This window comes from Chroicocephalus ridibundus, chromosome 5, assembly GCF_963924245.1.
Source record: "Chroicocephalus ridibundus chromosome 5, bChrRid1.1, whole genome shotgun sequence".
Classification (NCBI taxonomy): Eukaryota; Metazoa; Chordata; class Aves; order Charadriiformes; family Laridae; genus Chroicocephalus; species Chroicocephalus ridibundus.
In genome coordinates this window covers 10,539,288-10,798,636 of record NC_086288.1, presented here as the reverse complement: position 1 = coordinate 10,798,636, position 259,349 = coordinate 10,539,288, and the positions used below count along the sequence as shown (strand labels likewise).

Sequence of the window (259,349 nt, the reverse complement as noted above, 5' to 3'; positions counted from 1 at the left end):
AAAAAGGGGGGGGGGATCTGTGGGTATCCCATTCGCACGGCAACTCCCTTATTTCTGGTGGGAAAGAAAATAATACCAACCACCTTTTTTTAAATTGAGACGTTTTGCCTTCCTGCGTTAGGAAAGACAAACTAGTAGTGCAAAGCTAAACCCCATAGGTGTGTTCTGCGGTTCGTCCACAAAGCACTGGGGCCGGAGGAACTGAACTTCAATATGGGGGGGTTAGATACAACTCCCTCCTCGCCAAAATAAGTGTACAAAATGAGCAAGAAAGGAAGGTGGACAAGTTAGCATGTGGATATGCTGTTCCAGTATCAGTATCCCTACAGTTTCCAGTGTAGGTTTTAAAAAGTGAAAAGAATGCAAGCAGCATGAAAATCACAACTCCTTGAGAAGTGCGTGTGTGTCGGGGGGGGGGAGGAAATCACGATTAGGTCACCCCTAATGGCTGATTTAACTGCTACATGATACTCCTACAGTGCACACAGCAATCTGGACTTCTGAAATTTACTTTTTTTTTTTCCTGCTGTAATGCAGGTATATGAAGCTTTACCCTGAAGCAATTCCAGCATGCATTATGAAACCAGGATAGCAGTTTTCATTAACTGATACATACTTTCATCACTTCACAAATCACACATCTTTCTTCAAAGACAGACATGAAGGTGGGGAAAAAAAAATAGAAGAGGGATTTGGTCTCACTAAAGCACAAATGGTACTTCGTGAAAGAGAAGTGCTCCCTTTGTGACTTGCAGTCATTTGGATAAAAGTTCACACAGAGGTTGTTAATGATTTAAACTCTAAAACCTGTTACTACAATTGAAGTACAATGGTTTGAAGCACGGTTGTTTCATATAGCTCTCTCTTTGTGTAAGGAAACTTTGAACTTAGCAGAATACATAATCGAAATCATGAGTCAGATGTTGCAAAATTTTAAAAAATGCATTATTCTAGCATGTATACCCGTTAGAAGTTTTTTGCTTTTGACAACCTGACTCATCATTTTATCACATCATTATTTACCCTAACTTCAAAATACTTTTTTTTTTTTTAATAAACTGTCTAGGAAAACACAAAACAGCAGATTTGCAACCTAAATCTTTTAAACAATCAACTTACACTCTTAACCACCTCAAGTTAGAATGGTTTAAAATAATATTATATCCATTTTACAGTCACGATTCTCTTTTCTACAGAAAAAAACCCAAATAAGATTTAAAAGATTATATATATGAGAATCTCACATTCACTAGCACGCACGTGCAAACCCAAGTTTTAAAACCACATGCACAGAATATACTTCTACTGAAACAAAATAGACTCCTGACTTCAACTGGTTTATCATCTCACAATACAGCTAAAATACTCCATTTTCATGGAGAGATTTACTTATTTTTAATCCAGAAGTAAAAACCAAAGTGTGTAACTGATAGAAACAGGGTGGAGATTTTTGGGGGTGGAGATGAACCAAACAGCTATCTTACACTTACTCATGATCAAGAGTACCAGAGTCAGAATTCCCTCAGAATACTCAGGTCCTGTCTTTTCCTTCAGTTTTACAGATTATGCTGGTTTTAGAGACTTGTAGAGCATTAGTGATGATAACCAAATACATCAGGGGCATTCTTTACTATTGCTCACAAACCTCAATTTTGATGTGCCTGGAACTAGCAACAGAACTTTTTTAACTAATAAGAGTTGCAGTGCTAAACCCTTCTTAAATATTTTTTAAATACACTCTAATGGCAATTGTGTTGAGCTAGGCCAGCTTTGTGAGCAGAGGCTTTCTGCACCTCCAAAAGTTCCTATCTGTGCAGGAGGCCGCAAAGTAGCCATTTCAGAAAGGGAAGGAGTACCGGCTCTCTGCTACGATTCACCACTGCTGTGGCAGCCCTTCTTCAGGTGCTCTAAGAGAAGAGGATGTAGAAAACACTGCATTCTGCATCATCACTCTTTCCACCCTTTATTCCTCATGCATTTCTGGCATAAATTAATGTTGACATTGTCAGCATTAATTTACAATATGCTGTGTGGGTTTTTTCCCCTCCATCATTTGAAACCCCCTTTAGGGGAGTTGAGGTGGCTGCAGCAAAGATGCTACGGGAACACAGCTCTTTGAAAGGGCCATGGGGACTGGCAAGCAATAGAGCAGCACTAAATCTCTCTGAGGGTGACCTTGGCTTCGACAGGCATCCCAACAGTTTGCCTAAGAGTTTTGTGGGACAAGCTTTAAGCCTGTTTTGCAGTGAAAGAAATTCCAATGGTTGAATGAATTATCAGGGAGAAACTTTATATACTCTAGTTTTGAAGAGTTTCTAATCCCGTGCCTGGAAATTATATAGGAACAACTTGGTTCTTCATACCTATCCTGGCTAATTGCATTGCTGCACATATTGTCCTAGTCAATAGGTCGTATCCAGCCATCACATTGAAATCAAAGACACATCAGTCCTAACTTTACATTCTTCTATACATTGGCTTAAGGAAGATGACTAAGGACATAATGCCATTTTAAAAACAACCTTCCGCTACATGTTTGGTGGTATAGTAGGAAAAAGAATGAAAGTCAGCTGACCATACTTTTGAACATTTCTAGTCCAAACACAAGAAAATAGTTGCAAGTCTTCCACAGATAACATAATATAAATAATGCATTGCTTCTGCAGGTCCTGCTATTAATAAGTAATGATCGTATGGCACCTTCCAAACACCAAACCTAGTTACACATATGAATTAAGTTCAGCCTCAGAAACCACTTTTGAACAAAGTAAATATTTTCTTCACTTACACATGAGAAAAATGAAACAAATTGAGTAAATAAGATTTTACACAGTAATAAATGATGTAACATTCTTAAAACCTTTGCAGGGTGTCTAGCATCCAAACTATCTTTATGTAATGTAACAAACACTTGAGAAGGTTGCTAAACAGAAACTTAAAAATTATCTGACACCCTTGCTTTATTCTTTGAAACTTTAAAGAGTTCTGTTCCCAGGATCAGATTTTTATTATTTTTTTTAAGTGTACTGAGTGGAAAAATGGGATCATTTTAACCAGTTCTTGGGCCCTAAACCAAACTGTGGTATTAGGCCACCTGTTTAACGTACAGCCTACCAAAGTGATGGCCATGTCAGCTGTGAGTCCCTGAGCAGGCAGACTAAAGTTATTCAGGCCCCACAGGCTCTCTTTAATGGTCCTCCTATCTTCAGATTAATTTCCTATTGCACATAGGAGATATTTGCCTATAGCCTCTGTATTTTAAATATCTAATATGAGGCAAATGGCTTTTCATTGAAATTACCCTCTCTCCCACACCTCTTGAAGGGATATCCTCAATGGGCTAAAGTCCTCCTCTTTCCTATTTTAATTGATGTCAATATTTCTACGCTCAGCAGTAACTATGAATCAATCCTGCAAACAAGATTTAATTACAAACTTCTCTTTGCTCTAAAGCATTTGAGAGGCAAACACAAGGGATGAACAAATCCATAGGATGACAACTCATGGATACCATCATCCATGTTTGCAAGTGCTCGGTAAACAAATAACATTAAGTAATGGATTTGTAATAATAATAATAATTAATGACAAATTAGTGACTGGTGAGGCCACCACCCAGTTTCACAAAGGCCAATAAAAATGATCAGAAGTCATTACTATCTGATGATTATTACCTCGGGACAGATAACAGACAATTACAGAGTGGGAGGTGGAGTTGCATAAGCCGTGGATCCTAAACGACAGACAGGCTTTAGCTTTTGTAAGAGGCAACCAAGTTCTCCTTTCCCAAAGTTTGTAACCTCTTCCTTCTTAAAATCAAAGAGCCACAGTCAGTGAACTATTACAGCAACCTAGACGAAAACTCTTTTTGCAACCCTTGAAATCACTGGCAGTGGTCTCCCAACTCTTTAGCTGCCTATGCCATGCCTGTGAACAGAGAGCATATTGAATTGTGAACGTTCAAGACCAAGTTCATGAGGATTCCACTACAATCTCACAGCCTCAGAATGGAGAGGCATCAGGAAGGAGGAATGCAATATATCCTGCATCTCTTAGCTAAACCACAACTGGTTTTCTCAGAATCTCATCCAAATCCTGGCAAACAAACTAGCTATAACAATTTTATAATAGTTTCAACACAAGGTGCTTCTAGTTGCCATGCAGATTTAACATGTTATACTTCAGAAGAACCGTGGTGTTTATATTTTTCAGATGTTAGTATAGCACACTACCTAGGAAAGGTGATGTAGCTTCTAATTGCAATTAAAAATAAATAAATAAATTCTTAAAGAGGCTAGCCTTAAACTCATGCTGATACATAACGCTAGACTTTGCAGGCCAAAAATACATTGCCTATAGGACTGGAGAGGGGTTACATTAGTGTCCACATCTTTCTGTTGCTACTTGGATACTATGGGATGCCTCTTCAGGTTTATCAAGGAGGTCTTGTGGTTCTTATCTTACCATAAGTGTAGTTGGCTTTTCAATTCCATAATTCACTATACCTACCTCTTTCACACCCCTTTTCTGTACGCATATTTTGCTAAAAAACTCACTTGAGCCTAGGACTATTAGACTTAAGTCTACAGATAGTTGAAATGCAGAATTTCTCCCCCCGACCTGAACCAGCAACATCTTACCCAGTACAGATTAAATATAGAAAAAACAAATTAATATTTTACAACATAAAATACTAAGCAACTTCTGAACTGATGAGAAGAATTTGTTTAGTCAACTGGGGACTGAAACACTTAGCTCAGGGCTATTACAGTTACAAATGTGGAAATAAAAAAATGAAAGTGATAAATATCTGCTCCAATCCTGATCTTTTTGCACCATTTTCCATTCTCCATTTAAATGCATTCAAATCAATAGCATTACCCCATCCTAAGAATGGTTTAAGTTAAATCAGAGTGAGATGCAGAGCACTCCCTCTGTCATTTTGCTTCCACTTAACATTTTGTTAGTCACTAGTTAATTGAAAGTTTAGGCACATGCTCATTAGCAAACACCTGCCCTGGTTTAAGACATTACCATCCTCCTGGAGAAGCTAACTGTTTCCACCCCAAACTGGCAAAACAGATGCATTTGGCCTCCTTATCTGCTTCAGTGTGAAGTCTTGCAGCTTAGTTAAGTAGCAAGGCAATAGCATTTTAAGCCACAGCTGTTTGCTAAATGAAAGTGTGTCTAAGTTCTTAAACACCTTGTTACACATACGTTGAGAGGCAGAGTTTCTGCTGCACCTGCAAGGTGGCAAATTCCTCAGGGAAATCAATTCTGGTTTCTCAATTCACTAGCTAGTTTTCTGTTAAAACACTAGAGTAATACTGAGACTGCTTTGGACCCCAAGAACTGGCAAGATCCCAAGGAGCTCATCTACCATACAGGACTGTGCATTTACCAAACTCATCTCTCTCTCTCACATAGCACCTTACCGGAAATAAAGCAGGAGGAAGGCAGGCACAGAAGTGGATGTTTGTGGTACTGATGCCAACTGTGCCCTCTTTGCAATACCTTAACAGCTTAGAGGAGGGCGAGATAGACTAGAAGGGCAATTGGGAGACAAGAAAACATGGTGTTTCTGAGATCTTACATTCCTATGGAAAAGAAACACATTAAGGTAAGGGAAGGAGGAGTCTGTGGAGATTAAGCTTCTAGCAGACTTCACCTGCCTGGTGTGATGAATTTCACATGGCATTCAGCTATGCTTCACCATGCTGCATGTCCTCAGGAATCAGCCCTCACCTACTGGCAGGCAGAAGGGTTTGGGCTGCAAGTCAGCCTGCTGTCACCGCTGCCTGCTGAGCATAAAGTCATGTGGCCAGTCCCCTCCTGTAGGGAATATCTTCTTGCATTGGCACTTCCCCATCATACAAACAGCACAGAGGAAGAGGTTATTTGTCTTTTAAGATACTAGGAATAAAGTCTTGTCTCCTCAACCCCTGCTGGCACAGTTTGATGAAAGTACTGTTTCTAGTCCCTACATTTCAGCAGCACTAAGGCCACCCAGTGTTTTCAAGTTTGTAGTTTACAGTAAGTTGCAAGTTATTTTTCCATAAGAAGTAGACTAACAATAGTGAAAAAAAAAAATCACACAGAGCGGCAGAAAACTTCTTGAGTAGGAAGAAAGGAGAAGAGGTAATGCCTGGAAGGAAGCAGCTTGCATTTCCACAAAAAAAAACCAAACCTGAGGAATGCACCCTCAACAAGAAAGCTGAGTGCACCTTCAACAAGTTTGCAGATGACATAAAACTGGAAGGAGTGGCTGATACACCAGGTGGTTGTGCCATCTTTCAGAAGTACTACCTTGACAAGCTGGAGAAGTGGGCTGAGAGGAATCTCATGAAGCGCAAAATGCAAAGTCCTGCATCTAGGGAGGATTAACTCCATGCATCAGGACATCCTGGGGGCCTACCAGCTGCAAAGCAGCTTTGCCAAGAAGGACCTTGGGATCCTGGTAGACAAGAAGCTGACCACAAGCCAGCAATGCACCCTCACAGCCAAGGCAGCCAACATTAGGAACACTGCTGCCAGCAGGTCTAGGGAGGTGATCCTACACCTCTACTCAGCACTGGTGAAGCTGCATCTGGAGTGCTGCGTCTCGTTCAGGGCTCCCTAGTACAAGAAAGATCTGGCCAGAAAGACAATTAAGGGACTGAAGCATCTGTCATATAAGGAGAGGCTGAAAGAGCTGAGACTGTCTAGCCTGGAAGCTAAAAGGCTTGGGGGGATCTTATCCATTTGTATAAATGTCTGATAGGCAGGAATGAAGTTGAAGGAGCCAGACACTTCTCAACAGTGCCCACTGACAGAATAAGAGGCAATGGGCACAAATTAAAAACAAACCAATCAAAAACCCAAAACACAAAAAAACCACTAGAAAATTCCATCTGAGCACAAGAAAACAGTTTTTTTTTTGCTTTTAGGATGGTCAAACACTGGCACAGGTTGCCTAGAGAGGTTGCCTGAACAATCCCCTGTAGCTGATCCTGTTTGAGCAGTGAGGTTGGCCTAGATGATCTCAAGAGGACCCTCCCAACCTAATGGTCCTGTGAAAGTATTGTAGGAAACAGTAAATGCTCATGTTACATGTGATATCCATGTCTGTTTTTATGGGAGTAGTCTACAGAATACAAATATTCCATTCTGCTTTTTTAGCTACTAATACTCTTCACCGAAAACACCCTTCCAATATCCAGAATTCTTTAACCTCCAAATACTTATTTTTAAAATTCCTACTGGTTTATGAGCTACTTCCTAACAGAAAGCACTCACTAATCATTCCAAAGCCATGGTTGGTGTTTTAGTCCCTCACTCTTCTTTCCTCAATATGGTTCCTATCCTGAGGATTTTACAAACTAAATGAAGCTATAAGATAACTAAAGAGCAGGTGGAAGAGTGACTGTATTTTTAACCCCAACAAAATGCATGCACTGAAAGTTTGCTGTCTTTTTTCTTAGACTTAGGCTTTTCTTAGACATTTGCAAAGGATCATTACCTCCACTTTTCAGTTGGGGATATGGACTCTGCCTCCAACAGCAGCACATGGTAGTTCAATAACAAAACTAGATGTAGAATTTTAAGGCTGTTGTTTCCAGCAAACCATTATCACCAACACACACCTGATGTGTAAATGATGTGGCCACAGGATTTAATTGCTTTTCTTGCTAACCTGCATGCATGCTTCCTTTGTACAATTGTCTTTTACCAGTAAGCATACGGCTTACTCATATACCCCCTCATATACGTTGGCTGCTTGCCCTAAAGTTTCCTATTTCATGGAAGTAAAATTCACGAGGTACCCATATAATTTGACTTCGTGTTACTCTTATTCTCATTGAGATTTTGAGACAGATACCACTGTACACTAAGAAACACCCGTTGATTCCATCAGCGTTATTCAAGACCTAAGGCACTCAACGCTGCAGAGAGGTCATGGTGGCTCTTGGCAAAGAGTAGCATGCTCTTCTTGCCTGCAGAGGGAGTATCGGTCCCATGCAACAAGCTCTCGCACACCTCTTTTCCCCCAACTGGAGGAACAAGCAAACAAAATGAAGGAGTTGTGGGGCAGGGGGTTTGCCTCTCTGTATGCTTGAAAAGCAAATCCTTGAAAAGCAACTGTATGAATGAAGAATTGAGGCTCTGAAAATGGAAGAATATACTAGAAGGCATTTGAGTGAATCTGTTTATCCCTTTGTATATGTCCCACAAAACCCCCCACATTTTTGTAGCAAAGAAGAAAGTGGGGAAGAGAGAAGCAGAAGTGTTCTTAAGGCAAAGGGAGGAATACTTTTCCCATATTTTGTACACGGGGCAGATTTTGCACGGGCCAAATCAATGGAAGCTGGCAGAAGCCTTAAGAGTAAATATTCCCTGCCTGGCCAGAGAAGGTATGGATCTCCCACTTAGTCTTGTGAAGGTCAGCAAGCAGAGGATAAAAGGAAAAAATCAAAGTGAATGACTATTAGAAAAGAGGTCCAGCAAGGCAGCTGACTTGTGCAAGGCCTATCAAATTTAAGATGTTTTTGTTGAGTTTTCTTGAAAATCTTTATTATACTTGGGAGGTTTTATTTATTCTAATGTATTAAATGGCAACTAATGAGAAAACAGGTAAGCCTTCTTGGTCTCAATAACCATTAAGTTAGGTGGCCTCTACTCCAAAGTGGCAAAACCAGTGGCCATCAGAAACAAAACATTCTGGCTGTCTCATAAACCCTGCAAGAGCTGTATCAAGTCAACTCAGGAGAGAGGTACTGGGATTGTCTCATTTACATGGTCAAAAAAAGCGAAATCAGTGGCTTTTAAATAATCAGCTGAGTAGCAAAACAATTGGGAAGAGGGCCAAGAAGGTACTCAAGTACAGCTTTCCAAGAGAAAAAAAGCATTGTAGAAGCTACCTCAGTGGAGCTGAGATAGGAAGCAGCAGTGTGGAATGTCTTTCTGATCTTCTAGTGTAAAAAAAGAAAGTCTGCTCAGTGGAGAAGAGTAATGCAGAAAATATGTCAGGAACTCTCCTGTTCAGGGCTTATCAGGTTTATATCATTCATACAGCCCTCCAGTCCCCACAGCTGTGGTATCACAGAGACATAATTACTTCTGCTGCACAACAGGGTATGCTAATCAAGGAAGCAGGGTCAAGTCTGACCCCCACCTACTTCCCTCCCTTTCATAGCTTTTAATCAATTTCTTAAAAATGTTGAGAGCTCATCGCACTCTTCAGTGGAGAATATATAAATATGAACACTATCATCCTCCATTGCTGACATTGTTGGAGATCTTCACAACAGATGGTCTTTTACCAAAGGTCCTGCTTTATGCTCTCAGTGTCTGTATATCATTAAAAAGAATAAGGTCCAACAAGTTAGCTGGAGCTAGATACTACAGGTTCCAAAATACAAAACAAAAAAAACCAAAACCAAAATTAAAACATCACTCACAAACCACACCAAGAAAACGCTGGAAGATGCTAAAAAGATGAGAACATTTTAGGATGCAAGGGAAGTCTTAACACTTTCTTGCTTTACATCTCAAACATTTCAGCTGACTGAATTTGTCATCCCATAATATAATAAGAAAGAATATCTAACTGATAAACCTTTTAAGCTTAGAGGACATCTCTCTTCCCCAAATTACCTCATCCAGTTCTTTACTCCTCCCTGTTTCTCCCATTTTGTCCTTATGACTGAGGCACATCCCTCCCCTTCATCCCATGATCCCATTCAGAACCCAGAACATTCTTCTAACCTGTAAGAACACCTAAATTTTATATTCTTCCTCTGTTCAACCATCCTATCTGATTCAAAGCTTCTAGCATAATTTGTTGCCAAAAATCAACCATCCTTACCAAACTCTTCCCAATCTCCAAATTGCTGTGCCTTCAACAACTTCTTGTGGTATGAAGACTTCTCTGTCCAGTGTCTTTCAAAACAGGCTGCCTATACTTTTCAAATGACCTTCTCTAACAAATTGCTCATCTCTAGGCCCCATTAAAGTCTCCCATTATCTCAGTGACACCTTCCCCAGCGAGGCTTCCCATACTACTGAGCATCTTATTCTTTTTAGCTGCTCCTTGTACAACCTACTGACATGGTAAAGCCATCTTATATACAAAGTGATAACGTGATTTTTGCCACATAGTTAGGAGAGGGGAAAAAAGACATAATTAAAGAAACCTTAAAGGCCTTAGCTTTTAGAGCTCTTTCCTAAGGGACTATATCTCGTCAGAACCCAGGCTGAGGCAACTATGCTATCAGATGCTTCGAGCTTCTTTCTTGGCCCACGTCCAAGAGTCAGGCAACTCTTCAGGCCTTGCTCACCTGTCCTTTGAGACAGGCAACATCCTAACTACTGCATTCAAAATCCTTCTCACAAAAGGGAGAAAGTCTGCTGAGGGAAAAGGCTGTGTCAATATACAGAGGATGACAAAGTCACAAACGCAGAAAGATTAGGTTACAGGCCAATACTTGTTTCCTAGTGATAAGGTTAAGAATAGTGAAGATAAGATAGTGACTTATTTATGGGTGCAAGAATAAAAATCCTGCACGAATTTAAGTGATTTTTACATCTTACTAAGCAAGGACAAGCTCACCATTCAACCAGCCCAAGACACAGCTACCTTTTGAAACCCACCACACCTTTCTAATGCATTTGAACAGAAGAAAACTGCCATCAGGTGAGAAAAAGAGAGCGCGCCTGTAGCAGCACCGACTGTTCCAAAGCCTTCCTTGGGCTCTGCGGGTCTCTCTCCCCCGGTTTGCGGGGAGTCTTTCTAGCACACCCCGGGGGGCTCCTGCCTTTGCCTTTAAGAGCGGGGCGGCGGCGGGCGCCCCTCTCCACTCCCCGGCCCCACCGGCCGGCGGGACGCGCTCTGGGCATGCTCGGCGGGGCCCGCCGGGCCGCACCGGGGCGCTGGCGGCCCCCCTCAGCCCTGACCCGGCCCCGGGGCCCCGCAGCCGGCTCCGGTCTGCGGGGGTGGGGAGGGAGCGGTGCGGATGGGTGTCGATCCGGAGCGCAGGCCGGCCCCCGGGCGCCGTACGCATCGCTGTGCGTCCCCTCCCGGCACTGCGTTTGAACGGGGACGTCTAGGTGATAAGCGGTGGGGGTAGTAAATCACCTCATCAGCATGCACAATAGGCAGCATTTTTTGGAAGTGAGTTAGGGATGTGCCCCATTGTGTTGCGATATTAGAGGCTATTGGGGCGATTCCGGCCCTAACTTCAGCTGTCTTTGCTTCGGTTTTTATCTCCAGTTCTTACAGAGGGATTCTTAACGCGGTTTTGATGGAAACACGCTCCATGCAAAGGAAATGTTTAATTTCCTCTGTGTTAAAAAAGGTGCCATTAAAAGACCCGTAGTCCCCTGGAAACACATGTAGCAGTCGGTTACATTACTATTTCTGCTACTTAAGTATGCTGAATCACTAAAAATTAGATGATTAAAGCAAGATTTCAGGCAGGCCTTCAGCTACCATGTTAGGGAAACCATAGTAATGTCAGCTTTAGAGTAACACAAGAATTGGGGGTGGGGGGGAGAACAGCTCAGAAGAATTCATCAATGCCATCTTAAAAATAACCTAAACTGGTTAGTAGTTTGTGTGGTTCAATTTGTGCTTCACCATGCACTCAAAGATGCTCTGTTTAGCAACCAACTTTTTCCTTAATTAAAGCTACAACATGAGTAGTAATGTTTTAAAGAAAACGACACAGTAGAATAGCACATCCACCTGCACTTTTAAAGTCTCCCCGCATACTCCACAGCTCCCCACCTCACCAGCTTCCCCAATCCAATATCATATAAGATCTGCCACTGGACTTGAGTGGTAGCTTCCACTTGGGCCATTTTCATGTGGGTTTAGCTGTGGAACTACTCATTATTAACGCAGAAGAGCTGAATTAACACGGAAGATGCAAATGAGACTCTAGAGGGGTTATGAATTTCACCCATTAATCTCAGACCAGTCAAATGTGTAAATGCTAATGCTGTTAACCACTCGACCACCAAAAAAGTTTTCTGGTACTGCAGTTTCTAGCCCAGACCTTTCTTCACAAGGTATTCACAAATGTTACTAGCCACCATGAAAGCACAGAGAGCAACTGCTGCTAAAACACACACATTCAAGAGCAGCATCAGAGAAAGAATTAGACACAAAATTTAGGCTGTAGATAATACCACATGGTAAGTTACTGTGGTTTAATAAATTACTGCTCATCAGCTGAGCTTCCCTAACTGCTCTTGCACACCCTCTTAGACTGTTAAAATGGCAAGTACAATGTGTTAGACTAAAATACCTTTGTTTCACTTCAAATGTACTAGAGATAAGAAGAGCACACAGTCAGCTACCTCATTATGCCATTGTAACTCAATAGTCTGCAACAGTCAGTATAATCCTAAACCAGTGGGTTTTTAAAGTTCTGAATTGGAGGACACATACTGAAAATGAAGGAGTCACTCTGAATGTGCCAACCTATCCTGGAGTCAAGAGACAACTTTTCAGTTATCATTACTAACCTTTTCTAGTTCTACCATTTTTATTATCTTTTTGATGACCATTTACTGAGCATCTAGAAAATTGCTACTTTTACTACTGAAAAGAGGGATTTCCTCAGGCCTGCACCTTCTACTTGTTCATTTAATTTTATGAAGTTGGTCATAGCAATAGCATTACCGATGCTGTCATGTTTGAATGTGAGAAAAAGCATTACACAATGCATAAAGACAGAAAAATTGGTTTAAAAAAAGTATCTTTTTGTAGTCTTACCTCTAGGGCAGAGTCCAGAATTGTGTTAGGTTGCTGAGGTCCCTACATAGCTCATAACCGTAGGCACCTCAGAACCACATTTGTGACCAGCACGCACACTGAGAAGCTGCCTAGGGCTAGTAGAAAATGGATTTTAATCTTACTAGCTGTTTATGCATTTTCCTCAACAAGTTTGCCCATCCTACATAGCCAAATATCAAGTAATATAGGCACACTTTATAAAGTGCAAGTTATGGGCTGGGAACAGGTCCTTTAAAAAAGAAACTTAACTTGGCTCACCTGTATCCTGGAGTTCACTAACCAGTAGTCTGCAGTATGAAAGACTATGTCATCAACTCTTCTTTTAGCTTCTTCCCTCCTCCTCTGCTCCTTTGATCTGGAAGAAAAGAGTAGCAACCAATACCTTTGCTGAGCAGCCCAATCACTTACCACTGACGTGTTCTTCATTCAGATCAGGCTAAACTGGTCAAACTGTGTACTACGGTTCAGTCTCACTTTGAATCTGGAAAACCTTTAACAATGAAAGCTAAGTTTAGGTGCTTTCAGAGCTAAATAGCAGCTGAGGCTTTTTTGCCCTAATTGTAGTCTTAGATGTAGGTAAGGCTTAGGTTGGGGGCAGAGGCTGGGTAGGTTTGGGGGTTTAGGGTTGTTTTTTTGGGGGAGTGGGGGGGGTGGGCGTGGTGGTGTTTTTTTTGGAACAGCTGTTGAACATTAGCCCCTGAACAGCCTGTGCAGATACAAATGTGGAGCAAGTCATTGTATCTGCCCCACTACCACTTTCTATAGTTTATTTCTGTAGATGAGAAATAGTAATAACCTTTCCTGGGTGTTAGGTGGAAGCCTCCTGTAAAGATATAAGAAAAACACCAAGGAGATAAAATAACAGGATTGTGCTGTTAGTCTTCAGCTACCTTCCTGTCAGTCTGTCTCAGACTGCATCTTCACTGCAGGGAAGTTCTCCTGGTCACCAGCATCTCTGCAGCAGAGTTTCTTTCTGAAGGAAACCAGGCAGGCCAGAAGATAACGCATACCAGCTGTCATTCTAACATAACTCAGGTGGCAATCAGGCTGCTTAGCCAGTTACCAAGAGTTACAGGTGCAGCCAATCAAAGTATTTTTTCCTCTCCTTTTGTGGAACACCTCAGCATTTTTATTTACCTTTTTTTTTTTTTTTTCCAGGAGCCTGTGGGTCAAATCCTGATGTTGAAATCCTACCAAGTATGTTCCTGTTCTGCTTTGGAGGATGGGCCCAGACACCAGTACGTGTATAACTTGGTTTGGGGTATTCAGTTGGTCAGCTAACACTGCTAGAGAAAACTGACTTCTGATAAGACAAAAATCCTCCACACGCTTTTCCCAAATGGTGTTTTTTTTCTGAATAAAAACCAGCTTTTCCTCAGACTTCTTAGTAGGCATGGCCTCAAATTTTAACGGTTTCTTTTCAGTTGTACTTATGAAGCCACCAGTTCTGTGAACTTGTTTTCTAGGCTCATATATCTTTTACCGACTGTCACAGCTCTCTGGAGACCAGCTAGACTAGAAGCAGAAGAGAGCTACTCTGGAAAAAGAAAAAAAAAAGGTACCCCAAAGAAGTATCTATAAACAGAAATTACTATCGTGTCAACATGAGATGAGAATGCCTGTATTACCGCTGACATAGTACTAGCACTTTAGAGAAAGAACCTTTTCTGCTCTAAGTCCCTTTTTTTTATTAGGTGTTTCTACTGTACCTGAGAGGTAATCCACAAATATTTTATGCAGTTATTTAATGCACTTAGGTCAGCAAGCAGTGCCTGAGGGGCTGAAGAGGAAAGTAATGCAGAACTCACCATTAATTTGCTTGAATGCTCCTTCCACGCAACCATCCTCATCAGCCAAATACTACTTTTTAAGTCACACATTTTAAAAGCAAGTAGCACAGGGATTTATGAGCCCTCCTTCCCATGCTGAAAAGCTGGGAAAGTGAAGCAACCAGCTTTTATCACTGGCAAAAAAAAAAACCCAGAATCAAACAGTTCAGCTCTAAGGAGAAGCACAACTGTTGCACATTTGCCATAATTAGTAATTACAATGAAATCCTGGTCCCAGTTCAATCAATGACAAAATCCTCAAGGATCTGCTCTTAGGTGGGGTTTTGCTCATAGAGGCTAATGATTCTAGCTCTCATGAGCCAAAGCATGTTCCAAGGCTTGAGCCACTTTACTGCCCCCGAGTGCTCTTTTCACCCCTTTGCCAGAAGTCAGTTTTCTCATAACAGAGTCAGCAGAATTAATCATATGCCTTCACCTTAGCCACTGCATTTTGCAGTCCAGTTGTTAACACACAGTCAGGCAAACTCAGCTAGTTGTTCCTGATCCAGATTAAGTGGTTGCTGACCCACTCCTGATGCCTTGGCACCCCCTCCTCCTGCTTCTGTTCTGTCAATTTCACTTTCTGCTTTACCGTTTTCCAGTTCAGATTTGCAATCTTATTGTTTTAGGGCCTTTTTTTTTTTTTTCTATTTTAACAAACACAAAACATAGGGTGATACACTAAGCCTTTTCTGGGGTCTGTGCTGTGTAGATAGCAGCCTGTACCAGAGGAAGGCAGGTAAACTGGCAGAAGTTGTGTGTCACCTCACAGTTCTCCCTTCTCAAACCAATTCCAGCTAATCTAGCCACTTTGTTGTTGACAGAGTTTCAGACGCATAGTGTCAGGTTTTATTTCAAAGCTTTTTGAAATGAATGGAAGATACCAGCCTTGAGGAGTTTTAGGCAGTAGATAGCAAATGCAAATTCTGCCAGTCTTCACTATGATAGAGAGACTTAGTCATTTAACGTAACCTAGATTTCTAGGTTACCTGTTGTCAAAAGAGAGAGTTAAGTGCTACCAGTTGGCAATTGTTCTCCATCCTGTGGAAGGCAGGATGAATTTCTCTGGAGAAGCCTTGTTCTCTCCATGGACTACAGAGGGAACTGGATGACTGGTTCAGCCAAAATCATCACATTTGTAGGTAGCTAAACCTAGCTTAAAGGCAAACTCCAACTCTTAAAAATCAATTGTCATTCCATCATTCATTTAACTAAAAGGAATGCCACTTAACTAACAGGAGTGCTGTGTCCTAGGCCATCACACATAATCTGACACAGCCTGGTAACATAGCAGGGTTTGACATTCAGTGGCAGTACAGTAGGAGCAAATGTAAGCAATTGCCACCCACCTTGTCTATCATTTCTCCTTTTCTGCACCACACTAGCAAAAGCATTTGTGTAGCACACAGTGAACAAGATTGGACACCAGATGCTGCTAAAATTAACTCAGAAAAACAAAAGCCCAAAGTCACTCGTCATTCAGATGTGTTCCCAAAGACCCCACAAACTGCACATCTAAAGCAGAAAACAAGGGCTGCCTATGACTGAATGGCCATTAAAGCCATGCTGGGTAACACTTTGCCTGCAGTCCTCTAGGCTGCTGTACACTATTAAGTATTTCACTCTGTTCTCTTTCTCCATGCAGACCCCGATCTCTTAAAAAAAGACTAACGCACCCCATACCTTACTAGACTGTTGTGACCCTAAATATATTACGTATCATGAGCTGTTAATGTGTATGTTATTGCATAAGCTCTGTAAGTATGTACACAAGAAGAGAAACAGTATCAGAAGCCCACCTGCAGGTCTCTCTTCCCATACCAAATCTGTCCCTTTCAAGTGCTCAGCACACAATGGAAGTTACACAAAGGTCTGTTTGCTCACCTGCAGTTTATCAGAATTAACAGTTACTGTGTTTGCTAATAATGCTTTGGAAGGCTTCTGTCATAGATCAGACTCCTACAAGGAACATACTAGACCCACCACAACCAGGAGGCCAACGCTACAGAAACTCCATCTGCCAAATACAGTAGATTTTCAGAACTGATGAATCCTACTAAATAGTGGAACAACTAGTTTCCTCAGACAAGAAGAGCAGGAAGTGTTGCAGATATCCTAGTACAGTGACTTGAGCAATTATACTTTCAGATAAAATATTGATTTCTAGCCGGGCCCTGGCGGTCAGTCCTACTGAGGTTTAGGGTTTCTCAGGCCAGAAAAAGAGGATGCCTTTCCCCCTCCACCTCTCAAGATGCAATTAGGTAACTTGCAGGTTTCTTGATCAGAGTAAATCTGTCAGCATTTCTTGCTGAAGGACCCTCTTCTCACTGCAGCCATACTTCCTGCATTGCTGTACTAGCAGGCTGTTTCCACCTCTGACAGAGATCAAGTAGCATAGCCCCACCCATGAATTCCCAGATTATAAATGAGATTATAGTATAAAAAGAAAAAAACTACACCTGAAGTGTTTCACTCAGCTATAGCAGCCTCCTCTCAGATCTTGATGCTTAACGAGCCAAGGCACAGCTTCTGACATAAAGGCCCCCGCCAGTGCCACTGCCACTTGCTGCCCCAGAAGTTATGCACTGATCTGTATCTTGCCACCTCGTTTGCACAGCCACAGACCTCACCCTCTACTGTAACCTGTTACGCCACCTTCTGCTTTAGCCGTTCCATAACACTTACATGAGCTATTCTACTCAGTCTTGCTCTACTGATGAGAGCAGTTTACTTCTTGCATCAGACTCTTACAAAGACAGCTTCTGGTCCTTCATCCGCCTGTGGGGCAGAAGAAAGATCTGCATCAGCATTTTCCAAACTGGAAGGTCACAGGTCAGATGAGTGACCTTGGAAGTGTAGGAATGTAGAGTAGGATGTTCCACATCCATCATACTGTATCCCTATTTACAGTTTCTGTGAATTCAGTTTACCATATGACTAAATACACTCCTGAAAGTTGCTTTAGCAACCCTCTCTGCAAATTAAAATGATACTTGTCACTAGCAATGAAACCGAATATAACAGAAGAGGGAAAAAAAAGTCCATTATTTACATACTATAAATACTTTGCCTGTCCTCCTCTCCCTCATTTGTATAAGTATGTAAGTTACTAATTGTTTTGTGTTGGATTATTTGGCATAAATTCTAGAGGTGTCTACACACCTTCCCCCGCTCTGATGAAATGAAACAAGTTGGAGGCCTTAGTGTTCTAAGCAACACTCTTCACACTTTGGTGTAAAGCACATTTAAAGGAAATGTAAATGAGCTAATGAATACTTTATACCTCAGTTAAACTACCACAAGCCAAAATGTGGTTCTGATTCTCTTTCTCTGTAGCTTGGAAGTTAAGGCAGAGGAGAAAAAGCTCTGAGGTTTTTTGTATCATTGGTTTATGTTTTTTATCCTGCTTTACAGTGAAAGTTTAGAAAATAGAAAGTAGAACTTATTTTTTGCCATAATCTCTGGATGGTGTTTTGAAATGTTTAATTAACATACTACAGAAAACAATGTAAATCAGACTGACGACTTCTGTTTTTCAGTGGCGAAAGTAATGAAAAACAATGTAATGGTAAAGAAAATGAAGGTTGAGATTAAAGAGGCCTATAGTTAATGACAGGCTGAAGTTCAACTGTCATGTAATCGAAAATGTTTGAGAATGGACAATAATTAAAGTCAAGCAAAGGATGAAACCCAGATTATTATAATGAGATATGATATGTTCTTCAGACTATCTGGAGGTTAATGTTACTTGGTTTCATATGGTTACGGGTAAGTAAGTACTGTACTACTATATAGTAAAAATAATGTAACTGGATACAGTCTGCTTCACAGTGACCCAAGGTTAATGGTAGTTGCTCTTAGTATATTTAAAAGGTTTAAAAGAGATGTAACAACCTCAGCATTACAAATCTAGTGCAATAGCACTCGAAAATGGCACCGAACAGGCTAGCATAATACTGGTGTTCTTGGTTCCATGAAAGCAGCTTCCAGTGTAATGTATGTTGGCTTTTATCTGTATAATTATACTGAATATGTCCATGAATTCTTCCATTCCTGAATGGCACCACCTTTTGAGTAATAGATCATTGGTATGCATCACTCTGATAAGGTATTACACTAATATATCATTAAAGCAACAGATGTATTAGTGTAATACATTACTAGGATAAAGCACTCTGATGATGATGTATTCCTGAAAAGATGGCACCATACAGAGAAGATGAGGCCCAGGAGAAGACTTTTGCTCAGTTTAATAGAACAAAAGGTATGCCTTCCTGGCACAAAAATGTGAGGCTCCCTATAAAGATATGGCACCACTATTAATTGTATTCCCATTTGTATTGGTAATTTGAGGATCATATGGCTTGGAAAAATTTACTGTGGTTAAGGAAAAGATAAAATTTAAAAATATAACCTATCAGACTATTTCACAGTCTTTTACCAGAATGTCTGATCTCCTCAGCCCTTCAAATGCCTCATCAAAAACCTCATTGTGTTGAAAGCCTCAAGATGCCTATCCTGTTCTGGAGCAATGAGGATATGGGAACAGTTCAGAGAGGGTGGTGATGATACGGCCTTGCAGTGTTCGTTCGAGGAATGGGGCTCAGCTAGACAAACAGGTAGAGGCCAGGGAAATCCACTAATGTTGGCCTCGGATGCTCTCACTGACTCACTGCTCCTGAGTGCAGGGATTATGCCACAGCCCCCGTGCCAGCCAGGACAGGAGTTGTACTTAAAAGTGTTAGAGAGCCACATGCAGCTCAAGAGGCACAGACTGGCCAGTTCTGTTCCAGCCCCTGTGTGCCAGCCTGCCTCAAGCCAATGAATTGCATTCAAGCTTACGTAAAACCAAGGTGCTCTTTGGGGTGAGTCAAATAAAAGAATACATACTCTGAAAAAGGGTTCAGGAAGCCAAATAGTAGCAGCCCAGTCAGTAGCTGGACTCTCAATTCCAGAAGTCCCAGGTTATCTCATTTATTGGGATGTTTATCTGGGTAGGCAGTTCAGGGATATACTCCTTGGCCCATGTTATTTCAAAAGAATTTCACATATTTAATTACAAAGGGTGCATGCTGATATATGAAACAAAGGTGAGGGCTGTGAACAATTAGTCCTCTGAAGCAGTCATCCTTCATGTTTTACCCATTTTGTGTCCATAAAATTCCTCACAAAAATAACAATTAATCTGAAAAATAATTAAACACAAAGGTCCAGATTACAATACCTTAAGTTATGAAGAGTCGTGCTGTATTCCTTAGCCCTCACAAGGCAAGGGAGTGCTCAATTTCAGTGGTGATCACAGTTGGGTTCTAAATGAAATGGATTTGAGATGTAGTAGTGAGCATATTGGCCATTTTCAAAATAACACTAAACTGAAATATTAAGAACAGGATAGCTATGGAGAAAGAAAAGGGAAGAGAAAAATAACCACAGAGAATGAAAATAAAAGCAACGGAAAGGAAGGAAACAAATGAGCTAAGAGAAGAATTGGAGTGGCTAGGACAGAAAGAAAAAGAGGCAGAATTGCCCCCTCAATTTACAATGTTGACTTCAGTATCCAAAACTTTTACTGTCTCAGTTATAAGTGTACACACACAAGCTTTTCAATGTGTAATAGAAGCAAATGGGCCCACTGGACCTGATTTTACCATCTTCTCTTGGTGGGGACACTAACATTTATACAAAGAAGGTATAACGTTTTACCAGATTAACATTATGAAGTTTTGCAGGGCCAAAAAGACTACAGAAGGGGTGAGGCAGATGGGAATCAGGATCATGAAGTTTTGGAAAGCTTTATTCTAGCAGTGTGGTATTGTTTCTCTTAAAAAGTTTTAATTTCAAAATTATAAAGTGATAAGTGGTATTAAGACAAAAAAATAGCCTAACTGGATCTCTCTTTCTCTTTTAATAGGACTGATACATGCTGGGACTATTTGTTAGTATTGTCACAATCAGGCCTACATGGGGCAATCAATCATTGTCACAATCAGGCCTACAGTCAGGGGAAATTGGGTGCTGTAAAATAATGTGGCATGTCTTCGTAAAATTTAGCTTTAGAGTCAAATTAATATCTAATTCTTCTCTTTGCCAAATGCTCTCCAGCAATCTTCTGTTATTTTACCAGAAATATTTTCATAATTGTTAGATAGCAAAAGATACAGGGTTGTTTTTTTTCTTTTTCTTTTTTTTTTAAAAATCAAATTCCTTTATTTCTCACATACAAAATACAGCACCAAATTCTCACTTAACAGACCTGTGTTGATTTATTGTAGCTGAAGATCTGTTTCACAATGTGGCGTGTGATTGGTATCAGAGAAAGGGAAACAGATGCATTCATTATTTCAGTACGGCAGCACCTAGGAATCACAAAGAAGGATAAGCACAGTTATCCTTATTAGGCCCTGGAGAAACAAAAAATACAAAACTACTTCCTGACACGTAAGCCTCACCATCTAGGATTTTGTTTTGGTTTGTGACCCACTTTCACAAATGACGACAACCCAGTGCCTTGCAAGTCTGAGCTGAACAGATGCACCATGGTGGGAGATCATATGTGATATCTGGAGCCTTCCCTCTGCTTTTCTAAACAGATGAGCTTCTGCCTAAAAACTTAAGTCCCAAAGTCAGCTATGCATTGTACAATTACTCAGCTCTACAAAAGAACTACTACTACAGTGTGATCATTGGTATTATAATCTGGTCAGTCTCCAAGCAGATTTGCTCTTACTTTGCAAAAAAAAAAATCTAGAAATAGGTAACTTCCAAGATGATATATTTTCTGTAGTGGTTATCAACTTGTGGTCTGCAGAACTCAGAGAGAACTAAGGGATCTGCAAAAGAAAATTCAAAGAAGCAAACTTATTCTAAGTAGGTTAAATTTGCCATACACCTACACTGGAAAGCAAAAAGGATTAAAAAGCACTGATTTATGTGAGATACAGCTTTACATTCTTATACCCATCCTAAGAATTTCCCTTAGCAGTTACTTCCATGTATCGCTTGTCTTCTCTCCAATACCCTATACTTTTGTTTCAGTTGGAAACTGAGACTGTGCTTTAAAGTCTTTTTTAACACAGAAACAAATTATACAGTAAGTCTCTGTACAACCTGTCAAAACTCTTTCTCTTGAATTCTAGGATGGCTGAGAGTGCCTCCAATAAAAAAACATTCAAACAGAAGAAACACCCTCTGGGGTAAGACCAATGATCCATCCAGCCTGACATTGTGTCTCTGACAGCAGGAAAAAGAATGGGGAGGAGGGGGAGTTCTGGCAACTGTTTCGGGTTTTTTTTTTTTTTTTTTTCAATCCCTGGAGCTCTACAGGGAGCAGCAGACCCACCTGGGTGCTTTCCTCTCTTTCCCTCCACTTTCCTATACATATATTTATTGATACTCTGACTCTCATACCCCTTCCCTTTTTTAGCTGTTGTGCCATGAGTTGGTTTTACATCCTCAAACAGTTTTGGGTTTTTTCTCCTTTATTCACTTTTCCCTTAGATCTTTCCCCCCGGGAAGTTTTGAGGAGGTTTGGCTAATGCCTGGCCTATAATGGAGACACCAGCGGGGATAACAAGAGGAAAAGCTATTTAGGGAGAGCATGTGAATTTGGTAACTATTGGCAATGCTTCCCCTTGTACTTCTCCAGCACCCACTGTTGTTGTAGCAATTTTAGAGGTTACCTTCCCACCTAGTCATTCTAGTATCATTTTACACACATCCCGTCCATGAAGTTACCTAATTCCTTTCTGAGCTTTCTGATGGTAGTAAGATTTAGATAATCCATCACATCTGTGATTTTATGAACCTTTTCCACATCTCCCCTCACCCGTCTCTCCAAACTGAAGAATATCAGCTTTTTTAGTCCCTCCTCACAAGGCTGTTGCTCCATCATCACAAGCTTTTTGACTGACCTTCTCTGTATCTTCTTTAATTCCACTGCACCCTTCTTGAGATATGGAAACAAGAACTGCACACACTACTGAATACGTGGGTGCATCACAGTTTTGTATGGTGACAAAATGTAATCTCTGTTTTGTACTCCGTACTTTGGGTTTTTTTGGCTTGGTTTGTTTTGTTGGGTTATTTTTTTCTGTCACAGCACCTTGAGCTTAAGATTTCAGAGAAGTGACAGCAATGACTCCAAGATCTCTTTCCTGAGTTCTGGAGTTCAGCACCTCAGTTCTGAATTCAACATCACTTAGGCAGGGATTAGATTATTTTTCATTAGATCACATTTATCTACACTAAAACCTATGACGCAAAATACGTTAATATAACCTGCAAACCTGAAGATTTGACTGTTCATTCCCTCTCCATATCTTTGATGAAGATACTGAATGCAACTGGTCCCAGGACCAGTTCCTGGGGGACCTTATTGCTGACTCTTCTCCATCCTGAGAAAGCCGATTAATCCTTACTCTTTCCTTCCCATTCTTTGTCCAGTGTTCAGTCCATACAAGGACCTCTTCTCCAGCCTTAATGCAATTTACTTTCTTTAATAACCTTACACAGCTGGACTAGATGATGCAGGTCCCTTTCCAACTGGAACTATCCCATTCCATTCCTTTCTCTGGAACCTTGGCAAAGGCATTTTGAAAATCCAAATATATTATGTCCATGTTCTTATTGTCACCATCAAAGAACTTCAGTTTAGTGAGGCAGGATTTCCCATTACAGAAGCCACCCTGACTCCTTCTCAACAGGCAAACTTTATCCATGTGCTCACTGATCTTATTCCTTATTATTATTAGAGATGGTACTCTACCATTATGCTAGGAATGACAGTAAGGCTCACTGGTTTGTAGTTTTCAAGATCCCATCCAGAGCCCTTTAGGAAGATGGAAGTTGGCAATTTTGTAGCTGTCCATGCACCCACCCTCCAGCACTGTGGCTCTTTGTTATGATATTACACATTATGACCAGCAGTTCTGCAATTTCATATTTGAGTTCCTTCAGGACTTTTGGGTGGATATTATCCAGTCCTGGTGACTTACTGACATCTGACTTGTCTATTTGAACCAATACATCCTGTGTATTTACTTAAAATTGATCTATTTTTTTTCTGACTTATGTGCCACAAAGAATGCATCAGAATTGGGAATCAGACAGCTTCTGCTGTAAAAAACAACTCAAGAGCTCATTAAGCTTCCTTCACCTGCTGCAGCCCCATCTATACCTTGACCATTGTGTGCTCCCACTAATCCTCAGCTGGCTTCCTGCTTTTGGTGTATTTACAGAATTCTCTACTATCAGCTTCTGCAGTCTTTGCAAGGGTCTCTTCAAATTCTTTTTAGCTGTCTTAATTTCTTGTTTGAAATTGACCCGTCATTTTTATGGGCTTTCCTGTTCTCATTTGACAACCTGTCCATTTCCTAAAAGCCTTCTTTTTTCTTTCAATGGACTACATCATGTTCACATTGAGCCATGCAGCAGCTCATTTTTGGACTGCTCTGTTTTCTTTTTGAATTGTGGCACGATTTTTACCTAGGCTTCTAACACAGTAACTTTTAACAGCCTTTAGGGTGTTTTTAGGTTTCTTGCTTTTCAGACTGCTCCTTATAAGTTTTTTTTTTTCTTGAGAATGCTCCTCATTTTTATGTAGTTCCCTGTCCTTAAACTGAAAATCTGCGTACTGAATTTATTTTGCTTACTCTCTCCCACTATAATTTTAAGTTTCATTATACTGTGGCTGCAGCTAACTTACTATTATTTCTTGAATGAAGTGTTGTGTACATTCAAGACCAAATCCAGAATGGCACCTTTCATTGGTTTCTGCAATATTATTTTATATTCAGCTTTTTATAACTTGATCAAATGTTAAGTGATTGAGCTGAAATTTTCCATGTCAGATGACTGCCTCGTTCAGCTCTTTCTGAGAATGAGACTTGCAAAAAATATATTACAAAATAGGTTTGAGACTTTTGTTTTGAAATATTCTATATCCCCAGGCTGTGGAACAGAAAACTGTTATTTGCAAGGGAGAACTGTTGGAACTTAAACAACTAAACCCTCAGAAAATTCCAACCTCATTGCATGCTTGAACTTAGAGGGCTAACCAGAAAATTCATATTGTGGAATATATGATCACAGTGCAGCCCCAAGACCCAAGGCAGATCAAAAGGACATTCTTTATCATGGCCACTCTCAGCCTGTTGGACACTAGGAGTGAAAGCAGGGTCCTGGTCACATCAGTGACTTCTAGAAATCCATGCAGTAGAGGAGAGAAATCTGTCTAATTAAAACACAGAACAAAAACTACATCCAAAGAAAGATGGCAAATGAACTGGGAGAAATAAGCCCGGATATGAAAAGCAAGTGAGTGAATGTCAGGGGCAGACTCATAAAGGAGACCCAGAAGACAAACTAGGTCTGGCTTGATAAAGAGATTGGGATGAGGATGAGAAGCCGCAGGAGTTAAGCTTAAGCAAAAAGAAAAGGAAAGCAGGCCATGAATGGAAAAGTGACAAGACTGGGACAGGGACAACTTACAGAGGGTGAGACGAGCAGGGGTTGAAATGTGTTAAAGATAGGCAAGAGTACCTGTGTGCACTTTGGTACGCTGCTGACCACTGCCCAGAGTTGAACTTGAGTTTCCACTGAAATATCGGTGTTCCTTTGCTGCATCCCACTGCAAAAAATAACAGTTGTATAATTGAAGATTATCATAAGGCATATATTCCCAAGGGACTGAGATAAGGTTGTGTTGCAGCATTGGTACTGGCACTTCCTAAATCCTGAAGGATTAATTCCAGAATCTAATTGAACATGCTTTTAATATAGCTTTCTGTGTGTTGCAGAAGGGGTTGCTGAAGAAGGGTAAGGTTGTACTGCTCTACCTACTTAAATGAGCCAGATCAAATTGGTGATAAAGGACCAGCTCTGGTAAGGTTGCTGTTGAGCAATCTGCCATTTGAAGAACTGGGCTGCACCTACTCTGAAAGGGTCACTCCCAGTTTGGAAGGGAAGTAAAAATTATAAGGAACAATAAGGCTTCTTGCCAAAGTTGCAGCATAACTAATGGACTTCAAGGAGGAGAGAGGAAAACCCTGTAATTACACCAGTGCTTGCAATCTTATTTGTCTTTTTTTCCCCCTACCTGTCTTGAGCCAACTGTTTTCTGCATGCTCACCTTCATTTACTTATCTTTAATTATTAATTTATTTTAAAAATAAAACTGCATTCTAAATATAAATTGCCACCTTTTTTTTCTTCCTTTGGCATGATAAATGCCTATCTGTGTGAATATGACATCTTTACAGAGATCTTAAGCAATCTGTTGAAGGGTTTTCTTTTCTCTTTTTTGCTTTTGTATCAGAAATGAAGTGAATTAAAGTAAGAAACCTCCAGAGGTTAGTTACATAATTTTGAGGATTCATATACATGCACATACTACGCTTTGTAAGTTCTGCTATAAATACACTGCAAAGTTCATTCTAAAGTATGTAATGTTTCAGTGATTTATATTTTACTAGTATGTATAAATTTAAGACAATGCACGTTAAAATGAGATGCCTTCTTGGTGAAGACTTGAGAGTAATAAAATAGCAGCAATGGTTCCTTGACCTTTTTCCTTATTTAAAGATTAAATAGGAACTATATTGCTCTTTTGGAAGCCTCTCTACATCTTTCCCAGTGGCACAAGAGGTCAGTACAATCACCAGGACCCTGACATCCCTTCCTCTGTAATGAAAAATCCTTAATAACATGTATAGTTAATAAAATCTAATTGCATAATTCAACTGTAATTTCAGTCATGGTACTTGTCAGTGTGTCAAACACATCTTTCATAATATATGCTTCTATGATATAAGCTCCCCCAACTCTATTCAGATTCCTCATGAATAAGAGTATACACTTTTAAATATTCAGTAATTGTAGGTTCTTGTCTAAATCCAGCCAAATTTGGCACACTGTAATAAAGTGAAAGGTCATTTCTCAGTTGCTGCTTCTCTGAAGGTGACATTTCTTTGGTCGAGCTTCCTGACACTGTGTAATTCCTTCTTCTGTTTATTTTACCACTCTGGTACCTCATTAGCCATTGCAGAAATGGGATTTCTTTGACTGTGGTTTGCACAGAGGACAGAACATATCGATATGCACTAAAAGAGTGTTAAAATGCAGACTATGTAAAAGCCAGTGTTTAGGGACAACCTGTAAATGTAACTTAATGAACCAACAGACCATAGCAGCTTCAAAGCACTGAAAATATCAGAACAGAATCAATACTGTGACACAGGATTGTCAGTAGGCTACTTCCATTTTTCTGCAAGGAACATAGTTGATTTCATTACTCCTAAACTCTTCATACTAGAGAGATACTAAATCTCACCTCAACCATACCTAAGACATACATTTTCTCACTCCCCTGACAACCTCTTCTAGTCTACAAAGGTAAAGTGGGGCCAGAGGCAAATTCTACCTGCCAGCTCTGGTGTAAACTGCCTCAGTCTCCTGCGGATGCAGAAGAAGGAAAAATAGGTAATTAGATTTTTATGATTAGGGACAACTTTGGTGTCGCAGCCCAAAAACCCCATGGCATGAGTGTTGTTCTCCTCCTGCCCCCCAAGCTGAACCCCTGGTGCTCTCTTTTGCCAGCTCGAGTTGAAAAACAGAAGGTGACTGTCTTCCACCATAAAGTCCTTACCCCAACATCCAACCTTCTACCTGGTTTTCTCTGACACAACTTCAGATGGAGCAAGCCTTAACATACCAGCAACATTTCACCTAAATCCACAGTATAGACTGGACTTGTCCTGTTCTTCTTCACTTGTCACTTTTTTCCTTACAACATCCCTTTTTAGTTGTTTGGGTTTTTTTTTTTAGTTATTATGTCTCCCTTTAGCTTTGTTTTTTCTAACTGGATCATGCCAAAATTTCTTTGCCTCTCTTCATAGGCCTCATTTTTCAACTTTTTGGTATTTTTGTTGCTGTCTACTGAACTCTTTCCAACATACTGAGGTAATTTTCAAACCTGGTGCCCACAACTGAACTAAACCTTGCAAATGAGGCTTGCACACAGGACTGTCAAATAGAATAATTACCTTGCTTGTCTCTGTACATAATTCATTATCAAAACTTGTACAATACTAGGCTTTTAACAACGTCTTCTTTTTAGTTCATGGTTAGATTGTGGCATGCATGCTGCATACAAGACCTATAGGTTTGCCTTTGCTTAAGTAAAATTTTAAAAGCTGAAGAGGTAGCAGTAATACTTCCCTGTGAAAAGTAATTAATCTCAAGGTGTTGGAAATTTGGGCCAGGATTAGACGTCACTGTCTGCTTAAGCAACATCAAGAAACAAAGCTGCTCAAGGAATATGCGGTTAAGGCAGTAAGCAATGGCCAGGTCAACACTGTGAAGCTGGAGATGCCTAAACCCTGGGGAGGAGAGGAGCAAGCCGGCCTGGCGGGACAGAACCACAGCCGCAGTGGCAGACAGCAAGAGCTGCAGCTGAGAGCTTGGCCCTCTCAGAGGTGGTCTGAAAGGCCACGATGCTGCAGGGGATAGTTGATAGGATCCCTGTACAAGCAGACGTGAAGTGAATTAATTCAAAAGTTGGGCTCTGCAGTTCCAACCCTGCCTAATGTTTGACTTCTGTTAGATGCTAGGGGGGCTGGGTGCAGCTGGCATGGGGCTGGCCAGTGCCCAATGGCCATCTCATAGCCTCCTGCAGGAAAAGGCATACTTTTTACACTAGGGGGTGTCTATTTATAAAAAATACTCTTTTTGGATTTAGCATAAATTTTCCTTTCATTTTATCCTGCGTTTTTTGTCTCCATTTCTTTCCAAGACGTGTCAAGCAGTAACAAAACAATTATATCTTTAGCTCTTGCCCTCAATGATTTTCTTTTCTTCTCTTTCTACTCTCATGTATTACCCCCTGTTAAGCCTCCCACATGTCTAACACTTCATCTCTACGTTAATTTCACCTCCTAACAATATGCAAAGTCACATATAGAGTCTTCAGGGAAAAACATTGAAAAGGGAAGGAAAGCACAGTGAATGGAGCAGAAGAGAAATCACTATAATTTCCTGAAAACTTTCTGTAAAATTAAAACTTTCTTTTATATTTCAAAATTGGGCAGGAGGGACAATTGAAGAAAAAAGTGGTACTTTCCTTTACTTGCACTTGTTTTTATTCAGAAAAACAGCCTTTTCATACTTCTCCAGTGGAGGAAAAAGTGAAAAAACCAACCAAGCAAAACACAGAGCAATAAGGATAAAAAAAAAAAATCTCATGCTTTCATATGACAGAAACGCAAACCACAAATTTTAAAACTAGAAGCTAACAACATGTTCTTTTTTTCAACTTTCAAGTCACATTAAACAGAAAATAAAAAGTTTTCCTCATGTACACCTTTTTCCTTCCAAAAAGGGCAAGGCAAAAAAAAACCCCAAACAAACAACAGACAGACAAGAGGTCTGTTTAATTTGCAGCTGGCAAATTAAAAAAAAAAAAAAGTTTCCAAAATTCAGTATTTCTTAAGAGAGATTCATTTAGACTTTCTGGGAGGGATGGAAATAGAAAATGTAAAAAAAAGCCCACATTTTGGTGGTAAAATAGAACCACTGCCTGCGGTCTTTTGTTATTTCACAGAATAGCTTCCTGTGAAATGGAATTACTGAAGAATGACCAGAGATTTATCTTATATCAGCCTGATTCCTACACTGATGGTCAAAGCTGAATACTACTGTGTATCATTGCCTTTGAAAGCAAAATTGGACCTATAAAAATACATTGCAATTAGCAGGCTCAGTTCTACCTATCTTGACTTCATGACGTGTCTATCATTGCAGACTCGAGTAGAAAGCTCAAATGAGGCATGCTACCTTAGAGACTCTCCTGTTTCTTTTTGTGGTTTGTAATAAGTAAAGGTTAATTGTTATCCTTTGTATTTCCCAAGAGAGACCAAAGAAATGTAGAGAAGTTCAGGTGTCTGTAAACACAGAAGTGTTTGGAAACCTGTGGCAAAGGTGGTTATTTTGCTAGCCTTACCCTTTGTGTCCTATAGTTCTCAGCACTGTCCTTCTGACAACATCCCCTGAAGTATTCATAAAATTATTTCACAGGACGATGGAGTGTCACAAAGGCTAATTGTCTTGTGCTGCTGCAATGATCCAATGGCTGTATACATACAGACAGCATTGTTTCCAGCCAAATGTATACATGCATCTGCAAGTGGAAACTGGGATTTGAAGTCATAACCTTTAGCTCCCAAAATTCAGGTCTTTATCCAGAGAGTTAAAAGTGCAGCTGTAGTCACATAAAAATACTGCTATTCATGAGCATGTTTACCCTGTTGAGGTAAAGAGTAGCAGTGCATTTTCACTTTGGCCAGAGTGACATATTTCCCAGGGAAATCTACTTCTGGAAAAATGCCGTGGTTCCTTTATGGGTTTTTTTGGGTATCTGTGCCTGGCTACTACTGAACAGCAGCTACTGGAGTTAGCCTGAACTGCCTCAGAATTTTCTGTCTCTGCGCCTCAGTTCTTGGTCTTCTCCTTATGCACCTTACTCTTTTTTTCTCCCCTGTTTTGTCTAGCTTGTCTACTAGCCACAAATACAGCTTACAAGTATATTAAAATCATTTAAATTTAAGTATGAGGTGCACTACTCCCAGTACCATTACTGACATTTAGTTAATAAAAAGAACAATTTATAATTGTTGCAATATATCAGGCGCTAGTAGCAATTAATTTCTGAGCTTTCTATCTAGTCTAATACTCCAGTCTAAGGAGATCCTTTATGATTTATATACGTATTTAGAAGAATTTTCAATGGTTATACATTTTAATTATATAATTATATAGTTAGGGATGTGGAGGATGTATTTGCAAAAACTTTCTGAAGGATCATATTAACATACTCCCTGTTGAGGCAAGAGAGCCTCACCTGCCACAGAAGCAACACTGCTTACCTTCAGCAACTTTTTCAGAAACCAGGAGAGCTATTTCTACAGGGCAAAAAATACTTACGAAGTGTTTCAAGTGTCCTTTAAAGAACTATTCAAAGCATTTACTCTGGTTTTAGCACACCTATTTTATGGTTTTGGGGAAAACAGGAATACCATAAGAACACCTTACAGGACTAAATGGCTGCTGTCCAAGGATTCAGATTGCCATCCCAGGAGCAAACAAAAGGCACCCTGCTTATACATTCACTCATTTCAACTCATTTTCACCTCTGTGCACAGCCCAAGACTCACACTTGAAAACAAGATGTCCCAATTTGTTCGCATGGAGGCACAGAGATGCCTGCTTTTAGTGACCTGAATGACATCTGTTGTGGTGACATGACATAAGGTAAAACAAAATCCTACAGGCAGTGCAAGAGAGGTAGTGCCATTTCTTTCACGCTTTCCTCAGTATGCTAGTTAGGGTGGGAAAGAAAAGGATTTCATGTGTCTTTCTCATGTGAAATACCACATAGCCAAACCAGAACACAGGTTATGACGCTGTAATGTGACACAGAGATGTCAGAAATTAAACATGAATCCACATCATACTAACACTGCTGATATAGCTACAGTTGTGCAAGACTACTGCTGAACAAAAGAAAGACAGAAGAAAATGAGAAAGATAGGAATCAGCATAAATACAGACCAAATATAAAAAAAAAAATTGATTGTATACTAATTTTTATATTTTGCAAACACAGAACAACTACAGTACTTTTAAAGCACTCAAGGAGATGAGTCAGATTCCTTCAGATTGTTGTTATTCCTATTTTTAATGAAAATGCCACAGTGTGAAGTGTACATATCTTAGTTTTGCTTTCTCATTGTGTAAGCGCAGAATAACAATCATGAAATTAAATTGTGCTCACTTGCTTTTATTGCCTTTCATTTCTAAATAACCCAAAGCATTTTATAAATCAGAAGGGTCAGTAAGACTAGGAACTTACAAACCATTGGTGTGAAGCTGCTCAGGACAGGAAGCGCAAATGCCATAGCCAACTGATGCTGAAACTTATGAAGATAGAATTTAATTACCTAAAAAATGCTTGAGGAGGGGTAGGACTGCTACTCTTGCAAATAACCTTATCTGCCCAAAATGACACCTCTAACAGCACAAGCCGCTTAACAGCTAAGTCTGACATATATTTGCTAACTCCTTTTATTTCCCGTTGCACATGTATATGTTGTGATGATTTATCATTCAAATACAACCCTTTTCAAGCTTAATGAAAAATGAATCACAGCACCGAGATGGTACCAGCTCATAAAATATAACTTCATTTTTTTTTCTTCAAATAAAGGGTAAAAGGCTCTACTTGTACTCAACACCAAACACTGTATTCAATACGGGATCAATTATTATACTGACGTATTTTCTGAATGCAATGCCTAGCCTCATTGCATAGTGATTTTGGCTCTTAACTGTCTGTTGTTCACAAGTAATGGTATTGTATAGCTTTTCTATAAGCACTGGGAAGTGTAGCTAAATACCAGCACAAAGGATGTGACAAACGAAGTTGGAAATGGGGAGAAGGAATGGGGAGAAGAAATTGAAAAAAGAAAAAAAAAAAGAAATCAATTTTAATAATAGCTTGACAATTACAATTAAATAATCCAAAGCTCAAACTGAGCATTTTTGTTATACACTGCATGAATGATGTTTGTACTTTGGAACCTTTAAAATATTTAAGCAGAAAAGAAATGAAATGAACTGCAACCAGTTAAGGTCATCCATTTAGGACAAAATTGATAAAATATTAAAATGAAAGAAATAAATTTTCAAACAGAGATACTAAGGCTTCATAGAGATGTATTATTCAAAGCAGAGGAACATGTGTGACCTCTAGGCTGTTACATAATGGAGAAAGGATACGACAGTTCAAATGAACAGGAACTATAGGCAGCAGAGAGAGAGAGGGAAGATGGATTAACCATTCCCTAAGCCAGTGCTTTGCTTCCAGGGTACTGAGACTGGACCCCCATATTAAAGCATTACATTCTCAGAGCCAGCTCTTGGACCCCACTATTACACTGAGCTTAAAAAACTTTGGAAAGATCATGGATTTTAACTGCAGATTGATTTTGTGTCTAGCTGAGTTCATTCTCAGAGACTGGCATTTAAAGCAGGGGTGGTCCTGGGCTGCCGAGTTTCAGTGTCTCAGCTTCTTCTGAATTGTGACTTTGTCCTTACGCATCTTTTGTAGAATGGCCTGCCGTCAGGGCTGGCCAAGGTATAGTGCATCATACTACTCTCTTTCTGTGGTGAGCTTTGCTGGCTGACAGCCAGCCTTCTCATTCATCTCTGCCCTATCAGGGCTTGAAGATGCCCAGTTTACACTTTGGACATCTTCAAGGAAACTGGTCTTAAACTCTGGCAATAAATTATCCTTTTTTAACTTAAGGCCAGAGCCAGTATTTATTATACAGGGTTTATTATAAAATGGGGTTTTGCAAGGATCCCAACTCTCTTGTATCTGAGGTACTTGGGATAAATCTCCCCTAAATGAAGCAGCAGCTGCCTGAAACAAGAAGTGTCTTTAAATCCCAGGGAAATCTGTGTAGAAGTAGAGACTTTGCTCCTTTGAAAAATTAATTTCCACCTAGCAGAAGGCCCTTGCCTCCAAGCTCAGTGTTCTGATGCAACTCCATTGCTCTCCTGTTGGCAAAAGGTATCCAATATTCATACAGCCAGCAATGCTATGCCTAATGTAAGGTTTTGAACTGCATGTCAGGGGCCAGGCGTCAAATAGCTAGGTAACATAATGCCAAAGCTTTTCCTTGGACATAGATTAGCCTCCCTGGAGGATATACAAAAGCATCTAAAATATTAGGAAAACAAGTGTCACTGACAGTCATTCATGATCTTAAGTCCTCTAAATGTTTTTGATCGTCTTCCCGTTTCTACTCAGTTGCAATTACTCCATGTGAAAAATAAATCTTCGTATTTGCAGAGCAAGCATTTATTTCTAACTCTCAAAGCTCCTTCCAAAACTAAGTATAAACATTATTAGCTTGATTTTATAGCTGTCCTAAGTGGAGAGTTAGGGACTGTTTGCAAATGAAGTACTATAAAGGATGCGGGCGTAACGTCTGATAGTAGTTTTTTGTTCCTGCACTGCAGCAGGCTTCTCTAGTGACTCTTGGCAAAATGTGCAGTTACCTCACTGGAAAACAGGGACAATGGAATGGGTCTGACCTTTTGGAAATGGAATTAACACAGTCCTTGTAAGGCCTACGGGGGATGAAGAATTTCAGCAGAGAACTGAAACATGAGTCCTGGGCCAGGCCCTGTACCTTAGGAACATTTTGGAAGAGAATGGCCATCAATTATATCCTGGAGTTCTCTTTCAGTTTTCAAAGGTATTTTTAAAATAGTTGTTTGGTTGTTGGTTGTTTTTTTTAAAAAAGGGATCAACAGAGGTCAAAACCTCAATAACAAAACCTACCTTTTTTCACTTGTTTAGCATAAATGAAGAGATACCTACTTATAAAAATAACCACAATTTCTTAAAAAATTGCTACCCTTGCCCTTTATGGACATGTAACATTTCAATCTCTAGTGGTATAATTTTCAGGAATACAAAGAAATAGGAAGTGCTTAGGGAAAAAAGTAAACTATCAGTCGTCAGGTTCTTAATCTGACAAAGTAGTCCCTCAAATAATGCAAAAGTTTCAGATCACGTTTTAGTTGTTCAGAAGCTGAAAATGTGACCATGCTCCTTTTCCTTATAATTGTCAAAAGTGATCACAGAATATAAAGAATATAACAGAACTGTTCTGCATATCAAACTCAAAAGAAAGACTGAATTTCTAGTGTGATTGATTAAAAAGCTGTGGCTACAGTTCTAAAAGAATGTTTTTTCCTTTCAGTCAAAGGGAATTTTTTGTTGACGTAACTAGAACTGGCCACATTGATTAAATCAAAGGTCCATGCCACCAGGTACCTTTCCTCCAGCAGAAGCCAACAGCAAATGTCTAAGGAAGTAAATAAGAAGAGGCAAACATACAGTGACACAGCTTCAGTATGGTCCTATGGTTTCTAGTGATCTATGATTCAGGGTTACTATCTGTGTATTTGAAAGTCCCTGATAGGTTTTCCTCTCATGAAGTTGTCTGATTATATTTTCAATATATATAAAAAAAGTGAGACTCACAAGAACCTGCAGCAATGAGTACTACAGTTTAACTACGGGTTCTGTGAAAAAAAACTCCCATGATCTTTCTAGACTTCAGCTACACAGTATGTGCTGGTATTCTTCTTCCTGCTAAATCCAACAGAATAAAATCCATTGATATTGGTGTGTGGGAGATTGGTCTCAGAACTACCTAAACCAATAAGTATGTTTTAATTCAAGCCAATATATTTTCTTCAAAAATCTGTTAAAAGGGATTTATATGGCAAGACTGAAGAATTGAGTTACCCTTTTCAAATAAGAGGGAAAAAATAGAACCAGATAACTTGAAAAACTTATACTAACTTTATTGAAATTTTGCAGAAACAATCTGCTGTGCCTTCAGTGCAGACAGAGACATTTTGTAGCCAACATAATTTTAAAAACTGAGATAAGTATGGGTGTTGGGGGAGGGGATAATAGAGCTTTCTATTAATGGAAAGCAGCCTGAACTGTGGTGTCTTCCCTCCCCATAATCATGGCATTAATTACTTCATAGGTCAAATTATGTTTCTGTTTGAAAGAGTTTGGCCGTCTACGTGAATCAGGGCATGCATATTTAGATCTACTGTATCCTCTAGCATGGGCTTTTATTCTTGTTTGATGCACACAGGCTACTAATTTAGTTTTTCATTGACGATGGCTCTTTTTTTTCTCTCCTGCACAATGGCAGTCTGGTTCCAAAATATATAGAACAAGCACACATTAATTGAATCTGAGGGCAAGTATACTTCCTCCTTCGACTGTATGGACAGGATTTTTCTTTATAATAAAAAGGCCAAAAAGTGACTGGAACAATGCCCAAAAGGGAGAATAAAGACAGACATTTAAAGGTGAGCTCACTAGATTTATAATAGCAGGGGACACTATCATCCTTTCCAGCCAGCTATCCAGTTAGCAGTAATGCTTATATCACAAGAAAGGCCCAGGAGATTCTTCTTTAGAAAATAATGGATACAGCTATTAATATACTGTGGAAGCTGCAGCAATCCACTTCAGATATTGATAATAAATTACATTGCTCAGATATGAGATTACATAATCCAGGCAGGCAATCAGAAAAGCTTTTGTGTATCAGTGTTATTTAGAAGAGCTGCTTGGAAAAGTTTTAAGGAAATAGAGTGCTTCTGTCCACAAATAATAGCCAAGAGCTTTGAACAAAAATACTGCTACTCATTTAAGCATATGAAGAGCCTGGATGAGACAGTGCTCCAGGCTCACAGGGAAAGTACTACTTCTTATATTAAGACGATTCCACTGTTTGTGGAGGCAGCTTGTGAAATGATTTTGAACGTATCAGAAGAGGTAGAGAAAACATCAACGTATTGTAACACATAGCAGGGCTTGTTCAATATACGAAAGCCCTTTCACAGTAGGCACTACTATCACCTCTAAGAGGGCCAATAGTGACCCAGCAGCCTACCCACTGAAAACTATACCAAGACAAGCAGCCTTGGTCTCAGAATTTTTTAGAGGATTAGCTTACTCCCATGTGCAGATGTAGGAATTTTGTTTTCCAAAACTTAAAATAAGCACAATGGGGGAACAGGAAATAAGCCTGAAAAACCCAAGATTGCTAACCCTAAACACATTAAAAATACCACGAGCTTGTTTTAAGAACCACTGTGCTTCAGAGCCCTGCGATATTTCAGTCATCTGGCTTGTCTGCTGGTGTTGAGATAAATGGATTCAATGTTTTTACATTTTCCTCAGTTACAAAGGTTAGACATTTGTTTGTTTGTATAATGATAGCAAATATCCTCGGATTACCACAGCTATGGGAGCCGAGAGTTGTAGAAGCCCTTAAAAATCATGACCTTGTCATAAGGTTGTGAGTGTTGCCATGAGTGAACTCCAACAAGCTCCCTCTCTTCTGATTTCTGACCAGGCATATAGTACAAGAATTCCTATTGAAGCCAACAGAAGTTAAAATCCCTTTTACTTGATGTGCTTGGTGCTTTGTAGGATCAGACCATAAGCAAGGCTTACAAATTAATACAGAGTGATTTTTTTTTAAACTGTACCTTTTTAACCGTATAGGAGCCTTTTACAAAAAGCCTGACTCTAAGAGGATAAGCATAATGCAGCAAGTTTGAAAAATTCCCTGACTCCCTGGCACCACAGATTCAAGTCTAGGGGTCACTGAACCCTTCACCTTTCTCAGATAGATAAGATGACTACTGCAATATTTAATACAAGATAAGCCACACAAGCATTTGACTGGATTTGACCTCTCAGACAGCTTACAAACCCAAGAGCTTGTGTAACCTGAACCTCTGGAAGGAAATGGATATTTCTGCATTGCCCTGTAACTACAAGAACTGGGGACTTTGGAAACATCAAATATCATAAAATGTGCTAAAGTTGTTAGCCAGCAATACTACTGAAGACGTTTCTTTAAGCTGTATCCTCTAGTACCAAGGAACAAAGCTGCTGTTCACCCAGGTACGACAACCAGGCTGAGCTCCGGTGTCCATACATCTGCAAAGCTCCATTCAGAAGTAGCTGCACATCGGAGGTAAATGGCAGGTACGTAAGAACACCAGACAGCTCTACAGAGTCAGACCAAGGGCCACCTCACCTATTCCCTGTCCCTGGCAGCAGCCAAAGGCAGACGCCTAGAATACAGAGTAGTAACAGAGCTAACTGGTCCTTGCTACAACGTGCATACTGCCAGAGACTACTCTGGCCTCTGAAAATTTATCATTCAGCCTCCCCATGAGCCAAGGGGCTTTCTGCCTGTTTTAACAACCGTGTACTCTCTCCTCTGAGCTTTCATCACCCACCACATCTGTCCCAAGCAGCGCCACAAAGCCTGCCGAGGTATTACAAGAATTGCCACTACTTCTTTGTTTTGACCTGCCGCATGTTGCCCTCCTTTGATACTGGTTCACGTATCCAAACAACGAACAATCAACTGTTACTCGCTCTCCTCGTGCCAGTCAGGATTTTACAGACAGTTAATACATCCCCTCTCTGACATACTTTTTCCAGACCAAAAACATCTTAATGGCTGGTGTTTATACCCTTGACTGTCACCGATGGTTCTTGGCTATCTTCTCTAGCAGGAGGTGGCGCCAAACAGCACTCGAGGCCATGGAACGTGGCAGTTAGGAGCCGGCCCCGACCGCTCAGATCCGGAACAAACCCGCCTCAGCTGGCCGGGGCTGCTGTGGGGCAGGCATCTCCCCCCCCCAGCAGCCAATCAGGGCAGCTGTGCTGGAGACAGGGGCCAATCCCAGTGCAGGAGGTGGCTACCCCAGCCAATGGGAGGTGCAGGAGACCACCAGGGCTGGGCCTGGCAGGGGGGTGGCAAGATGGCTGCCTCGTGCTGGCAGTTGGGTGGTTGGGGGAAGCTGAGGCGAGAGCCGGGAAGCCAACACAGGCCTTAGGTGGGGAAAAAAACCATCACACCATGAGCAGCCAGCGCTGGCCACCCCAGACCTCCCTGCTGCTTTGGGAAGTCACGAAGCGTGCGCCTCTAAGGTACTGGTAAAGGCAACAAGGGCCATAGTGTGGCATGGAGCTTGCATTCAGACATTATTTTGCATTCCCCACTTGGATTACATCAGCTTCACCCATGACACTTCCTTTTCTAACAATCCTTCATGTGTAATTTTCCTTCTTTTTTTTTTTTTTTCTCATTTGCTGCTCAGGACTGAGCTGATATTTTCATTATCGATGCACTCTAACCTTAAGATCCTGTTCCTAAGTGACAACAGGCTGCTCAGAAACAATTATTTTGCATGGGAAGTCTAGATGGGTTCTCTGTTGTCCCAGGTACCTCACTCTGTTGGCATGTAACTTGGTGGTCTGGCAAACAGCCATCCTGGTCAGTCAGATAGATATACAAACATAAAGTTATTTCCTTCTTTAGAAAACACAATCAGAGAGGAAATCCAGATAGCCAAGAACATCCATCTCACATGATTTTGCTGTCTAAGCATTGCCCTGGTGGCATTTTGGATAAATGCAAGCTCTGATCCACCAGAGAAGTAGGGCAGGAGAAGACAGAAAGCTGCAGGTAGGCAGCAAGGAAAGCCACAGGCCTGGCCAAGCTCCACTGACGGTCCCGTTTTCCCTTAACCGGTTGGCCAGGAGTCCTTAGATTTTCATACAGCTTCTGTACAAGTGTTTCTACTCACATGAAGTACATATAGTTTCAAAGTACATTAACCCTGTCTTCCCATGTGACAGGGTTTCTCGTAGTGGCTACTGTCACAAAAGAAAGCTATCGACACCTGAGGAGAGGTACTTACAGCTTGCCTGCCAGCTTAGCTCAGCCTACAGTACCTCTGATGTACCGGCAGATGCTGTCATTCATACTACTGTGTCATCCAAATCTGCTCGGAAAAAAGTTGTTATCTGTTGATAAGGACACAAATGTCCCATCTACAGTTGAGGCTCTGGTAGTGCTAAATGTAGACTGGTAATAGTGGAAAATTCCACAAGTGCAATCTAAGACAGCCACAGAAATAATCCACCAAATTTCAATGAACTCATGCAAAGCATACCTATTTCAGAAGCAGTGATTCCTTATGAAAGTATTTCCATTTCTTCTTTTGTACTTCAGGGTGCACTTCAAATGCCTATGAAAGTCCAGGTCCATGATTCTTGTCTTAATCCAAATGTCCTCTAAACAGCAATGGAATTTTGAAATTGCCTGTAAATTGTCAGAAACTTGGGGATTTCCCCCCGCCCTTCTGTTGTGGTATCAACAGAAACTACAGATGACAAAAATTCAAGCTGCATAGTTGGAACTAACATTCTCATCATAACCTAGTTTTAAACAACAAAGATATGTGTCTTGTTTAGCATGATTTAGGAAAGCTTCTGGAGAAGCCAGGACTACTTCAAACCACTTTGACTTTGAAGAGAGAAAAAAATCACTACTAAATAAATTTTAGGAAAAAGCACTGGATTAATGAAGAATTTTGCTATGTTCCTAACAATATACCTATTTGATAAAAAGAAAAAAATAATTAGAAAATATTTCATTTCCATGATTATTGCGTATGTCTATACAAATAAATGAATTCCTGTTCCAATTCAGTCCTAACACAGCCAGCACTGTTTGTACTAGCAAGTAGCAGGAAAATATATGTAACTGTTTGTGACTGAGGCTATCTAATCAAGGACATATTTTTGGTACTGAAAATAAGTACAGCAATAGAGTTTTATCTCACCCATTTTTTGTCTTTTTAAGAATGGAAGCTATGGTACACTATAGATCACACCTGGTTATGATGAACTGGAATAAGCTGAGGCTATTTAATCAGGGATGTATTTTTGGTACTGAAAACAAGTACAGCAATAGAGTTTTATCGCGCCCATTTTTTGTCTTTTTAAGAATGGAAACTATGGTACACTGTAGATCACACCTGGTTATGATGAATGGGAATAAACTTCAATTTGGGTGTTTCTTCTTTTTACTAAGTGATTGTCAATAACGTCTGTTTTTCCTCGTTCTGACTGCAGTTGTGTTATTGCAAGTTGATTCAAACATTTTTGTCCAAACCACTTCACACTACACAATTCAACATTTGAAAGATCTGGGATCAAGCTAATTTATTGCTTTTGTTACGTTAAACCTGATGCTAACCAGCACAGCCCCAAATCTGAAAGCACTTAAACCATGCAAATAGTCACAATTACTTCAGGAGGTCTACTGACATACTTAAACATGTGTGGTTTCAGGTTCATGACCCTGGTGAGTCTTCACCAGCTCTTTGCCTATGCATCCTGCAGGTATATATTGGCTGCAAAATGCTCCTGCAGAGTAAGAGATGAAATCCACAGGCTGGACAACTGCTTGCAAGATGGATAAATATAATCATCTTGCCAGAGGTACTTCCTTTGTGTCAGGTTGTTGCACACAAGAAGGCTTGACAACCTATGCCTTCAAAAACAACAATTCAAGGTGGCTAAGATCAGTTTCCTCAATGTGACATAATCAGGTATTAGGTATTATTTTCATGACAGAGGCAACGAGTTGACCTCGATTCAGATGCAAAGGTTATTTATGTGTAAACATTACATATATTACTAAAGTTACGGGAAGCTTTTAAAATTAAAAATTGCATTGCATAGTAATGGTTTCAAATATGTGTGTAATGAACAATAAGGTGCCCGTAAAATCCACCAACCCTGATGCCAGTGTCAGTTGACTGCTGCTGCTGTAGTCCAGGCTGACAAAGAGACAAATATGGTGTAGCTAGCAGCAAGTCACCTGCTCTCTTCTTGTTACCTAAAAGCCAGCACTAACTGGGTATTACTGCTGAATATGTAAATGCTGTGCTTTTTATATAAATACATGCATGAATATATATATATATTTCATGTATATAATACACACACACGCATCCTTACATGACACAAAATACTCTAGATGAGGATTCCGTGGCAACCTAGATTGCAGACCCCTCGTTTCTTTCTTCCAAAATGCACAGCTCTAAGTTCATTGCTTTTATTAATTTTACCCAAGCAGAGCTTTCCTTTCACTTTTGCTTGGATGATTTTTTTGAGCTGAGCTTCTAGATAAGCTTTGTTCCAGCCATGGATAAACCAGTAGCAGTTTAATGTCATACCTTTCCATGAGCTGCTACTGTATGGATTATTCACTGCATTAGTCTTGGTGGATGAAGTCCAGTATGGTGACAGAGTTCCTATGACAGCAGAAGACAAACATTACTGAGTTAATTTCTATGCCTCTTTCCCCCTATATTATTTAGTTTGCATGCAACAAATGGTATATATTAAAGAAGAAATGCACTTTTAAACATTCCATTAGGAGCTCCAGCTAAAACAATGTTTCTTTGGAGAAATGGGATGATAATAATTTTAATATGATGGCAAGATCTGCAGAATTTAGATTTAATTTTACAATGGCTAATAGTAGCTGATTATTTCAATGTAGACATGCTACATTTTAATGTAGACATTAAATAGACATGTTCTCTGTCCTAAGGTCATAAAACAGAGAAGGGAAAGATAACCATGAAGGAGATTTCAAAAGTTCAGAGTGACATTTAGGTGAGCAGCTTTTGTAAATGTTGAATATTTTTGTACCTTTGGAAATTGCTCCTTTTATAAAATAATTGTGATTTTTTTTTTCATGTATTCAGAAGTCTTAATAATAATGTAAATTAATTTTATTTGGGGTTTTCTTATTGAAAAATTAACATATTTAGTCCTGATACATTTAATAATATGGTCTGGGGAGGGAAATGAAGGAGGCAAGGGAAAGGTACGTGCAAACAGGGTGAAGCAGCATGAAAGTTCTCTTGGACGACAGACAGCATTCTAGTGGAAGCAGCTCAAGTGGACAGGAGCACAGGAGGGACAACCTGATGTAACTTGGCCCATGTTTTCACTCTCAATAAGCAGGGTTCAAACATAATGCAAATCAGTGAACAGAAACTTCAAAACATTTACACGTATCCAGACAGAGCAAAAAACTTCACATCGATAATTAATGGTCATTAAAAAAAAAAAAAAAAAACCAAAGCAAAAAATGAAGCAGATTCTCTTGGCCAAGCTGAATTTAAACCGGGGTTGACATTTGACAGTTGAGTCCAAAATTTGGCTCAGGTCTAGTTAAAGCATAATCTGACAGAGAGCCTCTTTTTATTACAACTTTCTGCTGATTCATTTAATTTGGGAAAGAAGCATGATTCTGGCATCCTATCCTAAATTATGAAAATTATGAGACCATTCTTATAACGTAAAAGGGTAATATCAGGCTCACTTACTAATCTCCACAGTTTGCCTAGGATATTATTTGTCCAGGAAACATACATGTTACAATACTTAGCGTCCTGTAAGACTTATAATAGCGGTAGCCTTACAGTTGCCTCCTCAAAAAACCCTTGCAGGGTATGTAACCTTAACTTCCCTTTTTTTTTTTTTTTTTCTCAATTTTACAGATGGAATAACTGAGAAGGGTTATGCCATTGACAAGCTTGTAAAGTGTTCTAACTTGTCAATGGCGTAAGTGAGTGGTTCCCAAACTGTGATGCACATACGAGTATATAAACTACTTCTGGGTGGTATACGATGTAAAGTTGCCACTGCCAATGAATGAACCCTCTAAGACAGTGGTCTCCAAAGTGGGGTGCACACAAGACAACCCATTGGGATGCAGGAAGAAATTTCTTTGTGTGCGCCATTAATAAATAATTAAAACATTTTCATTTACTCTATTTCATCTTTGGCTCATCCTTTTTTAATTTCTATTTTGTGTATGTTTTATAATGTACATAATGTATTAGTACAGTAGTACATGTATATAATTTATAAATAAATGATTATACATATAGTGGGGGAGCATGCTCAAAATTGTTATGCTGATAGGGGCGCACAATCCAAAAAGTTTGGAGACCACCATTTTAAGGATCAGTCCCTAAATGACCAAAGTGGGACTCCTATAATTTGACAACTCTCCTCTAAAAAATTGGCAAACGTCTCTTGGGACTTCATGCAAAGATCACTGAAATAAATGGAAGCCTTTCTAAAAACTTCAAGTGGGTTTGAATCAGGCCCATAAGAATTACAGCAGCAGAGGTAAGAGTAGGTATCTGGCATTCTGAATCCTACTCCTGCAGCCCTGCTGACATTGCACGCTGTAAAGTACTGTACAGATGGAGAGGAAGGGAAAAGTGGTGATGTGTAATTCTGCATAGCAAAAGGGTAGTTTTTTGGTGAATACATAGGTAAATATGCAAATCAAGTATTGATATGGGGCAAGACAAACACTTCTTTGATCACAGTTAAAGGGTATAGTTAGCAAAACATAAATTTAGCTGTCAGCTATGTACTTTTTCTACTGTTACACAACATAATCAGAAAAAGCAGAACATTTGACACTGCTATTGTAAAATAACCAAATATACAGCCCACAAGTTTTGACAAACAATTGCATTCTATCCTCCTAAAAACGGATGCTATCTTATTCCTTAGCCCATGAGTTGTCCACTCAGGAACACAGCGTTGTTGCTAACAAGAGGCACTTTATGGTACAAGACAACAATCCCTTTCTGTCATGGATTTATTTTATTATTGACAGCTATGTTTGGGTGGCATTGATCAGCACTAGCTTCTCACTGACCACAGTGCCACAGCTCTGACAGGAGGTATGCTTATACTTGATGCCAATCACGCTGTCCCTCAAGGAGTTCAAAGGCACGTTCTTTTCTCAGATCTGAATGATTGAGAAGGGCACCTGAAATATATCTGTTGCTGCCGCTGCACTCTAGAAGTACTGCAGTGTAATGCAACACTTTTATGCACCAGAAACAATTCTATGACTATAAAAAAAAAGACAGGCACATTTATTCGAACATCTAAAATCAATCATCAGCTACCAGGAATAGATCATGTCTGAAAAGCTATTGCTTATCCTCCTCAGTTTCAGTAGTAACTCCATTGTAGGCCTGTCTCTAGCTGGTGTAAGTGACTGGGAGGGTCAGAATAAGGAAGCTTAGAGCATCAGCATATATTTCTTGCTGTGGACCTCCCTCCACTAATCGAAACTTCTTTCAATATCTCTCAACTGGCTTTTGAGCTCCACGCGGAGCTACTGCAGCCCTTCCCAAACGAAATTTTGCATTGTACCAGATGCAGAAAGGTGACTGGTGCTTCCAGAACATCTTTAATTAAATAAAACACATGGTTATTAATAATATTTAATTATAGAGGATATCACTGAAATTACATTAGCTCTAGAAGAATGCACAAATATAAAACCAGGGCAACATTTTAGCACTGACACACTACTACTCCGCTTTTGTTAATATGATCAATAGGACATTGACTGATGGATCTGCACTGGACTGTTCTCTAGGTACTGGCACACTTGTGCTATGGCAGCTGCTGTAATATCAATCTATACACAAGGGAGGGACTCAAATGATTTCACAGGGTGCGGGTGGGCTCATTCATTAGTCTGGCCTCATAAAAGCTTACTTTACTGCAAACAGGTAACTGGCAACACCAATTTTAATGTAATTAAAAGACTGCATAAATCAATGTCTCAACAAGTATCCCCCTTTCAATATACCCATTAATGATCGTAGCTCTTAAGAGAGGGCTTTCCTTTCTTTGGTGTCGGGTCACACCACCACTCTGCTGGCTTCCAGTACAGCAGAGGCAGCAGAAGCCAGTAGCCCAGTGGCTACAGGGGCTGTCTGGCTTCATCGAGCTTCTGTAGCCTTGGCTGCTGCTCAACAGACTCACTTGTCTCCACGCTCCTGGCAGACCAGGCAATGCTGATACACCTGCACCTCTCTGCTGCCCTGCCTCAAAGCTCGCTGCTATTGTTTCTGGAGCAAAGAAGCCCTGTCGCTGCCTCCAGGCACTTCACAACGACAACATATTTTCTTAGGGTAGGTTCCATTTCACCCTTTTTACAAAGGGGGAAGCTGAGTCACAAAACGTTCAGGTGGCTTATCCAAGATTACAAAGCAGCATCAAAGTAGTAATTCTTATGTAACTCTTGGGGAAAGCAGCATATTTCACTGAATCATGCTCCCACCCAACCATAAATAATGATACTTGGATTCAGCACTTTCAGATGTATGAGCTATTCTGTCCCTGACTGATGGCTAATGGAATCAATTGCTTTTATCCTCCAAAACCTGAAGAGAAATAGGGTATATTTCAAGCTTATTTTATGAGCGAGCCCATTGTGGAGCAGACAACAAGATGGTGGTTCCCAGGAAACTTTTCATTATAAGCTTAAATGGGTAATTTTCTGGACACATGCATATAATATTTAAAAACAGAAACTCCAAGGGAGCACAGACTGGCAAAAGCACACCATGCAGAAAGGGACTAGGTCAAACTCATATATCCCCTTTCACAACCAGCTTCTCCCCGAGAGACTTTGGGCTTGCACATTGGGTAGCGCAAGGTTGCTGAGGCTTTTCAAGGTAGTCTGCCAGACACTGGCAGGTAGACCCCAAAGCACAGTGCACTCAGGATCCAGGTTCATCCATTACCTCTTCACCAATAGCACCCCATTCCACTGTCTGCAGAGGTGAGCAAGGGGACGGGCACAAACACTACTGTACACCTTCGTAAGGTTGATGTTTATCTGAACATGGTTTCTATTATTGTTTTATAGTCTGGAGCATGTCAACAGGAGATAAAGAGGAAAGATGGCTGAGGAATTAAATTATCTATAGTGCTGAGCAAGCCTATTTCAGTCCACTGTGGTTTAAATTTGCCACCTGACCTGATAAGGTAGAAAAGGTTATGTTACTCTTCAGCTCAAAATGCACCTGTCTGGGAAGCCCTAGCATCCCTCATTAAAAGGGACAGTGCATGACCTAGCATTGAGGTTAATACTAATATGTTCCCCTGGAGCCATGACTGTGGTCCCTCATTACCATTATCCTCTGAATGTTGTTCTAAACACTGGCACCCTAATTGATAAACAGACTCAGCCAGTTTCAGACCTCAGAGACAAGCAGCTAGAATTTGAGATAGCTATCCTTTGAAACAGGCAAGGAGAGCAATTTTTTTAATTTTTTTTTTTTTTTTGCATTAGGTGTCTGCAGAACTTTAATCAATCTTCATGTAATGCCAATAGTTCACAGATAGAGCTACAGCGCTAAAGGAAATGAGTTATCTTTTCCCACTGTGAGCTGCTATTTCCGAGGAGCATTTGATGCGAGTCTAAAGTAACCATGCAATCTGAATTTGAAAGGACCATTAACCAGGAAAAATTAACAAAATATATAGAAATGACTGAGCTCGGATGGCCAGTTTTCCAGCTATGACCTTTAATTCTCCATAAAAGGAAGGTGCTTTAAAAAGTCAAACATTCTCACCAATCTGGTTATTTAAACAGAATGGTGAATGATGCCGCATTTGCAGAAGGAATCCAAAAGCAGTTTGGGGGGAAGAAAAAAAAAAAAAAGCAGTTATAACCCAGCCATATTTAAAGAAGAAAAATTCATATTCAAGCACGTGGTATATGAATTCATGAAACTTATACTGTGAGACTAGTGTAAATATGTAATTGCACTAAACATACATATAAATAAAAATAAACTGTGAAAGAAATCTATTTTTCTCAAAAAAAAAATCTATCAGAATACTCAACATATTTTTTTCTATATATATATGTATGTATTTAGGGAGAGAGTGTAAGCATGCAAACAAAGCATGCAAAGCATGCAAACAAAATAACTTCTCAGCCATATTAAGTTACTTACACGAGACTCAAACATCAAAAATTCAGATCAAATATAGGCTTTCTTTCAGAGGTGCATAGAGTCCGAACCAGGTCATTCATTTCAGACTGCCTGAACTAGGTACATGTGTCCTCACTGACAACTTTCAATACAATATGTGCTCCCTGACACTAAACGTTTGCCTGAATCATGGCCAGAGCGAACAGATGAGTTGAACTTCATGCACCAAATATCAATAAACCGGTACTGACATTCACAGGCAAATAAAATTCACCCTTACAGGAAGCGTTCTTTCCCTGTACTATCGAAATGTTACTAAACACACAGAGATTTGTTACCCATCTGAGGGTACAATCCTCATTCTCTGAAAGGCATCATATACCTGCTGAATACGTGAAGAACATAACTATCTTCTGAGTTTTCTAAAGCAGCAGCTAATGACAACAAAAGAAGTTACTAATCAGATATAGGTTTAAACCCAAGGCTTTTTAAAGGAGGAACATATGAGTTCCTGGTCCAATATGCATTTATTTAAAAATTGTATTATCATAGCACCTAATGATCCAAGTCACAGGCCATCGCTCTCTTACACTTGGCACTGTATAAGCACACACAGAAGCAAAGCACATTCCCCAGACAGTTTACAATTCAGTTATAAACAAAGATACAATAGAGGGATATGGCATGGAAAGCACGAGCAAACAATGAGATTGGTTGATGTAATACAGTAGATTGAAAAATGTTGCTTTGATGTGGCTCTTCTTCCACGTTTCTACCTTCCAGGAGTCGTTAAAAATAGCTAAAATCCCATAATTTCTCCCCTAATAGTACTTTCCCAGGTGACCATACGCCACAGGGATGCTACACGATCACAAATGGGAAAAATACCAAAGATCGTAAGGGGAATGAGTCACGAAGCAATGAGACACGTTCTAAAAATATTTACAAATCCTTAGTTAGGAAAAAAAAGGGGCTGTTGCAAATGACACTTCTTGAGAAAGAGGATTCTTTGGACAAATGGCACATGTGACCTAAAAAATGGCAAGCTTTTCATGTGAGACCAATTTTCAAAGTGCTTATGAATGTCTCTCTCCTGAATTTCTTCCTCAATTTTTGCTTAAACTATCCTGAGTCTCACATATGGAGAAAGTACAAGCTTAATCGGAGCAACTGTAAGCCTTTCATCAATTCAATTATCCATTTAAGGACTCACTCATTGAACTTAGCCATAAAATGTTAGAGTTGCAGCGCTGCTCCTGTCTATCAGCTGGTGTCCCTGAATTCTTTGTACCCTTAGGGATGTTTTATCTTTTGAGAAATGTGACAGTCTGCCTTTTGAGACTGGCCTCGGCAGAGTTCCATAACCAATATATTGACAGATATAAGGCAGCATGGAAAGTGAAGCAGTTCACAACTTGTGCCTGTCAAGCTGCTTTCGTCTCCAGACACAGGATCTTTTAAAACTATTACAGAATCTTTCAAACCATTAACTTACATTAATGGCATCTGATTTTTATTTTTTTTTCCAGGGATCTATGGATCTACAGCAGGATCACATCATACCTCCTTTCCCAGTATTTTTACTTTTTGGAAAATATAATTATCATATCTCCAAGCATACACAGGACTGATCTTTGGAATGTTCCTTTGCTGTCAGAAGAACAGGTTCAAAATGGGGAGAAGGATTCACTGATACTGCCAGTATTTCTGACATTTTTTTCTGAAATGCAAGTTGATTATTTCTATATGCAAACTTGAATTTGCAGTTTCTCTTCCCTGCATTTTGAAGAGGGATGAAGAGAGACAGCCATTTCAAAGTAAATTAAAACCAATCACATCACCTCTAAGAACGCACTCATTTATAAATATTAAATTCAAAACAATACAGGACTAGTTGTGGAATATTACAGGCAACTTCATGAGGTCAGCCAACAGATTGGCCAACACTGTGATATCCTGCTTGCTTTGCCTTACCTGAATATTGCTGTTTCAGTGCCCCAGCACCCCAGCTAGGAGAAGATGATGGTTCAGATCCTGCTGAAAAGCATTTTCTTTTAAAATTAAGATTTCTGCAAAGATAATAGAAAACAACAGAATTACCTCCTATGTTGTTTTTTTCATCCCTTAGGACATTCCTTCAAAATCAAACTGCCAAAATACCAAAAGGCATGATATGCATAGTTGACTTTCTTGAATTTTAGTTTAGAGAAAGTGAATCTCTTCACAAGATATATCTATATGTATAGATATATATATACAAAAATGCCCGCATACTTTGATTTTCTTTAACCAAAGTCACCAGCCTAATGCTAACACAAGATGTTATTGGACCTTGAAAGTCCTTGCCATTTTATGGCCTTTTCATCTTACGCCCTTGCATACAAGGTTTAAGAATGGTGCCGCTTCAGAATGATAAAATCTTTCAGTCAGGAGTTGAAAGCACATTTAAGAAGGGACTTAAGAAATGCACATTTTACATCAGCCTTTAAAATCACTGGCAAATATTTCCTAGACAAAGTAGTAAATTCCTTGGTCTAATGTAGAACGATGAACCAGGGTTTTGGTACTGAGTTGCTGTCCTTTATCTCAGTGAAATAATCGTGTGTCCAGCTAATGGTAGACTATATTGCTGTCAATATCACTTTCAAGTTATTAGGTCCAATCAATGCTGGATAAAAGGAAAAAAGGTGGTCAACAGGCAATCTAGCTTTCAGTTTAACACTCCCTTGAGGATTTTCATTATCCTTTCCTTTTCTGTTCTCAAGGTTAGCTCTAGCTAGACTATTTCTAGCTTCAACTTCCTGGAGATAATGCACATCCACAATAGCCTTGCTCCTCCAACGTCAGTGTGCCCTTCCACCTGAGTAAGCAGAGTCCTGTCTTTTTTCTATTATTTGTGACCTTTTCCTGGGTTAAAAGGTCACTCCTGAAGCAGACAGGTTTCACTTCTTATGGTGATTGCAGTGCAAAAAGCAGGCTTCTACCTTGTTAGAAGTGACATCACTGTACATTAAAGACATCATATCTCCTTTCATATTAAAATGCCTGTCAGTTCTGCTGCTTGCAGGCTGTAAATCTGCCACAGTATCCTGTGCTTGGGAGCTTTCATTATGAAAATATGGAAGATAAGCACTCTGCTTTACTGTCAAAAGGAAAAAGTAGTCTGGTGGTAATGAGGTTACTTGAAAAATAAATACACAATTTCTTAAACATGGATTATTTAATGCTGGGCAATTTTTGAAAGCAGTCCTTTTTATTTCAATTCCTAAAAAAATTCAAGTTTAAAAAACAGCATGAGTAAAGCACGAATATACAGTCCTGTAGAATTTATTAATGCATAGATTTTGCACTTGCTCATGCAGTAAATCATTAGATTTTCCCTTTGACTTTGGACCTCTAGCCTTGAGAGAAATGACATACCAGAATTTAACCTGTCTTTCATCTTTATATCATATAGATACAAAAAGACTTGTATGTTCTGCAAGAAAGCGACAACGTTCGCCTGTTATGCAAAAGACTTCAGAAAATATAGACAGTAGAAAAATACCTCCTAAACAGCAAAGAAAAATATAAATAATTATTGATCATTTTCTCTCATGGCATCATTAGGATATTAATAATACCTTGCCATTACATAAAGCTTCTCATCCATTGATCTGAAAGCACTTTAGATAAATCATTCTTCTTGTTTTACAGAAGGGAAACTGAGACACAGAGAGGTGAGATGACCTGCCTTAACATTTGAGAGCAGCTCAGCAACAGAAGCAAGAACAGATCCTACATCTCTAGAATAACCTGTCCAATACTTGACTTGCTTATTTCAAACTGGAAATTTGCATCATTTGCTGATGTACCCCTGAATTGTTCACACAGCATGTGATTATTCATTTATTATTCATTATTGGGCTAAAATTATCACAGATGTTGCTTTACTATTAAAAAAAAATCTCCTTATCCATTTTGTGTGAAAATACTAATCCACCGCTATTCCCCATTTCCATTATAATTCTCTCCAACTAAGGAAACTTCAGCATGTGAGCATAGCAAGCGTATTTTCATCTTCCAAATGACATACTCCATTGTCAATACTCTGAGGAGCTGAAATGAGTGGCTCAAGAGTTATTTATGAACGATGAAGCCTTTCACCTCCAAAGCATTGATTTTAATGTCTGAACCCTACATCCAGAGACAGAAATATATATTTAGGCTCTGCTGTGTGCATTATGTGAAATCAATTGGTAGTGTCAGTTCCAAGCAGACAAGTGCACAGGTGAAAACCATGGAAAAAAAAAAAAAAACAACAAAAATAAACCACAAAGTGATAATTTGCATGAGGAAGGTGAATGCATAGGAAAAAATCAGTAGCTGAGGAGATGACATGGTTTGGATATGGTCTGAAGATGTGAGACCAGAGGATTCCACTTATGTCATGGAGGAAAGCCGAGCACGTTTTGCTCAGTGAAGCTGGAAGTGAAACGAAACAAGAAATCAAAGAAAAGCAATACATGGTACGAACACTGATTGCTTCTTCACCTTCCAGTTTCTCCTGAATACAGAGGGGATTTTCTTCCTCTTCTTTGTAGAATGAAGTCCTCTGTTCATGTAGAGCAGAGCAGAACGAAGTAATGAGCGCCGTAGTTCTTTAATGATCCAAGTCATAAGGATTTATAACCCATTTTACAGCAATGTTGCCAACACCTTCCTAGCCACAAAAGCCTGCAAGGACTACTGATCAGGCTTTTGTATCATCTCTTTTCTCCTCAAAGAGCCTTTCAAACCTTTTCAGTTTCACAGTCACAAGTCTTGTCTATGCTGAGCAGTTCCTTAGCATTCCCCACTGTTTTCAACATCCACGCAGGTCCACCAGGAGTAGCAAGGGTGCAGTTTTTAATGACAGCTGGTCTGAATTGCTAGAGGCACTTTATGCTACTGCCCTCTAAATTTTTTAGGTAGGATTAGGTGACTGAGAAAACACGGGTGTTGGTTTTGCCCTAAAGCTCCTACAATTCCTAGGACTAGTGGAGCTGCACTGATAGCACAGATGGCAGTTTCGCCTGAAAGCTGAAAAATGGACCACGGAAGAGTGAGACAGCTGCCCTGCATCATTCCTCTCTCCTAGAAGATAATATTCATTCATACCTGTTAGCGCAGATCTGGAACTGTTAGTACATAACCTTCAATATTGCTTTATATAATTTTTCCAGTAATACATTTTTTCTTGTAAAAGCAGTCAAGACTAAAGTATATAGGAATATTTTCTTGCATGTATGAACACCAGGGAATCAGACCTGAACAGCGTATTTGAGGTTTTTACTACCTCTGAAACTGCAGGCCCTGGGGACTGGGTCACAGGCCACATACCGTATTGACCAATCTATATTTCTAGATCGCATCATTATTTTCACTAGTGTATCCATTGAAATGATCATAAAGTTTAAAAGGCAAGAGAGATGCATAATGTACTCAGTTAAAAATTAACTGTTCTGTTCTGACTTAGTATGAACATTCTATGCTTTTGTTTTATTCCTAACAAAACTGTTTATCTTGCATATATACAGTTTCTAGTCCTCCCTTTTGAGTTTACCTATTTTTGTTGTTACATTGCAAAATAATCACATTCCATTCTGTTCCATTAACCTCAGAAATAATGATTCTGTAGTCAATGGCCAAGAATTGGGGCCAGTGGAAAATACCAGCTCACAAATGCTCTAGGAGTGATCTAACATTGACATTAAATCACATCTTATTTCTAAAGAAATTGAACTCTCCAGCTAGGCACAGAAAGAACACAGTGATTATACGACAATCTCTATTATTTTAAATACTTAATTGTTTGACTTCCTGGATTAACAGTAGATTAAATATTTATGTTTAAAATTACTGAAACTAGGAATATTTCAGATTTTTCTACATATATCTTCCCTATTTTCCCTCCACTTCAAAAATAATTTATACTAATAAGAAGAGCTTCTTCCATCTAATAAAATTTATTTTAATTGAATGTGGGAACTGAGCCACTGAGGACGTGATTCACCCAAAGTCACCCTGGAAGCCTCTGGCAGAGGCATATAAGAACCCAGGTATTCTGAGTTACAAACACCATAGTTTTTGCCTATTTCCAGTATCGTCACAACAGTAACACATACCAGCAGAGTAAACATTGACTTGGTAGCCTCTACATGTGTTTTCCAGTCTGGCTAATATCCAGGAAGGTGATCCTCACATAGACAAACTGAATCATCTTTGTATACTTATTTTCTTTCTAACATTTGATTATTATTTCTTTATTTTCATTCCAGTAATGCCTAAGGAGGTTCTGCATACTCTACAAATATACAACAGCAACAAACCCAAAGGTTTGCAAGTCCAGAGCTTGAAACCTTGATCTCTTTTTTCATGTCTCTGTTTTCCAGTATTTTTTCTTTGTATGTGTCAGCAAATGCTTTGAATGTCAGTCATCTCCTCTTCTTTTTTATGTAATGTTGTGGTCTGTCAATAAAACTCAATTTGCTACTATTACAACTATTGCTTAAACTAGCAGCTCCATACAGTGAAGTGGCACTGCTGGGTTCAGGCCTATGTCTTACAATTTCTGGAAGACTGAAATGTGTGGATGGAAAAAAACCAGCTCAATTTATTTTAGGCTTGATCCCTAATCCGCTGCTTGCTGAAATCCATGGAAAGGCTCTCAGGCTCTTTCTGAGGGGAGGCAAACACACATTTTCCCCATATATGAGATACCTGTGGAAGATCAGGTAAATCGAAAAATTGGGTTGAGAGGCTGGAAGAAGTCAGGTGATGGCAGATCCTGTCAGTTCCCAAAAAGAGACTTATTCGCCCTATGAGTCAGATGATATTTCTTCTTAGAGCATCAGCTGGATCCTTAAGTGGAAAAGGTCAGAGAGGGTGAGAAAGGTGGCTGAACACTTTTTAATCTTCCTTCTTCATTGAATTTTAGAACAAGGTATGGATTGTTTTTACCACACTAAAAATTAGAGCTGCCTCATGTTTACTTTGTATCCCCAGGTCTGCATCAGAAGCATTTCTGGGGAGCTGGGAACTAACCTTGCAGATGCTTTACACCAGCAGGTCAATTTAAAGTAACCACTTCAGCCTGTGTCTGTGCTTAAACTTGACATCAGAGTTTTCAACCTGAAGTATTGAATTAGCATCGTTGAACTGGCTATGGAACAGTTTACATTGAAATGTCATCTGGAATTGATATTCCATACCGGAAAAAAAAATAGAGAACATGTGTTTCTTTGATGTAAATATTTTAGAAAGTCTACACACAAAAGGCTGCGTCAAATTCCATCATATTTTGGATAGAATCTAGCTAAATGTTGCAGAAAAGAATCAAGAGGGGCTTCCAGCCTCTACTTAATGTAACAGAAAGCACAATTTTCACGTGATCTGTTAAGCTATAGGAGAGACAAACATGTGACAAGAGGTAATTGCATCACTTAATCCATACGGGAGGACATAAACCCCAAGGTGATAAGCACAATGTAAGAACTTGAAGTCGACTGAATTTTATTAGGCTCTTCATAGAATGATTTGGTTTGGAAGGGACCCTGAAGATCATCTAGTTCCAACCCCCCTGCCCTGGGCCGGGACACCTCCCACTAGACCAGGCTGCTCAAAGCCCCATCCAACGTGGCCTTGAACACATCCAGGGATGGAACATCCACAACCTCTCTGGGCAACATCTTCCTTCTTCTATCTGAAATCTCTAGCACAAACCAAACATTTTTTTGATTAAGGTCCAATTTAAAAATGCATTAACTTCTTAATTGAGAACATGGCTAGGAATCAGCAGTTCTGATGATCTTAGCATAGCGTGGGAAATAATGTTGGATAACTAAGCCTTCATTTAAGGGGAAAAATCTTTGACCTTTTACTGCATAGGCACAAATAGACTATCATTCAAATGCTGAAAGGCTTGAACTCTCCCATCCAAAGGCGTGCAAGGGGGGATGTCAGACCTCTTAAGGCTGGTGAAAAAAGCTTGTCCCTTGGGGAAGCCAAGGAGAGCACTCCCAGGAACTCAGAGGGAGTTAAATGAACTCTGAAAGCTTCTGGGGATCTTCCCTTTCTTATCTACACACCTGAAAGTCTAAGAGACAGAGAGAAAGCCTCGGGCTGAGTTCTCACATTATTGTCCCCAGCTGCCTGAAGACCTGCTGACAGCTCCCTGTTTACCAGGAAGTTTGTTGGGTAGGAAAAGAAGGGAGGTCCTAATACTTCCTTTCTGTTGCTTCTTCCTGCACCCTTCAATATCCAATTCCTTGCCCTCAGGACATCAGAAGACAACTTCTAAGAAGCACAAATCACAGTGAAAGAACACAGCCCAGAAGGAAAAAGAAAGGGACAGAGAGCATGGAGGTTATGCCAACTTCAAGAAAGTCGAGAGGTCAGCTTCAGCAGTCCTGTGCCAAAGGAAAAATCTGGCATGGACCTATTCTCCGCACACAGCACAGCCCCTGACAACGCACAGCGAGATACAGAGCCCTCCGCAAATCATACCCACTATCAGACAACAGCCTGGGGGGTCCGCAGCAATGAGGGGGAAGCTAATCTCCACTCCTCTGGCACAGGAGTTATTCCAGGACTGAAAAGCAGACAAGCTACTCGGGTGGCAAAAGCTTTCTTGTCATGAGATCGATGTCTTGTGCTGCTCAATGTGCACAGTTCTGCCTTAGGAATCCCATGGGAGAGCTGTGGAGAAAGCATGTATGGTGCTTTCTTGATCCCAAGTAGATGGAAAGGATCTGCACCTAAGAATCTTATCCTGAATCCACTTGGAAGAGTTTTGGATCAGGCCAGCAGGTAGGATCCATAGCTGAGAAGAACCCCCCCTCCATGGCCAGGGGGCTTGGAACAAGATGATCTTTAAAGTCCCTTCCAATCCAAACCATTCTATGATTCTAAAAAATAAAAAAAAAAAAAAAAAAAATAAAATGCTGTGACAACTGTCAGTCTGACAGTTATCTTTTTGGTACCAGCTCATTGAGATGGATTTGTTTTGAGATTTCAGGGGTATTTTCAATAATTTTTAGAGGCATACATAGCACAGAGAAGTAATTAGCAAAATTTCCACCGGCTTCAGTGGCAGCAGAACCTCACCTTCCACCTCTCAAACTCCAGAAATGTAATAACACGTTTACTTCAGGGCCCTCAGGAAACCCTGCGATAACACTGCTAATCTTGAATTGCAGAGCTTCTCCACCTTGACACTATTTCATGGAGGCCAAGATCTCCTTCTGCCCCCACCCCCTCAGAGGCTCTGAACAAGGAAACTTTCCCTGGATTTGGAACTTGTTCTTAGCCTCTTATTTTATTGCATAATTTTCAAGATTTTTTTTTCCTCTTTTCTTTCTAATCTAAGAAGGCACCAAAGTTGATTGTTAAAATCACAGGGAACGTCGTGATTGTGGCTGGAATGGGTTTGTCCTCTCTGACACAATTTTCAGGTGAGAACTGTTTAATAAATTGTCTTTTCATATACTGGTTGTAGCCGGGTATTATTTAGACTGAATTCAAAATCTGCCACAGACTTTCTTTTGTCATCTGGATTGTTGTTCTTCTGCATTTAACTTACATAAATGGTGTGCACTTCACATGAAATAGAAAAACTGGACACTCTTTTTAACATATTCTGTGTTATATAGCCATCTTGCTCTATGGAAATGCTTTTATTTCAAGTAGCTGGGAGAGAAAAACCTTCCTAACTTTGAAGCGTTTTTTATTGCATTGAACAGAGAGAGAGAGAGAGAGACTGTCAAATCCCATTTAATTTTTTAAAGTTAACTGTAAAGTTTTAATTAGGTCCTCTGAAGAAGAATTCTGTGATGCTTTATGGTTAAGAGTTAGCAATAGTATATGATCCACTGACTTCCATCATTAAGTTCAGTTGACAAAGGCCAACACAACTCTTTTCTTTGTAACTTTGTAACCATTTATGTTTGAGGTGAAGATGTTAATATGGAAATTTTGTGAGCTGGGAACGACTACGAACTCTATCATTGTAATTTATGACCTTTCATCTACGGCCAAATGTAAAGGCAATCACAATTGTTCTATATCTCAAGGCCAGCACATAGCAGATGTATGAAATTTGGAGTGTTAGACATAAACTTTTATTACCAAATTATAAATAATTTCTACCACTTACAATGTTCACCTTTCAAGTTCATCTTGATTCAAATGCAAGTGCAACATCTCGCTGATTTCCATGAGTTATACAGCTGGAAAAGCTCTGTCATAGTACACTATGAAAGGATAAAGCAATGCAGTATTTAAAAGAACCTACTGATAGCAAGGTATGCAACATTTTAGATCAAAATCCTTTTTCATCTAAATGATAAACAAACAAAAAGAGAATCATGAGCCAATGACGTCTTAATTTTATTTTCACTCTTGAAGCTTTGAAATCTTTAAGGAGTCCATTGAATGTGAATTACTTAAATCCTTTGAAGACCACCTTCCTGAGGTCATTGGGATTTTGTCACTCAGGAAATAACACATTCTTTAGGTTGCCTAATAACAGATGTGATGACATAATCTTCCTGAATGTACAAGATGGGAATTCTCTTCCCAGGTGCGAACTGTGCTACACCAAAGTGCTCAGCAACATATGCCTTCCAGCATAAAGGTTAATTTACCACTAGGAACAGCATGGGAGACTGCTTCAAGACCTATGGCAAACCAAGGAAAATTACCTGTGATTTGGGTTCATGACTTGGTCTCAAACCATGAAAGAAGGATACAAAACTTGCCAATCTCAATGCCCATGGTTCAAAATGGATATGTTTGTGAGGTTAATAGGGTATGTGGCAGGAAAGCTGAAGGATTTTGTTGACTGACATCAACCAACCAAAGTATCTACAGACATAGGAACTGTAACTAAATATATGCCTAAACTAGCTAGAATGCAGCCTATTGCACAGAAGGCAAAATAGCTCAGCAGGTTCTGATGGCTAGCAAAAAAAGAAATACACGCTACAAAGACAAAGTCACAAGAAATAAAACAAAGAGAAAGGGTCCCAAAGCATAAAATATCCCTAGCTAGGCTTGCAAAATTGTCACAAAAATTTACCATCCCAGGCATGGAAAATATACTTGCCCAGTCTTTATCACAGAGATTGATAACAATTCCCTTATCAAAGTACTACACTGAAGCCAGGCAGCCAAATAAAACTTTGCAGGCCTGCTCCACGGAGTAACTATTTTACGTTCCTTTTCTGCTTCAAGCACTAGATATAATCAAGCACAGTTGGATGCTCCTGATTAACATGACGGTTGCCTGGAAACACAGGCACAACGTGGCCCAACTTTCCTGGCCATGACTATGCTTGAACTCTGGGACAGCCAGGTGAACTGTGTCAGGTTTGCAGACCTCGCCTCTTAAAGCCTTTTAGCCTAAGCTTTGGGAAAAAAATATTACTGGATATGTGTTCAAAAAGAGAAGATAAACAACTCCGGAAGGAAGAAAGAATACAAGTCTGTGTTCTGAAAAGCCATAGTATGTTTTCTTCATATCATGAGAATTAAGAGTTTCACCAAGATACTAAATCAATAATGGAAGAATAAAATTCCAGTCCAGAAGCTTTCACAGCTGATTAACTCCTGCCACAATACTAAATTCCCCCTCCCCCCCCCAAAAAAAAAAAAAAAAGTATTTTCCAGACATTAGGGGATAGCTGGGGGAAGGGGGGAAGACAGGTGAGAAGATGGGGAGAAATGAAAGGCAAAAGTTCAGTTTCTTTTTGTGCCATGTTCTTTCCAAGTGATATTTGAAAAAAAATAAATCTCTTTGCTTCTATGTTCACTAATTCATCTATAAAATGAACTGAGCAACACTTTCCTATACAGCTCTGGTACGGACATCTACACGGAGATCTGCGAGACACTCACTTATTTCTCTGATAAGGCCCATGTAAGACAAGATCATTTTGAAATTAATAGGATCTTGTTATAGTAGAATATAATTATAGAGAATTGTACAATCACCTGGATTGGAAGTGACCTTTACGATCATCGAGTCCAACCATTGACCTAACACCAAAACCACCACTAAACCGTGTCCCTAATACTGGATCGTATAATTTTTCCACAAGAAATCGATGGGATTTTGGGGTGCAAGTGTAAGAAAGCCATAAAAAACGCGTCTCTGTGAGGAAATCGGGGTTTAGCCAATGAAAGGTCCTAGGGGTGAAGCCCTGCCAGCACACCCTGATGGCGTTTTGGGGGAGATATATGAAAAATCCATAGCTTTCAGGCCGCTGCAGTGGGAAGCCAGCCGGGGCCCGCGGCCTCTCATGGCCCAAGCGCCCAACGCCGGGGAGGAACCCCCTCGAAACCACGGACTCGAGCGGGGAAACCCTCACCCTCGGGGACCGGCAATCGCTACCTCACCTTGCGGGCCGGCACTGAGGAAGGCGGGCAGCGGCCGCCCCTTCCCGCCCACAGGCTCCTCCTCGCGCCTTCTCGACACCGGCGAGGTTTGTCCCCGCCGAGGCGCCGTAGCGGGGCGGTGCTGACTGGGCCGGCGGGAAGGGGCGCAGGCGGCGGGTGAGTACGGGCCGGGGGCCCCTTCACGGGCCTCCGGCGAGGGAAGGTGTGGGGGAGGCCCCTGAGGGGTGTGTGTACCCCCCGCCGCCGCGTGCGTGGCCGTTACTGGTGGCCACTGCAGCCGTTGGTTCTGCCGTTTTAATCTTCGTGAGGGCGGGCGAGCTGCCCGGCGGTTCAAAACGCCGTTGTTTTTCCAGGAAAGGTTGGGATATATAAAGCGGCGACGGCAGCCGCGGGGCTGTGAGGTGTGTGTGGAATCATGGAATGGTTCGGGTTGGAAGGGATCTTAAAGATCATCTGGTTCCAACCCCCCTGCCCTGCGCAGGGACACCTCCCACTAGACCAGGCTGCTCAAAGCCCCATCCAGCCTGGCCTTGAACACCTCCAGGGATGGGGCATCCACAGCTTCTCTGGGCAACCTGTGCCAGTGTCTCACCACCCTCACAGTAAATAATTTTTTCCTCATAAATTTGTGAGCTGAGATCAAAAATCCTTCTCTTGCTGCTCCTGCAGCACAGGCTCCTGTGTACAGAGCGTGCATTGGCTTCTCCCTCCATCCCCTAAAGGTATGAACCACTTATTGTGGCTTAGCTCTCTAGTTTTAGTAAAACCATTTTAGCAAAAGGTGTTACAGAGGTGATGAGGCCTTTGGCTCTGTTGGAAGTTTACAAAATGCGCAGCGTGGCAAACAAGGATTCTTATTAATAATTTCAGAGGTTATAAAATGCCAAAGGGAAAGCTTAATACTATGTCTCTAGGAGCTCTGTCTCTCCACTTCCACCCTTAAGGCTTTGCTTTTATCTCCAGTATTTTCTCCTACTGAAAGTATTAAGAGTCAGGGGAGTGCCTGTCTGTACTAGACGTTTAAAGACCATATGTAAGCTTGTTGCTTATCCAGATGTTTTCTCTCACTTCTCTTCCCAGCTTACCGGAGAAGATCAAGATGAGTCTACGGAAGCAAACCCCTAGTGACTTCCTAAAGCAAATCATTGGAAGGCCAGTTGTTGTAAAATTAAATTCTGGAGTAGATTATCGAGGTAGGTTCTCCATCTGTCTTTCAAGCTGAGTAAAGTAATTGTTTGGGGAGGCTAGGACAGATGCATTGCTTTTGGAAAGCAAAACAGCATGATCCAGAATCTTGGAGTATGTGAATATAAATCTCAGAATGGTGACGTTAAAAATAGGAAATCAACTCTGGAGAAACTGATAAAAAGGAGGTTAGCAGTGGGTTTAGAGATTAAAACTACTTATCTAAATAATTAGTGTCCTTAGTCACAGATGGCTAGACTGGAGTTTCAGGATGATTCTGGGTTTCTAAACTGATACTTGTAAAGACTGGCTGTAATTACAATTCCTGGAATGGTCAGGCAGTCCCTGTTTCAGTGCTGCGATAGCAACTGTTGTTGGAACTACCCTTCTCTTCACCTTCCTGTTCTCCAGTTCCTAGTATAGACCTTGGTACAGAAAAGCTTCAAACAGTAAATTGTGCTATCAGTACTAAGCCTACTATCCCACAAGGGATGAAAGAGTTATTTACATTCTTGGTTGAACAACTACCTAGACACATCTTGGGTCAATACTCATGGAGATACAGTAGAAAGCTTAGCGTGGCTTTTGCTGCTATATGCCCAGTTCCTTTTAACACAGTCCAGCAGTTTTATCCCAGAACTCTTCAGCCTATCTGTATACCTTCCTGCACTGTATGTAGGATCATAGGGGTTTCTAACCAGTAAATTAAACTTCTCTGTTCAGTGAAATGTCCTGGTGCTACTCCCATTAGGATAAGACTATTGGCCTGTCTAATTTTTTTTAGTAGTATCCAAACTTAAAACTATCATGTATCTCCTATTGTGCACAATTTAGACATTTTATTCTGGAATTACCTAAACGTTATGGTCCTGCTACAGATCACTGCTTCAGCTAGGTTTAATTCAATTGGCGCAGTTTAGCACTCGTGAGAGGAGACTTGTTTGTGCTGTGACAAGGAATCTTTGTATTATGACAGATTTAAATTGTTATTGTTCACTGACAGAGCAAGCAGTGCCTTCTTTTCCCTTCCCGTTCCTCTTTAGTGTCTCTCAGCTGAGAAAATTTGCAATGTGTCATTTCTTTGAGAACCACATTATCTGAGCACTTCAGGTGGGGTTGGTGGCTTAAAATCTTCACTGCTTCTCATCAGTCTTTGGTCTCTGTTAATTCTTTCTTGCAGGAGAATGTAGTGACACCTCATTAAAGTCAATTAAAGTCATCATTTACCTAAAGGTATACACAAGGCAGGGCCAAACCAGATTTAGTTTTTAGATGCACTTTTTTTTTTTTTGAGAACATCGGTACTTTCTGCTCAGTAAGATCCATTTGTAACTGCTGCAAATAATCTACTTCACCTTCCTGTCAAAGCTAGCTTAACATGCCTACCAGGAATTGAACCGTAGTTCCTTTGAACACCCTTATTTGTTACTGGAATTTTTTCCCCTCCCTTCCTTACTTCCCTCTGCTCTCCTTCCTTCCCACTTGATGTGATCCTGTGGTTAAAAACATGTATACTGTTCTCATTTGAAAACAGTGCACTCAGTTTGTTTTCTGCAGAAATTTGACCAATATTAAAAAAAATAAATTAAAAAAAGCCAGCATCTCAGCCTTTTGCTGCAGATCGGTCTAGATTTTCTCTCTAGACCACGTTGCTAATTTTGTGTCTGTACCTCCACCCTCCGAGCCACCACACACACAAACACAGCCTAATACAAGTGTTGACGTGTAACTGTAAAATGTCCTGATTTGCTGCCAAGCGCTGCGCATGTCTAAGGGAAGAAGCCCTGGGAAAGTAATCAGTGATAAATTAATATGTATGATTTCTGTGTGTAAAGATGGATATGTACATTAAAACATCTCTACATATAGATAAAACACTAGCCAGGATTTAATGCTATTAGTGGCCTGAGAGTAAATACAAAGAAAAGGAGGAAGAGAATGAGACAGCCGTGAATGCACTCTAGGAACAAGAGTTTGAAAATACTGTATTTATGGCCTACTGAGTAGTAGCTTAAGAAAATCCACACAGTCCAATTTTAATTTTGGACAAACATTTTTTTGTTTTCTGTTGTTACATAGAGCACTCAGGATTACTGGAGTGAAAGAGTTCTGACTTCTGTTTAGTTTGGGGTGCATTTAGTAACACTTTGCGAGCAGTCAGTTTTTCCTCTGTGTGTGGAAACAGAGGAAAGAAAAACATAAAGGAAAATAATCCTCGAACTGTTACAGGTTGGCAGGAGAACTTGAATTCCTAATTACTTAATGGAAGATACTGCAGTAGCACTTCTGAAAACTGAGAGTATGTCCTCAAGGAGGATTCCAAGAGTGGAGTTTCTCCCCCTCCCCAAGTACAGCCAATATGCTATATTTTGAGTTTTAATGCCAGGTAAATAAATTAGGAGTTTTTCAAACAGATGAAAAAATTATTTTAGTAGTATTATCTTTGTATATAAGCATGAAGTCAGGAAAACACATGTACAAGATGTACAAGATTAATACAGCTTTTTACAAGTTGTTTTGTGCATGATTAACAAATCAGATTCTTTACATTCAGTTCCTTACATGAATAATTTGTTTGTTGATCAGGTGAGTTAAATTTGTAGACGGCCATGGTTCTGATCTCAGGGGTGGGTGTAGACACCAAGGAGTGATTTTTGAATTAAAAAATGCCATCATGCTGCCAGCACGTAGGAAGTACTGTGTGAACAAGGTACAGCCTTCAACAGGGGCTGTGAGAAGTGAGAACATAAATACTTGTCTAAAAATCAGTGCTACTCAAATGCATATTTGCCTGATCAAAAGGATATCTAATATTACAAGTGGCAGGGATTTTTTTTTCTTGAGTTGAATTAATTAAACAGTGTAATTTTTTTTTTTGTAGGAAGATTTCAACGTCATTTGAAAACCCTTTGCCTGTTGAAAGTTATGTAGAATTTTGTTTAGAGCAATACGGAGACTTGCAGTCAGTGTTCTTCTAGAGCTGTATTCATGAAGATAAATAGAAAAAAGTGTGTACGGTGTCCTGCATTAAAAGGGTTGTTTTTCTGCTATATCCTTCACAAGTTTTGATGAAAACTCAATTTACATAACCTTGTCCTTCGGTTATCCAGTTACACTTAATGTCACAGGTTCTTTTCAGGTGTGCAGCTTAAAACACAAGTGAGAAGGGACAACTTAAGCTTTCAAAGTGGAAATTGCCAGTCATGCCTTACTGACTTCTTCCACACAGCCCCCACCCCACCCCGCCTTACATCAGCTGATAAAGTTGCTACTGGAGTGCCTGGAGTTCCTCACTCCCGGTTTAATTCTTTGAAGAATACTCTCATCTACTGACTCATCTGGACAAGCTTGGGCTTTTCGTTTGTTATGAAGATACAGGTTTTTTCCGTGCTATTCAAACACAATGCATTTTTGTTTATTTTAAAATAAGTTTAAGCTTTTAAACTGTCACTTGTCTTCAGGTGTCCTGGCTTGCCTGGATGGGTACATGAATATAGCTCTGGAACAGACTGAAGAATACGTAAATGGACAATTAAAGAACAAGTACGGGGACGCATTTATCCGAGGAAATAATGGTAACTCCTCCTCCTTATGTTATTGCTTAGAATATTAGTTTTAGGCTTTCTTGGAAACCTTAACATCTTTACTTTTTACAGTTTCACTTTTCAGTGTCTGTGCTTTTCTGCACTCCTCTGGCCCTTTTTGCCTCTGAACTTGAAGTTCATTTAGAGAAGCATGCTCTTTTCTAGCCTTCCTTAGAGCTTATTTACTGTCACTTGACAGGTTTACTCTTTTGCACTTGCTGCCTGCTTAGATGGCCTCTGTTCCGTAGAAGTTTCTGTGGTTTGCCAGGCAAGCTACTGTGTAAATTTATGATACAGTATAGATATTGATGACACTGTAATATTTTCTTGCGATACAGTTGTCCAGACCTGAATGAATGCTGTTCATTAGTATGGAAGCTATTTTCATCTTCATGGGTAAAGATTTTACCACCAGTCAAGAAAAAAAAAAAAAAGAAAAACCACAAAAAAAACCCCAACTTGTACTTTACTATTGAGCCTTTGAATATCCCAGTGCAGTAGGTGAATTTCAGTGCATTTCAAGGACAATCCCAGGCTCCTGAAATGTCTCTGGTATCAGTTAGGCTGTAATAGCAGGACATGCCAGGGAGATGAATATCTAAAAATAGAAAGGGTTCACAAGTGAGATGTGAAGAGGCTTGTAGAGAAGGTAAATGAAGCAGAGTTTGACCAAGTTACTTGAGAAGAAAACAGAGGACAGGAAGGAGGGAGGGAATAAACAGAAAGAAGAACCAAATCCCATGTTACAAAAAGAGTCAAAGAGAATGCAGCAGCAGTGTGCAAGAGTGTTTTGGGAGGAGAAATAATCCTTGAATGAGGCCAAATGCTTTTTGCAAGGAATTTGGATTATTATGCCAAGGAGTGCAGTGACATTGCAGCTGGAGAATCAATTATGGAAATAAGAATCTTTTGTAAAAGTTAAAACAAATGAATAAGAGAAAGGCAGGAGGCTGAAGAAAAGGCTGAGCGGAGAACTTAAGACATCGCGGGTTTAGGGGCATGATGGAGTTTCATGTTGTGAATGGATCCGCTCTGGGTATGTCACCAGCCAAGCGGAGAGAAGATATCTGCTACTTCATAGGTAAGCGCTAGCTTTGCCTTAAGTGCTTGGGATTTCCAGCTTTTGTTTAAAGCTCATAGCATTTGTGTCTGACACCTGTAATTCTGCTGCTTAGAAACTCTCTCAGGCTTCAGTAATGCTACAGGGTAGCTGGCTTTATTCTGCCTGCATCTGCTGGCGTGTAATTTGGCTATGAGTATAATAAATACTGAACTAAAGTGATAGCATTTCTTGAAACCTGGACTTAAAAGTTTCCTGGCTTTGTTCATGCTGAATGGGATTCATTACACTATTGTTGTAAAAGCCATGGAAATAAGATGTTTTAAATAAACAGGTTTCTGCACGTTATTTACCAGGGCCCTCTTATGTGTGCCGCTTTCTCCTTTTCACAGTGTTGTACATAAGCACCCAGAAGAGGAGGATGTGAAGATGCCAGAAGGACGCTGTTTTGTATTTGTGAAGCTCTTCAAAGTGATGAGCCCTATTTGATTTGTAGTTGTTAATCCACAGGTGAAATACACAAGTGTTTAAATATTTTTTTTAAATAAATGTAAATTAGTGTAAACTTGCTGAATGTTTTTGTTTCAAAGCATTGCTTTGTTCCACTGTACAGAAAAAAAATAAAAGAGAAGCATGTAACAGTGCCGCAAGCCTAATTCAAAGCAACAGCTCGTTTAATTATGCTAACAGTTACAGAAATACTGATTGGAAGGTAAGCAGGCGTGGAGTAATTGCAAATCACAGCCTTGTATTGATGGCAAAACAATAGTTTTACTGATGTTGGGAAGGGAAATGCTAATGTTTTGGTTACAATGACCTGTCCCTTTTGGAAAACACAAGGTCAGCTTTAAATGCCAGTCTAGTAAGAGTCATCGGGTAAAAAGTTCAGCTGTCTAAAAAATCTTGAATTGTGGATTGAATCAAGGGATGTAACAGTGACACTTCAACAGTTAGGGGTGGGGACAGAATTGAATCAAATGGAATAAAGCCCTAAGGGTGCAAGGAAAGCTCTGTGCCAGCTGAGGAAGCCAGTCACAGGTGAAAGGCTCTCAGCTGGCATGGCAACACAGCTAGTAGCTGCTTCACCTTCTGCTTCTGTGCCCCCCACCCTACCTCACCTTGCAGTTACCTTTTTTTCCGCCCCACACCTCTACCAATAACTATAGACTTGGACAATAAAAAGCAATTTTAACTAATATCTAAAGCTACTCCTGAAAACAGACTAGGAATCTGAAAGCTTTTGTAAACATGCCACGTGTATCCTCTTCAGACAGTTCACTCTCTTCCATCCACTTCCCCCCCTGCAACCTAGTACCACCTATACATTCTCTCTCTTTATGTGCTAGCCAAAATAGAACAAACACATGAAGCTTATAGTATGGGATATGCATTAGGGAGGAGGATCCTCTGTGCAGGCAACAGAGTCAGAACTTGTTTGTTTATATTTTGCAGCAGTGCTCCCAGATAATCAAAACCCGTGAGTAAGTCCAGCACAGTTTTACATGGATACTTACACCAATCTATAAAATATCTTTTCTCCTTTTACATGCAGTCAGACAAGGAAAAAAACCCTGAACATTCAGATATTTCTTAGTCTGAGTGTTACTGCACTTATCCAGATACTCAGAATGTTTTCTTGTTCCTCCAAACAAAGCTCTAAGTTAGGGTAATGTACCTCATGGTGAGGTTATTTAGCCAGTTTTCTTAAATGAGTTTTCTGAAGCCCTGCTTTATTCTTTGGGCAGTTTATACTGCCTCCAGGAACAAAAATACTTCTAGTTGTGGATGGATGAACACAAGACAATTGTGTGAATGTAACATTGGCCCCATTCTTTTCAAGTACCAGTAGCTCTAATGCAAGCAGGGAATTGTAACATTTCAATTATCCAAGGCAGAGAATGCGAGTTGCAGATTTTTGAAGTTTTTTTGGTTTTTTTTTGTTTTTAAGATCAAGGAGTAGTTCTAAATTATTTTGCAATCAGTAACTAACCTTTCCACATTCAACATTTCAGAAGCCACTACAGAACATACAAATAGAGATGCTACTTTTATAATATGCTTCAATAACCTACCATTTATCTGACAAGGGTTGAAAAGGGTCCAGGATGTAAGTACAAATCATCAACAGTTGTGATCTGCTACTTCAGATGATCTAAGCGCATATTAAACTCTGAACTTAAAAAATATTATGTAGTTTATATGCTGAGGGTTTTTTTTAATGTATTCTAGATCACGAAGACACTAATTTATTATGTGAGGTATATAGGAAAAATTAACTGCATTAAACATGAGCTGTTGTAATTCATATTCAAATTTCAAAAGTAGCTAAAGAAATTAAACGTTTAATTCCCACAATCACTGACCTTTACATTTTACGAGATTTTTTCCTCCTTAATTCAGTTTTCAGCCCCTATATTTAAATAAAGTGAACATTAAAGCTCAACTTCAATGAGGCAGTCCAATATTTGGATGTAGTCTGTTTTGATTTGGATAAAGCATTCATCTTGGATTTATTTTACTTATTTTTTAGATTTTGTTTTGACTTACTGTATTCTGTAGGACAGCATACCAGCTGCAAGTAAATCAGACACTGGCCGGACAGCTTGCAGAACAGCATATGGAGCAGTATCCAAAGTTTAAGTTTTAAAGTGAGCCATCCCATTATACGTGTATGTAAACATCAAAGTTTGTGTATTTCACAAACTTTTGATGCTTAAAAATGACTCAGCCTAATTTATGAGATCTTTATCCCATTTGGAGATACAAATACACTCTTAGAAACACAAGGTATCTTCACACACAAAAGGCGATATTAGATACTAATGCTCATGCTCTTCATGTTACCTTACTTACCATAGCCTAATGCTCTTGCCCCAGTACCTGCGTAGAAGACAGTTTTACCTGCGGATCATCTAGATCAGGACTGACAAAGAATCACAGAATGCCAAACATGCCTTGTGCGACTTGAAAGTGCTTGTTCATCACTTGTCTCAGAGGAACACACACAAAATTAATCCAAAACTAACAGACAAAAATTAATTGAAAATCAGAGACTAAAGCTGCATTCATATACACAGTTAGTACTTTTATGCAATGATACCACTTCATGAAACCAAGGCCATTCAACCACTACTCCACACCTACCCCCTTCCAAGGGTTCAGTTCACAGACAGACTCAGGGAAGAGCACTAATCCTAGATTTGCCACATCCAATGTGCATTTCTTGTACTCAAAAAGCCAAACAAAGCCACATCTGCCTAAACAAAAGCCTGCCTGGGAGCAGCAGTGCAGCATACCCTGGGGCAACTAGAGAAAGCAAGTCTGGAAGAAGGAGGTAAGTACTCACTGTGTGATGGAGCAGCCAGAAGCCAGGTTGCTACTGAAGCCTGCAGTGCCCTGGGGTGCCCCTATATAAAGGGAGCAGAGCATGCTAGGAAAGCTTTTCTTTAAAGGTATACACCGGTGACAGCTCAGTTTTAGAATTTGTTGCCACCTGGTTCCTAGTTCACAGGGAATCTGAGGCAAACCATTCTGAACGTTATTTGAGTTCTAACTACCCTTTTCACGATGTTACAATGACAAAACAGCTACTCAGAGCCCTGCTGGGCATGACTTGCCCCTTAAGTTCTAAGGCTCTTACCCAGCTCAAAACCAGCTGTGTCCCACAGCTGCAGGTTGTTCACGGTAGTCAAGAAAGCAGGAAAGTGTTTGCACAGCGGCGGCCTCTGAATGTTTGACTGATGGTACCAAAGAAATGCCTGATCTTTAATATGCCAACCCATGCCCGCAGCCAGCTCCAGCCCCGTGTCGGTTCTGAAAGCAAACAGACTGTGGAACCAGCAGTTTCAGAGTCTCGGGTTCCTGTGCCAAACTGTTCTCCAAGGCTGAGAAATCAGACGGGAGGAAGCTTTTCCTGAGCTGCTGTATTGATCCTGACTGAGGGACCCTTGAATGTTTAGGAGTCAGTGATCCGCACAGCACCTTTGGGCTGGGCTGCATGCCCAGCGTGGCTTTCAGGTCTCCGTTGGGCTGCACGGACCCCGTGGCCGCAGGACACCTCCACCAGCTCATCGTAATGGAGGAGCCTGCAGGCAGCTCCCACTTGGCTCCATGATTGCCCCACCTGCTTGGCCTTGCCTTTATCTAACAGAGCAGCAACAAGTTCTCATGAGAACAGCCTTTAGAGAGTGTGTTGTTTTCTTGTGAGGCAATTATAAACTAGCTCAAGTGATGAAAAGGGAGAGCTGCTCTCCACGGACAGGGTAGCATCTGCTCTCTTCACTGTGGGAAAATCCATCTGGGCTCTGCCCAATGCCGCATGAGCGTGGGGTGCCCAGCATCTGAAGGGATGTACAATTTGCTGACTGTCTGTGTTCCTCATCTTATTCTGACTTATTAAAGCAGTCATTAAGCTATTTGTTGCTGGGCCTTTCTCTTTCTTATTGAGATCCAGAAAGAGCCCTGCACCATCCCTCTCTCTCTCCTCAACCCCCTCTTCTAGCGCAGAACAGCTGCCCAGTTTGCAGTAGTTACCAAATAAAATAAAGGGTTGTTTGGAGGTTTTTTTAGGCTGAATTTGTAAGGGAAGGAGGCTCACGTTATATGTTCCATGCATGTGTATGCGTCACTTCATTCCCAGCAGGAACATCTGAATTCACTGATACACTTCAGTAAGCATGATAGAGGAACAGCAAGAATAGTCAACTGGATAGAAATGGAAGGACCTGCCAGTACTTCTGCCACCTTTCCGCCTAACCAGATGTCAGAGAAACGTCCTCTCTTCCCTGGTCTCCTCAAACAGAGAGCCACAGACATGCACAGGTCAACCCTGAGATGCCAGTTTGTAGGCACTGTTCTCCATTCTCCCTGTGGGACTTACCGCTCTCCTACTGTGGGTTTTTAACCATTCTTCTCGCAATTGGCCACCGCTCTTTGTTTTAAAGATGACTTAAGTAAGAATGATGCTGCCAGCTTTGTTGGTTTAATGAACAGTTCCTTGTGATCTGGACTCAACTAACTGTTGCCACCGTCAAGCTCTCTACTTGATCAACCTGCCCACTCTTCTCTAACCCCCACAAACTTTGTTCACAGGACTCAGGTGGCCGCTAACTGACCAGGAAGGACTCCTTAGTCATTATAGCCCTGATTATCTTGCAGCAGCAAAGCAATTCTCAACCTGTCAATGAAACAACCAGCTTGCTCTGGAGTGTCAGCTCTGGGTTGCTTCCATCCACCCATGTATTACATACTGATTTCCACTGCACCTGCTCCACGTCTGCTGTCCCTGTCGTGCCCCGATGGTGTGGAGAGGTAGAAGCAATCTGCAAGAAGGAGAAAGTTTTGGCATCAAAGAGCCTGGGATGTTACTGGGTTTATAATCTTTCTGTGCACTTCTTTGATGAATTTTCAAGTTATATGGTTTACAGTCCATTTTAATTATCAAGCTATTACAGAGCATGCACGCTTTTCCCTAGTGCTATTTTAAAATCCCAACTGTGTTTTTTCTTTCTTCTAGAAATCCACTACACAAATGCTGCTGAGAAAACAATAAGCAGGGCGTGTAAGTCATCTTATGTCCCCTTCTCCTTGCCAGCTTCCTACTAACAAAGAAATTTATGACAGGAACAAGGCAAACCTCTCGCTAGTGACAGCAGTGCCACGTGGTCTTCTTGTGTCTGTCTCTGCCCCATCGTCAGAGGGATGCGCAGAGCCTGGCGGAGCTCAAGTGACTCCAGCAGGTCAAAGCTCTGGCAGGAGAAGGCTGAGGCAATGCTGTCCTGGTGGTTGATGCAACCAGAGGCTACGGAGAGGGCTGTTTTTCTTATTGGAAACATCTGCCTGTCACGTGGCACTCAAACGTGCGGTTCGAGGCTGCTGGTAGGTGCTTGTCTCATGGTAACGCCTGTAAGAGGCTTTTTCCATCTCTAAGGAGGAGATGGTTGTGACATTTGGTTTGAGTGTGGCTTTGAAGCCACCAGGTTCCTCTGCTTGAGAGCAGGCAGCGAGGATGAACTCTGCATAAGGCTGTATTTCAGACCAGCCCAGCAATTAATACGGCGTCCAGGCAGAACCTTGGAGTCTGCTGCATACAGCAACCCCCGGCAGCGCGTGTGCCCTGCCCAGGGCCTGCCGCCAGCTTCGGGAGTGAGCAGAGACAGTTCAGCGCTGCGGTACATCCTGTGCTCTTACCGACGGGTTGGGTCTGGGTCTCATTCGTTTGAAGCCCTTCTCCCTTCTCCCCACAGCTTTGCGCAGAGCTCCAGGGAGCACCGAGCTCCGACACCGCTGCTTCAGGGTCTGCACCCTCCCCCTGCTGCTTTTCCCCCTTTCTCAGATGGAAGCCAGTGGAGAAATGGTCCTCACTGGAACCGGCGTAATGAAAACATGTGCCCAACGCACGGCAGCAGCTGAAGGTGACCATGCAATGCTGTAACACCACGCTGTGATGCAAAGACCTACACTTACCTGGAATACTGTTTTCAGAGCTGGCCACTGTGTGAGGACGTCTGCGACAGGTTCGGCATTTCCCCTGCGGATTGTCAGAGGTCTGGAGCTGCTGCCTTATTACGCTGGAATTGTAAGCAAGGAATAGTTTAGCTCAGGAATAAGTTAGTAAGGAAAAGCCATAAGACATCACTTGGTTTCAGGATCGGATTAGTCATTAATATAGCATAAAGGTACTCTCTTTTGTATATGAAGTATGAGCAACTACAGACTGGAACAGAAGCAATAATGCAAACCCTTCCTCCCTCCCTCTGAGCTACTCTCTGCTTCCACTGACAAAAGGAAAGAAAACTGTTAAGTTTTACAATTTGCATTGTATCTTGAAATTCAGTGACTATAAGGCCTCTTTCAGATGCAGAGGAGAGCTGTCTGCTGAGAGCCCAGTGTCACCAGTTCCCATGCTTTCAAACTGGTTAAACAGATGAGAGCTGGGCTGCCAGTGGCAGTACCTCAGTGCCAGCCCAGCATCTTGTTTCACTTCTGAAGGACAGGAGTAGAGCAGGGCAGGCTGATGGGATCAGCGCTAAGTAGTAGGGGGTTCACAAGCCTGCCTCCAGTTTTCAGGGGTGCCCCAGGCAGAGGTGACCACGGTGCTCACTCCGGACAGAATCCCACACTGGTCAGACCCTAAGCAAGATCAGATGTAGGCACCGCTGGAGCTGCAGAACCAAAATGCAGTGGTGTCACCTACGTGTTGGTGTATCTCCTTTAGTCATGGGACAGGACAGAGCTTTGTGGTGTCCTGAAGGGAGAGTGGCCCCACCACCAGCACAAACTCATTCAGCCGTCAGACACACATTTAGTTGAGAGGGAGGAGGACTAAAGGGCACCAAAGGCTCTTTTACCCTTCCATCTTTAATAGCTTTCCTGCACCACAGGTCCAGCTCCGGTCCTGGTGACACTGGGACATCTGAAGCTGCCTCTTAGTGGTCTGCTGGCTGAAGAAAAGCCGGCCAGCCGATGGGGTTGTTACACTGCTCTTCTAGCCCTACTCGGGGCCGCAAGCTGCCAGCAGCGTGTTCAGCATCTCCTGGAGGTGGCTCTAATGGTGATGAGAAATTGGACCCTAATTTCTGTCTGTTGCGAGCAAGGAGCTGCTGGCAGGGAGCAGGGTGAGCCCAGTGGTGGTGGCCAGGTTCGGCCGAGAGTCCCAATCACCAGAGCAGTCTGCAGTGATGAGGCAGATCCAAGGAGGAGCTGGGAAGCTCCTCAGGATCAGCTCTGTGGCCAAGCACCGGCCTGGCTGCAGCGTAGGCTGGGCAAGGAGCAGGGGTTACAGCCTGGACTGAAACGCAGCTCCTGTGCCAGGGGACAGTCACAGGGATCAGACGCTTACTCCCGTGTGCCAGCTCTGGTGGGTTTGTTGCATGCCGATGGCTCCTCCTGGCATGGCATGGGATGCACCTTCCCAGCCTTTCTACCAAAATTCTGCTTTTACTGCCAAAATAACTCCCATGTAAGCGTGAGAGACAAGGGCACACTGCTGGAGGGGGGGTCACGGACTAGAGGGAGCTGACGTGGCTCTGCTTTGCAAAGTCTCAGCATGGAAGAGGGGGGAGTGTGGGGAGGGTAACAGAGCAAGCAAGAGTCTGATCCTCCTGAATCTCTGCCCCAGGCTTTCCCACACAAACCCCATGGCTTGCTGCTGCCCCCCCACCCCCAGCTAGTTGCCTTTGTTTTCATTGCAGAGACTTGGAGATTTAAAAAAAAAAAAAAAAAAAAAAAAAAAAGTGGGTGGGATGTGTAGAGGAAAACTAATATGATTAAGGCAGGATTTGGGCACTGGCGGAGAGCTGCCGTAGGTGGTGGGTATTAGCAGTAACAGCTGCTGCGCTTCCCATTAGAGGAGAAAGGGAAGAAGGTCCCTGAAAGGATGGGTCTCCGGCAGGCCGGGAGGGCAGCGGCGGCAGTGAGCCCGGTGGCGTACGTGTCCCGAGGTAAGTGACGGTGGCACCGGCAGCCCCAGCCTGGGCAGCTCTGGGGGGCACGGCCCTGCTCCCCACAGCTGGGCAGTGAGGGGCACAGCGGCCGGGGAGGGATGGGAAACGGGGAGCATCCGAGGAAATGCCCGAGGGAAAGAGCTGCCGCTCAGGGAAGTTTCTGCTTCATGAGCTCCTGCGAGAAATCATATCCAGTGAGGGAGGTTTAGGTGTGCCCAGAGGGGAGGCTGGCTCCAGGAGGAGGAGGCATCCCGCTGCTGCTCCTGCAGGGGCTGGGATATTTAGGAAAAGCTCCTGTGACTCCCACACGCATCTTCTGGCACATAACTGGTTGGAATGGCACGATGCTTGGCTGTGGAAGGTTTAACTGCATCCAACTGCTCCCTGCTTCAGGCTGGGCACGAGCGGTTTCATGTGCTGTGGTGGTTTGTTGAGTCAGCTGGCAAGTTTGAGAAGTGCTGGAGATGGAGGTGTAAGCCAGACCTCCTCAGCCCCTGGTTTCCTCTGATTTATTTACATCCACTTATCGACTAACCGTAAGGAAACCTAAGCCAGGAGAAGCTGCATGTCGAAAAGAAGGCGTTAGAAAGTGCTACACTAAAAGCAGGATTACCTGCCTTACGCTGTCCATTACTATAAATACTGCACGTTTGTCCTTCAGCTTCACTTTCAAAAGTGCATTCTGAAAAATCAGAACAACACAATACTCCAGCTAATCTGGAAACATGTTTTGTGCCAGCCACCAAAGCCGAGAGGTACTAAAGACATGGCATACCAAATATTAATCTTTGACCGTGCCAAGAAAAAAAATCCTTGCTTGGATTAAAAATTGGAGAATAAGGAGACATCCTGGCATTAGCCAAAATGGCTGCCCATTTATCTCAGGCTTCTCACGCTGACTTCAAAGACAGCATCGCTGCCGTCTCGTCAGCAACAGCAAGCCTTGACCAAGAAGGACAAGCTGAAGTGCTGCTGGGTGGCCAGGGATGAGGCCGATGGTCACAAGCAGCCCAGCGCCTCCGAGCTACCATGCGTGGGCTGCTAAAAGGTGCCTCGTGCTGCCGCAGGCCGGAGCGAGGGGTAGCCACGTGCTGTCCCTGCGGGGACACGGCTCTGTGCCGGCAGGCAGGGAGAGGCTCTGTGCTGGGCTCCAGCCCCGCAAGACATGGGTTCTGCAGGTCGAGGTGTAGTTGTTTCCCCCATTGATCAGGTTGTACGTTTGGGCTGGGAACGGTGGAGGGTGCTGAGTGCAGTCATGCAGAGTCTTCTCCTCCTAAATGCAACACGACTTTTTAGAGCAAATCTTCCCCAAGCGCTCCCTCCGTGGGTGACTTAGCAAGAAATGCATCCTCTTGTGGAGCCTCTCCCCTCCCAGCCTCAACAATTTACTTCAAATTGTGAACTTCTGTGGATTACCGCGCGCCGCAGAGATCATTTATTCTCCTTCATTTAAAGGCTGTGGGAAGGGCAGCTCTGGAGCTCAGCTAATTCAAAGGAGCTGGGCGCACTCACAGGCTGCTAAAGCTGCTGCTTTGAATCACAGAATGGTAGGGGTTGGAAGGGACCTCTGGAGATCACCTAGTCCAACCCCCCTGCCAGAGCAGGGTCACCCAGAGCAGGTTGCACAGGAACGTGTCCAGGCGGGTTTTGAATGTCTCCAGAGAAGGAGACTCCACCACCTCTCCGGGCAGCCTGTGCCAGGGCTCTGCCACCCTCAAAGTAAAGAAGTTCCTCCTCATGTTTAGGTGGAACTTCCTACGCTCAAGTTTGTGCCTGTTACCTCTCGCCCTGTCACTGGGCACCACTGAAAAGAGCCTGGCCCCGTCCTGCTGACACCCACCCTTTAAGTATTTATAAGTATTAATAAGATGCCCCCTGAGTCATCTTTTTTCCAGACTGAAGAGACCCAAATCCCTCAGCCTTTCTTCATAAGAGAGGTGTTCCAGTCCCCTAATCATCTTGGTAGCCCTTTGCTGTACCCTCTCCAGCAGTTCCCTGTCCTTCTTGAACTGGGGAGCCCAGAACTGGACACAGTGAACCTGCCTGTTGTTTTATGGCTGTAGGATGGAGGACAGCAGGAGAGCCCCCATGGCCGTCATCGTCTGGGCATGCACAACCCTGTGCTTGGTCTCCTACGCAGCCGCCTTCTCACATGGCGCCAGCCTTTCTGCCTGTGCTGACATGATGCCCAAGCACCTGAGAGCGCAGCTGCACAGCCCCAACAACAACTACGTTACTGTCCACACCAACATGTCCTTCTACTTCCCAGGGGACAAGGTTCCAGGTAAGGAACAGCTTCTCATTCCTGCATCTGGAAAATACATGATAACTGATCTCAAGTGTCGGCACTAATCTTTCTGAGGGCTGGGAAGAGGAATAACTGCTCCAAGAGAGCTACGCCACCTCTCTCATCATGAGGAAACTCATGTATTTACGGAGGGATTCTGTTTGCAGCACTTTCCTGATGTTTCTCAAGTGATGGCTGACTCCAGATTTTCACCAGAGGCAGCCAGTAGGTTGGGATGCTTTTGGTGGGATTCATTTATCTCAACTGCGTTGCAACCATACAAGACCTCATCACATGCAACGGCACATGTGAGGCACCTCCAGAGGGTAAAGTCGCCTTCCCGCCTCCTCTGCACCGCACCAAGGGGTCTGGGTATGGTTGGGCAGCGTGCTCCGTCTCCAGCATCACCACTCCCAAAGCAGATGCAGACAGAGCCGAGGGGCACCACTCCCCAGCCTGGCCGCTTGCCTGCTCATCCCCGTGCAAAATAAAACCCTTGTGAGGGCATCACACAACCTTTTGCACCTGTACAGGGTGGTACCCAAACCTCCTTCCTTAAAAATGGCTGCATGCTGGCTAAAGTGATGTGATTAGCAGCTTATAATCAAGGCGGGGAAAAGACTCGAGCAAATGTTGCGTGCAATTACGTACTACAAAGTTAGGGAAAGCCTGGCCTCCTGCATCCAGCATGTCCCAGACAGACCGTGAGGACAGAGAGTAAGATTGTGGTGGTGGTGGTGCTGCAGGGGGTTTTCTTCTGGTTTCAGTGCTAGCCTTGGAAACTCCATTGCAAACAATTCACCCCATAACTACGAGACAAATCCCTTCGTGTCCCGCGTTTTGTCTTGCAGTGACAGTGAGGAGCACCCGGGATTTTATGGGCTTTTTGCTTCAAGCTCGCAAAGTGTCTAATGATGAAATTGCTGGCACATTCGTCTTCATTCCTCCTGGTTCCAAGCTGCTGACTTGTTTTGAAGATGGTGACACCGTCACCCACTCAGACAAGTCACTGAAGAGAAACCTGTCCTTCGTGTGGAAAGCACCAGACCAACCCATCGGAGACATCAAGTTTTTGTAAGAACATGCTGGTTCCTAACCAGAATTTGTGTCTTCTCAGTTAAAGGCTTGGCTTTATTTTTCCATCGTATTTGTCCAGCACAGTGGTTTACGTATCTTGAGCCCCCATGTAGCTAAATACTTATCAAATGCTGCAATAGGATCCCAGCTGGTACATAAATCACCATTTATATTTGCTGGGTAGCACTCCTTTTTGTTTACATGGTCACTATTTTCTCAGAATAAATACGCTGGGAGATGACAGCCTAAGCACTTAGGAAATACAAATATTAAGACATAAAGAGAGAATTGCGATCACATTGTCTGTCTTTCTAAATAACACAGCCCATAGGACCTCCCTGCCTAAAGGATAACTTTGTATATCACTTCTTTTAAAAAAAAAAAAAAATTAAAAATGAGTGGTTTTAAAAAAGGTTAAGGAAGTTAGAAAAAGAGAGTGAGCGCTGGGACAAAACTTGACATCTCTGTTCTGCACCAAAGTCCAAGTATTTTGGTTCTGATTTGGAATGAAATTAAACATTTTCTAGCTGGCTGCCTCAGAGGAAACACAGTGACTTTTTATTTTGGAAGAGATTAAATTGTTATGGTTTGATTTTACAAAACTGCTTAGAAGCTGCTTGGCCAGATCCTTGGCTGCTCCCCAAAACATCAGCATCCTGGTGAGCACCGGGGCTTGTGCATCTCATGGTGATTAAACACAAGTTCATTGAAACAAAAATATTGCTGCTTAGCATTTCCAATTTTGCCCGTTGTTTTAGATTGGGAAATACTATTAAAACCACATAAAACTCAAGCAACCGAATAAACCCAACCCAAACCCAAGGACACCTATTCCTAGCCACCCGCTCTGATGCTTCCTTCACCCTCTGGCTTTTCACCCTCCAAGCTGGTTTCTGATAGCCTGTCCCTTTTCTCCCTACCACAGCATCTGGAAAAACTGCTTGTTAGGCTTAAAAATGCCTCAACGGGCACAGGAAAACCCGAGCCAGTTTCCCCTTAACTAATTCTCAGAAGCAGCTGAACAATCTGAGCTGAAATTCTCCCCAAATCGCCAGCTTAACTCAGGCTCTCCGGGTGAATGCTGGAAGGTTGGCCAATGCAGTTTTGGCACCTGACAAAAAGCAGAGGGTTATGCGGGCTCAAATATCAGAGGGCTGAGAAGAGAGACTGATTTTTATTTTTTTTTTCCTACCTATTCTGCTGTTTGTACAAGTTACATTGACTTGTTTTAATTAGTAAATACCACTGTTGTTTCCCTGCCTACGGAAGATTATAAGCAGACCTAGTCCAAGTTTTCCAAATGTACTTCTATCAACACAACGAATGTAATAGCCTTTTTTTCTTTTTTCCTTTTTTTTTTTTTTTTAATTTAAGTTCCCACACTTTTTTTTTTTTGCCTGATCTTAATTATGAGCGGTGATTCTTCACCCAGCCTCTTTCTTACGGGACCTGGTATCTTTTATTTGTAATATAAACCGTGTGACAGGCTAATCCTTTGAAATACTTTTGTGCTGCTTCTGCCTTCGGGTTAAAGCAGTCCTTGTGATTAGCTAAACAGCGAGATGTTTTATTAACACTATAGAGCCAGTAAATTCTTCCCTAATTACATTTTAACAGCATCTCCGTAGTCCAGTCATACTTCGTTTACTGGGCAAAGATCGAATCTGCTATCGTGGCTCAGCGAGGGCAATACAAAACGCTTGCTGGAAGTGGCAAGAAGCCCGACGCCGTGAGCCCCGAGCCCCGGCAAGGACCGGCCGACCCACACCCCACCTGGATGGCGAGCAAAGGTATGGGTTCCTTACCCACCACTTCCCCCGGGGTAGTTTTACAGCTTATTCCAGGTGAGCGTTGAACACAAGTGACCCAAACGAGCTGGAGGGACCCGTTTGACTCCTGTGGCCGTAGGGGAGACCAGCGATCGCGTGGTGAATGCCTCGAGGTGAGGGGATGGGTCAGCATTCGAGGTGATGGAGACAGTTCCCAGGCGGGTACCTGAAAGATAAACAGCGTTGCCAGATCTTAAAATTTCAATGCAAGCCCTAAAATACAACACACTTTAAGTACCTAAAAATCTCCTGAAGACAAACAATTAGCAATGCTGTCTAAATAAAGGAATACATTTGTCTCTAAATGTAACTATTGCCCTTCAGGTATGTATTTAGTTGTATTTATGCGGCCTTTGGTCAGTAAAATGCTCCAAGAATTTACCTACACCCAAATCAGATGTGTTTGTCAGCATTTTGGGCATGGCAGCAAGACTGAGTTTCAATTATTTTACTTGACTGTAATTTAGGCAGTGGGCTTTGCTGCTTTACTTTCCATTTGGGTTCCCACTTAAAATTAAGTGACAAGTCACTATTATGATCCTTCCTGGCAAACATCAGCACTGAAGGGGGATTTGAAATAAACGGACTGAGGACAATACACTTCTGCTCCTCTCTCCCTGCTTCTTGTTTTGTCTCCATGGTGGATAAGGTCTCACCTCTCCCGTGGCTGCCACTGGCTCCCCACAACGCACACCCACGCCTCCTGCCAGCCCCACTGCCATCGCGGAAACGCCGGCACCGGAGCCAGGTTTTGGTATGGGGTCAGATGCTCGTCCCGATGCTGAGCCAAAGGAGCTGGCCCGGCCTTCACGGGCTGTGTCCAGTGGGAGCGGTGAGTCCAGCATTCAGGGGCTGGAGCCGTCTCTCCCCACCCGAGACCCTGGCACGGCGGATGCCTTGCGAGGTTTCATCTCCCAGGACAATGCCTCCAGCTACAGCACCTCCGACAGGTAAACTAGGTGGTGGGAAGAGCTATTTCTCCAGCCCTTCTGGGGAAGAAAAATAGTACTCATTTCCCTGCGAATGAGCGAGGGTCCATGTAGGAAGGTGAGAGGTTGTTTGCTTGCCGAAATGTTGATAAATAATCCTTTGGAGATGGCATGTGACAGACAGTGACAGGGAGAAAATCCAAAACTCTTAAAAACTTGACATCGCGCTGCTCAGCCCAGTGGAGGATTGCCCAGGTGGCTGAAAAACGTGATAAAAACTATTGACTGCTACAATATTTTTCTAAAAGCACATGCAAATATTCAAACAAACAGTGAACTCAGCAGAGCTATTTCTCCATCCGCAGGGAAAAGGAAGAAAGGATTTAAAGCAATAAACAAATTTGGGCTTGTGGATGTCTGCTCAGAAGTCTTAGAGGGTTTGGGCCGCATGGGCTTTCATGCAAGGTTTTGTGTTGTGGATGAAAACGATGGGGAGATGAATAAATGACCCGGTGTTATTAAAATGCAGCCCTCTATGGTCTGCGTTGACTGCCTGAGACCCGAGGCTGCTCTAGGGAGCGACACGCTTCTCTGGTGGTGCAGAGCCCAGGGATTTCCATGTGAGCAGCCGCAATAGGTCTCACTTACTAACCCTGCCTTTCCTCTGTCCGTATCTTAGAGCAGGACGCGTTGCCAGCGCTGCCACCCCACGCTTGTGCCTGATGTGTAAAGACAAGGGGCAGGTAAGCGGCAGGGATGGGGAGGATGTCTTCTCCAAAGGCAGAAAGAGAAGAGGAGGATAAAACTTCTCTGCTGCATCACTGCACCAAGCAGCCTGCGTAGGTCTCATAAGTGACTAAAACTACATTGAGACTGTTATGAGTTTTAATTTTTTTTTATTTTAACTGGGAATTGGTTTTTATATTTCTTTTTTGTTTTCCTTTTGAGCCTGCTGCTTGGGTTTTTAAGAGTCCTGCTGTAAAAACAATCTAAAATAACTTTTCCTTCCTTATGTGGATATGACAAGAGGGCTTGTTATGGGGCTGGAAAGGTGTGTTTTATTCCCATGGAAGGCTGAGGTGTTCCTTTCCAGAGGTGCTGGATAGGTACCATCCGTAACATTCCCCAGAGGCTGAAGACTTCATCTTCCCTGGGGACAGCCAAGGAAGCTGGGTGCTTTCTGAGGGCAGGGTCACCCCAGGAGGCTGAATGGACCAGCAAGGCAGAGGTGGTGGCGGCCGTGGTGGTGTTAGCCACAGGCACAGGGTGCACTCACCAGAGAAAGCTGGAAGAGCGAGAGCTGGCAGACAGGACAAGCGGGCGGGAGCATCTTTCGGGAGAGGAAGCCCAGAAACGTGGGAAAGGACTGCAGCCCTGTGGAAGCAGGGTGGCTGTACATATGGAAGCAGATGTGGGAGCTGGAAAGGGCATGCGGGGAATTAGGTAGAGAAAGAAAAGGAGAGCAAGAGGAGGGACAGAAACTGGAGAATACCAGAGCTGTGGAGCCGAGAGGAGGACGCTCAAATGGGAACTAGCCGAGAAGCTGGAAAGCAGGGGCAGCTTAGAGACACAGGGTACAGATTTAGCAGGAGAAGTCCAATACACAGCAGATGGAGGGGAGAAAAATACAAGGAAAATAAAGATCTAGATCTGGGTTGCAGGATGCCACAGAAGGAAGAGAAGTAATCTCACGGAAAAGAAAAGAGGAAGGGGCTGTACAGAAATACTTAGGAAGGAGCGAAGGACAGAGAACAAGTAAAGGAGAGACGTGTAACATGAGCATCAGGTGTAGCCATGGAGAGAAGTGGAGAAATGCCAGAAGATGCACAAGGCAAGACCTGAAGACCGTAACGAAATAAAATATTGAGAAATTAGGCAAGAAGAGAGAGAAGTACAAAAAGAAAGGAGAAATAATGTGAAATAGGGCAAGGACTTATGAAGCAATTCCATTTTCTATCCCAAAGTCGCAACTCCCTCAGTATATCCCTAAAGTACAGCGTTTGCATTTTGAGGGCAAGTGATCCATACAAATGCAATCCTAACTTAGCCAGCCAGCTACTTTACAGTTTGCAGTTCAGCCACTCAAAGTCTTTTATTTACTACTGTATTTTACTAGCATCTTCAGAAACGGCCTCTTCCACAAAGGATGCTCTGACCCTCCCCTACTTCGGTTCACAGCTGGCCAGGGCTCCTACCTCAGCTTTGTGCTCCTGTCACACTGTCTTTCCAGCAAGCTTTAGAAATTGCTAATGACGGTAGAGGGTGAGAGTTTCTCTGGTGTAATTAATGGATGTGTGAAAAAGCCTGCTGGGCTGGACAGGCTGGAGAGGCGCCAGCCACTGAGGGCCAGATCCAAATCTCAGTGGAGCCAAAGAAAAGACTCCAACACATTTTGCATGTTTTGGCTGGGGGCTCAGGTGCACAGTGGGAATGGAAAAATTCAGTGGGGGCCTCCTAAATTGTACGATTGTTTCACAGTTAGTCTTGGATGATATCTGCAGCAAACCCTGGGCTGCAGCACTGGCATGGAGCAGCTGTCATTTTGTGACGGATAAAATAAGGTGCGTGGCAGCAGGCAGAGCCCCTAGGAACAGGAGCACGCAGGAACAGCCATTCCCACTAAAATGGGTGGTTAAGCACCACTGAGAGGCAGCAGGTTTTAAACTGTCTGTGTAGACTGAGAAAGCAAGATGGGCTCTGGGGAGAGTTCACAGGTTGTATGTGACAGCCCCAAAAACCACTGAGGTCCAAGGCCATTCCAAGTCTCCTGGATCCCTCTGTTCCACGGTTCGATCCACAGCCTCAGAAGGGTGATAAAGGATCCCAGTGGGATCCCTGGTGTCACCCTAAACAGGAAGCTTGGCCAGGAACAACATGCCTGTCCTTTCAGCATGACCCTAGCATCACTCAAGACGGGGATTGTTTACTGAGTGATATTTTTTGATAATGATGCCTGTGAAAAATGCCACCAACGCTACCAAAACGGTAGCTGCAGACCTTTACTTGGGCAAAGCAGGGACATTCCTCTCCCTCTGTGCCCTTCAACCTGCTCTGCCTTGCTCCCCTGGGACCAGCTCCCAGTGCCTTCTCCCTCCCATGGCAGTTCCGATATGGACAGAACAAGGTTCAATCTGCCTCATTTTCTAAAACCTACTGAGTAACCAGGGGATGGAGCAGAGTTATTCCAAGTCCAGGGGGACACCTGGGTATGAGAAATACAGAGCTGAACTGTACCGTGATGTCGGTAGTGGACGAGAACCTAATCAGCCCTTTTTCTCTTCCCTCAACGCACATCTCATTGTGTTTCGGCTTTCAAAGGCCAGTACCGAGAGCAGGACCATCTTGAAAGTCTCCCCACCTGCGACAGTTTCTCCTTCTGCCCCGCACGTACACACTCACCGGGGTGACGCCGCTGTGACAACGGCCTGGTTTGGCGATGCTGACGCTGCTGGCAATTTGTCATCGGCTTCAAGGCAAATGGCAGAAAGAAAGCTGGCACCGCAGCCAGAGGTGGCAAACGCCAGGGACGAGGAGGAGAAGGAGGAGGAGGCGGCGGCGGGTGGGAATACCCTGCCATGGGTGACCAGACCAGCTCCCAAATCTGCTGTTCCTGGGAAGGGGGAAGACCCCGGCAGAGGGACCCGACTCCTAGCAGCCCAACTCGGCATCCTCCTGGTCTGCACGGCCGCCCTGGGCCTGGCGTTGGCAGCTGCCGTGCGCTGTGTCTGTGCCCAGCATTGCCACAAGCGGACAGAGGTCTCCTTCAGCGAGCCGGACCCCGACGTCATCGCCATCCAAGAAAACGGGGAGGTGATGCACTTCCGAAAGATCCGGGAGAACAGCTTCGTGCTGGTGCAAGCCGAGTACAACTGGGTCAGCCCCTCAAGCAGCGGGAAGAAGACAATCATCTGAACCTCTGCGACGCCGAAAGCAGGGCTATGCCGGCCGGTGGAGGTGGAAACAGCCCGGACTGCAGAGCACAGGGTGTAGGAAGTGGTGGGGTAGTTCCTCTATGTGCCACCACATAGGTAAATGAACTCGAAGCAGCCAGTTCAGACAGAGGTGTTAGGCAAAAGTATCTAAGCTCCAGCTGCTAAGAAAATAGAAGTTGATAGATTGTTTGGTATGTTACGCTTACCGCAATTAATATTGTATATCTACTCATTAGCTGTCACTGCAGCCATGACATATGCTTCCTCTATTGCCTTAAGGGTATAGCCAAAAATAGAAATTCTTCCTCGGCACTGTAGTATCCTCTCCTGTTTAATCTCAACAAAAGTTTCTAGGGTTATATTTCTTTCTAGGAACTAGAAACCCCTGATATAAACCCAACCATTCCCATTTAGGAGCTTACAGGTTTGATTCTGTGCACTTGGTATCTCTCAGATGACAAAATACTTGCCGGTAGACTTTAAGTTTCAATTTGAAAATAAAAAGCAATAACTCATTAGTGGAGAACATTGATCCAAAGAACGCTGAATTGATCTACGGGAATGAAACACAGGGTGGCGGACACCAGCTTTTGGGGGAGAAACATGCCTCCTCATCAGGTGCAAATGGAAGAAAACCTTTCCTGTCCATTTGCACCTGATGAGGGAGCTTGTTGAAGCCTGACAGCCAGCATTTACTGGGTCTTTTACTTCGAGTCAGCTCAGTAACACTCTGTGCAGAAACACGCACTGAGAAGTACCCTTCCCAGGTCACTTTGGAGATCCCCAGCAAAGGCTGCGTGGAAAGTTAACAGCATCCTCGTACTCTGAGTTTGTGCAAACTTCTCTCCGAACGTGTGGTTTGCTGCAGGAGGCCTCTAAAACAGCCCTCGGAAAACATGATGATCCTTGACACCTTCTAAGAAGGAGAGGTGATGACAGCAAGGGTAAAGGTTTGTTTTACTGCAGCTTTGAAAGAGACAGAAATAGTCCTGATATCGATCCTCTTGAGATGTACATTTTAGAGCCTTTCAGAGAGCAGGAATCCCCCCTTCTGGTGTCCTTTTCTAGGGTGGAGGGACTCAGATGGTCCCCAAGCTGTGTTACGGGGGACAGACCTAAACTTTGGTGCTGCAGCTTATTTCGCAGCCTACAGCAATTTCCCCCCGAGCTAAGCAGATAATGACGGGACCCTGATGGCTCACACATCCTTCCTGGTGACAACTTCCCCCCTTTGTCAGGAGGGCCCTGTGACCATCTCCAACTAGCTGGCCATCTTCATGCTTGATAGTCAGTCAACAGTTCTGTTCTCAGGTCCTCCCTTACCTTGCCATTGTCTTCAGAGGAGACAGGTAGGACATAGACGAGTTCTCCTGTTCAAACCCCTACAGCGTGATGAACGTGGTGCAGCTTTTGCTAATAGCACCTTCTATTAGCGCTCAGAAAGAGCTGGTTTCCAACCACGCCACTGTACAGCGATCAGTGACGTGATGCTTTGCACTACACATGTGGCCAAATTTCTATCGAGTTAACTTCTAGGCCTAGAGAGCCTTGAGCAAAAAGAAATGAGTGAGAAAAGAAGTGTACTCACAAGCGCAGCTTGCAGAGATGAGCTTCATGGTCTTACCCATGGCAGTTTGAAAAGAGGGGTGGCCACATCATGGCGCTTCCACTGCAGAGTAAGCAAGGGTGGTGCTGGAATTGAAAAGACATTTGTTTCAGGACTCAAAGGGATGCTAGGTGAATGGGTTTATGTTCAATAAGTCGAGCTTGAGCACTACCTACTAGGAAGTCTACAGGTTTTTAAGTGCAAGTCTAGACACAATGGCATTCCTCTCCTATGTCATGTGCTTTAGAAAGAAATCACGTTTCTGTAACCCAGTGTAGCTGAGCTGTGTAGCGACTAAAGCAGGCTGCATTCAAGCCCGTGTTAATGCAGCCAAAAAAAATAAATCCAATAATTAACTGAGAAAATAGGTCAACAAACTCTTAAATATTTAAAGAACTATCACATATTATTTTAAAAAGTTTCTTACGACAGCATAGCTGTTTATGAATAAATTACAAATACCTATGGCCTCTTCCGCTATCTCTCTAGGTTTAATGTTACCAAACTGGTACAGCCTTAACACCGTAACCTTCCTTTCCCCAGCCCTTTCCCCGTGACCCAGCACCACTTCTTGCCCGCCTGACCAGCGCAAGGGAAGGCCTCGTGGAGATGTTTGATTAGGGTAGCAGCACTTCAACACCACCCTGCCTTCTGCCAGACTCTGCCTTCTGTTAAATTTATGCAGCTCCAGTATTATTAGTAGTAAAACCAGTAATGGTGAGCTCTGAGGGACACGGCTCCTTTGAATTAGTAATGAGTTGTGCTACTTTGCGGACTTGGCTGAGACCTAAAGTGCTTGTGTTTTTTTTTTCTTGACTTCTGAATGATGTTTCGTTTGTTGTAGTTGCCATGACAAGAGGGATGGAGGTTTTATCTCTTCTTAAGGCTGTTAAAAACACAAGCACTGATTAATTTATTAAAAGGCAAACCATTCAAACACCCCCCCATTCTTAAGCAACTCGCCTTGTATGGAAATTAATCTCTGCTCACGTTTGGAACAGATTCAGGAGAAAAAAAATGACAGAATAAGGAAAAAAAAAAGGCACAAACCATTCTAATATTTACTGGAGGGACAAGTGAAAGACTTGCCTTGTTTCCCTTTCTAGATGCACGACTGTGTTCGTCACAGACATTCTGCTGGAACCGGGGGATCTCAGTTCCTCCAGCGCGGGTCAGGCTGCAGCCATCTGTGGCCCACGTTAAGCTGCCATCCCTCAGCAAAGTGACAGGGCTTTGGGTCAGAATTACTGACCAAAGGTGTGGAATACAGCTCACACTCAGCTCTAACGCACACCTACCCTGACTCTGTCTCCCCACCAGCCAAACAGGCATCAAACGCACTTTTGGCAGTGAAAACTCCCGTGGCTTAAATCTTCTGATCCCACTACAATGTGTGAGCTATCCTAACTAAAAATGAAAAAATACAAAATTTAGAAATAGCTTACTTGCATACGGGCATGCCCTTACTTGCATACTCATTTTCCCGTCTCACATCACTGTGATTCCTGCTTTCCCTCTGCTCCACAAAAATATAAACCACTGCCCCATAACTGTCAGTCCCGTATGTTGAGCATATAACACCATCGATGATTCTTACTGCTTTTCCACAGTATCTGAAATCACTTTGGTTTTGCCCATCACCAAGCCCTTCCTTAAATCTCTTCCCTCTGTGCCTCAGGGATGATGCTGTCTCCTGCAATGCTGCATCTGCCCTATTAAAGACGCCCACCCCCACTGCAGTTAGCAGGGAATGGCAGCCCTCCAATACGTTAGTGGCACTAAATCTGAGGCGGAGCGGCTGCATTAAGCAACACAGTTGGGCCAAAGGTTGGTTAAGTCATCCCGGACATTTCCTGCGTTGGTGGAATTGTCACTAGTAAGTAAAAAAGCCAAACGTGCGCTGATTTTGCCAGCTCCGAAGGAGAAGCCACCGGGCCCTGTGGGCCCGGCTGTCGTGGACATGGGGGATGTGCAAGCTCAGGCTCCCAGCAGAGGCAGTGCCCTCCCCAGCGCAGTGTGGGGACAGGCCCCAGGCGTTACGGGGATCTGGCTGGGCGGCTCGGCCGGCCCTTTTGGCACAGTTTCTGCAACTCCTTCAGCCCACACGAACCAAGGCAGGCACAGCAGCAAGGCCAGGAACCCAGAGAGCAACACACTCGGCACATCCCCCAGCAAACAGCCCGGGGAGATGGCGCCTGGGCTGCCGTGCTGAGGGTTGAGGGCTCGTCCTCTCCCCCCAGCCCTGAGGGCTTGCCCCTGCTTCAGCCAGCTCCTTGGCGGAGCTGCAGATGCACGTGTTATTTATTCACTTAGATTTCAACAACGAGAAATGCCTGTAAAAAGATGCTCTAATGATTCCTGCACCATTCAGCTGCAAAAAGAGAGCTGCTTACCAGCAAAAACCAACAACGGAGTGCCCCGACCTGCCCAGCTGGTGAAGAGCAGCTCAGGCCCCTCACTGCTCCTGGCACACTGGGCCCCCTCTGCTGCCCCTGCCAGGGCCAGAAGGCTCCGTCTGAAAGCCACGGTGTCCGGGCAGCTCCGCGGGGCTCCCTTCCTTTCTTCCCCTGCTCTCTCCCGCCAGCACCTCCAAGGCACCACATCACCTACCAGAGGGCGGAGAAGGACCTGGGGACTCACGACTGCCCTGGGACCAAGAGCTGCGGAGGGCTCTCTCCCTGCTCCCTCCCACCACCGAATCGTTTCCCTTCGCAGGTCTCGTCACAGCAGCCCCCTCTTCCCTTGTTAGCGCGTGTGTGACTCTCACAGCAAAGTGTTTTGTTATATGATGTACGAGGGATCATGTCTCAAACCACATTTTACTGTATATTTAAGTGCATGTTTTGCTGATTTACTGCTGTTCTGGAGAACATCTCCCTTCCCCAGCAGGGCAGGCCCATAAAGGATGTATCAGCTCTGACTAATGATTATTAGTACATCCCAAGGTTATGTCCCACAATCAAATAACGTGTAGGAGGGAAGAGAGACTCCAGCTTACTCGGCTGAGGACAAAGATCACAGATAGTCGCTTTGAATCTTCAGATTGCAATATCCGTTACAGATTGCCACCTTCTAGTGTCAAAGTATAATTTGTTGTAGAGAAAATGTGTCGCTATTTCAAAGGCGAGTCAAAGATCAGCCTCGCTGTACATCAGCGGCTGTTGATGTGCATTAGGAAGCGACGGCCAGGTACCAAAGGCACCAGGCTGGCTGCCGGTGGAGAGGGGAAGGCAGAAGACGTGACTCGCTGATCCCGATTATGCAAACGCGGGGCCCGACGCGGAAGAACATTTAACCCAGTCAACTCCAGTGTCACCAGCAACTCCCGGCGCCGAGGGCAGCGCAAACACCACGCACCACACGCGCTGACGGGCAGCGGGCGGCGGAGGCAGAGCGGCGCAGGCGGCCGCCGCCGGGCAGAGGGTTCCCGGGGGGAGCGCGGCCTCCGCCCGCCCGGCCCCGCGCCGCCGCCAGGGGGCAGCCTTGCCCCGGCCATGGCGGCCGCGCCCGGCACCGCCGCTCCCCGCGGGCCGCGCTCGGCGGGTCGGACCCGCCGTGAGGCGGCGAGGGGCGGCTCGGCCGGGACCCGCGCCTCTGAGGTGGGCAGGCAGCGGCTCCCCCGGTGACAGGGCCGAGGCGGAGCCCCTGGAAAGCCGGCGGCTGCTGCGCAGTGCCTGATACCGGGCAGGGAAACGCACCCGTTACCTCCAGTCTCCTGTTACTGGGCAGGGAAACGCACCAGTTACCTCCAGTCTCCTGTTACTGGGCAGGGAAACGCACCCGTTACCTCCAGTCTCCTGTTACTGGGCAGGGAAACACATCAGTTACCTCCAGTCTCCTGTTACTGGGCAGGGAAACGCACCAGTTACCCCCAGTCTCCTGTTACTGGGCAGGGAAACGCACCAGTTACCCCCAGTCTCCTGTTACTGGGCAGGGAAACGCACCAGTTACCTCCAGTCTCCTGTGATACTGTCAGGGAAACGCACCAGTTACCTCCAGTCTCCCGTTAGCAGGCAGGGAAATGCACCAGTTCCCTCCAGTCTCCTGTGATACTGTCAGGGAAACGCACCAGTTACCCACAGTCTCCCGTTAGCAGGCAGGGAAATGCACCAGTTCCCTCCAGTCTCCTGTGATACCGGGCAGGGAAACGCCCCAGTTACCCCCAGTCTCCCGTGATACCGGGCAGGGAAATGCACCAGTTACCTCCAGTCTCTGCAGGTTTCAGGCAGTCCCTGATACTGGGCAGGGAAACAAACCAATCTCCACAGGCTTAGGGCTGCCAGTGATACTGGGCAGGGAAACACCCCAGTTACCTCCAGTCTCCTGTGATACTGGGCGGGGAAACGCACCAGTTACCTCCAGTCTCCGGCTGCGGTTGCGCTGCCAAGTCCCTGTTGAAGCCGAGGAGGCAGGAACATCAAAACACGGTGAAGGAACAAACGAGGTGAGCCCTAGAAGCTCAGAATCCAGCTCGCTGTCGCTTTCTGCAAACAAACAAAAGTTAAGGCCCAAGCCAACCATCGGTCCAAATTTTTCACTTCAAGTCAAAGGACCGATTTGACTTTTGATTTTTAAAGGACAACTATCATGACTTTTAAGCACTAATACGCAGAAGAGATGAATAGCGCACTTGGCGATCTGCATGATTTATTTGGCAAAGCCTATTAGTTCTCTCTGGAGCAAATTAACACTAATTCTCGTCTGTTTGTCAGTGGGAATTTAATGTAGGCTAGAAAGTCATTGAGAGTTTTCTTCGGGTGGAAGTCCGTTCAAAACAGAACAAAAAAGATGAATTTGGAAAAAAAAAGCTTAATAAAGTCTTCTTTAAAAGAAAACCACTCAAGGCTTGACTGTTAATCAAAAGAACATCACTTACCTTACTCAGCATCACTGAAACCAGAATCTGGCAGCAAGTTTTTAAAAAGGAACCCTTTTTTCTTTCTTTACAGTCACAATTTATAACAGCTGAATTATTGGCCATAAATACTCTTTTCCTTCTGCTAATGTATTGTGCTTCTGGGATTGTTCAGAGCAAACATTTTGTTGCTAAGACAATAAACCGGGGCTTCTGAAAAAAATTTCACACACATTCCAAGCAGCAGCTATTCAAAGAATACCACCATGCCATCCTAACAGACTAAATTTTGTTTTATTTTCACTAGGATTGAAAATAAATTAATTTTTTTAAACATAGAAAGCTGCTGCTTGCAATACGCTGGAGCATATTTAGGTATGCACCAAAGCTAAAAATTGAAACGGGATGAATTAGCAGAGAGTTTACTGTTTATAAAGTAAAAAGCTAGATGAGCAAAATACATTCGTAATATGTAAAATATTAAATTATAGAACACAGAAGATAAGGATTTAATATACATACTGTTACACATGGAGAGCAGTTTTTCTGTATGTAATATGCACCTTACTTAAGAAAAAAAAACAAACAAAAAGCTACCTAAAAGTCTTCCAAAAAACTGGTACCCTTGAGTTTTCATGTTTTTTAAACAATGTCTCCATAGATAAGTTAAATGAGAATATTTGGGAACACTGGTATGTGATAGTATAGCTATATACTTCATGCCCTTTATAATCAGAGAGGTTACACGTTAGTGTTACACATCACAAATATGTGTTACCTGATCAGAAACACGATAAAAGTCAGGCTCCGCAGACCGCAGCGCTTCGCTTCTGTTCCCCTGTCTCACACAAAACCTCACGTTATCACAGCTCAGCTATGTTTTTAAATTTGGAGGGGCCAGAAAGAGTGGATTTTGTGAGCGCAGGGTGGCAAACCCCCCGTTGCCCTGGGGAAGTACCGCTCCCACACTGCTGCTCCCGCGGCCCTGGGATTCGGCTCCGACCAAGAGATCTGTGCGTGATGCCCGCAGACAGCCGAGCTGAAAAGATACAGGCTTCCCACATTAACGCTCCGTGAGCCGCATCAAATACAGTTAGCATATTAGCTGCCTGAAATTGTGTCATACTCTTATTTTTAGTGCGCTATTATGCCTCTGGGATATATCTTATTTAACAGGGAATTGGACCTAAACAGATGTTGCAGCAGTTTTCTAAAGGGGGCTTTAGGCAACTCACTGTGAGGCACCCGAAAGACTGCGTGTATGTTTTAAGGAAAGGGCAGAGTGAATGCGTGAGCCAAATACCGTACGTGCATCTTTTTTAGTCCTGAACCACTGTTTGGAAATTACAGTTAATTTTTCAGGCAAAAAAATGGTCTAAAATATTTCACGGAAAAAATAGGCATTTTTATTAAGAAAAATATTGAGGTTCTCCCACAATTTTGCTAATTTAAAGCAACATTATGAAACAGAACAAGCAAGAATTTGCTGAAGAACGTGGCACAATGTATCATGCAGTAATACTGGATTGCCCAAAGGACCAACAGTGACTATAACGGATACAGCGGCGAGCTGCAGGCCCGCGTGCATGCGGATGTTTCCATCCAGGGGAGCTGCGAGTCCTAACGAGGAACATGAAAACCATAATTCGCATGGGTAAAGTTCTTCTGTGCCAGCACAAAAAGCTGATTTCTGCTGCCCCAAGCAGCATCTTGGAAAGTTGCCCTGGTTTCTCGGTCACAGTTATCCTGTCATGCTGCTGCGGGATGGGGTCTCTAAGAAGACAGCATCTTCTTAGAGATGCTCTCCAGGCAGATGAGAGCATCATCTCGGTGATGACACCAACAGGTTCAGTCAGGGACAGCTAAATAGGAGAAGTTTAAAAAAAAAAGGGGGGGGGGTGGATTTAGGCTGAAGATATGAAAAAAAGACATTTCATCACTTATTTCATCAAACACTGGTGACAAGAAGTGGCAAAACTACATGGAGAAGTCACAAGGAAATAAGAAGGCTGTAACATCTTGGGTATGGGCTGCGCGGCAAACAGAAGGACACTGATGGGGAAGGACTGCAGTCACAACGCTAAGAAACGGAGGGAGCACAGAACTGCAAAAGCTTTTGTCAATACAATTTCATACCCAATTATTGTCACGGGACTCTCAAATTTTATTTCCTGCAATTCTTCTGGCAAAAGGCCAGTTCTCACATGACCTCCATAATTTTTTTTAATCCTATCAATGAAATCGTCCTTCCTTCGAGGCAGGCCATTTTCTTCCCTTTTAAGACAGCTGATTTCCTTTAGAATTTGGAACTGTTTCATAAGAAAACTGACCATAAATAGCAAGCTTTCTCTTACAGAGATGGACAAATATTAGCATGCTAACATCTGCAAGCCTTTGATTTTTGTTACAATTATACTAGACGGAGCCCACCCACAGAGGATGCCATCCAAAGAGGCTTCTTTTCTTTCTTAACTGGGTGAAAAATGGTTGTGCCAGGCAGCAACTTTTAACACGGGTAAAGAGAGGACGATACGTACCAGCACAGGATCCTTGGGAGACGCAGGGCCTCTTCTGCGTGCTGCAGTGGTTGGTATCGGCCGTCTCTCTGAGCAAGGACCACAATCAATTCATAATCTCACGCCTGCTTCTGGTCTGGGCTAGCAATGCAGGGTCAGCGTTGATTTGAACCTACTAGATAGCCTAAGAATTAACAGGTTATTTTATTACTTAACAAATCCAGGTGATGGGATCAACTCAGTGGGGCTCTTTTCTGCATAGCAATGCCGAAGGCCTTCGATCTCCCTGCCCTCCCTGCAGCGCGTAGGGTAGGTGGCAGGGAGCAGAGCCTGATTCAACAGCGGCTATTGCTCATTTTCTTGTCACTCTATAGGTCAGCGGCTGGCAGAAATCTCTGCGGAAACGCATCTAAAAATATTTTGAAAACTTGGCCTCCGCTGATGAGCAAATTAAGTGGTGACTCATGCTCCCATCAGCTCCAGACTTGATTACTGCAATTTGATGGACTGAGAAGCTGATATTCCACCGAGACTGCAATTTGCTTAGGGGAGCAGCCGAGAGGCCTCATTGGCACCAATTGCTTCCAACACATCTCTCTTGTCCTTTTAATCACTAACAAATTTAATTTCACTTCTCACTGAAGATCTCACTCTCCACCTTTCTGGCAAGAGAACAATTTAGAGGCTGCTTCCATGACCTCTGCTACAGCTCTAGATGCCAGCATGAGGCAGACCCGCCTGCAGCAATGCCTCGCACCTGCGTTTCCTGGCATTCCTTTCTCCGGTCCTGCACATCTAAAGCCATCGGACAGACCTTGTGCATGCAACTCCGGAAGATTACTTACCATCCTGCAAGGTGTTCTCTGTTGAATGAGAATTTTACAGGAACCGTACACATAAAACTTCGAAGGATTTAATCCAAAATGCCTCCTCAAAGAAGTCACAGTCTAATGATGACAATTGATAACATGGTCTCAGCAAGAAAACAGCAAAGAGGACACAACCTCCCTCTTCTGCCATTATTCTGATACGATGCTGTAGTTTTGGTCTGGGAGACTGGGGCTACCCACGGAAATAGGGACGAAAGGGATTTGGTTTGTTAGATGCTGGAAAGGGCAGGCCATTAAATCTAAAGTAAAATACTATTCATTTACTGTCCTCATGTGTTACATTATCACGGAGCTTTGTTAGAACAATGGCAGGGCTTTTCAAACAGCTTCCCCAGGGAGATCGCTCTGCAGCTTAACAGCCCTTTCACTGGAGATGTGCAAGTGTAACCGAGGGCAGAATTTAGTCTCTTGTCTACTTAACGTGTTTGCAAGGGACTGTATGTGTTTCTGGCACTTTATAATAATAGTAATATAAATGCATATGGATTATAAGAAAATGGAGAAACTATGATTTAGCCCTTTACTGTGTTGTAATTCCCAAATGCATCAACATCTATTTAAGTGCAAAATAGTCTACAGTTTACAAATATAGTGCTGCAATCATCTGCTGTAAAGGTTCTGTATGAGATTATGGCTCAATACAAAACACAATGCAGTGTCTGAAATTTCATTTTTAATGTCAGAATAACATCAAAAAAGTAGCTCTTTCTCAATATGCAGTCTTGCAAAAAAAAGTATACAAGGGACTTGGTCCTTTCTGGTGATTTCTACGTATATAACTGCTCATCTCTTATGCACATATGCACTTGCACAGAAATAAATGTGCTTGTAGACAGACAATATTTCATCTCGCCTTCTAACCTCCTGCTGTCTAGGTATTTCCACAGAAAACCGTACACAAATAAAACTAACAGCTCCTCTTTCCCTGACTGCCAGAATAACGTAGAGGACGACTTCTGTACAACCACACTGCTGGATTACTCGCCTTTTGCTCTGTGAACAAGCACAACTGCGCAGCTTCTGCTGAGACTGCCTTTTCTGTCGTGTAACCTATTCGCACTAACTAGAGGATATAGAAGAAAAAACACAACCACAATTTTGATTCTAACTACATAAAAAAATGATTTATCTTGGACCTATTACTGGGGTCATCAAAAGCTTCTCAATTTAGTGAGCAAAAAGGGAAATAAAATGTTTGAGTAACTCAACACAAAGCGCTAACATTCCCTGTGACGTCTGAAGTGCTCTTTTATTGTTTGGGCGTTTTTTTTCCTCTGCTATCATTACATGGGATTATAGATATGCAGAAGGTAAGAAGTGTTGATGGTCAAGAAAATCCTTATGTTTTAACACAGACAAAGTTCTCGTCTGCCATCAGTTTTGCCCGATTATGTTCAATACCAGATACCTCTCAGTTAAATTTAAAGCCAGGAAGTTGAAAAGGTTCAGAACTGTTCAAACCCTCTACTGAAAACCTGGTGGAGTTCAATGAATTAATTTTCAGTTGATGATAATTTGCAGTATTCCGAGGACTTTCTAACCCAAGTTTAGTTCATAAAATATTTCTGTACAGTTCACGGATTTTATTTTTTTTTAAAGAACAAGCAGCTTAAAAGCTTACCCACGAAAGAACAAAACATAGGTAACAGAGGTAAAAAGTTGACCTAGAGGAAAAGTAATTTTACCTTATTTACCTATTAACAAGATTAAATTCAAAACCATTCTGTTTATTAAAGACATATAGGCAAAATAACAAGTCATAAAACAAACATCTTAACAGTCTTTAAACATAACAGAATTGATATGCATAATTAAATTTCATTAAGTATGGATTTAATATATGTATTTCAGTTTTGCTTTGTATTCCCTTTAGACCAACACCTCCAACACTCATACACAATATTTAGGCTGCCCCAAGCAATCAACAAGGACTTTGTAAAGGCTCTAACAAAACTCTGTCTTAAAGCAGTTTGAAATATTCTTAAATGAAGAAAAAATTTAACAAAGGAAAAAGGATGCATCCAGTGGAATCCAAGCAAGTTGTTGGATGTACTGAAAGTCGGAGGTTCAGTACGTAGAGGTAGCTCCGTAAAGGTACTTGCAGTGTTCTGACTATTTAGCATTGACACAACCACAGTAAATTACTGTATGCTTGAACTCTTTCTATACATTTAAAAAAAGCGAGCACTCCTTCTGGGCCAGTTGCTTTGCCATTCAAAACCAACAGAAAACGTCAGCAATTTCAGTGGGATTGGGATTAAGTTCTTACATATTCTGAAAGTTCAGGTTTATGGAAACAGAACAAAAATAAACTGTCCTGAGTCTGGACTCTCTGCTGCAAGCAGGGTCTTTAAGCCCAGACAAAGGAATTTCTTCCCACATGGAGCCAGTTACCGGTTAGCATGCTCAAGGAAGGGGAACCTTGAATTTGGCCCAAGAACGCGCATGCTATTCTCTCCCATTACCTTGCAGGCTGGCCTGTTGGTGGATCTTGACTATGCTGCATGGAGATGTGCTGATCAAAACTGTGAGCTCTCTGCCCGCTGCCCTTTGCATCACTGGCTAGTGAGGAGAGAGCGTGGCCCTGGGGGACACGGGCGGTGGCCAGTGTCCCTCAGCCCTCCTGCCTGCTCAGTGCGCAGAGCTTCATCCCCCCTCCAGGGAATGAAAGAATTCAGCATGTTGCCGCCTCACGTACCTTTGTTACATGGTCATTTTATTGGTGGTGACAATTCTGAACAAGGAGATGCTGCCAGGTCCTGGTAGTTTCTCACACAGGTGGCAACAGAGCAGTCTTGGACTGACTGTCCATCAGGTAAAGCACCGATGATTGGTACCAGATTACTTTCCTGTTCTTCACAGGAATAATGGACTAGAAATAACAGACTAGGTAAACCAAACGTGATTTTTTTTCACTAAGGCAAAAGGATATGAATTTCACATGCCTGTGGTCATACAAAAGATCTTTAGTTTGTGCAAATGGCTATAGCCTTATCAGAGCTGCGATAATTTACACCTGCTAAAGATCTGCTCCTAGGTGTTTGCACTCAGTCACACCATTAACTGCAATGTTAATTATGACACATGTGAAACTTCTGCATTTATATCGATCCCAGTTTGACCTATTTCCTTCCTTCCTTTTAATGCTCAATTGCCAGCACGGTTTTTGCAGATGGGTACACCTTGAAGTCTGGACTAGAGTATGCTTCCGAAATCTTAATCTCCCAGACAAGATGCAGTGCTGGCTATATGTTTAAATATATGCCTGTGTTCCTTTCTCTTCATTGCTCCTCTTAGAAATAGTATATTGTATTCTTTTTTAGTATAAGTTTATTAAAAAGAGTAACATTTTATTTTTTAAAAAGTTGTGACCGATTGTCAAATTAGCTAAGATAGCATTTCTGTTACTATAAGGATCCTTTTAATTGCCAAAAAAACCAAAAAATTGTCAACTTACTTGTCCCCACAAGCTATTACTCATTACCAATGCAGCAATATAGAAAATGTAGGTTGGCTTCCTACAATAAAGGCTCTGTTTCAATATTAGCATCCTAAATTCTGTCACTGCAGATCTCTGTGCATTGCACTGGAGGAAGGAAAAGAAAAAAGAAATAACAAAAATTTGTGTTCTTCAGGGGTAAATTATAAAAGATCTCCTAGCTGCAAACACAAATACTTCACTCATAACCCAAGCACCAGACCATTTCTTTGAAGAAGCTTATGAGGCATTTAAGATATACAATGGCACAATATCATACAATGGAATTGAAAGAATTTTCTTGAGAAACCATTAACTTTGAAGGAATGTCTAGACAACTGTGTCAACAAATGCAAATAATTCATGCTTCTCAGCTTCTATCCAATGGATGGCCCCATGCTGAGTATACACAAACTCAGAAGAAAAAGGCATGTCACAGTCATATGACTAGGGAGTGTAACAGAGTCACACAGAAATTCAAGTCAATCTTGGAAAATAAACCTTCAGAAAGCTCTTCCCCAGGATACGCCAGCAGTGGGATAGGCTTCTGGTCCTTTTGGCTAGTTTAAGACAGAGACTTACAGCTGGTGCACCCTGGCTTCAAAGCAGGGGCAATGGAAGAAACAGCTGTTAGTCATGACCATTCACTCAGTTAGAAAAATAAAAACTAAAGGACTCCAAAATACTGTACAACCTCTTGCAGTAACCAACAAAGTGGCTTCTGGAAACAATGCAGTTGCCAAAAATGCATCTGTAAGGCACTTAACCGGTATCTTTTATATATATATATATTTAAAAAAATAAAATATGCACCGAAGCAACATTCACAAATACCCAGTTGTCTCAATTGTCCGTGTGTACAGTATAGTACATATATACATTCACTGTGACACAGGCCATCTCCGTAATTATACCTTCACGGGTGCTTTGGGCTGCCTGGTTAACTTCTGTGCCTGTGAACAGTAAACAAAACAGTCACTTTTTTACATTCTTAAAAGACAACCGACAGCGCAAGACAAGATTTTTATTTATAAGAGGCAACAAAATGCTGCGTGTACTTCTGGGAGGCTGAGTGAGGAGTCAGCACGCAGCTGACAGGCTATTCTGGGGTTTGTGGTGATGTTTTTATCTCTGGTAGCCCATCACAACCTCCTCATATACGGATAGCCTTAGCAGGGCAACCACAAGCAATATGGCTACAGTGCCAGTCAAGGAAGCAGAGGTGGGTCTTGGATGTCTTTTAAGAAAGCAACTACTTGGACCCCACTCAGACCACTTGTGGCACAGGTACTAGAGCTTCTGACCCACTTAGGGGAAGACTGCGAAGAAAATTTCTGCCAACACCTTTGTGTTCCCTGGCCTCCTTCCATCTGGCTCCAAGCCTGCTCAGAGTATAGTCACTGCTGCAGTGGTGGATGTCTGGCACCTCTGATGTTTATACCTTTCTGAGAAAAGGTAAGAATAAGCCAAAGTCCATATGTCCAGAGGTGAACTTATGCCAGGGGACACCTGATGTCTTTGTAGCTATAGTCTACTCTTACTGAGGAGGAGGGAAACCACATGCCTTTATGTGATGGCAAGGTCCAGCTCTGTGTTCCCTGCAGGGCTGGCCAGCTATGGTAGCTGAACTATTTATTCAGCGTGTGTCAGAAGTTCAGTTCAAATGATAGGTGACTGTGCTTCCAGTTTGTCAGGAAGCAGCCTCTCTAATTTAGGAGGCAAACGTGAAAGGCTTATAAGGTGTTAGGTTTTCGATTGCTCCTCTATACCGATGTGGTCACTGTGAAGGATGGCTGTTGTTGGTGTGCTTGCAACAAAAACACCCCAGTGCTTTTTCATGCGGGATGAATTAGCCTAAGTGGGGGGTGGAATTCATGAAATTTGCACATTCCTGAAATTTGGAACCTCTGTTTTCACTAGCCTTTTGGGGGAAGTGCCCTGACAGACTGGCATTTGCCTGTTGAGTGACAGACTTATAATTTCTGGGGGGTTGGTTAAACAAGCGATTTTCAGTCTCAAAGATGTCTGATGGGTCTTCCTATTGTAGATAGTAACCTTTAATATTGTACATTTAAAGCTTGTAAGCACTGGTTGAAAAATGCTCCAGCACAAATGTAAACCCTCAAAAAAAATCCAAACCTTTAAAAATAAATAGGCTATATTCCCCTCAGAAACACCAGTTTTCAGCAACACCAGCATTTAACTATTGTTAAATCTAGCCGTCTGAGATTAGTCTTTTGGATATTATTCAGCAAGAGGCTTTGGAGAGAGACATCATTCCACGTTTTGTTTGGGGAAACAATTTTTTAACTTTGTAGTTTGGCAGATTCTGCTTCCATATTTACAAACTAGAAATACTTTAGTGTAGATGAACCTCTAAATATTTAAATTCAATTTCATACAACCAGATCACATGTACTATCATAATTAAGTAAGAATGTCACTGCAGTTGAGTACTGTGACTGGATAACCGTCTCCCCCTGCAAGAGAGATGCCAAAATGAAGCCAAGGTGTTTATAGAAAATAAACATCAAGGGTGATGATGACATGTTTATTTTCAAAGCGGGAGACCATTATCCAGTCACAACATTCACTTCTATTATACTTATTATAACTGTACCAGACCCAACCTCATTGATTTTTTTTCAAAGAGTAATTAAAATAACATTTGTGAATAATACAGAAGACCAACTGAAGAAACTGCTGCAACAGAACAACAATCCCCCAGAGTGGTTCTACGGTAGCATTACAGTCTGATTAACACAGGAGGTTTATTTGATGCTTAATGAATAAGAAACTAGTGCTGGTGAACTGTAAATCTCTCCAGTACTGGATGACTTTTCTGATGCCCTGTTTAAAGGCTGTGTTAACTTGCAGCAACTGACAGCAGCCCCTAAAGGCCATTTCCACCCCTGAGGATGAGGGAGGTCTGGATGAGTTCCAGCCCCACTCCTGGTCTTGGCAGCAGCCAGCAGTTAGATGCTGAAGAGGAGCCAGCATTGCAGGGATAGTTCTGTCACCGGTAGTGTCAACTTTAGGCTATCTTTCTGCAGGAATAGCATGGAATTTTCTTTACATGACCCGTAATGTCTCCTGGTAATTTCTGATTTAAAAAAAATCATGACTTTCAGACTGATGGAGAAATGACAGATGAATCTCAAATTTCCATGTTCAGATGCTAAGATAACCGTATCTTAACACGGTCTGATTTCTGACCCAGTTCGTGAAAATTAAGAGTTTTCCTGCTTTTTACAATTCAGGTAACCAAAGATGGAGCCACATAAAAATCACTGATTTGGGGAACTTAGCATTTAAGTTAGCAAAGTTAGGGGAGTGACGCTAGTAAAATGGCAGTCTGTCGGGTTTTACTGAAAATTTGGAACATGGAAGTTATTAAAAAAAAAAAAAAAAGTAATTCTGCACTGACGAGTGGAGAATGGAGGTTACTGGTGGCACTGGTCTTCCCGCAGTAGGTCTCAACCTTCACCTAAAATGGTTGCCAAAGACTGATGCAGTTGCCACAGCTCCTTGATCGTTATTATCTCAGAACATTAGAGACAGCATTAAAATCAGCTGCATGGACCAGCTTTCTGCGAGGTGGTTACTACTGTTCTGAGAACCTGACTAAAACCATTGCAATTATTTCATATACATCACAGAACGGCTGTTAGATGTCAATAGCTTCAATCTATACTGAAATAAGCATAATTTGAATCAGAGATGTCGATGCAAAAACCTCTCGGTCATAGTCCTAAAAGTTATCCCATGCCATAATTTTGCATGAAATGTGATGCCCCAGTCTTCTGCAGACTTCTTGCTATTGTAAAGGGTGACCCAAGTAGAAAAAAAAATAAAAATTAAAAGTTTTCATCCTGCTTCAATTCAATTTGGAAAGTGCTCTCATTTTACCTGATTTCCCAAACTCCCATGCCTGTGGACAGATCTTTGCACTTCTCCATAAGGGAGATCCAAAGCTCTGATTATTATCTAAAGATGGAGCCATTCTTATTGGGCATAATCTGAATTCATAATTTGAACTAACCGTAGAGGTCTGACTTCAAGATTTGAACCTTTTAATAGCCAAGAGGGATAAATGAACTTTATGGATGCATTTTTAACTTGATACTACTGTGACTATCACTGTCATAAAGGAAGTAAGGGTACAGAAAAATCCCTACCATGGTATCTCCAAGAAGGAACGTGAGGGGTTTAAGACATGCATTTAGGTATTTTTTTCCTCATTGCACACTTTCCATTGTAAAGCAAAACCAGTAATTCTTACCTTTTGCCTAGAAACCATCCAAGATTTTATTGTTGGTACCAACAAACTGCCAAGAAGAATCTGAGCAGGATGATAGATGAGTAAGGGGACGGAAATTAAGGACAGGTGCTCGTAACCCGCAAATACTATCTTCAGCATTGGGATCCCTGCAGGCAGAAAAACAGGAGACAGACTCTCACCTCAGACTTCAAGCTCCAGATAAAAGAAACGCATTTTATGTTGCACTGACATTTCACCAAAAATAAACCCCAAAACAAACAAAATGAAGACTCAGAAGTTATATATTAAAAAGGCAACCCAAACAAACCAGAAGAACATGAACAAAAAAAAAAATACACGGCAGAGAAAGGAAGGAGTAGGGGAATGCCATAAAAGATCTTTTCTAATTATGCTAATAGCTGTCAAACACCTGCTGAAGACTCAATATAAAATACATTCTGCTATAGCATTGACTGTTTGGTTGATGAGCATCGTTCTGTACTGCTTATTTACTTCTTCTCACTGTGCTCTGTTTTGTGTTTTCATGATTGTCCTCCATCCAACCTGCCTGGCTCCCGCTTGTGACCTTTCTTCAGTCCGTTCACCATGGGAGGAGGGTTGCGTTTTCCTGGCATACTCCCTGTCAGTTGGTGATACCCAAATGACAGCCCTTCCTGATTCATGCAGTCAAGGCAGAGTCAAGTACTCTGCAGGCGAGTGGTCATGTGTTAGAGAGCAAAACTCTCTGCTCTACCTGTATGTTTCACAAGAGATACAGAACGAGAGAGAAAAGGTTTGGTGAACCGAGTGAGCAATATGAAGTGATCATGCCTATGAAGAGTTAGGGAGCAGCTGGAATACAGAAGTTGGTAGATGCTAGAATAAGGAAGTGTTAAGAGCTAGAGATGGGCCATATTTTATGAGAGCTTGAATTTGCACTGAACACTGCTAATTCTATTAGACATCTCCATGCATAATCATCCCACCTGATGATGTGACATGGAAAATCAAATTTGATTTAGTTTCACAGTAATGAAACCGATTATGTTTACTTTGAACATGTTATTGTTCAAAATTATCTGTTTAAATCTTGGAACTTTGCTACCATGCTCCACAAAGCATAGGCGTGGTCAAAACTTGCAACCACCTCTGTCTTGCTTGACCAGACAATTGCATAGTCGCCAACAAGAGCAGCTGCGATTCCTCAGGAGCCCCCTGACAACACACCTTATTTTATCCCTCATCTTAAACGTCATTCTAGGAATCTTCCACCAGCATCAACCTTGCAGTAAAGCGGTCTACAGCTTTCACAGAGCTCATCTGTGTGCCTCCTTTCTTAGCAATCACAAAAAGCTGAGCTTTGTGCCACATGCCCTCCATTCCCCCATTAGTAGATGTTTCAGATCAGCCAAAGTTGCCATGTTTACATACACTTTTCTCTATGTCTTGAATAAATTTCTGTTCTCAACACCCTTTCAGGTTTCCCTTAACGAAAGTTGCCTCCTCCCTATGCGAAGAAACAGCTCATTTGTTGAATATTATTGCTCCCCCAGTGCCCTGCTATTGCTGTCACTTCTACGCTTGCTGAAATCACAATGTTTCCACAGCACTATTTCTTGTAATTATTTTAATTAGCTTCATCACATTACACCACTAACAATCTTGTCCCCATACTAGTAGCCTTCACTTACGTGGATATTTCCAGAGAAGGAATAAATCAAATAAATAAAGGCTTGCGTGCTTAATTTCAATATTATAATTACCTTCCAAACAACACCATGGACTGATCACACAATAGGGCTGCTTATTATTAACATTAATTTCTGGAGCTTACAAATAGATAGTATTTGGATAGAAATTAAATGGGCACTTGCATTATATTAAGGAGTGTAATTTACTTTAAAATGTCCATCATACTGTTTTTGTAAACAGATAAAGGTTTTATTACCTGTTTCCAAATCTCAACTTGATCCTTGTGGGTCCTTTTCTGTTCTCTAACCACAGAAAAAAACCCCCTAGAGTCCCAAGTTATGAACATGCTATATTTATGTTCGTAAGACAGCACCTGGTGTTTTGGTAGTGCAATTTCATCCATAGATCCAAAAACACTTTAGTAAGCTGAACAGGACTCCTACAGAGAATCAGAGAACACTAAAATGACTAGCCTAAGATCACACAGAAAACTAACGACAGAGATGTGAACGGAATGGATCCAAAGCGACTGAGACATGCTTTAGATTACTGTATATTTTCTGAAAGAAAAGATGAGAAATTCCAGCCTAAAAGGTAAATTCTCTAGAGGAAAGCTATTCCCGTAAACTAGAAAAAGAAAATTAAAGTTGTCAAATATAAATACAAAATACTGTAATTAGTGTGACAATATAATTAGATCACTGGGTGGAAAGAGGTTCTTAATTCACAGCTTGTTTAAATACATGTCACAACAACAGGTTCCTGTAAGCTACTAATGTGCAATTAAAGTTCCTCTTATTTACCAGGAAAAACTAACTGGTGAAAAGAAGGAATAATAATCATTTTTGCAGGTAAACATTAGTTCAATGGAAAGAAAAAGCCCTGTTGCCTATTAATGCACTTGTGATTTTTATAATTCCAACTTTGCTAGTATGCAACTCTCTCAGAAAATATTTAATGACAAAGATCCACAGACTACAGTCAGAAATGCTTGTGTCAGTAATACTACCACAAAGCTAAACAAAACAGCATGGGTTTTATTTATTTTTAAAAATGTTGTCTAAACTTTTTCATAGCAATACATAGTAACTGCAAGCATCAGTACGACTGCTAATGTTTTCCAAATACATAAAACTCATGCAAATTCCTAATTAGGAAAAACATATTTTAATAGTTACTTTTCTCTCTCTCTTAAAAAGAAATATAACCATATTTTTTTAATGTATAAATAAAACACTTGGGGAAAAAAAAAACAAAAAACCCAACAAACACAATGAAAACCAAATCCCAATCAAAGGAAGAAAAGTGACGTTATAATGCCTGCGTTGATGCTGTATGCTGAATCTTAGCCCGTAATGCATTTGCAAGATGAGATTATGAACTAGCACTAAGAGAAGCTATAACAGAACCACTGACTGAAACAGTAGTGACATGAACAGGTGCAGCTATAACGAAACTAATAAAGTGAGTGAGAGGAGTTTAAATCTTTCAGATAGATAGCAAGGAACGAAGGTGCTAAGCAAAATGGATGTGTTTATCTTTATTTTGGGCTGTCTGCTCCTCTTTTCTTCATCTTTTATAGCATATTGCTTCCAGTGCTAATGAGGTATGATAGATACACTAAGTCTAAGATCCATAAAATTTTGCACAGGATCAAATCACATACACTAAAACCCAGACCACTACCTTAGTCTTAAGTTTCCTCAAAGTACACAGTCCCTCCCTCCACCCTCCAATATTACTAGGGCATTTATTTGCCGTCAGGAGCATTAAGGCTCCATTCACACGTATAAAGAATAATGCCTGTAAGGATTTTTAATTTTGTTTTCACAGAGCCATTAATCATGCTTATCTACATTTCATGGTATTTGGACTGACTTCTACGGGTCTTCATCTTGATTGACCATGGAGGAGGAACACTGGCATTATCAGTTTATAGACAATCTTTTAGTTAAGTTTTAAGACTGTCATCACGGTCTGAAGGCTCATGCCACAAACACCCATTCATGTTGCTGCGGTTTATGAAGCTACAGGCTTCCAGCAGCTTGGTTCAACTCCTCTGCCAACATATCTGCCTCCCTGAGAACTGAATGACAAAGTGCTCCTCTGTGGTTTGGTGCCAACTTGGGCAGCTTTGCTCAAAGTAGGGCTGTAACAAACTGCTGAGTTGCCAAAATCTTTTAAACAGCCTTATTGCATGTATGTGTGTCCAACTCCTGGGTCAGAGCTGACCAGACACTGTGACAACTGCAAGTCAGGGTTGTATCCCATCCTCCTGCAAAGAGAGGAGAAATGTGGTACCCAGCTGGGTGCGAAAACAGCACCTCACCTGACCAGGACTACAGAGAGCTGCAGCAGAAGGGAGGAAGCACTGAGATCATCCCACAAATACTCCTTACAAACAAGATCATTGGTATTCCCAGCTTTTTATCCTGAATCTCCCTCTTCTCCTTTCCTTGGTTGTGTTTCTCCTACCAGTAGTCCCCTGTGTTCCCATCTTCCTCCTTGCTCTTTGGCTCTGGTATTCAGAGGCTCTTCTTCTGTTTGTATTTTCTCCCTTCCTCCTTTTACCTCCTCTTCTCCACTCCCATGCTTCCAGCCTGCTTGGTTTTGCTTCCCAAGACCTTTGATTCTGCTCGCTTGCAGCAGTGTAAATTTTGGGTACTTCCACTAAAATCACTAAGCTCCACTAAGTACAGCAGGCACTAAAAATCACAGTCCCACCGCAACTGAGAGGCATGAGTTAGGCCTGTGACAAGGAGTACATCTCATTTTTCTCTCTGTTTGCATCCTCACTCGGCCCATTTCACTTAAGAACTTTGCAAACCTGAGCAAGAGAAAAGCTGTTTAATCCGTGATCTTCAACAACAGCAAGGAAGAGTGAGAGGACTACTCTTATGGTCTGCTATAGGACAGCCCTCTTTGCCCTCCATTGCTCCAGGGTATTCTGGTTTGGCTCCAAGGCTGTGGTTTACCAGCCCTGGTCACTAGTAGCCTGCACAACTGAAAGCTATTTGTCCTTCCTCCAGCTTTGCACCCAGTATAACCTCCCACATCCTCCCCTTTCCCCTTGGCTACCTTCACGTTTCTTAGTCACCTTCTTAAAAGGCCCATGAAAATATCAGGCTGCACTTCGCTACGTTTAGTTAACTGTAAAATAATAATAATAAAAAATCCTAAAAGATTTGAAGGTATTTTTAAGATAATTTAAATATAGGACTCTTTTCATCTAGCTATCACTGCAGTAATATAAATGAAGCAAATTAATTTTAATGCTCCAAGGTACTGATTCTGTGTCACTGTCACTGACAGGATCCAACTAGACTTTATGAGATGGCATTTGACTTTATGGAAGTGAGCACTATGCACGCATTTACAATTTTACAGGGACTTTAAGCTGTCATGCTGAAAAATGTTTATAAAACATTAATCAAAAAATGCCTCTTTAATACAATGCATTGTCTGAAAGATGTTAGAAGGCACATATTGTAAATGGATTCTTTTTCTGACTAAAGTAATTTCTACCAAAAGCCTTTCCCCACTGCTATACAAGTACACAGTGTGGAGAGATAAAGAGCACTTTCTCAGCACATTACTACCTGATCCAAACACTTGGGAAATCACTAATGTACAGCATGCCATATTTCCATGTCACACATGACACATTTGTCTAAAATTACCCAACAGAGTTTGACATTGCAGCATATTCCATAGCAGGGCTTTCAACTGACATCTGCCAAGTAAGAACTTCAAGTAGGAGCTTTCTTCTTCTAACAAGCAAGTAAGAGTTTTCTTTTATCCTATACCCATGATGGAAGCGATAAAACAATAAGTACTGGAAACCAGGGTGTTTTTTTCCTATTTTAATATGTTTATTTTATGTTCGCTGAATGTGTAAGCTCCCCTCAAAGCACTGTTTCATCATTTGCTGTTTTCTATCACATTGCAATGGGTTCAGAGAACTTAATAGAACATTTTTATTACGACTGAAACATAGGCCATTATCTCTCACACCCAAAGCAGAATTATGGCTAGATGCTCTACTTACATACTTTACCGTATAGGTTTTTCCCCTTCACTGTCTTCATAACAAACAATTTATTCTAAAACTTTATTGCTTACACACTGCTGCATTTCTTCTTAGGAAAAGAGGTTTGGCGAAAAACTAAGAGGTCATCACAAGGGCTATGGAAACACCAGGCGTTCAGGAATCAGAACAACGCTCACAAAGAGGCAGTGGAAATACTCTGAAGAAAAGCCTTGGCCTCTGGATGTTCAGTTCTCCCTTCTACTCATCTATACATTTCAGAACTCTCAATTGCCATAATCTTCAAGTGCAATTACAAAAATGAATCAAGCATATGATGGCAGCTTCTCTGACACTCTCCACACTACTCTCTTTCTGAAGGATCCTCTCAGGGGTTGATGTGAAAGGAACATTAGTAGGACAAAAAGCTATTTCTTTTTTTCAACTGAGAAAAGGCCTGTAAAGGGGGGCATATATTGCATTAAACCCCTCCTAAGCTGCCAGAGCAGTGGGTTTCTGAGCTTACCCCTGCAAAGACAGTGCCAAATGAGCATCTGAAATTTTACCGCCAAGTTTCAGAATAGTATTGCATGTGGCCCAGTGACTGCATGGTGGGGAAGGGTGGTGAGATCCAGGCAAAATCCAGTTTAGAGGATTAGAAAAAGGTTGTTCATGCAGATAGCTACCAGAATGGCAAGATGCTGCTAATCTGTTGTTTGAGAACTTTCTTAAGGGTTCCCTGTCTCTTCCCAGGCAAATCACATTGCTACGGTTAGTTCTGAGGAGACTGAAGTTTATACACTGCCTATCCTCAGTGAAGGCTCGCCAGGGATAGAAGATGTTTCTTGCCCTTGTTCAGACTCTGTTACGACATACGGAGATCATGATAGGAGAAGATGCTTTTGACAAATAACTGGTTAAGGATTCTTTTTGCTATACCCATGCCCTCTCCAGAGCATGCACCAAACTCAAGTTAAATGCTCTTCCCTCAGAACCAGTTTCTTTCCAGTATGGGATTATGAAAGATAGCTGACAACCCATAACAATACAAATATTCTCTTGCTCCTGAATATTCCCATTTCATCTGAAGAAAGCACCTTCCAATGTAATATGAAATCACTTTACATTGGAGAGACAACAGCTTACTTGCAGCTGAGCCCAAAACCATGGAAATCTGACTTTTGCCAGTAGGTATAAGAGAGATCATCCATCAGCACAACCACAACTACCTCCAGGTGATAAGACACTCAGTTTCTGATTGGGAAGGATCTGCAATGTTTGGAGCCATTGAGACTACGTTCCCCTTGCTTTTTTGTATGAAGACTTGTGCTTATAATATATTCAGGGAAAGAAGACAATTTTTTCAGTATGTTTTCGTATTTCAGGTCAGCGATAACCGTAATGGAAAGCAAAACACTGGCTCACAAAGTGGTAAAAACAAACATCTGAAGGGGAGGTTTTTACAAGGGACTGGTGAGACGTTAAGGAAGTCTGGAAAAGCTGCAGGGGAAAACTGCAAAATGAAGGGCTATCCTAGTTCAGCTTGGAGGTCTGCGTGGACCCTAATCTTCGAAAACATTTTCAACTTTGTCCCCCACCTTGGGAAAGAACAATGATTTACCAGAATATTCAACATTACATTAAATGACTTACTTCTTTTGGAAGACTAGAATTCTTGTGAAGACTCTGTACTGAATCAGAGCCATGTGGTCACATATTGGCCATATAGCTATGCTAGGATGGAAGAATTTCACAGAGACCCACGCTGTGTTGTAAGAGACTGGACTGGTCTAATATTTAAGTAAAGAAGGAGAGGGAGGAAGAGAAAGGAATGGGAAAGAAGACATTTATTTTGCCATAACTCTAACAAGAATAAAAAAAGAAGAAAACCTAATATGCTTTGAATGCTTTTACTAATTCTTGTTCTTCAGGTAACTGGCTCACTACGCTCATCACAGAAATCAGAAATTTAAGTGCAATGTAAGTACAGTTAACAGGAAACAGCACATCTTGATACTATCAAAGTTTTAAGTAAATAAAAATGTAAAAACTGGGACAAAGAGAAAGAAAGTACAGTTTTTCTATTTCTGGGTTTTCAATGGGTGCATTCAGATTGGAAGTGATGTTCAATGAACAACACAGGCAACCTTACCAGCTGCTAACAATGAAACATTTAACACCAACAACTGAAGACTAGTGCCTTAGACTCCAAAACACCTCCACCTGTCTGACAACATGGTAGCAGTAATTAGTTAACAGGGAATTCAAGAATGAATCGAACCACCATAAGTCATATTTTAAATGTGACTTATCCTTAATTTGGCACCACAACGTGGGCATAGCAATGTTGTAAGCTGATCCTCCCACTTCAGTACTTTTTTTATTGCTTGGATATCAGTTGACTCTCCATACACGTAACATACTCAAGGCACAGGGTAAGTTCTTCCTTGTAATTCACTAGCAATATTTAAGCTGTGAAGTTTAAACGAATCGAATTTAAACACTTCCTTCCCTTCTCTATAATTCTTGTAGCCAATGCTTTTTGAAGATTTAATAGGTTAGACCTACTAATGAAAGGAATTCTGGACAAAGAGATTGACATACGTCCTAAAAACATGAAGCTAAGGTTTGATTAATTTGATTATTTCCTTGAACATTACTGCCATTTCCACACATAGCTAAGGCTAAGGTTTCTCAGCATTAAAGTTTTGATTATGTGGATTTTATTTACACATATTATTAAAAAAGCCATTCTGAACATGTTTTATAGTTATATATAGTTTATAGTTTTATATTTGTAAACACAAGGAGGAAAGGATTATGCTCCAAACTATTTTATACTAGCTTTTAATTAGATTTTTTAAAAGCCTTTTTTCTCCTGAAACATTGCTGCAAAGGAAAACATAATACACAAATTCATTATAAATAGTAAAACAAGAAAATACTTCTTTTCATAAATAATAAAAAAAATTGTTAGCAATACTAGCATAATTTTTCCTTTAATTCTCTCTGCATCTGATTTCTGTGGCCAAGAAAAGAAGATGCGAGGCCAGAAAAGTTTTAATGCTCCAGTCGTTTAGGAAAGCATTTGGAGAAAACGGCTCACTACCCAGAAATGCTGAGGGATACTATTTCCTATTTTAAAACTCTATGGACTCGGGTTATGTGCTTGCAGTGGTCATTGCAGCTTTTAGAGGAGGAGCCCTCTTCCAGATTCCCAAAACTATCCTGTAATAGGAGATTTCTAAATTTTGCTGCTGCTGTTGATTTTTCACATCTTTGCACCCATCGTTTTAGAAGTGTCTGGAGTCAGCAGCTCAGGCTGGCTGCCAGAAGGTGCACTGAGAGCAGCAAATGTAGACGCAACTCTCTCAAGGAGACTCAACATCATCTTCAATACTCGCCAGCTTTAGTATGGGTGACACTTGTAGCCTCTGCCAGCTTGAGGTAAAAAAAATAAATCTTGAGTCATGTCCAAACGTGGATCTTCCCAAGGGTAACCTGTCAGCTGTCTGCTGAATACAATGTAGTTTCTTAAAGCAGATAAATTAACTTTAACTGTTTTTTTGGGGGAGGGAGGGCTCTTGTGTCATTATCATTTTACAGATGGATATGTGTGTTTATTTTTTTTTTTTTATTATAAAGAGGCATGAGCTTGCTGTCATTAAAAACCGGCAATCTGGTTTTCAGTGTCTGATCCAATTACGTGTACATCTGGGAAGACACACAACCAAATAAATAATTGGAGAGGTGCAACTCTGAAATGACAATTGTTATTCATCGATCTCTTTCTGCAAGTCGAGATTGAGAGATGTAAACTTCAAGTGAATGAGATCTCCTGGGTGAGATTCTTCAGTTCAAACACAGTAAACAACTGTTGTCCTCTGATGCACATTTTAGTACTGCTGGAGGCAAACTTTCTAAATATTAATAAAAAACCTACTACTGGCGGAGTATACAGATGAAAAGGAAGCCCTGGGAGCTAGTACAGAATTTCTTGCCACATTCTAAGTCTAATCAAAGAAGCATACGTTTCAGGTCAGAAAGGAAAAGGAGATTCCCTAATATGCTCTAGTATTTCCCCTTCTGGAATCACAGAGAGGTCAAAATTGAGTAAACTGCCATAGATTAGACATTAGGTATATTGTGAATCTTGTAATTGCAAAAACAAGGGAGAATTAGGCACTCTCTGTCCAAAAGCCACTATAACTCAGTGGACTACACCATTTCCCACTTTCAGACTGGCCTGCCAGCACATTTCCTTCCTGAAAGTGTACCTCCTAGGGATGCTCCGGTCGGAAGAAGACAAACAGGGAGTGCTTGTCCAGCCACGTATATGAGTAGCAAGGGAATATAAGAGAGATGCTCTGGCACAGACTATCCCCGTGACCACAGCCTACTCAAAACTGTCAGTCTGACTTCTGTGGAGATAGCCGCTCCAAGTGAGTGGTGGCCTTAGTGTTACAGAAATGCTTACGCACGCAAAATGGCATCTCACCTCGAGTAGATTTCTCTGTGCAAGCAGGAGACATTCATACTATTCCCAATTACAGACATCTTTATTTTATATTTGGTTTTGCTAATATTCTGATATAGCAGCTCTAGTGAAAATAGCAGCATTTCCCAGGCATTCTTTGGGGTCTACTGAGAAAGGCGACATGCCAATTACATGGTAATAACCTGACTGATAATACTCTTTGGTAAGAACCAAACATTGGTTCTAGAAGATTGATGACCTAGGAAAGGCGATCCACCTGCCCTCAAGCTGGGCTACAAAAAAAGATGCTAACATGAGAGAAGTGTAGTAGATTCAGGTGCTTCTCTTCTCCCCGCTATCATCTCATGTAACACGAATCCCTTGGTTCTTATTTTCCAGAGACAGAGAGAGGACAAAGAGAAGGGAAATCACAGAGCAGAGGAAAAAGCCCAACCAAATACTTGCTGCTCTTTCCAAGCAAATGCTGGGTGAGGACTGAAGAGATGAGAAAAACTTTTCATTTTGGCCCAAAGAATCACAGTGTTGAAATTCATTAAAGGTTCCAGCAGGCACTAAGCCCCCTGGGATCTCAGGAGGAGGAATGGGAGAGCGTTTCTAACTCTCTGTCAGTAGTGAGGGGTACATATTGGCCCAGACACAGCCTCCACAAGACACTCATTGTTTCAAGCATATTCCTCTCACTAGCTTCCCTTGTGCCCTAAGGGTCAGCACCCAGCAATTCTAGGTAGAGGAGTGGCCAGATCATTTTCACTTACATCGCTCTATTGGACACCTGGGGAAGAAATGGGACTAGAAGTCTGTAACAGGTAAAAAAATAGGCAAATTCAAGCACTAACAACTCCAAGAAGTATGACACAATGCCAGCAGTAATGTCTCCTTTTGAACACTCATAGGAAAATTTTGAAAGTAAGAGACAGTATCAAAAGTCTTACTCTTGAAAACTTTCAGAGAGCAATTAATCAGAATTATTTTCTAGATCTTTATGTAAAATTCAGAGAAATTATTCACACATTTTTAGCTAGTCACAGTTAGTACCTTGATGAATAATCGCCTCAGAGTACAATTCTCTGCCAGGAGCAGAGAAAAACCACTGCATTTCAAAAATACCACAGGCTATAGCCTCAGTGCTCACTTAGGGCAACACACCTGATTTTACCATCTTACTTTCTATTACAGAATTATTAAGAGATGCCTCCTTTTTAAAATCAAAATGATCTACCTTTTATCTCAACACAAGTTCGAACATTTTGGTATTTTTCTAGCTAAAGGAGAAAGGTGATTATCACCACACAATAAGAAGAGTCTGCACTTGATTACTACAGCATTTCACACTGGGCATATGAAAAATCAGATGAAGCAAAAAGCCAGCTAATATTAAACAGCAGTGGTTTAGGCTGCGCAAATATATTATTTGTCTCTGAAAAATCTTGTAAGGAGATATCTGTAGAAAACATGAGCAACCTATAGATAGCTGTGAGCAGATTGGAGCTATATGAGAGCACGATGCACGCTGTCACACGGTGCAGCTGGGGAACCTGGGGGAAGGCACAGGCTGATTAATCCATAGCCTAGATGATCCGCTCACAGACAATTGAGTTGTCTGTGAATCTACTTGTGCATTACAGCAGGCTTTTACGAATTGTTCAAGTACAGACTATCAGTTCCGTACTCGTGCAGTAAGAAGCTGAGTATTTAAAAAATAAATTTGAATGAAATTAAACCAAAAGAACGTTAGCATGCTGGCGTTTATATGCAAAATGAACTCTATTTCCCAAAAATATTTTGTAGCCTAGATACTTTGATTACATTACTTTAATAATTCCATGGTGAAAGAACCGCTGCACTGATAAATCCAAATAAGGAGAAATGCACTCTGTATCACAAACAATACCCTGATTTTATTATAAGGTGGGGTTATTTTTGTCGTTTTGTTTTGTTACCAATCTGCTGTTCATCATACCTACAGTGCCAACATTTGCACTTGTGGTAGCCAAAATAGATCGCAGTACTCCATTTTTTGCTGACAAATTAATTTTACATAGTAAATACAAAGAAATAAAGTGAAAAGTATGTTTTGAAAATCCTGCATTTTACTTTTGGAATTACAACTTATAGCTAGCGAGTCACACTCTGCAAAAATAAAATAATGCTCCGTACTTGGCTGCAACTTTTGTGTAAGTGCAAGCAACAACTGCAGTATTTTTTTAGATGAGCCACACTGATAGCTTTGCACTTCCTTGAGGCCTCTTCTCTTCTCACTGAATGAACTCCAGGGAATGGCATCATGTCGGGCTTTCCAGATGGATTATGTGAAGCCATAGCTCAATGTCATTTTCAATAGCAAGGCTCATAATTAAAGGTCAAATAGTCACTTCATCTGCAATCAATCAATAGAAGAAGTACTAATACTAAGTACTAATCAATCAATGGCAAATGCACTAATAAAAGCCATGCATCAAATGTCCGCATATGTGTGTGCTCACATGTACTGTGCATATATGTGAGCACGGAGAAGGAGAGAAAGAGAACAAAGTGTGGGTGAATACGCCAGAGGGTATCGTGAATACTATATTTATCTTTGCTCCTTTTAAGTTTACATCCTGTTCCACTCATTAAGTGGAATACAAATAAACATTAGCTTTTCTGCATATGTGATGCTCTGTGTTAAAAAAACCTGCCAAAGCACCCACCTCTATGCAGAAATACCGTCTCGCGTTCCTAACTAAGAAACACAAAGGCACCTACCCTGTGTAATTTGTCCTTACACAAACATGCCCTGCACTCTGATCTTTGAGACAAAAAGTGTGTCAACTGTTCTGTCTACAAAATAAAACCCAGCATATGGGAACAGCACTCATCTCCGTGCAGAGCAAGCACTTATTCATGGATTCAACAGTGGAAGTGGCAGTTGGCCTCATGAGCATGCACTGCATGGGAATTAGTTGGTTTCATAATATGGTGTGGGAGAAAGTGACTTATAAAAGTCTTCTCATGCCTCCGCTATTACCACTTCTAAAGCTTTAAAGCTGTCAGCTCTTCTCCCACTTTAGTCGGTGCCATTCTAAGCTCCCCAGGGAATGGGCCAGACGTACCTATTTGGAGTTTCACCTGCCAAGCTGAGAGAAATCAGTTTCAAAGCGAAAGAACAAGTGTTGGGAGGTCATTTACACACTACCACTGGAATCTTGAAGACAAACAAAGCAGAGCTTGAAACCAGACCCTGAGCTGTGTTTGTGCTTTCAGGCATTGTAATGACGAAAGGAGAGGGAAAAACTCTCTCCGCTGCAAGAGAACAGAAGGTTTCTCATTGTATGGTTTATAGTAAACACCTCTGGACAAGCAGAAATGTGACAGAACAACAAAAGAGTAAGGGCCAAAATGCCTATGTCTGTTTTTGTTCCTGCTGAGATCAGGGTGGACAAGACTGTGCTGTGTAGATAGATTTAACTGTCATTCAGAAATGGCTGATCCTTAAAAACAAATTAGATCTACTCTGCTTTTACCTTCAGTGAAGGAATAAATGCTAGCTGCTCTGGTTAACATTCCTCTTCACATCATCAGCTTAGGGGCATGCCTCGTCGCATGACAGCTTTCTAAAACCCGATCCTCCCTGTTTACATAGAAATGTGTGTTTATGCAGCTCTATCTTATCTGGACCTGGTACTAATACTGAAGAGAATAAAATACCAGTGGTCTCAAAACCAGCCAGCTTGAAATTGATACGGAGCAGCCATGTCTACGTAGTGCACACGCTGTGTAGGGGTGCACAGAAGAGCAGGGGGACCCTCAGGCTTCCTAAAGATGGGCTCCCAGGGACTACCAAAAAGAGCGTTTCCCCACTGGTAAATGGCACTCAATTCAGGTCACTCTGCTGCTGGCCCCACGCAAGACAAGCCTGGGAGCCTCAAAGAAACCTTGACAAAGCTGAGCCCCAGAGATGGAATACAGCAAGGGAAGCACAGGTCCCAACCACCCAGCGATCTCAACGCAGGCCCTGGGCAGTATGGAAAGGTAGTGCAAAAGTGCACAGCCTAAGAATGAATTAAATCTTGTGACTAGCCTCCTAGGAGGAAAACTTGCTTTCCATGAGACACCAGCTCTCCAAGGATGAAGGTAAAGCAGTCCGTCCTGAAGCTGACAAACAGAACAGTCTGTAGCTGAGAAACAGTCCCACAATACTTCATTGCACCGTCTGCCTGTGTCATTTCAACTTGCACACTTATCCGTGAGACATGGGTATTAGCAGGGTAAAAGTATGTATGGTTGGGAGAAGCTGTAGGAGTCCTTGAAGTCAAGGTGGCCAAAGTATTTTTGCTGGTGTTTTGGGGCAAAGAAAGCTGCAAAATACAAAGCCTGACTCATCAGGCTGTGCTAATGAGAGCAGTAACCTGGAATTGGGAAAGCGTGAGCCAAAAAAATCCATCAAGCTAGGAACCTCAAACTACGTTCTTCTAAAGGAGAAAATAAAATATTAAAAGAAGAGTGCACCAGCAGAAGAAAAGTGAACCAACTCAGCTGTGTGCACAGGGTGCAGGTCAAGACAGGCTGCATGAGGATGTTTGGTACAGCGAGTAAAAGAAATGAAGAGTCTTCATCTTTTTCTGGGTGACAGCAAGCCCCACTAGGACTTAAATATTAAAAAAAGGCTTTGTGCTTATTTTCTTAGGGTCATGGCAAGCTGCAGAAGTATTCAACAGAGCGTATATAAAACTATTTTCACTGTGGAGGGAAGGGGAAACTTACATATTTGTGCTGTTAAATACAACCAGCTTCTCTTCTGTAGTATCACAGTTGTGTCCTAACTTTATACGCATCTCCAAATAGCAAGTACAGTAGTGTGTTACACATGGAGTTACTTTCTATAAATACAAGTGTAACTGTCCTCCTGAACATAAGCTCATTCATTAGTTGAAGCTTCAGTTTCATAGAACATTTGGCTGAAAAAGACCTAACGTCATTTAATCTATGTTCTGCTCCAAGGCAGGATCAACTCTAGCTATCTGAGGCTCCTCTACAATGATAGGAGATTCAAGACATCAATAGGCAACATATTCCAAAGCTAAACTGTTTTACATTAGACAGGTTTCCCTGATTGTTAGCTCAAGTCACCATTATAGTAACAAAGTTCTTCCCTTTTCAAAGTCCACAGTGAAAGAGTTTTTTTTTTTTCTTTTTTGCATCAACCTTTTATGCATTTGTAGATCACTACTGTATTTGAGCTATCTTCTCTCAACAATCCCAATTGTTTCAGCCTTCCTGTGGGGTCACATTTTTGAGATCTGTGATCATTCATGGCACTCTCCTCTGATCTCTTTCCAATTGGTCCACATCATTTTTGAATTATGGAGCCCAAAACATCATGCAAATGTCAAAAGCCGTAATGCTCTCAAGCCATACAACTTTTGCTACTTCTCTGCAACCCACAGGACCTTGTGTGAAAGGAAATTAGGTTAGTTTGGTATGATACGCATTCGACAAATCTACGGGGCTGTAACTCATTTCCTTGTTTCTTCCTACACTGTTAAAATAATTTATTCCATTATTTGTTTCAGCAGTTTTCTACAAAATGAAGTTAAACTCACTGATCTATAATTCCTCGTCCCCTCCTCGTTTCCATTGTGAAAAAGAGGCCTTATGTTTGCCTTTTTCTTGTCTTCCAGGATCTCCTTCACTTCCCACAGACTTTTCAAGGGCACTTGCTAACAGTTCTGCAGCACAGGCCTGGCTGAAGCAAAGAACCCTGAGATGAGTTTCGCTACATCAAACTGACTTGGAAAACATCTCACCTAAGTCCCAACTTGTTCTTCCCTTGTTTCAGGCTCTTACCTTTAAGTAATTGACACTAGCTGTGTTTCTCTTTGACAGATACAGTCTTGAAAAGGCATATAATTCAGTCGCATATGCTTTATCAAATGTATGCTTTCGTATTTTGGAAAAACAGTAAGAAAATATTCAAGCGCTAGTCGTTTCACTGACTGAATATAATGGATCAAGCAGTAGCAAGTGGCTGTACGCATAACTGATTTAGCAGTATTTTGTGAATTTCCATGAGAACATCTTATTATTACTAAGGGGTCATAAGTGACAAATACCTCAGTGATGTTTTGATAAGTGAATTCTAATAAATAAAACTATCCAAATTATCTGCAGACTTAAAATGAACACATACATTTTGCTCATCTTAAGCAAAAGGCAGCACTGGCTATTTGCAATTTTTGAATACACCTTATGCTTTGATTTTCATGTGTACATCCCAGCTTTTAGGTGTAAAATTTTATTGTGAGAGTGGGTAGATATACTTTACAATCTCTTCAATAACAAATCTGAAATTTTATCAATATCAGATTAGGCAACAGAACAGAATAAGAACAGAAAGAAAAATCCAGTTTTCCATAAATAAGATGGTCTTACTGTATAACCACTACAAATCTCAGCTGAGAAGACTATGTTGTCTGCCCTGTAATAAGCATTCATTTTATCTGTGCAAAAATATTATCCTACTATTAGTATCATACTTGTCACACTAAAACCAAAACCATTTTAAGCAGAAAAGCCAGCAACCAACATTTTTTTTTCAGCACAGCAAGGTATGAATGTTACTGTTGTTTTGCTCAAAAGCTTATCTCCCAACTTACCCAGGGTGAGGGATTTGTGTGTGGAACAGAAAACGATAGCCACTGTGTCTGCTGGTGTGAAACTAGAGTTATTCCTAGAAAAGAAAGAGTTTTAATAACCTCTGATAGCAAAAACCTTCTTAAAACATCATCGATCAAATATATTACTTTGAGGATCCATATGCACATTCACTTCGCTTTGATCAGGTCTAGTGACAGAAATAAGTCTACCCACAAATGAACAGTAGTGTTTGATTTTTTTTAAAAAGCAGAATTGTTTCTCAGTTGTGGCAAACTCTCTAATGAATATGCTCCCATGTGAAGGAGAGGAATTCTGAACACATGGTATGTAGGACACAACTTTATTCCAGACAAGGTTATTTTTGCAAACATGCCCTATCACAGCAGTGGCCAGCTTGCCTCTGTAAAAAAAGGGAATGACCTACGATTTCTTTTCCTAGTGTGTAATGTTAACAAAATGCTCAATTTAGATAGTATATTGAGTCTACACTATGAGCACTCCTTAGAATATGTAGTTACCTTCCACTTCAGAGAAAAACTGCACCTAAGGCTTTACACACTGGGAGTAAGGACAGGAAGGATGGAAAAATGGCATACAGAGCAAGATACATAACTGGCCAAATTGAGCACCGTTTGGTCCAAATTAGGAATCATTTTATGAGATTCTAAATATTTACCTTACTGTCTGAGTTGCATTTTAGATTTTACAGTTGGGACATATTTTTCCCCCAGGTTAGGTCTAGCAGTTCAAGTTATTTAAAAATGCCTTCTGAGGTCAGGGTATACGATCTTGTCAAAGAGAAATTTTCTCGTGGCACTAAAAGAGCATAAGTAGCTCTAAGACACTGCACCCTTCTTTGTGATTCTCCCTTACGTATATTGTGTAATTTATATAAAGCATATGTCTGGAGTCTGCTGTACTGTGGCACTTCCCATTCAGCAGAGTGCTGCTAAGAAAAATACTCCAGTAAGCCTAAGTGAGAGGACAACGGTGGCTACTCTGACCAGCTCAGGTGATCCACTAAGCCAACGCCTAACACTGTTCTCATGGTACTATTTTTTGAGAAGCGAAGGTACAACTGCTCTTCCTGGTTGATATTTTAAAAGAAAAAAATAGCTCTACCAAACATTAGTTCAGGACAACTGTCTTTTAAGAATCACCATATAAATGTAACAAATTTGACATATACAGAGAAGAGTGAATTGCCAGCCCAGCAAATGTATCTTGAGATGTAAAAAGTCAAACTGAGTTCTCTCTCTCATATGTCATCAGCATGTCTGCAGGGCAAATTATACCTTCAGTGACATCTGTGCAAATCCATTTTTTTCAGTGGATGAGGTATAGCAGTGATTGATTGGGATTTAACAACTCTGTAATTAACACACAAGAAAGGACAGAATTCAGGTCCTGCTCTTTTAGCCTACGAAACTCTAACAGAGAAAATGCAGTAAGGACAATATGAAATACCAAAATGAGGTCACCCCTATTCAGAAACCTGCCCTTACACATTTGCGTAATTTGTATCACCCAAATTAAAGATAACACACACAAAAAATATTCAAAGGTTCTGATTCAGCACGTTCAGTTACCTTGTAGAGAAGAGGAAAGTCAAAAACATGAAGCTCATCTGAACAGAAAATACTGAAAGAGAAAAAAGATAAAATTAGACTTAGCTCTCAGAAGTAAAGACCACTTAAATCTCTGCAATTGCTGTGTACATGCCTTTTGCCCCCATACAACAGGTCAGAAGTTAGGCTGGACCAAGTCTATCCAGAGAAATCCAGTGACAGGCAGCCATTAAAGACTGCTGAATCGAGTATTTCTTGACACGATGAATGGCAGGAACGTTCACTACCGCACGCTGTGCATCTGTTTGCACTAGTTTTGCTTATTGGGTTGATGACACAAAATCTTTCAGACATGCTTTGCTTGCCAAGTATTTAAATTTAGCCCTTTTCTATTTAACAGGAGAAAGTACAATGTGTAAGCATGATGACAATAAATATTCTCACACACTGGGTATATTGCTCTCCTGATGAATGATCACTATTAAAAGAAGACCATCACAGACATTTTAGTTCCCTCTGAGACAAAGGCTAATTCCTGAACTGGGCAGCGTACACCAGACAAAGCAGCTTTCGCTCAAGCTCAGTCAGCTTTGTAAGCGCGGAGGGTTTTTGAGCATCCTGAGGGGAGCTCTCCTCTCCGCCAGCTCTCCTGAACCCGCAGGGGCTGTGGGATGCACGGAGCCCACCCTTGCTCTGCAGAGATATGGGGAGAAGCAGGCGGCTTCCCCGCTGTGCTGCGAGTAGCTGCTGGGACTGCAGAAAGCGAGCGTCATGTCGGAGCACAGGAACTCCCCACAGAGCTGGAGGAGAAACTCTGCCACCTGCACGGACCTTTCCTGGGGGGTTGTGGGCTACGCGGGGAAGGGCTTGTACTTGCAGCAGAATCTGGGGTGGGTCCTCTCCCTTCGCCTTGCAAAACTCGTGAACGCAGTAAGGCTCATGTGTCCCATACGGTAGTGCAAGCCAAGGCAATACATTTGATTTTGACCCCAGTTTGCAACTGGGCAAGATGGCAGGGATATTAGCTATTAGCAGTGACATTTTCCATTCTCTTACATACACTTCCTAGGATGTATAAATGTCACCTCAGCATGCACTTAATTCTTCCTTCATGAACTCAGGAAGCAATCCATTGTTCCTGAATTACAATTTTTCTGCAACTAAGTACATCAATTTAATATGCACAGAAAAGAAACCCCTTAATACATATAATTCCATAAAGCAATAAGCATGTGTTACCACCAATTATGCTTTGTGCATATTTTGCTGTAGCTAGAATATTAACAAAAAAATTACATAAAAACATTAATGAGCAGAATAATAAATGCAGTTTCATCTCAAACTCCTTGTGCCGATTTCACATCCTAGTATAACACAACACACACATCCAGCCAACACCTCCAATGGCAGAACACAAACTTTTTCTAGAATACAATGTGCGTATCCATCTCCACAACGTCCTTGTTTTTTGGTTTTATAAATATTTTAGAAAAAACCAAATGTCTAATATGTTCCAAGCAGTTTCAATGCTCATGTTGATATTCTCAGTAAGAATCTCTGATTATGCACACTGGCAATAAAAATGTATATATAATGATTTTTAGTGTATTGCACTGCAAGTGGTATCTATAATTACACATGGCACAAATGCAGAGTTGTCTTGCAGAGAAATAAAAGAAAGGACAAGAATGGCAATGGAAGCAACCACTTTACGCCAACCGTTCGAGGAAGAATATGCCTTTTTAACTAAAAAAGAAGTTTTTTTCGAAGTAGTAGTCAGCACAGTAACATAAAATTACTTAATTCTGCGTTTTTCCACATGTTAAGTCAGAGTTGAAAATTTCCACGTCCCTCTCTTTTGCTGACAACTCTGCAGTGATTTAGGGTCGTCTGGGATGTGGTCCTTCTCAGGTGCCAATGCAAACAATTATTTCCTCCACTTTGGGAAAGAGCTCCTTAGCACGGCTTCCTCCTTCTTTTCTTTCAGAATAAAGTATTTATCCAGTACCATTTAGAACCCCATGTAAAATTTTAAATGCATATAGCGTTTCATAATCCAAAAAACTGCCACAATTAGGATAGAATAAGAACTGGGCAGGGGCAAATTTCCTACTGACTTTAGTGGAGGTTGGATTTATAGAAGATACATTATTTTTATTAGACAGAAACGTGTACACACACACACACTTCAAGGTAGGTGATGCATTGATTTCTTGAAATCTAACAGTTTCAGAGTGTATGAGATGTGATTTATACTGTAGTTATCTCTCCCCCAAGCAAATTGAAACTCCTGTCTCTGGACAGTCTGAAGCAAGACGGGAATTCCCTACTGGGAGAGGAGACAGTGGCTGCATACCAGTGCCTTTCCCTGGGAGGCAGTGATCTGCAAGTGTATTTTTAACTGATGGCAAGGATACCAGCAGTCTATTCTCATGTGTATGTTATTTAAGGCTGAATGACTAGAGTGCTTCTAAAACAAACTCCGCAAAGAAACGCGTTCATCCACAGAAATATATCAACACATGTGAACTCCCAACTAGTTTCTAGGTTTATAATAAGGTAAGGAAGAGCTATTTAAAAGTTATAGGAGTGCTTTTGAGTAATAGCTCAAAGACAAATCTTTCCTTTCTGTTTGGAATGCAACATCTGTGCATTTATGGTTGTTTAATAACACAGAAGCCAAACCAGAATGGTTGTAAACACTTGAAAAGTAGTATCATGCTCCTTTAGAAAGGAAGGACCACTGCGCAACCTCAGGCACCCTAACCAGCAGGTTCATCCCTCTCTAAATGCGTACTCAATCTCCTAAAAGCATCCAGCCCCCAAGAAGTCTGGTAACCTGGTTTACTAGATGCATTAAAAGCACAAGCTCTAGCCCTGTGCCAGTATCCCTGCAGCTCCACCCTTTCCAGTACATATAGCTCATTACACACCTGAAACCCAGATAAAAGAGATGCTTTAAGGCTGAACTTACTTATGAAGACTATTACGATCAAGCTAAATTTATCAAGGTCAATGTTTGGATTGGCGAAAGTATCACAGAATGTTGTGTAGATGATCATCAGGAGCACGCAGCTGCTGATAGTGCCAAATGGAGGCTTCTTCCTTTCCAGCCAGTCCTTGATGTATCTTCGGACAATCTGAAACACAGAAACCAACAGGTTGCCTCTTTTCAAAGATGCAGGGAGCCAAGTCGGGCATCACAAAGTGAATCTGACAGCGGAAAGACACAAAGAGAAGAGAGTAATTTGGATGACGGCCACAGTGGATTTCAAAGCTTCCCTGCCACACAACTCTTCTTCTGGGGAATTTAACATTTGTAGTGCAACTTCCACTGGGCGTCCATAATGAGAGTATATTTTCAAGTACATTCAAATCCATCCTTAATCATGCCAAATGTTCTTTGCTAGCTGTCACTGAGACATGCCCATTAAGCCTCCCCAAAGTTTATCTCCTCTGCTGATACTAATGGATGTATGTAATTATCACAGTCCCCTTTGCATCAACAGACAATTCCAAGTGCAACTTTGGGAATCTTAAAAATCTGACATCTTCAGGAATTTCATGACGGTAGATAATCGAAAGTGATCCATGGAACATTTTAATATTTAAATAGCTAGCGATGCACCAGAAGTTTTTAATTAAATTATAACTCAAGCTTGAAAAGCAAAAGTGCATGTGTTGTGGGAGTTTAAATAATTCAAACTCTGAATATCTAGAGTTTTTGTAAATCCAAAGACAAACGCCATTTGCACGCTTTTAGAATACCAGAATTAACACATGAAAACAAGCAAACCTACTGTACTTAGCGGAACTTTTGCACTTTCAGGAAACAAATCTGAAGTTGTTTTTCAAGAATTTTTTTAGAAACAACCATAAATTTTAAAGTAACTTCAACTTTCAAATTATGCCACATACTACAGGACTAAGCCTCAGCAGATACGATGCATCTATTTCAGCCCTGCCTGGGGAGTCACTTTAGTTTTTCTCTTTACTTTATATGGTTTGAGAAAACTTTTTGAAGCTTTTATCATACAGCTGTGACTTGTGTTAATTTTTCAGCAATCACATTATCTTGCCTAATTTCTCCCGAGACCTCCCAGTGTTCTCTGTTACCATGCTCTTTCAGAAATAATAGCATGAGATCCAGAAACACTTCTACCAGAGGGCTCTAAAGGTGTCTCGTTACCTTCCCATAGCAGTACCATTAATAAACATCACTGCTATCGGTTTAATAATACAGAACATTTTACGGATACTCAAGATTAATATCAAAGCAGCATCCCCAATGCTACCACAGGACCTTTTCACACACTAACTGCCAAAGCTGTGGGATTGACCTTACAGCTATGAGTTTTCCTCACCGCCTTCCCAGCTTGTTTGCACGTCTCTCAACAGGGAAGTCCTGGGAGCAGCTATCCCAGTGACCGCAACAAACAGACTTCATTGACCACATGGCAGGGCACATACTAAAAATTTGGCACATGGGGTTCACGCAAAGCTAAGCAGGCTGAAGACCAGCACTTACCTCCCAGCACTTCTGTGCTTCCCGCTGATGAAAAATAACAGATTTACAAGAAACCACGCAAGGGAATGCGCAGCACCCCAGCAAAAACACTCAACTTGCCAGATGTTAAATAGAGAACATCACTCAGAATATATGGCTGAGCTCCTGAAAGAGCATGCAATGAAGCTCCTTCAGCCACCTCCTCACATGCCACCGGGTAGGAATAAACCACTACGTTGATGAAAGAGAGGCAAGAAAGCTGAGTGAAGACATTTAGTACGCAGTGTGAAAGACATCACATGTGAAGACCAGATTAGTCTAACCTGAGCAGATTTGGGACTCTAATTATCAGAAGCAAAAAGCAGAGTTCTTCACCTCTAAAGTGAGTGTTTTCTAAGGAAGTTAAAAAAAAATCCTATTATCCTATAAATCAAGGTCACATTAGGGAAAAACAAAAGCTACTTAAGACCACCTATTTATTTACGGTCCTTCTATAATATTTATACTGAAAGTAACAAGATGTTGAAAAGTGATGCTTAACTATGCGACGGTACAACTTATACTGGATGTATTTATTACAAGAACTATAACCTCGTGTCTGTACAAGGTATAATTATAACTTGCATGACAATAATAACAATTTAACATGGATTGGCATGTAAGAGGAAAAAAAAAACATTGTAAAAACGAAACTGCAAGCAGTATTTCTCAAAAATCTTCAATTGACTGATGTCTTTTTAAAATATCTACCTCTATCTCATCTGGAATTACTGTGACTCAACAACCGTAAATACCAGTATGGCTTCCTACTGCTCATTGTGTTTAAAAAAAAAAAATATTACATAGTCAGACCCTGAAGAACTAAATTGTGGCTTCAGGAAATCATCTAATCAACCCAGTGTCATGCTAATTGTATACGGTAAAAACACAGACGGAATACATCCTCGCTAACGCAGAATCCCATACAATTTGATCTTCTCACAAGGTTCAAGAAGGTCTGTAATTTCAGAGGTTGATTCAGCCTACGATCATTGATTCAAGACAATCTAAATTCTTGTACAACTTAAGAGCGGAGAAATATAACCCTAGAGGTATCTGTAAAAACTCAACTAGACTTTTCACAGGGAAGCTCACATCAGTTGATTCATTTTGACTGAAAAACAATCCATTTGTTACTTATTCATGCCCTGCAGAGTTGTTTCAGGACAAGAATGCTTTGAAAGCCTTTTGATTCTTAACCCGATTCTATAACTTTTCAGGGTTAACACAGAACTTAAAATACAAAAAGTGAAGATTTGTAGTGAAATAATGATAGATCCCACAAATACAATAAAGACAACACAGAGTAAAGTACAGAGGCAAGCAGCCAGCGAACCTTGTTGTTCTGTGGTGCCGTCACTCTCTGACAGGAAGCCTAATAGAGGTCGAAAAGCCATGAGCAACGCAGATTGAAATGATTAAATACAGAATCTCATAGGTAATTCAGAGCCTGGACAGAGATATTAGGCTTCATTTGTCTGCAAACACAGCAAAAGCTAACACAATCATTTTTGCACGTTATGGCCTGTACGAAGGATGCCAGACTCGTGCACCATACTGGTGTGTCGCCTCTCCGTTGAAATGACAAAGTTCAGTATTTTGAAGTACATACCAGTACAATGGGGGACAAGGGAGAGCCAAGCACTGGAAAAATAAGCATTTGAGAAAACATATGAACTGATACTCCTGTGAAAAAATTAACTTACAGCCTGGGGTAGAAACGTGAACGACTGACATCCAAAATAGATGCATCAGACTGGCAAACTGATGGAAAAGAGCAAAAAGGGGAGTACTCTTCAGATGCAATAATTCCACAGTTCCTAATGAAAGGGAACGCCTCACATAAAAAAAAAAAGCAGTTAAAAACAATATCCCTGGTGTGGGGGGAGGCAGAGATGTTGGAAGAATAACCATTATGTCAAACAAAAAAGCATTTAAAACCATACTTTAGAGGGGAAAATGCTGCAGGATGCTCCCATATCGCAGGGAATGCATGCAGAGTTTTTTAAGGTACAACCTTGCAGCCCATATCCCTGCTGAGACTCCTGCAGAATTACTTCTGCAAGGAGGGCTTTGGGGACTCTGGTCCTGTGGCAGTGATCACACGAAGCACAATAAGCTGCAAAGATTTTTGTGCAGATTTAAATGCCGGTCTCAAAGAACAGGGAATTCACGATGGCTGACCCAGAGGTTGCACGTGAAAGAACAGTGCATGGCGAATCCTTTCCTCAAACTGTGGTTTAGTGGAGAGAAGAGAGGAAGAGAAGCAAAACTTTGTAGTAGGTGATATTTTATAAACAGCCTGCACGATGAAAGATGCTGATAAACTCACAGAAAAGTTAGATGATAAAGGAACATAAACAAAAGGTTTTTGGAAAGGCATCAGCTCAAATTTGCTTCAAAACGCAGTTCTAGGCTCAAACTTTCCTCTCGCCCAGGATTTAATTTTTAACAACAAAGGAATGTAATTACACATGAATTAACAGTTGTGTCCCCATTTCAATTGAGTTCTTCTAGCAGTATTTTTCCTCCAGACTGCTCCGTATCCTGCCATAACCTCCTTGTCTCAACACCAGCCTCCCCAAGCAAATGGGCTAACTCCTCAGGTGCTTAATTCACTTAACATTCTCTGTACAAAGAAACATAATCCGCTGTTCCAGGAAAGCAGGTAAATAATGCCCATCTATTATAAGATCATACACAAAAATAAGGTATATTATAGAAAAAAAATTCACTTATCTAATTGTACCTTTGTAACAGTCACACTGTATACCCAGAGAAATTTGTCAGTGAAATACAACGAGAATGTTTCCACCTGCCTGCTCAAGTGCTGGACATACAAGATAAAAAATGCAATCAACAATGTAATTCATTAATGCTCATTATTAATTGAACTAAATAGGGCAAGAAGCTCCCCCCGTGTACATGGAATGGAATAATTTCTGACATTTGTAATACAGTACATCTTTTAAAAAATATCTAGAACTTCAATTTATTTTTTTTTAAACCCATGAAATGCAAAAAACAGGAGAAATGCTTATGAAGTCCCTTTTGCTGTTTCCATTATGTACACAAGAGTATCTCTTGCTATTTACATCCTTACACAAAACAGATTTTTCCTTATTCTATCAACTCTTCTGGACTGATTTAATGTTTAACAGAATTTACAGTGTTTTTATTACGTTTCTGCTCCTCTTGCTTTTTATCTATTGGTATGTACTTCTAAATGCCTGGGAAAACCACCTGGGGCTTTAACATTTCAACAAAGAAACACAAAACACTTTTTCCTTGTGTTGAAACACACAAGGAAACAAGCTGAAACTATGCTGGATTGTCACTATACTTAAATGCAGTAGTTACCTTATTTACTTTGTCTTTTAAGGTAAGATTCCTAACTCATTCTTAGCTAATATTATTACTACTTAGAGCAATAGACCTTTGCAACGAACTCCGCAACGCAAAATTGTCTTTTGAAAAGCTTTGAGTCAGGCTAGATATTTGCAACAGTTCCACAACTTCTCAATATCTCTTCTTATATAGGGATTGCAAACCACGAAAGAAACTGCATGGAATATTGGGAAGTACTGCAGTGAAGCTTGGAAGACATGAAAGGAGGGAAAATCGGGGGAAAAAAAAAGTGAACTGGGCTGACAGCAACTGTGAAAACCAGTAGAAAGAATCAAATGCTGGTATGGTAGGGAGACTATGTGGGTTGTAGAAATGACATATCTAAGGCGGAACATCCTTCACAGATTTCTATAGCACAGCCACCCTCCGTACATCCAGGGTCTGCACTGCAGTTCAAAGGCACAGACCCTTTCCCAAAGCAGAGCTCATATCACTTCGGCCAGACCCTGTTCAGATGATTTTGTAGGGACTGTACCTGTGTGAAGGCATGCATTCTCCTGTTGCTATGTACTGCTGTTAAGTCTCAAACTTTGTATTGGTTCACCCACCTTTCTATACCTTCCAGGACATCAACAAATGTCAAATCTATCCTTATTTTACAGAGTGTGCAACCTAATATTTCTTTTCTGAAGATGTGACGGAAAAAAAACCACATTTTTGCAATCTTACAAGCATCTTGTTTTCTTTCCTCATCTTACCAAGCTCCCCTAAAATCTATCTTACTCCATTATGTCTGTCAGTTTACTCCCAAGAGATAGCTCCTGACACATATACACCTTCAAAGCAAGTTTTATAAAACCCACGTGAGGCCACCTTCAAAATTAACTTTCATATTTTGGGGTAATTTACAAGTGTTGCTTTTAAACCTTACAAACAGGTGCAACGTGGCAAAAATGTAAAGGGAACCTGTAGCAGAGGCACATGTTTTCTTCATATTTTTTATTTCTGTGGAGACTAGGTTCTGTTCCCTGTTTGAGTCAACCGTCAGAAGGGAGCGAACTGTGGTCTGAAGGCTGTTTATCTGCCATCTCGGTTTTCTGCAACAAGCTTCCAGAAGCACTCATCTCCCAGGGTACCACTCCTCCTCCCTGCAGCTCCCCTGGACTTTGAAGAGAAAGTAGGGCTACTTCCATGTGGATTTAAGTTACAAGAACAAAAGGATTTGACACTGTTCCCCTTTTATAACAGTTTCTTTAACTATTGTTTCCCCCACCCACCCGCTATAAACAAACATTAGGTTTAGGTAAATAGTACCTTCTATTCGCTGGCAGCTGCCACCTACTTTTCCCTTTCAATTTCTTATTCTTTAAAAATAAATACGTTGGTAAGCTTTTCAGTTTCAATTTCACTGACAACTTGTATTGCAACATAGCACCCTTTTAGAGTTGTGTTTATAAGCACACCTCCCAAACGCTGATAGGGTTCCTCAGGAACATTTTGGGCAACGATGCAGAAGGGACTTAAAATCCTTTACTTGTAGGACATCAAGATTTTTTTTGTGTGTGACTAGATTCAGCGAGGATCTCTGTGCAACTCCCTTCATTTTATAGATTTGGGAAGAAGAACTACTTAGAATCATAACATTAATTTTAGCTTTAGTTAAGGTCTGTTTAATGTGAAGTGCCCACTTTACGCTGGCAGACAAATTACCAATGGGGCAACTAGAGAATGCATGAATGATAATGTACAGACAAGCTTTTTATTATTTATTCATAGAAAACAGCGGGTTTTGGTGTGCTGCTTTGAAAAATGTTCAAACTAGTAGAATATAATGAAAGCACAGTGAAAATTCTATTTCATTAACATTTAATCATAAATCGCTCTTTAATATAAAACATAAAATAAAAGTCTGTCATAAGCACTTAGGTGTAGAGAATGGAGAAAGTCTGCAAAAAGAGGAAAGGAAATATTGCAGTGGTTTTCACTGTTCCTGTTATCTGTCACTTCAGAAGAAAAAAAATAAGCAAAGAAACAACAGTCTTCAGCCAAATCCCACAATTGGTCATGAAGAAACTGCTTAGACATTTCTCGAAACCTTGTATTTTGCTGGCTAAAAGTATTACGAACATCTATAGACAAGGAAACAATTATTTTAGCAAAATCACAACAGCTCAGGAGCAGCAATCTTCATCAGAACTCCACTATCCAGGAAAAAAAAATAATCAGAATGTCAAACTGCCAGAACAAATTCAAAAATCTTTTCCATGAAATATCTATTACCATGTTTATCATATAACAAGTATTCTCAAATTCCCCTTAGAGGTATACGAGAATGGTACGCAAATAACAAGCTCTTATGCACTACAGATCTTCAAGGATTACAGAACATTAGATCTTTATAAAATACTATGGATTATGTCTCTTTTCAAGACCTCTTGTACGAGAGGTCTTATCCTTTACTCTATAAATACAAATGCAGTAGTATACTATCAATACTGATTTGAGTAACATCATACCATCAACTAGCAAAATCACATCTGTAGACACAGAGGACGCAGGCCACAATGCTTTTTTAGGTTTAGACAACCTGGATATCTCTGACAAAGAACAGAGCAATTCTTCTTATTGAAGGCCATGTATCAGTAACTAACTTACAGCTATCTGTAAGAATCCGTGCCTTTCTGATAACATATCATCTTCCTCCTCCTTTAACAGTCCTTTCTTCACCTAACAAATGGCAGCCACCACCTAAGTAGAGCCTGTACCTGCAGCCCCTGACACATTTCATTGTCAGTGGCTAGAAAAGAGTGTTTGACTCCTGTCAACAGCAGTCTTGCCACACTGAAAAAATTGTTCGAGAAACAGTACAAAATAAGCATCAATTACACTATTGTGACTTCTTTCTCCCAGCCATCATTAAAAATTCTGACAAGTCAGCCAAGCAACCAAAACTCTCGATGCATTTTGCCATAAAGCAAACAAAAAACCCCAAACAAAACAAATCTAAAAGCACCTTCTCATCTCCTTTGCTTATATCCCAGGGGCTGCTCAAACAGCCAGCTCTGCAGCCTGCTCAGGAAATGAGCGTTTAGGCAACACAGGTTTTCCCAGAGGCGAGATTTTTTTAAAGGAAAATAAAGCCCTTGGAGAATGCTTCCTTTAAGCAGCTTTCTCTGTTTTACACTGATGTGGATCAAGTGTAAAGCCTCTGTTGATCACAGCTGAGTTAGGAAGGCTGAAGAGCAGCAATCCTCCAAGCAGGCAGGTTCCAAGCTGGTTTTTTTTTTCCCCAATCAAGCCCTTTGCTACCAGGTAACCTTACCAGGCATCCTTCCATTGACTTTTCTGCTGAACAGTATGACTGCGCATGGTAAGGAATTGACACTGCGGGTGTGAAATGATAAATTAGAAGTAATTGCTGAAACTGTCATTCATGAATTGTGGGCTATTATCTCCTAACGCATCTGGAATCCCAGAGTGAGCAACTTGTGATTCACAAAGCAGCGCTATGTTGCTCTGCTGCATGTTGTGCAACAGTTCAGTAATGAGTGAGCTGTGGTCTACGAACTAAATACAATACTTCCCACCTAGTTGGGAACAGATCCGTGCCACCTCCGGACGAAGGGCAAGCAGACCCATCGCTGTATCTTTTGGAGTCAGTCCTTTTCTTGCTTCTTGTTTTTCCCTGATTACTGCACATTATTTTTTTGGATATCCACCTTCAAAACTGGCTTCTATTCCTATCTGGGCAGGTTGGTTTACCTTTGTACAGTTCTACCTAATCAAGACAATCAATGTCAGCTACCTTGACGTTTTTGATCTGTAGCTACCCTTAGCATTTCCTCTTTTCCACATCCTTTGAACAGATATAACCAAGTGCAATAACCTCAGAAACAAAGTCTTTATGCTTAGAGGAATTTGAGCTATTTCTGTTGATCATTCATTTCCAGAAACTGCTTCAAACACTTTTAAAGGAGAATCATCCTATTTCTTGTTGAAGTGTATTTATAAAAAACAAACTCTTAAATAAAATTGTGACTGAGTTACACAGGCTTTAAGATTCTCTTGTGTTTTTCCTTCAATCTTTATCTGAACTCCAAAATCACATCTGTTCTCAGTTAAGTCTCATCACAATTCTGATTTTGAACTTCTGATCATTCAGAGCATTTATTTCATGTTTACTGCTCAGTTCATGTTACTTAGCCTTACTATTTGGTGCAGCCAAAAAAAGAACCCCAACTCCACCAGTTAGCTCACATAGCAATTTCTTGTAACATCTTTCCAAAGTAAGGCACCACTATACACATAGACAAAAGTCCTCTTGAAATTTTGCAATCACTTTGTCTAGCAATCTACTATCATATTCAGGCTTATTACATTGCAGTACAGATTGCTGATACTCCATCACTATAGGTTACATTATTGCTAGATCTGCTGTCATGCTATTTGTTTCCTAGAAATTTCCAGCTAAAGCTTCCAAATAATAGCTTCCAGTTTTTGGACTTTTCAGGATCAGAGGATTCAAGTACTTTTTGCTTGTCCACTTTTGGTGGAGACTTAATTTAATTTTGATGAGATAAGAATATGATACACAGGTAGGTTCATCAGCAACACTTTGCAGTCCTAATTAATAAGGATGTTCTTAACCATTTAACTCAAAGAACATGAGCAATTCAATAGCCTTCAGGGACACAGAGGTTATATGCATTTTCCACATGGTATAGTTACACCCAGGTTATGCAGGTACTGATGCTGGTGGCTACTGTCATGCTTATCATGTTCATCTTCTTATTAGACTTTAATGGGTTTTTTTGACCATATAAGAAACAAACTTCACTAGGACTTCAGTAAGTTACAGCACATGCCAATTTTGAAATGTGAAATCACAGTTTGATACGAGACTGACTGACTGTTCTACATAGCACAGACAATGACAGATATTCTTAACCTTCTCCAGGGTGCTCCTTTATAGATTCCACTTCCATTTGCCTACATTTTAATCACCTTTCCATTTCAAAGTCTGCTTTAGGCTGACAGAATTCAGAAGGTTCCAGCTGAACCCAGAATTAAACTGGATGCTAGAATCAGCAACAGAAAATCCCTTGGGAATGAACTGCAAATCCCTGATGTTCCCTTTGTGTGTTCTGAATGCCTGAGAACAACAAATACTTACAAGTATGTAAGAATTAGGCTTCAGGTGTTTTGGTGTCCAAGAATAGTGGACACTTCTGACAACTTTTGGTCTCAATATAGCAAATTCCCACCGTGACATGGGAGAAAAAAATAATTAAAATTTGTGAAAAAAACAGATACTAGAGACAAATGTCACAGAAAATCTTATATTGCACTTACTATACTTACGTTCAGTGAAAAATTTCAATCATATGCCATGAAAAATAAGGCCTTGCGTTTCCATATGAACAATGAGTATAAACTGAAATATCGAACAGCTGCTCATTCCGTGAATACCCTCCATCCAGTGTAACAAATGACAGAGGAGTCACACAGAAAGAAGTTTACAATTGTGCAATTAAAACTCTTACTGTAAAGCACATGCAAAATGGCTCGAGCAGCCTTAATTTTATTATTTCTTAACTTCGGACTGCTTAGCCCTTATATGTTTTTTAATGTAGAGAATTTTTTATTCCTGTAATTAGTAGTAGATACTACACAGGGAGAACTTCCTTCATCACCCAGGCAAAGGGCAAGTGACAAAAGCACTACATTGTATTCTCAAAGCTCATTTGTATGGGGCTGGAATTTCTCACAGTCTGGGCTGCCATTTTTCCCACTTTATGTTCACAAACCCCCTTCTCGATATGCAGTAGCGTATGTTTGTGGTAGTGAGGGACAGATGCTCAATCTCAACAAAGATCAATGTGGCTCCAGGGAGCACTGTAGCATCTTTTCTCTGATATTAGACTTCACTATCCCGAGGCTGTTCCTATGTGGCAGCTTACCAGCTTACCAGTCTGTCTTTAAGATAGCTCTCTTTATCTTATTTTTTTAAATAAGAATGTATATTTAAAAGACATACCTGTCCAATAATAAGGGGGACTACAACAGTCATAAACAGCTGCGAGAATATAGATGTAAAAGGCACAGAGGAGGATGATCCAAGCTGCAAAATAAAAATATACCATTAACATCGCACTTTTTCTTCGTATCCACGAATTTCATACATAGAATATCACATATTAATATACATTTTTATTTCACGCATAAAAACTTGGAAGTCTGTGCACAAGTGCACACATGTTTAATTGTTAAGTCACAATAAAGCATTTGGTATTCCACAATAAGAAAACCAAAACAATCTCTGGTTGATTATTTTATAAGCCAAGGTAATAGTTCCATCAATATTCATTTAATTGAAATCCTGCTACACATATATGCAAAGTAAATATATAAGCGTTTGTAGGATTATAGTCTAAAAAGACAGGGAGTGAATCTTCCTAACTAAGCACTCAGCTCAACTGACCTTACCATTTGTATAAATATCAAGCAACAAAAACTGGTGTAGTTATTTCAAATAAATAAATAAATAGTAATAATAATAAAGTGAAGACATTCACATGTTTAATTTCAATGACGTTAAAGAAGAGATCTATTGAAACTATGTAACTATTCTTTCATTAAGACAACTAAACAGTGACAGGCTTAGTCTTCACGTAGGTGATCTCTTAATTACAACTGTAAATACTAAAAGTATATTTTTTTAAGATGCAGGTAGAAAAGGTGAAGCAAACAGCCTGTGGGATTTTTGCAACTTACTTCAGAATGCTTAGGAAAATATTCACTATGTTTTACGTTCTGATTGGATTTGTTTTATGCTAGGTCACTGAGAAGTTTCATTTGATATAATTTAACACGTCTTTAACAGCAATAGAATATGCATTAAGAAATATATAGTAAGAAGACTGAAATAGCATTGGCAGAGCTTCCACAGACAACCGTTTGTTTCATGATGAGGGTAAATGCCATAACGCCGAGGATTTCACAGATCCACATTATTTTATATTTTACACTTCACTTTAAAGATCCTCAGAACTATGACAAAATTCAGAATCTTTTCAGCTCCATCTAAACGATTCTGTTTTCCTAAAACATTCTCACATACGTCATTTTCATAAGTAACACTCAGATTGCATCATACTTTTGACACTTATTTTCCTTTCAAAGCTACCTGCAGGCATGATAGACAAGGTGATCATACAATCTCGTGACTTCCTATAACTCTGCCTAGACAAATCAACACAAGGTCATAAAAGTGAGTTTGGCATAAAAACAGATTCTTCAAGAAATTCAAAGAACAAAAAAAAAATCAGAAATTTTACAAAAAATCAGAAAGTATTTTACTTTTTTCAGAAAAGTACAACTGCAACCTTTGCCTATAGAAAATAATCTGATGAGAAAACGCCAATTATACCACTTTTGCAATGGATTACATGTGTATGCACTGCTTTTTGTAAACGCCATTTGTATATGCAATGCTTGGCAAAACGGTGTAGACGTCAGCGGGGCTGTCTGTATGCGAGCTGAGCTTTTGGTGCACACAGGTGGCATCAGAACGAGAAAACAGCATGAAATGGAATTAACTTCTGACACTAGGAAATCATGGGACTTCCAGTGTTACTTGGCCAGCTTAGAGTTTAAGAGAGCGGAACCAGACCAAATCTACTCATTTTTTTAAACATAATCCACTATTTGCTTTCATATAACCCTTTCTGAATATACTCTAGGTAGAGAACCTTGGGCAAAATGTACGGGATACGGCCGTTTCCCATGCGTTACTTTAACTGGCAACATCAGGTAAGACTCAGTTTGGCCACTTAATAAATTACAGCATCTCATCCCCATCACCTCCGATTTTAACAATGTGGGCAAGGAGATGGTTGGAGGGGACCTGAAGATGGTGTCATCACTGAGACTTTTGGTCTGCAAAGTAGGGTGCAAGTGAGAGCACCAAGATTAAGACGCCTAAATTTCCCATGGAGGCAAGAGGGAGAAGTAAGGGCTCGCAGGGGAAGATTCAGATCACCCACATGAGTACATGAAGTCAGGCAGCACAGCTACTCCATTCCCAAGGGACGCAGGACTCTCCGCATGATTCCTTGCAGAAAGTGGAGCAGAAAACTCCATCATACCACTCATGATCTCCTTGTTGTTTTAATTCTTGTAAGGAGCTTCTGAAATTTTAAAAGGTTCATAGTTTTTCAAACCGTATTTGGACTTTTTTTTTTTTTTTTTGCTATGTGCTGAGGAGCTAAAAGCATTACTTACTGTGTATTCAAGGAAGCTTTTTCAAGTGAAAGTGAAGATTTTTAAACTTTAAAATCTGCCTGGGTCACAAAGGAGTGAATTTAACCAAGCAGTCCACATGCCAGGACCCTCTGCATAGCTTCACAAAACTGTGACACTTTGGCAGTGGCTCTTGTGCATTTTTATAAAAACTTTGATTAGACTTCTCTCACTAAATGTTTATGCTCAGTGGATGCATAATCAGTTTCTAAGTCAGGAATGAAAAACTGTTCAACAATACAAATGCTGAAAAAGGCAGACATTCAAACAGCAATCGTCTTGCCAGTTTTTGTAAATATTACTTCAAGAGTTGTGTCTTCAGGCTGTTGTGGATTCTTAAGCACTTGGTACAAAATAAGGGGGGTTTTAGTTTCTGTTTTGTTTGGTTGGTTTTTTACTTAATTAGAAACTGAATTACAGGTATTGTGCTGAGATGCTAAACCAATTTACCTATGAAAAGTAAAATGATTCTATTCAAAGAAACAATTTTCCTGATCAGGATATTAGGGTATGGTTTCTCACCTTGTCAACTTCACCCCACTCATTTAGGCTAATTTCACTGCCATCTGGACCACAAAAAGGCAGACATTTCAGGTAACCATCTCACCCTGACTACATTTTAAATGAAACAGAAATCCACATATCAGTCCAAAATGTCAAAATGAACACATAAATTATTCATTAAGCCTCCTTTTGCCCACAGGAAGTGAGTCCTTCTACTACATCTGATTTGTAAGGGGAAAATCACCTCTCCTTCTTGTAGAAAAAGTCAAGTTTTTCTGCTTCTAATATGACTCCTCTCCTGCATAATCCTATGGCCACACTATTTTTTGATCCTGTTTCAGTTGTATAGTTGAGAATTGTATTCTTCTGCCAGTCTCCAGCACCTTCCTTAACTTTTTACAGAACAGTGTGGACCTAGCGGGTTTTTTTGGGGTCGTTATGAGGTCCTAACACTCTGCTATATCACACTTGGGCACAGAGCTTTGGAGCAGTGTGTTTGCTAGGCTCTGCCCCCGCTTCATGCACTGCTATGGTATTAAGACTTCCCTGTCCCACCTACAGTACTTCTTCAGACAGACTTCTGAACTTTGTTTCCCTTCCACGTATTATGACAATTTCAGTGGACTGTTTTTTATCAGATCCTATCTGTTAGACAACATCTATAAACTCCTGCATTACCTTAATCTTAAATCTATTTCCAGAGAAAGACACAGAAGATAAGATAAAGGCTGAAGAAAAGCGAAGGCAGGAACTTCTCAACCACACAGAAGAAAAAGCCTTTTTAACTCAGACTCTGGACGTACAGTGGCTAACCACGAGGAATCAAAAATGCTAAAGGACCCACAGCTAATGGATGCATAACTTGACCAGGACTGTCTCAACATTTGTTGCATGCAGACTCATCAGGCTCACAAACATAAGTGTCTCATGGACTCTCAGACATTGCCTGGGTTCTAGATTTGCTTGGAACTTGGATATGGTCATCACATCCATTTCGACAGAGAAGTGATAACTGAGGAACAGAGAATACAAAAAGCGTGACATAATGTTAATCAAACCTTCCTATACATTTACAAATGCAAATATTGTCTGAATGAATAAATATGATTTTGCTCAGGTTTTAGTTGGATCAAGCTAAGTTCTGGGCTCCACTTGCTGTCATGAAACAACATTTTTTAGAAACACACCTAGATGATCTGCATTGCACCAAAATTAACATTGTGCTAAAATGTTTGATTATATTTGGCTGCCCTCCTTGTTATAATTATCTCCATGCCTAAAAATGAACCTTCCTTCACAGGCAAACGAACAGAGGCAGTATTGTAAGAACTGGTGTAAAAACATCATAGAATCAAACTGCTGATTTAAAGCTATAAAAAAAGAATCTTGCTGGAATCTCTTCTGAAAGATAAAATGCACCATTTAATGAAAAAGCTATCACAAATTTTCATGCCAGCATATTGTCTATGCTTACTTTAAAACACTTTTTAAACAAAAGTCTGATATTGTGAAGTGATCATTATGTGCTATTCTGGAAAGCAGCATTTCAGTTAAAGGTTTATCAATGAGCCAGGCCTGCTTGAATAGACTCACTATTCAAAAAAAGACCCTGAAAATTCTTGCTTGGGGAAAGGCACTTTTCTCTTAAATAATATGAGCGATTTCAGGACAACTCAGATGAGCATGAACTGCACCTTCTGCAAGTGTTTGCTGGATATGGCTGTAATGAAAGAGAATTAGAGGCAAATCTTTCCAAACAATTCTGTCACCACGCAGTACTTCAAACCTGACCTGCAGCATTCTTTCTAATTTAGTCCCAGACCTTTCTTCTCAAGAGACCATCTGTTTTAAAAAACTCCTGGCAAATTATTCAGTGGGTTACTTTATGAGTTTGTGGTAGAAACATAGGCTTATCCTTAATTGATAGGATATATTTAACTGGTTGCGGTAAAAACAAAAAGCAAAAAACAAACAAACAAATTGTCTTGCATAAAAACAAGACAATTCCACTTCCCAGCCTAGACTGCCTCCACAAGCCAGATGCTCCATTCTTGTCTTTCTGGCTGACAGGGCAGGTATCACCATGGGTGTTCCCACATCTACAACTGCCACTGACTCTGAAGAAACACACCTCCTACCAGTCACACCAAATTATAATCCAGCGCCACATGTGCTGCACATATTGAGTCCACTTTGGAGGCAGCTGTCCTTTGGGGCCTTACTCTTCCAGTGTTCTCCTGCAATTAACATGTTTCCTCAGGTTGTGTTTTTGTGCTCTTCATACACCATCGGCCAGCTTCAGCCTCGACGTTTGTTGAGCACAGTCGAGGAAGTGAGGCAGGGGTGAAAACAGGGCACAAGCGAGGGGGAAGGTCTCTGGCTGCTCTCTCATGCGAGATATTTAATTTAAGCTTTTCATTTCTACCTTCAGGTCAGGCTACTTGTGATACCCGTCTTTTTAAATTTTGTCGTCAGTGGTGTATCGTCACTGCTTCTGGTTACTCTCATCCAGTCCAGATTCAGCTGCCTTAGAGGCCTGTCTAGACCACCCCATGCGCTGATCACTTTAGGTCCTGTTGTGGACGACGGCCCCATTACAGAAAGAACACAGAAGGCAATGCACTTTTCTAAAAGACGTGGATGGGAATAATAAAGTAATAAAGGACAATGAACAAGAGTGACCAGCTGAACTAAGTCCTCCCTTGCTTTGGACTCTTTCTGGAACCCTTATCCTGACCTAATCATTGCAGTATGCTATGTTACAGCAGAAAAGTATGCACTTCGCCCTCGGGTAACCCAAGTACTTGGGAAATGGAAATGCTTTGCAATGGGCAGTAACTGTAGGCAACGCTGAGGCTCTGGAAGCAGGAAACATCCATGCTACTCCACCGGAACAGCGCTGACAGGCACCTACGAGTTCCACAGTGCGCGGCATTAGATTTCAGGTAGGAGGTTGAAAAAGATGAATTGTCACTCCTACATAACATTTCTCAGCAGTCTAAACAGAGCTGGCAGGTCACTACGATGTCCTTCCTACTCCACTGCTTTAAAGGCATTCACATGCAGAGTGTTTAGGTATCTCGGTAAGGAAGGCAGAGAAGCTGCGTAAAAGATGCCGGCTCCCAGCAACTAAGAGTCACTGGTACTGAAATTGTCCACTTCCAATGGGTGCTAACAGCGGGAGAGGGGAGGGAAGGGGAGGCGTATGACTGAGAAGGGAGCTTCTACAGTATGAGAAGAAAGAGGGTTTGTCATTCAAAAGCTCATAGGTATCAATAGGGGCCCTCTTATTCTCTCGCTGTTATTTGTATGCAGTTTATATAGCAAAGCCATAAAAGGTGAATTTGAGAAAGGAATAAAACGTTTAAGCAAATACTTCATGGCAGTCATTAAAAAGTTCTGGTTAATCGTAAAGGGTTTGGATCAGATCACAGAATTTTGTCTTCCCAATGATTAAAGAGAAAGAGAACCGTGAGGTAAATAACCAGGTAGAATTAACGATGCACTTTAAATCTTCCACATGAATGAACTGATCTGCTAACAGCTAATGCGCTATGCTGCTTCCCCCCCACTGTAATCAGCCTTTTGTCACATACTAGTGAAATCCATTAGCTGCAACTTCCTTATCAACTTCCAAGGCTTTCCAGCTACTAAAATATTTGCATATTTAACGATGCCTTTGACTGATATCAACTCTCATTTACTGAGTGCTTGAGAGGAAAAACAAGACATAGTGTGTAGAAATCCTGTTTAAAAAAATCTCTAATGACAGCTCCTTCTAATAAAAAGATTTATCTGAAATACACAGGGTTGGAGAAGACTTGGCAAAAATTCGAGAAGTATCAACAACTTCTAAAACAATGTTTTAATTTATAAGGATTGTGAATATCGGGGAAAACTTTTAACTTCAGTATTTCAATCAGGTTCTAGTTTCATTCATGTCCTTATTCACCAGTCATTTTATTTTCATTTTCTCTGTGATACTTGCACAGAATTTCCTTCACTTGTCTATTCCTATTTCGTGCAGCAGCGCTACTTTCTAGTACTTATGGCATCACCACTACAATGCCACCATAAAAATTCCTACTATAAAATTCAGAAATTTGAGAGGGTACCAAAAACGAAAACATCACTGAATAAATCAAGAAAAGGAGCAATCTAATAAAGCCTTGGGAAGATTCCATTTTGACACAAATGTCATGGTAATCATCTTTGGTAAAACAGCAAACATGGGAGCAATGCGTGACAGTTACATGGGGGTTTTTGCCAAGTGTAGTTTTAAAAATACACATGAATTTTGCATCGGCTCTTTAACATTCCTCGTTAACTGGTTTGCAGGCATGCTTCTGAAGAATGTAAAGTACATAAAAATGTAAAACACTTACTTATCTCTAACATTCCTTTGATGGCTTTCAATAAAAATACATAGATTCACACACCTTGACTTTTGTTACTTTGATAGCTACCCGGCTGTGCTTCCAACAACTGAAGAGACCCCATCCGTCAGGCACTGAGTCTCAACAGTAAGGGTAATACCAAGAAGGTGGCAGAGCTGCAATATTGTGCCATAAAAATGGCAGCATCACATTTGGCTCTAACAGGTGTGCAGACGACCCACTGCTTGTATTTTGCTACCAAATACAACCAATAAAATCATAAGCTTGTGCAGCTTGATAAAATTGCCAGTCCGCATGCTCAACTGACTTTAAGGACAAAGAAGGCAATTCTATCCCAGTGTGGCCGGAAAGGAACAGAGCTACCTTCACACGAGAAAGGTCACTCTGCATCATCCTCTTACATGGCAGTACAATATCTATGCTCACTCTGCTTCCAGGACAAATCCAAGAGACGTGACCTTGCTGAGGCACCAGGCCGGCCTCCACCCTGTGCAATACAAAGGCATATGAAAACCCCCAATGAAAATAAACCTGCATTCATACCTATTCCTGTTTTTCATGACTAAAGTTACGATCTAAGGACATATAAGTGAGATGATACAGCTACAACTGTTGCAGAGTGCAGTGCTCCTGAACTTCTGTCTTTCAAACAAGACATCATAAAAATGAGCTGACATCTCGAGGTTATTAAAGAGATGACAGCATTATTATCCTCACAGTAAGACAACACCTTTTGTTTAACTGTCTTTTAGTAATGTAAGTGTGCCCCAAATACTTAAGAATTCAAATCATAAACTGTTATTACAAATCATAAGATGTTATTACAATTACTAAAGGAAATAACTGAACTGAACATAGAGAACAAGTCATATGGTAAGTAAAGATGGACAGTCATACCCAAGTGACTAACCTCCTTGGGCATTACTTAACCTATTCGTAGTCATTATTTATGGATAGCAATATAGTTATTTCCAAAAGCAAAATTTCACCTACATTTCAATTTCTAGTTGGTGCATTTTTCTCCAAGTGCCTTTGAGAAAATAAAGCATATTTCTCTGCTTTAAAAAATTTCATAATCAATCAGTTACCTCGGGCTTCAGCTAAGTATATGACCTGACAAGAGGAAGACAGACAGTATCCTTCCCTGAATGCTTTGGTACACAGCCTCCTAATCATCATTAATGAAACATTGCAGAACGTTGCAAAGAAACGCGAACAGCATAACCCTGTGTTAACTTGAAACTGATGTATCTTACAGCACTGTGCTTCAACACTCCTGCTCACCACATATATGAACTCTAATCAATTATATATAGTTTATGGGACATTGCCCATTTGTAACATCTTTGATGGGAATATAACATATTAACTGTTAATAATAAGGGTTAACATGAAGATGATGATACTGCAGATTAATGCACCTGGAAGCCAGATTCAATAGCTTCTTATTAGGTAAAATGTTAATCAGAGGTATCCGTGGTGAAGACAGCCATTCTTTCAAGTCTAGCTAGGCATCCTCACAAGGGTACAGTTCAGTAATTATGTGCACAGTATTTAAGGTGTCATTAAATCAATCAGAACCTCTTAGAATGCTTTTTTTGAGTAAGCTTTACACCAGAAGTTTCACAGTAGAAATACACTTTTCAGAAATATAACTGACAATCTTATGTTCAACACCATTCATTTAAGATGATAAATTATTTGCATTAAATGCATTATTTATCATAAGATTCAACGTGTCTTTATCGATGTTGTTTAGACAATTTATATTTACATTACTAGGCAATTACAAACAGAAAAGGCAGTTCAGAACATTATATCCTCTGGTGCACACAGGGCAAAATTTAAACGGTAACTGCTACCGCAGGTTAAGCTCCGTAACAAAAACAAGCTAATGGACAACAATGTATTTTATTTCTGGCAGCACTAAGGGTATTTTATGCACTATATACAGAATCAGTAATACAACATAGCATTCAGACTATCATAGTATGACTCTGTGGAAGAGTTAATGCCCGTGAGTAACAAATTCGGGAATTAAAATTCACTGAAGGCATTGACTTCAAAGGTCCATCAATGGTACTCAGAAGCCCAGCTCAGCTACTATTGACGTAAATAAGAGTTTTACCTTGAAACTTGAAAATTCCACCCTTTATGAACTAAGCACTAAGGCTAAGCTGCATGACTAAACTAATGAATGATCCAGAAAAGATAACCAGGAAACTACTAGTCAGTGCTTGTCACTCCACAGTAACTACACAGTACCACATGAAACGATCAAGCAGCAGGTTGTAAACAAGCCAACAGAAGTGTGTGAACTATGTGCTTGAATCCACTACATGTTGAGCAGGCCAGATGTACCAAGGAAACTCAAAGCAAAATTAGAGAGGTTCACGAGAAAAAAAGGTTTCAGCAGTCCAAACTACAGACTGCCAGGGTACAGGAACAGTGCAGCAGGGCGCACACGTCAAGTTCGCTATCCTAAATTCCTGCCACTGGATAAACTCAACCTTCAGAGAAGGTGGAGCTCATCTTGGCAAGATACGCTGCTGGGCTGACCAGAATGACTGCTCTTCATGTGTCAAGTTCTCAGCTTACATATTTATATACCCAAGAGAAGTCCTCAAGTTTTGGCTTTGTGACAAAAAAAAAAAAAAAAAAAAAAAAAAAAAAAAAAAGGAGTTTTTGTAAATCCCCCCCCAGCCCCAGACTAGTTTGTTTATCACTCTGATGAAAAAATAATTCACGTGTGTATTTTCCTCAAGAAGAACAGCTCCGAGTCACGTTAGAAACTGCTGACCAATTAACGTGCATTTTACATGCTTCTCCTACAAGTGCCTCCACGACTGGCAGGAAGAGTAGAGGCATAGGCTTTGCCTTCCTGTTTTTGCACACGAAGTTTGACCACCTCTTTTGAGAAGTAACAGTGAAAACTGCTATTTTTAGGACAGAATATCTTGTAATCTGTCCATAAAGTCACCAAAGGAAAAATCTTTATCTTGCTTGAAAAAGTAAGCAGATCATTCCTTAACATTTCCGTTTCTACAGAAAATAGCCCTTTTGGCTATGTAGAGCACCAAAACTCAGTGAGGTATAGCGGGGTGAAAGTTGCCAGCGAGCAAAAGTAAAAAATTAAAAACAGCTGAAGTTTCAGTCACTCAGAAACAAAGGTACAGGTCTCTGGATGAATGCCTATGGAAGAAACATGTTCCATACAAAAGGAAAGGCAACAGGAAAACAGTGAGGCAGACCATCTGGAATCAATGTATTCAGTGCAAGAATAATAAAACACCCATTTTTTTCTTAAAACAGTTATTTTTTTTCAACCTACAGTAGGACTATGGTCCCAGGTATATCAAGAAAGCTTTGCTGGTGTGTATTGATACATATGACAAGGTCGAAGTAGTTCTTATGTAAAAACAGCTACATCAGATGAATTACAATTTGTTATAGTAAAATAAAAATACTGTAAAATAAAAATCTTCCCACACAGCTTTACTGATGCAGTTGATAATGTTACGGTTACTCTCACAGTACTATTTATCCCAGTTTAGTATATGCTGCTATATTTGTATACAGTACATATGCTGCTTAAGCATTCCTACTGCACACAGAGTGCCACTTGCATGCCACTTACAAATTGCTTCAGACTAACTTCACACTTACAAACCCTTTCCAGGATGCTGACTTACACACGATGCAATTGGTAAGATAAACATAAAAGAGAACATATACCTCTCCTGAAATCCTTGAAGTGCTTCAGCCTATTTCCCTGCTCTTCACAAAGCCACAGTCCTCAGTAAATTGCACTATACCATACCATATCGTTTGTGCCAGCAAATCCTCCACAAGCATAAAGACTTCCCAACCGACAAGGGACTTACTAAAGCACCATTACCCATCTGTTAAAGCCTCTTCATTGTGTGCTGACTAACATCCATATCTTTTCAAAACATGACGACAAAACTTGGTCTTTCCTGCTTTCTTCTACTATGAACCGTAAGGAATCGAGGCCCTGACTGAAGACTAACAACTGAAAATGAAATCTTGAACTAACGGGAATGAAGCAGCATCACATTTAGTGGTTTACAGGTACAAATCCTGTAATTTGTCCTGCTGCTGCTGCTATCTCACTAACCTCTACCACAATAATACCCATGGGCTTAGTTGCCCGAGAGTGAGGGTCTGCGTATCCGAACAGTGCTTTCCCAATTGGCCTGTCATCCATTTTGGATCATTACAATCTTGCCCAGTTCCTGCATGTGAAAGCTATCCAAGAGATTTCTTGAGTGATCATCTTACTCAGCAAGTGTTTATATTTTAGCCAGCCTAACTAACAGCATATGGTTTTGTGATTCTGCAAGAACAACGGGTTTTGGTCGTCTTAGAGTGAAGTGGAGGTAATATTTATGTTCATTGCGACACACTTTGATGGCCTTCCTGGGAGGCAGCTTATTTCAAATACTGACCAGAAAAATCTTCCTTGCTGTCTAAGTGTTGTTAAATCATCCAAATTTACATCTTTAATACACTGTCTAATAGGTGCAAGATTACCTAGTAAAAAGACATCTTAAGATCAAGATACTTACAAAAAGCAGAAGCAGAAGTGGAGTTATAACAATGCCCTGGAAGAAATAATAAAAAAAAAGGTGTATGTTAGTCAGGGAAGCAGAATACTCTTTACTTCTTTGTACCGTAGTGCATGGAAATACACAAACATCATTCAACATCATAGAAATCAAGTTAGAAGTTGTTCAACTCTGCTCTTCATTGTGTACGGTCTTTAACTTCTGTACATCGATAATCTTATAAACTATACTCAGCACAAAGTATCTTTTTTACCTCCAGTTTTCCCCATTTTGCACCTAAGCCCCTCTATTCTAACAGATCTGTTATACTGGATAGCTCAATTATTTTACAAAACAAATTAAAGCTCTCCCCTCACCGTGCTGTATCTTAACACCACTAAGCTGCTCCTCCTTAGGGGGGGAGACTTGTGATCAAGTCCCATGCTGCCCAGTCCCAGGTCCACTTCTGAGCAAAAGCCGCATCAACCGTGATGAATTAGGTGTCGTGACTGTGTAATGTAAACTGATATTTCCCCAAGGAAATGAGCTGAGATCTCAAAACTCATTTCACTTGATTAGACTTCGCGTCACACTGGTACAAGGCAAGTCTTTCATCTAATTTAATCACACAGGACCACCTCAGCTTTCCACACGCCCCAGGCAGACACAAGCAAAAAGATTTGTTGTCTTCACTGACAAGGAAAAGGTTTAAAGCTGATGATTGGACAACACAGACCATTTTAAGTTTCATGACAGCAAATCTTAAAATGAGTTGTTTGGGTTGGGAGTTAACATGACACGCATCAGTTTCATAGCAGCAAATAGCAATTCCCCATCACCCTTCCATTCAACTTCAATATTTTATTATTGCTCAATAAAATGATTCTACCATTTAATGCTTGATAATTCACAAAGCTTGCTCAGAACTTCTCTAAGCCAAGACTATTCTTCATCCAGCTATGCCTCAGGAATAACTAGTCTTCCAGTGATTCACAAACTTTATTGTTTAAAGGACAAAAGTCCAAAACTTGCTCACATCCATCTCAAAGGATGCTTCTTTTCTGTTTGTTTTTAGCTCCAAGTGAAAAACAACCAAGCATAAAAGCAGTTGTCCCTTGCTTTTCATTTAATCTTGAGTAACACAGCTTTACTTCAATCTTTTGGAAGCTAGTTTTTTATTTGCTTTCTACATCCACAAAAATACTCAGATTCAGACAGCACGTTAGGCACAGAGAGTTCCTTTTGTGTTCTTAAAACAAGACGCAACAAGTAAATGCCACAAACAATAGCAGTCAGGAAGGATCAAGGAGGCGACAATTAAGCTGTGCTACTTGAAGGCTCTGCAGAACTTAAAAACATATTTTGAAATAAGTAATATATGCCATATCTGACTGCCCCACAGCCTAGCTATCCATAATCATTTCTCTTTTTACAAATGTCACAGCTGAGATAGATCATAACAGACTAGACTAGAAAGAGAAGAAGTAGAAGCAATAAGAATTGCTTCAGGGAGTCACTCACTGTTTACAGGGAGGCCTAGACGAAAATGCAGATAGCAGTTATGAAGAAATATAGGTGTTCAAGTGTATCAGCTGTAGAGGAAGAAACAAAAGTTGAGGAAGGGAAGAGGCACTAAGAGCTGAACTGACACTTGCATACAGTAGCATCTACAATGCTTAGAATGGAGAACTGACAATAAGATCTGTATAATGTAGATGCCACACACTCACTTCATCAGAATGACCAAACTCCAGCTTTCATGAACTACTGCTACGAATACGTGAGCCAGACTTTACCCTTCTTCCCGTTTCCCCATTGACATCTACACTGCACAGCTCAAATTCCTCCAAGCATCATGTAAATTTGGGATGGCAGAACACCACTGCAGCAGGGTTCCACCTTCAGACCTTCACGTGAGCAAAGAGGAGCATGGATGGAGCGGGAGGTGATATGCCAAAAGCACCCCATACTCCAAATGAGCATTGAGCGTAGGGAGAAGAGAGCATGCTGCCAGCTGGCGAGTACAGCCAGCTCTCCCCTAAATCTGAAGGAACTCATTGATTCAGCACCATTAGTCATTTCTTACGCGCTTCATGCCTCAGTACATTTCACAGCGCTTTTATACATTACAAAAAAAAAATGCACAGGCAAAAAAAAACAACACCAAACTGAAACAACCCTCCCCTTTAGCTTGTTGATAAATAAAGATGGTATCCTTTCTCTTTAAGATGGGACCTGTGACTTGGTATGTACTTGCTTTAGAAGCTTGGTGATATTTAAGACAATAGGCAACAGCCACTGCTAATTCAAAGCATATAATGTCACAAAAGGAAACGTTACCTCTGTGACACTAACACTTCTTCGCAATTCCGTGAGCAGAGAGGAAAAGAATCCTGGTATACATCATAAATAGATTCCTGACTGAGCTTGTTGAAAATCTAGCATTCAAAAGGTCAATTCTAGCAATTCTTTACAAAATTTTGCTATTAAACCTAGTGATCTTAATAATCAGAAGCAAGTTTCCTGTTGCCTCACCACAGAGAGTATTTACGAGGTTGAAGTTTCCTATTTGCAACACATACTTAATTCCCTGGGAAGCTAAACAATTACCTGACAGAACAGACAAGTTCATATTAAAAAATAGATGCTGTTGCTGAATCAGAGTAATTTGATGTTAATGTTTTTTTTTTTATAAGGAGCGCCAGTTTGAAAAAAAAACACAGGGATTACATTAAAACCAAGGGGTTTTCTTCAGTCAGTAGTGCTGTGGTGACTGTGATGGTTTAAGGGTGCACGCAAGGCAAAATTTGTTAGGGAAGGGACCCTCTGTTACCAGACCAACTGATGGAGTTGGTAAAGAACAAACTTTGGGCACGTAAAGCCCATTTATACGTTACCTGAAAACACTGATGTGCTTTTATGTGCAAGAGCCCTTCTCTTCAGGTTTCTGTTCCAGATTTGAAGAAAGGTTTACATGACTAAAGTATATCTGCCTAACAAAAGGTATTACCTTTCCCTGCACACACTGCCTTGCTTCAACACATTACCTCTTCATTAGAAACGTGCTCCTCAATATGCTTATAAGCTTCATGTGATGCATCTCAATTCATACCCACTAAAGAATAGTATGTAGCACACACTGAGTGTAGAGCCTACTGATAGAAAATACAGATGATGATTTAGGTTTTGAAGGCAAAACCAAAATCTGATTCACTCGGAATAAAGAAAAGCTGGAAGAAGAGAGTTAATCTACATGGCCCAGCTCACACACTAGCAGGGACTTCACAAAGATGAGCACATTCTGACACTGCAGTGTAGCTGCTTTCTAAGACCATGACAGGCTGAAAAGCATAAAGGAAGCTAAAAATGAAAATAAAGACTAACATTTCTAAGTCCATTGGACACTAACACCATCAGAGAGGAAAAAGTAACTAAATTTGACCACACTTTTCCCTGCCTTGCTTTCCAGGCAAGTGCTGTCAAATACATGGTGTATGGAGATAAACAGATTGTAGATTAGCACTTCCAGCAGAAGCTGAGCATCTGCCCTTGAGAATGCAAGGTCATTACACAGTTTTAGCATCTTCAAAGTTCGGGTGGAGTGTTAAGCTTTCCGACTGCTGCCCACAATGGAGTCAAAGTTGTAAAGTGACTGCCGTTTGCTATCAGCAGAAAAACTTTCAAGAAATCCATTTACACCTCTGATGTGAAAGACTGACTGAATATATTTCAATGATTTTAGTGGAAAGGGAAGGAAAAAATCTCAGCCTGACCTGAGATAGTGATACAACATAGGAGTCTGAATAGTTCTATCAGATACTTGTAAACACATTTCTTTTTACAGTAAAGATCATGAAATATGTCTTAATTAAGAGAGTTTAAATACAATTTTGTGTGCGTGAGCATGCACATAAGCATACACTTTAAGAGGAAGGAGGCACTTGGAGATCCATTTAATCGTTATTTGTAATAGATAAGAGGTTTTATGTAGGTTTCATCCAGTATAGCATTGCTGTAGAGCAGGTATTAAAAGGTGTTTATTCTCAAAGAGCATATGTAGAATCAATACGTGTAATTGGCTGCCAAATCAGACAGCAAAAGGAAGTAACATAATGGATTTGAAACTATGATGGCAAATCATTAAGAAAGAAATTATGCAAATAGTAAGAGGAGGATGGGCACCGATCCAGAGGGACACATGGTAGAAGACGAGTAAGGATTATTGTAATGAGGCATGAAATACATCTGAACTTTCCTTCGTTTCCTTTATCCACAAATTTCCCGTGCAATTTTTCTTCATTCTTACAGGTCATCAGTATGACATGCATGTGGCAATTACTAGTGAAAAAAACTTTAACTAAAGTCATGTCTGATTTGTCTTAAGAAGTACAGCTAGAAAGAAAAAAAGACATTTTTTGCAATCAAGGTTCTGAACAAACATGTATTTTCTGAAATCAATTATCTACTTATGTGCTTAAAGCTACAGATGTTCTCGAATTCTTCATCACAGTAGGACACAAAAGGAGCGTAAGCAGCATTAAGTTATAAACCGAATGAAGGTTAGCACAAAGTTAACTGGGCAGCACTTCCATTACTACTAATAGGGTGAGCTGCAAGAAAAATGGCTATGAACTCTGGATAATTTCATCGGACAGCAAGCACGAATGAGAATGAAAACTCAAATCTTCATCTGTGTACAGCAGTATGTTTTTATTTCCAGTCACCGGCACTTTTTGGCAAAGAAAAAGCAATCAAAAAACCCATCTTCCCACTCCCCCACCCCAAAAAAAAAAAAATCTGTCTCATTTTTGTGATTACAACATGAGAAATAGACTGTACTTTGAAATACTTTCTATTTCTTCTTTTGTCTTTTCTTTCCTTGCTTTTGTGCTTGGAAGTATGTTTGGAAAAATTATTTTTTCTTTATTTTGTTTCTGATAAATTTGCAGATAATTTCATAATGTTTTACATTTCAAAAAGAGAACCCTGCTTCTAGAAAAGTACTTCTGTGTCTGAATTAGGTATGTTTGTGAGCTATAGACATCTAGTACTAAAGTACTAACAGAGCACAGATTAACCGGCGTTCCCACAAAATCTGGTACCATCACAAAAGAAAAAAGTCCTGAAGGTCAAAAAGCTTACTGTTCAGTGTTTTCAAGAACACGATAGAGATTGTAAGGACCACGACAGCACTCAAAGCCAACTCAGCCTATTCACACGAAGCAGTACAGACTTCCCCCTACCCTCACCCTTCAGATTGGTCACAGCTCCACAGTTCCAAATGGTGACATGATGCTTCTGTTGCTTATTATTATTATTATGCTTATTATTCGTTGCTTATTAGCTGTGATACCACATTATGCATTCTCTTGAATAAACGGATTCAAAGCATATTCCCATGCCAAACTGTTTGCAGCAATCTTAATTGTAGACATCATAAAAACAACTACTCCTACTGCTGAAACAGGGCTTTCACACACCTGGATAATCAGCCAAAATCCTCAGGAGTGAGTTGCCTTCCATTCTTCCACCTGTCCCCACTTAGTTTCTTTGGAACTATGCAGAACCTCTTGACAGATACCACAGAGTAAGATAAAAACCACTATGCTAAATATACTTATTTGGTTCCCAACCACAAGACCAAAACCCACTAAAAGTCAGGCTGGGATACCCCGTGCAAGTCCTTGTGAAACCATCAGTATGCACTGAATAAAGAGGGGTCATAAAAGACTTTCATGAAAAGTAAAAGGGCTGTGTAGGCAACTGTGAATTTTGCATATCTCAATTTTCAAGTACTAAACCATTTGAACACGATTTCAAGTCTGTAACTAAAATTATGTGGAAAACATTTCAGTGCATTAGTATTTGGATCAAGGCTGCAGGATCCTATTTGAGATAACCTCTTCTGGGCTCTTTAAACAGTTTTTAATATTTGTTTAAGCATGGCTATACAAACTCTGCTGTTCATTTGTTCCTACTTAAAGATGACACTGGAGACAACAAATGTTTGTTGAATTAGATTTCCATGATAAAACATAGGTTTTCCCCCTTTCAAACTTCATATCCATGCAAATGACAAATATTTGGTTTTATCTCTTGCAGTCTCAGAGATTAAGTTAGAACTGCACTTTCTGGAGTGCTTGTAATTTCAGTCATTGCCCCATGATGCAACTTGAACGTCCCTGTGCTGTTCCCTCATGGACATCACAGAAGCTCCTGATGCCAAATAATCACTTGCCTTTTGTTTTCCAGTTTTATTATTTTCAAAATAATCTCAGGTGCAAAACACAGGCCTTTAGAAGTCTCCTACCATACACCCCTTTTCTGTCAGCTACTCCAATGACATTGCTGCTTCTGAGAAGGCTTATACGACTGTAGGGCTTCAAAATAAAACATGTAATTTAGCTCTTTATTGTCCTGTTTTATATCAAATAACTGATCTGAATGCTGGGAAGAACACAGGCTTATGAACTGATGCAGTTTAGGATGCTAAATACACCCACACTATCTAACTAGTAGGAAAATCTGAAAAGATATGAAAAAGAACATGAAGGTAAATTCACACATTCCATTAAATTCACAAACGCTGTACAACACCAAGGCAATAAACTACAATACAAAATTGAAAATAGAATTCCACACAACCCTAATTCAACTATAATTATAAATAAGTACCACAACAATAGCTGCAACTCATCCAATTAGACCAATATTTGATTTTAATAATGAAACTGTAAAATTAGAAGCGCTATGTCAAAATGGCTTTTGCTGTATCAGAGGGGACAAAATAAATCAGGTTTCATATCAACTATAAGTTTACACAAGATACTTGGTGAACTGCATGAGACATTGTACCACATTCATTTTTTGTGTTAACCAAGTAGTCTCTACTGTGGGAAGGGAAATAAAATTAAAAAAAATACTTAAAAAGCATACTAGTGTCAGATAATAGTAGAAACCAAAAGCACTTCCACTAGTTATTTGTAATTACTAATTGCAGGTGCTCCCCTCACACACATTTTAATTAAGTATTAAATGAAAATGGAATCAAAAGGAATGCAAGTAGCCAGAATTTGGTTCTTCCAACACAACAGACTCCAGAAACTAAGAAATAAAGTGATCTTATCTAGTGGCAGTAATACTACTACACTTCTCACAGGTTGAGTGTAAAGAACAAAATGAAAAAGAGAAAGCATTCTTTTCAGTAAGGCTGAGGGGTGAAGTTCCAGTATCATGTTGAGAGTTAAGCCAAAAGTATGAAGACTATTTCACAAAGGTAAAACTCCCTGTAACTCTAGTTTGCCTGGCTTCCCAGCAGAGGGCATCTTCAACACATTAGAAATTTTCTTCTTACACAGCAACAGAATAGTTCAGAACACACTAGTAAGGACCCTGAAGTTTTAAAGCAATTATAAAAGCTTCCTAGGGCTTCACAGGTGATACTGGAATAGTATCTGAAATTATGCACAAAACACAAAACAAATCTGAATCAGAATTGGAAATGAGCCTTTGCATCAAACAACCTGAAACCTCATAACCTATATTAGCAATATTGTAAGAATAACTGAATGAAATTCAGTTAGATGGGAGCTGTCTGGCAGAGCGTGGAATAGCTCTTAAAATATTTGGGGGTTGCTACTGGGGAAACTGCTTCTGGCCGTACTTCCCAAGTGCTGTAACCTCCTGCTACTGCAGCAGCTCCGCAGTGCTGTGCGTGACCAAAGGAGATTTTGCTGGGCCTTCACTCATGTATCTGGAACAGGATCAAGCCACATTCCCCACTCAAACTTGTATCACCTTCCTGCAACTTTTTGCTGTCTCTCTCTTGTGTAACACGTTCAAGTCATCTGTCTTATTAATACCTTCAGTGCATTCAATGATCTGGACGAGCCTATAGCTCCAACTGTTACCCACTTCCTCTCAGTTCCTTTTGCTGATCGTCATTCCTGGCCTCAGGACTTTCTTCCTCTTCTTCACCTCCCGCCTCAATGAGAATCTTTTCAAACTTCCTCATACGCACATGTTTCCTAAATCCAGCTCATTAAACCATTGTCTGTTCCTGATCAAATTCATTTCTCATGTGGTGTCAGCAGAGAACAAGATCACTATAATTCTGTATGTCAGCATAGGAACTGAATTTATATAAATGTACACACTGCCATTAGGTGGGCCTTCCCTAGAAAAGGCATAAAAGCGAGCAAGGAATTTCTCAATCATCCAACATCCATGCATTTTTCAGAGTGATGCCCTTATCTTTGCAAAAATCATTTTGACACGATCCCATAATTTCTACAATGCAGGCAGGTTCCCACACCATACAGCATCACTCCAGTGGGACTGAGGAGGAAAGACGCACAGCTCGTAGGATAAGGGTGTCTGCAGGTGTAAGCGTGATCCTTTCTCGATAAAGCTTTTACTGTATAATAAGGATATAAACATACAGTCACATGCTTTGGGGTATATGTTAAGGGCACGTGATGTTCGTGCAGTGTTAAGGATGCACCACAATTTCTCCTTTGTTTTTTATGTAGAAAACAGACAGTAACATACACATTTTAGGAGAAAAGTTATTTTCCCACCTAATTTTTAAGTCTGTTTTCTTGCAGAAGAAAGTTAAAATGGATCTAAATTTCTTCTGTATTTGGATCTATGCCGAGTAACCAGCAAATCCTAATTTTAATTACTAAGAAGACATTACTAGCAAAACGTGCCAGCACCTCTGCCATCACAAAACCATTTGGCAATGTGGAAGGATGGCACGCTAGATGGTGCTGTGGGACCTTCCAGGGAAAAGAACCTCCTTCTAAAACAGAAGTTGTTGTACTGTTAAATTAGCCGTACAGTTGATTCCGTTTTGAAACACATTAAAGAGTACTGAGTCACAACATGAGAAACCAGAACCACAGAAACGGAAGGAATACACTAAGCAAACATTCTGCCTTGGCTGACAGTGCTTTTTGGAACAGCCCCTCTGCCGCTGCAATTGCTTCTCATCTCTCTTTCCCAAACAGGAGAAGGCAATTTTTATGCTCTACACCAGTCTTACTTTAACGAGTTCCCTACTTGTAAAACAGAATTGAAACAGTGATACCCGAAGTCAGAGATCTGATACAGCAAGGTCCCTACAAGCCTTTTCTGTCCTTCCCTGTGAGCTGGACCTAAGCACCCAGTATTTTTTTCCACCGAATGTTTAAAAAAATATTTTAACACAATAAGCTTTGAATTAACTAAACGTGAATGAACTTTTCCTGCTGTGATAATCAGTTGTGTGAAAGAAAACACAAGAATATGGGGAAAATTACAGAAAAGAGGAAAAAAGAGAAAAGCTGTGACAAATACTACAGAAATGAGTAGTTATCAGCAGTTACCAAAATTGATTCTACTTATTTCTTTCTATAGCTTTCCCTGTAACTGAGAACTATTTAAGTTGAACAGTTTCTGTATAAACACACCACCAATATATGAACCAAAGAACATTTCGTCAACATCAATGCTATGTTTAAATAAACTCGTATCTCCTCTGTTTTCCTCCAAGCCAAGAACCTCAAACAGCACTACTATAAAACACTGTTCGACCCCTCTTTGACATACAGAAGAAAATAAAAACTTCATATAATGGGTAGGAGTGCCGTGCCAATAAAAACCTATAAGTATTACTTATGAATCGGTAGTAGTAAAACACTTTCTTAGCATTGCAAAGATCTCTTGATGACCTACTATTCGGAAATCCACTTATATCACTAATGTGCTGGCATAAATCTCACACTTACCCAAACTGTGGATTTGGTCTCTGGTATCCATGAAATGAGAAACCATCGCCCCCCAATCAGACCAACAGCGTAGTTTGTCTATAATTATTGTTATAGATAAATCAGACGGCTTACATGGGTTTTGTCAGGAAACTGTCTCATCAGGCAGGGTGCTAACTACACTCTGTAAGGTGAGAATAGCCATCCAAATCCCCGAGGGTATATGATTCTCGGGACCCTTCAGGATCGTTTCCAAGTCTGCTGGACAGTTAAGCTATTAATAATTAGTTTGAGAGGGATCTCACTCATACATTATTTTTTTCCCTTTAGTCTAAGTGCCCTGAATTGTTTTACTAAAACGTATCACAAAGCTCATTCAATCTGTTTCCACTATTATTCCCAGATATGATTTCCTCTCAGAATTGAATATTTCAAAGGCCAAACCCAACCAAAATGCACACACGCATATGTGTGTGCGCACGCATATACACAACCCCCCCAAAACCCAGCCCCCAATATGGTAATCTATATTGCTTGTGTTCTGTGCTGCCTGCCTGGCCCCAAGTCATCAATAATGAATAGAAATGTACAGCTACAGCAGTAGCCTGTGTCATGGGCTTGTCAGGGATTTTTGAAAAGGAACAAAAACACAGGTTTGCCATTTGATTGTGTCTTCTTTTGCAAACAGAGAACAGACAAAACAAAGGGGTATTTAAAAAAGGGTAATATGATTAACACGTTTCGTACTAATTGACAGTTTCTTCCACCATACAGAATGGAAAATTATTTGCTTGTAATGCAACCAGTATTCTCCTAGGCCTGGGAATTCAACAATAATGTTGATTCTGAGCACAGGGAGGGGAGGTTGTTTCTATTTTAAGATAATGAATACATACTCAAGAGGAGTCAAATACCATGGTTTAAACAGAGGGAGGAATAAAATGGTTTTGTTTTCCTAGGAATCCAGCGAGTTCAATCTCAAATAAAATTATTCTTGAAGAAGAAACTTAAAGCTTGCAAATATATATATATATACATAGTCAATGAAAGCAACAGCATTATTAAAAAATATGCAGATCCTAATAAATTAGGTAGACAATGTTTAAAAAAAAAAAAAAAAGGTGGTTCTTGTATCCATTCTTTCTTCTCAGTGTTCCCAAACACACTTCTACAGACATTAGGACTGTAGTCTTAAAGGAGTGATTATCTCACATTTTAGAAACAGACCACACCAGCTGGTATACTACCAATCCACCCCCCGGGGAGGGTGGGTGGCAGACTACAAAATGTCTACAGGACACACACAAACTAAACTGATTGAAAACCTGGTTATAAACCCAAATCTTTCTTGCTTTCTACATCTGTGTAAATTCCAGAATAAGTCCTGCATTAATAAAATTAATTAATAAAAACATCCATAGTAACTTCTGTAGTAGATGAGTAAATATTCTCCACTTTGGAAGATGTAACTGAAGATGCAGTCTTACCTTCAAAAAGCCCGGAACTAGATAATTTGTATAAGAAATGAAACTACACAAGCACATACTTTCAACCAGGCATCAAAAGTAAGACATCTCAATTCAAATTATGTTGCCAGGAGATCTTTTCTAGAAGCCAGCAGCAAATAAAAGCACATGGTTTAAAGACAACTGAGGAAAATTTTCACAAAGCAGCAATCAATAACACAATTTAAACAGCCTACTCTGTGTTCTGACCTAATGTTATCGTGTGATAACTGTTTTTAATGGTTAGAATAGGATATTATAGTATTCATCTGAACTGCATAAATCACTGGACGTTCATGAGTGTGAATAAGGAAAAAGGACCATAAACCACCTTTCTGTGGCAGATAATAAAATAACTGCCTCAAAAATCACAAGTACACACTATAGCACACTAAAGTTAAAAAAAAGCCCAAACCACAGAAATGTGATTCTGTTTAAATTAACTGATAATTAAGATCATTTGCTTACAAAAGAAACTTTATTCTCTTTAAAGTCACCAAATTATTTTATATCAGAAAAGTTGTTTCTCAATTCTAACTCCAAATATACTTCAGCTTGATTGGACTGATTATTTTCATTTCACTAATTCTATACATTCAGTAAAAACTGCTTCTTTTTTCCTACTGACATGTTTTTTGTGGTTTTGCAAGTGCTCAGCTACCCCTCTTCTAGCTTATTGTCCAAACACAGGGTTGAGAGCATGAAACTTCTGCATTGTTTTGGATATTCCCATGAAGTAGACAATTCACTTAATACACATTTTAATGTGCTCAATATGCACATTTGCAACAAGAAAATGCAAGGTTTTGTTCATATGTAGCGGAATGGGCCAATAACCCTGTTCTTATCAATGCCATATGAGTCTCGGAATATCTTGTAATTTATTTATTTTTTTAAACCATCTGCTTCAAAGATGTTCATTTTTAAAATGTTATCCACTAGACAGAGTATGCAGGTCTCACATTCAAGACAAAAGAACGGTGAATTTGTTCCATCGCATGCTATTGCTCAAGTCACAGATGACCCACTGGGCCAAGGTCTTGCGTACAGCAGCCCCGTCCCTCAGCACAGCATCCCACATCGCCCACTCCACCTGCTGAAGGAACTGACAACCGCTTTGAAGCACGCAGGAAACTGGTTGAGTCTACAGTGCTGTCACATCAAAAGAGCTCTGTCTGCACTGATTTTTGAGCTGGCAGGTCCGAGGAAAATTCACCTCCCTGGAACTCACCTCCACGCTGCCTGGCTCGCATCCGCCACCCGCGCTTGCAAGGGGACAGGAGTGCCACTCAGGAAGGCGCTCGGGCTGCCCAGTGTTGCCCACGTCACCCGAGCAGAGCGAGAGGCAGGGTTAGCAGGGTACCAGCGAGAGGTTGGGCACCGCAACAAGCACCGAAGCCCACGTCCACTGCACTGTTTTGTGGAGTACCCTCTGACAAAGATGGGATGTCACAGTTTACCTGGGAAGAGGAACATCAATGCACTCCGGGAATACCAGAATAGGTAAGTTGTAGAAAGGTAAAAACCCAGGCAGGTGCAGCCTAAAGAACTAACTGTTTAAAAAAGAAAAAGAAAAAGGGAAAAGAAAGAAAAGGGGGGGGGGGCACAAACAAAACTTGGCTTTTTACTTCAATTTCCTGTATGGGTTATGCTGCTCAGACTTGCAGTCAGAAGGAGCCTGCTTTTCCCCTGTCTGATATGAATACTGGTTTTGCATTTAAATCATCTGCCCTGAAATGTGGATCTTTGATTCAGTAACATAACAGAGTATTTCCAGAGGGGGAAAATTGTTTCTGAAAACAAAACAGTCCTAGTCTAGCAGAGACTGCCTAGGCAGGGAAGGGAGCTGGCATATAAGATTGGAACGAAATGAGGAGAAAATATTTTCCCCACAGCCCCCACAAGAAAGGCTTTTTTTGGTTTGAGCTCCCAAGAGCTCAAATGGCAAGACAGTATTAACTTGGAAGGTGTTTCTTACTTTACAGGCAGTAAAACAAGGGAACCACTAAAAGATGTTACCCAAGATTTCTACCTTTCCCTTTTCAGGGCAAGAGTCTTCAGTGTACTCTGTCCTCAGGGACATCCCAGCTCCCCAGGTAGCTCCTTTCTGGCTTGTCCTCAGGCTTTGCCCCAGCTCTTCCCAAAGAACCACTGCAAGGCTGGAAGTTCACAGCACAGGATTAGACCATTTGTGTACTTAAACTTCCAAAGGCCCCAGTCCTCTGTATCTGGAATAATTCTCTTTCTACAAGTAGAATACATCCCTTTTAAAAGTGAAATCCCTTGTAATTACTCAGTTAAGTGACAACGCCACACATTCACAGAACCTCATTAGCTGAAGGGACAAAACATATCCCTGAGGCTCTTAAGTTTTTACTGAGGATTTCTAGGATTTTCTAACCAACAAGAGATTTGTCTGTGTCTATTTTGTGTGCCTAGCACTTTTCATAAAGTGTTTTACCTGGTGGGTGGCAGACAGGACTTCTCCACAGAAGTTGCAGAAAAAGTAAATCACCTGCTATCTTTACCCTGAACATGTGAATTGCTGAGAGCTCGGCAAGATGTAACCCCTCCTAAGATTAACAACTGACCTGATTTTCAAAGTAGTTCTCAGGTGCACAGTTTGCCTCATTGATCTAGCAGAAATGAAGATATGCAACCTAATCATTAGTGTTACACAACACTACAATCTACCAGCTGTAACCATTTTGAAAATTACAAAAAAAAACCAAACCATCATTATTATTAGCTGTTAATAACTAATAGTTGCCCATTACAGGGTAGTTTTAATACTCATAACATGGAGGGGTTAAATACAGATTCTGCTCGTGTTCTGCAGACGATACTTTACAAATGAGAAATAAAACAGCTCCTGGCTGCCTAAGTATGAAGGGTATGTTTCATCAGAGAGGTGATCCTGACCCACCAGTTTACTCAGTTGCAGCTTATTATCAGCCTTTTTCCTTCAAATTTCCATGTGAAAAAGACTCTATTTCCTTTTTTTGTCCCCCTGAAGTTTTGCTGCATACTCACACATACACAACACAGTCAAAAAATAACTGCTTTGGTTATTTACAGTTACACATAACTCTTTCTTTTATCTATAAAGCAATTACAGGCAATGCAAATGCACATAATGCAGGTTTGCATACCACCACAGTGGGCAAAGCAAGGCCCTATTATTAAAAGGCAACAAAGCCACCACCCTTCTCATTTCTGGAGCAGACACAAAGGACATCAGCCTAGCTCTTACACAGAGCAGAAACAGCCATCCTGTAGGCTAAAAGTAACAATAACTTGGGATGGTTGCTCCCAATATTGGTGCTGTAAATGACCTGCAAGCTAAAGACTTTAAAAGTTGGTGTTTTTTTAACTACACTGTTTTACTGAGAAGGTACATGAACTGATGAGTTCCAGGATCAGTTTGCCCACTAGAGCTTTTCACAAAAAAAAAAAACAAACCAAAAAAAACCAGCTGGGTTATTTTTATATATATCTTATGTAAGAGTTTTTTAAATGTAAGTATTATATTTAAATTAACATTTCTGGTTCGCCTACAATCAAAAGCCTCTAACATCACAAATCGTGACAAGGAGGTGGCCTAGCAACCTAGACAGACAGACAGAGGAAGTTCAGTCAGTCAGTAATAAAAAGCTTTGGCTGTCTGGCTTCAGGGAGAAGAAAATTGCTTGGATTATCACTTCAGTACTCTAGTAGGTGATGCACTATTTTATTCTTTCTGATAGCTGCAGTTTAAAAGAACTCAAACCAGGAAAACGTACATGCAAGGGCTGAGCAAAGATGTGGACTGAAGCTTTATTTTGTTTGGTTTCAGATTCACACTTTTGATAGAGCCCAGGGAGCCATCGAGAGAAGAAAGGAAACTGTCCCTGAGCGCCTGACAGTATCAGAAGTGAAAACAGCTGCTTAAGTTGCAAGCTACCTGTAGAGCGGGTCTAGGAGCAAGGGGGTCTGCTGGGGAGCTTAGCCCTTGCAGCGTTAGCAGGTGTCACTGCAGCGTACTTGCCAGCAAAACAAAACATATTTATCAAGTCATGGTCACAATTAAATCTCTTATAATGGTTCACCATGATACAAGAAAGCACACCGTGAATTCTACTCGCCGGCAACTTTGCAGTGAATTTACCTTGCTGCTCATTACAGACCCAAGCCTGCAGGTGCTGAGCATTTACAGCTCCTCCCAGAGAAAGAAGGCATTCCGCACCTCACAGAAAGGTTTGTTTAAAAAAAAAAAAAAAAAAAAAGAGGTGGTGCCAGAGATGAAGATTGTTTCTCCATCCTTCTTCGCTCTAATTGTATCTAGGCAGTTACAGTGCTAAACTCAATGTTATTGAGAAGCTTTAAATTCTTCTGTCAATACGATTGGCTTTTCTTTCCCTAGTCTTCTCAAGGCTCTTTCCTTTTGGTTCCTCTCTTCGCTTCTCCCCTCCCCAAAATCTTTTCCAAAAAGATTAAAAGTATAATTCTCCAAAGAGCTGACTTCGAAGTGCACCTAACATTTAAGCCTATACCCAGCAGGTATAGGCTCTCTGCATTTATTTTTTTTTTTTTTGTCATAGATATGCTCTTTGAAGAACTCCAAGTTAATAATGAGACCAAGAAACACCTTCTAACTTTATTACTAGTACAAACATTGAAAAACATTAGCTTGTCTTCAGTCCCTCACAACTACTGACTACTCGCTCAGACCCTGAGCTGCAATGACAATTGGCAAATAAATCTGATTTGGTCATTTATCCAGCAAGCGCAGAGCATAAAGATGAACATTTCCAGATTTGATAAGTAATTGCTATATTAAATACTGTATGTGTAGATTTCTCAGAAGTTGATGGCCCATCCGTAGAATACTTATTACTAGCAGCAATAACCATACTGGATAAGTGACTATTCTCTTCCAAGGGTAATAGCATCTGCTTACATAAAGGGATATTTTTGGCACATTCTCAAGGTCTTCTTTCTCTGCCCTGCTGTCAGAACTCTAATCAGGTATGCACGGCACCTACAGCGCTCCCGCATACTCCAGGTAATTAGCCTTTCCACTAATCAGAGAGCTTCTCTCATCGCTGCAAATGTACAGTACACTGGCTTGTTCCTTAACCCTCAGGTTTCCTTTGCTCATTTCTTAAAGAATTGACTGAACTCTGGTTACCTTGAACTACTCTTTCAATGCACACCATTTAGAGCTTTCCAAATAAAATCATTTCTGAGCATTTTGCTGGGAGCTGAATTTAAAGACATGAATTATCGATGTTTCAGCTAAAATGTATCCCTGATCTTTCCCTTTTCTTCTAATAGTTAAGAAAATAAAAGCTCATAATGTGTTTTCTCGTGACCATCTTCACACACCTCTCTGCTTGAAAAATTGATCACCTTAGATAAAAACTAATCGACGCCTGTGATTTATTAAGACAAGAAACATGTTTAAAGGGAAAAAGGCTGCAGTAAGTGTCTATGCTCTGACAAATGGCAAAAAATACAGCTGATTTAACAAATGAGTGCTCAATCAATGATGCACTGAGGCACATGACAAAGGGAAGTCAAAATCCATTACATTCAAGAACCTCCTTTATATTCCACTTCAGTGCGCTGACCCTGTTGCTCAATGCTAAAGACTTTACAAGGTTTTCGGAAACATTTAGAAGAGCTTTTGTTTTGGCATTCACTCAGCTGCACCTCACAATTAACACTGCCAGACTCCTTTCTAATCAATTATTCATTAAGATTACTAGCATATCTTTTGAGCGCCTTAACTTCACATCAGAAGTGTGCGAGGGATGACACATGCATGTGTACTTTACAGAATAAAAGGCAGACTCTAAGCAGGTTTTAACGCTAAATGAGAACAAGGCTAAAAGAAGCGAAATCAACACTTTTAGTCAAAGTTGAGCTTCAGGCGAGCTGCAGGCAGTGCACAGCATGAGAGAATTTGGCTCCAGAAAGTGCCCATGTGTTGACAGCTGAATAAGAGTTTGAAGGCTTAATGGTAAAAAATGTTCCGTCAATGATAATGTTACGCATTACTTACTCAGTTAACTACTCATCTTCTGCAGCCCTGACAGCTAATGACGCAAACCCCGTTCAACAGAAGTTTTACCATTTACTATACAAACATGTTTACTGTGGTTACCATGGCTAATTTTTTTTCCAGTCAAACAAAAAGAGGGAAATAATTTACAGCAAATAAGTATGAAACACAACCATGCTGAGCAATTAAGAATGCACAGAAATCTGAACAACTGCTCAAACTATAGAAAAAATACAAATTAATTTGAGCCTATTTCTACAAATCTAATAATATATGTGCAAGACAAATGATTATCGATTTATATTATGGTAAAACCTACTCTATTAAATACAGCGTGTTGGCGGGGAAGGATATTTGACCCCTTAACGTTAAGACATATAACTTAAACATACAGGTTAGGAGGGCTTTGTATTTAAACTCCATCAGAAATCTAACTTGGGCACTGAAGTTTGACAGCGTAAATGCTTCTCCCCTCACTATACAGAAGACCCCGGTTATCACAGAATCGTTTAGGTTGGAAAAGACCTTTAAGATCATCAAGTCCAACTATAAAGTTGAAGTTATTGAGTTTTCAGTCCTAGTTTGTGGGTTTTTTTTAAGCCAGCCCACCTGGTTTTACCTGTGTCAGAACAAACAGCCAACTAGGACACTAGGCAAGGTGAGCCTAGCTAGTGGAACACACTCAAGGCATGCAGCAGCAGCACTCCTTCTGCAAGACACAGGTACAGAGTTGGCTAAGGGGGTTTTTGTGTTCAGCTGCATCCCAGGTAGCCTTATGCGGTGTACATGCACGCATAGATCTTCAGACAAATATGGCCTAATTGCCTAGCATTTGTGCTTTTTCTAAACATCACAGCATGCGCAAAGTCTAAAGAAAAAAAATGAAAGAAGAGAAAGAATAAAATTACCAGAGACGATCAAAGGGTAGAGCCGTAACTGTTCAAGTGCCTACAGTGCTACCAGAGTAGAATTGAGTTTCCTGAATCTGAAGTTGTATTCGATAAAATCTCATAATCTCCCCAAGTGTGAGCAAGTCTGTAGCTGCCAAATAACAGGTCAGTGAAATGACAGAGGTGCCTAATATTCCCCTACTCTGCCTGCCCACAGCTGCTGCCATCTTGACTGAGAAGAGCACCTCTGTGTTTACTTTCTACACATAGTGATGGGCACTTGTCTCATCAGGTCACCTACCAAAGGATGGGTATCATGTTCTGGTACCTGTTTTTACATTACAGACCCAATTAAAGAAAAAAAAAAAATCAGCAGCAGTTGGAAGCAAGAGCCAGGGAATGCCTTTGAACACCTGCCACAGACCCAAGCACTTCAAAATGAAGTGAAATGATACTCATCATGACCACACCTAGCTCCTTAGACTGTCAAGATCAAGTGTCTTAGATGCATAACTCCCACTGACTGGATTTTTGAAGCTACTTAGTTCACTAAGGACAGGCAGAGGTGCCTAGAAACATTAAAAAAAAAAAAAAAGGGAGAGAATAAAGGGCTTAGGAGTGAAACTCCCATTGAAATCAAATTAGGTACTTTGAAAAGTTTTACCTACCATGACTTCGCAGAGCATATAGAAAGCTACTTAAAGCATGCTTAAAGCGACAGCTGTATTCCTGAACTAATATTCATTATCTCACATGCAAATATCTGCAAAAAGTCTCAGTGTATCAAGAAGAGTACTTGAAATCTTGACAGCAAAAGAACTTACTGTTTTCAGACCAGCATTACTGTCCCCAAGCCAACAACAAAGAGATTTGAATTGTCCTTGGAAGAACCAACACTTTACAGAATTAGTTCACTGTTCAATTCGTTTTGAAAGTACTGCAGAAATAGAGGTAAACAATTAAAAGACAAATCCAGCCCTTGAATTACTATTTGGGACTCTCACTGGAGTCAGTAGGCACAATTCATATATAGCTATGGGGAAACAAATGAAAATGTATGTTTCACTGTTGTGACGCTCCAGATTTACACCTTTACACCACTGAAAATACACTGGTTCCAATGGATTTAGAACAGGATTGAATTTGAATCATGGAGTGCTGAAATTAGCCCTGTCACCAACTATATCAGTCCACCAAAAGTTACGAATTCACCATGGTTCCCATGATCGGGATTGTACACAACACCAGTTTTTAAGATGTCTCTTGTTCCTGATAAACTTCCAGTGATTTCATAGAATTTGGCTACTCAGAAATAATTGTTTCAAGCAGAAATATTACAATATCTCCCAGCAAACAGACTGGTATTCCAATCGAAGCACAGTCTAAATCCCGGGAGGATTTCCATTACTATCCTGATTTGTTCAAATCATTCATAGGTGGCACTTAACAGTAGTTAAGTGTATTACCCTTGCACAAGTTATCTCTGCTTTTCAAAGAGAAAATAATAATTTAGATTTATATGTAAATTTCATGTTCCTTCATGAATCTTCACAGCAATACGTGACAGACTGTACAGTATTTGTGATCGAATATATAGTATCTTAAAGAAAAAAAAGAAGAGACGACGACAGAAAAGAAAAATCCTCTTAAAAGCATTATGAATATTCTGTTTAGCATCAGAGGCCTGAACATAAACTACAGCTCTGCAATGTAAAGCAACCAACCGACAGCCCTTTTGGACTGTTGCGTCATTTATTTCTGCTGTAACACGAGGTCTATTTCAATGGTCAGTTTTACAAATGTTCATTGTCAAGCTCGCTATCATCTGTAGAACAGATCAAATGGTACCACTAAACACCCCCACACACGCTCTGTTTATAACTGTGTATGTAACCCTGTCCTCAGGGTGTATATGAACAATGTTTAAAGGAAAGCAATATGCACAGCTGATCAGACCAACAGCTGATCAGTATTTAATCATGAAATCCAATAAGGAAACAAATGAGGCAGAGCACAGGGAGGAAAACAAAGGTAGATGGAAAACGTTAAACGAGCCACCAATTTATGGAAGATAAAAACACTCTCAGAAACAATTTACAAAACAATTTTCTTTTTACACATTTAATAAACATTGTGTCAGAGTAAACGAAATCGCAGAAGCTGGAAGTTTAAAAAAATCAATTAAAATGAAGTCACAGGGAATGGTGGGGAATTGTTCCTGGCAGTTATTTGATATAGTATAGTTAATATTTCTAGTCAGGCAAATTAACAGTTTTGCTGCTGTAGACTTGCACTCACACAATGCAAAACCTCTGAGGGTTTGTTCTAAAAGTTACAGAAATATATGCATAATTTTTTTTTATATAGCAACATTTTAGATGTACAGTAACAGTCCTTTACTCTACAAACTTTTATACGGAGGAATTCTACACCGCTAAACCCAGCTGAATAACAAAATACACAATTCATTCTATGGATTCCCATTTCACTTGTAAAGAATACTTTGAAAGCTCTTAGATAAAAATCTGTTTCTCTAGCCATCTGTATCAATATATTAGCTTTTCTTTAATACTGTTCTACTGTATAATTTGTATTGTGCCACACTCATATTGATTGAAGAAAATTCAAGCGAGGCAGTGTCAGTTTCTGTTTCTACAGGGAAACCACTGAGCTGAACAGAGGCACATAAGGTCAAATCAGGATTCAACTACTGTGTTGCCACCTTAAAATTATACAGCGCTAAGGAAGAAAACAACACTAGGCTTTGCAGACACAGTATAAATACCAGTAAAGAAGCTTTTTCTTTTCATTATCCTATTAAAGTATGTTGAATAACAACATAAATTAAGGTTTTTACTTTCCATACCCTTTCATGTGTTAAGTCATTTAAATTTGCAAGCAGAAGCTGTATTTTCTTCGCAAGCTTCAAGCCAAACTTTGCTTTCTCTTCTGTGCTGTCGAGTGTGGCCACAGAAGGAAGTTCAAGTTTATTTAGTTTAACAGCTTAGCTTTAGATATTCTGCTTAGGACAAGCTGTGGTTCCTCAGCTTCTGCAGCTTACGTTTGCATTAAAGATATACCCACCTGGTCTTCAGGTGCAGCAAGGAAGAGAGATAGCAGCTTATCTTTATCACAGTGTGCTTTGCAAACACGTTCCATTTCACGCAGGTAGTGAAAGTATGGATAGGCAAACTGATGGAACCTTGCCTTGTTCAGAGGAATGGAAAGGGAAAGAAAAAACAGTGTTTCACATGCGGAGTTCACTTTCACTTATGTTTGACCTGTACAAGCTGAACAACTTATTCTGGGCTGTCATGGGCCCATGGAAGACAGAGTACCTCTAGCCTACATGTCTGGACACCTGAGCGAGCCAGCAAAAAGTGGGAGTTTTAGTCCTGCCCAGTCTTCAAAAAATAAGACTCCCTCTCTGCTGAACCTTGGGTCCTTGAAGCCACAGGTCTACGGTGACGCTTGGGCATCCCTTCATCCCAGTTCTTAACCTGACTGCATACATGATAGCTACCTACCCTTCTGGATCAAAACACTGTGCTAATATCATCACTATGGGGTTTGCCCCTATTTCGTGGGTCTGGCACTAGCTATCAGCAACACTCTTCCCTTAACTTGCAAGTATCTCAGAATTCCATACAAGTATTCTGAGCCAATCAACACCAGCAAACAACTGAAAAGCTTCCTTCCTCAGTGTAGAACTGTATCATACATTTGCTTACATTTAGGCTTTCAAGCTCTAATGTCATGTTATGAAAATTGAGCTGACAGCACAATGGTGCAAGGAAAATACATTGATAAAAACAGTTGTATTTGAACTAGAGAACGTGCATACTAAAGAAACTTCATGGTGGCATGAGGTATTTCATATAAGTCGTCCTCTTCTTTCCCTATGCAGATCACACAAGAGATTTATGCAAGTCCTGTTAGCACACACATGCTCACAATAGTAAGCATACACCAAAAGGATCAGCAATGATTTCTAATAACCACTGTGCTTAATTATTTCCTTTTTTTTTTCAGTCACTGCTAGATAAAAACATAAAACCAAACACTATTATTTCAGCTTGCATATAGTGCCTCAGAAAGACTAAATGAGCATTACACTGAAAGGCACCTCCCACCCCAACAACAATAAGAAAAATGTCAGACGTAATGCAATTAAAAGAGGAACCATCTATTGAAATAAAACCATCTCTGAACCGGTTAATTTTGATTTAAAAGACTAAAATCATTTACTAGAGAACAATGCACACTTGCTAACCTTTCATACCATGTTAACAGGTGGCAGTGCATTTTTCTTTGATGTTTGTTGTGAAGTGAGATTCAAAGAGCCTGTTTAGTCATTCTTTGTTACATTTGTATTCCCCTCTTATCAATAGCTACATTAAAAAACAAAAGAAACCCCCACATAATTTTAACCTTATGAGATAAACTTGACAAACAGTGCACACAGGCATTTCTGTAAGCACACACAGGCACCTTGTGACTTTTTTGTTTTGAAGGTGTAATTGAAATTATATGCTTTTGACTACTGAAATATACTGTTTTACACAGAAGTTTTGCTTGCAAAATCAAGATACACAGCTGAAATTATCAAAAGGGATATATTCAAAGCAACAAAGGGAAAAAGTAGAGGAAGGACAGGTTACATATAGAAGTATATAACAGTTCATGTCTGTTCCTTATCCCAAAAGTAAAACTTTGGACCACTCTCCTGAAGAGAATGGTCTCCTCAGTGAATGACAGTCCTAACCCAGCAGCAAACAAATGCAAGTTTTCCTGATGCCCATCTCAAACCAGGTATGAAAGCTGTGCCTTGTTCCTGCAGGTAGCATTTTTTATTTTTGAAGACTTGCATTCCAAGAGCTATCTGTTTTCCATTTGGTGTGTAAGCCACTGAGATGCCAATGCCCTACTATTTCAATAAAATACCCAAAGTAGTAGCTAGTAAGCATAGTCAAAATGTGGAGAAACGGCAGAACCTTCAGGTTAAACCTAACAGAATAACACTCATTCCAGACATTTCTTTCCTTAAAACCATTTATCTTTTACAACCAGATGCAGGTACATGGGTTGAAGAGAAAATAGGACAAGCTCACAGAAGATAAACCTGTTGAAATTTATTACATACGCAGAAATTATAACTAGCTCAGGAAATACAGAGCTGGAGAGTGGGAGAACTTTAGGGGAAAGTGTCATCTGTGAATTCCCTGAACTTTATATACAACGTTCCTTAAATATCTGCTCTTGGTCACTGATAGAGAAAGGATATTCGGTCAGTCCCAGTATGGCAGATTTTATGTTGCTGCAATACAGTCTTAGCCACTCGCGTATAAACTTATTTTCAAAAGAATATATTCTTTGTTTCCACCCAGACTCACAATACAACCGAGCAGCCACAGAATCTCTCTGATGTTTTATTACCTACACACTAGAAGAATTTTAGAAATTAAGAAGACAGATTAATTACACTGTACAATTTAATTAAGTCTTTGAAGAATAATGGCTCCAACAGAAAGCTCCCTAATAATCTGCAGATAGAGCTATGAGAGAATAGTGAGTTCGAAAAATTAGCTAAATGGCCAAAGTGGCACAAAAACTCCCTCTCCCCCGAAGTTATCTTCTGAGTAACTCAGGCACAGAATCTAGAAATAACTAACTCAGCAGCACAAGCCTTGGTGAACATATCTGCAGCTACAACCTCCAAGACCACCCGGTCAGTCTGAATATTATTTGAAATGTGTCATCTCTGTTAGCAATTAGATGCTTTCTGCCGAGCCGCTACCTCAGTACAGCGCATCAGCTTCTTACACAGACAGCTAAGACACCATAACGGACACTGCTCTCTTTCTGAGTGAACATTTCCAGGCTACAGAGAAAATAAAGCCTACCCATTCACCGTTTTCTAATGAATCAAGATGTACCGCTGGTGGCTGAGGGATGTAAAATGTCCAACAGCTAGGAGAATAGCCCCAAGCTCTTGCCAAATTATGCACTTCAGTATTACAGATCTGCTAGCAAAATGTATCAGATTTTTCTCCAACATGATATTTATTCTTTTGGACAAAGAGAACAGATAAAAATAAATTGTTGAACAAAATCTGATACCCAATGGAATAAGAAGGTATTCAACGGAGAAAGGTTTTCAGGCACAGCAAAATACCACAGAATCTCAGATGACCAGGACACACGAACAGTAAACGCAAATGCATTCACTGACATAAAGAAGCGTGGAAAACTTAGAAAAATGAAATTCATTAATAGAAACATAAAATCTTGTTCCACTGCTGAATCCACCTGAAAAGTTACCTATCCAACTAATGGGTATATACAAGGCAAAAAACACAAACCGCCACAATTTTCAAAAATGGCATTGTGAATCAGACATGATTAAAAGCGCATTACTTTACTGAAATTGTATGAACACCCATGGTCAACAAGATACATAGAACACAGCCATCTGTATATTTTATTTGTTTATCCCCATCTTGAGACATCCTCAGTCTCAAAATTAAGGACAGTAATAACTTGTTTAAAAAAAAAAAAAAAAAAGGACACCAAGCCCAAACAACAAAAAAACCCAGGACATGAATTACAGTATCAATTAGTTCTACATTAGTGCATCTGGATTAGGGGAAATTCTGCAGATGGACGTATGTGCGGTTGTCTTGCTGACATCAACGCAATCCCATCCAAAGCCAGGATTTCACTTATCATATACTTGCAATCATTTGAAGGGAAAACCTGTGAAGAGTTCTCTAGTAGCCATCTGTCCTTATGCCAATACAGCGTAGACAATTACAGCAGTATTCCTTTCAACCTCTTGAACAAAGTACATTAAAAAGGTTTGATCAAATCCTCTTTATGCAATATATGTCACATTCAGTGAATACAAATTGATGACCTTGCCCTTTGCCCTGGCAAACTCCCTTTGTCTTTCCTCTATGAAATGGCATATTTGAACATGGTATTTTCTTAAGTGTTGCCTTGATTGCACATGGAGGGAACCCAGGCAGCTAAATGTTAATTAAAGGAATGAACGCGGTTTCTTAAATGCGCTTCTTGTACACAGTTTTAACACTCTCTCTCTCACCTCAAATATTATTTGTATAACGAAACGCCAGAAAGGAGTGTTATCTAAATGGGTTAAAAAGAAATGGCACAACCTCAGATTATTTAATAGTACAGTGAAAACATAAATCCTCCTTTTTGTACCAAAGCACCAACAGATTGTATTTAAAGGGAATACAATAAACTCTTAAAAAAAATGCAAGCAAAATTATGTTTAATAATTTACATAGCTATAGACAATTTATTAGGCTGCTGTGACTGAAACAGACTAAAGAGCACCCTTCCTTTTTGTTCAGTTTAGTATGCAAATGGTTGTCAAATAGCCAGAGTAGCTGGTTTCACTGATTCTTCTACACTGCCAGTTAATCAGTGTCCTATTTCATCTGTATGCAACCATCATGCATGCGTACAAGAGAAACAAAAGCATAAAAAGGAAAATATAAGTGCTTACCTACAAATTAACCGGGGAGTCTCGGCACTAGAACACAGTGATCTGCATTATTTGTTTTACAGTAGCGCTAAGTGGTTAGACAACCCAACATGAAGCGAACTGTATGTATTTATCAGGCAGACTCTTCCTTCAAAAGTCCATAACCTAGCTTATGAGACATACATTAAAAAAATCCCAGAGGACAGAAAAGAAAGCCAGGAGACAGCTGGATATATGAGGGGGTTTGTCTGTCTTGGTTCCCTTTTTTTTTTTTAAACTGGATTTTTAACAGAAATCCCTAAAGCGTCACAGAAGTTAACTGTAATGGCATGAAGTGAACGAGTGCACCTATCTGTTCACGTGCTCCAGAACAGAATGGATTCAGTAGCTATTTGTATAGTGAGTTCAAGTACAAGGCATTGAGATCTAGCAGGAGGTGAGACTTTGCAAAGTGCACACACAGAGCTCGCAAAGCATTTAACATAAAATTGTGTGTAACAGGCTGGTAAAGACGATGGATTAAGAAGAAGTGTTAAATATGCATTATTTTTGTGCTGACTGCCATTGCTTGAGCACTAGGATGATAAGAACTGGCATTTGATAAGGGGCTGGTTACTAGAAGGAGAAACAAAGAACACTCCGTCTGTGTCACGTGCATGTCACAGTTCATATTAACAATTAATAATATAGAAAGGACTGTTTCTTTATTCACCTTTTGGGGGATAAGAAGACCTGTCCATAAATGAGGATTGAGATTCCCCCACTTTCCTTCATCAAGCAGCAGACAAACAGATGAGAAGTCCCCTCTGGAGCAGCAAAGCCCACACTCCACTGATACAACACTGGTACTCACAAATGACATTTCTCCTGACTCCTTGCACAAAGGCCGGCAGAGTTCAGGCTCCATCTGATTTAAGTACTCTAGCAGGCTTTTTCCAGACCCTTTCCTGTAATATCCATGCCCCTCAGAAGCCTTACCAACTCTTAACTTCACTGTCAAACTGCGTGACATATCTCACAGATATTCAAAAATACAACTGGAAGGTCTTAAATAACTAAAAAAACCCCCACAACTTAAAAAAAAAGGCAGCGTTGACAATATATTAACAGTGCTGCTTGTATTTATATCCCCATTTGGTACTATTTTGTATCTCAACTCTTAACTTTAGCATTTGAAAAGTAAGTGATTTCATGTAACCTTATCATAAAAATACTTGCAGATGGTCCATTCAAGCAAAAGGGGTTTGAAAGCAGTAACATTTCTCCAGCTGGGAAGATATTCATCCTGGTTATGGAAAGACAGAATACTGCGTACATGATTTGTCATGTGGTCCAGGGAGGGAACCCAGTAGAGCCATGAGAAGGACATTATCAGAGGAACTGTGTAAGAGTAAGTGAGCCTATAGCATTTTCACTTTTCTAACCACACTCAAATCTCAAGACTGGAATGAAGTATCATAGAACTGTTTAGGTTGGAAAAAACCTTTAAGATCATCAATTGCAACTGTAAACCTAACACTGCCAGGCCTACCACTAAACCACGTCCCTCAGCCCTACGTCTGCACATCTCCAGGCATGAAGATTCCATCACTTTCTTGGGTAGTGTATTACAATGCTTGACAACCCTTTTGGTGAAGAAATTTTTCCTAATATCCAATCTAAACCTTCCTTGGTGCAACTTGAGGCCATTTCCTCTTGTTCTATCACTTGTTACTTGGGAAAAGACACCAACACCCACCTCACTACAACCTCTTTTCAGGTAGCTGTAGAGAGTGATGAAGTTGATATAAGGTCAATAAGAGCAATAAGAGCAATACGAAGCATGCTTGGTTGTTTTCTCCTGGCTATAGCTTGGAGCATTTCAATACTTGACAAGATAAACTTCAAAATACACTGAAAAAAAAAAAACCCACCCAAAAAAACACCACAAAACCAACTCAAAATGAACTCAAATACCAAAAAGAACCAACTTCTCCTTCTAACCTTCTGTTTTGTAGCAAAACTTTAATTAAAGAAACCTTGCACTTTGGCAGCAGAACAGTCTTTTCCATTGATTTTCATCAGGGCAGAATTCCACCTTTTAAGTTTACATGACGCATAGCTTCACTTCAGTCTCCTCTAGCAAAGCTGACTAATAAATTGTTATCCTTAGCCCCTTCTCCTTTGGACACATTTAACTACCTCTTCTTCTTCAGGCATACATATGAGACCACTTCTAAAATGGATCACAGACATGATCCAAGCGGGAGAAACAAACCCCAGGTTTCTGCTTTTGAACAGATCACTTCACTGTACTGGTCTAAAACATGGCCCAGGAAACCAATGTGTTGGCACCTTTTTTTTGCAGCATGAAAGGAGCGGAAAGCAGAGTTGTCACCTCTTAAACTGGCTTCATCACCAGAGAATTCAGTGAGGAATAGCACCTCAGATTAAATAAATAAATAAAAAAAATCCCATTTTGCTGGATCGCACTTCCCTTTTGAAAGTGCTGTAAAAAAAAAAAAAAAAAGTGGCTGTAAAAAAAACCCTGACAGTCACTGGACAGGAACATTTGTCATTCTGAGCACCCTGCCTCTATCTACCAAAAGAACACTCAAAAGAAAGGGCAACTTGAAGTGAACAAGTAAACACATTTAGGAAAAGCTATCCTTTATTTTGAAACATCCCACACGACTGCAGCATTTGAAGCACATTGCTTGCCTTATCAAAACAGCAGAGCAAGCAGAACAAGAAGTTTAGTGTTCTTCAATGTTGGCAGGCATCAGCAACAAGTTATGAACAGCTGGGATGTCATCCCTGAAACACACAAAACTGCTTAATGGCCATTTTGAGCCACTCTGGAACCCATCTTCCTGTCCCCATTTTCTTTCCAAACAAGATTAACTTCCAAATCATAAGGTTTCTTTTAAAAGGTCAAAGTTCATTTTTTGACCTATTTGATGTTTTTTTCACTTTTTAAATTCCATTCACCTAAACAACCTATTGAAATGAATGCATTTCTAATGATCCCAAATTCATGGTAAAGTGACTCTGGTTTGACTCGCTACAGAATCTCTATGAAAGTGTCCCACAAAATATCCCTCTCCCAGCCATTTCATCATTGTTCAGGGCTGTACAAAATAAAACTTGCACCTCCCAAGTTTCCTGCAGGATCCCACAGAAAGATCTTACTGTGGCAAGTACCATAAAAGCCAACAGTCACTGACCTTAACAGCCTCTAGTTATACTGACAAGTAAAGGATATAACCTCAAACCTGCTCACCAGCTTGTTTCCTGAAAAGGCTACCATATCTTTGTTAGACAGAAACAACTTTAATCATTCCACAGTTACAGTAAAAGGCCTGACAGCTCCCTAGAGAAGACACGAGACATCCAAGATGTCATTTCCAGCAGGTAGGTTTACTAACTCCACTTGCGACTTACTTGGAAGTGTTTCTCTCTGATCACATAGTAAAACCCTGCATGCTTTGCACACTAAGTTTTAGCCTTTCAGACATACTTTCAGTCCTTCTTAAGAGGAAAAACTTCCATTAACGAAGAAAAAAAAATAATTCAAGCATATAAATTTTGTAAACACATTTTCTTCCAAATATCACATTGTCATACACAATAACTCTCCCAGTGGTTCTGCAGTCCCTGTGATACAGTTTTTTGCCCGTGCATTAGGGATGATCATGAAGAGAGCTTCGATTCACGACCCACAGTGCTACCACCCTTACGCTGACAGCTGCCGCCTTCTGCCAACACACCCAGAAACCTCCCCGTAGAAGCCTGACACCAAGTGGATGGTCTGGCCACAGAGCAAACAGGACACACCAGTGCAGAAGGACTCCTCTTCAGTACAACAGCACATTTTTCACCAATTGTGGCATGGACTTTGAATTACATAGAGGTGGAAGGCTTGGGAAGAGAATACTGGAAATGAAGAAATGGGCTGGGAGCTGAAAGTAGCACCCAATTTGCAGCACACAGAGAGACTCAGGAACCAGCCAGTTTTGAAAGGGCTGGTTCTTTTGTAAGCAATACAAGTTGAGCAATGCCAAAAAATATGCCCACTGAGCCAAGAAGGCAGTAAAAATTGCTTGGCAGAAAAGCAAGATTCCCAGAAGCAGTGATGGAAGAACAAGTGAACTGGAGTCTGTGGTTTTCCGGGGGTAACTCTTGTTGCATAAGACTTGTGAATAAGAAATTCATTTTCTGAAGTCCGTGACTCTCTGCTTTCCTACCAAGTGGTTCCTGTTAAGGGTAATTAGAAAATTAAAGCCTCAACTCACCACTAGATAAGGAATTTATCACTAGATAAGGGGAGGGTGCATGTGAGATAGACAAAAAATAACCAGCATAGAGAAAAGGTTGGTTAAGCCTAGGCCAAAATCCCAGTAAGGGTGTTCTCTCAGGCTGCATTTCCACTTTTGAAATTAGAGGCTAAGCCTGCTCACAGAGATGCAAGTCAATTCAGACACTCAGCAGCCCAGATCTGCCCCTTTTCAAGAGCAAGACGCTGATGACAATCCTCTTTTTGTGTGAGATTCTTGCAATTTCTACTAATTGAGAGTTTTACTGGGAAACAGAAACTGGGAGCTGTCACTTTTCACAGACAGCTCTTAAGATGCTGTGCCTCCCAGCACTTGACCTTGCGTGTGCCTCTCACATTCTTCTTTAGCATCTTCTTTAGCATCTGTGTTGTGTATTGTTGATCTCTGGACTAAGATCCTGGTTCCATGGCCTGCAGGCCAGGTTCCCTCTTCTCAAGAAGGAGATCAAGCATAACCCAACGTGCAACTGAGAGGTCCTCTGCTAGGAAGCAAAACCAATCACAGTCTGGTATTCAGAGACTGGATCCAATCACAGCAGGCTGGTGCCCACCCGTGCTGATTGCAACCCAGACCTGTTCCATTTTAGTCATAGGCACAGATCAATCAGCCTATACAGCAAAACACAATGCGTGTTGCGTGCCAGCCACACAAGTGTTTATGAACCAATGCCAGAACATGGGGAAGTAGGAGTCTTGCGTTCTGTTACTGGTCCTAGGAGATGATTATTGTTTTATGTTTAACCAGGCTGCTTGTATCAGCTGTTATCTGCGCGCTTTGGTTATCCAAGTAGGTTCAAATGTATGAACTCAAATAACAGACATCAAATCAGCCTCTGCAATGCTTCAGTCATAAAGTATCTGCATACACTCAATACTTTTGAGAAGGCAATGACACATCATGCTACCAGAGTGACAAATTAAGCCTCTACTTTCACAAACTCCTTCCGAACACTGCCACACGGTAGAAGAGTTGGCTCCTTCTACTGGAGACTTGAACTGACTTCATGAAAGCCCTTCATTATCACATTAGCAAATAAATGCGAAGTACACATAAATACTATTAGTAAAATACTGAGATCAGACTTAAGGCCTCAGGGTTTTTAGACCACAGAAATAAAGTAGTATACAGACAATCTTTCTTATAGTCTGATCACCTACACATTGTCTTCAGCTATAAATGAGTTCCAGAAGCTGCCATTCTCTTTTCTCTTCCATCCAACCTTTTACTTCCGCTTCCACATCCTGGAATACCATCCTGTCGCTTAAGACAGCTGTATGATAAACCAGACTACCTGCTACGGTCAGGATTTACAACACAACAAAACACAAGGAAGCCACAACAGACATAGAAAGGGTTATTTTAATACTCAGACCAGGTCTGTCTTCCAGCCTAGTCTCACTGCTAGTTGTGTTAGGACAATGGAAGACATGGCAAGCTGCAGGGGATGTGTGGGAATGAACAGCCAATTCTCACTTTCTCTTCTTTTGCTTCCCTAGAATTACAAGAAGGCTTCACTTCCCATATTGATACAAGACTGCCAGCAGCAGAAACCAAAGCAAAGAAAGATACCCCAAAAGCCCCCAGTAAATGAACGTGAAGGGGGAGGGTAGCTATACTTTAAACTGTCTCTTCCTCACAAGTGTTAAACTGATCTTTCAATTATTGATAGCTCACTTTCTCAAGTGACCATTAAACTGGAAGCTGCCCAAATCTGTACTCCTATTTAAAGACAACATTGAATGTACACTCACAGCCTTAATAAAAAAAGAAAAAGAAAAAAAAAAAAGGCGAGAAAGCCCTATGCAAAGAAACTGTAATCTCGGACCGTGAGTGGACCTGCTGTTTGCCACTATAATTAATCTAATTGAAAACTGGAACAAAGATTAAATCTACTCCTATTTAAAATCGACAGCTGCGTATTAAAGTGTCATTTATACCAGTACATTAAGAGAAAAATGAAGCTTTTGTAAATGTTTTTGCTTAACATGGCAGTGACATATTCAGTGTGAAGTAGAGTTTTATCTTGTTATATAAAACAAATGCAAGTTGTAGAACATCACTCCAAATACTAAATTGCTATGAAAAAGAACACGTGAATGTGCAGATTTGAATTCAGAAATAAAAAAGCAGTGAAAAATTTTGTCTCCTGAAGTTAAATTAACTGAACAATAATTCTCTGTGGCTACACTTCAGCAGCTTCACCAGTCAGCCTATCAGTTGTGAAGGCTGGGGGGAGGAAGGAGAGATATTGCATAAAGTGAAAATAAAAGTCTTCTCTTGTAAAAGTCAATACATCATCTTAAGCTAGAAAAAAATGGTCCCTAACTACAATCAGTAATTGTCATTAAAAGCTCTCATTATATAGAGTAAGTGTAATTAGAGCATCTTCCCCGCACAGGGTGCAGCACACAGAGAATGCTAGAAGGATTCATAAATTAGTGCCAAATCAGTCTCATTCCCATCTACCACGCAATCTGCTGTAAAAGAGAAAAATTGTATTTACACACATTAAGGCAAAGCCCACTAGCCTCTACAAAATTAGCCTAAACACGAAATGCAGTTATTTGAGGGACTCCCTATTTCATTATGTGTCTTAGGAATAAAGGGATAAAGTTTGCCATCAATAACGCTGAACATATCTGCTGAACCCCGCAGATTCCAGGGCATTAATAATTTAAACTCTTAGGGGAATTTTGTCATGGTGGAGATAGGACTTGCCTGCAAACGGAGCTCAGGGGATGTTCAATATGATCTATTCTAGTATACACACACAATTGCTACATTTATCATGATGCAGAGGAAAAGAATGGTTCTTTCTTAAGGACTTCAGGAATGTTTTTTCTGTAATTTACACAATAAAACCTCGGAGTATTTCTAATAAAAAATCCCAGGTTCTAAAAAGATGCTGTCATAAGAATTATACTGAAAAGGTTTCTTCTCTTCCCATCTCTATTACTCATGCATATACAGCCGTGTTCAACACATTATAAAATGGGATGGGAAGTCAGCTATCTGGCTCCTGACAGCAGTAGCGTCTATGCAAGATGCTACTGTAAACACAGATTCCGTATGAGATTATGGCCTAAGCAGATAAAGCTGTATGCTTGACTCAAATATGTATACCCTTAAGTGCAAATCTAATAGCTCTGTATGTAAAACAGTTCAGTTATGTGCACAACTACTAGATTGCAGTGCAAAAATACCCTTTTGCACGTGCCAAAGGTAAGCACAGAAAGTACATACCCTTTTGAAATGCTTGTGATATTTGTGTAATACAGACTGAATTCAGGCATTTGTACAATAGCTGACCTTGGGTGACTCTATTTATGAGCACACTTATGCTGTAAAAAGTGTGTTTGTGTTCTAATTTAGCATAACTATTTTCCACACTTGTGTTCCAAAATGGAAGTAAGCTCAAACAGAGTTCAAAACAATTAGGCAAGAAAAACCTTCCTTTCATAACCAAGCACTAATTCTTAGAATATAACTTTCTGGAAAAAAAAAAATTCTGTCCACATGCTTTTAATACACACACATTGCACCTTCACTATGCCAGGCATGCACAACTCAACGTGCACCACACTTCTCAAGGACTGATCTACAGGCATTAGAGAAGCTAATCCAGTATTTATAAAGCAAGGAAAATACCTCAAAATATCTCTTTAATCTGCTAAATAGCCATTGAAATAATACTTCAGCCAATGAATTTATAGGTGATCAGAAAGAGAATCCTAACAGAGAATCATAATTAGCTTTTCACCATGATTTAAGATACTCCCTGTAAAAGCTGGAGGATAGTGTGCAAAGGCTCTACAAGATTACTGCCTGATTACCCACGAAAACTGAACTCCCTATGAGTTCAGTTCAAGAACTTTATCATATAATGTCATAAAACAATTATTTTTCTATTGGGATATTTGTAACAGATTCAGCCTGGAAAATCTAATTCAAAAGTTTATCACTATAGCAGCTTTTGCTTGATGTTAACACCCTGTAGAGCTATGTTCCCATCTCAGTTTAAACACGTTATGTTAGTGTTGGCTCTCAAATGATTACATGGATGAGGCATCCTGTATTTCTGATAACAAGAAGAAACCACAGGAGCGGGAACAGCTAGGCAGAGGATGTGTGGCAGTCGTGCAGAGGGACTGTGGTGTCTACACCCTCCTCCTGAAAGAGGAGCTCCCAGGCAGGAGCTGCCGCAGGGTAACCCCAGTCCACCTGATCCAAAACTTGCTGTTCTTCTGCACCAAAGCCAGCACAATTCAAGCACTCCCGAGGTCTGCCGATCCTCTCTTGCTTATGCTTCTCCAATATACTATCTTAATTTAGATCTCCCACTCTCCAGGGCTCTCCTGTGCCAAAACCCTTCTCCGTCACAAACCTCTTTTTTATCTGCTTGGACATGTCAATGCTCGACTGAGCTCCGATGACTGCTCCATCTCCCTCTTACTAGTTCTCCAAAGAGGAAGAAACTCCTTTGTACTCTGACAGGGCCTTAAGAAATCCATTCACCAAGTATAGAATGAAAAATTTATCTGGACAGCCTAGAGACAGTGATTACCACTGCGGCAAAACATATGCCTAGAAATCTTAATCTATATCATACTAATCTGGGGTGCCTGAACAGCTTTATCAAACAGATTGATAAAATCATAGTGTTTTTTCTATCAGTGATGGCCTTTTCTGACCCAAAAAGAAAGCACAGTAATTATCTGGAATAGGCTGTAGAAGGTTTTTAATAGCCTTTAAAGTAATTCCAACAGCAAATAAAACAAATTATACCTCCTCCCATATATTACAGACAACATAATTTTCTGTATGTTATTTGATAACACTGGCTCAAGATGTTCTCAATACAAGTTCAGCTGGCATCGGACTGAGCTGTTGTCTGAATTAGCATAACAATTTTAATCCCAAGAGTTGAGAGAAATCAGATTGAAAAATAAAAAAGGAGCTAGCATAATGCTTTGCAAGCATTTATGGTGCAATAATTATGCCACGGCTTGATGTAGTAGGACTCTGATAATATATTTTTCCAAATGTCTTTGGAGTGACATATCCCATTTTGACAAATCTTTATGAATGAGGGGAGGATCAGCCCCCCACTAACTCTGCTTCAGGGTAAGAAAACTGACATAGTAATGACGAAATTCTGGTTTAGTTCTCTGACTTTAATAGGTATACAAATTGATCAGATTTTGGAATTGGAAGACAAAATGGCAGATGGGCCAGCTTTGCTGGGAAACCCACACTAATAAAAAAAAAACACGCAACAAAACCATACTTGTACTTTTATTAACTGTGTGACTAAACCAAGCAATAAGGCAGTACTCTATAAATATAAGGCTTCATCTAGATTTTATTATTTTGCAAGCCGTTTGTGTTACAGTGATGCTCTTAGCTTGTATTTTAACTACCTCCTAAAAATAAGGAAAGCAATAGCGATAAATACATTTTATACATGAATTCATGTAACAGTTCTTTGTCTGGGACATTACACAGTCTATAAAATGAACTATCTGTAGTCTTTTGCTCTGCTTTAATTGGCCTGCAAAATAAGGAAGATGCATAGAAGCTGTTTCTCAAAGTGAATGACCAGAAAAACCTAACTGCAGTGCTATACCCGAGGTAAGGCTAGAGTAAAATTTACATTGTTATTTTGCTAACTGCTGCATTCTAGTGCATTATCTGTGTCATGAATGCACCAAGTGGTCTTTCTGGGGACTTTGTATGACTTCATGTGATTTTGCACCCACAGCAGGGAACTCAATTCTGTAGCATAGGGAAAGATACAATGACCACCACTGAAGGAACAAAAATGCGCCTCTCTAACCACCAGTTATCAGAAATAAGAGAGAAACAGAGCTAAGTCTAGGTGTCTATGGGTAGAGGTGCATAGAAAACAGTGAAACATGTGGGATTTATTTGTTCTTCTTATGGAAAAAACTAAAGCAGATACATGCAAAACACAACCATTTATAGCCTTTTCAGATTTCAAATGACTGGTTTGCCAGCTGCATGCTGTCTATCTCCCAGGAAGCATTGGACAGACACTTGAATATCTGTTCCACTCATTACAACCAAGCTCTCTCAACCATATACAGGATATTTACAGACTATGGACTAGCTGCTCCAGTAAGAGCAGAACTGCTGCCAATGCAAATACCACACCCCATGAGCTGATGGACAAAACAATATTGTCTATTAGAAAAACAAAACAAAACCCAATAAACCACACCGTTCTTTCATGAAAAAATACTTTTAGAACTAGCAGATCCAGGGAGTACTTACTAAGAAAAAAATCCAGCAAAAGCTGTCCTTCCCTTGCAGTCGTTCTAGGCGATGGAGGACAACGCCATGTCCCTGTTATTGTCTCCCCTGCTAGCCAGGTGTTAGGCTTTTGTGGGGATCCTACCACCCTCTTCTCACAACAGTCCAGAGTGAGAAGAAAACTGACTGTCCCTCATGCTGAGCAAGGGCCTCAGTACTGCTCCTCACTTTCTGAAAGGGATTCTATCTCCCAATCCACTCCCAATTCTAATTTATCCAAGAATTAGACCTCCAACAGATTGATTACTAGCTCCAGGCACCTGATAAGTCATGACAAAATTAAATGCACAGGCTAGTACAGTTTATTAGCAGGTTACTGAATTGCTGGAAGAAAACACCCTCACCACTCTCCCAATGCCCTCCTAACCAAAACCCTAAACAACCTTCACACCACCCACACCAGTAAGGCACCTGTGTATCATGAAGCGTTATGTCCACACACAGAGCCAAAGAAGTCCAGAAAAGAATGACCTGTAAATTGACACCGTATGCCACTTTCACAGGAGCGTGCTGAAGGATCCACCACAAATTTCCCAACGTCTGTGGTTTCGTGCAGCAACACTGCTAACATTCACTCTCCTTCATCTATAGAAATTACATTTACCCACAATTGTGTTTGCACTGCATATTTCTGTAAAACACCTCATTGGCAAATAAACTTATATTATGGATATCTATAGCTACATTATGCACTCTGTTTCCACAGCAAAACTTAAACAATGAAGCAAATTCTGTTAGCACATGCTCATCGTGTACCGCTAAAAAGATTACAGGGGGAAAAAGAACCATCATAAATGCACAAGGTCCTTCTCCCTAACTGCTGCACTATCTCACACAATAAAATCAATAATTTAACTATCTGAAACTTCACATGTGCACGGCACTGCAAGTAGAGCAGTGGCATTTTCACTTCAAATTTATATAGTCTTTAGTCAGTATACTTAATCTGCATTTCTAACACCTGCTTCAGTCGGCTGTGAAGTGCAATGTTATCTATAAAATTTTCTTTCATCTTTGTACTGTCCATCTAACAAAAAATTATATGATGGTGGATAATTATTTGATTTTAAAAAGGATATGAAACTTTTCACATGTTTTTTGATCATTTCTCAAAAGACATGCTCATATATTTGACATTCCATTGGTTTAGGTTTTTTTAAAAACCCTGGCTTTCACATTATTCATGTAATCTAATCCTGTCATATATTTCTCCTTCAAATAGTTAACATTCACTTTCCATACAGCAGTAAAAATGTGGGAAAGAAACTAGACCACAATTAAGCAAAGAGGCACGACAAGGTGTGCGTTTTCAGACTATTAGCACGTGCCTCAAATGCACCAGGAGAAAGAAGCTAGAATGACTTTTCCACTCAGGTGGGCATCAACGCTAGCACCTGTATCATACCACAATACAAAGTGATATATAAAGAGTACGCAGAGGTGGTGAAACCACATGCAGCTTTCATCCAGTGGGTTTACATCAGGCAAAAAAGCTGTCCCTCCTTGTGCACAGTCTCAGTCAAGTTAAACACTAGGAGAATAAAGGTGTCCAATAAACGTGTCCAATGTTGAGCTTTCAGGACACTGTTTGAAAACCAGAAGATAATAAGCAGCATGGTTTATAGATGTAGAAAACAACATGCCAGCTTCATATGTTAACATACAAAATTTTCTATTTGACATGGAGCCGTCACCACATTTAGATACAAGTAAAAAGAATCCTTTTTATTGGGAAGTAAAAAATAGAAAGTTTTGAAATGCTTCATCCTGTCAGAGCTCACGTACTGTCTTTTCATGGAGTGAGTCCACCCTGCACAACACACTGAGTTTTTCATAGATAAAGTCAGATGATCATCTAGTCTCATCTTCCACCAATTAATAGAGAAAGGACATCACATAAGCATTCTTGCAACAAGCCCTTACACTGGAGTTGACCAAGGAGGTACCTTCAGAAAAGATTTTAGAAAAGGAATTTTGTGATAACATCTTCTTTAAAAAGTAGAAGCAACAAATAAGCAATTTGCTTATCATTGCAGGAAAGCAACTAGAGGTGTGCGGGTAGAGAACTGGAATGAAGGAGGAGGAAAGAAGATGCTAGGAGGTGCATTTGCTCATGTGTCATGCCAGAAAGGTCATAAACTGTATGAGCAAGCGTGAGCCTCAAGGCAGGCAAAGGAATTATCTCCAAGGTGGTTTGGATTTTGCTGGGGTGGTTTTTCTGAGGCTTTTTGTCTGGTTGGTTGGGGGGGATTTTGTTGTTTTTACATGAAGTCAAAATGATAAATCTGTTCCACTGACAGAACACTGTTGTAAGAAGCCAGGTAATGACAGACCATTAATTAAAATATTTCTCCCTCTCCTTCACAACCACCAGTATTTCCAAATACGTATCATTAAGGATGAAAGCTGAGTGTTGTTTTGATACTTTGAAAGAAGCTTAGGAAAAATAATAATGAAAGGAGCCTCTCTGCAACAATACAAGTACAGCTATTCAAAGAAATTCATGAACTACTGCTGTCTCTCACCGAAGGGTCATGATGGCTTCCCCAAACTGCCTTTTAAAAGGCCAACAATAAATAATAAACAAAGACAAATTTCCAAATGGAAGCTCCAGTTTTACGACAACCATGCCTTCCTTGCTAGTTGAGTTGTGAAAGCTTTTGACCTAACCTCTGGCACTTCCATTAAGGCAGTATTTGTCACCCTGACAGCAAGGGGAATGGTTTCCAGCCACTCAACTTATAGTAATAATGATGTCCTCCTTGTTTTTACCCCAAGAGACTGAGGACTGCCAATTCGCAGACTGCCAAGTTCTGAACAGGCACTGCTAGGTTAGATAGAGAAAAACCACAGAAAAAACAAACTCCATCCAAATCCAGGCAGATCTTAAACCTGTTCTGGGCCAAAAATCAAGCAGCCTAATAAATTAAGGTGCTTGGGATTTTTCTCCTCTCCGGAAGAGTCAACTTAAGGTAAAAGAAGGCTTGCATAGAATGATACAGCATTGATATTGCTGTTTGTAAAGGGATGTCAAGAAACATGCATACTGCTTTCCAGAATTCAACTTTTGCTAGCTGCTGAATCCACATTTGGTGGACACAGAAGAAGAAAGAGCTCCGTGCTCCGTTATGGCTTAGTGCATCCATGCAGGGGACTCCTCAGCATTGTATTTTATATTGTTTTTATTTTATAAAAAAGAGATTGTATTTTATAACAAACACAGATACCAGGTGAAACAACTCCTCCTTGCAGCAGCACTCGTTCAAAGTGCTAATGAAGAAGATGATAGGGGTTTAAATATCCCTGTTCCAAATAAAGGGATGATTTCTCTCCACTCCCCCTCACCTCAAAACACACTTTTCTCATGTAGATGACCAAAAGCTGCAGCACAGTGGAAAGATCATTGCTCCATTTCAATCAGAAGCTAAAACTTTGTGGGAAAACATTAACAGTAGATTCTAAAAACATTTTCATTTCCTTTTGATGAATTTTTTAAAAGGGAGGGAGAAAATTATATATTTTGTGCATTTCCAAATCTTTCTGCAGGGAACATTTACCCTTAAATCAGGCCAAATGACTACGTTTGTGTACAACCACAGCCCTAGAGGAATGCAGTTTTGCTTCTTCTAGTATTAAAAGATACTACAGAGAGGGCAAAATAAAAGCCAAATTGTCTTTCACAGTGCCTCCCTTCTCAACTTCTCTTTCATGCACCAACCTACCTAACATAAAGAACCAATAAATTCAAACATTTGGTTCCCACAGACACAAATAATTATTTGCAAGAATTTTAAATCTCGTTTTACAAATAAATTGTTCAAAGTTTTGTAGTGTAAATGCTCACCTTTTTAAACAAAGCATGCAAATATTTCTCCAAGTATTTGCCAGAAACAGAGCAGCTTTTCAATGCAACCTTTTTTTAAATTAATTTCAAATAAGTGATAGGACATCGTCCCATGATACAAACTTCAGTGACTTAACTAGAAGTCAGATATCTTGATCTTACTTTCTAACAGAACTAGTGATATTTCTTCCTGTTAATTTTACTTTATCTTGGAGTTAAAAGACAGGAAACTGTTGCAAAACAGAAGACAAGAAAACACCACAAACTAGTACCAAGAGCCTTTCAACATTACAATCTGCACACAAGTTCAGCCCCAGCACAACCGGTTTTTTTCAAGTCTTGACCATTAACAAAATGTAAGCAGAACAGAAAAAAAAATAGCATAAACCAAATATTCTCTTGACAAAAATGCTGTATTTTCACAGTAAAGAGTACAATGATGAATATCACAAAGTATGACAAAAGTAACCTTAGAAAACAAACTGGTTTTATGCTAAAACTGTGCATCAGCACAGATGTGATTTACATACTAATCCAACAAAATGCCTGATTATATAATATTAAACACATATATTTCCTCCTCTACATGTTCTCCAAATGATAGTTACCAAAGATACATACTCTCGACTCTGTTATTCATTAGCAGTCATTTAAAATGGAATCAAGCTTTTTATAATTTTCCAGTATTCAGTTTCCATTAGCAAGAGAGAAGACTGTACCATACTCACTCTGAGAGCACTTTCGTTTCCAGTTTCCCCACACTATGTGATCAGAAGAAATATGCCAGATCATAAAATTTAAGGTACTTTGAATGCCCAGTTTTAACTCCTTTAACTTCACTCCCTTCTGCTTTGCAATTCATAAATGACAATTGGACTGGAAGAATAAAGCTGCTTGAACTCTCACGCTATCTTTCCGATTTGCAACAAACACCCTGAATTCTGCCTCTGAATTTTCCCCAGCAGCTTCCACTTTTACTGCTTGTTTTGCTAACTCAAGAAATGCTACTACACATATATCCTCAGCTATTTCTTCCCCAAAGAACCTGTTAATCCATAAAAACACTAACAATGGGGAGGGGGGATTCAATGTACTGTCTTAGAAGCAGTCACCAAGTACCACGCCAAGCAAGAGCACTAGATGGGGTTGCTGACCAAAAAAGTAGGTGCAAGAAAAAAATCCCACCTACTGTTACCTGTCATATGAGGAAGTGGCAAAAGCACAATACCCAAATATATTTATCTTTAAAACAACAGTAGTTAATTATTTTGAGGCTGCAAAGAGAATACAGAGAAACACATTTAATGGCCTACTTATTGCTACCTTTAAATAAACTTTTTTTGGAAGAACTGGCTGCTTGAGTGCTGTAAAACCAAGGGAAATGAGTTAAATGCTCACTAGCAAAAAGCTAATGGGAAAACTAAGAAAGCACTGAGACAAGCTACAGCCCACATAATTTATAAACATTTGACAGCTAATAGTTTCATTTTGTATTATTATGTAGATTTCAATGCATTTTACTCTTAGCCATTGGAAAAAAAATAATACAGGGACTAATCATTGGCATTCTAGAGGATACTCTGAGAGCCTAATAGCACATTTTCTTTCCTCGTGGTTACCATTACTTACCCTCCTCCCTAACGTTTCAAAGATAACCAACAGCAGAGCTTTTATTTGTTAACTGGTTTTCAGACAGTCTGCGCTGGCTGGCCGTGTAAATCCCTACTGCCTTCATTGGTCTTTTCAAATCAACTGTGTCATCAGGCAGACCACACAGTAGGTGTTACAATACTCAGATTTCCGGTTGTCCACCTACCTGATTTCTCTGAGTCCCTCGGGAGCAAGATCCCATTTTCTTCTTTTTAACTTTCTGACTATCACACCTTTATACTTACTCCTTCTTTATTTTAAAGGAGTTCAGCATTAGCCATAGACAAGCAGATTAAGAGAGAGAGAGAGAATGACTGGGATGGGTGCCTAGCCATCCCTCAAAATAATCATCTGTATCAAGGCTCTTAGGCCCGCAGAAACAGGCCTCTGTGACACTGAGCTTCTTTACTCTGCCTTGCTCGTACCAAAATAGTAAAAATTAACTCAAACATATGTATTTAACTGAGCATGTTATACACTGGAAGCACAAATACACAATAGGAGTGAAGGCCTACAGACTGTAAAGTGTTACTTGGCAGATCTGGAAACAGCTGATGATGCCCAAATTTGCACTGAGATTTCAGATCAAGTAGCAGAAATCAAAATGAGGACGTTAAATAACAATGAGAGAACCAAGCACCAGCCACAAAATAAGAGAAAGTTACAGTAAGGCAACATAAGTGGCTCCCAAGATGATTTAAATTCCACGGAATCCAAACTCTTCCTGCCAGGTATATAATATCTGGTCCAAGGATTTGCTGCTGACGAGATCTGCCATCCCCTTCCACTCCTGCAAAAACTCCATCCTTCAAGGCTGAGGTGGCTTCCCAAGTGGCTGATTAACAGGGAGAACTTGCTCAGGGTTTTGAGAACTACTCGAATCAAATTTGGAGCACAGACCAGCAGCACCGCTGTCCTGCTTCACAGAGGAAGAATAGGAGACCACTTCTAAGAGTGCGGTGGCACACCATAAAGCAGCTCCGCTTTGAAATTAAACAAGACTGAATCTAGAATTCAGCACCGATTGTGAACAGACTTCCTGGCAAGATTTTCTTGTAAACAGCTAGCACAGTAAAAAGGGAATCCCAGATGACTGTGCTGCCCCTTTCATACTGCAAAGACACAATTAAGAGGGAACAAAGGGGTATACAAACATTTGCCTGATTTTAGAAAAACATTTACAATGTTTGCACTAGCAATAATTAAGCCAGATAAGGATATTCATCCTAGAAATAACTAAGATAAAAAAAGTGATAATAAAAAAAAACCCCAAAATAAACCTAAACCATTCAACATCCATTAAGGTGAAATAAAATAAATTCAGACAATTGGTTATTTCCATACGGGTGGATTTCTTTAAATAGTAATGAAATCATTGCTAAAAAATCCATTGTTATTAAAATAAAAAAGTTGGCTCAGCCTACCAAAATTAGATTTGTAAGTTGCTGGTCATTCCCATAATTAAATCTGTGTCACAAATTTGCAAGAAAAATGGACACTATGACTAATGCATTTACTTGCTGCACTAGTGCTGTCAGGCTGTGTAAATCATTATGCCTGCTAAAGCAGAGTAGATAAGAATTCCATACATTTTCATTAACCAACTAAGCTTGGTGTATATGTGACAAGCTAACTTTCATATTCCCTGCTAGCTTTAGCTTTCATTTGGAAGACAATGTAAATAAAAACACTAGTCTTGATTTGATTAGCCAAGTGGCTGCTCCAAAAATTATTTGCGTTTTTGAAGAACATGAAATCAGCTCTTTGAAAGACGGTCAGATAAAACAACAAAATCATATATACTTAATTTGGACAAAGGAAATTAATTAAATGATGGGCACCTGGAATAGGTTTCTTCCTTCTGAGTGACTTGTGCAGCCTAGACACACGTCTTATTTCATCCCACAGGTTTCAACAGAGGAAGCGAAGCTAATCCAAGACAGCATCAGAAGTCTCAACAAACACCTTCATTTTTCAGCTGTCCTTTGCGGTGCTTTCTCAGGAGTGCAACAGTCAGAGCAGAGTCCTCTGAATCTTCTCTTTTCCTCTTGATTTCCTGTCACCACAGACCTTCAGATCTTGGTTACAGTTCTTTGTTTAAGGTGAAGCTGATGGCTGTTCCTTTCACACTTACTGTTCATAACCCCAAGGCACCAAAGAATCGGACAACACTGACTCACATCACAAGGTGGATACTCTCATGGGTTTCCAAGCCCACTGTCTCAAGCGGAAAGAAGATTAATGAGAGGTAGAAAGAGATGAGACAATACTGTTTCTAGTCTATCAGTGCAGAGCACTTTGTGAGGACGTCCTCTTCCAGACTTTAGGGCCGCTCCTTCTTCAATGCACGTGGCATTATATTGTCACTGCAAATTGAGTTTAGCTCTCAACTGAGCACATGTCTCCACTTCAGTGCAAGAACAGCCTCAATGACAGGCTATGCCTCGGTGAACTTAAAGTCAAAGGAGCTGAGTCACCCAGGCAAACACCATGGAACAACCATCTGCACAGCATGTTTTGCAGGATCCTGCCAACTGCTCTGCGCTTTGGATATTAACAAGCATTATTTTTTCTGTTGCAGCACAACTTTTAGAAGCAGAAAAGAGATGCTTGGGAAGCATGATAGTGCATACAATGTTAAAAATCTCAGCGGACCCACACTTAACATCCCATTTCTTTAGTCTTCGGGGGCAAAAGTATCCTCTCCTAAAAGTGGAAGCAGCTCAGTGCATTCTACCTCAGCAGATCTTAGCATGCATTTGCATGCTTTACAGTAGCAACCTTGCTGATAACCACTCACTATTAGTAAAATTATATCAGGTTTTATTAAAGCCTCATTAAAAGGAAAAACTGAAATCACTGATGTGCCACAATTATTGTAAACCAAACTGTTTAAACGAGGGGAGGAGATAATGATATTAACTACCCAACTCAAAGCAATCCTCTGTGGTATGATTCTAAATATTCTCTTGGATGAAATTTATGTAAATTGAATTCATCTATCGTTAGTTATTACTAATCTAGCTACATAAAAACACTTTTCTGTAACAATTAGTTCTTTAAAACACTGTGTTTTAATTAGACCTGGGACATTATTAAACTAAATGTAAATATGTACAATATCATTCCATGCATTGTTTTACCTGCATATTTATAGGAATGTAGGCTTTCGTGGATTTTAAAAGGAATTACTTTGTGGTTGGTTGGTAGTTTTTGTAAATTTCCTTACCAGTGAAAACACTGCCAGAAGCTTAATCTAAGTGTATTTCTGCTCATCAAGACTTCTTTGGCATTTCTACATTTTGTGTATCATGATGTGTTCCTTTTCATCTGAATAAGCTCATCTCAGTATCATTCTAACATTACACTGAGTCTTTTCCTGCAGACATTTTGTGCCACAGTTTATTTTAATTTAACTTCTCAAGGCCCATTTCCTAGTCTTAAAAAAGAAACCAAAAAAAAAAAAAAAGAGTTAAAAGCATAGCACATCTTTCAGCCCTTTTAAATCAGCTTGCTTCACACTATCATACACAGGCATTAGCCCACAGGGCATAGTCTGCAAGCAGACAACATACTCCTGGCTTTGCGAGGGCTACACACAAGTGCAGCAACGCGCCCGTGTGCTACGCATGGTGAAACAAGGAAAATAAGAAAAATTGCAGCCTTGCCAATAGTCAGATCCTTCTAAATTATCTCCAGGACACATATATGGTTGTGGTCACAAAGACAGATAACTACATCTAAGCCTATCCACAGATAGCACATCAGACACTACTAAGAAAAATGCAAATGTGATTTAGATTCATCATGAATTAAAGACACAGTAAATAGGATCTCCACCTATAGCCAAGGCCGTTAAGTTAGGCACCGATATAAACAGATGGATTTCCAAAAACACCACCAGGACCTTCCATTACCTTTGCAGAAACAGGCCAATTATTTTCATCTTTTATAGAACAGTTTTGACTTCAAACAAGTGTGTGTGTATATATATACACATATATATATATTTATTTAATGCTTTGCGAGTTGTTCATGGAAAACTCACAACGTGAGTGACCACATGTTAGTGACATTCAGGAGCCACTCAATGTAGGCCATGTAGGCCTACAGCAATGTGAAACTGATAAACAATTCTGGCTACTTATTACAGATGCTGGCCTACTATCACGCCATTGCATTTTCAGTCATAAGGTTCATCCTATTAGCTTTGTAACTGGAGAAGTTTGTAAGAGCAAAGCTTTCAGTAAACGTATTTGTGATTTATTTTCTGTCATGCATGTGTATTCCCTACACAATCATGATTTCAAACGAGGATACCCCAAGAAGAATCTAAGTGCGTGTATATGTTTGTGACTTAATTGTGGCCACTTTCTTTATAATTTTTTAAAAATTCAGGAATTAGAAAAAAAAAAATCAGCTGGCACTATGGTTTCATTCTAGATGATCTTTAGTATTTTTGAAAAGTCCTGGGAATTTTAACAGGAATGTTTACTGCAATGCTGCTCCAAGATTTCAAAAAAAAAATCTGAAGTGAATAAAAAGTGAAACGAGGTAACTATATGTAAATAGAACTTTCCAATGATCAGTTCATGGAACTAAGATCAAAACCAAAATCAGGAGTACTACACAAACACACAAACTAGCTCAGCTTCTTTAACTGAGATTTCTTCAAAGAGCTACAAACAGGTTCTAGAAATTAAAATATGTTTATATTGCTTTACTGTGAGCCACCATTGTAGTCAGATGCTCTGGGGCCCAAATTCTTATTTGAAGTCAAAAGACATTCTCCTAATGACAGCTGAACTGAGGCCTTTGGGTATTCAAGGAAACCTCCTGAACTGAAAGCCGAGGACAGCAGAGAAACTGGAGCTTGTGCCAAGCAACAAGAGAAAATGCCACGCACATACACAGACTTAAGGGTTGCTCTAACACTGATTCAGAAAGTACCTTCTTCCCTTTGGAGGAGGACATGATAGGTGACAAAAAAGGAATGAATATTTGGGAATTGATATTTTAAAAACATGAATGGTCATCTGTGCCCACAAAAGCTTACAACCACCCTCCTAATTTCAACCTCGTCCCTCAAAAAAGCCGCAGCACAATGTGTAACTTCAAAATGCCATGCAACTTTCTCTCTTGGCAGTATAGCTTTACATAGTTTAACTCCCAAACTCCAGCTTTTCATAAAACAAATTAGGCATAAAATGAGTTATTTTGTACTTTCAGTTTTGATTTCAATTTCCTAATTTGAATTCTTTTGTCATTCATTCGTTTTATACATCATAGTCCTCTTTCTGGGGACACAAGATTGGAATCACAAACGCACTCTGCTAAATATGCACAAATTCTAGTAAAGAAGAATAAATTCAATTATTAGCTGCCTAAAAACAATGTTTTATTTATTAAAAAAAAAGAGTAGCTTGCCTACACAGAAAATCATTTGTATTTAATATTCATTAATGTCTCTCTAAACAACATATCAATAGAAGAAATCTGTCCTTCCTTTCTTCATAAATACATTTATTTATTGTTCTTTACAGTGTCCTTTCTGAATCTTTGTAGACTATCAGGCTCACAAATACTGTTTTTGCTTTTTACAGAAACAGTTATATTTCCAGCTGGATTGATTGCTTTCCCATATCCAGCTATTTTAGTGTGTTCCTCAGAGACATTGAGTGGCTTCACTGACAGTGAAATATGCTAAACAAATGACATGTCACTGAGTAAATTAGCATCTACTCTCTGATCAGCTGGGTCATGTTTTCTTTTCAAAATCCATGGCCTCTTGATAGAAAATAATGAGTATTTGATGGGCCTTATTAGAAAAATCAATATATTGATGCCCATGTCTGAAACATCTGCATAATAATAGATTCCGTTAACCCATTAAGGAGAAAATTAAGATGTGTTTACACATTATTAATTTACCATGAGCAGAGACAATTTATTCACTACTTTTGTCAAGAGTTTAGCAAAAAGAAAAGAAATTGTAATATCTGTATTTAACGGCATGGTGACATAAACTGAAAGATGATTCGAATTTTTCCTAGCTAAACAGTACAATTCCACCAACACTAATGTGAAAAATACAAACACAGCAATGATACTGTTTAAAATAAGATTGTTAAAGCACTTGTTATAAATACTGCGTTACTTACCAAAAAACTTCCAAAAGCAGAATTAAATATAGCAGCTGCCTGAAGAGAGAAAAAGATAAATATCACCAATGGTGAAATAGCTATAGCACAAGAACAAAATGTTATTTCCCCACCCAACAAGCTATTAGATTCTCCAAATACACACATACACAGAGACCATTAGGCAGTTAGCCACTGCTTAAAAAATTGCCAGTGGCCTGTAACTTATGAAGACTGATAGGTTCTAGTTTATGCATTCATAAATAATGTGCTGAAATGGACAAAAGCAGGAGAAGAAGAAAATCCTTGCCGGTAGACTTAAGAGAAATATCCACAAAAACTAAGAATATTACACAGAAGCTTAGTCTCACTGGTTTTGCTCTAATTTTGCTCTAATTTCCCAGAAACATATTTTTACATATTGACCTATTAATTAAAATAATCTGATTTAACTAAAATATTGCATTTTCATAGACTTTTAACAATTTTTAATGGAATGTTAATCAGGCAAGCAAACTAATTTAATTGTTCATCATAATAAAGTATTGACTAATTCAGAAGTTTCTGTAGGTTTACCAAAAAATTTAAAATAGGAACAACAAAAGAAAACAACAAAAACCCCCACACTTCCTAAGCCAAAACGTCTAATCACTACTTTTTACTCCATAGTCTTTTAAAATAAGAAAAAAAACAACTTTTATAATTACTTTAGAAGTGTTTGTGCTTACCTAAATATCCAGGAAATATAAGGTAGCGGTATTATTTCTTAACATTAACTCATTAAATTCCAGGAGGTTAAAACTTGAGTCTTGAATAGGTTTCCCCAATTAACCAAGAAAGAACAGAAACTCTTGTATGGCAGCCAGTCTGATGACGAAAAGCCACACAGCAAAGGTAAGAGGAAAAGGAGGAGGGAAATCTACCATTTACATGAAGATTTAGAGCAGAGTCAAATTAATCACCCTGGACACTTCCAGCCACAGATTAATAACAAGTGGATGCTAGCGAGTTTAGCAAGTTTGAATAAAGTCCAAAATCAGGGTAGGAGCTGTAGCTGAACCTGCCTTCTGCTCCATAAGAGGATGCAATGAAAATGAATGGGTAATGAGATCCTTGGCTCTAGAGAGCTTAGCTTTCTTATTCAAGTTCATAATTAATTCAAAGCTTTGATAATTTCATTAGATTCCTCCTCTGCTGGCCCTATCAATAAAAGATGGCACTGGACCGCAGCTCCTCAGCGGCCCAAATACAAAAACAAATGCAGACTGGGAAACCTTTGCTGACTTGCTTACTAACAGGGACAATGGCATATGGCACTCCATGTTGCGGAGGGAGCAGCTGAATAGATACAGCTAAATAAAACATTATAGTTGACAGTTGTAAACTACAGTAACATATTTTAACACCTCTTCCTCATCAGCATTCCTTTTTTGAACATAAAAAAAAAAAAAAAGAAAGAGGCACAAGTCCAAACAGCTCCTCTTGCCAGAGATCACAGCTGAAAGCAAGAGCGAGCACTACTTGAAACAATTCTTCAACAAGTGTGAATTAAATCAGGATTTTCTACCTGTATTGGAAGCAGTGCAGCTGATACTTTCATGTGTCAAGAGAGACACACATTACACCCATGCACACAAACCTACTGCAAGGGATCAGTTTCAATACAGGAAATGTCCTTACAGGTATCTTTTGTTAATATAGTTATAGTTAATATAGATAGTTCCTACTGTCATTATATTAAAAATAAACATCAGGTTTATTAAGTCTATTTGGTATTTGTTAGACATGTGACATTCTTTTACACAGAGTGATCGCATTTGACCACTTCAATCTGATAAAGATGCAGAAAGGTCCCTTTTATTACATCCTGCTTCTGAACCCAAGAAGGAGGATCTAGACTTCCATTTTTAAGCACATCTAAAAGATCTCTTCCTTGCAAAACTGTCTCCGCTATATAAAACAGCGTAAATCAGGTGTTAATATCTGAAAGACAGAAGCATCTGGGCTCCACTTCTGCACCAGAAGCCTGGGAGGAAACTTAATGGTCCCCTCCTCCCCACGCAGATTTTGTGTGCAGAGTGACAGCTACATTTCTGTGTGCTCCGAAGAACCGTATCACTCACCCTCTTCAGGAAAGCTGCTGACATCCTCATAAAATGGACAGGGAGCACAAAAAGTAGCCCTTCATTCCCTAACTAAACTTACCTCCCTGTCTCAAAAATATCTGGTCCTACCAGAAGTTGAGCTCAGGCCAGGCTCTGCTTACAGTGGAGGTGAGCCTGCCAGGCCACGTCGACTGATGCAAGAGAAATGACTTTTGTGCTAGAAAGCCCTCAGCCGTTCTCCTGGTCAACGCACAAAGAGCAAAGCAGTAGCTGGCAAGACCCATATACTTAGAAGAACACCGTGCATCTAGTTTTAGCCACATCAGTGGCTACCAATCCTGATTTGACACCATGTAGAGACATGAATTGTTTTACTTAAAATACCCTGCAATTCCACTTCCAGGAGAAATTCTGTACCTGGAAAGGCTGTAAGGAGAGATAATAGATGGTTATGTGGTGGTGATATTTTGGCCTTCAACAAACTTCTTCCTTCCTGATCCACTCAGAAGATTTCTGGGTTGGTTCTTTTGTTTGTTTTTTTTTTTTTTTTTAATATTCTCACACATATAACAGGTACTAAGACAACAATCTTAGACAAATTTTATGCTTCAGGTATTCAGCCAGTCATGTGCAAAAGTCGTAATTCACGACTGGTCCAGGGGTACACTAGCTTGCAATTTTTAATTCCCTTTCTCCAAAGTGTCAGAAATCATCCATGGCAGATATTTAAACACTTATTACAGGCAAAAGAAAAAAAAAGAAAAAAAGTTATCAGGAAGACCACAAATTAAGCTATAATCATTCAGATGATCCGCCTTAGTGAGGGAGGACTTAAACACGTTGATTTCTCTATTAGCAGTTTTCTTTATAAACATTTCTCCCAACAAACTTAGAAGTAAATTCTTCTCATACTCACAAACTTGGGGCTTATATTTGTGATTATTCTGGTTCAGCTTAAACAATCTGGTAGTAAACTGATTCAACTGCTCCAATTTGTAATTAAACACACCTAGTAGCATGACTCTGTAGAATTTAAACACTTTGTGCTTCCAACTCCCTTCTATCAAGAGGGATAATATTGCCTACATACCTCACAGGGCATTGTCAAAATTAATTCATTGCTTAAAAAGCACTCTGAGATCCTTAGAGGGATGATACAAATAAACATTAGTGCTGACACATGATACAGCTAGGCTCTTCATTTTTTTATTCGAAACATTTATTAGTCACCTATTATTGTGTAACTTTTTTCAGTGTTTGCTCTTCTTGTGCTTCAACAGATATCAGACTATCTGCAGGCAGCTTAAATGAAACAATAAAACATGAAAACATTTAGATGTCCTTATAATGCTCCAAGTTCAGATTTGCATGTGTTTGCAAACCATTCATTGCATTTACCATTAATATGAGGGAAGAGTTCTCTACAAAATCAACAGTAGGATCCTTTCAAAAGGTAAATGCATAACCATGTATTGAAATGCAAGGTCAGGCCACATTCAAAAGCAGCAGTAGCAGCAACCAGACCAATTATTCAAGTTTGCATCAACTCAAGAGACAAGAGTGAAAGTCACTGCCAGTACTCTTAACAGAGCTAGTACAGAACAGCACGTACATCTCCACTTGAGTTTAAAATAGTACATGCTAGCTCCACTAACAACAAATTTACTTAATATTAAGGAGGTGCAAATTCAGTCAACTGCTTATGGCGCTGGGCTTGAGGGAACTCTCTCTCTGGTCTGCATTTCCAGGGAAGACTGTCTGGCCTGGAGCACTTTCAAGTGAGAAGTAACCAGCCCACCTCTGAAGGAAACCTACCCGGCAGTACTCAGCACAAACCTTCCTCTTCCCATACCTGAGCCTAGCACAAAGCTTCAGCCCTTCATCTCCCACCTTATCCTGGAATATATGTATGGAAAACACTGCTAAGGTTTGTAACATTGACAACAAGAAGATCCAAGACTCCTCATAGCAACAAAGGCTAGTAAAAAGACAGAAGAAAGAGGCAAAGCCCCAACCAAGGGGCTGAGCACTTCCCCATGGGTAGGTACCCAAATGCAGCGTTCCAGTACATGTGACTGGGCAGCAAATCAAATCACGCTAAGGTTTCGATAGCATTAAATACAGAACACACTCTGAACTCTGTTCCATTTCCTTTTATTTTGGTATCAAACTAAACCCACTTGGAATTTATTAGACTAAGTATCTTTTGATAATAATGTAGCAGGACTACACTAAAAAAGAGGAAAAGATACGCTGGCAACATTTGGAACACCTGGGTCAAAACCCAACATTTTTTCATTATCCACGGGGTTTGAATGAAATTGTTTTGCACAGCTCAACGGGAACTACAATTTCCTTTACTGCAGTGTCACAGGGAAACAACGCTGCTTCATAATTTTTTATGTGGACCATATGAAAAAGTAAAGGCTTTTTCACTGATACGTATACATTTTTTTAAACCCTAAAACATTTGATTCTTGAGTGTCATTCGGCAGCCTCTAGGGAGGTAACCTTCCTAACTATACTTAACCCTATGCTTACCCCCAGGCACCCTACAGATGAGAAGACACATTCTACAACAGTAGGACCTGTCCAGCCCTGAGTCGCCCCTGCTCTGTGGAAAGGATGTTCCAGGGCCAAGGCCACAAATGCAGAGTAATGAAACTAAACAGCCTCAAAACACCTCAGAAGGAAGCAGCCTGGGCATCACACAAAGCTGCTCTGTGTATGCCCGCAATTACCTGCAGTTAAAACCCTATCATTTTCAGACATGCACTAGTGGGATATACAGCTCAAGTACCAGGCATAAGACTAAATATCCTATTTAACACACATGGCGCAATGAAGAAGAGAGAAAAACCCAGAAGAGTAGAAAGAACTAGGGAAAGACAAGGAATATTTACATCTCAGGCAGACAACATTCCTTACCCTGAGGGTGGTGAGATGCTGGAACAGGCTGCCCAGAGAGATTGTGGATGCCCCATCCCTGGAAGTGTCCAAGGCCAGGCTGGATGGGGCTTTGAGCAGCCTGGTCTAGTGGGACGTGTCCCTGCCCATGGCAGGGGGTTGGAACTAGATGATCTTTAAGGTCCCTTCCAACCAAACCATTCTATGATTCTGTGACTCTAGCAGTACTACTGCAGGATTATGCAGTAGAGGGCAGAGAACACAATGTGGTAGTATAACATTTTACAGCGTCCATGTTACTAATGCCAAATTTAATAGATCTACATCTCCTACTTGACAGGGAAAAGAAAAAAGAAAAAAAAAAAAAGACTGAAGAAAGTGATGGAAATGGTTTGACCAAACAGGACAGAAAGGAAATTTTATCTACCCAAAGAGATCAGTGTAGTTCGAGAAGGTGGAGGAAGAAGGCAGGACGTCAGAAGTAGCTTGAATGAGTTGGCAGAGTCCCTTTAAACAACTCCTTCAATCTCCTATTTAAAAATAAAATCTCATGTGAGTGTTACCGCAGCTCATGTCTTAACTGCTGTTTCCATTAATAAGATGTTACAGCTCTGTAGAAAGCTATTTGCCACAGCACTGTTACTGCAAACAGAATATAAATATACCTAATAAGGTTTAATCTGTGTTGCTGTTCATAACTATTCATCTGAGTTCAGACGGGAAAAAAATATATATATTCAAGTTCCTGGGTTTGAGCACCAAATTGAATCAGGTGTCCTCTTCTCTTAAGAAAATTAAGTTGCTTTTGTGCAAGAGTGTTTTAATGAGAACAGAGCCTGCCGACATTGATAAATGGGAATGACACCAGAGAGAGCATGTAAGCAGGACAATATGTGCATGTTACAGTCTTACAGGCTATTTTTCACTGACTATCCTGAATGACTTCGCTGTTTCTTAAGGGGCCTATTAATCTCAAATTTAGTTATTACACAACGTTTATTTGAACATATATTCTGTGGATGATGACAGTTAATAAAGGAAATCTTTTACAAGCTGTATTTTTACATATTGTTCCAACTGCAGCTTCCAGTCATTCTGCTGTATTGATGGAATAACCTAGTTATGATGCAGCTTTAAAAAAGGCACATATATTCAGATTCTTTTCTAAGCATGTGGGGACTCTTAAATAACTGTTAAAATGCACATAAAAATCCTGCTACCGCATGGCAAAAATAAGAGAGGTAATGTTAACTGCTCAACAAAATCTCTAGCTGCACACTTACCCCCTCAAAAGCAAAGCACATGCCTTTTTAACACCCCTGCATCATCTTTGAGAAACAAATAGGGCCTAGATTTGACTCTTGGAGATGTGTATACACTCCATATTGAATTCAACAGATGTTGTAGTTGATCTTACGCATAAATTTGGCCCCATGTCTTATATACGCGATAGGGCACCTCACCAGTGCTATTTCATTAAAAAAAAAAAAAAAAAAACAAAACACACAAACACAAAACAACAAATGAAAAAAAAAAAAACACACACAAAAAACCTCCAAAAGCCAGCACAAAACCCAACTTTGAAAACAACTAATTTTGATTCCAAAGAAGTGTTATAAAAATGTGAAATGATATTCCAAAAGTCTCTTAAAAAAATATATATTGAACTACTCTAATTTTTTTAGTGGAGTGGAACTGTACAGATAACCGTATCCTCTTAAAAAAAACAAAAACACCACAACCAAAACACCCACACCACACACAAAAAACCCCCACATCCACCAAGGAAGCCATAGAATGCTAACAGAAATACCCACCAAGATATGGAGGGGACTATGTTTTTATCTACCGCCACGTCCCCTGTGGTCCAACAGAATTTGTTGACTGTGAAAAAGATATCACCCCAACCTGCCTCTAGAGCTGTGCTGACAATATGAAAACATTTGTTTATTTCAACCATGATCAATAACCATCAGTTTTATGGAAATGACGCTGAAAAGGCACCAGAAAATGAAAACAGAATAACTAATATGCTGGTTGTTCGCATTTCAGCAGGGGAACGTTATTCAGAGAATGATGGCCTCTGAAACACCTCGTTGAGCTGTGGATCCGAAGCTGCGCACACTACACATTTGTTCTGGGCTGGCAGAGGTTGCCATCACCTGAGTAGAAGTTTGCGCTGCTTCAGCCAGGCTCAGCATTCTGCCACAAGCAGTGCATGGAAACCAGCTGGGGGCTCTGCTGGCAGAGAGTTATTGCCTCCTACCTCTTGCTAGCCAAGTTCTTTTTGTTGAAAAATCAGTCTTTCACTCCCCCATTTTTGTAGTTCCTCATAACCATCACCGCCTGTTGGTAATAATATTTACAAATACAAAACCATCCATCAAAAGGATGTCAAAAGGCAGGCTTTTTAGACACATTTATTTAGTGTACATGGTGCTCTCCATTGAAGGATTTCTGTTTCACCAATAGTTTCAGCAATACTGAGACTGAAAGAGAACTATCCTGCTTTCTTTCCTTTCGTCAGAAATGCTAACTTCTCTCTACTGTGAGCAACTGGCATGACTCAGGGGAGTTCTGGAGGGTCAGCATGGTATTTCACATTCAGAGGCAGTAGGAGGTGAAGACTGAAAGCCAGGAGAGGATATACATTAAAGATTTTTTTCCAGAGAGTAAAACCAGAATGTAAACATTTGTTAACAATGCAAATGGCAAACATTAAGCATTCAGATCTCAGGAATGTTTATGTGTCAGTCTGCAAGTTTCCACCAATACTAATCTACAGATTAGTAACAGGAAATCCATGCTGAGCAAAGGCTGGAAAGCAACACTGTCCTGTATGGCTGGATCATTTCACTTGAGATTACTTACCTAACCCGACAGAATGAAAACAAAAGCCTCCATCATCAGTATCAGAAATATGACATGAAGGAAGCCAGGAGGGAAGAAACGCTTTCAGGAGTTGGAATGTCCATCTCCACATTGAAAGAACCAAGACTTGGTCTCCTCAAGTATAGAAGAGGCAGATGCTTCATGAGACATACTGCACAGTGCCTGACTAGCCCAGGCTATCCACTGTACAACACTGTTGCTTTGTTTATAGCTTCTTTGCTTTACCCTAAATGCCACAGATGTACCCATACCAGATGCTTACATGGCTGCGTAGGATATAAAACTGGTGCGATGCTCACAAGGCTTACCAGGGGAAAAGGTCTATCTAGGCCCTATCCAGAAACACAAATGTAGGCAACACACACCTTTTGCAACCTCACATCTATCCCTTCAAGATGCTAAGGCGAAAAGAGATTTCCTCCTTCTAATAACCATGGACCATTTCCTTTTGACAATGAGAAGGGCTGTCAGCAGAGACACCAATACTCTCACCTCGTCCTTGTGTGAGACAGTCCATGACCAGCCATACCCCAAGGCCAGCAATACCCTGAAGCTGTAGTTTGACCTCCCTGTCCTCCCATCGGCTGCAGTACGAAACACAGAATCACTCTCATAAGACACAGTGCCTTCCAGTGTTGGTTCCTACATCACACACCCCAGTGGGGCAGTAACCTGAACATCTACAGTGGACTTCTGAATACTAACATGAATAAACAGAGGCAGTTTCTCTTTTTCTCTCCTCTACTTAAAATCTGTAAATGCAAATATTAAGATTACTGCCCAGTGCCAGTGTAAACATTTGAGCAAGCAGTGATTTAAAGCTGACAGACTTGTAACAACACACGCTTTCTCATACTGAGTACATACATGCATAACTACCTGAAACTCCATGCTCTAGCATCTGACGTACTCCTCCACAAACTTCATTTGGCTCTGCCACGACAGAAAGCTCTGGGTTCCCAGGAAGGCATAGAGCCAGACTTTTTGTATGTAATTTTTCCCCAAATGGAAAGCCCATTTCCATAATTTTCCTAGACATAGGGAAAGAGAAGGCAACTTCCCCTTTCTACCTACGTACTGTAAAGTGTAAGCCTTAGCAGCCATACGTTTGATCTGTGAAACAGACCATGCTACACAATTAAGAGGGCAAAAAGGAAAGAATCTAACTAGTCACTGACACTTTGGTATGAAAACTACCCACAAACCTTATGCACATCATACATTTGTTAGTGACTCCAGGCTTATTACCTTAGCAGTGAAGACACTAGCTCTCGCACCAGAACAAATGGACTGCTGAGCAATGATTTAATAAAGGAGACTCAGCTGAACAGCGGTATACAAGTAACTCTGCCAACTTGATCCTCTCTTACGGTCAAACACTTCATAACTGTAAGTGACTTTCTTTCTAAAAAAAAAAAAAAAAATTACTGTAGAAGGTATCCTCAAAAGGATACAGAGCAATAACAACCTCCCAAACATACTTTTATTTAAGTTCACATTTTCTGAGATCTTAAGCTGTGATAAAAACACTTAAAGGTCTTGTCCCCTGATTCTCCTGGAGACACATCATCCATAACATGATTAGAGGTCTAGTTAAACAATGCATCCCACAACTCCAAAGAGTATTACTTCCCTGCTGAAGTGAAATGAAAGCACAAGGCCACTTTTTAAAAGGTGCCCTTTGCATTAACTGTAAGGCTGTGCCTGGACCAGTATTTTTCTATAAATATCCCACTGTCATATTGCTTTCTGGGCAGTTAGTAGCGGAACCAGACATTTTAACTGCTATGCCATCCAAACCAGCTCAGAATGGCGTTGTTATTAAAGTGCCTGTCACTACTGCCACTAGGAACAGTTTCACTATTAGTTGTGCAATGTCAGGAAATGGGAAATAAAACACTATTGCAAGGAAGGCCACAGCATGGGGAGGCTGGCTGAATTTCCAGCTTTGTAAAATAAAAAGTGGCCCACTGCACAGATCCATGAACCCCAATCTCTGGAGCTCATGTCAGAACGTGTCACAGGTCACAGTTAAAAGGCAAGGAGATTTTCCATATCTCAAAGAAGTATAATTACTTTATTTTTTTTAACCTAGCCCAAAGGTTAGGCTTTACCGTAAACCAGTATTGTACAGTACTGGAAATTCCCATTATGAGCCCAGCCAAAACTCTACATGCTGCACTATTGTGGCAGAGGTAGAAAGAGAAGGAAAAGAAAAGTAGCATACGATAAGGAAGAGACCAGTTCGATAGCCACTGCCTGAAGGTAAAAAAGGAACAATCTTGATGCCTGCAACCGCATTCTTTTAAATGCTGCTCAGATACTTCTGTCATCTAAATTAGCAATTCATATAACTAGAAGTTACACATACAGAGAGTGAGAAAGTGCATAAATGCACATCTTTACATATTACATATCCCCAAAATTTGCCCAAGGAGTTCAGCAGTGACAGCAGTAACAACTGAGGCCTCAAGCTGTTTTTCTCTGAAAACAAATTAACTACAACATTGGTATTTATCGCCACCCTTCTTTTGAAACATGCCCAAAACATCTTTAAATTCTAATTAGTCCCCACTTTCCAAAAGGACTGCTATATCCTCTAATCCAAAGGAGGTAGAATAGGGGGGCTAGTCTTCATTAAAGTGCAAGGATTAGTACTCAAATGCCAATATCAAGTCTAGGTCAGGGGCCTGATTTCACAACTACTTGGCTAACAGTAGAAGTACATCACAAACTACAAAAATGCTGAAACTGTTCTTTGGAATTTTCAAACGTGTGTATCTATATATATGTATTACATAAACTTATCTATAAAATACATGGCGACTCAACTAAATTAAAGATATTTTTATTACTTCCTTGAAGTAATTTACATTATTCTCTAATGGGATAGAATACTATATAACCACTACTTCTCTGAAGAAAAGGTGGAGAGAAAACATGAAAACCTATGGGTTTCACATACAGAATTCTCCTCACGTTCTGTGGAGAGCAGAGGCTCACCAAGAGCTGTGCTGTGTGCGAGCCTAAGAAATGCACAAGCTTGTTTTGCTGCAAAAGGTCACAAACTTGCTGTCTGCGTTCAACATGCTCTTTGCGGCAGCATTCACTGAGATTCTACAGTTTCCATGTACACCCAGAGTTGTCTGTAACATCCAGCGTAAGGGATATTCCGGTATTTAAACATTTGCTTCAAACCTAAGTTCCCCTCGCCTCTAGAATCAGCACTTCTCATACAGTGATTGAAATTTTCTTTTTCAAACATTTCATTTTGGTTTTTTGCTGCTTTCAGCTGAATTGCTCTCATGCCTAGTGGAAGACAGCCTCTGTGTTTATCACTGCACAAAGCTTTTCAGCTGGTCCACAACACAGCACTGTTATTGAAGTCTTATGGTGCTCCGAGAAGATACAGCCAGGAAGATCAGTTTATCAAGAAAAATGAAAACATGGAGCACCTAAGTTACACTGAAAAATGTGGACAACTTCAAAGTTACTTCGTTGCAAAACGGACACAGGTTAACCTGACCTGAAACAAAATATTTACATACAGACTTTCATGAAAGAAAGTGGAAACATTTCTACAAAGTCTAAGTTGCATACACAGGGGGGAGAAAAAAAAAAAAGAATGGAAAAGTTCACAACTCAACATGGTTTGTAGCCCACGTTCCATATTTCTAAAGCAGATACTAAAGAACCAGGTGTATATACAATATGAAAGAAAAATAAAAATGCGGTTACTGGAAAAAACTCCTTCAACTGGAAACCACTTCTGTTATAACAATGTGTCTATTTTCCAGCATTTTGTGGTTAAAACTATATTTTTACCTTACTGATAAACTGTAACGCCAAGGCCAACACGTTCTGATTTGCCCACAAAGAACTCCAAGGAGAACTCGATAAAGAAATCAATAATTTTGTGTTAAGTACGCAGGCTCCAGCAGAACAAAGATACTGCTACTACCTGTTCTTTGATAGTTATTCATCGTGGGCACCCAACGAGGCAAGGGGCATGGAAGCAAAATTGTAGTCTGTCATGCCATTTAAGCCCAGAAAACCATGCATCTAGACAGCCAGACCAAATTAAGTTTGCAGAAGCAATCTAGATCCAGAATTCTTTTCCACCTTAAAGTACTTCAGTAACATAAGATGCCCTAAGATACATAAGTAGACAAGGCTGCGTAAGAAGTACATTCACAACTGCCAAGTCAAAAGCGCGAGAGAGAGCTGCCAACTTTCCTGCACAGCAGGAGGTCCCGATGCCAAGACAGGTGCACCTTCTTAATAGCAGCACAGAGTAGCAATATGTGTGAACGCAAAACTAAGGGACAGAATTGGGATATGCAAACAATGCATGAAGAGTAGAAAAAGTCACCTTCTACACTAGAAGTAATCAGAAATCATATCTTACACAAACACCAAATACCAGCTAAATTTAAAAGAAATGCACCTCACTTATACAACAACTTTATATCTGATACACTAGCTGCATTTCATAAAAACAGCTCTCACATTAAAAAGTTTAATTTAGGATAACAGCTATTTGTTTGAGTAGTCTGTGGTAAGCACTTTGGGGGTAAAATAGACAAATGAGGATGTTAGAAATCACATCCGGCTGATATTTTGAGTAAAGTTTTGCCACTGATCCGAAGCTTGATAAAAGGTAGAGAAAGACTTTGTATACCAGGCCGTATCATCATCATCATAGTGGGGAAAAAGAAATTAAAAACATCTGTTTATAGAACAGACTTACATCTCTCACACACATCCATTCTAAAACCAAGTCACTGTTTAGTCAATTCTGTTGCAAAAAATACCTCAGAAAAATATCCCACCATAGTCACCACCTCATCGAATCAAAGTTCAATTTGCTCTAACACCATAACAAATATATTTCTGTAATCTGTATCTATCTCCTACTCTTGTGGAAGTATCAACAAAATTCAGAGTGATATACTTATCTACAATATATAAAAGAATCATATCACCGCTATAAGCTGTAGAGTAGCAATATAGTGGCAGAGCATGAAACAGTAATCAAAGTCCTGAAAAATACACCATTGTCAGCATTGTACACTGGTACCACTGTATTATAGCACCTTGGTTTAAAATAAATCAACCTAAGTGCCTGCTTTGGTAAGCACTTCAAATTCACTGTACATCAGCATTAGGGGGGGTAACGCACAAAGAAACAAATCAGGAAATGAGACGTGTAAATAACAATTCAATTAGCAGATTTATATTACTCATTTCCTAATAAACTTTCTATCCGCACCTAGGCGCAAACCCTCCTACGGCCTTCCCCCCTTCATTTACATCTCTGTGCAAGCCTGCTCTTTTTTCTTGCGAGCCCCTTTGCCCTTTCAATCATGAAGTATATTACTCCACTGTCAGAGCAAAGCAGTTCCTAACAACGGGGAGCCCAGCTGGGATAGGAAGAGGGCAGCAGGCTCAGGCATTAACATAATAATCCAACCGCGTTCCCCCAGGCCCTTAGGGCAGACAGCATATTAGGTAGGCCTCCTGCGCCGCCCGGGTGGAAGCCGCCAGATCACCTGCCCATCAACCTGTGGCAGTGGCCCCTGCCTCAGCCGCACCAGCTCCCGCCAAGCCCCGGTGCCCAATTACCTTCCCACAAAAAACCACACACCATCCATTTTTCCACGTCTGCTTGGAAATCGTACCCGCTGCACCTCCTTATTTACGATTTGAATGTACCTCGCCGCGCCATTTCCAGCCAACTTGCTCCCTGCCTTTCAACTTTTCGGAAGTCGAGGGTTTTTAACAGGACCGACTGCTGCTGCCAGCAGGAACCAGCCCTTGAAACTAAATTTCAAATACAAAGCACTGCTCTCCAGATGCAACTTTCAGCCCCACCCATGCTCTGGATTTTTCCCTGAAAGAAAGAGCAGGAAAAAACCAAAAAGGCAGACAGGAGCCTTTGTTATTTCTGTGCCATGCCATCCAAGGAAGCCGGTTCAGGGTTGGCTTACTTATTCTTTCTGGGGTTTGCAACACTGGAGGATTTTCAGCAGCAAAGCTGTTTTACAATCTGTGGTACGAGGCCTGCCACCATGCAGGACGTGGCTGCTGATTAAGGAATAGAACCCGTGACAAGGTTTCAGCTGTACAAACACACATATAGGAAATTTCCAAGAATCACCAAGTAATCTTTATTTCAGATTGAAGGCCCATGAAACCACCCGATTTGAAGAAGGCTTATAATTGTACTACTTTTCCCAACTAAGATTTCTTAATATCTAAGAAATATTCCCGCATTTCAAATGCTTTGGGTCACAAACTACAACTCAGAATATAAATTTGCATGTCCCCTCTATTAAGCCCTTTAAATTAAAAAAAAAAAAAGTTTACATGTATTATGCAGTGTATTTCAATGGAGTTTTCTTACAAAGCCTTTTACTTACACTATATACGCTGCTTGTACGGAGTACAAGCTCAGCTACTTAACAAGAAAGAAAAATAATAAACATGCTTGCCAGTAAAAGATATTATTTTCCTCATATTACACAAGACAATCTCAAAGACTACTAGGAAAAAAGCCTTTGGTTCTAATATAACTTTTAACTTCATTAAAAAATACATATTCTCTAATTCCCCATAACAATGGAAGGCACAACAGAAATGTAATACAGTCTTATTAAAATAATGTTTTGCAGACTGTGAAAAGCCAGATTTACTTGATCACTTGCGAAGCAAAATTTCCCTAACCTCATTAATTTTCATTTATCTAGCCCTCTCAAAGAAGGAAATATTCAGAAGCAATTTCATATTTTATTTTAAATGCTTGGTTGTTATATTATCAGTACAAAGAAGTGTAATGCATAGTAATCCATGTCACAATAGTCTGTCAGAGAAAGACCATGTAGAATAATGCTAGCCGTGTAATTTAAGTATTTTAGAAAGGAACCATTACAGAAGTTCTACCTATTACTATTCTTCAACTGCATGATGGTAACAAAAACTATCCATTATGAAAATCATGACACATTTTAAAAAGTGTGCTTACAAGCAATTAATTTTCACAACGTAGACATTCTCCTCTGCCACTACAGCCATGATAACATGTTAGCAGCATGCCCCTCTGAACTGGGAAAGGGGGAGGTGCAGTTAAAATACCCCTTTGCATTGAATTTATTCTAGGTCACAGGGTCACCCATAAAACACTAGGATAACCTAGGGGTTTGCACAGTATTTTAATATAGTCAAGAGTCTTCTTACACAGCCACAAGCTCATATATCTACTATGACTTGATTTAGAATTTTAGGACCTGCAGTTTAGAGAGGAAGACCTTTGTCAACTATCTCGTGATCCTTCCAGCCATCTCCTTTGCCCCACAAACCAATCAACATCACATTGGTGACGTAAAATCGAATAGCACTTGGAACATTAACTACAGCTTTTCTTCTTCAACACCTCTAAATATTTGGTTATCCACAAACCAGGAAAAGGAGCTGACACTTTTAAATATGAGAGATTCGAAGAAACATCCCTTGAATACGCGTAGTTTTCTATAGGTTTGTTCTAATTAATTTCCTTCCTTCTCCAAAATACAGGTGAAAAACTCCACAAACTAAAGTAACATCAAGTTGTAGCAGGCATGCTGGAAAACCAGAAATTCAACAGCAAGAATTCTCTACCAAGATTTTGAGTATAATCAGGTCATCAGGCAGCTTTTGCAGGTGGTGGTGAATGCTTTGTGCTTACAGACATGTTGCCAGCAGACGACAACCGAAAGCTGCAATGTTAGTTACATTCATCATTTTTCTTATGAATTTAAATGTTGTGAATAGAACACGTGAACGGAAATAAACTTGTGAATAGAAATACAGATTTTCCTGTTTATTTCATGCCATGATCTTTAGATCATGTCTCAATTACATCAATAGGAGAATTTTTAATTTAATTTTACACGGCCCAAGGTCAGAACATTGTGATGGCTCAGATAACTAAAAGGGAAGCTGTGGCTTAAGCTTCTGATACAGAATGTGCTCGGGTTGCGATGGGCTCCTGAAATTACTAAATATAAAAGTTGTAGTATGGAGAAAAATATATATATGTTATTTAAAATATAATTCATATCACAACTTCACTACAAAAAACCCCACCATACTTCCTTGAAGTAACAAACTATTAGGTCCATGCTGATGATGTAAGTTAATTCCCTTCACAATTTATCCCTCAATTCAACCACAATTTTATTTTCTTTTGCAAGACTCACTCTTCCTGACTACTTGTACAGCCCTTGCTCTTTGACAGCACAGTTCCTATGTTTTTATTCTTAAATACCAGAGAGGAGTAAATTAGCGCAACAAACAACTGGTTTCTTCCATACATAGCTGTGCCAGAAAAACAAGTATGACCCCGTAACCCCTAGATGCCCATCAGCCCTAACTAGAGAACACCGCTCCCACAGATTTATAGAGGGCGGTCCTATGTTTTTTCCTTTACAAAAGTTATTTCAAATTCATAAAGACTCTCTTGTAATGGAAGTACCCAGAATGAAGCCGTATTCATTAATATGCAATATAACACCTTAATGTACTTAAATTTATTCAGCTTGTATAAGGAACTTACACTTATTTCTGAGTCTACTCAAGCACCTACATTGTTCTAAAGCCTGTTTTTCCCTAAGTCTGAAAAAATAATTGTTTTATAGGTCCCCAAGACATTTTGTGATACAGGAATGTACCACATGAACAAGAAACTGGGGGACAATCTAATTGCAGAAGATGCTAATAATTTCACCAGTTCCAAACTCCAATTGCTGGTTTAATAACCACTAGTGTCTCATAACTTCATCTCTCAACATAAAAAGTAGCTGACATCTGCCAGGGAGAAGTAGGTCTGCAAGTGCTTTTCTCTGCTCCGGCACTGCATTTGAATCTCCTATATCACCCCAGATCCAACCACTTTTTTCACTTAAACTGGAGAGGTGGTACTAGTGATCAAAATTTATATAGCAGTACTACCAGCCGGAAAACAAAGAGGGAGATGGTAGTGTTTCTACTTCTATACTTATGTAGTATTTGCTGACTACGTCACGTTCTTGCTTGTTGTCTGTAGCTCTAGGCAGATAACAAAAGAGAATGAAGTGAAAGGCATTTCTGTCTCAGGTATGTTGCAAATCCATCTGGTAGTGTTCTCCCAAAACCTCAGCTACGGATTCAACACCTTCCTGGGAAGCACCTTGCTGCCTGTGTGAGGTAACTTGAAAGAAGGTCATACCAGCCTCTGCAGACACAACTTCACAGACACTTGGTTTTTACCTATTCCAGTTCTGACTGTGACCTTCAACAAAGCAGCACAGACAATTAAAACTGCTGCAATGCCTCCCAAAGGAACAACTGAGAAGGAAAAGCAAGAACAAACAAACAAACAAAAAACCACAAGGGTTGCACAAAACAGAATCCCAATGTTATGAAGAGCTGATTTCTCTGTGTTAGGATAGCCAGCCAGAATCTTTTGAGCAGCGTGTGGCTCCCAAGCAGTCACAGTGAGGCCCCTGTGCCTGGATTATGGCACATGAACGGCAACAAATGATCCAAAATCCAGAGCGCCAACATCCATATGGAAGCAGCTATTTCCTGCCCGTGAACCACTCCTACAGCTTCCCCTTCCCTTGCATCTCTGAGAAGCACAGTGCCTATCTCTATCGTTTGAAAATTTTAATGATGTTCATAACATTAATAAGATGATTGGCTGCACCTGCTGACAGCCATAGGGCCTGAAAGGTTAAATAACCCTGCATCACCAGAAAACTTTGCCCTCACATTTCTTTACATGCTGGGTTTTTTTTTTTTAAACACCGCTTTAGTTGTACAGCAAGAGCAATGAGGTGTGCAACTGAACAGGAGTGGGGACAATAGAGCAGCAGCCATGGCAGTGCTGGAAGATGCAGACAGCAGGCATACCCGCGTCAAAACTGAAAATGGAAAAACCACAATACACTTTCAGACAGGTCAGCTTTTGGGGCTTCTTGTTCAAATAACATGTTTTGAAGAGAGACTGTCAAGACTGAAACAGATAAATCAATTCAGCCCTTTAAATCACTCCAGGGATCTTTTCCTCACTCGCTACTCACTCAAAAATGTCTCTTAGAATTTTTAAATGCATGTAATATGGGCAAGAAACTGCAAACACATTCAGCGTGACCAGAAACTCACACCCTCCCACTAAAACATACACATGCAGTATTTACTACACATTAATGTTACATCTTGTTAAAGAGAGTGAAATTGTAGCAGTCACAACAAACAACTGGTATCTCTGATAACTAAGTTTATTATTCAAAAGCTATAAAAAATTGTTCCCAGTCTTCAGTTCTACAATGGCAGACATTGTTATCATTTAGTAAAATAGACATTCCACTCACAGCCTTGATATTTTCATCTAGAGGATTAAAAAAAGCACAAAAGGCTGCAACCTCTCCCTCCAGAAGCTACTCATTCTAAAAACACTATAAGAATTCAGAGACAGCACTAACAATCCTACTTTGTTAACTCAGTGTATATAATACAAACAAGCATTGATCACTAAAAATATTAATTAGCATTTCATTAGACATATCAATACGGGAAAATGCGGTGATGTGCAGACATCCTGCCTCTGGGATTAAATTCTAATTCATCTTAGATTAAGAAGCAATGAACTAAAACCACTACCCTGACAAGTTAACTATTCTTGTTGACACAGTTCTGGATAGCAGTAACACAGCCCTAAGGACAGCACAGTAAACAAAAAGAAATCATGCTAACTTCTGATATTTACAACCAACCATGATAAAAAGGAACTGGATGGGTGACATAAATTTGCTACTACGAGAGCACTGCATTTTGATTTTCTTTTTTAAAACTAACATGTATTTATGAAACTACCAAAAAGAACAAATAGTTATTACAGACAGGACAGTACTGGCAAGAAAATTTAACCAACAAAAGGGTTAATTAGGGATACAAATTTTCTCAGACTGTTAATAATGGGAATGACACATAGTATGTGCCCATAAGTAATTCTCAGGTATCTTTGATCTTCAGCCCCAAGCGATTACTGTTGCCTACCATACCCTGGCCTCTGGGACTCTCTCAGAACCAGACATCTGGCTACTTTGTTGTTTTAGACTAATCTCATCCCAGGAGAGCTCAAGAAATGACACCAGGCAAGGAGGGTCCTGGCAAGGGAAAAAACATTACAGTATCAGCAGATTTTTGAGTGGACTAGAGTATCAAAATTGTCTTCAAATTTCTATAGGGATCCTGTGGCTTCTCTGCTCTCCAGCTCTGCTTTCACACAGAACACCAGAATGCACGTGATCCTGTTTTAAGGAACTGTTAATCTCTTTGTAGAACGTAATGAATGATAATCCAGAAAAAACTTGTGACAAAGGCAAACGGAGGTTAAAAAAAAAACAAAAAAACCCAAACAAACAAAAAACCTGCAAGGAATGGGTGGACTTAATGAAGATTTTATTGAAAGGTCACACACTGCATGATCAAACAATATTTTTTAAAGCCTACAAAAAATTACTCCAACATCCAAACACACTATTTTTTACTTATTCATAGGTTTTAGCTGCCAGCAGTGTTATCCCTGAAGTATGACCCTCTGACAACTGCAACAGATACAGGCGAGTGCCCGACTGGCTGCTCCAGGCTTAGAAACACCATGCACTGAGCCCACGGGGGTAAGGTGGGCTGCAAACACAAGGAAAGGAAAGTTTAGTCCAAGGCCAGCCTCTCCTACCACCAGAGCCTACCTGGGTTTTGTGAGAAACTCTTGACCATCTGATTCCCATCCTCCCCAAACCACTTTAGGTTACAGCGGATGCGACGCTGGCAGCTGGACAAGAACTGTTGCAGGCAGCCCTGCAGAAGGCCGGCCCTTTCCTAATGCTCCTATGTCCTTCCTACGGCAGTGCTCCCACATCCTAGGTGTTCCCAGCACACACTCAGAACCAGGACACTTAGACCTGGAAGAAATAAAAATCTCACATTTTTCTGAGGACAGTAAGCGTGCCCATACTATTAACATCCCAGCCACGTACTTCCAAGCAGCATCGTTTTTAAAACCCAGGGGTGGCACGTAACAATAGCAATAAGAGAGAGATCACTTCTGTGTGGGTGTCCTTCTTGTTTTAAATAAACCACCACACCTTTTCTTCCCTTCCATTGGCAAGAGCAAGTTAAAAAGAACAGATACGAAATAAATTCAGATTCTAATCCCCTTCTAAGGGCAGGCTCATATGATCTAACTTTCCCTCATTTCAGGATATTTTCGAAGTGTTCAGAACGGAGCTTCGGAGAAACCTCTGAATAATCTGCCACATCACACCAGCTCCCAAAGAAAACAAATCCCTGCCAAAACCTTTAAGAAGTGCTACAGACAGAAGCAGTTTGAAAATGATGTGCTAAACTTTACTAGGGGTCATGCTGTTACAGAGCATCCTACTTCCTTTTTCTTCACATTTCACACACCACAGCTCTCCTGCTTTCTTCCAGCCACAACATTCCCCTCTCAGTGGGAGAAACGATACTAAAAAGTTACACCAGTGTATCTGAACAGTTTCCTAACGCACTGTAACAGTAGGATCAATGAAAAAAAGAATCTGTGCTTCACTAGCTTTAGTTACATCATATCAACAGTAAAAACACTCCTGAACAATTCAGCATACTTCTGAGATATTCAGAAAGATGCTATGCAATTTTTTTTTCTGAATACGAATCAAGCAAGATCTCCTTTGCTTTCTCACCAAGCAGGTATGTTGTTAGGGTAAATGTGGATTAGTCCAAATATTTAAATTTTAAAATACCAGCAGCCCCAGGACAACATAAACTGTTTTGGATACTCTCTATATACAATATATGCTCAAATGTTTCGCTTAAAAGCTTTGCTATGATATGAGCCTTTTACAGTTTAATTGATGACTTCTGTGACTGCTGCAGCTTGCAAGTAGCTACGCAGCTTTATGCAACAGAAACAAGAAAGAAAAAAGTCATAAAATATTCCACTGCACCACACTAATAACTTATATTGTATTTATTAATACATTGTCTACTGCAGAACAATCACAACTACACTCTAATAAGAAAAGCATTATAAGGTCAAACTAATGTGTTTAAAAAATAGCATGTGACTGTGTAAGTGGACATGGCATTAATACAAGCAACACAAAAAAAATGAAGACTGGGTGAGATTTTAATTCTGGTATTTTATGCGTTGCAGATGCTTAATTATACACCCTCTGTCTTCACTTGCCATAGAATTTGAATGGTGCATCCCACACACTCACCTTTGCCTCTACTCCTTTCAAATCAACAACAAACAATACTCCACATATGAACATGTAAGATCTACTTCACAAAATACACAGGAAATAAACAGTTAGTCAATAAAGCAAGCAAACCCCACACTAATCCTATATATTAAAAATAAAAAAAGATACAGATGACATAGATATTGGTTCTAACAAACATTTCTCACAGTGTCTAAAATTACATTTTTGTAGGATTGCCTTAAATGCTACAGCCACAGCTTGGACATACATATTACACACTTATTTTCAAAGCCATGTGCCATCACCAGGACTCCAACAGCAAATAAGAAAATGCCTCAGAACATAAATACTCCTCTGTTTACTCTAAGTATTGATTTATGTTCTATGGGTATCCAAACACTGGTAGCTAATGCTGCCTTGCACTACCTATTACAAAATTACAGCTATTCAGTGAGGTTTTCTAACAGTAAATAAAACTCCCCACAGCCATTTAAAAAAAAAAATACTAGAAAAATCAACAGCTGGAAGAAGCAAGCACTGTAGCATGACAGGAATGCCAACATATCCACACAAAGGCAAATCAAATATGAAAAAAAAAAAATTCAGAGACAAAAGGTCTTCAAACAAAAACCTTGTTAACACTTCTGATAATTTGGAAATGGAATGGAGTAGCTCCCATTTATCTGTCATTAGAATGGAACAGAGAAAGAAAAACCTTTTCAGACATTAGTAACAACGCCTTGAGCAACATCTGGAACTCCTCCAAGAACCTAGTCAGTCTGTACCAAAAAGAGTTCATGAACAATATTTTAAGTGACATATAGTTCAAGCATTGATCTCACTGCAGAACTATAAATCCTGCCCCAATACTAAATTCTAACTAGAACTCCTGATCTCAATGTATATATGAAAGGGTGTATATACAACTATTACATCTTCTTTCTTCTTTCCTAATCTAGGACATTTAACAGTATAGCTCTAGAGTTCACTGCTGACTATATGTATAATATGCAGTTCTTCATGATTCAGACATTTTATTTCTGTATGTATGAACAAACCTAGGAGAAAACATCCATAAACTACTTTGATGAAATTCTCCCGGGTTTTGAAGGCTGCCTTTACCTCCAGTGAAGGCTGGAGGAAACAGGCTTCTGAATGTGCTTCTGAACGCAGATGGAAGAACTCCACATTTCCTCCACTGAGCAAAACTCTGTTTCTTATCTTGTAATTAAACAGCTCGTCAGCTAATAAAACTACTTTATACTCCTCTACTATCTGTATAAGGAGATAGCAGAGGGAAAGCTTAGTGATGTTTCCTGATGAACACACTTCCTAAAGATAGATAAGTACAATTTCTCTAACTTCAAGATAATGGCATACACTTAACCCACAAATAAAGCTCTGTATTTAGAAGCATTTACAGCATGAACAATACCTATACGTCACTTTTCTATTTTAAATTTACAGGCACAGTTTCATTTATTTGGAACAAAAAACCTATTCACAGAGACAGTAATTAACGTATGGGAATACAGTGGATAAAAAGGCAGTACCGTACTTATGTATCTACTTAGCATTTTATGTCAACTACACATTTTTGCTTAAGAAGCCCAGCTAAGACCAATTACTGCTTCTGGAATCCACCTACTACAAATCATATGGACCCAATTTTAATTTCTAGCTCTTACCTACACTTACCCAGTCCATTACTTTGATTTCAACAGAAGAATAAAGGAGAAGAATCATGCCCAAATTTCCAGGTACCCTCACTAGCAGCACAGGTGTTCTTTTGCTGGTAGCAGCTGGCATGTGCTAATTAGCAGGAAAACTAAATTCAACTATTTCTAGTTTTGTAAAAACATCTAAGAAGAGAGATGGCTCAGAATAAAGAATCAGCATATTACAATATGCTGTGCAGGAGGAAATAATCTGACAAAATGAAATTTTCCATTTTCTTGCATCACACAATTTAGATGGAACTTGAAGCCTGAAAGACAGGAAATCTCCTTAAACTGTCCTTGTATGGCAGATCTGCATTAGGTTGCAAAAAATTATTAGAGAGTATGGAAAAGACACTCTTGCCTCCCACCACTCACAAAACAAACAAACAAAAAAACCCACAAGAGCTGATAAAGAAACCATGAACATAGCCTGCTGGAAGTGTTGCTAAATGAGCCATCTACCTCACAGGATACTGTACAATAAATTAGCACAACAAGTTATTTGCCCAAGTAAAATAATCTCTTGAAAGTTAGAAGCACTGACTGCTACTAAAACCAGCCAGTCTGGGAAACAGAAGACTACTGCAAATTTCAGTGTGGTTTTGTATTAGTAGGGAAGACGACAACCAACTTGCTGGAACTGGCTGGTGATTTGAAAGAGGAGGGAAATTAAAATCAGTGTTATCACTTAGAGACACAACAGGACGCTTACACAATGGGCACAGTGACTTACATCATACAAAAATACCAGAGAGGGGAAGAACTGGGAGGGTGGTAAGCATAATTATACTGCTGAGACAAGGAGAAAGAAATTTTACACATCCTAAAGACAAAAAATACACATCCGAACTCAGGGAGCTTAGCTGTCAGACTTGCAGAGTACCTGGGTTATAAAGTGTCATTACATTCTAGGATTTCATACTTACATAAAACAAAGTAATTCAGGACTAGTGCAGAGGCTACTACTTTGAATTTATATACATCCAAAAAGAGAGAAAATTGTTACCTGTAAAACTGAATTATTTCAACGTAATACTCTAAAGAAAACAGAAAACGAAAATGCTAACAAATCAACTAAAACAAAGAAACCAAGGTTACAAGGTATGTATGTTGTTGTTATCTGCAGAAGATGACTACTCTCAGATTTATCTGCTAGGAGTATCGGGAAGGTTCGAAAAACCAAATGTAGCAAGAAAGGCATTTGTTACTCAAGTGGTTATAAGAGCAGAGCCCTTATGAAGCAAAGATGCCTCAGAGTGACTCATTTTCAAAAGGGATCTGAGGACAGCACTTTACAATACTGCGTATTTTTCTGGGTATTCCATACTTACAAATAACTTCTATTGTTCTGAGTTTCTCAGATCATAAATTGCAGAGAATCAAGCCATGCAGAAGTCACCGACACAGGTGGTATGAATAGCAAAAACGTCCTAATATCAACAGGTCACAGACATTTGTGACTACACTTAGAAATGGGAATGCCTCACAACTGTACAAAAGAGGCTGCATTGCTGGTTGAAGAGAAAACATATAAGAGGCCATTGACTAAATTATTAAAATTTACACCTTAGAGAACATAACCCATATAGAAAGTCTCACTCAATACAGATATCTGGACCATTTTGGATAACAGAAGTACAGTAAGTATTTTTGAGATAATACATATGACATTAACATTACAGAAAAAAAATGTTATAGGATAAATTTTCTAAATTGCATGATCACATGCCACTTTAAAACAGAAGCATAAAACACATCCATAGATCAGAACTGAGATTTTATGTCCAACTTTAATGTTGTCATTTCTTGAATTACAGGTAACCTATCAATCCAGCTTATGCTTCCTCTTCTCAAAGGACTTTTAAGAAATCACACACATTGAATATATGAAAAGTTTCCCTAAAAACACATTCATTTTGAAAGAAAGTACTTTGCTTAAGTAGAGTAAGACCTGATAGCCACTCCTAGAGCTGACTTTCTCTAGTTCCAGTTATAAAATCTTCTTACCATAGAATCAGCTTCTATTTTTTATATTTTCAAATAAATTAAAATATCACTTGCCAAAAACATATATTTATTTGTTATCTGTAGTTGTAGCTCAGGGAATAAATGCACTTTTTAACAAATAATTCTTCTTAAAGTAGACGGAAGGATTTAAGAAAATAAAACACTGAAACCTTAAATTTTACCTAAAAGTGAAATGGCATGAAAACAGGACTAAACAGACTCTTCGAATAAAATCACAGCAGCTGAAACTTTCCTGTAAATGTAATAACCTTCATGACAGTGAAAGCACAAATATGAAGGGATACATTTTTGCCGAGGGTTGTTTAATAATCTGCTTTTAAACGCAGCACATCACTGGCAAATTTCAACACTTCTACAAGCAAACAGATGGAGCACTGTAAACTCCGAAAAAGCGAGTGCTGTTATTGGCAGGGATATTCGCAAAACCATTCCCAAGATGCAGGCGCAGAGTTCAGACTCTCTACTGCTGAGCAGATTTCCATTGCTCCTTGGTACCACTGAAATGCACGCATGCACACACAAACAGGCTAGCAAAATCTAAAAGCCTGTTGAATGAACAGACAAATGAATATCCATTTCCACTGACAGGATAATAGTCTGGGTCACTAAAATCCTTAGCTCTATTTATGCTTTTCTGCCCTGTTTCCCTTCAACATTTGTTCTTTCTCGTTTACATGAACTATCAACAAATAAAGACAGAGACACCATATCACTGCATGCACATGTGCTTTGATTAATTCATTAGGGACTGAAGATTATTCAAGTTTACTCAATTATATTTCTATAGAAAGACTGTTGTTATTAACTAAGGAAGGTATTGCCTGTATGCTATGACAGAGACTGACACAGCCGCAAAGCTACGAAATTTTTCTAAAAGTCTTCACAATATTACAAAAAAAGAGGGTTTTTTTCATCTGAAAAGGCTGAAATAAAGCCACAATAGATAGCAATAATTACAATGATTCTGATCTTCAGTATCCGGATTAGAGGCTGTAAACTCCCCATCGATAATGTGAAAACCTCAGTGAATGTTTCACGCCCTAGTATTATGTCTGAGAAAGAACTTTTCAGACTCCATTATGTCCGCCATGAACTTGATCTTTCACCTCTCATGAAAATCCTCTTATAACTATAATACTAAAGTTAATGATGAGAGATTTCATTTGCTTTCCAAGCACAGATAAAACCTTTTTGAAATACACTCTCACTGCCATGACCTTGGTCTATGACTTAAGAGTTCACCACATGTAATAATTTACTTTGCCCCATGGGGCTCATTGAGATTTCCTTTTAAAAGGTTTTGGATATGCAGTTGGAGATGAAATGCTCACACAGTCTGTATCAAAGTATACATCCCCGTATACATTGCAGATATTTTGCAACAATATCAACAAACGAAATGAATTTAGATCATTACAAAATATAACAACAAAAAGGTCTACCTAAGCTAAGTCATCCACACACTAGAAATTCAACATTTGGGGAATCCTGCCACAATAATCCGCAATACCCGCTAGAACAGGGAGTTTCAAAATTTCACAGAAGTGATACATGTAAATTGGCAAACTAATTCAGGAAATACACTGTTGCTCTGGACTTACTGCTCAAACAGAATTCAATTCAAACACAGTAATATCCTCTTTAGTTTAGAAGTCAGCAGTTTGGGCTGCTGACTTCTTTGTTGGTAAGCAGCGCACTAGCTTCTTTGTTTGCTTGCATATTTCTTACTAAACATCCCTTTATTATTAAAATTAAATAGATTTAATTAAATAGATATAGAACTACTGTATCCATCTCAATATAAGGCAAGTTTTTTGTTCCCCTGAATCTTGGGGAAAATTCCTTCAGAAATGTTATTTACCCTAAATTCAAGCACTGGCTTGCAGCCCTACTCAAAAAGAACATAGCTACTGGCTCACACTGTTAAGTGCACATCAATGAATAACAACATGCTGCCAAGCACGGCCACGGCTCCTACTGGTTCCCACTTCACCTCTGCCTCGCACTGTCTCGCGGAGCGGCCAGGCAGTTGGTGCCAGCTCCCTGGGGATGCGCAGGAGAGCCTGAAGCAGGGCAGGATTGGGAGGCAGACAGCACAGACCTTGAGAGGTCAGGCTGAGGCTGGCAAGGGGACCCGAAATGTCAGAGAAGCAAACTGACTGGAAATGTGGCTTTTGGTAGAGATAGATATGATGAGGTACTAAATGGGTTGGCAAAGATTATATTTAATTGTAAAACAACTTCTCCACCATCACACAGATGAATAATAAGGGCTGTTGTGCTTTCAGAGCACCTATAGTACAGTGAATTCATAAATGCTCCTTTTAAAATCATAGAATGTGTTGGGTTGGAAGGGGCCTTTAAAGGTCATCTAGTCCAACCCCCCTGCAGCAAGCAGGGACATCTTCAACTAGATCAGGTTGCTCAGAGCCTCATCACACCTGGCCTTGAATGTCTCCAGGCATCGGGCCTCCACCACCTCTCTGGGCAACCTGTTCCAGTATCTCATCACCCTCATTGTAAGGAATCATAGAATCTTCATGGTTGGAAAGGACCTTTGAGATCATCGAGTCCAACAACACACACACACAAAAATCCCAAACCCCTACAATCTCTGTCACTAGAGCATGCCCTGACGTGCCACATCTAGACATTTCTTAAATACCTCTAGGGATGGTGACTCAACCACCTCCCTGGGCAGGCTGTTCCAGTGCCTGACCACTCTTTCAGTGAAGTAATTCTTCCTAATACCTAATCTAAACCTCCCCTGCCGTTTCCTCTCGTCCTGCCATTCTTCACCTGGGAGAAGAGGCCAACACCCACCTCTCTCCAACCTCCTTTCAGGTAGCTGTAGAGGGCTGAGGTCTCCCCTCAGCCTCCTCTTCTCCAAGCTAAACATGCCCAGCTCCCTCAGCCTCTCCTCATATGACCTGGTCTCCAGATCCCTCACCAGCCTGGTAGCTCTCCTCTGGACATGCTCCAGCACTTCAATGTCCCTCTTGTACAGAGGGGCCCAGAACTGAACACAGCACTCGAGGTGAGGCCTCACCAGTGTCGAGTACAGAGGCACGATCGCTTCCCTACTCCTGCTGGCCATGCTATTCCTGATACAAGCCAGAATGCTGTTGGCCTCTTGGCCACCTGGGCACACTGCTGGCTCATGCTAAGCTGGCCGTCCACCAGCACCCCCAGGTCCTTTTCTGCTGGGCAGCTTTCCAGCCGCGCTTCCCCAAGCCTGTAGTGTTGTTTGGGGTTGTGACCAAAATGCAGGACCCGGCACTTGGCCTTATTAAACCTCATACAGTTGGCCTTGGCCCACCGATCCAGCCTGTCCAGGTCCCTCTGTAGAACCCTCCTACCCTCAAGCAGAACAACGCTCCCACCTAGTTTGGTGTCGTCTGCAAACTTACTGAGGGTGCACTCAATCCCCTCATCCAGATCATTGATAAAGATATTAAACAAAAGAACTTCTTCCTAATGTCTGATCTAAACCCACCCTGCTCTAGTTTAAAACCATTGCCCCTCGTCCTATCACTACATGCCCTTGCAAACAGCCCCTCCCCAGGTTTCTTATAGGTCCCCTTCAGGTACTGGAAGGCCGCTATAAAGTCCTCCCAGAGCCTTCTCCAGTGTGAACAGCCACAACTCTCTCAGCCTGTCTTCATAGGAGAGGTGCTCCAGCCCTCTCATCATCCTCGTGGCCCTCCTCTGGACTCAATCCAACAGGTCCAAGTCCCTCTTGCGCTGAGGGCTCCAGAGCTGGACACAGCACTCCAGGTGGGGTCCCACGAGAGCAGAGTAGAAGGGGAGAATTGCCTCTCTGGATCTGCTTTGCCAGCCTCCTGGCTCCTGAAGATTTCCTAAACACTACCATCTTCTCATAGGGGTTTCCCACATGAGTACAAGTGTTTAAGCCTCTGCTACAGCTACTCTGAGCGGTGTTGTTTCCCCTTCGTTCTTGCTAATTTAGAAGTGGCAGCAGCAGTAGTGGATTTCAGACAGAAAAGGCCATATGCACACGGGAAGATCTGCAAAAATCCTAGCTGAGCAGGAAAGCACCCAGCTGTGGGAACTGCATGTCTGAAAAAAGTGTTCCTAGGAGACACGTGGCTTTTCTTCAACACGTCCAGAAACAGTTTACCAGCAGCTTGTTGTTTTCAGACTTCATAATACGACCAATATTTTCCAGAAACTGGAGCCTAAATAATGCTTTGAAATTAGAGAAAATTTGCTGCTCTAATGCTCTCCACATTTTTTGCCAATTGCTCTAACTAACAAATAAACAAAAAGCTTAACAGAAAAATACAAACTGGAAACACTTTAAAAAAAATCCTATCATCTCATAAGAGTTCTATAAAGACATTTTTAAATACATTTGGGCTTGTTTATTTTTATATAAATAAAGGAATCTAGAAATTTGTTCCATCTCTTCACGCAGGTAAGATTTTCCTCATAGAATGTAAAACACTTTTTCTGAAGATGTATTGAAGGTAATCATTTGACAAACAATTTAGAAGACAAAAACCTTCATGGTGTTCTTTCGTAATCATAATGATGAAAAAAGGATAATAAAATCAATTTAATTTCCTTGAAAAAGATTGAAATTTAAAGATAATAGTAATTTTAACTGAAAATCCTGCTTCACGTTTTGCAGCTACGATTTGCACAAATCAGGACTTAATATCGCACACCCAAAAAGACAGCTAAAGAAAACAAATTACAGAAATATTGAATTTGCAAGTGAGATTGGTTTCTTTCTATATATTATTATTAGTCACTAAGCAAATATATTCACACCAGATAAAAACACGCTTGGATAAAAACAAAAACTTTCTCAAGTGAAATATTCTGAAGATTTAACACACAAAGGACAAATTTAAGAAATGAGAAACAGCGTAACATCTCTTCACAAGCCAGTGTTCCAAACTTGCACATTTCAAGAACCGTAACGCTTTCCTCTACTAATTCCTAAAGGGCATTTTGTCTTCTCAATAGACATGTTTAATTTTGATTCATCTGCAGTGAGCCGCAAACAGTCATTATGTAAAAGGTATTTTTCAGATTTCAAAGTGTTAGCGATCCTTTACACGTTACCATTCCACATGTTCTTTTTAGAAAGAAATACTGAATTAATTCAATTTTTGACAATCCATACTGTTGCATATTAGCTTTTGTTAGTTTTATAAATCCATGTTTTCATTCCTAGTCACAACGCTGGGGCCCCCAACAGCCATACTAAACCATTTGCAGTACTATCCCTTCGTGCAAGAGGGTCCAGGACCACAGAGACAGGTGAACATGTCAACAGGCATCAAATGAACCACCTTTATTGTTCCTGGTAGAAAATAAACCACTTGCAAGCAACAAAGCCAAATAGCTTCTGTTCTGCTGTATCAGTGATTTAAAACCAATCCTAACACATGCAATGATTAAACACTTCACTTACTATTAAGATTAACATTAAATTAGCGTTTGCTTTGTAAGCCAACAGGTGAGGGACAGCAGAACCAGAAGCGTGTTGCTGGATTTCAGTGCCAGCAAACATCTGCACTGCTCTGCCAGAAGAAAGTCATTAGAAAATGACCCTTACACAGTGAGTGCCAGCATCACACAGGCATTCAATGGAATTAAAACTGCATAAAACGCTCCACTGCAAACAAATCACTTGTAATTTTTTGAAGCTATCACCTACAGAATAATATTTCCAGTCTTCACTGCTCTCCAAAAGATACCCTTTCCTTTCAAAGGCTGAGGAAGGGAGAGCAGGTAACGCATTTCCCTCGCTATAAAATACCTGCAATCTCTCTTTCAAATAGCCGTAAAGATTAAACACCACAGAGTACAGACGCTGAATTGTAGGGGGCCAGTAGGTTCCACTCTCTGCAAATATTTTAACAGAGGCATTACCCATTTGTTCAAACAGTTATAAATGCTTGCTCTGCATAGGCAACACGTTTCATACAGCACTCCCTGCTAAATAAAGGAAGCTCTTGCACACTGTAATTTTACACTGAATTAACCTGCAGACCAAGACAAATACAAAATCACCTTGCTTTAAAAGGCCATTTTTGTCAAGCGTGAGAGCAAGACTCTTCTGTCCTGGCTTCTTTATGCCACAAACAGCTTTCAGGGTCACTGAATGTCCCACAGCAGACAAAAAACTGGTCTCTCCAGTCAAGTACTGTAGAATAGCAACAGCAAAGCCTCTGAAAACACTCTGGTTAAAGTCAGATCTAGGACAGTTGGGCAAACACGCTATGATGAATCCAGGTAGATTCCAACCACAGCCCAAGCAGTTTAACATAATTTAAACAGATAATTTTACAGCCTTCTAGATTACCGCAGAGCTGCTACAAGGAACACAGATCTGGGAAGGCTGAACACAAGGCTTCGAGTTCTGTGTCATACATCTAACAGTACATAAAGTTGTGCAGTTAAGAGATTTAATATATTTTCTTGCACTTCCCAAATCTCTTACACTCCCAGGAGTGTAGGAGAGGGGCTTTTTCCACTGGACACCTTATGAGCCATACGAAAGACCCTGAGTTAGAGGTAGTGGTAACCAGGAACAAAAATAAATCTTTTATCAAAAGTCTAACTCAACCACTGGTATCTTAGGGTAGTAAATCGGTTGCTTTTCAAAGGTATTGGGAGAATCTGAAACTTTATACAAACCGAATTAAGGAGTTTCGGGGTGAAGCGCTTGAATATGGGGAATTCAGAAGTCTCCCTGTTAGCCTGAATTTGCTTCCACTGAAATTAAGAGCAGAGACGAATGCCTTTGAAAATTCCTTCCATTCTGAACAGTTTTAATAGTGGATCTGTATTAGAACTATTAGTGATAAATGGAAGGAGAACAGTGATAGACGAGGGGAAAAAAAAATAGGAAGATTCCACAATTGCTTTGGGTTATAAAAGATTTGAGAAGATGATGAGGAAGTCTAGAGTTATCTAATGGAGCTGCATGACTGGGACACATTATAGTCATGAAATTCATATTGTAAGTAATAATTTGGGCTACTCCTATGCATTGATGGATATAAAATGCAGTCACCACTCAGGGAAGGAAAAACCCCTAAGTGTCAATAAATAGTTCAATAAAAACCATCTGCTCAAAGCACAGTAATGATAGAAGAAAAGTAAACTCTTAGGATACATAAAAAATTAGACTGTAATACTAGAATAGAGTGGGTGAATTTAATAGCACAACAGCTCCTACGCACATACAAGGCCTAAGCTGACACAGTTAATTCTTTACATTTGTACGTGTGAAGTACAGACATCTTCCCTAAATTTGTCCTATGACACCCACATACCCACCCAGAGACTTTGGTGTCGTATCTAATGGTATAATTAGTTACATTTTAATTTAGAACTATTTAATTGGTGTGGGCAGACAAAGTTTATTACATAGGAAATGAAAAAAAAAAATCATTACAGGTTTTTTCCTTTTACAGTATCAAATTTAAAAACAATAGAATGAAATTACATACCCTTCCATAAACAAAACCTAAAAATACGAATATTTGAAGTGCAATTTGGAAGTAAAATTTTAGACCACACTACTGTAAATTTTTACTTATATTTAGAGAATAAAAAACTGTATTATAGAAGACATCGAAACATCATGACATGTAGAGTTTATTTGAAGATCTTAAACAATTTTGTTTCATAATGTTCATTAGTTACCTTCCAAGGGTAAACGCTCTTGGTACAGTGGTGCATCAGTGTATGAATCACAAACCATTAGAGCTTGTACTTTTTTTTTTTTCATTCATTTTATTTTGTTTTTTAAAAGGTTAATGTACATGTATACACAGTTCAAAGAACTTCAGATATTTTTAGAGAAATCGATATCTTTCCTGTGACTTTACAGTAGTGTTAGGGTTCACTTTTTTGCTTTTACTTAAAAAAAGCCACCACTCACTAACAGAGGAAATTTCCAGTGTTCATTTCTCAGTAAGTACTTGTATGCTCTTTATTTTAAAATATCAGTTAAAACTATTGCATAGAATTTGCTGGCAAAATGTTACTACTCTCCCTTGATTCTTTTCCAGAAAGACTAGCTGTGGACCTTGCAAATTTATATTGGTTTATGTTCTACATCTACATCTTCAAAAAACAAATCTAAAAATCAATACTAGAACTCTTTCTTTACATCTTATTTCATAAATACCTTTCCAGCCTTCTTCATTACTGTCTATTTTATATTTCAAAAATCCTGTTTTACAAGAGGTATAGCAGATCCACATGAAAGTTGCAAAAAAATGAAACAGCACCTTGATTAAGACATTTTGTACAAGCTACAGCTTAACTGAACAAAAAAAACCTCAATGGTTTTGTTGTGTATGAGATAGCAAAATAGCCAAAGTATTCTTCAATAAAATGAACTGTCTGCCACGATTTATCTGTACAATTCCATCACAGCTCTTGCCTGTTATGTTACACGTTTCAAAAATATGTCATTAAGCTGCCATAAAAGTCATCCCAAATTGTTTTTTCTCCCAAACTGATAATAGACTTATAGACCTAATTTTCAATTTCTTTTCTTCATTACTTTGATTCTTAAGGAGAGTACGACATTTGCTGTCTGAATACTTTGTAGTAGTATCTGGCATCTCTACAGCATTTCTGTCTGAGGATCTCCGAGCTTTTAATAGGTTTGTCTTTACAGCACCTTGAAATGCTGACATATTTATTTGTCTCTCTCTCGCAGAAATGGATAGCTAGAAGCAGACTTTTAAAGAAATAGCGCTTATATTTTCATTGAAAAGCTACAAGACAAGACTTTTTGGAAAAAAAAAGACACAAAAACCCTTCTGTGCTGTCAGACGCTACAATGTCATCAAAATCCTGACCCTTCACGGCTCAACAAGAGCCAAGAACAGAAGTGAGGCCTTCTGGTTTTCATTCCTGTTTTTTTTAACTACACGGACTGTCCTCTTCACAGATCAAGAGACTTCTTCAGTGTTACTGATGACAGAAACAACTAAGTAATTGAGAAAATATCACCAAATTAAAAATTAGATTTTGATTTCTCATGGTGATCCCTCCTTATTTTTTTGCCAGTGTACATATGAACATTTTTTCGTTCACATAGGGCTTCATATGCCTCAAATTAAATTCAGTACTTGAAACTGGCTTTGCTAATGAACTAAATGTATTTGTGACAAAAGCTAGGAACAGGCTGTTTTAGAAAGTTCTTTACAGGGTTAATGGAAGTAACATCATACAGGAAGAGATCAAAAAGGGAATGATGGAAAAGCAAGGTGAAGAAGGAGAAACAGACAGAAGAAATAAGAGTTGAAAGAGCTGAGAGAACAAACCACACATCATACAGAGTCCAGGGAGAGGAGCTGAAGAAAAGTAAGTGAATCTAGCCCTACTAGACAAGCTGTATTTCTGCACATCACATCAAGAACAGCTACTTCCACCAAAACAAAAGATAGAACAGCCATAAATCATCTTCATTTTCAGAGAGCACTGAAAGTCTCCCTCCCCACTGATGACATCTCCTTTTTCCCAACACCTCTCTGACTAGAATGATACTAGCTCCTAGCTAGTCCGAATTACATAGAGAGCGCTATGGACAGAAATTTTAATCTCTACCATATCTTCTTCCAACAGCCACAGGTAAATATCTTCCAATGCCACACATCAGACGTTTTCAAAACATGGTACCTGTATCACTGCTAGCACACAAGTTATTCTGAAGCAATACAGAAACACTGTCTGGAACAGCTAAACACCTCTGCTGCTGCCACTGCCATCAATGGCGATACATAAGGAAATGGGATTTGAAAAGCCTGTCTTAAGTCTCATGTAACAAGCAGTACTGAGAGCAAACTAGTCACTCCATTATTTTCTCTGCAGCTAGAATCTTTTGTTCTTCCACTCTGCTAGTGCCAACGCTGGATGTCTCCTCCAATGATTACAGCAAAAAATATCCAATACACCTACAAAATCTGATACTGGTTTTCAGTCTGATTACCTCTTTGCTGTCTTCCCATTTCTTTCTTATAAAGTCACAGAGATCTTTTCCCCCCTATAACCCTTATGACTTGTGAAGAATGCTCTTTCCAGTCCTCCAAAACAAGCCACCAAACCACTTGCGCATCAGAGCTAAGTGAAGATGTTAATTTTCACCCTCAAATATCAAAAGACTTGGAAGCCTTCTGGCTTCCAGATATAATGCTCCTCCCCACCATAATGCCACGGCTACAGCAAGCAAAGGTGTTAACTGACTTGTTTGTCTTCCCTTATTAATGAAAGGCTACTGCTGCCAAAGGGCTTTTGACAAAGATTTATTTCCTCTGGTATGCCCCAATCATCAAAAAGATCCCCCACCTGCCCATCTACCAGGCATACTGCAAAGAAATATGAATGGCTAACATGGTAGAGTTTGGAAGGTATGACTAACAGCTGCTAGGACTATAAATTTGAAAGCCACATAGATCACAGGGTTGGTGATCAAACAATGTATAGGACGAAGGAAGAATTATTTTTACTTTGGACAATTTTACACTTGCACTCTTGAGTAACTGCTCAGCTGTTTTATTCTTATACATAGATCAAGAGGAATTAAAGCTTAGGTACACTTTTTTGATATACCACTTGTTTGAACCACCAGGAAAAACAAACACCAGTAGACTGTATAGTTGTTATTAAACACTGACAGTTAAAGATTTTTAGCTTACCTGGTTTTGTATTTACAATCCCTGAACAATAACTTTTTCAACAATGAACGCAGTTTAATCAGAATTCTTAGTATCTGCTTTGGTGATCACATCTTCCTTAGCCAACAAAAGCAGAACATTTTGGTTTGTGCCCTCAGGCATGTATCAGTTAAAAAAAATAGATCTTTGTAAGATTAACAAAACCATCTTCCTTTTATCATCTCACAATTGAATTTTCCAATTGATATGCAGCAAAATCCCCCATCCAAGCAGCTTCTTATGTTGTAGACTCTCTTTCTAAGCATTTGACCAAATACTTAATCACCCTGACCCAGAACAATAAAATATAGATCTTACATAAGGCTTTTCAGCACTGATCTTCAAACACTTCACAAAGTTGCCATTATCCATTACTGTTAACCTCAGAGACAAAATACCCCACTCAATACCACACTTTTACCCAACAGGTTAATGACACAGATAAAAATAGCATCCATGTTTCCTCAGCCCCAGGTGAGTACTACTACTACCATGCCATAGTACCTGATACTTCTTTGAGAATAACCCAAGTCCAAACTGACATTCAACAGTTACTTCTACCTAGATAAAGGAAACCTAAAACCCTCTATACTGTGATAAGAGTCACTGCCACAGCTCTCATGTGCTGTGTTCCATGAAATCCAAAGAGGTCTTCAGAGCACTTATTGAGGGTATGCCTGTACTCTCTAGCAGCAGGACACTTCTCAGACTAATTAGCTCACGTGGAGCTTCCTCGCTACATTGCTTCTGAGTAAGCTCATTTATCTTCATATTACATTACGCAGTGTAGATACACCCTCAGACAAATCAATTTCTCTAGGTAAGGGATACATGCTTGACGAGGCAAAAGCAGTTTAAGAGACATTATTATGAACAAATGCTCTCACAGCACAGTCACTTATATTTCCAGTTGATTCCCAGGTTTAAATTCTTCGTATATCAGGATGGATTTAAATTAAAATGGGAAAAAATTGCACTGTTCTGCTCATGTCAGAAAGAGAAATGTATCGATAATAGCTTAGGTGAAATTTGGGAAGGAGAGATATAAGACAGTCTAGCATGAGGGATGTGATTTGCTGTTCTTTAAAAGAAAAATTAACAACAGTCTGAATGACAAGAGAAGCATCACATTCCAAAAAACATTTGCATTGAAACTTGCTCAAGTTTGGCAATAAATTTGCCACACATTTTGTCCACACTGAGCGTGTTTAAAGGGTGTTTCTCTTTTGTACACCTTCCTACAGCCTGACTGAGAACTGCCAATTCCCAAGACCCAATTCTTGATTCAGTTTCTCTCTGCTGTCAGCAGCTATCTGCAAAAGTCACAAACAAGGTATGCATTTTTACATTCCTCCAGAAACCCTCCAGGTTCAAGTTTTACTTTGCCAGTGATTTATACAATTACTTATATAAGCCTCACATGACAAAAAGTTTCTGTTTTCAGCTGGTATAAAATACACACACACACACCACCCCAGAATAATATTACCATAAAAAGGTGAACTCTAATGATGAAGCAACTAAAGTACTTCTCTCCCTCCTGCACCCAAATACTGTATGATATTGCTTTTAACTAACCAATCACAGCTTTTTTTCCAGAGGATCTTTTCCTTGTTCTAAGGATAGGACAGACGGTGCCAACACTGAATAAGCACTCATTCCATACTTCATTTCATCCTCACTGTTCACTATGTGGCACCTTTGTATAATTTACAGCACCTACATCTAGAGCAATAATTAGAAAAATTCTCATTTCTCTGTTGATCACTACTACATACCTAAATTATTTCCTTATACTAACTACTCCACAGCACCTCCATCAGACAATTTTATGATTCTTGTTTTCAGGTAGCAAACTGGGAGACAGCGATGTGCATCAGGATTGCCCGTAATTAGAGATGCTTGACTTGAAATGCTTTGGGTCTCTCTTCAGAGGATAGAGCAATTAAACAGCACTTTGTCAGTACAAAGTACAACTTCAATCTATTTCAGTGCTATCATGTGTTTTCAAAGCTGACATTAATCGGTCCCAAGAGTTTGAACTCAGAAAATGAGAAGTACACAACTAATGGCCATATTTAAAAAATGTGCTGAATGACTCGCCCAGCCTCACACAGGAGCTCTATGGCTGAATTAAGATTTGGCTCTAACCCTCCAGAACAGCACCCCAACAGTGCTACCTCTAAAAACAACCTCTTTCAGTGTTATTCTCTCCCTTCCTCACCTACTAAGTCTCATCCACCCTCAGCAGTTATGAGGAAGCAAATCTAAAGGAATTCCTAAATGCTAACTGGTCTTCCTGAAAATAGCAAGTGTTTTACGGAGAGTCTGAAATGACATCAGCATATGCCATTTTAAGGCAGAAATATAACGTGACCAAATTGAGTTTGCACAAACAACTTCAGTTCTGGCATTTCCTACCTGTTGAGAACTTAGCATTGCATAATAACAACATAAGATTTGTCACAAATAACAACATAAGATTTAAATGAATTTTTGTGTCTCCATCATCACTTGCTATATATGCAGCTACAAACTTGAGGAACTCCTACTATAGGGCCTGTTAATACTAAACACCATCCAAACATGATGCAAGGGCAGTTCTTCACCACAAAGCCTATGGTCTATGAGATAACCAGTATATAGCATATGAACATTATATGGTTCAGAATTACAGTGCAGCAACAAGCAGAAGTCTCCTAACACCAATCTCCATCTGAAACTTTTCTATCACCCCAGAAAACTGAGCTTCTTTCAGTTTCAGCAATACCAGCAGATTAACACTATTTCCCTTGTTTAACACCAACACAATAACCAAGCTTTAATTCTCGAAGCTTTTACAAATCACAATAGTATCACATCACAGTCAGTGTTCTGCCACGCAAGCTCATCATAAACAAATATTTGCTTGAACTTCTGATTAAAAAAAAGCATTCAAGAATAAAACAAAAACTCACCTCATTTCCACCAACAGCTTTGGTTAAAATCACTGCAGAAGACACAGGAGGTGGCATGCAGCCTACTGTCTGCAAGCTGAAAACAACAAAAAGGAATGTTACATTCCTCACATGATGCAAACACCATGCAGCCTAAAAGCTTAAAATACCAAATAGCTGAGTAGAAACAATAATCTATCACCCACACAACCCAATCAGTTTGCATTACAGTTACAGCCGTCAGGATTTCTATGCCATCTCTTACTAGCAACCACAGCAAAGAGTCACATCACCATTTAAAAACCCCAACACCTCGCCTCTCTATGACTTCATTTCCCCATCTGTAGTACTGTATCTACCATTCACAAAGGTATCTACACATCTATCACAAAGACAACAGCATCATGTGTCCTGATGTAGTACAGTTTGTACTGTGTTTTGAGATACCTGTAGCTATTTGGGGGGAAAAAAAAAAAAAGAAAAGAAAGATGTAAACCCCTATTTTCTTGAAAAAGCTGTTCGGTGATAAAAATATTCATTGCTAAGTAGAAGAGTAAGGAGAACCATCGTCACTATTTCAGGTTCCCACTATACTTTGGTTTTCATCAACCCCTACTAAAAAAAAAAAAAAAAAAAATCACATTTTTTTTATCTCCTCAACATTAAAAGGCCATCAAATGTTTAATTTTTATGCATGTTTTCACTTCTTGGTAAAATCACTTGACTTCCATTAATAAACACATCAAAATCTTTCTCCTGGATTTTAGAGGCCTAAAATATATTATCTGTCATTTTTTCCATTGTTTGTGCAGCAAAATTATTGATGTATATAGTAATGGTGAGCTTTCTTTTGTTTTCAAAGACAGCCCACAAAAAGTGGTTATTACAAAAATTAGTTGTATCAAATGCATATTTAGAAACAACAAGAACACACCACAATAGTTTACAATTAAATTTGGGACTAAGTAAAACAGGCCTTCAGAAGAAAAACTGTGTTGACTTAGAAGGAACACTAAGGCATGAGATTAAAATAGACTGCAAAACCCCAAACAGCATGAAATCCACATATGTTTTCAAGTATTGGAGTTTGAAACAGTATTCTAGTTCAGATCAACTACTGGCAGTGAACTACTTTGCACTTGTAACTGTGTTAGTCCATCCCTGAGAAACACAGTGTCAAAAAGCTATAGTAAACAGAAGTATTAAATCCAAACAATAGGGAGTATGTTGTAGTGCAACTGATGTGCTGCAAATACACAAAAAGGTTAAATGGAAGAAACAGGTAAATGACAGTGACGGTATTCAGTTTGTCAGCTACAGACACTGTGGAAAAGGAAAGAGAAAAACAAAGTAAGCATTATATAAATCCAATCAGAAAGTGCCAAGCACCACCTTGCAAGTATATTGTATTTTTAGGCTACAGTGAAGTAAGCTAAGGAAGCAGAGAGTTGTCAGCACTTAGGATAAGCTCATATTGAAAACAAAAGAAATACAGGAAAAATAAATGGCGTGGAAAGTCTGGAAATATATATGAAAACACAGAGCAGACAAACACATGGCAATCCTGATGTCCATCCCCTACATCGTTTGTAATACTGTTATCTCTCTTCTCTGTGGTCTCTTGGCAGTCAGCTCCTTGAACTTCCCACCTGCACTAATAAGGGCTGGATTAAGTTCAAAGTTATCCAGAGAGGCATGAAATGTGTGCAAGGTCATTCATCTCAGCTGGCAGGGATTTTCCACGCTATAAGAGAAAGGTTTAATAACACAATCTCTGTGAAACCCCTCAAATTTAAAATAATAATTTTAGAATTAAAAAAAAAAAAATCACTATCAAGCTATGTTTTTAATATTCTTCATATGAAAATATTAAACTACAAAAAAGCCTCGTACACACTAAATGGAAATACTTTTAATCAGGTGTATAGAAACATGCATTTGTCAATATTTTTTTTTCTTGTTTTATATCAACTACATGTAACACTACCAATATACAAACAAATTCCTCTAATGGCCAGCAGATTACTAGAGAGAACAACGAACTGAAACATTCCACTGGTTCAGGCCATGCTATAAGCACTAACATCAGGGGTCCAAACACTTGATGAAGGGCAATAAATAATACCTGTTCTGCTAACACATAACAGACAACTGAGTAGTAGGGTGCGAAGTCACATATTGTAGATATGGAACTACCAAAGTCATATATTGTACCAGGTCTTTCGATCTCATGCCTTACCACCTGTGCTGCAAACGCTATATGCTGAGAGTGGCAGAAGAGGTGAACCTGTGCAAACATTAATAAGTTGCTTCACACTCCTTTTCAAAGAGACCCTGTCAATGCAAAATCTAGTCAGCTAACAAAAAATTAACTTAAAAGATGGTTGGGATTATGTTATGTTCTGCTCTATTTTACATATTTCAAGATCACTACAAAACAACAAAACTCCCAACATCATCCGGGGGGGTGTGGGAGAGCAGAAGGTAGGGAAAAAAAAAAAATCCAACACTGTACAAACACAGATGAAAAGCTGGTACCACCTGAATCTGTCTCCCAAATAACATTTACAGCAAAGCAGATCACTATAGAGGATGGGAGAATCTACCACACGTTCTGGAGCAAGGAGGGAAAATAACTGTGGGCTTGACTGTGCCCTTTAGTTAGAGGTAGCGGAGAACTACAGTCCCCGAGTAAGCCACGCTGCCAAAGGGTGCTGCGTGTCCTTGGGAGCACATGCCTATTTTTCCAGGCCTTTTTGAGGACTATCAGCTAGGTCCCACTGCAAGGTGTGCCAAACATGGGTGATGAAGAAGTAACTTTGCCAACGTCTGTTCTGTTCCCTGCTGTTTTCATCAGGGTACTTCAGTGTTTCTAGGGAATAAAAACTACGGCTGTGGGGCATTAGGATGAACTTCTGGTTAGACAGAGTGACAAAGGCACAGGCAGTTCCTCACATCTGCTCCTCACCCTCCTTTCATGTACCCATACAGGGACATGCAAGCACTTGCTTTAAAATGTGTTGTCCTAGAATTAGGACAGAGCTCAGTATCTCCTACACCTGCATAACACTGAAGGTACAGCTACCATCGGGCTCCCTTTGCAGTGGATGCCTTCAGAGCCACACAAGGACTGATGTTCCGAGCGTGTCCTGAACAGCAGTATTTACCAAGGAAGCATTCTTTAAGAAATAAAAAATACCTTCATTAAACTCCTCAATCTGACCACTCTTTCAATGAAGTCTCAGTACAACAGAGATACTACATTGAAAGATAAAACACAGACAAAACAGAAATAGTACTCAAGGAACAAGTGCTTGCAAGGCAGCTTGAAACATATAGGAGCATATAAACTCACTGGCTAAACGCAGACACACCTTCTTGAAACATGAGGCTTCACATTTAGGGAGATACACATACAAGTGTTCCTTTTTTTAAAAAAATATATACTTATGTAGTTTTACACAGTTTCGTGTGTTATGTATATACATACACATATACTTGTGCGTGTCACAGATAGTGTCCCTTAAATACTAAGAACCAAAGTGGCACGAGAGTCATAGGAAAAAAGGGATGAGAAGTGCTGCAAGGAACAAAAACCAAAAATCTCTTGCACCTTGCACTTCAGAAACTGAGAGTCCCACGGATGAGGAGGAAGTTTTGGCTCACTGTGGAAAATCATTATCTCTGATAATAATTTATCTCTGATAAATCATTATTAGCTGAGGAAAAACTTCACAATGATTTCACTTTAAAGAATAATCTTTACTATGAACAGCCAAATGCAAATAGACATTGTAAAGTAAACTTGTTATTTCCTTGATGTACTAATACCATTAAGCAAAACAGCGCTAACTTAAATTATGTCATCTCATTGAGATGGGATCTTATCAATGCTTATAAATATCTAAAGAGTGGGCATCAAGAGGACGGGGTTAGACTCTTCTCAGTGATGCCCAGTGACAGGACAAGGGGCACCAGACATAAGCTGGGACACAGGAAGTTCCACCTAAACATGAGGAGGAACTTCTTTACATCCTTTACCAAAAAGGGTGGCAGAGCACTGGAACAGGCTGCCCAGAGAGGTGGTGGAGTCTCCTTTGGAGCTACTCAAAACCCGCCTGGATGCGTTCCTGTGCACCCTGCTCTGGGTGAACCTCCTTTGGCAGGGGGGTTTGTACTAGACGATCTCTGAAGGTCCCTTCAAACCCCTACCACTCTGCGATTCTGTGATCTCAATTTCACCTTCGCAGTATCATTTGGATCACTTCACATTTGGTGGAACAACTGGAGAAGCCTCTTAAAAACAAAACGCCCTTTTAGGTTTAGGCCTTGTAAAAACATAAACATGAGAAGCCTTATCAATAAACTTTTAAGACAGGGAACTCTCCCCAAGCAATGCTTTACCAAGCAGTAAGAAACAATGGGGATTCTTTAAGTAGTTTTCTAAAGTAATTGATTTTTGCATTGAAACATTCCAGTATAGCTGCATAGAGCTAGGTATTGACCTTCGATTCTGAAAAAAGCTTTTTATTTTTTTGATTTTTCATAACATCTATCATTACTGCACCCTCAATGCAGCTTTGGAAGCACACACTGGCAGAGCACACCAAAGATTTAAAACACATTGTTTTCATGGTAACTTAGCTTCTGCACATCTCAAAGTTTTTTCTCCTCCTACAAAAACTTTACTCTTTTTTTCCCCCTCATAATTTAGCTAGGAGCAGATACTGAACCCCAATCTGGACACACGCAAGATATGCTCAATGCAGACTGTTTTAAAGCAGAACAGAACACCAGTACATGGCATACTCAGTATTTATTCAGAGTTCTGTTTTCACTTCAGCATTCCCTTTCTTTCCTCCCCATCCTCCTTGAGATCCAGCACAGCACTTCAGCTGCATTTTGTGAAAGAGAAAGCTAATGTGTTGCAAGCTCCCTACATATGAAACTAACTGACTGGACTTTCTAAAAATGAGACCAGGTTCCTGAAAGGATAAGCATGTACTGTGTTTTCGACAGCAAAGTGCTGAAGCACAAAAACAACCAGCAAGATCTGTTCACAATACAACACCCACTGCAGGCTAAGCAGCTCTTTAAGAAAACAGCTACAAATATATTTCACTCCATTATGCTTAAACATACCCTTTTAAAAGCCATTCATTTATAGGTGTGATTGATAATAGCTGAAGAAAGAGCCATATTGCTGTTGGGAAGAACACAAGTGTAAAAATCTGGACAAAAAGGTGTAGTTTCACATGCATCAAAGCACTTGTCAGCTCCTGCAAAAGAAAAAGAAGAGAGGAAGTTGCAATCATAACAGCTGAAGCAAGATCACGTTTGTGCTTTTAAAACTAGGATCATCTTTATAATACAAAGAGAGTGCATGTCAAAAAGGCACCTTTAGGGATCACCTGAGCTCTTCTTTAATAATGAAGTACATCCAGACAACATAAAAGCTCTGTCTGCTCCTGGGCATTTTTCCAAAAGAATTGTCCACCACTTCAATAATAGCGTAGCTCTCATAACGGTAGCTTTTCAGCAGGCAGCCTTAGCACTTTGTCACTGTTTCAAAACCTGTGCTAACTATGCTGTCGGCCTGCTTACTTTATTGACTGCTGATATCAAAAGGAAGAGAAACTTGTAGCATACACGTGATTTCACGTTTCTCTAGAGCCACAAACTGTGATTCTCATTTATACTGTGAAAAATGGATGTTTACGTTACAAACAGTCATCATTTGTGGTGGGTTTTTTTAAGGAAAGACTAACAACCATAAAAAGCAAAGTAATCTGTAGCAGATTTTGATTATTTATTGTATCAACAGATAGGAAATTTATAGAAAAAAATAAGGCTGATGAAGAATAGCAAAGAAAGAATACCAAGACCATAACAAGCTAACAACAGCTAAGCCATAAAATTCCGAGAAATAAAGTGCAAAACACCGCTGGAGACTGAGAAAACAAAACGAAAAAAAATTAATTTTCAATAGTGCAAGAGCACTCCAGAGAGGTGATCGTGTATTCTCACACAATAAACTCTTCAGTTAGCTATGTGCATCTCTGTTTCTGTCTTTTCGGGCACTCCAAGGATCTTCTATGCAGTTTTTGAGTACAAGGAAAAAGCCTTCAGCCTTTCAGCTCATTTCAACACTCACAGATTGAGAAGAAAGATTCCTTTTTCTCTCTCTCAAAATAACTTGCACTCTATTCAAGTAAACGATGCAACAGTAAAAGAACTGATGGCACTTTTATTCAAAATCTAATGTGCTAGGATTCTCCAGCTATCTGACACCCTGGATGCATTAAAAAAAACCCCAATCAACAAACAATATAAAAAAGTGTATTTCCATGTACAGTAATGCAGCAGCCGGTCTTCAAATGCCACCTCTCTCAGCTTCAAAACACTTGAACTTTTATGAAACAGAATCAAATATTGCATTTTCAACCATCCAAATGCACACTGATGTAATTATACATCTGGAAGTACTAGTAATTCAGCACTGTGTCCTTGTTACTTTATTTCTCTTAACAAAATTATCTCCCAAATTTGTGTTAGGGGAAAAGAAACCTTCCACAATAAAAATACACATTCATTCATATCCTATTCTTAAAGTTATACAAAACATGGACTTGAAATGTACATCTTGATCCAGTTTTACCAATAAAGCATCATTACATTCAGTGCTTGGTTAACTGAATGAAACAACATTTTTTTAAATAAAGAAAGCTCCTAAGTAGGCTAGTATCACTCTGCATGAAAAAACAGATCTTCACGCATAACCCGTCACAGTACCTATGGCGTTATGAATAGCTTCACTGTAGTACTATTACACCTTATCTCAAAAAGAAAGCAAAAATAAAAGATCTAGTAGTTTAAACACATCCTGTGCGGGAAGAAAAGATATCTGGAAATACATACATAAAAGTATATGTTTTAAAAGTAAATAATACAGTTGAGAAAAACCAAAGCAAGTGACGACTGCCAGCAGAGCTGCTAATTCCTCCTCCTTTCCTGCCAAGTCACCTCCAGCCCAGATTTTCCAGCGGACCAATCTATGAAGGCACCCCCAATCTAGACACGTCACACACACAGAAGTGCCCTTTTAATGTATAATTTTGCAGTTGTAAAACGCCTTAAAAGCAGATGATTTGAAGAAAGTGGTGATACTACCAAAGGCAAAATCCAAGACAAAAACTTGGGAAAGACTGGTTAGAGCTTCCAGGCAGCAAGAAACGTGATTACAACACAGCCAACACAGCGCATGAAAGAATGCTGTGTTAGTGGAACAGGTCTTTGTAGATCTAAATTACCAGCCTTTAAAATGTCTCTAGTGATTGCCTTTTACAATAGGTATTCCTTAGACCGCACCACTGCGGCAAACAGCCTTCACCCTCTTAAGCAGTCTACAAGGGCTTGTCCCAAAATACATCCATCACTGTAGCCCTCAAAAAAGCAGAAGTCTCAAAAAAGTTACTGCAAGCTGCTAGTTATGACTGTTTCTGCACACCAGGTAGAACAGGTTGCCTTGTCTTTCAGACCCTTTAGAGAGCTTATCCTAGCCTCTCGCTGGTCAGTGGGGGTGCCTGTTGCCATCCAGCCATGCTTAGGTGGTCACAGTTGGACTCCTCTGGGCAAATACCCACACAGAGCAAACAGTGTGTTCAGTGGCTTGTCAAATTCCTCATTGAAATGGGTAACTCAAGTATGTGATTTAATTTCTGGGGCCCTACAGGAAGTATTTGCTTTAAAAGAGCAAGCTATCCAGTCACTGAGAACTGAAAGAGCATTATATTAAGGTGGAATCAAATGTTCTTGTCATTCCTGGACACACGACTACTTCTACAACTGTACGAGAACCTCAGTCACCTCTAGATTTGAAAATGTGACAAGGCTGTGCACAGACAGGCTCTCCCTGAATGCAACCAATTATTTTGTAAAATGCTTCCTGATTGCATGTTAGCAATTTTTTTTGAGCACGTGCTTTCCCAGCAGATAAAACCAAAAATGTAAACTTAAAAGAGCAGCAGCTATTTCTAATTTTGTTAGATTTATCAGAAGGCCTCCATTAACACTACACAACTTTTTATCATTTCATAATGCATACCAAACACTAGTTTCAATCCAACTAATACATTATCCAAGGTAGAACAGGCAACACACAGGTCAAGAACTAATAAAGACAAAAGCAGAAACTATTTACTTTGTAATCCAGAAAAAACAATATATTAACTGACTAATAATACCAACTTTGGGTTGTGCTTCAAACAATTAAAACATGCCCCAAAGTATTTTAATAAAATCATTACCTGGCCTCCTAACACGCTTAAGGATTGTTTTTAACATACCTTTTAGAAAGTAATAGCACAAGGTAAAATGAGTAAAATGTTTTTCTTCCTCTTTATCTTCTGCCCCCATGGGAGAAATTCAGAAAAGGCTCAGTTTCTTGATGGAACATAAGCTGGATATACAGCACCAGTCCTAACTGATGCTTCCAAACCAACCTGAGATCAGCTACTTGGATATAAACATCAGCTTCTGTAAAAGCTGCATTTACATCAATACATTGCCTCTAGAACCACAGATGAAAAAAAGTTATGCAAGTTCAAAGTAGGACATGACACATTGCCCAGGAACCTGTCAGCCACGTCGCCTTAACTAGAAAAAGTTAAATGTACAGCAGCATTGAGAATATAATCAAGACTTTGATAATGCTACTGATTTCACTCTCACAGCTGCTTTACAGATATAAAGCTTCAAGGATGCAAACTAGTGAAAGGGAAAGAAGTTTTACATTTTTTTCTCTGCATACTAAGATTCCTAACCCTGACAGCAGAAAACTCCATTGCTACTACTCAGGCTTTGTGTTTCAGGTCCTCTTCTCTGTGGAAGAAAGGCCACAGAAAATAGGCCTCTCCACAGCCCATTTCCATTAGGATTAATTACTGTCCCAGGCAAATAGGTAACACGTTCTTCCTGCTTCCCCATAAGACCACAAGGCTCTAAATAGATGCTACAGAATTGACTCAAGTTATTCGCTTCACTTACACTGTGTCCCAGCAGAACTAGAGGCCCTAGTGCCAGAACTACCAGCAAACAGAGCAGAGGGCTGCCATCAATTCAAACACCACCTCCATTAGAAACTTTATCACTATAACCATGATACAGGTATAGAAACTTTTTTTTGTTGAACGCACACTGTTCATCCAGATCCCAGTTTGCCCAGAAGATAACTGGACAGTGTCACGATGATTCTTTTAGGCATTAGTATCATGCAACACATGAATGACATCACCTGTCAGCACTGCCAACAGTGTAAAAGGAGTCAAGAAACTAGACTAGCAGAGACATGCAGTGTTTCTTTTCAACTCTGGCTGCACCTTGTCTTCTTGGCACGTAGCCATCGTTTCCTTTCTCCATGCCTCCTTTACACATCACTAAGAGGTTCTCTCCTTCATTCCTTCATCCCTTCTTTCTCCCAGATTGTTCCTCTTTGAAAAATGTGTGACAAAATTTGAAACAAGCTTCAGTGTCTGTGATATGCAGCAGAATGTAGGCACTTCCAAGTCCACCTGTCCACAACTAAATCCTATAGGAAAAGATTGCCAAGACCTGTATATTGGCCTTGCCTCTGCAGAGGAAGCCTTTTGTGTTGATGCTAGCTGCTGTCCTGTGCCTACCCAATGCGGTAACTTAAAGCCGCCAGATCTTTGCTTGTGTCAATCCTGCAGTGACTAGCCTAAACAGTTTTACTTAGAGAGCACACTAGCAGGTGAGATGAAGGAGGGAGACACAGAGAGCTCACACCTTCTCTTCCCATCCTACAGAGGCATGGAGACTCCACATAGCCCCTCTCTGCCTAGTTCCCTAAAAAGTGCTACCCTAGGATACACAGAGTTTTCTGGATTGTTCCTCAACTGAGCAGCCGGGAAGCCAGGGTACAGAAGGTATGGCAGTAAGCAGCAGTGTGCTCCTAAGTCTCACCCTCACTTGGGTTTGGGACACATCCAGGGTGTAGATCCGGTCTCAAAATTGTGATCAGCACTTCCATTTAGTCAAAGCCCTGCAAGCAACCCACCCTCCATGGATGGGTAAAATTTATTCACACTCTTGTTTTCATCACATTCATTACTTTGTGAAGAATTTTCTGAAATCAAGGAGGGGTTATTCCATAACTATCTAACATTTATCTTCTCTTGTTAGCCATTCTCCCAGCATCAGCAACAACAGTGCAGTAATTAAGTATTCCAATTACATTCATACCTGAGCAAAAGCAACACAAAACTTTTTAAAGAAAAACAAGAATGAAGCAATGAGAAATTACAGTACCTCAGTTTTTAAGGAGAGTCCACTGTTAAAGAATATAGCTGAAACGGCAATGTAAGTTATGGTAATTTCTGGTTTCAAGGGTCCTAAAAAATATAGACATAGAAAACAAAATGAACTACAGTCAAAGAGATAATGATATGCATATATCACATCAAAGTAAACAGGAACACTTAGAAAAATACCTGGAGAAAATCTTATCATTAAAGTCTCTAGTAAAAAGAATGGGGTTTCTATTAAGTTACAGAAAGCATGCTATTCCTTTTTAAATAAAAGCAAACTAGTGAGTGGAGAGTGAGGTATGATGTCATACAAATTCGGCTTCCCTCATTACAGGCCACTGGAAACTAACAGGTAAATTCTGGAAATGTGAAAACGGGGAATTTTTCCACAGTTCTGTCACCAGGGTACCCCTATAGCATCAGCAAACTCCAACCGTACACTCAAATAAAAATATTAGCTGCTCTCTCCACAGGGCCATCAATATCATTCACGTATTTACCTCTCACTTCATCCCCCACAACACACACACCTGTCCAGCTGCCTGCACAGAGGAAATCACATCGTACCTTGCAACAATTTCCACAGGGCAACACGATTCTGCATTAGCCCCCAAAACAGGGCTGTGGCAAAGTGGTTCATTCCAGCCCTTCAATAGCATATTTCAGACAGACTGCTGCAATGAGATCAGCAAGGGCGGATGCCTGCACCTCCAAGCACTCCACAATATTAAGGGCTTACATTTGTATATATTTATATACTTTTTTTTTTCAGGGAGATTAAAATAAAATACTTTTTACACTCATATAAAGATGATGAATTCTCTTAATACACTTTGCCTCCAGAGGCCATGAAGCAGAAAATGTATATACTCATTTTTTCACAAGCATTCAACCCGTTATTATATTAGAAAGAAAATATTAGCAGTCTACTTAGGACCAAAGTAACATCCTAACTCTGCAAGTGACAGTAAGTGTCATGAGCAAAACTGCAGCAGCAAACAAACAAGCCTGTACTCGATACTCCAGAAGAGAAGATCCTTTCTGCTCTCTCGGATGAATGATACATTGATGGTCACACTGGAGCAAGGTCAATGATCCTTAAATTAGAAGGATTTTATCGTACGCTGAGTCTAATCAAATTTGCATCTAAAGTCATTTAAACCCAAATCCTACTCTCAGAGAGGACTCTGTTGATGAGACACTAAAACTGTGTGTGTTAAAGAGAAAAAATAAACCAAACATCCTATATGAAGCGTAAGGTAAAAAATAAGTGAGAAATGCAAGAGCTAAAGTTGCAACAAAGCACATGGCTAGTTGCAAAATTATGTCATGTTAACTGAACAGCCAGAGAAAAAAAAAAATCACAGAAAAATTATATAAATATACATAGTTATAAAGAAAACTACATTATATACAGGCAGAATCATGTAATTTTTCTACTCTTTTAGAAGATTAGAGCATATATGTACATGCACATATACACCTGGGCAGTCAGGCAGTGGGTTAGTTAGTCTGACTAAGACAGGGGTTCTTCCAGGGTTCAGTTTCTATTTTAGGTTTTTTCACTGGGCTACCTGAACTCCTTTACACGGGAGAAAACTCTACCACTAGAGCAACCACACACTCATGGAGCCTAGGGAACTCTGGTCAGAACAGATCCCCTTCATCTCTTGTGCAAAAGACTGGTCAGGAAAGCTCTTTTCACAAAGGAACTAAATAGGCTCATTCATCAAACAGGAAAACGCACCAAAAGGGCTTGGCTTATGCCCTGAAGGTGGCAACAGCACAAATCTTTGTTATTTGTGGCACAATGTCCTACTGGTATGGATCCTAGACCATCCATACCATTCAGTAAGGCCCTGAAAATTATAACGCATGGTTTTGTCAGCTGGAAGCTGACAAACTAAGCTTTTTCCTATGCTGGTATTTCACACCCGCCAGCTTTTTTTTTTTTTCCCTGGTTTTAAAATGAGCACTGAGATCATACAGCTTCAGAAGAAGGATACCACTTTGGGGAACACGTGCTCCTGAGTTTCAATCAACGCTTACAAGATTTTTTGAGCAAGTTGTCCCAGGAACAATACCATGCCAACGCTTGATACATCTTTGCAGTAGGATAATCAAATGAAGTGCTCAATCATAGCGCTTCCATGCAGGAAGTAAGCTGAAGAAAAATTGTCTCCTATTCTCGTTAAAAAGATCTCCCACATTGCTGCTAACAATTAGCGTGACAATCAAGCCAGAAAGGGACGAACCACCTGATACTATCAATTTAAAGTTGTCTTTAAGGTCTGCTGAAGACACAGCATGGATCCTGCAAGAAGCTCCATGTGGGTCCTATTCACCTATGCAAAACAGCACACAGATGTTAGAAGGGATCCTTGCACAGCAGGAATTTGCCTACCCTGAACTCCATGAAGTACCGGAGTCTTAGTTGCCACAGCAAGTGTTCAGAGTCATATTTTTTTAAATCACTTTCTTTTTTCCCAGAACCTAAGGCGAGGGAGAAAAAGGTTGGCTCCTCAGTGAGAAGCTGTCTATCCTCAAACTTCAGCTCTGTTAAGAAAAACAAACAAACAGAAAAATCTATGCATATAAAAGCACAACTACATTCTTCCCTCCCATAACATGGAATTGCTAAAGCAATTCTGTTCAAGCATTCTACATCCTTTTTCTTAAATCTTCAGAGATCAAGTAGAAAAAAAATATAAAATTTAATTTGTTCTTGAAAATTGTTAACATCTGGAACCTAAGTTACAACAGAAACTAACCAGAAGATGCTGCCAGCATTTATACTTAAAGATACACTGTGTATTTTAAAATAACACAGATATTTTATCAGCTCTTGTTACAACGTACAAGACCTCACTGCTTAGAAAAGGACAGATCTTTCCTCTGATTTGTTTACTGTGCACATTTGACACCACCAATTTGACGCCATCGTTCTGGCACAGAGTCATTTTCACTGTTTTCCCTGATCTTTCATAAGGAAGCAAGAGGGAACAAAAAAAAAAAAAAATCTTTAAAACACAAGTGTGTTTTATAAAGTAAAAAAAAACACCCGGCTGAAACATAGCACCTAAGATTTTAACACAATATCCGTTAAGCTACACCTCTCGAGAAGCTCACGGATGGCAGACATTCATACACTGAACTGCAATGATTTTATGCCCACCTTGGAGTTCTTGAAGTTGTTACTTAGTTTAACAGGAGTACATTCAGAGTAAGTTGCTAGCCCGTTTTCATTACTATTAATCCAAAAAAGAGTAGGCTGTTATTCAAGCAACTGGCACAGTGCCTCGCAAACCTATACGTACAGGAGTACGCCTTGAAGTACTTCTCGGGGACCTGAGGAGCAGTGACCGACTGACAGGCTGGGAAGGCGAGCTGCTGGCGGTGCAGGGAGCTCAGGAGGGCCCGGCGGGTTCGGCTGTGCCCCGCACCCCGGGGAAACTCCGCTCCCAAAGTTTCTCAGCGGACGCCCGAGGGACACCCCCGGCAAGTCTCGGCGTCCCCGGCAGCAAAGCGACCGCCGCCCTCCGCCCGCGGAAAGGCCCGCAGACTCTCCCCCGCCTCCACACCCCGGCAGCGAGGCGGCCCGCTCCCTGCCCCGCCGCCGCCACCGGGCCCACCCCGCGCAGCGCCGGGCCCGGCCCGCACCACCGAAAAGCGTCTGGTGTGTGAGGGAGGCAGCACCGGCCGCCGGGAGTTGACAAAAGTACCGCCGCCCCCCTTCTCCCGCGGGCTCCCGGGCGGGGGCTCCGGTGCCCCCCGAGCTACCGGGGCGAAACCGTCCCCGGCGGGGCAGCGGCCGGACTCACCCCCTTTGACGCCGACGGCGGGCTCCAGCCGCGCCGCCGCGATGACCAGCACGATCCCCAGGATGAACCACTCCTTCCGCAGGCGCTCCAGCAGCCCCATGGCGTTCCCCCGCCGCTCCCCGCCGCCCGGCCCGGCTCGGCACGGCGCAGCGGCGGGGCGGGGTGCAGCCCCACCGCCCGCCCGCCCGCCGGCAGGACCAGCCGGATCCGCTGACAGGAAAAGTCTCACCCACCGCCGCCATCACTACCACGCACCTCCTAATAGACACGCAGCACACACCGCGCCGCCCGCCCGGCCACAGCGCCGACTCCCCACACACACACACACCCCTACACCCACCCACATACACACACCCGCCGGCTTCGGCCGCGCCGCATCCCCGCGCCGAGGCGGGGGCGCCGGCGGCCACCGCGGGTGGCGGCGGCGTCGCCGTCCCGTCTCCCCACTCCCGCGCCGCCGCCACTACCGCTGGGGAGCGCGGCCCCCAGAGCCGGTCCCGGCGGGCGGGCGGGCGCGGCGGGGCTCGGCGGGCGGTGGGGGCGTGCGCGCTCTTTTGGTACATTACAACGTGCGCGTGACGCCCGGCGTTCGACGCGCGGGAGGGCGGGGGCGAGCGGGCGGTTGCGGCCGTTAGGCGCGCGCGGCGGGCTGAGGGAAGGGGCGAAGCCGCGGGGGGGGGGAGGGGGCGGAACCGCCGGGCGGCGAAGGGGTCTGTGATATCTCCGTGGCGACTGACAGATGTTTCGTCGTCGCCTCGCAGTTCGCCCCCGGCGTCGTTCGGTTGCCGTAGGAAGACGCCTGCCGGGCTGAGCAGGGCTGGAGGCATCTGCCCTGCCCGCAGGGGAAAAAAAAAGAGACGCCTATCGCGACACGCCGACATCGTCCCCTGCGGTGTGCGAGCGCCTGCAGAGCGAGCCGGCTTCCAAACTGGAGGCCATTCCCTGCGCCGAGGTCGGTGGGTTTACGTCGGTGTTAAACACATCTCCATTAAAACAAGAGTATCATAAAAACCTCCTCCTGGTGCCCGACCTGCGCTTTGCATTTCCTATCCCCTTCTCGTCCCCGCTCCCCACATGGATTCATTAGCCCGGCCGCCACCCTCTCACACTAAATCACTTTATAACAAGGAAATGATAAAGTATGAAACGCTCTGTCATCGCGGCTGCTCGCACCGGTACGGCCACGGCTGCAGGTTTCAAATACACAACGGTTCTGCTGCCTGACTGCTAAATATTTAGGTAAGTTTGTACTTCGCAGTCTCTGTGGATATATTCGGGCTTGGAAGAACAGCCCTGCTACACGCTGCTATCAGTCTGCTCTCTGCTACCAAGTAAACAAATGTTTATGGCTCAAAGCTCAGCTGTGATCTCAGCTACTTCGGGAAGCGTATATTGCTGTATGTCCTGTGAGGCTCACTTGTGTAAACATGTATACATCATAGCTGATTTTTGGTTTGGTTTGTTTGTTTTTTTTTGATACGGAGGGAACGTGCCTTCTCCCACCCACAAGGGGATCCAAAATGTGCAGTTTAAAATGATCATACATTTCACTGCTTTACTAAAGTTTACTAGAGTACACGTTGGTCCTTGCTCTTTTCTCAGGTACGAGTGCCAAATTGCAAAAGCTCGCTGCAGTTGCCTATGCAACTGCTACAAGGTTGACTGTTTTGGGAGAAAATAAATGCCTAACAGCTGTTCTTCTAGAGCAAGCTGTGATTATAACGAGCATCGAATTTGATTACTTGGAGGATTTGATTACTGCACAGGAAGGATAAGATGAATCAACTAAAGATGTAAAGTTAATGTTTATCATATAAATTACATTAAATCTTCATGTGGATACTCATTCACAGGTGGTGTGGCCCTAGTTCTATGACATGGTTTTTATCTGCACTGTTAATAGATCAGAATGCTTAGATCTTTTCCTATGGGGCTCTCAAAGCACACTGGCAAGAGCATAGGCCACCTGATCTGAACACAGTAGGAGACCAGGCAGATGTCCAGTGTTTCCCAGGTCCTTTTGTTGTGAATGCCTACACAGCCCTGGAGGTCCTAACAGAGATGGGCTGGAGGCTTTGCACCCTCTGCCTAGTGGTCCTGGCCCACCTGGTTCGTTATAGAGGCCTCACTCTGCACCAGCAGGACTAGAAGGTGCAAACAGCTTCAGCACAATTCAGGAAAGTATTGTTACCAAGGAAAAGCAAAATGATGAATAACCTATTGACACCAAAAGTTAAGCACTCGGAAGCAGCCGAATTTCATAGTGAATGAAGTTTCTGCAACGTCAACTGCTGCAGAAGGATACAAAGAAGGGTCAGGTACGGAGGGTGCTCAGTCTGGCAATAAAATTCTGCAGTAAAGACAGCAGTCTCTCCCTGGTTTTGCATCATAGTTTTTCCATGGTACTAATCCTACCCCTGACTCTTTGCACGTGGACACTAATTATGAATTTCTAATCTTGCCTACTGCCCAAGTTAATTCTAGGTTCATTTTGCCAACAAGTTTCAGAAGTTTACTCACAGCAGGTCCAATTGGCAAAAGTTAGAAACGTGAAGTTCAGTCCTAGGCTCTGGAAGATTCTCCTTATTTTCCCCTCCAAAGGGTAATTCCCTGTCTGCTGTCCCAAGCCTGTCTCTCCTTCTCCAGAGAAGGACAAGCTAGTTCACTGCGTATTAGATTTAGAACAGTTAAGAAATATATAAAAAAAACCCTAATGGTTTGCTGATGGTCATCAGATATCACAGAAAAAGTTTAACTTTTGTCTATACTCACTAAAGAAAAATGTAAACTTTAATAAGGCTCTGTTGCTTTGAATGGATGCTTTGCCTGGAAATTTGTTTCCAGGAGATCTGAAGTTTGTAATAAACGTCTTTGGCCAACAGAGTTATAAAATACACAGATTCACGTGCCTCTTGTCTTCTGTAATCTTTAAGATTGTAAGATATTTTAGCTGGTTTTGTTTAAAAGCTGTTCTTCGATTATCATGACAAGCATATAGATCTCTTAGATGAAATAGATGAAATTGTTCCTGCTTTTAAATAAGAGAGCACTCTGTATGCCCTGTCCTGCCCCACCAGCACAGAAGGGGAAGGAAGAAAACACAAGTGTATTGTTAATTGTCAGGACTCTCACATGTCCTAAGTCTGTTTGCAAAACAGTGTCACTTGCTAAAGGTAATTTGTCATCCGTATTGAGCCATTTGGTCAGTGTTAGAAAGGGACAATTTAGTGTCAGTCCCGCAACATTTCACTTTTCTCATCAGGTTCCCGTACAGGTAATACACATATCCTAATTAACCACTGGGACTTCACCAGATCCCAGAATGGTCTGGCACATGTGTACGTGTATTCTCCATTATATTGTACAAAACTATTTTGGGATATTTAGCTGTGGCTTAGACACAGTACAGGAACAAGCTTTTAGCTTCTCTCTGATTTCACATGACCAAATTTTCATATTTCTTTTTCCAACTGCAAACATACCTCGGGGCTTCCAGATGCTTTCCTGCCTCTGAAGGCCCTTGTGCTTCCTTCTGCATAATAAAAAAGCTTCATGACGTGCATAGCTACATGACACCAAATCTTTGTTGCTCACAGGTAATCTGTTGAAATCAACAGGACTGTTTACGTGAGCGGTAACTGGTTTTCATGTCTGCAAAGAGGCAGAAGTGGACTGTGTGTTTCAGGGCTTCACATTATGAACAATCAGTCTTATGTGGTTTGTAACTGATGCCGAGATGTCGGCTCCTCTTTGTGCCGTATGGAGCCTATTTCTTTTGTGTACCCGGCCTCTTATCTGCACAACATACCTTGCTGTCTAATAACTACACAATTAAGTTATTTTAGAGAACGTGCTGGGATTTTTAAGTTCCATAGTAGCAGATGTCATCTGATTATGCATTTAGACAGGAGAGATTTCAATATAAAGGAGAGGGGATCACGAGATAAAGGGAGCTTAAACGAGAGGAAGATATAGTATTAAATAATTTAACTTGAAAAGAACAAAGATATTCAGAATGAACAAGATAAAGAGAGGTGTTAATTATAAATAGGAAAGTTGAGGAGAAAAAGTGGAAATATATGGGAGACAGTTTACAACACATTTATATTTCTCACAAGCACTTAGTGGCATGATCTCAGATTTTCTCAGCAGCTTGAAGAGACTGCTATACTGATCTCATTAGCTGTTTTTCCTTATGGAAATGGAATTCGCAACTCTTATTGTGTCCTGGCCTAGTGCTTATACCGTTTCAGGATCTTTTGGTTGTTAGTACTGGATATTTTTGTTGTTGCTACTGGATATTATTAAACGCCTGTGAGCGCTTAGGCATTGCCAGCTGCAGGACTAACTACCATTAGCATAATGCAGTAGTAGGAATTACGTACAAGTTCAATTTAGAACAGCACTTAATGGGACTTAAACACATGTATAGGTATGCTTTTCTAAATAGAAGCTGTAAGATGATAAAAGGTTTTATGAATCTTTGCGTTTATTTCTATAACGATGTGATTATTTTTTTCCCCCAGAGACTTTAAATGTATAATGCCTTTTTTTTTTTTAAACATATAATAAAGGGTCTTCTTATATATTTAGGTAACCAACAAATAAGCAAATTTTCTTTTACTTAAGAACCCAGGGCGAAATTTTCATGCACTAATCTTAAGCATTAGGAAGAAAATTTTAAAGGCAACAAATGACACTTTGCTGATACCTTTTCCAGAACCTGCTTGTTCTTACAAAGAACTAGAACCTCGTTTACTGCTGCTCCACTCATTATATTCCCTTGCCTCTCCTCCTCCTTTGTTTTTCTCCTCCTCTCCAAGAGACCATATAGATTGGAGAAATTTTCATGTTGTCCACTTTTTCACAGAAATATGCTTTCCCAGTAGCCAGCAAGGCTATAATGCATTCAGGAGGTTGGATTAAAAAAAAAAACATCAAAAAACCACAAACAAAAAGTAATTGCCATAATAAAACTGTGCTTGAAACAAATTATGGGCTGCTTTAACTGCAATTTCAAAACATAATAAAAAATCATGTTTTCTTTAAACCATGGAAAGCTGTAATCCTGAAAAATGAAAGTAAGAACATGAAATAGCTTCTCTAGACGATTTCACAGGGAACAACTGGATTTAACCTGTTAAATAAGACACTTCAGAGATAACATGGTGATGGTTGTATATCTTTTTTTCCCTTATGCTTACAAAAATGACCTTCTAATAACAACAATAATCATACCAAAACACCTAAAACATAAGCAGTTCTGGTATAAAAACCTATGCTGTACTTTTACAGGGGAGAAACAGCAGGTTTATTCCTGGGTGCGTATGCACACACTGTGCAGATCCAAACATTTTACAACAGTTTGAGAGTAATTAACCACTCGTAATGGAAAGAGCACGCAAATAACAGAAAGCAGAAAGAGGAGAGCGATCATCCCAGCTGTGATACCTGTCACAAAGGTCAAGTTTGGAAGGAGCAGCTGTCAGAGAAATTGGAAATACATGAGCACATATAGGCTTCAGAAGGAGGCGGTTGCTAGAAGGGGTTATCTAAAAGCCAGAAGAAAGCTGGCTTTTAGAAGCTTAAGCTTTATCTTCTAAGAAGCAATAGCAGGGCTTGTCCAAGAGGAAAGACAGCCCATACTCCAGACTGTATTGACTCAGCTGGATGAAAGGTGGGGCCTGATTTCTCATGTCCGTCCCTTTTGATTTTAACACTACCCAAGAACTTAAAAGGTTCAGAGAAACAGGACAAATTCACTAGCTTCCGTGAGGGAGAACGCCAGAGAAGTTTAGACTTTCTCAGATTTGTCAGTTTGACTTTATCATACCACAGCACCTGTTGCTTCATACCTTCGCACATCATTGCCATGTCCTGTCTTCACCACAGGCCAGGACCCAGATCTCCATCAGTCTGGAGAAAAGCCAAGTGCATTCCCCAGACAGAGGGGACTCCCCAGAGCTATGATGAACTCTGACCATGGCCAACTTGGTCATTTAGGAGACCACAGTCTCAGGATCAATGTGATACACAATAGAAAGATGCAAATATAGACACATCCTTTGTGCTTAACTTGGCATGCCAACTTCTGTTGGCTATTTTGAACATCAGCCCATGCTCATAACTTACAGCCTGGCCATTCAGTCCTCACCATCCACCACGATGTTCCCCTGCAGAAGGGAAACCAAGCAGCTTGTTATACATACTAGGGTACAGATTTACAACGGAAGGTTTTGCCTGGCCGCCCCTTAATAAACCAGACCTTTCTGAAAATGCAAGGAAATAGGGGAGCTTACAGTCATACATCTACCTGCACTGAAGTAAATTCCACATTTTTTGCAAATCAAGTTATTTGATCCCAGTCTTATCTGGTCTTTTGATTTAAAACAGACTAGGAGGTGCCCCCAGAGGAACATAAGTGCTTCCATGTGCTGCACATGTCAGCCCTGAGAAGGCGGCGCATGTTTCCACCCATCCATGTAGCACTAGGCCCCTTTGCAGTGCTGGAATCGGGATATCCTTCTTTTCTGTCTTTTTTCTTCAATTGTTTATACCAGGGCAGAATTCAGAGGTCTTGATCAGACTGCAAGGCTTCTTCGCACCAGGTACTGTGCGAGCGTAAACCCACACACATTGACACTGCAATCAAGTAACTGTAATGCATATACACATAACGGACCTCACTTTAATGTAGCCCTTATTAGTAGCAGCCGCAGTGATTAATACCATTGGTGATTCAGTACGAATGGGGACCACCAGGCCAAAGCTGTCAGGAGATCCCCACTGGCAGTACTCTGAACTGAGCCAAAACTCAAACTCCTCCTCTACCTCCTGCAGACATCCTCACAAGCCCCCTCCCAGAGAGGCATGAGGGCCCGTGAGTAGGTGGGGTCTGATATGTCTGACGTTGATCAGGTTCACTTCTGCCTTGCCCCTCAAAGTTTCAGAGTTAAGTGGAAAACATCTCAAATGTGAAAGCAGACACCTCCCCCCCAAAAAAAGTCGAGTCAGGAAAAGAGATAAGCTACTAGAAAATACACTAAATAATTAGTTAAAAAAATATAACCAGAGAGGAAGAGATCCTTTAAAAGCTATTTAATAACAAATCAGCTATTATATCTGTCAATACAGAAAAAATGAGGATGCTGACAACTCTTCATCCCACAGTCTGCGGCATTAATAAGTGATGAAGTATTAAAAAAACTGGGACGCTTTGTGCCTAAAACAATATCACACGAGGACAAGGGAATAAAGCTGAACTAAAACAAAGGACATGATTGTGTATTGCTAGCAAATAATGACATAAATGAAAAACAAAACCACGGAAACAAATACAACCCCTCCAACCATCAAAATATAAGGAAAAACATGACTGCCTCATTTTTTTGGGGCAATAATCAGATACAAATCATGAAGTCAGCACTGGCTGATGAAAGTTTTGGATGCAGTCGTTATTCCACAAGTGTCCAGTCCAAACTGCTTATTTAAACTAACAGAAGGAGATGGCAGGGGAACCAAGGGTTAAAGTGAAACTGAGGTAAGAGTTCTGGGGTACACACCATCCCCAGGTAAACAGCACCATGAAGGATGTGGCCTGAAGGGAAGGCCTTTTCTATCCAAGCCTACTGTCATGCCGCTCTCCTTCCACTGTGAATTCGTTTCCCTTACTACTGCCTCACTAACCAGGAGGCAAGACTTTTGCACCTCTGGCACATCCAGTGCTCGAACACCTGCCAGTTGCTGCTTTGGCACAGCCAACACAGTTGCTAAACCCTCTCACTCCTCCCTTCTCTCATGCTCAGCATCTGCCTCACGCCTTCACCGGGACATTGCTGAAGAGCTCTGCTCCTGGGACACTCTGCCCTCTCCTTCCTATTCCCAAGGAAGGAAGAGTTATTCTTTTGTGAACTTGAAATATTCCCACAATGTAATCAGGTTTCACAAAGATTTCCAAGTGGCACTGTCCACTGCCTATCCAGCTTATACCACACAAGTCATCTTAGGTCAGTTTTGTATTGCTCATTTCACAGGTCTCATCCAATCTCCCCAGTTCTGGTCCATGTAAGCAGCTGTAATGTCAGAGCCTGGTGCTGTGGTGAACGAGGGAAGGAACTCATTTTTTTTGTAGGTACAAGTCAGTCAGAAAGAGCAGCATGGAAGCTAGAAACAAGAAGAGCAGAGATGGGGAGGGATCATCTGGTTATTTTTTTTGCAGCAGAACCTAAGGAGGCTGTGTTAGGTAGGGCCTTATATTTCCTTTAGAGGATGTTCATTAAACAGAGTTCTTCCCTGATCCCTTTAGGAAGTGGGAGAGTTACGATGGTGCCTTTTCCCTGAGAGCATCTCTAAGCTTTCCTCATAGGAAGCTTTCCTTGTGGTGCATTCTTAAGTAGATCAAATGTAAAGGAAAATCCCAATTCAGAATTAATTGGTATACGTTTTTTCAGGAGCTGGAGGGATTTTGAGTTTCTTCCTTCTAGACGAACTTACAACACTCCTGCAATCCCACATTTGAAGTTGTACCTGTCTGTGGAAGCATACAAGCACAAGGCCTGCAGCAAAATACATCTTTCCGATGTTACCTCTCCACTCTCTTACTCAGACAGACGCTTTCCAGTGTGGTATCCACGGCCCACATTTACTCCATCTTGTTCTTGCAGTATTTGCATCTTGTTCTTGCAGTGTTTCCTTCTTTCAGTGATGTTCTTGCTGTGGATACAGTAGCACGGAAAGCAAGCCGTGTTTGGAGTTAACCCTTTCCAGCATCCCTGCACACTCAGAAGTCAGCAACTGAAGCAGGTGCTTTGGTGGTGTAAAAAGACTCCTTGTTTAAGGGGGTCCAGAACAATACTTCACTTGGAAATGCTTAGTACTTTTAGCTCCCAGGATCATCCACACCCTGTGCTTGCCTACCGTTATTTTATGAAACAAAGTGAAGGTGTTTCTACCATGACAGACCGCTGTCCCCTTGAATCATCCTTCTGCTCTGAAAATAAAATAGCTTACTTCTAAATGTAGCTGACCAAATGGCACAGCCACTGCCTAAGTACCACCAGCCAGGTATTCGCTTTCCATCTCCTGTCCAGCACCTATCTGTGTATATAGCAAGCTTCATCTGAGTCACGCAGTAATAATCATTGCTTATATACAAGATCCCTTGTGTACTGTATATTAATGTCTGGCTGGTAATTTAATGGCACCTCTAGGCATAAACAAAAGTTTATTAAAACAGTAAGTAAAATGTTCCCGAAGACTGGCCTGCATTTTTAATTTTCTATTCAGCATTCCAAAACACAGAGCCAGCCGCCTTATGCAAAAAGCGAGCTACGGAGTTAACACCGAGTAACATCATTTTGCACAAGTTAGACATAGCACGGCCTAGAGCAATAGGATGCTTCATTTATATTCACAAACCCCTTTTTTTCCTGCTCATCATTAACAATGTCAGCCAAACAAAAATTTGGATTGATTATTAGGAAGCAGCAGCATATTGATTACTACTCAAAATGCTTGTCAGTTCTTAGATAGGAAGCCACATGGCGGCTAAAACCTTAAATTCCGGTCAGTAGTTGGTAGTGCCCTCTGTAGTTAAGACTCAGTTGTGCCCTGAACATTGGCCATGTAAAAGTGACACCGTTACTTTCCTGTGCTTATCTCCTTATTTGCATGAGATACGTATTTTACAAACAATTTAGTGCTTTAAAGACCAGCAGATTTCTTTTATCATAAAAGAATTCCTTGAGCTCAGTAAAATGCATATAATACGTGTCAGCCAGTACATATATTATTGCACACCTACAGTGAGCAAGTAGGTGGACACATTGCTTGATGATATGTAAGCAGAAACTTGGACTGATTGTCACATTTCAGGTTAAGTAATGGAGACATGAAAATTTTTCAGCAGAAAATTTGTCTGTGGAGAAAAACTCACTGTGAAGATGCTGACAAACAAGCAAGGAGCTCTGCTTTTACCAAGTCTCAATTCAGATCCCAGCTACGTTTCCAGACTGCAGTGACGTTCCCCCTCCACTCCTCCACTGCAGTTTAGCATACGCTAAGGACCCTGAAGCACTTTCCAGCTCCCAGGGCACATCGCTACCTATCTCCGTAAGGAAACGCAACCCGGTGGTGCTTGACTGGTTTGTGTACCACTTGGTTTCCACAGAAAGGAAACAGGAGCATTCAGGCTGAAGAGGAGGTAGACAGACGTGCTCCAACAGGTCCCATCGAAGCGCTCAGAGCACTAGGACTTTGGGAGCCTAGAACAAATACAGATGTTGCCAGCTCTTTGCTCAGAGCCTCAATGCTTTTGTCATAACCTAGAATATTTGCCTACTTGCCACCATCAAGGGACTCAAGCAGCTGAGAAGTCTCTTCCAAACAACACCAGCAAGAGTCAGCAAGGAGGAGAAAGACTACAGGTATCTCAGAAGAAAAGCTTCCAGAATAAATCCTTTAAATGCCTGTACAGAATAAAAACTTGGCTTGTAAAAGAGAAAAGCATTCATGGCACATCAGCTGCTTTTTTTGTGGCATTCTTCAGTGTTATACACAGTTCAGCTTTTATATTTTTAAAACACGTTTTTCTTATATTTAAGAGACAGCTTAATATAAACAGATTTGCTACTGCCCTGTTAGCCTTAACCTGCAGAGATTGGTGTCCTTCTTTATTTATAGAAAGACGATTTTAGCCTTAAAAAAAAAAAAAAACACTCTTGTAGGTTTTACTGTCTTGTTTAAGATTAGATGTCAAAGCTTTGAGCATTCAGACAGCAAGCACGAGATCCTAAGCCTTGCACAAATATCTCAGTTTTTTTTTTAATCTATCAGAAATAGATAGAGGTGGCGCTGCTCATGTGAGAAAAAGCAAGAGGTAAGGGTCAGGCAGCAATGCCAGTGTAACTGTGGTACGCGCTTTGTGGTATTTCACATTTCCAGTTAAAAAACATCAGGGCTGGTACATTATCTGTCATAAAATACATCCACGAGATATTCAGGCGTAACGGACTATATAAGCAACCAAGAGCTTGCAAGATCTGGCCCAGAACTTAAAATTAGGCGAATTAACATTGCCTTTGGAGCCTTCAGACTCAACGTGGCAGTAAGTCCCCGAAATCCTCATAGAGGTCAAGGGGTCTTCCACGTGGGAGGGAAATTCTTATTCAAAGCATTCCCTCACATGGGACATTCATTATAAGGCTCTCTTCTCTATGTTTTTTTCTTCTAGAGATGAGGATGACTGTTTAGGACCCTCACCATTAAAGACAAGAGTTCCTTCCCATTTCAATATTTTAATCTCCATAATTGTGATTTAATACATTTTTAATATTGCGCTGTCTATGTAAGGTCCACTTTTCATCTCCCCTGCATAGCAGCTGTGAAGATCCAAGGGCTGAGATTTTAGCCCCAGTTCAACAGAGCACTTGCACACGTATTTAAGGTGCTGCAGCTGGTGAAGAGACTGATTTACTTAAATGCTCTGCTGAGTTAGAGACCTATGACCTTATATCATATGCAACTTTAAATTGCGTTAATAACAGTTATATGTATGCAATGACAAACCACTGGCTTTTTCATTCCAGGAATAGAAAAGAGTAAGAAAAACGTTGGTCAGAGTCTGGAAGCTTTGCATATTCATACTTCTCACAGTTGTTAAGTGTTTGACAATTCAGGTAATGAGCATACAATACTCTGGCTGCTTTTGTATTGCTTGGGGGTTTGCTATTCTAGTAATATCTCTACAGAAACCGTTCTATCAAGTCAGTTTTTTTCCCCTCAAATTGAATTAGCACTTGTACATTGAAGTTTTCAACATCACCCATAAGATTTTTCGACTTGTCAAAAGAATCTGCATGGTCTCTAACCATGAATAAAAATGATTTCAGATATCATCTTTATTTCAAGTTTTATTTCCTGGGATTAATTTAATTGATTGTGCTGGTGGCTTGTTAAACAGCTGCTGAAATAAACAGACCATTTGTCTTTCTATGTAAACATATGGGTACCTGGTTTAATTATAGTTCATACCAGTGTTGGGGGGGGGGGGGGGGGGGAGAAAACAAAACACAAACACTGAAAACAAAAAATAGCCTCCGTTTTCCAAACTGACACGATAGACCTGAAATGGTAAGAACTCTCATAGCAGCAAAACTTGGCTCATTTTCCTCTTGCTGATTTTAGTATATCCTCTGTCATATAGACAAAAAATAATAAAGTTCAGTAGATTTATATATAATCTTATAATTTTTTTTGCATATATCCACGTGCTTACGTAAGACATCCATGGTTTTCCCCTTGCCTGATACAACTAGTAGCAGCCCCATAAATCTTTGCTTCAATATATTTCTTATTTTATGCTTAGCAGACCTAGCCCTAATTTGCGTCTATTATTGCAGTCACATTAACCCTGTTTTATGGCTGTGTAACCGATATGGATCTAAACTAAAAACTGTAGGTAAAACACAGTGGAATACACAGCCCTTTAGCTTTACCACACATTTTTAAATCCCCCAGACAACTCTAGTAAAGAAAACAGCATTGCCAACAGGAAATAAAAGGAATTAATCACTCCAAATAATTTTTCTTAAATGCTTTTGTAAGAATTATTTAGTTCCTTTAAGATCATTAGACATCTTGATTTTCTTAGCTAGTCTCATTATATAATCAAAAAAATCATGGGCTTACATGGAGATAAAGTAAACAGAAGCAAGTGAAGCCTCTAGCCCTGGAGTGGAAGTGGGCAAAAAAACACTTCTTTAATAAGATTCTGGAAACTCACAGGTACATATAGGATCAGTTATTAGTAGCCTTTTTATGCCTAAATAAGCACCATTCTTAGCAGTGTGCATGTGCAGTACAAATGAAATATTAATAAGCAGCACACAGTTGTGTCCAAACAGAAGGAAAGCTGCACAGATAAGACTTGTTCCATTACACAGAGCCTTAGCTTCTCCGTCTCTGCTGTCCCACTCCAACCAGTTTCCTACCCCAAGCTGTCAATGAGATGAAGCACACGCACACACGATGCACAACAGGTCGAGGAGGGGAGTGAAGCTGTGACAGCTGCCGTGAAACGCCCAACAAAAGTGGGGGAGAGCAAGTGACAGTACTTTATGACTAGCTCCAGTTTTGAGGCTGTCAGAAGACCTTGGAAAGAGAAGAACAATGTCAATGTAAACTGGGATATGCAAGATGTGAAGAGCCTTTGAGAGCCAGACCAGAATGAAAGCAATCGTCCCAGAGAAGGGCAATGAA

General features: G+C 40.5%; 3 protein-coding genes across 7 annotated transcripts; 2 read left to right on the top strand and 1 right to left on the bottom strand.

The window, feature by feature from the left end:
- Positions 1-59,421: 59,421 nt before the first annotated feature.
- Positions 59,422-65,822, top strand: LSM6 (LSM6 homolog, U6 small nuclear RNA and mRNA degradation associated). 2 transcript variants are annotated; one of them, XM_063336988.1, is made up of 4 exons: positions 59,422-59,505; positions 60,430-60,542; positions 63,996-64,109; positions 65,571-65,822. In XM_063336988.1, the coding sequence occupies exons 2-4, from the start codon at positions 60,449-60,451 to the stop codon at positions 65,603-65,605; spliced, it is 243 nt and encodes an 80-aa protein (XP_063193058.1). In that variant the 5' UTR covers positions 59,422-59,505; positions 60,430-60,448; the 3' UTR covers positions 65,606-65,822. The 2 variants fall into 2 exon arrangements, with proteins under 2 accessions (XP_063193058.1, XP_063193059.1); XM_063336989.1 differs by lacking the exon at positions 59,422-59,505 and adding an exon at positions 59,529-60,071.
- Positions 65,823-75,710: 9,888 nt separating this feature from the next.
- Positions 75,711-84,149, top strand: REELD1 (reeler domain containing 1). The gene is made up of 6 exons (XM_063336188.1): positions 75,711-75,906; positions 76,761-76,983; positions 78,604-78,776; positions 79,465-79,765; positions 80,424-80,487; positions 83,063-84,149. Exons 1-6 carry the CDS (start codon positions 75,711-75,713, stop codon positions 83,654-83,656), a joined length of 1,551 nt encoding a protein of 516 aa, XP_063192258.1. The 3' UTR covers positions 83,657-84,149.
- Positions 84,150-94,257: 10,108 nt separating this feature from the next.
- SLC10A7 (solute carrier family 10 member 7) lies at positions 94,258-246,395 on the bottom strand. Of its 4 annotated transcripts, XM_063336669.1 has the most exons (13): positions 246,093-246,395; positions 244,676-244,827; positions 242,273-242,355; positions 237,089-237,225; positions 231,968-232,043; positions 193,375-193,413; positions 145,389-145,424; positions 133,635-133,718; positions 122,678-122,843; positions 119,725-119,776; positions 118,135-118,208; positions 101,304-101,449; positions 94,258-97,974 (listed from the first exon to the last, which is right to left on the bottom strand). In XM_063336669.1, the coding sequence occupies exons 4-13, from the start codon at positions 237,205-237,207 to the stop codon at positions 97,930-97,932; spliced, it is 837 nt and encodes a 278-aa protein (XP_063192739.1). In that variant the 5' UTR covers positions 237,208-237,225; positions 242,273-242,355; positions 244,676-244,827; positions 246,093-246,395; the 3' UTR covers positions 94,258-97,929. The 4 variants fall into 4 exon arrangements, 3 of the variants coding, with proteins under 3 accessions (XP_063192739.1, XP_063192738.1, XP_063192740.1); XM_063336668.1 differs by lacking the exon at positions 244,676-244,827 and having other exon boundaries at positions 94,260-97,974; XR_010071325.1 differs by lacking the exons at positions 94,258-97,974; positions 244,676-244,827 and adding an exon at positions 117,082-117,224 and having other exon boundaries at positions 101,309-101,449.
- Positions 246,396-259,349: the final 12,954 nt, after the last annotated feature.

Coding starts and splice junctions, on each gene's coding strand:
- LSM6 (XM_063336988.1), top strand. CDS start 60,449: ATGAGTCTACGGAAGCAAACCCCTAGTGACTTCCTAAAGCAAATCATT. Junction 60,543..63,995: donor TTCTGGAGTAGATTATCGAG/GTAGGTTCTCCA, acceptor ACTTGTCTTCAG/GTGTCCTGGCTTGCCTGGAT. Junction 64,110..65,570: donor ATTTATCCGAGGAAATAATG/GTAACTCCTCCT, acceptor TCCTTTTCACAG/TGTTGTACATAAGCACCCAG.
- REELD1 (XM_063336188.1), top strand. CDS start 75,711: ATGGCCGTCATCGTCTGGGCATGCACAACCCTGTGCTTGGTCTCCTAC. Junction 79,766..80,423: donor AGCTACAGCACCTCCGACAG/GTAAACTAGGTG, acceptor TCCGTATCTTAG/AGCAGGACGCGTTGCCAGCG. Junction 80,488..83,062: donor TGTGTAAAGACAAGGGGCAG/GTAAGCGGCAGG, acceptor CGGCTTTCAAAG/GCCAGTACCGAGAGCAGGAC.
- SLC10A7 (XM_063336668.1), bottom strand. CDS start 246,192: ATGGGGCTGCTGGAGCGCCTGCGGAAGGAGTGGTTCATCCTGGGGATC. Junction 193,414..231,967: donor AAGCTGTTGGTGGAAATGAG/GTGAGTTTTTGT, acceptor TTCTCTCTTCAG/GCAGCTGCTATATTTAATTC. Junction 118,209..119,724: donor ACTTTCCTCTTCTCTACAAG/GTAACTGAACGT, acceptor TTTCTTTTCTAG/GAATAACTCTAGTTTCACAC.